Genomic DNA, 288,358 nt, shown 5'->3' on the forward strand with positions numbered 1-288,358 from the left:
CCAAAATATCCTCGAATGTCCCAAAAAAAAAGAGACTTAGCAAACATTTCTATTTATGTTTTCATAAAATAACCCACAGAATCTATATCTCTGCAGGAATAGGAAATTCATAATATAGGCCTACCTTTTTATATATGATAGTTTAGGGTACAAATTATGTTTATAAATTTACGTTGTATACATTTTGTCAGCAGCTTAAATTTTTTCTTTTTTTTTAAAGCAACCTTCATTTCAAAATAGGCTATAGACCGCATGATTTTCATCAAAATTGCTGCTATTACCCGTTATCAAAATGAGGGCCACCAAACATTAGCAAGCAAGAGTCCAAAATATGGCTTGAAAACAAAACAAAAACACTTTTTTCACTGTTAATGGTAGACATGCTATGCTCTGAGAATCTTACCAAGCATGATAAACAGCAGTTCATATGAATTAAGTAGAACTTACTAGTTTTTAAACATGGCTCCTCTGAAGATTCACATGATGTCACTTCCTCTTGATTGTGTCATTTAAAGTGACAGTTCACTATTATTTTAAATTGAATAAATGGTGTAAAAAAAAAAAAAAAACTCATCGACATAGGTAAATAATAATAATACATTTAAAAAAATTATACACATACATGTGTAATTGATCTAGTGTGTATGTGGAAACTAAAACATTTTATTTTTGTACAAAGTTTTGTTGTCAATGGTTGTTGTTTTGCTATATGGACATGCTAAAATGTTTAAACTTTTAAAAAACATATCACAATAACACAATCATTACATTAAATAAAATATTTCAATATTATTTATTTATAGAATTTGTGTTTATAATAGATTACTTCATCAAATGCTAGGGGAATCAAATGCTTTTTGGTAACAAGGTTTCATTTGTTATCATTGGTTAACTACATTATAGTTAACATTTATTAGGAATGAACAATACTTATACATGTTAGGTAATACATTAACTAAAGCTAACAAATGAGACCGAATTTTATATTATAGTATTATCTTTTTTGTATTCATCCATTTATATTGCAAATCACAATCAATCTCTCTCTATATATTTTAGTAAGTCTAAAACATTAACAATATTTTGCAGCTTTGCACTATTTAGGAAATGCAAATCTGTTATGTATATACATATGAAATCTGTTCCCAAAAGTGTCATGTTCAGACAATTGATTTCAAAACCTCCCTCATTTCTAAATAACAGACACATGTAAAATACATGATAAAAATGTAACATCGATTAAAATTATGTTGATTGCTACACCATTATAAACCTGGTGTGGGAAGCACAATAAGTACACAAGTAAAGGACGACATTTCTTTTCTTGAAGGGCTTCACATAAATGAACACGAACTTCCAAAGATCAGGTCTCCCTTCCCACCTGCAATAAACACCAGTGAGCAGTCAGACCCTCATATTTTGATGTTTTAATAGAACATTTAGACCAGGTTTCACAGACAGGGATTAGATTAGGCCAGAATTAGGCCTTAGTTCAAGTAGCTTTTATAAACGTGCCTTAGAAAAAAAAAAACATTACTGGTGTGCATCTTGACACAAAACAATGGCACTCACATATTTTAAGATATGTCAGAGCAAGTTGCTTTCAGTTAAAACAGTTCAAATATGCATTTTAGTCTGGGACTAGATTTAAGCCTTGTCTGTGAAACTGGGGGGTTAGGGTCATTCAAAACAATATCCCCTCCAAACATCACTTTTTGGCCATTACATACATGACACACATATATATATATTATATACGGTATATACAGTACACACACACACACATTATTGGCCAATTACTCCGAAAACCTTAGAAACCACGTTGCAATACCATGGCAACTGCACAGAACACCTCTGCATGGTCATATACATTGAAAAAAAGTAGAAACAGAAAAGTAATAACATATGCGGTCTATTGGCTTCTATATGTTTGGATATTTTTATTTCAGTTTCTGTTTGGTACCTCTATAAACGTCTGTTCTAGTATGTTGTCTTATGCCTTGTGAATTAATCTGCACTGTGTTTCCGCACAAGATTGCTCACAGCTTCCGTTTGTACTAAAAATCAATGGACATGCAGATGGACTCCAGTTGAAACGCTGCCCATTCCTGTAGCACTGATTGAAAAAATATATATATTCTCAGATTTTTTGAGTCTGACTTCTGCGTGGAATATTTTTTGGTCTGTGTGGCTGAAAGGTTGATACATTAAGATTGCAGCACTCAGTTTCTCAGATGAAAATGTGTCTGGAGCTCGCCTGTGCAAAGCTTACTGTGACCATGCTAAGGTGTTCTGGGTGTTTGCCATGGCATTGTTATGTGGTTGCTAAGGTGTTCAGAGTGGTTGCCAACTGGTCCAAGTCTCTCCATATCTCTAATATAGTGGTCTCTGGATACGGCTCATTCAATGTATGTTTAAAATATGTTTTTCTTGACTCATTTTAAAAGCACACCTCTCCTTCAACACAAATGAAAACCTACCATTTAAAACTTAAGCAAGCACCACTATTAAAATTAAAATCCGAATCCACAGGGCAGCATCCAAACCACTGAGAGCCTGTTTTTTGACTGGTTGCTCCAGCAGGAAAGAACTAGGCTCTTAGTTTAAGGTACATCTGATATAGTATAGATTACACAGTGTTTTTCAGCCAAATCAATATCAGGGAAAGGGATTGGATATAAAAACCAACACAAACAAAGCTCAGCTTGCTTAGACACGACAAAATGTTTGTTTTTCCCTGAAGTATATCAGTAAGAACATTTTGATTGCTAATGCTATGGATGCTGACTCCCTTAATTTAATGCCACACTGCTCCCAGCGTTCGTATTACAGGAATATGAGTGCGAACAGGAAGAGAAGCTCTTCACAAAAAAATTGTGTTGATGTGTAAGTAAATGGGTTTGACTCAGCGCAACCATTGGCAGAATCGCAGTTAAACCTTAGGTTTCAGAAACGGGATGGCAGACGACGGGAAATTTCCATCAAGTCATTTGATTTAGAAGTTAAAAGGCACACCCTCATGTCATTCCAAACCTGTATGACTTTGTTAAACAAAAAGGTGAATTTTTAAAGCATATGCTGATCACTATTTTTAGTGTAATGAAAATGAATGAGGACTGGTTAAACTCCAGTCAACAAAAAAGTATGATATAAATAGTCCAAATGATTAGTGTTCAAAGATTACAATTAGGGTTGGGCATCGTTTGAATCATAACAATTCCGATTCTGATTCTGCTTATCGATTCCGATTATTATCGATTCCTAAATTAGATTCCAAAAAGGTAAAAAAAATATTAAATAAATAAAAAACTTATTCAAAGTCTTATTGTAAAACATTTCATTGTAGCTGAATAGCAAAGTCAACAGGCTAAAGAATACTTACAAAAGGAACTTGTGTCTATGGTTTAAAGATACCATTGCAAAAACAACTAGCTAACTTTCAAGCATTATTAAAGACAAGTAATTACAAATTAGCAATTGCACAAATAAATACAGCTGAACAAAAAAAAGATTGAAATAAACATTGTTATTAGATTTTCAGGTATTCATGTACAGAAACTGTATTCAAATGTAAAATAACACTGCACTTTATAAATAAAATATGCATTACAAATATAGTTACAAAAGTTATTCAGTCAAGAACAGCTATTGAATTTTCTCTTTCTTTTGTTGTTTGATTACTGTTATAATAGAGACGTCAGCAGGAATATTAGGCTGCTGTCACTTTAAGAGTTGCACGGATCCAATATACTGCTACACTTAAGTCTTAAGACATAACCGACTGTTTACGAGGATATTTTGACATTTTTGTGTGTATTTGTCCGTTCAAGTGGTCAATTGATAAGAGGAATCGGAATGCGCACGTCTTATCGAATCCCTGTGGAATTTTGGAACCGATTCTAAAATGGAACCAGTTATCGATACCCAAACCTAATTGCAATGCGTAAGGAATGGACCATAATTTAAACAATTATTCACTGAAAATCTCAACAGCGCAATCCAATGAATAAGTTGATTCAATTCACAAAAAACCTGTTGTCGTGGTTAATGAATGGCCAAAATGCAATAAAAAGTTTTCTGTTTTTAGTTGAAAACGGTGTTATCGTAAGACTTCAGACAAGCAAGTCATGTGGTTCACTTGTATTTAGTTTTTTGAAGCTTGAAAGTTTATTGTACTTGCATTAAAAAGAGTGACCCATGTTCAGTTCATTAAAATAATTTCCTTTGTGTAAACATTCCAAAATGACACTAAATTATAAAAATAGTACAGATGTAAAGGTTTGTTTTCTGCATTTCAATTCATACTTTAGCTTTTTGTAAAAACAGACCATCATTTAAATGATTATTCACCAAAAAAACAAAATTTCATGAAAGAAGCAGCAACATCCAATTTGAGTGTGATCTTTTCAATGAATCAGTTGATTCACAAAACTGCTTTACAAAACTAGTTTACAGGGTAAGGTTATGAACAAACGTTCATTCAAATCTGGATTGTTCTCAAAACATGAGCATAAAAAAAATGTTCAAGGAACTTTTTTTGTCTGAAACGTTTGTCTAACATTTTTTAAATGTTAATATTTGTTTCAGGATGTTTAGAGTAACACTCCCATAATGTTTGAAGAATGATCAAATAGAATGTTTCCTTCACATCGAGGGGACAATTGACTGGACATTTTGAATGTTCAGAGTGCGTTCAAAATGAATGTTTTAACTTAATGGGAACGTTAGCAAAAGAACATATTAGAACCTATTTTAGTTAGCCGGGAAAGTCATATTGACCACTGGTATGGTGCTATTTGAGGCTTGAAAGCGAATTTGTAATTGCATTAAAAATGTCCTTGTGTTGCACCAAAGGAGTCATTTTTGGGTAAACTAATTAAAGTCACTTAAAGTCACCACTTACCTTCTGTCACCTTGCCCTCTTAGCAACGTCCAATGTTCTAGAGTGGAGTCTTTTCATGAAGTGGAATTGCTGTGAAAGATAGCATTGTTGTTTAAAAGATAGATGTTACCATACACAGCTATCTAACAAAACCTCTTTAGCAATCCCTTTAAGTCAATTTAATGCTCTGAGATTTAGGTGTGAGAGACTGGATTTAAATTTGCTGCCTGTCTTCTCATGGCTAGCTGAAGGGTAATACCTCATAAGACATTTCTTTTCATACTTTTCATTCGGAATCATTTGTTGTAGCATAACAGGAAGCCGGGAGAATACTCTCACAATTGATTGAACTGTCAAAAAACACGTTGTTTGATTGATCACATTTCAACCAATCATGTCATGCCAATTTTTGATGCGATCGGGTTGGCTGACGGATCCTAGGAGAGAAAATACAAGAATTCGAGGCAAGGTGATACTGTTTTTTTTTTAAACAAAAAATTTGCCCAAAAATAAAAAAATCGACGCAATCAGACTGTTCGGCATTGTTGTCAGTTGTCTGGTGAGAAAGGAGGGCCAAAGAGAGTTAAAAAAAATCTCACCTGTCAAATAAATCCTCTACAGCCCAGCAGCAGGTAAAGTTGACCTTAGACTTCCAAAAGATACACTCCTGTTAAAACTGGAGAGGTTTTTCGGCATCAAACAGCATGCATGAAACACTCAGATGACCTTCCAACACAGGAAGGATATATTTGAGGGTGCCCATTGTTTGAAGGACTGGAGGGAAATCAGGAGGTCAGGTCAAACGCACTGCACAGCCTTGACAGATGCAGCAATTATAATGAAGCTCAAATCAAAAATGTACTCCAAATAAAAGTCGACAGCTGAAGCCAGACAGAATGTGAGCGCATGGGCCGCTAAAATGTGGAGAGAAGAAGAATGTGTTAAGATCCTGTGAGAAAACCAAACAATAGAACATCGGAAATGAACATCCTTAAGTTTATTTTGTTCTTCTCAAGCAATGCAGCTACATCTTTCAACAAATAACAAACTATACAATCCTGCTCACGATTAATACAAGCAGTTGAGCTTCCCCTGACAAGCATGTCGACTCGAGGTTTCATGCTCCGCTTTAGCAGCGAGACCCTGTGTAAATGCACTTCGTCTCAGCAGTGAACTTGTATCGAGCTTGTCCACTCGCGCCTCCCTCACCGTAGTACATTTCCTATTTGGAGAACCATAATGTCTGGAGGGAAAGGTCAAACACAGACAGTATGAGTAATGTGAGAGAGAAACGGGGGGCGAGAGGACATCACTCCGTATCTGAAAATCTCTGTTGAGGGAAAGGTGCATTACGTGGCTGAGAGGAGCTTTGACACTCGATACTTTTCCTCACCAGAACAAAATATCAGAAACGTGTCATTTTAGATGAGTGTAAAGCGGATGTGTTGGCTAAACAAAACAAGACAAGTTTTCAACATGTATGGGGCAAGACAGAAGACATGCCATGTAAAATACGGCACATGGCGACGCCTGATGGCCTTTAACAGAGAGCGGTTTGATTTGAATAATCACTTAGAGAAAATGTCTCAGAGTCATGTCAATTACAATGAAATATTCTTCAGACGTTAATTTGGGAAGCGTTTGATAACCTGCTACTAGCTGGACGTCTGACAGCATATTTTAAACAATGACAAGAAAAAGCAAATGGGAACTTTAAAAAAAGCCATAGAGGCTTTTGATATAGACCACCTTCAGGTGTGATAACAGATGTCATTAATCAAAGATTCAACATACTGTAAGAACGTAGGCTCGAGTTATGCTAGAAATATGAAGCAGTTTCACCACATTCTAGCAGCTGGCTAATTTGGACACACTGCAGCAGGAAATCAGTTTGGCTGAAGATAGTTTAGATTTATATTTAGAGACCATGCATTCGACTTGCAAATCACTTCCTAGAAAATGTTTCAGTAATGTTTAAGGTTTAAATTTAAATGTAATCTTTCGAAGACATATTATTGGGACATATAGGCCTGGTTTTACAGACAGGGCTTAGATTAGACTTAGTTCAATTAGGACATTTAAGTAGCTTTTATAAGCGTGCCTTAGAAAAAGAAAAAAGAAAAACATTACTGGTGGTGTGCATCTTGAGACAAAACAATGGACCGGACATTTTTTTTAAGATATGTCAGTGATATAGCTTTAAGTTAAAACAGATCAAACATGTGTTTTAGTTTGGGACTAGGCTTATGCTTGCTACAGACTGCGATTTCGGAAATCATACAAGACTAATTTATGTTCGGAGAAGGAAGCGAAAGAGAAGAATATGGACGTGGTCATGGCTAAAGAGGCTAATTTGGCATGGCAATTTTGCTTGAGGCAAATAGTTTTAAGTTTTAGCGTCATGTCACGTTGATCAATAAGCCATTTCATGTTTCATTTTTTTGCCTAGTCATTAGACGTTGTTCGTAACATTGAACACGCTGTGAGATGACCAAGCTACATTTCTGACACAGTCAGAAACTTATCGCAGGCTCAAGGTCGTCGTTGAACCGCTCTCACTGTACGAAGTAGGAGATTGGTCATCTTTCATCTAGGACAGGCCAAAATCGTACAACGTGTACTGGGCATTAAGCCTTGTCTGTGAAACCTGGGGAATTGATAATTGTATGCAGTTTTTGTTAGTAATCCGGAATTGTAGGAATTAAATTTTTTTGACTATTTAAATATCAGCAACAGCATCAAATTGAATCTTTTTGCTTAATTTGGGCCTCTAAAAAAAGCAGTTTTTTTCCTTATCTAGTATGAGTTCCATATTCTCCTGTATCATAGGCTATACACCATAAAGCCTGATGTAGCCTATCAAATATGATACTCAACTAGAATTTTTGGGGGGGATTTTGTCTAAATCATTCAATCATTTCATGTCAAGCTTTACAGGGTTAATATCTAAAAGCTCTTAAAGTGGTGTTTTGCAATGACGTAGAATAAAAAAAGGAAGGTTTTACGAAAGCGACGCTGAATTGCACGTGACCAAAAAAATTCATATTTTTACAATTGACAGGCAAATTTCAGAGAAGAGGGTTATTTTGGAAATCACATTTGTTGTATGATTTCAACAGATCTCGCTTTTTCTCACACCTTCAAAACAACTTCCTATTTGATTACAAATGACAATGTATGTTTTCATTATTTTTTTTTATTTTTCATTTGAACCAAGAATGCCAATGTGTAAAACAGCAATCAGCAGATAACTCCCAAAGCATTACATAACATACATAAACTACTGATCACTACAGTCATTTTCAGAAATTAAAGACAGAAAAAAAAAAAAAAATTTAAACCCCAAACCAGTCCTAAATCCGCAAGAACTTATGACACGCAATTAAGTTGCAATAAACATACAAACTGAATCATAAACATCTGTCATGTGACCTCCGGTGACCCAACACACTGTTGTTTGTACATGCAGAAACAAGAAAATGCGCTACCGCTGGGATCAGCTTGGAAGTGACGTTGGTTACATTAAAAAAAGTCGTCACCCATCCATGCGTGATAGAAATGTGTATGCATGGCTAGAACGCAGCTCAAGAAGCAACACTTTACCACCCACTGCGATGACTAATGTGAAAAGCTTTTTCCCTGTTGACCAGTCAAATCACCGAGCAACTGCATTTGAGGTCATACGTATCACGCAACCAATCAGGCATCATCCTGCACTTTCACAATCAAGATTTTATTCATCGCAAGAGAAATGCAGTTAAAATGAACGCAGCAGCGCTGATATGTTTTTCTACCCACAGATATATTCAACAGATGAGCTGATGATGATGATGAACTCATTAGCTAGCGTGGCCTTATGAGAAATATCGATCACTGATTTTGAAGCTCTTTCAGGGTGCTTGATCCCATTTATCGTTGGAGGTGCTCAGTGGCTCATAGATTTCTGGCCCAGTCCATCCACACCCATTTAGCCCAAGAGTTCTCCATCTCTTAGCGAGCGCTCCTCCGAATAAGAGGCGTGTTGATTCATTTAATCAGTGTCTGAGTCATGGAGGGGTATGAGGATGGGAAGGAGGAGGAGAAGAGAGGCCTAAGGCCAGTCTTCTGAATTTAAATACAGGGCTGAAGATTGAACTCGCTCACTCTCAGCCTCTCGTTCACATTTAGCTTTGCCCTGCTGCTCCTTGAGATTTACTGAGGGCATTGAGATTTTTCTCTCTTTTTTTTTAGGCAACTCTAGTCACTGAGAAAAGCAACTAGTTCAACTTTTTTGCATTTCGAGTTTCACATCGTCACTTTTTTCACACAGGACCTTTTTTAGAGATAGAAAGCATTAATATTCACCAAAATTAGTCTATTTTACAGTTAATCAAAGCAAAACAAAAAGTTATCAAAAAGTTTATTAGGCACAGCAAAATACAATGACTTTGGTCTTGAGACTTACACTAAATCAAAGCCTATTTTTCTTTTATAGTTTCATACCAAAACACAAGTATTGCAAGTGTTACAGTGAGAGTTTGCATAGGCATGAAGAATGGAAAAGAAAAACAAAAATCAGACAGTAATGGGCAATATCAAAGCCCTTAGTGTGAAATATATAAAAGTCTTCTTGTAAAATACACTTAAATGTTTTAAAAAATACACAATAGTCATCTAGAAAAAGGGGAAACGTACACAAACTGTGAGGGAATGCCCGGAATTTAATGTATGCCCCTACCTGTCCTCGGGAAGAAATCTTGTGTAAAGATTGAGCAGATTAATGCATTCGTGTGTAAAAATATAACATTTGCTATATAGACCTTACCGCACTCAGCGCACTCAGCATAGCCACTGCTTATGGAAAAAAGGCAGATTGGTGACTACGGTACAGGAATGCGTTTAAATGTGTATTTGCTAAATCTGACTGATTTTAAGGCTCAATCTACATCTGAAACAATCAACTGAAATGCCTTAAGGGCTGCTTAAATACTATCCATTGCTTTGAACTCGCTCAGGGCCTGCACAGGGTTGACGTGCTTCTTTTGAGAGGACCGCTTCACTTTGTTGGTCTGACCATCGTCTTGCTTCTCGCGCTTGACCAGCGGCTTCTTTTCGGGAGCTTTCATCCTCCAGGAGATGGCGGGCATGTTGAGGTTTTGCATTCCTTGAGACTTCTGGTACTTGGTGGAGGCCACGTAGGAGGCCTTCACAGTAGACACCACAGAATTCATCAGATTCTTGGCTGCCTGAATCAGAGACATAGCACTGTCCACCTGCAAATAGGAAGGAAATAGAAAAGACCAATGAATTCCCATTCCCATGACACTTTCAGCCATTAATGATTGTTTATGGATATTTCACTTTTATAGAATTTGATGGAGATTTCAGCTTGCATGTCAGGCACTAATTTTTCAAATAAAAGGATTGAAATGATGATACTTAAAATGTAAAAATGTCAAACTATCTAGCTTGCGGGCAAGCTTTATTCTACACAAATCTATTGGAAATATATTTATAATGTAGCTTCACTATAGAATTCTCTTTACTTTTCATTTTAAAATTCCCTGATATGACTTACCCCAGACACCACAAGCTCTCCGCCCAGATTCTGCACCTCTGCTTTGACTTTACTGCAGATATTGAGCTGGTGACAGTAAAGGGCGATACGCTGCAGATAGGCCAACAGATCCTGCTTGCATGCTGAATCTGGACACTACAGGAAAAGAGAGAAAAAGCAGTTGCTTACGGTCAAGCATATAAATATTTCAATAATTCAAAAAGTCAATGGGCAACATATTTAAAAATGTTATAATGTTCTAAATGAAGCAGTGGGTGCAATTTTAAGAGTTATTGTAGTTGAAAACGTTTGGGCGTTTCAATTAATTTGCTGGAAATTTGTGGCACTTTGAAAAGCAGACTTTGTGTGGGCCTAATGATACGGATGCACCATTTAATAAACCTGACAAGAAAACACGGCGAAACTAACGCCGACTAGCATCTATACAGAAAGAGTTCTACTGATATCTAAAATAAAGCGCACACAACGCAGTGATTGTTTTGATGATCTTTGACTGTTGCCTGTGGATACCCTAACGCTCCACAGTCACCTGTCCAGCTGCATGTGCTAGTCAAATTCATTCAATTCCCCATTGTGGCAGGCGAACTGGCCCACCAAGGGCTCACAGCCAAGCTGTCCTTATTTTAGTAAGTTTTAGGGTAGTAGACTACTCTGTTGCAAAAATTCCGTTTAAACGTTTAAGAAATCAGTTATTGTAGACTATGATCCTGCTCATTTCTACATTTAAAATAAAAAGCATGCACTGCAGTGCTGCCAACCAACTGAATACATCACTAGCCCCATTAACCAGTCGTTGGTGCAGTAAAAAGCACAGTGCTTGATTTTTCCCCATAGTTTGGTCATCCAATATCAATACCTCACCATGCTTCACCAGTCTCCAAGGTAAAAATACTTTCTTCACGGTGATAATGTTCAAAGAGTCTGGCCCCACATCTCTGCATTGAAATGCTCTGAACGAGCAGGACTTGAGGGTGCCTGCCTGCACATAATTACACAAAGCCAGTTTCCCAACAGTGCCTTTATCTCAATAACTCTCCGCCAAATGGCGTAAAGCATTTGGGGAAAATGTCAAATTTCCATTATTTTAAACAACAGCTAGACTGTAGATGCATACTTATGTCGCTTAGGGCTGGAAAGACACTCACAGATGTCATGTGCATAATTCTGCAAAGCAAAATGCACCAATTATGATTATGTAAAATTCTGTTGAATGCAATTTAAGACCTCAGTTAATCCAGAAAGCATGAAGTACTCATGACAAAATGATGAATTTGAATTAAATCTAGATGGTCATTTAATATGATTCTTCCATGTATACATAACCAAGATGGAAACTCGAGTCCGCAACTTGGACTCGAGTCGCACAAGCCACACACACACACAAAAAAAAGACTTGCGAAGTTGCGACTTGACTTGGACTTGTGAACAACTGACTTGAGACTTGACCTGGACTTGAAGACAGACTCGTAAAAAACAAGTCATTTTGGTCTGGTATTTTCGATTACGTTCTCTTTACTACCCCACATGACAGCATGAAAACACATCAAGCCAGCTTTATTATATTGCACATAATGCATCTGAACGCACGTGTATTCATCACCCACTGGAAAAGTTATATAAATGAACAAACAGTGACAATATAGCCAAGTCTTACCTTGTGATAATCTTTGCTTTTTAAATTAAATGACACAATCAATTAATCCAAAGGGAAGCTGCAGTATTGCACAGTTGTTAAAAATGTAATTTCTGATGCTACAAAATCATAAAATGATTACAATGCCTAGCCTAACAACTCATGAATAAAAACAACAAAAAAACAAACTCATGATTAAAAAGACTGAGGAAGACTATACAGTGACAACACTGATTAATTGAAGGATGAACAGGCAACCATCTTACATTAAATTCAAATATAATTTTAAAAAAGAGAGCATTTGATAAGAGCATTTTGCCAAGTGAGCTCCCAACATCCATCTATTCTAATGTTTGAGGTCAGTTACTCAAGATAAAAAAAAAAGTGAAATATAAAGCCAAACTTGCAGAGATGTGCCTGTGGGAGATTTAACTGGAGATCCAGCAAAATACAGAGTCGGAGTCAGGCCATCTTCACTATACTTTCATAATCATCAGTCTGTCTATACACCCCACTGAGAGAGAAGGGCAGAGATACAGGCACAGACTGTTAGAGACAAGACAGAGCGACAGGGAGACAAAGGAAGATGGGAGACAAGTGGGCGAAACAAGAGTGGGATGCGAGGAGGAACAGGGGAGAGAAACAGGAAGAGTGAGAGTGATGAAGAGGGCAACATGCTGCTCATCTTTCAATGAGACGCCTTACAATTAGCAGCAATCTGATCACAGTATTTACCTAAAGTTTTGCTCGTTAAAGGTAAAGTGAGAGATTTAGGTGGTACTAGAAGCACTACATGGAATGCAAAAATAATTGTTTGCAAACTGGTTTCCATAACACTCCTACCAGTAAATGAATGGTTTAGTTGTAGGATAGACATTTATATGTATATACTACATAAAAATAACAAAAAATAAATAAAATAAACGTCAGGAATATTCATTCATTAGGTGCACCATTCCTTTAAGAGACACAAATGCTATAAAAAGGCACTTTCTTGGCCAAAGGAAAAAGCTTCACCTACAGTATTACAGTATTTGCTGACTCTGACTGCAGGATACTGTAAAAGCATTTTGTGCCCAGGGTTGTAGGAGAGGAGAGGATTACATTCACAGCAATACAAAGCAAGCATTTTCCTGCCTTTAAGGGCTTCTCACCCCTACATCTGGCATGTTGATCCAGCAACAAGTCTGGCTATGCTGTGAGCCCCAGCAGCGCTGCTGGAATATTCAGCGGTGCATCTCTGACTGCTATGGCGTTCGCAGTTTCCACTCCAGCTGGCTCAAAGCATTCTGGGATTTGTAGTAAAGATTATCCAGCTGGGCACATCATCACTCCCCAGCGGGAAGTCAGGATGTCTGGCCATGTCTGGGCAGAACTTCTCCCTCTCTCTCTAGCTCATCATAAAGAGCCAGAAAGCCAGAGTTCAAACACAGAAAGCCAGAGTGTCCGCCTCTTATCTGCTTTACTATTCCACCCATTATTCCAGCAGTCATTAATAAAGCCCCAAATTTATATCAATCACTGAGCTGCTTTTCTTCCCAGGAGCTAGAGAGCTTACTGCAGAGGAAGTCAGACAAACAGCAGAACGAGGCAGGGAGAGGGAGAGAGGGAGAGAGAGAGAGAGAGAGAGAGAGAGAGAGAGAGAGGGAGAGGGAGAGGGAGAGGGAGAGGGAGAGGGAGAGGGAGAGAGAGAGAGAGAGAGAGAGAGAGAGAGAGAGAGAGAGAGAGAGGGAGAGGGAGAGGGAGAGAGAGAGGGAGAGAGAGAGAGAGAGAGAGAGAGAGAGAGAGAGAGAGAGGGAGAGAGGATGGTGGTGGTGAATCAGAACAGAGCCCTGCTAAAATGAAACCTGCTAAGCATACCAATTAGAGGCTCGACTCCTGTTTGAAACAGCTCGAATTGGCCCTTTGAAAGCATCACTTGTGCATGCTCAGCTGCTGAATTCATCCAAGTTGAACAGGAAATGCAGCCTGCCTGCCTGACCTAGACGCATGTGAATACATGATGCACATGTCAAACAAAAGTCCTCCCTGCTTGCTTAAAATATTTTCTTCCTCCACCTGTGAAGGCCGCATGCAGATCACATGCAGTTTTGCCAATGCGGTCGATTACACAACCAATTTTCGGTGAAGAGATGTGCTAAAACAGCATTTTTTATTTGTTGTTTTTATAGTGTCCCGGTAAGTCCCTTATCAGGCTGGTCCAAGAGCTGATTCTGCATTCACCCATCACTTCATTAAAAATGAGCAACTTCTGAGAAGAGTGTTCTTCTTAGGAAACTCATATAACCCTAGAGTGCAGAGTGTAACCTTACAATCAACTTCAGCCCCCACTTCACCCCCTTAAAGCAATGTAAATGCATGCACTTAAGAGATATTACCTTGCTTGGTCGCAGACTTTGGACTTTTATAAAATAAAATACTTAAAGGGGACTCTGATTCTGGTTGAGACGGGACAACTGAAATACACGTTGTAATAGTTCCCAGAAGACTTTTGCTTTTCCTTTTTAGAGGTATCAGTAAAAGAAAAATCATTTCTGGCTCATATACACTGGCTAATAATGCAGGCTGTTGAAAAGTAATGGGCTGCCCTTAAAGTGTACTGCTTTTCTAATATGACGGTGAATCTTTATTTAACCTGCCAGCAAAGTGTTAAAAAGAAAACTCAGCACCTTAGTTAGACAAGGTGTCGCCATTGTTTCTTACTTTCACCATCAAAAAGAGGTGAACTAATGCTAATCAACTGACCTGGATAAACTCAAATGAGTACTACAGAATTGATGGTGCTGGGAAAGATGCTAAGTCAGGGGTGCCCAATCCTGCTCCTGCCGATCGACTGTTCTGCACAGTTCATCTCCAACCCTAAACAAACACACCTGCCTTTCATTTTCAAGTGATCCTGAAGACCTTAATTGGTTGCTTCAGGTGTGTTTGATTAGGGTTGGAGATGAACTGTGCAGGGGTGCGTTTCCCGAAAGCATCGTTGGCCAACTATGGTCGCAAGTTCATCGCAATGTCCATTGAACTCTATTGGCAACGAGGGAACTTGCGACCATAGTTGGCTAACGATGCTTTCGGGAAACGCACCCCTGGACAGTTGATCGGCAGGAGCAGGATTGGGCACCCCTGTGCTAAGTGATAAACAACACTACAGCTACCTTTAAAAAAAGATACTTCCCTCTGACAAAAAAAATTAAAAACAGACACTGAAAACCTTTTTCTTATAGGCTCTTCATACAAAAAAGGGATTAAAGTTTGTTTTTAATTGTCCATTTTAAAAAAAATCCTAAAAGGGACAGTTCACCCCAAAATATTGTCATAATTTACTCACCCTCATGTTGTTCCAAACCAGTATGACTATTTATTCTGTAGAACAAAAAAAATCCACAGATATTCTGGTGTTCAATGTTGTTTCGGATCCCACTGATTTTCATTATTTGGACAAAAATGGTTGAAGCATTGTACAAAATATATTTTGTATTGGAACAACATGAGGGGGAGCATGAGGTGAACCATTCCTTAAAGTTCAAGCTGTACTGCTATAGCAAGCAAGCTTCACTCTACATATTCATAAAAAATGAATTGTTGAAAGAGACAGAAAATGGTTGACTCTCTCTCTCTGCAAATATGTACATTATATTGTGTAAATGATGTGCTGTCCTCTGGCATGGAGGTAAAAAAGAAAAAAAAAGGAAAAAAAAGTCAACTAGACCCTGAAAAAAATAGTTCAAATCAACGAAAACAAGGGACAGCCACTATCGGGATTGATGAGCGGAAGAGAATAGAGGTGTTGGAAAAAATAACGGATTTCACGCCTCAATGTTAAAAATATCCAGCTATAAAAGTGAGTAGGAAGGTCAGGCCGCATCGCAGAAAATGTCATCTGGCCTGCTGAATTCCATTCTAAATGGACTGCGGTAGTAGAACAGCACGAGCAGGGTTCTGACCTTTCTCAACACATCAGGGAAGAGAAATGCCAGTTTCCCGTATTTACAGACATAGCAGCATTTTAATGTAGAGCAGGCGTGATTATAAATGGAGCATCTTGTGTAATACATTCTTTTGTGGGTTATGCCCACTAAAGCCTGAGGAGATACTGATACGCTGCTCGCTCCACTCCTCTCGAGAGGAGATGCAATGAGTTGTGTTTTTTCTCAACTAAACAGAGCAGATGACATATGGAGGTGATTAGAGCAGTGATGAAATCGTTCTGCCCACCCATAGGTCTTCAGCGAGAGAATTTCCATAGATATCATTACCTGGTGTTTATATCTGTCCCAAACCACAGAAAGAATTACCAATTGCCTTGCGCGCTGACAGACTTGCCACAAGCCTAAGCCAACATATGAAGTTTAAAGATTTTCTACAAAAGAACAATGCATGTCACTTAAGATTATTATTATTTTTTCTTTTAAGGTTCCTGGAAGAAGTGGGATAAAAAAAAAGGGAAAAAAAGCAAAGCAATCTTCAGAGGTAGGAGGAAACCAATACTTCTATGAGTCTCACTTGTGGACTTTCTGCATGAAGGCGCCCTCTGATTTAGAGTATGAATGAAACAAATTACATAAGCGTTTAGCACTCCATAATACTAACATCGCCCTACTTTGGATTTAAAAAAAAGCAATTGACTAGATAATGTATATTTCCCGTTTCAGGACTAGCAAAATAATTTCACCTTACTCTCTGTATAGTGACAGGTGGTTTTGCCCCCTTTTGTGCTCACTGTTGGTAGAGAATCATCGGACGACATGATTTTTCACGGCAGCAGTATCTGCACGCTGTCTCTTCCGCTTTATGACACATGGCAGCGTTAAGGCGCAATATTGTACGCCACCTATTGTACTTTGGGATGTGAACCAGGTGCTGCTACTGGATTATTTGTGAAGTCGCCAGAGAGAAATGCACATTTCATACGGATTACATAAGCAGAGAGCAGTCTGCTTTCTTTTGTTTTGTTTAAAAGTAGACATTTCAAGCTTTCTATATATTTCTCAGGTCTGTGAGGCAAGTAGCTTTGCGGTTCATTTATGAGACGAGCTCCAGTTCACGTGCCGGCGCCTCCGTGTCCTGGTTATATTGCCTGCTATATTTACTACTTATTAAAATCCAGGCAATTGGTTGATGAAACATTGATTAAAATTAAGATACAATTAATACAAAACGAAATTCACTATAAAGAAAGGTTTTCTACAAAAACAAACTTAATGAAGTGGTCAAAATCATGTCTGCCCACTCCATTTGTCTCCTGATATATTGCGCATCTTATGATCTTACTCATGCTTTTCACTTTTCATATAAATCAACAGATGAAATAAAAAAATTAATTCTTTTATTTAAACAAATATGAATGATTTAATGACTAGGCTACAACACGTAGGCCTATTAGCCTACAGCACAGAGAAATGTAATGTCAGAGCGGGATTTGAGCGAACGCCATCTTACCGGTGAGCATGTGGGGGAGAGTAGAGGTGTCAACAGTATTCACATTCATTACTCAGGTAGAAGTATAGATACTAGGGTTTAAAAATACTTCTGTAGAAGTTGAAGAATCAACTCAAGCTTTTTACTCAAGTAAAAGTACTGGTTTCAAAACTACTTAAAGTATAAAAGTAAAAGTAAAGCAAGGAAAAAATGCCATTAAGGACAAAAGCTTAGGTCGTGCCACAGGGGCCTATAGTGCACTACCCCACCTCATAGACGTTGGAACAGGGAGGGCGGGGGGGTCGGCCGCCCCCCCCCACCACCACCCCTTTTCCCCACCCCTCTAGGGGTCAGCCAGCTGTTTTTTTCGTTGTTTTTGGTTTCCATTTTATATATACAGTAGGGCTGTACTGTCCCAGTCGATTAGTCGATTAATTGGTCGATACGTTCTGGTTCGACCAAAATTCTGATTGGTCGATTTTTTGCTGCGTTTATTTCATCAGTTTTGCCGCGCTGAGGCGCGCTCATTTCATCAGGTGGAAAGCACTAACTGCTAATGGGGGTGTTTTCAGAGTACCCTTGTTTCACTGTAACAGTCTGTCTTCAGAACACCCCCCTTGTTTTCACCTTTTTTGGATTAGCCCAACCCAAGAGAGAGCGATAACTATAGAAGGTTTGATGCTGAATATTATTTATTTAATTGTGAGAGCGTTTAATAGTCAGTCCTCTTCTAACATGTCAACAACAAAGAAATCGACAGTGTGGCAGCATTTTGTTAAAATTGATAACAGGAAAAAGGTCGAATGCAAAGTTTGCAAGCAACAGTTTTCCACAGCTCGACGACAAACATGACATATCATCTAAAGTGGTAAGCTCACTTGTCTGCGTTAGCTTGCCCTGTCTGTTTTGAGTAGGCTATATGAACATATCAGAATTTGCATATTTCATTGTGATAACCTAATTTTTTTTTTTTTTTTTTTTTTTTGGAGCCTAATGCGCAATTGCGCTGTGCTGTTGGTTGTGTTAGTTTGGAGCCTAGGATGCTTTCTTTTTCAGTTATGCACTTTATTTCGTTTCTGCTCTTGATCTGGTTTGTTTAATAAATATTCTTTTTTTATTAAAGTGGACGTGCCTTTTGTGTTTATTAAGAGTAAAAGCTTTAAGTTAATAGTCTATTCGTGTCTCAGCTGCGAAGCTGAGCTCATGTTCAGCCTCGCTCGGTGCGAGGACATGCACGGTGAAATGATAGTGTCTGACAGTTATAACTTATTATTATAACATATGACAAAAATAATTGTCTAAATTATGTTGCATATTCCTCAACAGTTCTTGTGATGATATCACTAGTTGACAACATAGTACTATTTTCGGAAATCATAAGCTATGATATTGCGCAGGTGCACGTGATGCAACGCTGTCAGAGCCGACAGACTCGAGTGTCAGACTCATTTCAGTGCAAAATAATTAGGTCAAAAACGATTTAATATACTGCAAATAGCCTACTAGTTTTTTATGTTTATTTATAATTCATTTAGGCGGACCACAAGGCTACCAAGTACTGCGCACAGTGCGCATCTAATTAATTAAACTTTTTTTTTTTTTTTACCGTCATTTTTAGTCGATTTTAGTCGATTTTTAGTCGACAATTTCAGGACTTCAGTCGACCAAGATTTTCTTTGGTTGAGTACAGCCCTAATATACAGAATCTGAATTAAATGTGTTTGATTTAAGCCTACATTTCAACATTTTGTGTCATAAAATTTCTTGTTTTTAAGCCTTTCGCACGTACGGTCACACCGTTGTGATCAGTCTAGGCTGGTCCCTGGAGCGTTTCACACCGGTGTGATCAGAAGGGTCAGTGCATCACATGATCAACTGCTAAATTCAAATGTTGAATTTAGCCAGAGACAGGCGCGCTCAGAGTGTTTTCAATCACATACTGTTTATTTTAGGTTTCAGACATATAAATTCACATAGCCTAAGTAGGCTACTAAAAAAACAATACATTTAGAATTTGTAAAATACACACTGATGTCTATAGACATCAGTGTGTATTTTACAAATTCTAAATGTATTGTTTTCGGAGGTAATAATAATCCTTTCCATTATAATTCGTCAGATACACATTGTGTAAGTAACTTTAATGTTTACTCTATTCTTCTCCCAGTTCACCAGCCACTTACTTTTATGTATTTCGGGAGAAGTGGATGAATGTGAAATTTACACGTGTTGTAAATCCAACAGATCCGATTCTCTGAACTGCGTCTGCGGCACAAATTAACACGGCGGCGCCCATCGCGCATACAGCTCAACTAACGCGATCGTTATAAAGGTGTTTAAACAACAATACACTTCCACTTGCATATATTTGACAATCGGAATATCAGATATTTCATGCCATAGCTAACACATTTGTGAATATTCTGAATAAAAAAGGAAAAATGACATAAAAGCAGATCATCATTCATTCAGCGCTGTTGACTTTAGAGCGCTCCGTGGATAGACTGAAGGAGTGGTCCGTGGAGCTCGCTGAACTCCAGACACACATGGCCACGTTTTCTGCGCGTTTATGACCCTGCTCTGCGTAAATGCATTGCCTCTTTTGACGCGTTTTGACATAGATTTCATTGAAGGTAAATTGGAGCGGCCACACTGAGCTGTGCGTAACGCCCACAGACTTGAAGTGAACGAGACAGAGGCTGTCCGGTAGCCTACTGTCTGAAATGGTTAACTCTGTGGGGATGCATGTGCAAAACAGGTTTAACTAATCATAAAGTCAATCAGGATACATAACACAGGCTACTAGGCCTACACTAACACCCCCCCCCCCCCCCCCCCTCCCCTCCCCTCAAGAATCCCGCCCCCCCTCTCACAATATAGTTCCCACGTCCCTGCCCCACCTCCTCAAAAAATAAAAAATAAAATAAGGTTATAATGACTATAATGTTATATTAAAATGTTAATGTTGAAAAATTTGGGAAGCACTTCAGCTGCATATACGCCCATTGAAAATGAACGCATTTTAGTACAATGCAAATACATTAAAGAACCATGTATAGCCCCTTTCACACAGCGCTTTGAACCCGGCAAATTGCCGGCAAATTGCCAGAGCGCCTTCTGTGTGAACGCAAACTCGACCCGGGATTTATGCCGGGATCGATGCCGGGTCGGGACCTAGTAACATTGCCGTGTTCAGTCCCGGAACGCGCGCTGTGTGAACAAAAGCCGTAATAATGCCGTGTCGTATGTGATGACGCTGAAGCCGGGATCGTTCGCCAGCTGTGAAACGGTACGTAAAGCGCAATTTTATGATCGAATCAGAGAAACAAATGCACAGGCGTGGTTTCTCGAGAGAGAGATCGCAGCTCATAAGCAAACTTAAGACGCTGCTGAGATTACAAGTCACATCGATGTCACGTGTCTTTACGGCATTTTTACGGGTTGTGTGTGAACGCACTCTCTGATTCCGGAAAATCACTGGCAGTGTGAATGAACCAAAATCAAACGAACCCGGGTCAAATCCCGGGTCACTTTATCCGTGTATTTTCCGGAATCTCTGTGTGAAAGGGGCTTAAGTGTACTACTGAGCATTAATGCGTTTCATGGAGCGGAAGATATGATGACTAGTTGTCAATAAGTATTGTAATGGTGCACAGTGTTGCCAGATTGGGACGGTGATTTCCAGTCCAAAAGCTCACCAAAACCCACCCACTCCAAGAAAAAAACACCAAAAATGTTACTGCCAAAATAATGTGATATCATTTTATTACCATGTCATTCAAGGTTGATGAGCACCATTTTTATCTCCTTAAAACAAAATAACGATGACAAAATAAAATAAAACAATTTTCCAGGAAAACGGATCAAAACAGGGCAATAATTAAGGACAATTAGCAAATATGACTAAAATGTCAAGGTGGACACTATCAAAACGGCAATCAAGAAATGAACCGATGACTTTAACCCTCGGAAGTACACATTGCAGAACATAACGCAGAATTTAGCAGTCAAAACTGATTCATTGTTGATTCAAACCTTTTTCAGCAGCTGTCAGGGACAAGTAGACTGCATGCAGTCTGGACGGTGTAAAAGTTGCAGATGTCTGGTTAGGCTAGTGTGCACATGACCATGGACAGGAGTCGTCCCATATCCGATTTCAATTCAAGTCATTCAACTGTGCTCCCCTCTCAGAGTTATATTCACCATAGAGTCATCCACATGTGTACGTTTTTAGAGTTGCTTACTATCTCACTCTTTACTGTAGATACAACTTACTGTATAATATGTCACTTTGGTATTAGCGATCACTTGAACATACAGCTACCAACAACTTAGCGCGCTAAATCGCGTCTGCCTGCTGATCACTGATTGGCTAAAAGTACGTGCTCGTCGGTTACGTCAACAGCAACGCCAGCTGACTCTGCATGGGCGTGTGTGTTTAGTAATGTCAAGATGACTGATTTTATGGACTACATGCAGAGTTTAGTTTTTAACCAATTAGACTTTAAAATGTTGATGTTTGAAATCCGCCGAAAACCCAAACCAGCCCAAACCCTTTTTTACCCGCGCAATCAAATTCAAAACCACCCAATCTGGCAACACTGATAGTGCAAAAAGTCAAACTTTAGAGGCAGACGGTACACAATGGATCACGTACAAACCAATAGGGTGTCGGAATGGTATTTTTTTACTTCTCATCCAACCACAATCAAATTCACTATCCGGATGGCGCGATTTATCTGGAGAGTTTTTTTTTTGTTGTTGTTTGTTTTTTTATGACAAGCCGAAATGAAATAGGAGTAACGAGGCTATTTTTAAAATGTAAGGAGTAGAAAGTACAAATAAATGCGTGAAAATGTAAGGAGTAGAAGTAAAAAGTCGGCTGAAAAAGAATTACTCGAGTAAAGTATTGATACCCAAAATATCTACTTAAGGTAACGAAGTATTTGTACTTTGTTACTTGACACCTTTGTGGGAGAGGTACGATTTTCGAACAATTATCGAATATTATTTTGCTTGATATGCCAACCCTTAATATTTGCTGTTTTAAATGCCCGTTTGAGGTCATTGTGAAAGTGCCACTTTCAGAGCGGTCATGTCTGTAACGGAGAACCGTCACGTCCGTAACATTGGTTTTTCCTCATAAATGCGAACACGAAAAATAAAATAAAAGGAATATTTTATGTTCTGTGGAGAGCCAACCCTTCTTCATCTGGTGGGTAGTATTACTTTTGGTTTGCGCAATGTAATTCACAGAATTACTCAAAAATATTTCGCCACCTAAAATTTAAAGATTTTTTGCATCACGTCCGTAACACGTGTATTTCCCTCATATTAATCTAAAACGCATGTGTAGACTGATATTTTTCTAATGTCTGGACTTCTTTATTAAGGGAGTATGGATATATAAATAGACGTTTCAATATATTGGTATTTAATGCATTTTCTGAGAATTTATATTTCAAGTTTTGACTGCAAATGTCAAGTCAATAACGCTGGAATTGCCCAATAGTAATTTAAAGATGTGGTAGCATTGGAACTGGACGGGAAGGTTAACTCTCGGAGTTGGAAGGGGTGTGTCGTGATTCTGCCTTCTCACACTGCGACACAGGTTTGTTGATCTGAGTGTTGCAATTTCGGTTTCATATCGCATATCATTACAGCCCTAGCTGAAATAAAAATCTGGAGGAAGTGGTGGATACAACAGCAACAAAACAGATATCCTGCATAGATTTAAAAAAAACACAAACATTTACATAAATGATCTTTCTACAGGGGTGAAAGAGGGCCAGGGAATTCAGCCCACTCAGTCATCAGTATTCAACGTACAAACTAGAAACGGCAAAGTACCCAAGGCAATCGAAGGTTCATTTTAAAAGCACCTGTTAATATCAAAGTCATTTTTTACAGAGATAAAAGATTCATCTGTAGTTTCTTTAATAGAGAGAACTCTAATGCACTTGGAGAGAAGAACGTCCCTTCATGTGGCTAATGTGTTTTATATTGCGTTTAAATGGTCTGGCGGAGCATTTGTTTTTTAAACGGCTAAATATAAAGCCATCATGGACCATGACAATCAATCAAGTGGCATTTTAAACAGAGTGATGATCTTGCTCCTTTCCAAACAATTACCCAAAGGAAAAAAAATAAGAGACTAATATTTGCAAGTGCCAATTCTATCTCAGTCTAATAAAGTCCTGATCTAGGATCAGAGGGAAGAATTATAAACAATCATTATGACAGAGGGAAGAATGTTCTTAGATCAACAACTAAAATTTAAAGATGAAGTTTTCTGAAGAAATATCAGATATAAATCAATTGCCTTATATGTGCATCACTGGAGCTAATTGAATAGCCACAGCATGACATGGCAAAAGCTGCCAACACGTTTGCCAAAACAGACAATCACTTCCCTAACAGTTATCAATAGGACTGCCTGCTCCACTAGCATTTCTCATTTCACTAAATTACAAATGGTACATTGAAATTTTTTTTGCAGTGTGATATTTTTTACTTGGTTTTATTTGACGGATCGCAACTAGAAAACAATGGATGTGTTCCAAACATGGTGATCATGTCTAAAAATGAGCTCATTAGATATGTATTCTCTCCATACTTTCTAATAATCTGTACAAACAACTTTTTCAGAAATGAAAGGCAGATCTGCTTCAGGTTGTTCAGGTTGGCTGGATGACGCCTACACACTACACTTGTTAAATGTTGCCATGGAACTGGAGAGAGATCATAACAATGTCTAAGGAACTGTAGGGCTTTTTTGTTCTTGAGCCACACAACTATTTACTTGGTCTCATGTCTGGGTTATTGTCCTGCTAGAAAAATTTACTTTCTCCCAAGTCTTTTTCAGCAGACCGAAAGCGTTCTTATTCTCACATCAAAATATGATGGACAACTTTTCCTAGAACCAACAGTGCCCACTGAGACACTCGTATAGACTTTTGAACTCTTTAACTTTGTTTCTCTCTTTGTTTATTAGCAAGAAATAAACACTGCTAATCACCAGCTGAGCGGAGAATCTGAGAGATCGCTTCGTGATTTTTTGTTTTTATGTTTTTTTGCTCTTCTACTGTAGAGGGAAATTTACAGGCTTGTCACCGTTAAGCAGCCAGGGGCCAAAACTGGGACTAATCCAACCTGTGGTAGTGCCTATGGATCACCATAAATCTTCCCTGATTGAATGTAAATTGGAAAACTATGTATGCCAGTATACATCACTGGGATAAAGCACATGTGCTGCTGCCCGCAGGTCTGCCTCACTAAAAATATGCAAACCTGGTGTTGCACGATCATGTCTGTGTGTGGTGGTTTCATGCCTTCATGTGCATGCATGTAGGGCAGAATATTAATGGGCAGTGTGGTGCCTTACACATTTGCATTATAAATCTCAATTACACTGCATTATTTGCTCAGTACTGTGCTCAGACGAAATCCTCAGAAGTTGCCCCTGCAGAATCTGCTTGTAAATTCTTAATAAACTGCAGTGCAGACCTTTGTGTGGCAATGACCTAAATCCTGCATCCTCCTCATCTATGCACTACACTCATTTCTTTAAACTTTAATCGAGCTCCGTTACAGCCATTTAAGTGAATATTAAACCTGGCCGAACATTTTTGGCAGCACTCTGTAACAATCCAAAAACTGTCCTAATCCAACAGCTAGATGTTACAAAAGATGGATTCAGAAGGCCTGATTCTCAAACAAGATGCTTTTTTTTTTTAAAGGCCTCTCGCTTTGGTATCGCTGTCTTGTTTGTATCCTTGGATGTCCTCAGAATTGCATAGTAGTATGTGTTGTCACCAGTGTTGGAGAAAGTTACTTTTAAAAGTAATGCGTTACTTCCATTAAAAAGTAACTAATAGTGTTACTTAAGGGGCTTTCCATAGTTCCCAGAACTATTGGCGAAGTACCTGGATTTTGGCGCGTTCACACAGCAGGAACTAGGAACTATTTGAGGAACTAATTTAGCTTCAGAGTAGGGTCTAAAAAGGCACTATAGGAACTATCCGTGATGTTAGTGTACGCTGATTGGCCGAACGCACACGAAACCCAAGCACCCTGCCATTTTTTAAAAGGCTGTGTAAACACAGATTATAGCCTATAAATTTACTCCACAAACTAACTCTACGAACATGGAAAACAGTGATAGATGGGCCTCTTAACCTTTACGCTGAGGAGATAATCCAACGCAACTTTGAGGTGACCAAGCCAAACATGATTATGTATTTTTGCTCAGCTAGCATCACTGGACTTCAACCACACGGCATACGCTACTAACTTTTCATTACTGTCTACTTTCTATGTATAATAGTTCTATCTAATAACATTAGACAGGACTATTAGACAGATCGTAAACTAATGAACACGCAGAATGCAAACATTGTTTATTTGCTCAGGCTCTGGCGTTTCTCAGTGCCGTCAAAATAAAGGACAGCAGCACCATCAAAATAAAAGTCACAAGCGTGGCTTACGTCACTTCAGAGTTCCTACTGGCGGTGCGAATGCAACCAGAAAACGTTCCTAGGGGAACCATTATTTCTCGGGGAACCATCCTGGTGGTTAGTTCCTAGGACTAAGTTCCAAGAACTATCCGGTGCAAAAGCCCCTCTGCCAGGGCACATTTTGCTGGCTAGAAGAGTGTTATGCATAGGGCTGTCGCGGTGAAGGATTTTCCCTTGCGGTAATTTTGAGTGGCTCAATAGCGCGATATGCGGTTTTACCGCATTTATTAATTTATTTTGATTAATTTATATTTATTTGTTGCTATATAAATAAGTGTCACGATGTGGTCAGCATGCACAAAAACGAGTACATTTTCAGTAACCAATAAACCGAAACTAAACAGCGTCTCTGCGCATTGAAAGGCTGTCACTCAGCGCGCAGTTGTTACGGCAACGGACCGTCTTTGAGTGAGTCATTGTAACCATTCATTCGACAACATGTAAAAACGCTGATTGATTCATTAAAAGATAGTAATGAAACAAGGTTCATTATTTTTAACTTTGAGTTCCACTTTTCAAGGCTCAGCTGACCAGCAATGCGTCGCATGGGTAACGCGAAGCTTCTCTTAATAGAGACAAATGGCATTGATTCAATGCGTGACTCACTGAGTTTTGTTTCCCGCGACCGCGAGTTCCTCGCGCTGTGGATGCTGACCAGCGCTGTCGCTGATGCCATTCATGGTAAATACCCTTTATTTTAAACGTTAAAAGGATGACAGGACAAATATTAAACTTTCCTTGGACACGGCAACCTTTTCACGAATATGACTTGAACTCAAAGACAGAAGCAGGTAATCGCACGCACTCAGTCGATCGCTCTCGTCTGTTTAGGCTTAAGTGCAAATCCACGAAGCCCCTGTAAAAATCACCATGATAAAACCATGATCGTCTTATTATCATTATTAACTTATTTAACATTCAAACATTCAATAAACATGCACGAAGTTCAAAACAAGAAGGGTATAGCCTTATGAATAAATAAAACACGCGAATATCGTGGTTGCTGCGGTTACCTGAATTCCTCTGCGGTTGGCTTGTCAGTAGCACGGTAATGCGATATTGCGGTTATCGCGACAGCCCTAGTTATGCAATACAATTCATGCTTTCAACAATTTGTTTCATATTATTTTCCGGCTTTGCTGTGGTTTTTGTTGGCAATCTCAGATATAACAAAAGTACATGACATGACAAACTTGACAAGCAGTCAGGAGTGATGCTATAGCCCACCACTGTGTATTCTGTGGCAGGGCTTTGATATGACAAAGAGAGCGAGAAGGGCAGAGGGGGGGTGGGGGGTTGGGGTAGTGCCATGATTATTTGCTTTCCATCCCTCCGCAGGCTCCTCTGAATCTGATGATTCATCCTTGTGTATAAGGAACTGCTTTCCTTTGTTCATTTTTCAACAGTTAGCCTCTGGCAGCCTAGTCTGCACAAGGTGTGAGGAGCAGTCTAAATATAGTTTGGGATAAACATATATATATATATATATATATATATATATATGTGTGTGTGTGTGTGTATGTGTATGCATGCATGTAAATCTATACACATAGATAATAAATACATACATAATATACACACGCATACATACACACACGCATACATACATACATACATGCATACATAAAACAAGCTGCCACCTGGTAATTATGCTACTAATTAAAGACGAATCACACTTAATGGATTCAGGTCTCACATGGGGCTTCACATCCCTCTTTCCTTTCACTTTTTCTTCACCTACTGCCCTCAATTCCTTTATTCGTAGGCAGGACAAGAGGAGGGGGGACCATTTGGGAATGGGCTGGGCTGGCTCCAGCCGTCTGGAGTTGCTCACACCTGTTTAAAAGCAGGAGGGGTCGCACTCGGACAGACATTTCCTCCCACAATCAATGTACTTAGTTTATTAATGCACACAGTAATTCACACCATTCAAATTCCTAAATACACTCGCACAGCATACAAAATGAATGTTTGCCAAGTACCAAAATGAATAAAAAATCTATTGACTTTTGTGTAAGAGATGAAGACTAGCTTGTTTCACAAATATGCAAAGAAAATCTAAATTCAGATTTTTTTTAAGTAACAAAATTATTGTTATTATTATTGTATTTAATAATTAAATTATACGTTATAGTAAAATTAAATATAATATAACCATGTGTAATAAAATCTGTCATTATCGTTATTATTAGAAGCAGTAATACAATTTATTCAGCATATTAAAAGTAAAAACATAAGGAGAACAAAAAAAATGGCATGGTGAATGGCATCTCATCACGCCTGGCATTGGCATGTTTAGCGAAGTTTATTTTAAATGCGTCCTACACTCAAATCAATCCCATTACTCAACAAATTGGTGGGTTCAATATAATGGACAACATTTACAATACATAATGCATTTTATGTGTCAGTGTGTGCAGAAAAGCAAACACATCCACAGACACACAAGCACCTGCACAGTACCCATCTGTTTTCTGCAGGGCATATCATTGTATTCACGGCACAAAATAAGCAACAAACACATTGCGGGACGTGGCCGTCTATGAAAGCTTTAACAGTATCCGAACTGAACATTTAGTATTCCTCTCCAAATGGGTCAGCGCAGGTAGCATGACTACAGATTTGAAAAGTGGAGCTGCTTCACATTGGATCAAAGTGCAATCTAAATAAAATATCAAAAGTGCAGAGCTTTAGTTTGTATGAAGGCTCATTATTATGCGAGATTATGTTAAAGGAATCTTTTTGAAAGCACACTGCAGATGTTCATTGGAATGGCTAATAGCCATGCGGCAAATAGGATAATGGTGCATATCTTTACACTCCATCCTTAGGTGCTGCACTGCTCTGGCATGGTCGAAACGTGCTTGCCACAAATGCAAGAACTTAAGAAATTAGCATTTAGCATGATACAAAGCTTTACAAGTTTGCGGTGCTAACCCTTGAGCGTAACAGTGCAAAGTGTAAAAATGTCGTGTAGTTCTTAAAAACACACTACAAGTGCTATTGATCCGTAATCTGGTAGTCTGCATGCTGCACAATGATGTTAGCACAGCGTGACACACTCTTTTAATTAAATGACAAACTGAGAGGAGAGGCCTTCGAGGAGGGATGAGTGATAGGTGATGATTCTGCTATGCAAAACCCCCTTCCTGAGCTCACAATATCCCTTTCAACTGCTCTATTGAAAAGACAAGAAAAATCTTAAAGAACCCTTGTAGCACATGCGGCGGTTTGATGTTTACTGGAAATGTTCCCATATTATTTTCACGAAGCCTGAGAACCTGTCATTGTCACTCATTTTAAGGAATAAGAGGAGCTTTCCAGGAAAATAAGTGTTGGACTGTGGGGATTGAATTTACAGCCCCATAGTGCTGTCTTTATCATCACGGTCTGTGTCACAATTTTCAAAAGGTACTGGAAAAAAGCCAGGAATATGGGTTGGCTGGGAGATAAATTATGCACTGTTGCGTTTCACTGTAGTGCATCACAAGGATTAAGATCCTTAGGTAAAACACAAGAGCATGGATAATTCACCAAAAGACGATCAAGTTTTTTCCTGCAAAAGACTTATGAGAGTTAACTTACTTGATCTGCAATAGCGCGGCCCAGCTTGTCCATTCTTGATCCAGCTTCAGCAATTTTCTTCGCAGCACTAATCACATCAGAGGTGTTTTTAAGTGGTCCTTTCCCCCTGAGGAAAAAAGATAGCAGTTTCATTCACAGTTACCATTCTGTGTGCAGTCTCATGTGACAGTTCTAGCGAGTATGTGTGAGCATGGATGATACACGTCAAGACATCAACACGTTTGACATAAGAAGGGCTGGTCATATTGACAAGGTTGAAGAAAAACAACAACTCGTTTCACAGACTGAGCCTGGGTTCTCCCAAGGTTTTTTCTCCATTCTGCCACCTGATGGAGTTTTGGTTCCTTGCCACTGTCGCCTTTCTCCAGCTTTCTTGCCATTGGCTTGGCTTGCTTAGTTGGGGACATTCAATTTAACATTTAATTTAATATTCAACAATAATATTGATCTGTCTGCATTGACACTATTATACAAGAACTGAACTGAGCTGGACGATGACATCACAGTTCACTCCAGAGCGTCTATATATAAATGAACTAAATTAATTAAAAAAAATGTAATAAAAAATGAAACATCACTTAACTTAAGTGTGACTTGTGATGCTATTTTTTTTTTGTTGCATTATTTTCCTTTAAACTCTGTAAAGCTGCTTTGAAAAAAATCTATATTGTTAAAAGCGCTATATAAATAAATGTGAATTGACTGCCTCACACTCAGGAACACAGTGCAGCATGAACAAGGCTTTTTGGGAAAGACAAGATCAGTTCGCTTCCAATTGATTAATCTCATTAAGAAGGAACATCCCCCTCCAACATGCTGCCATTCACTAGTAGCCTGAAGACTTCGAGGGAGGGTAAGAATGAACGAGAAGCGAACAGACAGACAGATGAAGTGAGCTAGCAGCAGCTCCCACCCACTTCTGTGATGACTGGTCAGCTTCCTGGGGTCAATGCCACTTCAGTTCATTTAATAGTTCTGGCCTCATCCATCCCAGTGTCCCATCTCAGCCCATCCCCCGCAGCTCCCCGGCTACGATCCGGCCAGTCATTTGCCAGTTCTGTGTGCCCACAAGGGACAGCGGGGCACAGTTGGCAAGTGGCACAACCTGGATTCAAAGCTGCTCTCTTCAGGCTAAACTGAACAATCCAACCCACAACAGATGGAATTTTGTGTTTTTGCTCTTTCTCTGCACTCACCCCTCCCCATTGCAGTTCTCTCTCTCTTTCTATGCCATTCAGACAGGGTCCCTCCTGGCAGCACTGCATCCATCAAAACGGTTACCGGAATTCACCAGAGACAGTGTCTCAAAAAGAAAATGCACCCCACTAAGAGCGACCAACATTTCTAACATTTTGAAACACAAAGAACAGGTTATTTTGATGTCTCTTTGGTGGTGGCCCACCCATAAGCCGCCCTAGGTGAAAGTGTGGCCACTACAAGGTGACTGTCGAGCAAGGGTGACTTCATCTCACATGACAATCCCACACTCAGATATGCAAATCTGACTGAGTGCCCATGAATTAGCCACTGATACTGGTTCCAGATGGGGGTAGTGCGTGTGTGTGTATGTGTGGTTGCAGCTCAAGCACTGGACCACAGCATGCACAGACAGGTGGCTCCAAAAAATGTGACACGAATCCAGGCGACGCATGCTTTATTCATGAGCAGGAAGGGACATAAGCAGAATTGGTAGCAAGCAGCTTCTCTGCAGATATTGAGGCCGGATAAAGGCTCCCGAAATCAATTTCCTCTTTATAGCATTAACCTTCATGGGACTGTGTACCCATTCAAGGTCGGGGGGCAATAATTTGGGCGTGGACTGAATTAACTTGCCGAGACCTTCACTCAGCACATTTCTGCAGGTGACACATCAGCACAGATTGCCATTTTTCATGCAAATGCCACCAAATCTGACAGATGTACTACAGCCTTGTTGCTTTTTACTCGAGACAATGACAGATTTCTGGGGGCCTTCAACAAGAGGTATGAGTGTCTCCATATCACCTTGTACAGAAATGATACCATTCTCCTGCCTAAAACGGAAGACATCCAATAAACAGACAGTTTAGGGAGCAAAACAATAAATAAATAATAATGCAAATAGTTTTACATTTTAATGATTATAATAAATATAAAATGTTTGATCTGGGGAGGAATGGAGACATGTTTCTGAACAGGAGGAAGAGGCAAACAAAGCTGTTTTTTCCCAGGTTTTTGAAATACGGTTGAGTAACAGCCATCCTACAGTCATTAAAACATGTGCAATATTGGCAAATGGTGTCCTCAGCATGATCCATTTTTAAAAAAGGAGTCTTGGTTAGCATAGGCAGGGAGAAGCGATAGACCAAGACATTTTCTATCACTCTGTCACACACAGTGTCTCCTCTGGGAGAGCAGATGGCAGTCACTCTCAGGTGTGCGAGTGTGCTGTCACACCTAAAATGACCCTTTCCCTGATACTGTCAGCATAAAGGGGAGGAATTCAGGTGACCTTTTCTTGCGCTAGCATCTCCTGCCCTTTGTTTTTAAACCAAATTTAAGACCTGCTTCTTTTTCTTTCCATCATTCGTGATCACGTATGATGAAAAGAAAAAGAGGCAGGCAAATGAGGCAGGTAAAAAGCCCAAGAAAAAAAATCCACAGCTCATTTGCTTCCACCGAGAGGGAAAAAAGAATTCATGAGATGGAACAGAGTGCTTGTCTCAGTTAATATTAGACCTTACTAATTGATGGTCGATTTAGGTAAATGACAGGGGAAATTAGGTATAAAAATCTGATTTCGCCAGTCTCTCTTTCAATATTAGAAAAGTTTTACCTTTAAAAACGCTAGAGCACATTTCATTGCCAATGCAAACTGCCATACAAACCAATATAAAGCTGAAGCACTGAGCCGGGACGCAGTGAAACCGGAGCAGCAGTGCATGGCCAGAAAGGTCTATTGAGTAGAGTCTAAAAGAGATGTGTGTGTGTTTGTGTGGTTTTTGACAGGCAGTCGAGCAGGGTAGAAGGTGGTTTGCGCTCACCTGGTGAAGTCCGTCATCTCCATCATGATCATGCACATCTGCTTGGCCAAAACGATGATGTCATTTCCGCTGTCATCCCACTTGGACACCTCAGCGTCCAGCTTGCTCTTCTCCTCCTGGAAACTGGCCACCTGCTCAGCAATCTTCGCCTTCTGCTCCTGGGGTAGCTGAGCCATGATGGCCTGCCAATTCCACAGAGAAGTTTATATATAACAAACCATACATAAATTTGCTCACAATATGCTGATCTACAACTGTTAATGAGGAAAAGAGATGACAAAGGATATGCAATTAAAGAAAATTGATATTCAATCCCCCTTCCTGCTAGTTTCTTTGCCTCTCCCTTACACCTTCCTTTGTCCTTCCCTCCTCTCTTGATTTCTCTTTCTCTCTCTCTCTCTCTCATTTCTTGCATGACCGGCCCAGCCCGGCAGAGCAGGAGAGATTTTACAGCTTTGGCTGATGGCGTATGGGCTATGAAACATTCCTCTAATTCTGTAAAAGGTTCGCAACCTTTTAGAACTATGCTGAGCAATGCTGTCTATTGAATGGATGCCACTGCATTCAGCACAAGGATCAACTGAGCATGATAACCTGTTAAAATATATTTTTCGTTAAATAACAGTGTGCTAACCAGGTGTGCATATCCTATATAGCAACAAGTTTTTTTTTAAATGTATTCAGCAACAGCAAATGTTGATCAAAAGTGACAGTAAAGGAATTTAAAATGTTACAAAATATTTCAAATAAATGTTCTTTTGAACTACAAAAAAAGGTTACCACAAAAATTGTTAAATTTTTTTTTACACATTGATAAGAGATGTTTCTTGAGCATCTTAATGTTTATGAATGTGTCGGAAAAAATAGCAAGGAGACATTTATTATTAATAAACTAGTGTTTTCTGAGACAGTGCCAGGTGCAATGATTAAGTTGATGATGCTGACTCGCCTTCTCTGCAGTGAACACGCATATAGAGATGCACCTTTCATACATAAGCAGAGAGTATTTCTTTTGGTTTTGGAATTGTTTTTTTAAAAGTAGACATTTCAAGTAGAGATGCACCGATTGATCGGCTGCGGGCCATGACCGGCCGGTTAGTCTGACATATGCCGATTTTATGCCGGTCAAATGCACCCGGGCGCCGCATGATTAACATCGCGCAACATCAGCATCACACGTGTAAACGGAACGCAATAGGAAACCTTGTGAATTACGGTCATTTCACACCGCAAGCGTGAGTGGCGCATAAGCAGCGCGTATTTTTTTCGGCGTGCATGTTAATCAATGAGTGCATTCACATCGCGAGCAGGAGCGGCATGTGAGCAAACAGGAGCGTTGCGTGAGCAGCAGTGAAGCGCGGGTTTCGGCGCCGTGTTTTGCTGCTATTCACGCTCAATTAAAGTGAAAAAGCACACTTTTGATGGACAAAGTAAGTATTATTTCACACAAAAAGAGCCCAAAATGCACATAATTTGCATGTCTAGTGTGTTTTAATAAGAACTGGAGTAGGCTATATCAGAAAATAATATTTATAGAAAATGTACCCATTTAAACTTGTTTTTATTATTCAGTTTGGGTAAAAGTACTATATGGTGTTTTATAAAAAATAAAAAATGAATGGAGTTAACTAGTCAGAATATACAGTATAAGCTTTCTTTTAGCTTAATTTTAATCAACTTTTAATTTCCCACACCAGGAGTAATTTATATAGTTCCATTTTATAGTGATTATCTGTTCAAAAAAAAATCTATGTTCTATGCAAAATGTTCTATTAAAGAAAAGACAGAAAATAAATATTTGTGTGTGCTGTAAAGTGGTTAGAAAAAATTTAATCGGAATCGGTTAAAATCGGTATCGGCAGGTCAAACTCAATGAAAAATCGGAAATCGGAATCGGCCAAGAAAATTGTAATCGGTGCATCTCTAATTTCAAGCTTTCCATAGATATATTTATCTATCTGTCTGTTGAGGCAAGTAGCCTATAAGCTGAGTTTCGTTTTATTTTTGTGACGTGCTCCAGTTTACGGAGACCGAAACAGCAGAAAGCATCCTGTTTGTTTTGTTTATTTTACAAAGGCACAATGTTTTCTTCTTATTGTGAGTTTACACAAATAAAAGTAGACCCTTTACAGTTTCGAATGATCTCTTATCTGTATGAACAAAAATGACAGAGCATTTTAAGTTCTTTCCACTGTTGTCAGGAAAAAAGGCAAGTGATCATGCCTGCGTCTCAATGTCATGAAGCGCACTATACTTTAGCTTCCACGCTCCGCACAAACTTTTGGATATGAGTCTAATAATAGTGCACAATTAACGTTAGACGTTAGAGTGAGCAGCCATGTAAAGTTGCTTCCTAAATGTTTCAAATGATAAGCCAACATTTGAGGTCGGTGGATGATAGGCGTACTTTTGGATTTCCTGCCCGAAATACTGTAATTACCACAAGGACCAACTGTTAACGGTATATTAACCCGCTGTATACACCTCACAGAGTTTTTTTTCCCTATGACTAACCAAATAATACAATTTTGGTTGAGCCTCTTCTTTTAACTGACTATTAGGGGACAGGCCTATTACAAAACCGTTTAAAAATCGTACTGTTCCCAAACTTTAGAACGTTAGTGTATACAAAATGAAAAGGTTCATGTATATATACATTAATTAATGAATATACACATTTATGTATGCGTGTATAGATAATAAATATTTTTTGTAATTGGATACATGCTGCATCACACATGGTTAGGACAGGCTAAACTGATTATGAAAAAAATCAGACCACCTTAATTGAGATAAACCTTTCTTTTCTTGCAAGTTCTCAATAAGAATTATATTTTTCTGCCTCGTAAACTCAATTTTCTCCTTAATTTTGGAGTACCGGCACACACGTGGCACACATTGGTGTGCTGGGATTCCCACTGGAGCTGGGAACTAAATCAAAAGCCTCTGGGGGGGTGAAACAGGAGGCTGGACAGTGATTACAGATTTATATAATCACATTCTCACTCAAGCACAACCTCCACTGCCCTGTTTTCTACAACTCTCAAAACATACAACTTGCTTCCCCAGCAACAAGATTCAAGGAAAATTGTAATTCTTCTGCAACCCTTTTATCTTTAACAAGAGCTTTCTGTTCAGGTCTTGAGCTCTTAAAGTCTTCTGCCATCCCCTAGACAATTAGGGCTAAATATTTTTCTGTTACTTTTTAGTTTTCATCAACATGCTTACATTACTATATGGAACAGGAGGGTGAGAGGTCTGTAATTATATTCGCTCGAGCTTGGGGAACAAAGAATATGCGACCGGCACAACGGATGTAAATATGCTCATATTGCTCTTACATTTGTACTGTTACACATATAGTTATCAGGAACTCAAAAGAAGTGCTCACAGGAAAAGCTGGCACACTGACTAACAAGATCCCCAAACACAACTTGGTTCCCGTTATCTTTCTCACAACGCTGAATTCAAAAATGAAAACAGGATGCCCATCATCTGCAGTGACTACCATCACCACAGCTGTGGACTACAGAAAATATTCAAACTTATATATATACCTATATATATTCACTGTTTCTTCCAGCTATGTCAGGATGGATTTTCATAAGCATTACCAAGGCAACAGAAGAGGATGTGAAGGGAGAGGGGGGGAGAGGGAGAGAGGGAGAGAGAGAGAGAGAGAGAGAGAGAGAGAGAGAGAGAATGGAGGTTGAGAGGGGGCGAGGTTTGATGTCTGTTTCGCTGGTGGCAACATCGGGAGTGCTATTGACATGAAATCAGTACAGAATCTTAAAAACACTGATTCACAGTTCCTGTGCTATTGGAGCTAAACAGTGAAGCAAAAGTGGATTTAGCCGTGACACTGCAAATCTGAGATGCGAGTAGAACAGGGTTTTTCCTGGGTCAAAATTGGTCTTCGGTGGTGGCCGACAGACAGTCTCATCCTTTTTTTTAAAGCTGTGATTTTACCTCTGGATTTCATAGCTATGGAAGATAAAATCCTTCTTTGCTAGACCTAAAAATTATTTTGGTATATAATCATATCAATTTCAAAAATTAGCATTAAAAAGTATTAGCATTAAAATTAGCATTAAAAAAATAGCATTAAAAAAATAGCATTAAAAAGTAAAATTAGTTTTAACTAATAGTCTAATTAAATTGAATACAATTAGCAGCTAGCTAACAACAACTTGCTTTGCACTTTTTTCCGTGTTTCACCTGACTCCAGTCTAAACTAAAAGATTTTTTGGGTAATTGTTCTACACATTGTCATAAATAACCTGAAAATACTGTAGGTTATTAAGGTTAAGGGCCAATCTCATTTCTCTGTCTTACCCCTTCCCCTTCCCCTACCCCTTTGTCTGCGTCTTCCCCTTGCCCTTCGATACCGAGTGAAGGGGGGTAGGGGGAAGAACGTTTCTCTAAGAAATGAGACACCACTCGATTACCGTTTGCGTCATCTTCCCTTTCCGCTAGCTGGCTGCTACGTCAACAGAGGCGATACGCGTTGACATAAACAAACGAAGATGCCGTCATCTCGGGTTGTGATATCGATTGCCTGGTCTCTCTTTATCTTTGCACGCTTGTGTGCCATCAGTCAAAGACATTGTTTCATTGTATTTAACGGCGGCGCCGGCGACACCATAAGCAAAACATTAGCAAACGGCAAATAGCGCATAGCTTCTAGCTAGCGGTTAACTAGTGATTCAAAACAAAAACATTACAATTAAAACCGCTTGAACGTTTTATTAAAGGTATCATAAAACACGAGTGTCATTAAACTGCTGAAAATACATACATTTGTGCGACTCACTTCTGAGAAATTCCTACCCCTCTCTTTCAAGTGTGGTCCTCCGCAGACTTCGTTTCAAGGGCTATGTAGCCCTACGCCTTGGCCCTAGCCCTTAATCAAAATGAGAATTGGGACACCACTTCCCCTCACATGAACGCGCAAAACCGAGGGGAAGGGGTAAGAGTAAGGGGTAAGACAGAGAAATGAGACGCAGCCTAAATCTTGCTAACCACTCTTAAAAAAAATGGGGTAAGCACACTTGCTTTCTCATTTTAAGAGGTATTCTGAGTAAATGTGGTTTGATTTGTTTACATTAGTTAATGTATTAGGCTAACTAACATGAACCATGAGCAATACATTTGTTACTGTATTTATTAATCATTGTTAATCTTAGTTAATAAAAATACAGCTGTTCATTGTTTGTTCATGTTACTTCACAGTGCATTAGGCTAACTAACAGAAAACATTTAATCACTGGATAGGGTTTTTTGTTTATTGAAAGTGTTTTAATGTCAGCTGAATGTGCGGAACGCTTTTCAGAGAAGATAAGGCAACGTTTTTTTAGCACAATTCACACCCAGCGGTAATTCAGGAAACAAATCTATATGCTCCACGTGAAACTTTAGTCTTCCGATCGTGTCAATTCTCAATTGATTTTGATTAATATGCGCGAGGGAGAGCAAGACAGTTTGAAGACCGTGAGAGAGTGTGCGTGCGGCCGTGGCACTCTCTGCTCGTTCTTTCAGCAACATGCGCCCCGTCACAAGCGCAGCAATTATCTACATCACTCACCAATCAAATAAGGCTTTGGCGGGACAAAAATTCACTTTGGCGGCCACCAAAAAATGTTCAATGCAGGAAAAACCCTGTAGAAAGTTAAGCACATCGCAATGCTATCTACGACTCTGTAAATTGACTGTGATAAAGTTTTATTATAGAAACACTGAAAAATATGTCCCTGGTCAGATTCCGTCCAAGTATCTCCAAAGGGATCTAATCCTCAGGTAATTTTAGGATCAAGTTTGACACCTTCTTACATCCCTAAGTGGCTCCATAAACTGGAGAGCCATAAAACCAAAGCTCCATCTCTCACCCGAGCGCTCTGTCCAGCGATGAGCTGATCGTCTTCCGTCTGCACGCTGGTCCTGCTGCGAGAATCAAAGTCATCTGTCTCAAAGTCCGAGTCGTCCAGTTCCTCTGGGGTCTGCCGGGGGAGAAGAAAAGTGTAGGGATGGGGAGAGATATGGAGCGTTAGCAAGCTCTTTCAACAACTCGAGACCTTTATGATCTATGGCAAACGCTTATCAATAGTAGTCTTCCCTGGGAAAGTAGAAACTCTAAATACATTTGTAATAAGAATTGCTGCCCATCAGGGCCATGGTCTACTGGTTAACGCATATGATCTGATTCGCTTAGCCATGTGCTTCACATTATTTCCTGTCCTAATACCTCTTACAATGTCAATAAAATGGTAAAATACACACAAACAAATAAAATGTTACATACAGTTGTGATGCCACTTAATACTAGTAAGTTGTGGATGATTGCCTTTGCTAAGAGGTTGCTTTAGTGGTTTTTAGTACACTGATATGTGGCCTGATAGTATGTCCTTCAATGCATCAAAAATGTATGTGTTGAAGCTTAATACTTAAGGGATTTGAATAAACCCCAACCCCTAAGTTTGAACAATAGTAATAGTGACACTTTCCTTAGCAACCAGCCTATGCATAAAAATTTTTTTACAGTAAAATTGTAATGCTGGAAGTTTTAACAGTAAAACGGCTCTACTAGAGAAGAACGTCTCTAAAGAGAAACAGAATGATCTGGTGCACCAATGCAGCGGGTAAGCCACGTTTTCCCTGTACTGAACTAAACTAACTCTTTCTCTCTAATCCCTGCACTGAATGCCAAACATGCCTCTTATAACTCTACTGCTCTATTAGTATGCACTTGCGAGCAGAGGGACCTGTTTGCAGAGGGAAATGGTGGAGAATGGGGAGGGGTGGCAGAACCCTCACTGACAAGAAAATGCATTTCAGCTTGATAGGAAAAAGGACGAGATGTGAGAAGATACAGATGTATTATTTCGCCAGTGCTGCAAGCCGCCCTTATCCGACTGTCTGTACAATCCATTTGTGAGGAGATTCTGACTGGCTCACGATGCAGCTGCTCCAATAATAGACACCTCAAACATTCCAAAACTCTGCCTGTTGAAGATGACATCAAAACAACACACAGGCCACACAAAGTCAGTCAAGGTGTGGATGACAGTTTGGAAGTGCCCAGGTTCATTTAATAAAAACACTGTATCTGGAGAATCACACTGAAGCACAAAATGGATTTTAGGTTAACGATGCTAAAAAAAAATTATTACTTCTTGTCGCTAGCATGTTTGTGCACCATTCAAAATGGAATTGAAAATGCCTTTTAAATTTCTATTCAATTCATGAATTTAAATGCAAGGAAGTTGAATGGAAATGAATTCAAATTGATTTAACTAATTTAACTAGAAAAGCAGGACAAAATTGAATAACAGTTTGAGAAACCCTTGATTTAAACATTTTTATGTTTGTTAGAAGGTTTGTTGGCCTTGAGAACATAGAACGATAAAACGACACATACAGTGAAAGATAGAAAAAAGATGGACAAATACGTAGAGAAACTACCTTAAAAAAATTGGGGGTTTTGTTAAAAAGAAAAACGTTTACAGCAAGGATGCATTAAATGTAATCAAAAGTTATGGTCAAGGTTTATAATGTTACAAAAGATTTCTACTTCAAACTAATGCTGTCCTTTTGAACTGTATATTCAAAGAATTCTGGAAAAAGTATAACAATTTCCACATAAAAAAAATGTAAACAGCATAATCGTTTCTTGAGCACCAAATCAGTTTATTAGAAGGATTTCTAATGAATCATGTGACACTGAAGACTCGAGTAATGCTAAAAATCCAGCTTTGGATTTTAAATTATAATAATATTTCACAACATTACTATTTTACTCTATTTTGATCAACCTTTTGAATTTTAGTTTAGACTCTTCTATTGACATTTGTATTTAGTTTATATATTTTATGACATTTAAGAAGAACACTTCATTTCCAAGAATGCATTACCTGTGTTGAATTGCAATTCAGAAAATTCCTCTGTCAATTCCAATTCAACTTCATGCGTGTTGCCGGATATTAAATTAAAATCCCAATATGAACAAAGGGAGGCAATTCTGGGAATTTCTACATTTTGCTCAACCCTGGTCACTAGTGTAGATCTACAACGTACCGAGTGATAGGAGCCGCATACAGGTCAAATATATCTACCTTGCCATCCAAGAGAATGCATCACATCTATAAACTAGGGCAGTAGTGAGCAGGCATTTGAATAAACAGCCTGAGACGCCTGAAGCAGTGTAGGTAAGGTGCCATCGCAGGCTACAGTAACCACTCGGCAGCTATGAGGATCTGTGCTATGGAAGGGCTATTAGTACCAGTGACATCCCCTCAACAGTGGAGTCGAGGGCTGCCAGCCAGTCAAATCTTAGGTGACGGTCGGCCGGCGAGTACTGCAAGTGCAGTACTTACTGAGGTTAAAGACTCTGTCCATCTTAAGTAGCCCAAGTTGCACACTTGTCTCTTCCGATCAAAGAGTTCTCATGTGGCAGAGGTTGATGCCCACTGGGCACTAGTGTTGGCTGATTGGCTACGCTCAAGCTTTGTCTAAACATGTGAGCTTGACATGGCGCGCGTGTGGAGGGAAGCAACTTGAAAGTGAAACAAAGTAAGAATTTTTCTTCCTTGCTATCTCAATGTCTGCAGGGTGCATGAAAACAGTGCTCTCTAAAAAACCTCTGTGATCGCCAGGCCTTTGGGTGGGTTTCTTATCGGTTCGGACGACTTGTCTTAGAACAAGGGCCCTGAAGCGTTTAAAAAAAATACTATACAGTCAGAAAGGAACAAAATGAGATAGCAAAGGTCACACCTCTCTTTTCGAAAGCATTTCAGTGTCGGGGGCATGTTCAACACTCATGTTAAACCAACAACAAACAAGTAGATCCTGTCTGCCAGAGGGACTTTTGTTTTAACCATTGAATCAATCTAGATAACTAGAGAAGGATGTCTGTAATGGAAAATGAATTAGGCACAACAGCTCTCCAGGGATTTGAAAATAAAGGGGAAAATGCTAATAAAAAAAAAAAATCAATTACCTATTATAATGCAAATAATACAGCATAATGGATCCCTCATCTAATTGTATGTGTATTCTAATTCAAACCCACTGTTATTAATGAAAATTTCAGTACAAGTCAGAGAGTTTTGTCTGCATCAAACTAGTTAGTCAATGCGAATCGTTTTGCTACTTGACATTTGAAAAGAGAGCATTGGCTGATGTATTAAAATAAAGTGTGAACGTAAAATGGCTACAAAGAAATACGATCCAATCATCAACAGCAAATATACAAATGAGTGTATGTGCGGTCTATGCCTAACTTCTAGAGGCCTTTTAATCGTATGCTACTCCGGCTTCATTATCTGGGTCGTGACCGCTCTCTTCGCTTTAACTTCAGGCGTTAATACATTCTAACACAATTCCTCATGAGCCAATTATTTAAATTCAGTGTACATTATCTTCACGATTAATTGAAAACTCGTTAATCTGAAACTACGAAAGACGAAATTTGCCTCAATTAATGGCTTTAACCTAGTTGCTCCGCGCTCTGGCGAAGTGGAGTTGAGGGTCTGTGTGTTTCCCTGCACGGCGGGAGTGGACTGTTGTCTGCTCATTGTCAGACTGTTAGCTAACGCTTCACTGCAAGCTAGCAACCATATGTCCAATGTTACAGTTCAGCTCAGGGAAAGACCATTAACCCTCAGACAACTACAGCTCTGGAAAATAGTGCACATGGAGAGGGATATTAGTTAAATTAGGTTACCATTTGCCCAAAACAAATTCACCATTAGTTTCTAATAAGGCGGCACATATATGCGCACCAGGCTTTTCAGTTTCTCTCTCTCTCGCACACACACACACACAGTCTAAGTGCAGTATTATTCTGAGTTATATATATCCTCACAGAGCAAACCGCTAATTAACCCTGCCCTCCTCTTCTCTCTAATTCTGAACGCATTTTGATATACCTAATTGGAGTTTACCTCAATATTACAAGCTCTCACGAGGGGAAAAAAACTAAAGTGCTGAAAAGCACATGGAAAGTCAAACTTCAGAGTGCACTGGAAACCTGTGTGGGTAGTAGAGATGCGCGGATGAGCTCCAACGTCACCCGAATCCGCAGCCAAAAACAAATCATCCATCCGCACCAATAATTCTCACTGATTTAAGTATCCGCACCCGATGGTCAAATTACAATTACTCTTATGTGTTGTTACGCGTAATGACAAATGGATGATCACCACCTTCAATAGCGGACTTGGCGACAGTTGATGCACGCATCTCTAATGGTAACAATACACTGATGAATGAACGCTGCTTTTAAATGAACATTTCTTTAAAACAAAATTGGACATTTTTCATTTTCTTAATGGCATAAACAGGCTTTACTCCACTCCCTTGAATCTTAAACTGGAATGTCACCGTTTCTGTCGCTGCGAATTCCCTAACAGGCGAACACGCGCGCACACAAACACTTCACAGCCGTTGCATATCACATAGCCAGCACTTGATTCATCCTCGTCAACCACTTCGCTAAAACGCTCCCACACGGTACTTTTCTTTCCTTCCTTTGGTTTGGTTTTTAATTATTCTTTTTTTACTTCACTCTCAGACCCGTTTAAAAAAGCAGAGCCCACGCAGCATATATCTTAAAGAGAGTGCAAATTAGTGCTTGTCTGCCTGGCAGGAAAAAATTACATATAAGACATTTTCGTTCATAATGATTTATCATAACCACCCGCGACCCACCCGAAATTAATCAGAATGTTATTTATTACTTGACCCGCCCGATCCGCGGATTATCCGCAGGGCCTGCGGATATAACCGTGATCTGCGCATCACTAGTGGGCAATAAATAAGTTTAGCTAATAACATAAGGTAAATAATAAAATAAATAAAAACTTCTCATAAATGAATAGTTGAAAAATGCATCCAGAAATTCTCATTTACTCACAATCATATCATTCCAACATTGTACTCCTTCAATGAAAAGAGGTTAGGCAGAATGTCCAAGCTTATCTTTTCCATATAGTAAAAAATTTAAATTGCAAACATACTGTCAAGCTTCAAAAGAATAAGAATGAATAACTATTAAATTCAGTCATGTTGACCAATTTTATTGTGCATTTTGAGTTCAGTTATTTCATAATCTGTCCTTTTATGATATAGAAAAGAATGGCTTAGATTTTCTACCTACTATCTATTTTAGTGTTTGACTATAGAAAGAAAACAATAAGGAGTTCACAACAATAGGAGGATGATAATTGTTCTGGATAAAACTTAATCATTTAAATAGAAATGTTCTTTTTCCATTTAAAGGCTTCTGCTCACCCTGATCATAAGCACCGCCTTCCTAATGTCCCTCACGCCATCATATACCAGACGCGAAGCATCAATGAACTCGTTCTCATCCATTGGCTGGCCAGGGTTGGCGCTGAGAGCCTCCACGGCAGCCTCTACCTGCTCAGTGAAACGTGGCATCACTGTAAAAGTACACACACAGACAGAAAGGACAAACAGAAAGGTCAAAAACACTTCGTAGCATATTAAAAGAAAGAAAAAAACGGATTAATTTTGCAGGAAAAAAATCCCTTTCAACATAGCAAATATGAGAGAGCTGAAGTACAATTCAATCAAGACATTGTGCCTGTAGAAATATATAATTCAAACTAGATTTGAATTGAATCGACACTTTCCCCTCAATCGAACTTAGAACGCCTGAAACAGAGCTGAGCAAATTTAGAAAATCATGGTGATGTGTCGCTGGTTTTTAATGACTGCTCAGGGCAACTTTTAATCAGGCTTTACTTGACTGCAAGAACGGCAGATGAGTACACTTAATCCAGAGGCACCCTTAAACGAATCAATCACAAGACAGGTGGCAACAAGACCTCAAAGCCACACAAATGCTCTGCATTCAAAGGCAGGTCTCTATGAAAACAGTTTTATTTTTTGGAGTCCATTTTTATAGTTAACCCTCTGAGGTCGGCAAACGCGCCCCCGCGTTTTGCTGGATTTTCTTCAACATTGTAGCACAATAAACTTAAATTACTCCGTCATTTATGGTCATACAGAAAAAATAAATATAAAAAAATAATCTGTGATATTTCTAATGTGTCCACTTACAATCAAATCAAAACATTGTACTTTTGTAAAATAAAGAAAATAAACGGTGTGCGTTCTGCCTCTCCGTCGCGGTGAACTTTTTTTTCTTGAGCACGTCTATAAACTGAAACAAAACTCAGCGAATACTTGTCACACATTTATGAGCCATATACCTTTATACACATTTAAGTGTGTACTTTTAAATGATCGGATTCAAACTGAAAACAAATATTCTCTGTTTAAGTAATTTGTATAAAACCAACAGGATGTCCAGTATCTCAAACGCTTGCTAATTACTTTTAATTCGACCACGCCCACTCGCGCAAAAGTGATTCACATGCAAATCTCCACATGGAACGTGAACGCCCTCGTTACCTCAAACACAAAACACCAAAACACTTCACAAGTCTCTGCTTTTCGTCGAGTTTGGAAGACACGTCTGAGCTTACATTGGATTTAACTCAGAAGAAGAAGAACGCGATTTGAAGACAAGAAAGATGTAAGTTATTCTTTCTTACTTAGTTTATGGTATTGTTGCATAAACTTCACATTGCAGTTGAACTGTTGCTAGATATATGGTGAATATTATACTATTTAGACCCGTGTTTACTGTTAAATACTGTTTGTGGATATCTGCTCAAACATGTATAATATGGTAACCATAATGTTTAATATTTTGGAGCGCGATCACGTTTGAATGTATCATATTTTGGAGCGCGATCGCGTTTGAATGTATCATATTTTGGAGCGCGCTGTGGGTTTGAATGTATCATATTTTGGAGCGCGATCCCGTTTGAATGTATCATATTTTGGAGCGCGCTGTGGGTTTGAATGCATCATTTTGGAGCGCGCTGTGGGATTGAATGTATCATATTTTGGAGCGCGATCCCGTTTGAATGCATCATATTTTGGAGCGCGATCGCGTTTGAAAGGAAAAATGCACCAAACATTAGGCTTTATGTTTTTACTATTATCTCATTTCATATCATCATAACGAATGGAAACATTTGAAGTAACATAAGATAATCAATATATTTTTTCTCTAGCATTGTAACTGAAATCTTTTGGAAGATTTATAGGCTGCTATAGGTTATTGCTATTATTATTTTATGCAGTACTGCACATAGCTTGTGCCTACAAGGCAAAACAAACATGGTGTTCATTATATTATATATTGTTGGAAACATTTGTGTGTGTGTGTGTGTGTGTGTGTGTGTGTGTGTGTGTGTGTGTGTATTCTGTGAATTTTAAAAAGCAATTTTAACCAGAAAAATTAAAATGTATTCCCAAAATCGTGCAGGCCTAGTTTCTCTTGATACCAGTATGTTCACTTTTTTCTTTTCTTTCAGGGCCCAGATGCCACTGAGTCCTGCTGACTTCAACATTCACATGAGTCTCTGTACATGAACATGGTAAAGTGAAAATCAAACACCTTGGAAATGAAAGGTATGTACAATGTTTTTAGGAATGGCACAAAGGTCTCTGTCTTTGGATCATTGTTTTCAATGTGCTCTTTTGTCATTTGTTGCGTATTTTTGGATTATGTTGTGTTGTAAATAAATCCAAACAATCTAAAAGCCATTATTTTTTAAATCTCCTCATTCTTTGTGCAAGGTTGCTCTGAATGACAGGGCCTGATCGCTCCTAATAGGGCAGTTAGGGGAGTGTCTTTGTCTTTCTCAGGTGTTAAAGACTTACATATTAATGAGATGATCACCCCTCTTCGCATAAGGCTTTTTCACACAAAACACGTCTTAGAAATTTTAAATCAATATATTGTCTTATCTGAATGAGCGGTCAGGGTGATTTTCACATAGTTTTGGAGCAAATATTCTAGGCTACGTGATACAATTTTCAAAAGTCTTGTGAAGAAATAATCAGTATGGGTTTCATGGCCTTATTTCAGTGACAATTTTTTTTTGTATTTTCACAAACCACGCATAAATGTCATTATCTCAAAACTACAAACTTTTACATACATGCTGCTGATATATTATTGTAGCAGAGTTTGTGCTAAATACAGTGTAATAAGACTTTAGCCATGACAATGTCACAAGTAACAGAAATAAGCACAAATGTCAGAGCATGTCAGAACACCTCCAGGGCCAGAAACCAGCTCAGACCCCAGAGGGTTAAATAACTTTAGTAATCAAAGAATGTCCAATTAATTGAAATTAATACTTTTACAATTTAACAGCAATTTATTAAAAGTTTTATTAAAAGGGCTCTACGAAAATAAGTTTTATTTTTTAAAATTCCATTTTATTTTTCACCAAATTCTGTTTTCTTTCATTTTTCTGGATTCCATTTTAATGTTTTAGTTACATTTTAATAATCAAAAAGCATGTATAATTAAGTGAATTGATAAAAACTAAATGTATTGTTTAAAAAAAAAAAAAAAAAAGTTTTGATTTTATTCCGAAATTCTGTTTTTAATTATTCTGGCAATCAAAAGGTGGCATGAAAAATGTATTTATCTTTTAATCATATGAAATTCTACTTTTTTGTCAAACAAAGTGCTGCACAACATAGCTTTACTGTTAAAATAGGAAAATGTATTATTCCTTAAAAATACATAGTTTTAATAATTTATTATTATTATTAGTGCTCGTCGTATTATTATTATTATTATTATATTGAGACGTAGCTAAATTCTACTGTACAACAGTAATATATTTGTCACAATTTCTTTGTTGAACTGAACTTTTATTTTGACGGGTTGCCTTGAAGACCTTTGAGTTTGTGTGTTTATGATATGATAGTTTTTCTCAAATAAAATGGTAAAATGCTGATGAAGTGACTCTCAGAACGGCTCTGGAGATGAAGTTCACGCATTCATGTCCTTGTACAGTGAGACAGCAGAAGGTAAAAACCGGAGACCTTTTGAGGGGTGCTTCCTACGGTTTGTGGATGGCATTTACCCATTTACACCCAGAAGATATTTAATGACATTGAGTTTGACCAACACAAACTAATACCATTAAGCATGGAGACCGCAGTAAGAGCTTTAGTGAGTTATTGCTGAAGGAACCAAATGAATTATTTTTTATTTTTATTTTTTATTTTTTTTAAGTAAACCAAACAAACAGACAGGCCGTTTAAAAATTTAACTGGATTCGGGTGGTGATTGCAAAAAGCTTTCATGGCTAGAATATCGTTCCTGCTGCTATATTATCTCAACTGCATTTACTGCAAAATTTTGGCCTGAACAAGAGCTGGGGATAAATAGTCATACAAGGCCATCTGAGACCAAACCCTCATGAAATTTGATTGACCGACTCACCCGAATCAGTATGATCTATAGCGATTTGCTCAACCACTTCATGAAGCCGGCCCACCAGCTACACTACCTCTCAGCTATCAAGTAATGGTACCTCCCCTATAGGAGCTGAACACATCTACATTAATACTTATTCTCATTCACAATTTAAGACTGCACTGGGGAGTACAGTGACAGGATCATGAAGATGAGATTGAATGGAAAGAAGTTAGCTGGGAAAAAAAGAATATTTGGATTTGGAAATCTGCATGAGCAAAAGGTTTTCGTTAAGCCTATAGGCTTATGGACGTTAGGTCTTGCAGTAATTTAAGCAATCGTTAGTGACATAACATTGTTTATTTGCCAATATGGCCCAGCTATTTGTTTTAGTGCAAAGCTGAACAGAGTACACAAAATGTGACAGCATTTTCCAATAGAAAGTCCTCAAATGGACGGGAAAATCGTATTCTGTGTCACAGAGGAATGTACCATCTCTGTGATTTTAGTCTTAAAAAGGTTCCTGAAGGCATTCGAATGCTATTATGTAACTGCACATGAAAGCAACATAACGTTTTATCTACCAGAAAAAACGTATACGTTTTATCTTCCTAATAAAGCTAGGGTGCAGATACTGGTCACAGGCTTTGTCTCAAAACCTAGTGAGAACTGCCTATCTAGACAGCGTTTTTTGGCCATCACAGGTACGGCCATGTTATGCAACCTTGTGAGAAAGGTAGACAAAGTTACTTTTCTTTTAAAATCAGCACTCCCATACAAACACCCTACAAACCCACTCAAGGAAATTCTGGCCCAGATGGCAGCAGTGCTATTTTTGGATGCCTGTGCAGCATTTTCAGATATTAAACAAGAACAATGGATTTAAAATAGAAGTTAATCACATGTACACAAGTGCCATCACCAAAAATTATTTTAAATGGATAGTTCTGATTAATTTTAGATTGGATGTAGCATGTTTTCAGCAGCTGTTAGACGCTGATAAATGAACATTTATATTAGTGAACCAAATAATAACGCAATCGTAAACGGCCTACAATTAGGGATATTTTAGTTGCATTAATTTAGTTGAATGAAATGTTAATACATATTGCCTTTTCCACCGTTTTCTAAAAGAAAAACTCACTTGTGCCCAATAACACGTTACCCACTGTAAAAAACACTAAGTGCTAAACTAAAATCAATAATACAAAACAACAGATTTTTGTTTATTTTACATATAAAAATCTGTTGTAGCTACAGACATTTACCGCAAAACACAAATGATTTCAGATATATAATGTTCTGGTTTATACCTGTATCAGTGAGAAGCTTGGTGGCTTCCAAAACCTTCTCCGTGTAGACCCCGGGTTCATAGTTGTCCATCTCAGATGTGACCACATGGACCACACGGGCAGCTCTACCTCGAATGGCTCCAGCAGTGCGATCAAGCCCATCGACATCCTTCTCTTGCAGGGCGATGACACACTTGTTAACATCCTCCAGAATGTGATTTTCTAAAGCAATAAGAAAGAAAAATTCAAAAGAGAAGACAATGTTTAAAATAAATAAGGAGGCAGAGCTGGAGAATCTACAGAGAGCTAACCACAATGCAAAGCATGAAGACAGGAAATCCTCATCCTTCATGCTGTATTTACATTGTCCCTGACTTAAGAACATTAACGGGAACCATGGGCGGATGAAAAAAAGATTAAACACACTCAGACAGTTTAGTAATGGGTGTCTGGGAATTGAAAATCAACATGGTAAACTGTAATGTGTCCTTGAGAGGAGGTGAAGGCAGTCAGTCATCCTACATCTCAACAAGAACTCTTAAAGGGGTCATGAATTGAGAAATCAAATTTTCCTTGATTTTTTTTTACATGTTAAGAGGTCATTTCAAAACTCAAAACTTCCTTGTTAGTCCAAAAACAGCTTTTATTGAATCCAAGCTCAGAAAACGACTTGTTTGGAATTGTCAATTTGTGATGTAATAACGCAACGAAAGACCACCTCTTCAAAATCAAATCAACGCCCTACATCAATGCGTCTTTGGCCCTGCCCACTGGCACGTTAGTGAGATGAGAAGGAGAGAAGAGAGATACAGGATCACTGGACTAAAAATATTATTACCTTCCAAATGATCCTAATGCTAGGAAAGTGGTTATTTATTTCCAAATATGTGAATGTCTCAATAGAGCATTATTTGTTTGTTCGGTACATTTCCTCTGGTAAATTCAATGTGCTTTTCCATACTTTTTTTTTGTGGACCTGCTGTAATAAGTGAATTTCCCCGGTGTGGGATTAATAAAATCTACCTACCTAAATCGGTGCAGGCTTTGCAAACTGTAAAATCTTGCTTTTACTGCAAGATATGGACCCAACAGTAATACCACAACATGTAAGTAACCGTGTTAAATTCGAATGCCTAATCCGTGATCAGTGATTTCTGATTTGTAATGATTGAGGTACAGTCAGATGTTCTTTGTCTCAAAATCGTTTATTGCCGTTTATGCATTAGTAAATCAAGCCAGTGACTAAACGATCAACTTCAGATTGTTTCTCTAAGTAAATGAAATTAAATAACATACAGAAAGGGATCAAATAATGAATTGTCCCTCCATTGACAGTTTATGCAACTACCACTTTGTCACTTCATAAAGCTCAAAAAGAGATACTAATCCATATGAATCAAGTGATTTAGTCAAAAAAAAGAAAAAACTGGATCGCTTTATTTGATATAACAGACTAAATTTAGGCTTTTCATTCACACAAACAGTGTATTTTCTTGATGCACGAGAACAAACCTCACTAGTTCTTGCGAAAGCTCAAACATGCTGTGTAACACACGAGAACAGATACAAATCATATGGATTAGTTTTACGATCTCTTTATAAACGTGTTGAACCTTAAAAGCAGTAGTTGCGTGGACTGTCAATGCGTGGACAGAAATCTCTCAATTACATTAAAAGATTTTAATTTGTTTCTCGAAGATGGAAAAAAGTCTTATGGGGTTGAAATGACATGAGGGAGAGTAAATGATGAAAGAATTGTCATTTTTAGGTGAACTAACCATTTAACACAATGTATAAGAGTCAAGATCTAGCGCTACACTTTGTAACATGGGCTTACCAGACACGCAGAGGAAGTCGTCAATGGAAGTGATGTCATCCACTGCGTCAGTAAGCACTCGCACCTGTTTCTCCCACTGGTCCTTAAACAAATCCATGTTATCCTGGGCAACCTTGCTGTTAGGCTTGGCAGCCAGGGCCAAGGCTGCATTAATCACCTGCAATTACCATAAACATCCCATTAATCCGCTTTTAACCACAAACATGGCTGCACATATGCAGATTGATTATCTGAGCCCTCCTCAACCCTCGAGAAAACAGTACAATTGTTTAAGATTATGACCGAGATTAAGCCATGTTCATTTGGATTGAAAGATATGTAAGGTCAAAGCCTCAGGATGAAGGAAGAGTCTTTGGAGCTCGCATTAAAAAGATGTCGCAGCAGTTGAGTAAGGGGGAACTGGACGTGCTACAGGGGCCTTGGCGAAATGCTGCCGTACCTGAGGGCACAGTATTTCCAGCTGGGAAGCGGCCATCCGCACCAACTTCACTCCCTCCTCGTTGTTGGAGATGGAGCATGCAAGGTTAGCCACCTACAACAGAAAATAATGCAGCTTTTTATGACATGATAAATGAACAGCAAACAAAAAAGAAAAAGAAAAAAAGTTATCTTCCCTCAAACAAACAGTTTTAATTTAAAACACACCTGCTGTCAGCTGTTGATCTGATTATTTGATAAAATGGTAAAATAATACAGCAGGAAAAAAGCACCCCAGAGGATTAAGGCAAAACAAAAGCAAAGCCTGAAATTGAGGTCTGGTCGTCTCTCCACATGGGGAATATATTTCATATAATTCACAAGATGATGGCTGACAGCATCAGGGAGTGGTTCCTGGAGATGATTAAATCACCAGTCTGCCAGGATGCTGTTACCTCAGGAAAGTGAGAGACGCAAATATTCCTGACACTTTCAGAAACTCCACAAGCTGCTGAAATCCGGAGTGCTGAGATAAGCAAACCCACTGACTGTTGCCAGAGCTAATAGTGTAATAGAGTAAATTGTCATTTTGACCCACAAATCTCCCTCCTTACCAACATTCTCTGCAAACAGATGTTATTTGCGGGCAAATTTTTGAGGCAATAAATTAGATTTTTAGGGTTCTGCTGCCTAGCTCTGGCTGCGCAAGCACCAGTATAAGGTGAAATAAGCACAGCACGTTGTAGAGTAGCTTCATTACTTAAGGCGAGAGTCGTTTTAATTAAATGTTACCAAAGAGTTTCACTTATTTGTTTAGTGGGGCTGCTTGGGGTTACTCTACCTTATTGTAATGTGCGAGAATTGGCTGTGCCAGGAATAGGAAAGCCAGAACCCAAGTGAAGTGTAAATGTGAACAGAGCTCAGCGTAGTCACAGAAAACGCCCCACTGACTACAGGAGTACCACAGTCGCTCTCTCCCCCTCCCTTAAGCACCATACTGGGAATCTCTCGAGCAGCAGGGTGCCATTAGCAAACACACTAGTCAAGCATTAAAAAACATGCAGACATGCCAACAGTTTGAACAAATAGCACTTCATTATGTGCAATAGTGTTTAGTGGCTAAAATCTCATCCGACAAGATTCCACAGTACCTGGGGCAAGGGGGTCTCCAATGGCCAAGCGAGAATCTAAAGCACCTAATATGGTCACCATGATACACACTCAGCTTGACAATCATCTGATGGAAATATGTGACCAGTGCTGGCAAATGAGTCAGAATGAGCAAATTTAAAAAAAAATTGGGAATCAGACAAAAAAAATTAAGATGGAGTCAGCAGTCCATTTTGAGAAAAATCTAGTTAAAGTTCTGTGAAAGAATCTTCATGATTTTTTCTGCATGGATGTGTGGACAGATTAATAGTGATCAACAGCTACAGTAGCAAAGTTCATTTTAATAAAGTCATGACAGTTTCATAGTGTCCATGCCCAACCATTGTTCACGTTTTGCTACATTAATGTCTACTAACATCTTGTTTTGGTGGTGGCACATTATCACTGAAGTAAAGTAATAAGTTGAGCAAAATGTTCTATATCATTTGCTCCGACAAGATTCACAAACAAAGGTGATTTATGGGCACTCCGGGTGTTTTGACTTGTCCTGACATTTGTTTTTTTCTTTTACTTTAAAAATGTTCATGGCAAAAATCGGATTACACTGGCTGTATTCAGCCCAAACACTGCTACCATAATATCTGAGCAGCATGTACAGGGCTCCAGACTAACCTTTCCACTGGTTGCACTGGTGCTACCAACTTTCTCAGTTGGTCGCACCAGCATATGATTTGGTCGCACTTTTTTTTTTTTTTTATATACATGCCATGGAATTAATCAATGCATGATGATTAATAGTGGTCTTAATCTGCATACCTTAGTTTTGCACTGATGTAAAAAGACTGACAGTGACACAAGACCTCATGTTAGCAAAATGTTTTAATCTTTTAACTCTCAAAAAAAAACTATTAAAAAAACATGTATGTTCTTTAATGTTTGATTATAATTTTACTGTCTTCACATAGGGATGGGAATTGATATGATTTTATCAATAATAATGCCACTGACGATTCTTATGATCGATCCGATTCTTTAACGATTCTCTTATCGATTCTTGATAGCACTGTGTGGAAAAATGTAGTCATATGCTTTTAAAAAAAAACAAGTGGTTTTATTTTTTATTATTATTTTTTTTACTTTTTATGTAATTTATGTAATAAATAGAACCTTATTGTAAAGTGTTACTGATTAGTTATACACCGATGCAAACGTCTCCTGAGTTCACTGTTGGAAAAATCAGTTGTTTTAACCATTCATTAAAATGAATCGGTTCGAAGGAGTCATTAGTTCGCGAATTGGATGTGTCGTGTGATTATCCCAGCAGTTAGGACATGGACATCCAAGATTTGTGTCAACACAGAAAACATTTTATCACTGGATAGTTTTTTCGTTTAATTAAAGTGTTGTTTTATGTCAGCTGAATGTCCGGAACGCTTTTCAGAGAAGATAAGGCAAGTTATTTAGCACAATTCACACCCAGCGGTAATAAAAAAAAAAAATTTAAAAAGAATTCTCAGAATGCTCCACATGAAACTTTGGTCTTCCGACCTTTTACCACCGTGTCGATTTATTTTGATTAATATGTGCGAGGGAGAGAGAGCAAGACAGCGCTTAGTTTGGAGATGGTGAGGTCTTGTTTACACTTTCGCCTGGCTCCGGAGAGAGAGCCGAGTCTCTCTCTCTCTCTCTCTCTCTCTCTCTCTCTCTCTGCAGTTTATCTACATTACTCACCGATCAAATAAGACTTTGGCGGGACAAAATGTCACTTTGGCGGGCGCTAAAACAAGTTCAATGCAGGAAAATTCATGCGTGAATTTAACGACCATGCACTCGCACAAATGCGACCACATAAAATTAACTCGCACATTCTCAAAAAATGGTCGCATATGCGACCATTTTGCTGGAACCCTGATGTATGTCAAAGTTTGTAGTTGAGAAAATTACGTTTATGCGTGGTTTGTGAAAAATAAGGTAAGTCACTGAAACAAGGCCATAAAACCAATACAGAATATTTGTTCACAAGACTTTTGAGAACTATCTTGTAGACTATAATTTTTTCTTCAAAATGTGAAAATATATCATATAATATAACTTTTGACGTTTTTGGAAATCCCTCGCTGTAGCTGAATTAAAAGATGGAAACGCTTTGACTTATTCAATCTGAAGACAATAAACAGACGACTGCGACAATATATGGTTCATCTGTTTATCAATATATGGTTTATCTGTTCTTCAAGCCATCTTAGGTATTTTCATAAGAATAAAGTATATTTATAATGCAATGCTAATCAACATAGCATTAATTACAGTATAGAAAACTTCAAAATAATACACAGTCTGCCTCATTCTGTAACAAGCCTTAGACCAGTTTCCACTCTTTATTAAGCTCAAGCTAATGAGAGTGTTTTGACAAAGGCATTTTAATAGCATCTCTGATTTAAGAAAGTCTAACACTAACTAGCTTGACCTGCAACAATCAAAATGTCAATCAATAACTGCAGCTCTGCATCATTTTAAAGTCATTTTCATTCAAGGACTGATCCCTCTTTCCTGAAGTATTTCTTTCTAACAGCAACATCCTATCAGTGCAGCTGGCATTTCACCATTCTGTGGCACCGCGGTGTCAATGGAGAGGTGAGCTTGTACACATACAGCAGACCGGATGCACAGACCGGTGTTGCAAAAGCTCAAAATGAGGAACTGAAGAACAACTTCACTGATGAGTTCTGCAGGTTTCATTTGCAGCTAAACATCAAGCAAAATCATGACAACAGCCATTTATTTAGGTTCCCAAAAAAAAAAAAAAATCTGTCTTTATATATAGAATATATATTTCCATTTGCATGGCACACGTAATGAGTTCAGTGCCTCAATATATTTTGTCACCGCATGGAACGTATATTTATTGCACTAATATGCCTTTTAAGTTGTCGTTCAACTCAATATGTCTATCATAATCACACAATCAGTTTCGCTTCCATCTTGTTTTAGATCTTTAGACACTGCAATGATCAGATTGTGTGGTAATCCCTTCAAAATATTGGCTGCAAATGGGGTCAAATTTGAAATATGAAAAAGAGCTTCACGATTCTAGATAAATTGAGAATCACGTTTTTTTCTTTTTTTTTCCTTTCAAAGAGAGGCCTCACGATTCTTGCACGATTCTGAAAAGACATCTAAACAAAATAAAATGTCATTTACTTGAGGTTCTGACAAAATGTTAATTGCTGCAGTGCATTTAAAATGTTTAATTTTTTTTTTTTTTTTATGAAATGAATGAATGATTTAATGACTCATTACACTTCATTCATTACTGGATGAATCAGCATTACTGAACGAAACTCTTGAAAGAATGATACTATGTTAAAAAATAAATAATAATTAACCTAATTAAAAAACACCAAACCTAAAAGTCACCACCTAGTGGTGTAACGATGTTGAGCGATACAATCGCTATTTGAAGTGGCAAGTCACTTTCAAAAGGTGATTTGCACCATTTTGATCAATTGCGTAGACATCAAGTGTTTACATCTGAAGTATAATCTTTTATCCCAGTACTTCTGTGATAATCTGAATTCTTGTGAATTCGTTCACAAGAACGATGAATCGTTGAAATGATTGTTTGTGAAGCGGTTTCATACCTAGATAGCCTAACTGCTTTCTCTGGGTTAGTGGCAGTGCCAAAACCGATTTGAATGTTCCTTTGTGATTTTGTCAAAGGTTTACTAGACATGGCCGAAACGTTGTCATTTAGGAATGAGATTTTGTATACGCTTGAGTCGCGATATTTTAACGATTAATCGAACAGCTCCACTATGAACAGTGTCGAGTTAAAAGCAGTTTTAAAATACCGCTTTTCAATTTCGTGGCACTCGGTTTAGTTTTTCTAATTTTACTTATTTGGCGTAAACTGCCCTTATAACATTTAACAATATTCATTTTGCATTGAATTGCATTGGTAGTTTAGTCCCTGCAATATCTCCGTGTTCCTTGAGCAGCCAGGAACCTTTGAGAACAAGGCCTTGAGGCAATAAAACTAAGCTGGTTCTATTTTTATCCCTCTTCAGGAATGATGCATTTCACGGTATAAAAACTGAACCGCCACTGTGTTTCTGCGACCAAGAACTGACACTCAGAGCCAAGCTGCAAGCTGAGAAGTTCAAAGTCAATATAAGTGGCTTTCAGAATGGGGGAAAAAAAGGAAATTAACAAAAAGGTAAAGGTGGAGTACTCTTGTGATGTATGAAGGTTGCCAGGAGGGTCTCCACAACTAGCACTCACTACAACGTAAAGGCCTATACAAAAGAAACTATTTGAATGAATGGTGGTGTCTGAGAATGCTATTGAGAGCGAGAGAAAGAGAGACAGAGAGATGAGGCGATATGTAGCTGGCAGTTTTTACAGCCCCCGGAGAGTGTCGACTTCATGCCTTCTGCAGGAGTAAAAAGATTGTGAGGGGAGGGAAGTGTTGGCTGCAGTTCCATCCCTGTCGTATCCATGGATGCTTCATTGTACGGCAAATTAAACTGGAATCCCTACAGCAAGGTCCCACTTTATATTAAGTGGCTTTAAGTACTGTACTTACATTAAAAATAAGTACAATGTACTTACTGTGTTCAGGTTGTATTGTAAAACACTTGTGCTGCTATTGAGGTGTGATACGGGTAAGGTTAGGGACAGGTGTGGTGATATGGGTGGGTTTAAGGGCGGGTTAAGGTGTAAGGGAAGGGTCAACAGTGTATTTACAAATGTAATTACAGCTTTAATTGCATGCAGGTATTTTCAAAATGTAAGTACAATTTAAAAACATGCATGTACACAATAAGTCCATTGTGTCAAATGATTAATTTCAATGTAAGTACATAGTATTTAAAGCCACTTAATATAAAGTGGGACCAAAAAATAGCATTACACTATACATTTCCTAACTTGTTTGTGGAACATGGGTCACATTTGTAAAAGCAGGATATTCAGAGAATGAACATTCTGGAATTGTAGATTTTCAATCGCTAAAACAGCACAAATCTCGATTCAAAACCCACACAATCTTATTCCTAAAATGACAGAAATTCGTCTATGTCTATTAAACCTTTGACAATTTTGATCAAAGAAATAAGAGTTTTCAGTTACAGAAATTGAATAAATCATTTCACTGTATAAATTAAATATAATTAATCTTAAAGCTACAAAACTGGTTCTCATTTTTTCTTTTTGTTGTTTGATTAACATTGACACCGACAGCAGAAGGAATATTAGGCTGCTGTCACTTTAAGGCCGGATGCAGGGATCCAGTATAATGAAACGCATCCTTTTTCTTTCTCCATTGTTTACGTTCACGTAAGCCATAAGCGAATGTTCATGAGGATACTTGCCGAGACGGGCATTTTGACAATTTTGCATTCGTGTGTCCGTTCAAGCACACATAGATGCAGAAGAAAACAGAATTCTGTGTTCACGTGCTGTCTGTGCGGCTGTGTGCACAGAAAAGGGTGCACAAGTTCTGAACTGAGATTTTTGCGTCTTCTTGCGCTAGAATGGTTTATAATCGCTTGAAATGTTCAAACTGACACGTGCAAATTCTGAACTTTGGCTCTATGATGGTTACACTTTGCAATTAATCGTCGAATCACATGAATTTCGAACCGTTGTACTTGGTTTGTATGGATCAACTACAATCCCTATACTTGACATCAGAATGATTGGGCCAGTGGTGCTTCCAAAATAAAGTTGATAATTTTCATGTGTTTTTGATTCTTGTCAGTTTAAACTTTGAAGCCATTCAAGCGCAAGAAGCTGTGAAAGAACAGTGCAGTACTGGCTACCTGTGATATAACGTTTCTGTGCTCACACACACACCTGAAGTGCGCACACAAAAAGTTGCCTCTCAGACAGCATGCGAGTACCAAATTGAGTATCCGCGTAAACCGTCTTAAAGGGATACTCCACCGAAAAATGAAAATTCTGTCATCATATACTCACTCTCATGTTGTTTCAAACCTGTATGAATTTCTTTCTTCTGCTGAACAGAAAGGAAGATATTTAGAAGAATGTCAGTAACCAGACAGTTTTAGATACCATTGACTTCCATAGTATATTTTTTTCCTACTATGGAAGTCAATGGTATCTAAAACTGTCTGGTTACTGACATTCTTCTAAATATCTTCCTTTCTGTTCAGCAGAAGAAAGAAATTCATACAGTTTTGAAACAACATGAGGGTGAGTATATGATGACAGAATTTTCATTTTTCGGTGGAGTATCCCTTTAAGTGGACGTTAACAGTTAAGAAAATATTGGATGTGCATCAATATAAGGTGACATCATTAGGTGTTAAAGTGACAGCAGAATCATATACCTTCTGTTTTCAATAATGTTAATCAAGCAACAAAAGAAAGAGATAATCACTCTCTGCTCTTAACTAAACTTCTGTAGCTTTAATAGTATCTGTGTATATTTACTTCATACAGTAATACAGTTTTCATAGGCAAACATTTTGTATTGACTTGGTACCAATTTAAGTACCAGTAGGCTACTTTTGACTTACTATTTAGTAATATAGTGCTGACGATTTAAAGATACAATGGTCTCTTGCAACAGATTCTCACTGAGAGCTAAGCCCCCCAGAGGATGAAATCCTCGAACTGCCCCTGATGTATAGATATGAAACAGCTTCACAAACAGTCTTTAATGACAGTATTATTTTTTCTGTTATAATAATTCAAAATATCACACAAGTACTAGGATAAAAGTTTATAGTTTGGATATAAACAGTGTCAAAATAGATTAAATCACCTTTTTAAACAAGATTAAATTTAGATTTAAACTAAATAAATATTGTATCAATTAAGTTGTTACACCAGTGGGTGGCGACAAGTGACTTTAAAAAGAAATTGTGTCATTGACTCATTCATTCAAGTGATTTGTTCCAAAAATCCGATTAATCCAGTAATGAAACAAGGGAAGTCTTTATGAGTGAGTCATGTAATAATTCAAACCGATTAAAACGTTTTTTGTTTTTTTTTTGACTGCAGAATATAACATTGTCAAACTACATTTTGTAAATTACATTTTGTTTTGTGTGTGCGTGCATGCATGCGGGTGTGCTTTACAGGTTATCATTTGTATTAAAGTTAATAATGCATAGATTTTAATAATTGTATACATTTATTACAAATTAAACACATAGCTTTATAAAATGTTTAATCAAATCTGTGGGACACTCCTTGGACTCTCTTCAAGAACTGAAAAACTTTAAGTAAATTCCTTCATTTCCAGCCATTAATAAATTATAGCATAATTCATAACATAATAAAAGTTTGGGGTTATTATTTAACCATATTGAAGGTTAAGAGTGCAAAGTTAAGAGAGGTTAAAATAAATTCCCTTCCACAACCATCTCTGGCTGCGAGGCAAGCCTTCAATGCCGGTCAAAAATATATTAGACCGTCCTTAGTGATGAAAGCCAATCAGCAAACAGTGGAATTCCCATATATGGCACATCGTTTTCAACCCACTGTTCCTTTTGTAACAGAAGGCAGCTACATGAATGCAGTAAAAATCCCTAATGCACAAGAATACATTTCCTTGAATACATTTCCTTGCCAACAGATTGGATACTAACCAGGAGTGAGATGCTCCAGCTATTCCAGACAATGCAGTTCTTTTTTCCCCCATAACCTACATTTTTCAAAACCCCTATACCACACAAAGCAGAGAACACAAGGTCAAGCATCAGCTGACATTGCTGGAATATGGGTGTCATTTGCTTTATACTAAATAACCCATGAGAAGCTGTGTATTACAGTCGTCTCACCAGTAACGGATGTTTTAGATTCGATTTTTGGCAGCAAAACCAATAAAGACACCAATGTTCAACAGTTACATTTATAATAATTTGTTTTAATAACTTTGATTTTCAAATATCCAATAATTCACATTTTTAAGATTATTATTAATAAACAACAGCTTGCATTTAACATTTGCAAGGACAAAAGCAGACCTTGCCTCTGCATAAGTGAGGAAAGTACACAAACCACAATCATTTGTAAATGCCTCTCAAATGGAATTATCAAAATGAGCCCATGTTTTGTTCATGTAATCTGTGTTCGGATTAAGGTTGGGATCCATATGGTGCGACCACTGACTGGTGTCAAATCAAGGCAACAAAAAACAATGTGAGAGGGGAGGAAGGGAGAAAAGAGGCAGAGAAGAATACGAATGTGACTTTTGGAGACGTGTTGTGCTTTGACTATCTTTAGCCCCCGGTGAGACTGAGGCTTTTACTCATTACCCCTCCTTTTCCCTTCACTTTGATTTCCTTCACCAGTCCTTCCCCTGTATGAGCGTGTCACACGAGGGCCGGGCCTGCCCCCTGTGGGGAGAGGTCAGTCTGAAATGTTGGTGGATGACGTGTTACCAGAGGGACTAAGATGAACAGATTTAAAAAACTAATGAGGATAGCTAACATTTCTGTCAGCTTGTCGTTGGCCCTGCCAATGTGAGCATGAGATATAAAACCCCCAGTGATTCTGCATGAAAAACATCTATCCGGAAAATAAATGCCTCAAGAGACACAGCCTATTTATCGGTCATGAATACGGTCACCGCAAACAGACACAACAATGCAGATTTCTCAAAGTCCATCAATAAGACACCGGATATCCAGATGTTTCGCATTTCCCCCACCAAGGCAGCACTTAACCTTGGGCTCTGAGGAGTTTCACTCTTTGGCTGAACTTAAAATGTGATTCACAGTTGTGACTGCCCATACAAATGTAGTGATTCCTCGGTTGCGGCATTGTAAACCCAGCAGCCTTGCTGCATTTGTCCCATGGTATAAAAATATGTTTGTTGACTCCTGTCTTGACACTTCACACAAAAATATGAAGCATAAAAGATAAAAGGGCTGTGAGACAACTCGCTCGGATCAAGGAGCCATGGCAGAGACTTCTGTCGCATTCCCACATAAACAGTGATGGCGCTGGCTATCGATTAAAATTTATTCTGTTTTTACATCAGCTTGCATGTTGAAATCAGAATGGAAAGTTTCTCTCCTTCAAGAGTGTGCTAACTACTTATGGAAGTGACAGCTTAAATTTCTTCTGCTTCGAGGGTTGCATAAGCCACTTTTAATTAGCCATTTAGAAAGCTGTATATTATCAAAATCATCGAGTATAATTCGGGCATTTTAGGCTCATGTTGAAGGGCGCAACTTGTCAATGGGGTAAATGACAAACATCCTACAAATATCTAATGATCTAACATATAAGACTAAATATTAAAAAAACTTCTATTGCACAAAACTATCATAGTCCTCACAAGATCTACAGATTAGGCCTAATAATGGGAAAGTTGCTCACAGCAAGCGATTTGAAGTCTGACAGTAATTGTCTAGAAATCTGTTGAAGGCAGCAAATGTGTTACAAAAGCGATGCTTTGATGGGGATGATTTTAGAGATGCAACTTCTCTGCAGCACGTTCAAGCATGCTGTCAGCATACTAAAACCCTCTCCTTAAATCATCCCCTTTCAAGCACAGCATTCTAAAATATGAAAGCCAAAAAAAAAAGATTCTGATAAACCCAGTGGTCGACCAGCCTAATCGGTTAGGCTGTCTATTCAGACTCATCTCTAATTTTAATCTAGTCTGACAGAACACCTCACTCACACTTAGTTTCATGTAAGTTACAAATACTACAGTCTACAGTCAAATACTAAGTCAGATCCCCAAAGTTTTTACATCGTGTGCCAAAATTCAACTTTGGGTCAGGACTGGGATTTGCATTTCAACATAGACACCTCTTCTAATTAGGCCACGATAAATCCCCCAAAGGCTTATCTGAGGGATTTTTTTTTTATTAACTACAAAAATGTCAAAAAACATCTTAACCAAAGACAACAGACCTACAATCACGGTTCATGTGTGCTCTCTTCGAGATGCCATGTTGAACAAAAGAATAGCTAGTCTGGATGAGTACAAATAATGTTCCATCGTTTGTTTTGAAAATATTCCAGAATTTAAAATCCGCAATAGATGAGGGACAGTAATTGGCACTTTATAGAGCAGAAAACAGGTGCCTACCTCAATCAGTTTGTTGGCGTGCTCACGGAAAACTTGGGCATATTCCTTCACCTCCTTTTCATTACCATTCTTGGCAGCCTCGATCAATACCAGCAGTGGAACATTGGTCTCCAGAAAAGAGTCCGACACGTGGTCCATCACAGCCTTTCGCAGCTGAAATTATGAATACACAAACACACAAATCCTTAGCTAGAATATGACCATTCAGAGCACCTGGGTTTGGTTTATTCATTTTTAATATGCAATGTAAACAACATGCATCTAAAGAGGGACAGTCATGATACATTATTGAGAATGCAGATTCTGAGCACTGCTTCATGGTGAACAGACCTGTCTGCGTAGGTCACGGGTCTTCTTAGTCATCCTGTCGATGGCAACGTTGAGGGCATCACTCTTCTCTTTATGTCCAGCCTGTGATAAAAACAAACAAGAGAGAATATACTTAAAGAGCCTCATTTAAACTTGTTATAGTCAGGCTCGCTGAGGGGAAAAAAAAACAATAGGTGGGAGTTTGAGCTGAGAACTGAAAGGACAAGACAAACTTATAAGATATGATGGATAAGATGCATATTCCAGAGGGAGAAAAAAAGTATGAGTCATTTGAAGAGTAAAGAGTCATTTGAATGGTTATTACCCCCTGTGGCAAACATTTAATTCTTGAAAACTTTGTAGGGGTTTTGGTTCCTTTACCCCCCTTTGGCGATTGTTCCGTATGACTAACATGACTTGAGTTACTGTCAGGAGGAACCCGCCAACGTTCTTTCACAGATACATTTTTCATCTAAAAAAAATCTAGAGATTTGCCTGTCTCTTTCTTGAGCTGGGCTTAAGTAGTCCGTGAAATAATTCATGACACAAATAGCTCTCCTGCAGTGCAAGTACAAAAAAAAAAAGGATCGAGGGGAAGGCACACTTCAAGATTAGTTCAAATGCGACAGATGCTTTTGAACTGGTGTCCGATTATTCCAGCCCCAAACATCAACGATTAAAAATGTAAGCAAGGCACTTACATCTTCAAATAAAACCCATTATGTGATGGGACAGACAGCCTTTAACAATACACAAAGTTCAGCGAAAGGTAAGCAGGATTAGTTAACCTGATCAAGTAGAGTTCACAAGTTAGCCAACACAATGATAGGCAATTGATGTTGGAGATAAATCTGAGCAATTTCCACACTTTAGAAGGCGTTCTCTTCTCCAGCGCTCCCAGTCAAGTCAGCTAGTATGGGAGAGCGGATGCCCCAGTCACTCACATGCCCCAGACAAATTGCTCATGTGCAGTGGGTAGGTAAATCTCCAGCACAGGGAAAAGCCTGGGGGAAGGCCGTCACAGGGGCACAAGCAGCAAAAGCATAACAGTCAATGAAATATGGCAGTGTCACTGGCAGTTCAGCCCCCATTTACCCTCACCTCATTGGGTGGTACACGGTAGGAGGCAAGTGAACGCCATTGGACTTAATCCCCTCCTGATTTTGTGCAGTCAGATAAAAGCACTTTAGAACAACATAGACTGTAGCCTGTAATGGTGAGGGACTGTCAATTCAAAATCTCTAACCTGCAGGTGAGTTGTTAATGGAGTAGAACAAAAATTTCCTACATTAGTGTGGATAGTACTTTCACCCACAGCATAACTAAGAAAACTCAACGGATATTAGCTATATGATCGCATGTTTCCGCCCAAAGGGTGAAATGACTTTGATCACTCATTATTGATTTTTCTTTGAGCAGCACCACTTAATTGGGCAGTCATTTGATTCCTCACACTAGTTTACGTGGTGTTTTCACATATAGTTAATGATGGTCAGGTAGAGCCGTACTTGCAGCATTAACAAATCTCCCCACAGATTGGTGAAAAAGATTTACAAAAAACATCCTCCTCAGCAGATACATCCCTTAAGGGCAGATTACACACCAGCAGGGAAAGAATCTGTAAAAAAGTCATATGAACTATGGAGAAAACCGACAAACAGATAAATCATACGCAAAAAAAAAATTCTCCAGGTCATTTTAGAAAGTGACCACCCCAAAAAAAGAAACACAGATGTTCAAATTAAGCACAGTAGGTAAAATGGCACGAAAGCTATTTTAGCTCGACCTATTCTCACCGTGTGCACAGGAGAAACAAAAAATAACTGGGGATGTTCCAAACTACACAGTTGCAAAATTAACTAGTCAGTGGCTTATCTGAATGAAGAAAGCTTTGTATAAATGGGCTGGTTAAGTCACGTTCACTAGATATCTATGGCATATAGAATACATTAAGCAATTAGAAAAAAAAAGTTTAACTTTCTAGCTTGAAATGAGGTCCTGAATACAACACTCATACAGTTAGATTCTGAGAAAACAAACTTATGCAATGTGTAATGCAAAAACTCCAACTACAACAGACCAACAATTACACATAACAGGAATTATTTTTCACAGCAGGCGATTTGACATCCGGCAATAATTGTCTTGAAATGTATTGAAAGCGGAGAATGTGTTACAAAAGCAGTGCACTGATGGCTGTGTCGGCGTCATTTTAAAGGGTAAAGGAGACATGTTTAGAAAATGTCTGGGCAATGTCTTGAGTTTGTCTGTCAGCAAACAACAGTTGAGTTTATATAATGAAACACACATGCATACATACATACATACATACATACATACATACATGCACACACACATACAAATATATTGTTACACCCCTAATATACACAACACAGTACCGGTCAAAAGCTTGGAAACAAGGTTTTTTGTATTTTTGTTTTTGTTTTAGAAAGTAGTCTCAGTCTCAAGGCTGAATTTATTTGATCAAAAATATAGTAAAAACAATTCAACTGAAGTATTATTACCATTTAAATTAAATATTTTCTGTTGTAATACATTTTAAAATGTAATTCATTCCTGTGATGGCAAAGCTGAATTTTCATCACCCCAGTGTCACAGTGTTTAACAGTTGTGCTGCCTAATATTTTTGTGGAAACTGATTTTTTTTTTTTTTTCAGGATTCTTTGATGAATAGAAAGTTCAAAAGAACAGCATTTATTATAAATTGAACATTGTTGTAATATGTATTAATTTCATAAACGTATTTAATGTCTATCAATTTAATGTGCCTTTGCTAAATAAAAGTATATTTAATTCGATATTAGCTAATAAGAAATTATCTTAGAATGATTTCTAAAAAAATCATGTGACACTGAACTTGACATCACAGGAATAAATTACATTTAAAAATATATTACAACAGAGACCAGTTCATTTAAATTGAAATAATATTTCACAGTATTACTGTTTTTACTGTATTTTTGATCAAATAAATGCAGCCTTGGGTGAGATTAAGAGACTACTTTCAAAAACATAAAAAAAGGTAATGTTTCCAAATTTTTGACCGGTTGCGTGTGTGCGCGCACGCATATAAATATATATGTGTTAGGGCTGTCAACGTTAACGCATGCAATACATTTTTTCCAGTTTAACGATTTTAAAATATTTAACAATTAACGCAACATACATTTTCCTATCATCCTTTGGCTAGTGTTGCATTATATGATCACGCTCTTCTTCATGCAAATGCTGTTAAAACATTCAAGCGCGACAAGACAAAAGAGACCGCGCGCCAGAATAGAGTTCTCTTTAGCGCTTGAATGAACAACACCACACAATTATGACAAAATGTCCGTTTTGTCGAGTATATCCTCATAAGAGCAGTCTTAAATGAGTTAAAGTCTTGAATGAACGTAAAGAGTTGAGAGAAAATGAGGCGCGTGTGAGATCTGCGTCTCTGTCACCAGCTGCTGGTCTTAAAGTGACAGCAGCCATGAACTCTGTCTGTCAGTAAAGTTAATCAAAGAACAAAGGTAACAGAAAATTACTCACTGCTCTATATTTCTATAGACTATATTTATTTTATAATTTATGCAGTGCAGACTGTTTGATAACTTTATTCAATTTCTGTAGGCTATATGTCCTACCTGTTAGCACAGGTAAATATGACATTTACGATGGGTTTATGTGAGGATTGTTTAAGTAAATGTAAAAAAATTGATAGCTTTCAATTACACTATAATGTTGAATGGCTATAATTAATGTTTAAAATTTGGGGGGGAAATTAATTATTAATATGTATTAATATCAGTGACACTGGTCTTCATTCATAAAAAGATGCCATTAAACAAGTATTTATTATATAAAGTATCTAAATTCAAAAATTTAGGAGCACAGTCAAGAATTTAGGAGCTCCGTGTGATCAAGGACAGAAATGAACCTTCCCATTATGAGGCGATATTTGACTCTTTAAAATGACTTGCCGGGGCTTTTTTTTTTTACCTTTGTAAGGGCATTTTTTATAACCTTATTAATGTGTCATCTTTTGTCAAATTCATACATTTAGATTTATAAATGGAGTTAGAATAAGAAGCATAATCAGGAAGAACAAGTTGCCAATCAAATTAAATCAGAGGTGAAATAGAAGAACAAAAACATTTTAGGCATATTCACAGACTGTTTAATAAAGCTCAGAAGTGACATGAATGCATTCAATTCATGATAATTTTATTATATGAATGTTTTAAATAGAAAGTTTTGTATATATAAATATTAAATGGTTTAAATAACAAATTATACTAAAAATGAAACTAAAACCGCCAGTAGGGGGCGGCAAGTCATTGTCTTTGTCACGGAATCTTACATTCAATCGATTCGTTCAAACAGCGGATTCATTCAGGAACATAGCAAGCGACTGTCTTTATGAATGCGTCATTGAATCATTGACTCACTAGATTAGTTTGAAAACGCAGATTCATTCATAAACTAAACACTTGTGTTTGCTCTGAGATGCGTGATTTTGTTTGGAACTGTTTGTTGACAAAATAGAGAAAAATCTGACAATACTGTTGCTAAAATGCAAGTCATTTAATATTAACTAAATGTTCATTGAATTGTATAAAATCAATATTACATTTGCAAACTCCTTTTTAATCATTAAAAAGCTGTCACTCATCTTCATCGCCATCTCAGATCATCGCGAGCTCACAAACTTCCCTTATAGTCAATGAAGTTGTCTACACTGCACACTGAATCTTTTATTTATTATTCATGTTATAATGAGAGTAGTGTTGTCAAAGTACCGGTACTTCGGTACAGAAAATGTGACGATACCAGCATCTCTGTAGGACCGGGTATATTCGGTACCCACTAACAGGAGCTGCTTTAAGTCACTTACGTGTTTTTATCTAAGCGCGGGGCTCCAGACTAACTTTTTTTACTTGTACTGTCTGTAGCCGATATATACCATGATATATATAGTGTCTGTGTATATTAAACTGCGAAAAGACTATTTAAATATTAACCCTGCATGTTCTGCTTGTCTCTGAGTGAATGAATGGCGCAGACGCGCGATTTAATTGACCTCACACACGAGTGAAGCACGCTGTTTTCAGTCTCTGCTGCCTCACGACATGATGAAATTCATCTCCAGTGAAATTCATCTCCAGAGCCACTCTGAGAGTCACTTCATGAGCATTTTACCGTTTAATTTGAGAAAAAACTATCGTCATATACACACACAGAAACTCAAAAGGTCTTCACGGCAACCCGTCAAAATAAAAGTTCGGTTTAACGAAGAAATTGACAGAAATAATTAGGCTACTGTACAGTAGATTTAGCTACGTCTCCATGGGATTTTTTTATAAACAATATTTACGTTGAAACAGCATGTAGCCTTTAATGCTTATGTATTATTTACTTATGATTACCATCATAAATAAAGTAATTGAACTGAATTTAATCTTTTTTTCAAATAGACTTTAATACATTTCAAATTCGACTACTGGAATTTCGGTATCGTGACATCCCTAAATGAGAGGATTCGTGAGCCTGCATATCTCAGAATTGAACAAACTCCAGTGTTTCGAGCGGTGGGTGGATTTTAACCTAAACACCTCTGATTGGCCATTGTGTCTCAAGAAATCAACAGATATGCCTGTGATTGGCTGCATTACTCAAACACGTTTTCACATCACGCTCTCCAGAGTGCAAACACAAATATGCACTGGCGCTTTTCAAAATCTGTTTGGCCAATATGCTGTTATTAGTTTCAACTGAGGGTGCACCCCATAGAACCAGGCCTGATCGGAGCCTGGTGCTCCTAAATACTTTTTTTGTACGCAATGCACATTATCCATTTCCACTCTCATCCACATTTAGCCAGTAAGCTTGATAGGCCGTCATCAAACAAGGCTCTGTTTCATAAGGAGGAACAGTCTGATTTCCATTACATTAAGTTGAGCAAACCCACATGAAGAAAAATCAGCCAAATGACAGAGGAGCTGAGAAAAATGCAGACAACAGCTAAGTTGTGCATGCCTTATGTTTAGTAAAATCTCCAGTGGGGTTATGCAGTATGAATGCTCTATTAAGTCCAGCATTCAGATTCTGTCCCCACCACTGCAGATCGACAGGAGTATAAAAGGTCTCTGTGACGTCGGTTTGCTAGTGACGCGTTTTGTGTAGAAAACCTGAACGAACGAATGTGAGAGAGAAGGGAAGGGCCAATCTGATTGCAAGTCATCATATATCAAATTAAATATCAGCTTCCTGAGCCAACTTAATTATATTGTAAATGCATTCATTCATCAACACCTAATTGAAGTAAAAACCAAAAACAAACTAAATCATTTGAAATCTCGTTTTAATTTACAGCTACAAAGGGGTGAAACGCCCAACAAAAACAAAGCACTAACACACACATATACATGTATATAAACGCATACAAAATATACAACCTGAGCAGACAGGAAAGAGACGAAGAGATTTAATGTAATTGTTAATTTCGGCTGTGAACTGCCGCAACACGTTGCAGTTATCATATTCTGACTGTGACGAACCAGAGGAAAAAAAGTAAGGGAGGGGGAGAATCAAACGCCAAAGCACTGTGCAAGTGTGCAAGGCGGAAAGTGAGCGAGCCAGGGAGCGAACCAAAGCGCGCATGAGAGAGGGAGAGGGAGAGAGAGAAACTGCACTGATGATCGACGCCAGCCTGCCACCACTCTGTAGCAGTGAGTGGCTGCAACAAAAGCACAGAATAACATCTCCGCTCCTCTCCTCTGCTTTTCCCCTCACTGCATTTCCCTTCCTCTGTGCAGAGAACTCCACAGCAGCAGAGCCACACGGAGCCGCCGTCGCAAGTGCAGCCTTTGCCTGCCATCAACAAGTTAGGGATAAAGGACATTGAGTACTGAAAGAGGAATGCGTGATCTTCAATTAACCAATTGAGCTGACATCATTGCGGTGGAAAAGGAAAGAGGCAGCTAAGGGACAGAGGGATCTGCTCAGCGGTGCTGCTTTGGATGCAAATCATCAACTTTAAATGTAAGGATTCTTGGAAGGCAAATAATGCTCATCTTTTCTTAATCTGGGAATTGAATAGCAGGACTGAAAAAAAGGAGAGACCCAAAAGAGAAAACCGCATCCCAGGACATGGAATTCCTGAATTTGGTTCAACTGGGGGGGCTCAGCACTTCTTTATTTCTGAAGAGCTTGATTCCTCTTGCATTTACCCAAAAGGTTTTTTTCCCTTTGGATTTCTCTTCCATCTGGCTGCTCCAAAAGTCTGCGGAAAAAGACAGTTGAATGCAGCCTCCGATGTACACAAAAGAATGGGTAAGTTAGCCCTTTTATTCACAGAGTCTGGACCTGAATAGGCAATGTAGTGAATAGGAGGGGGGACAGTGGCTGTCAGGGTCTCTAGAAACATCTATATACTTAAAATTCTGCTTTCCTTTTCTTTCCCATACGCTTGTAATATTTAATAAGTGGTCCTTTCCAGCAGAGGGAAAAAAGCCGACTTGCAAGCCACTTAAATTACTGCAAAAAAAATGTTAAATTAAAATAATAATTAAAATGGAAAATTATGGGGGGGGGGGGGGGGGGGGTGGTGGAGATAAAAAAAAAAGAAAAAAAGAAAAAAAAAGAAAAAGGAAAAGACAAAAACTAAAGGACTCGCAAATACATTGTAATATTGCAATACTGCAATCCAAACACATGGATGGATCATTTCTGCATCAAAATGACTTAAGCATAACTATTAGTGCAATTCATTGAACATTCATTTTAAATGTTAATTTTAAATTCTTGGATCAACAAGCAGATTGCTTTGGCTATTGACAAATACAGAGAGAGCGTGCAAGAAAAATGTTTCTGTGTACTGCAGAGATTAGATTTCCCTCCCCCCAGTTTATTTTCTTATCTTTAAACCCACCCAGGTTTCCATTCAAGGTGGCCATTGGTGGGACAAGCACCAGCGGCACTTTGTGTGATCAGCATGCTACTGTGCCTCCCTCCTGTGTCATGCACAACCTGCCCCCAGAAATGCCGATGTGAAGACCTGCAGTTTTACTGCGACACACAGGGGCTCCTGGCGCCCCCAGACGGTGTGGATAAAGGGGCCCTTGGACTTTCGCTTAGACACAACAGCATCAGCGAGCTCAGCTCAGATCAGTTCTTTGGCTTCACCCAGCTTACTTGGCTTCATCTGGACCACAACCAAATAACCACAGTGCATGAAGATGCCTTCCAGGGGCTGTACAAGCTCAAGGACCTTAACCTGAGCTCAAACCGCATCACCAAGCTGCCAAACACAACCTTCATCCACCTCATCAACCTGCAGATCTTGGATCTCTCCTTCAACCAGATGATTGCTCTGGAGCCTGAGCTCTTTCACGGGCTCCGGAAACTTCAGATCCTTCACCTGCGTTCAAACTCCCTGCGCACGACGCCCGTGCGGGCCTTCTGGGACTGCCGGAGCCTGGAATACCTTGGCCTGAGCAACAACCGGCTCCGTAGCCTGGCCCGGAACGGCTTTGCCGGGTTAATTAAGCTCCGGGAGCTCCATTTGGAACACAATCACTTGACCAAGATTAACTTGGCACACTTCCCTCGTCTGGTCGCCCTCCAGTTCCTTTATCTACAATGGAACAAGATCAACAATTTAACATGCACCATGGAATGGAAATGGACAACTCTGGAGAAACTGGATCTCACTGGGAACGAGATACGAGTACTCACCCCCGACGTGTTCGAGACTTTGCCCAGCCTCAAGATCTTGCTGCTGGATAACAACAAACTGACCAGCCTCGATACCCAAACCATGGATATGTGGAAGTCCCTAACTGTGATCGGGTTGTCGAGCAACCTTTGGGAATGTACCAAACGGATCTGCAATTTGGCCACTTGGCTGAGCACCTTTAAGGGTCGATGGGAACATTCTATCCTCTGCCACAGTCCCGAGTACTCACAGGGTGAGGAAATACTGGATGCCGTTTACGGATTCCAACTTTGCCAAAATTTCTCGGCCCCGGTCATACTGACCAGTACCAGTACGGATGCCATGCTCCCAGAGATCACAAGCTCCCTGTTTGGAAATATGCAGACCCCTACGCAAGACTTCTACGCAGAGGATTTTGGGAGCTTTACGATTGTCACTACTACTACCACCACCACCCAACCCCCACGCACTGCCCTTGCTACTACCATGACGGTGGAGGGGGCAGATGTTACAGAGGACTACTCTGCTTTGGACAACACGGTGCTGACCCAGAGGGTCATCATTGGCACCATGGCTCTGTTGTTTTCATTCTTTCTCATTATTTTTGTAGTGTACATATCGCGAAAATGCTGTCCTCCCACTCTGAGGCGGATCCGCCATTGCTCGGCCATTCAGAACCGGCGACAGATGAGGACCCAGCAGAGGCAGCCAATGGCGGACCTGGCTACACAGGTGCCCTATAACGAGTACGATCCCAGTCACGAGGAGGGTGCACTTGTGATCATCAATGGCTATGGGCAGTGCAAATGTCAGCAACTGCCTTACAAAGAGTGTGAAGTATAAACTATTTATTCTTGCAGTTTATGGGTTTAACCATTCGTCCATTTCAAAAGATACAGGGTTTGCTTTTGGACATTTTTTGTTCCCTTTTCAGTTTGTATGAAGAAAGTTTCTTTGAAATTGTTAGCTTTGGAAATCTATGAAAGCTTGAGATGCCTGGGATGAATTTGAAAAGAAGAAATATAGAGAAATCCACAAGTTTATTTTTGTAATACAAATGCAAAGGTTCATATCTAGCTGGGGCAATCAATCTCAACAGAGGAAGGTTGGATGCGTCACTACATCACCAGTTTGTGTACTATGTATTTTGCAGCACAGAGGAGATGAGAAATCTATAGCCAAACCGCCTGGAACCCTGTGCTCCAGAAAACAGTTTATAAAATGACATATCTTCTAATAAATGGTGAAATTTTATTACATGGGAAAATAGTTACATATGCTGAGCAGTGCAAATTTAAAAGGATAAAAAAAAAAAAGATTTTGTGCACATTAGCAACACTATAGATATCACTCACATATTCACTTTTGGGGAGAGGAAACAAAACATACACAAATCAGATGGATACAAAGCATAATTTTTAACACCTTTTCTAAATTGAGAACAAATACTGTTATAAATTGAGCCACATAATGAAATTTAAATTTGAACAGGGAATTCAACCCACTCACGTTACTTGGCTTTCTCATGTGGCAGAAATGATCCTTTCACTTTCGAGTCTTAAATTCAAACTAATGAGAACACTTAACAGCCTTCTTGTTTCTGTATTTGGTTAAATTCAATAAACTCTGTCCAGTTCCTTGAAATCTTAAAGCCTTGCACTTTGTGCGAAAAGGTTAATGTCCAATATGGCTCTAACATAATGTCCAAACAAGCTCCCTCTATTACAACTTCAGCAGGGATTTACTAAATGTTAAACAGAGGTGATTGCTCAATTTTCATTGTGCATATATTCTTACATAAGATTGCTTAAAACACTGACATCCTCACTGTGACAGAACAATGCTGCTTAGATCACTGCATCATTAATTAATGGTAGAGACCATCAAAGAAAGCTAGATGAAGCAAACACCAGCGAGAATAACTTCCTAGTGAGAAGGGTAGGGAAAAGAAGGAATGCAGAGGACACGGACAATTGTCTCCTAAAAATAAATGTGCATGCTTTGTGTCGCACTGTTCAAATGCAGCAAAGACCATAATCATACCTAACAGCTTCAACATTGAGTCAATTAAGCCCTGGGAAAACAAATCTAATGTTCTGTCACCCAAATCCTCTGCCCTGAATGTTTCAGCCTCCTCGGCCAGTACAAAATCAGTGCATGAGATCTGCTGCCTTCATGGAAATAAGAGAGTTATTACTTCATAGCCTAGCTCCTTTTAGTCCATGAATACAAAAAGCCTTTTTTTTTTTTGTCTGCGCAAGAAATACCAGAGGTTCATACCAAGGACACAAAATAAACCGAAACAGAGAGAAAAGCTGAAGTAAAGCGTAGCGCAGCTCTCAGGAGAGCATGCAGAAGACAGCAGGAGGCTGGGTCAGGAAACATTTGTATGCAGCACTGAGAGGACAGACATTAGCATCAAACTAAAGAAGCTGCTGCTGCAGTAACTTAGCCCTTTGTGTTGAAATCAAGAGTTGGGGGCAGGGATGCACAGGGGGGTAAAGGAAGCACAAACACCAGTTAGCATCTAATTGAAGTCAATGAGCATCTTAGAAGCCACCGAGTGAGGCTGAATCAGGGTACATAAACCATTAGAAAGAAAAAAAAAGAACTGCATGACAAAACAGTGAATGACAACACCCTGGGCAAGATCTGGAAAGCACTGAACGCCACACTAGTCAAGCCGCAATTATTGCCTCAAAACAGAAAAAAAAAATATTAGTCATCAAGCTATTTAGCTTAAGAGAAAACTGCTTTAGGTCATATCCTGGCAGAAGGTTTTGGTGTAAAGCTCAAAATCTGAAAATTGGCATCTATATCAAAGCTTTTCTGGTCACCTACCTAATGGTAGTAGAAAAAAATGAAATTAAGTATGCCGAATAGATTGGTTAAAGTTGTCCTCTAGAGGGTGCTGTAAAATACCATGAATGAGAAATGACTGAAACTTATTTTCTCTAACTCCAACCCTGTAAAAGACAACTTTATGTTGGTAAAAACAAATAGAAAGGGAATGCAGGTCTGTGTAGCTGATCTTTTCTGTGCATCCAGAGGTGTAGCTGGGTTCCTGCATTCCAAAATGTTTTTTTCAAATGCTGTTTGACTAAGCAATTAAAATCAGCTAACATTTACTAAGCCAAGAACATCCACCAATGGTGTTGCTTTGTTTTGGATTTAGCCAAGCTTTGCTTTGTGCGTTCCTCAAAAATCCTTGCATGTTTAAAGAAAACAGATTACCTGCCATGCACATTAGCACCATAAAAAAAAAAGAAAAAGACACAAGCCCTCATATCCTGATCTGATAGTTTAGGCGTTTGTGACGGGGAAGAACGACCTTCTAATGAAATGCTGACTAACTGTTTAAACTATCAGCTTATAAGCAATCACAAAAACCACTGAACATGAATCAATTTGCACTCCTGTACACTTTTTTTTGAGGGAGGGGGGGGATCTTTCCATACGCTGAAGTCCTGCTGCTCACTCTGGCCAAAACAGTCCCTTCAAATCACAACCCAGAAACTTCTTTGTGCAAAAATGAATGCTTTTCACCCTCCTCTTCCCAAAACCCCGCTTTTTCCTTTTGTATTGTAATATGTACTATTTCATATCTGTATAGTGGGTAAAGATGTGGCCAACTGAAAAGATCTTTTTTTCCTTAAGACGTATATTTTTAAATAAAAATGTTACAATTTATACATGTTTTGGTCTAATATGCTCATTAGGTACATAAGGTCATACTTGCCTGTATATACTGTTGGTTCCTTTAAAATATCTTCTACACAAAGGACTGTAGAAACGCTATCATGTATCAAACGTGCTGAATACAGAGATGGCTGAAAGCCTTTTAAGATCGGTGCACTCAGGGTATTCGGTCTAAGCTTCAGGCAAGGTGCCCTTCTGAAGTAAATGGCTTCTGATATCATTAACATTATCATAACCCTGCACTCACCTGCCCTTCTATACTGAGATAACAACCTGCCTGAATGACTGGTATCAAAAGCAACACCACAACGGAGATTCCACTCTAGCCCAGGGAAGAATAATGTTTTAATCAGCTTAAAAATGCTATTATAAACATGAGATGATTGACATTGGTTGAAAACGATTATCTAGCCCACTAATTCTTGATTTAAATAATGATCTAAATAGTGGTAGGTAGGGGGACGTTGGCAGAAAAGCAGTTTTGCAGGAGAATTATGGGACCATTACTTATCTCATGTGAAGTGCCAAATATTTCTGTCTGGACAGGTTTTTTCTTCTCTATTCCTCTGAGATTCTTCAGTAAGCAGAGAACGTAAAATGGTGCTGATGCATGACACTACCGGTGGGAAATTACTGAGGTCTCAGACGCTCTAGAAATACTGTTCCAAATATAAAATGAAAAGAAAATGAAAGTTAGTCACTCTGAACCCACATTACTGATTTTCATCCAAAACAGTAATATGAGAAAAAAATTCTGTAAAATCAGAGCTTTGGCCAAGAAGAGGAAGAATCGTGGCCATAACAGAAAATGCAACAGACAAAAAAAAAAAGACAAATAAAATTACGTTTTTTTTTTTTTTGCAATATATAAAATAAATACAAATTTATTTGTAGGTATATTATAAAGCCATGAGTGAAACCAGTGATTTCCTCAATAAAACTGCAGCTGCAGCCTCTGTGGAGGTTTCAAAAGAGTGAGGGTGGCAGCAAGCATATGCCACAGTAGCTACACGCCTGTGTTATATACTGTGCAATGCACAAGTACTGCAGGGCAAGCTGGAAGAAAACCAATTTACAGTGCAGAATATAGGGGACCAAAAACATAAATAATACCCCGACTGCTACTGTATGCCTAACCTTGGGAGTCTAATATATCAGGCACTGTGAATATCAGCTTTTAAAATATAGCCATTTTAAATGCTTTTTCTATAAATAATACATTCAGCTACCCAGCCACTTCAACAACAATGATATTGCGTGCGTCATCCATGATTTCTGCCTGACAGTTTATAGATTTTAAATCATTTGTAAATCGAGATTGAATAACCCAGACGATAGAATTGTTTTTAATGTTGATTTTACTGCAGGAGTGAGGTAAATGAGAGAAGCAATTGGTCGACTCCCTCCGGGCAGCTGTTGACCACTGGTTCACAGATGTGCCTAAGCATTTTTTTCCCAGATAAAAAAGAAAAGTTGTTGGGGAGTGGGGGGGGGTGGCAGAATGGCGGAAGCTGAATATGATTTATAGAGGACAGCCGTTTCTGAAGCCTTCTTACACAGGCTTCAGATGCAGCGGCTTTCTAAGGCTTTTCACTCACTGCGAAAAGCCATTAACTCCAAAGGTCATTTTTAATTTGGTTGCAGCCCTGCATGGCAGAGGTCTGTCCCCGTCTGAGGAAATGAAAACAGAAGTGAATTAACTCTGGATTTAAGTACACTAAGATGAACATAAGAAAGTGAGAGAATATTGTGCGTCTCAACTTTGTGCTCGAACTTTACGGCGTGTACCCAATTACGAAGGCTCGTTTAAACCCTGCGTGAAGTCACTGAACGCACACAAATGAAAATGCAACTCTGAGACCAGATGAAAACAGGCTAATACTTTTAGAGGATTTCTTATTGTATCACGACAGTCGCTCCAACCGTTAATTCGCTCCCTCTGTTTTAAGTCTACAAAAAAGGGTCTTATTTTCTCTCTACATCATTTCCTTAGAGCTCTGAGCTCTCAGGGACCACAGAGGATGAATGGACACCTCTCTTCAAAACAAGTCTCTCAAAATGAACTATATTAAAGCAAAGGGCCGAAGCTCCATTAGCCACCAAGGGTAGTCATCCCTCATCCATTCCCTGATCAAAGTAGTCAACAAAAAGGAAATGATAGAGAGAGGCGCAATGCGGCTCAATGAACCAGCTAGCGAAAAATAAAAGCATTTTTTTTTGTTATATTCAGCTGAAGCACTTTTGCCCCTGGATAAGATGATACCAAATGTTGTAGTGCTAATTACTAGCTGTGCATGAAAAAAGTCAAATGCACAACCTCTATTCTGCAAAGGTAAAAAGATAAATACTTAAGCAGACTTTTTTCTTATTTACCTAGTCCTAGAGAGCGATGTTACAATGGGGACCATGGCTGCATCCGAAACCAAATACTTCGATACTATATAGTGGGTGAAAAAAGTAATATGTTCACAGTATTCATAAAAGAGTAGTTAAAATGTACCCGGACGACCCACTACTTCTAGCGAGATTCTGAAGTGTGCATATTTGATGGACACTTAATTATCATATGAGGCCACGGGAGAAGATTTGTGAATAGCAGTGAAGCGACGCAACTGACGCTGATAGGCCACATGATGACAACATGGTGAATGTAGAAGGCGTTTTCAAGCCTTGCCACACAAAGTCAAGAGTAAGTCAAGAGAACTTGCGCATGCTGTTCTCTTTCAAGTCTCCTTACGCTTGAATGGACAAATTCACAAATTTATCTCAAAATGTCTGCCTTGCCAATTATAAACGTAAATAAACGTAGTCAGTTATGGTAAATAGTAGAGAAAGATGACACATGTATATCAGCATATTGGATCTGTGCATTAGTCTTAAAGTGACAGCAGCCTAAAATTCTTGCTGCTTTCAGTGTATTTTTGAGTTTGATTAACAAAAAATAAATCACTCGCTGCTCTTCACTGAATAACTTTTGTAACTTCAATAAGGAACAGTCTTTATTTAATGTATAAAGTGAAGTGCAGTGTATATGCATATATGCAGTGTTATTTTTACATTTGATTACTTTATTCAATTTCTATAACTGAAAACTACTGTTTGCCCTACCTGAAGCTGTGGTTTTGAAATTGGAATTGAGAACTGTTAAATCTCACTGGTATCTAAAATGTTGGTGTCAATCTTATTACGATACAAGGATACATGGGTCAAAAACAACAACTATTTCATCAATTTATTAGTTTTTATTGTAGTGGGGCCAGTGAAAATGTAATCATTGAATTAACCAATCAAAATCTCAAATCAAATCGTTATCTTGTGAATCGGAATCGGGACATTTGTATCGACACCTAGCCCTACACTGGACATCTATACATAACGTAACGGTGTTGCGTGATATATTAGTTGATACCTTGGTTAAAAAAGCAACTAAAAGGGGGGAAAAAATACTAAAGGAAAGCTAAGAGATCTAGGAATGTGTACACAGTTAACTTAGGACTTTTAAAAATGTACAGCCGTAGTTTATAATATGATGCAATGCATGGCAACAGATGCAGAAAAGACCAGTTCGATCCACATTTTAATGTACCTGCTGTAAAAGTACCAGAAAGAAAAGAAAGAATCAACCATTACATATGCTTTCTACATTGTTAATAATGATGACCATCACTAGATGTGGACACGCAGGATTTAAATGACAAAACGCTCCATTTATCTCTCACATGGTTGCCAAGGAAACAGTGTTCTGCCAAACTGAATTCATGTTCATTACCATCTAGGGTGTGACGAACAAAGACATTCATTATCCTTGTTCTGACCAGAAGTAACTTTATGCAGCCCTATTCATGAGAATGTCTGACATCTAAGCATCAGAGGGAAACAATACCAGATATCAAGGTGCATGCAGAGCTAATGCAATGAGTCAGAGCTAATTCACAGCAGCAGGTTAAGAAAAGGCCCCCAATAACACTGACATAACTGTTCTTTGACTTGTCAATAGAGGTGACCTTCATACTACAGAGCTTGGTAACAAAAGCAGTCACACAACTGAATAGAAAAGCATTTTCTTCCCTAAAACACCACACAATCAGAAATAGAGTCAAGCTGAAAACAGCACTGTGATGCGGCACAGAGAAGGCTTGCCACAGTCACCCACACAGTCTTCATAATCAAATGTGATGCAAGCGTGCTATAATTAAGCCTCTCTGGATTTCATCACGTTTGCCTATTATGTCTTAGTGCCACAGGTGAAACATCTGCATCGCACTTATCACTGACTCACTGAATACAGTCAAGATACAATGTGCTCGATTTAAGGAAATCCAAGTAATGCCTCGAACCTCCTGGAGAGGTGCTCTTGAAAAGCAATCAGATATATCGAAGGGCAAATTACATCAAGATCTTGGAGGAAATACCAACCAGATACTGTGACTATAGCCCATTTCTCCCAGTACCACTCCATGTCTATTCGATCAAAACAAGGATTTTCAACCAGGCCAGAAGCAATAAGACTGACATTTGCAGGCAGGAGAGAAACTACTGGGAAACGCAACAACCCACAGGGTTCAAGGACTCAAGAGCTATGCTATGTTTGAAGCATTTATTATGAGCTTCCAATTAATCTCAAAAACGCTTACCAGGTTGGACGGATCAATCTGGATTCTCGTCAGCAAATTCCTCCACAACATTTACTGCTTTCCACATTTTAAAGTTTCTCCTCCCTGGAATCCAAACACACATCTTGGACTGGAGACCAGACAAAATTAATTAAACTCAGTCAGATACCCATAACAAGCAAATATACAAGGGAAGTGGAGGGAAGTGCCAAAACCCTGTCTTGAGTCCGGCCAAACTAGTTTCTTAGTCATCATATATAGTTTACTGTATAAGATTTTAAGAAACAATTCTAACCCCCAGTTTCACAGACAAGGCTTCAGTCTAGTCCCAGACTAAAATGCATGTTTGAGCGGTTTTAACTGAAAGCAACTTGCACTGGCATATCTTAAAATATGTCAGTGCCATTGTTTTGTGTTAAGATGCACACTAGTAACAACCCTCTAGGCACACCTTGGCAATAGTATCGCCATTGGCTAGTAAATTTTTTTTTGTTTACTCGCCAGACTGATAGAGATATATATATAGTATAAAATACAACAAAGAATATAGTTTACATGTAGCGCGTCAATTCTGCGTGGTTTGCAAGACTCACTCTCTCTTTGCATGTGCGAGAAACACTGTGCTCTCAGCAAAGTGGTGGCACGTTGTGCGCCTTTACTCTAGAGTTCATGGTACGTCAAATACAGGTACGTTGCACATCTATTGAGTTGAATTGAAATAGTACAGATCGCTTGGCAGAGAGCGAAACTCTCAAGCGCTCCGTCAGTGTTCAGCGAGTGAAAATACATCTATACTAAACTTAGATTTTACTCACCAGTGTGTGTATAAGAATGTATTAGCCAATGGCTAATGATAGACATATAGTCGCCCCAGCTGAAGATTTAGTTGCAAATGCAAGTTATTTACTCGCACTAAAGACGGTTGAGTAATGTTTTTTTCAAAGGCATGTTTATAAAAGCTACTTAAATGTCCTTATTGAACCAAGGCCTAATCCAGACTTAATCTAATCCCTGTCTGTGAAGCCAGGTCTAAGTGTAACATCATAACCACATCAAAATCTTTAAGTGATAAACCAAAAATCACATGTATAAAAAGGTCCATTTGGATAGCTAATCAGGGTTAATTCTGTCAACAAAATTGCAGATGTAATAAAAAAAAAGCAAAAAAACATGGCGATAAATTTAAGTAAAATCTAGAATGACAATCAAATAATCAAGTCAAAATGGCGAGTTTAAATTAATACATAAGATGCTTGGATTAATTTTGCACGCTTGTAATTTAAAATGTTATTTCATTGACTAAAACTACATGCCATTTTAGAGTAAAAGTGACCTAAATTTATGGATGTGAAATGAAAGACTAAATTTAAGATATTTTTGAAAGCATAAATCAGCCTTGTTAATTTCTCCTTAGATTCAATTGAACAAACTGATAGCACTACAGTTTATTTAGAAACATGACTTTCCAAAAGTGACGCCACTAGAAACAGCTCAGTACATTATGCATACGAGGGTGACCTTTTCATTTCATACGCCTACCTGTCGCAGGCAAAGAACAACATCTAGAGTGCGACTGCTGAAACCTCAAAGGTCTTACACCTGCAGCGGGCACCAGAGGAGGTGCATTGTAGTCATTCCTCAGGATACTAGAAACAGAAAGTAGTCTGCAAAACTGGACAACATCTAGTTACCAAGCCTCGGCTCAAGATTGAGGGGCAGAGAATGGGGCATGTCAAGCTTTGCAACGTTCATCTGTCTTCACAGAGCAATCAGTTTTGGCATCCCGTCGCTGTTGGCAAATCGTACAGAGCAGTTAATAAACATGGCATGCTATCTGTCTTCATACTGTCAACTTAAGGCTGACGCCTGCCATGAGGCCGATTCTAAGGTGGGTTATTGAACCTCGAGGGTTTGAATACCAATGCTCTTGTTCACAGTGGGGATCTTTTCTTGTCATTCACACAGTCTGCTCAGATGATCAATAAAAGTTAAAAAGCGGAGTCACCAGGAAAAAGTGACAAGATCTTTTGGTTTATTAAGAATGTTAAACACACATTTATGCAACAGTCCATGCGCCCCAATTACCTGGGGAATGATCCTTGGCTACTTAGAATACAAGCCCATATGTCAAACTACCAGAGCATATCTGTGACACTGTGGCACCCTTGCACGAGTTTTTAGTGTATGCAGGACGACAATGAGAGAAGACATGTGCATGACTTAATGTTTCAATCATTATTAAATCTTACAGAGAGAAAGTTCTGCTGTGCAAGGTGAAATCTAATTTATTAAAATGTTCACCCTTCTACCCTTTCAATTTTTAATTCATTAATATTCATGCTATGACTGCTCCTTAGAGGCCATTCTGGCCACACACAAAAAAACGACATGCAAAAGCCTAACATCTCTCCATAGATTAAAGGAATTACCCAGCAAGACAGAGGTATCTCTAATAGTTAATCACTAAAAAAACATTTTCTATGACCATTTTATACAACTAAAGAAAGATTTGTTGACAAAATAGAATTTATCACGCACTAACCAGACAACATTATTCAGCTGCACAGATACAGCTTTGTGCTAATTTCAAAGCTAAAAAAAAAAAAAAAAAAAACACGCTTCAATGATACTGTAAACCTCAGCTAATAATACCTACCTTGGGCTGAACCCAGTATAAAATGGTCACCCTTGAAAGCGAGCCACACATCACGACACGTCTGCGACGTGTTCAAGACGCACATAGACCAGCACAGGCTATTAACTTTTAATATGCCATTTGCAAAACAATCCTACAATGTCAACGGCTTTAAATGTCTCATTAAAAAAGCCGCATACAAGATTTTTTATCCGAATGGAAAGAACAACAAGAGCTTGAGCATGTATCTATATAACCCATGAGCTAAATGGACATAACTGCTCTCTAAGAAACAATGCAATTTTACAGAAGACTGTAAAAGAGCCAGTGTGACAAGAATCAAACCAGTGGGACCATTAAAGAACCATTTCTCCTTGGATCTTGACAATATATCAGGGGGAAATGTGTTTTTCTATATTACCTATGAGGCCGATGATGCCCTTGACAATCACAATGGCAAAGTCCTAAGCCTCTTCTGAAGGTAACTCAAATTAGAGTCAGAAATGCTACATCACCAAAGTGAATGTGGGCAAATGCCATTATCCATGACAGTGATATTTAATAACTACTACTCTACCATCGGAAAAATATAAAATATTTCCATTTTGTGGTGGATGTGAAGGAAAGGATCTAGGACACTATAACATTGTTTTCCAGCAAAATAAAATAAAATAAAAAACAGTTATCTAGTTCTAACAAATGCTCACTAGATCAAAACTAAACCGAAAGAGCCACGCTTGTCTTTGAAGCTTGAGCAAGCCATTGATTCCGCTTTTCGAATCATTCAAAGGCTTGCTTTCTGCGTGCATTTCATAAACAGCTTAGCTTACACTGCAATATCTGGTAAAATGAACAATACAAAAACAAATATTTGATATATCTTTTCTCTTAGCTGCTTCAATGTTCAAACTTTTTTTTTTTTACTCACAAATCATTATGGACATTTATTAAAAAAAAAGATACAAAACATATTAGGTGGGAAAGTACTTCAGAAGAAGTCATTAAAAATGAAAAAGTGAACTATTTGCACTAAAGATAAATCACCCTGGTGCATGGGGCTTGGTGGGTTTTGAAAGCATGTAGCACCATTTGTGTTTGGGTCAAACTAATTGAAATATTTGTTTTGGGTGGTTCAGAGGCAATTCATCTTGGCCTAACCTCATTTATCTGCTAGAAAACAATTCATTTGGCTCCTCTGGATATTTATTAAATGCAATTACAAGACAATTCAGGAAGTGTGTAACGCAAATTCCCAGGACCACCTCTCCTAGATTAAGTCTAAACGTAGGTCTAAAAACGTGGCTTTAAACCGTGAACCGCAAATGCAGTCCCTAGAGGAACAGAAAACCATTTCAAATAGCAACTACGTCTTTGTGCTTGAGGAGCACTCAATGATTCATCCCATTTCCCCAGAAAGAGACAATGCATTAAACATGTTCAGCTTGCATTTAAAGTAATACATACATATGCATATATGCATATATGCATATATATATATATATATATATATATATATATATATATATATATAATTCTCTTTCCCAAAGCATTGCTGGGCTTGCATCATGGACTATCATTTAAAAGTCCAGCACACAATGCACTTGGAGTAAAAGAAAAAACATACTTCAATCTTCAGAGAAAATATGCAGCTCAAGGTCACAGTCGTGTTAACACGCAATCACTATTAAGCAGGAGAGTCATTTAAACTTTATACGAAATAAAACAAACATCCTTCATGAATTTCAATATCTTGGTTTCTTCAACCCATTGTTTGAATTACACCCTCTCTACCCTGCAAGCAGCCAACAACAATAGAGCTAGAAAAGATGCACATCACCATGACAAGAAAGGCGACTCAGACAGTGACATGCTTAATGAGCAAAAGGCAAATTATGGCCAGCGTGAATGTACAACAGAATTTGCCAGACAAAAAAAAATCAGTTCATATACTTAAGGAAAACTGGATTAAAAACATTCGAGGGGGACACAGAGAGAAAGATATTAGGGTGGAGTCGATTACCCACAACACGCAGACACCCATTATCAGTTTAGGCTGTGAGTAGCGTGAGAACTTTTGTTAAGTCCCGTTAAATTGCCAAATTCACAGCATGGAGAAGAAATGGCCAGAAAGCTTTGATGCATCATCCAAACAAATGCATTCACCTTAAACAGAGACCTGTAACAACGGAGTTGACTTAACCTCCAAATGAATATAAAGCTAATTTCACCCTCCTGATTCACAATAAACAGTGTTTCCCAAACATTAGGTTTGTAGCAGCCCGAAAATATATTTAAACTTCTCATAATAACAAAGAACACAAAGCCTCATGGCATTAAATACCTTTTATCAAAAGACTGGCTGTTTGCGCTACGCAAAGAGAAGTCTGCACTTTGCTCACGTGATCAGCTCCGTGGGTTCGATTCTCAATACCGGTACACAGTGAATGAATGCAGTGAACTCCATCTGTGCATGTGCTAAGTTTAGATTGGATTTGGGAACTTAGCAGGCACCAGTTACACATTTTCACACTTGCATAGTTGAGGATTTGAGGAGGTGCACACACTTTTTGTTCAATTTGCTCACTGAATATGGGGTGAAGGTCTTAATTTTGAACTCCCAAAATGCACTAGATTGATGAATTTAAAGCTGCAGTCTGTAACTTTTTGGGGTTAAAAAAAATATCCAAAATAAATGTGAGCAAGTGCATAACCAGCCAGTGTTCAAAACTATCTGCTGTTTTTAATTCCAGTGGTACTGGTGGATTTCCGCGGGAAATTCAAACATGTCTTGGAATCATTACATCACATCTGTACACATAAAGAAGGTGTCTCGGCTAGTAGGCTAAGTTGCATGTGAGGATGTTTTCTCACAGCACTTGATATAATTAAACATCAATTTGATGGCGGATCCAGAAAGGTTCAAACGACAATCACCAGTGACAACTGGAGATACACCCGGTGTAAAATGCAAAAGACTTCGGAGTGGCTACGAGCGAGCGAGCGAGCGAGAGAGCGAGAGAGAGAGAGAGAGAGAGAGAGAGAGAGAGAGAGAGAGAGAGAGAGAGAGAGAGAGAGAGAGAGAGAGAGAGAGAGAGAGAGAGAGAGAGAGAGAGAGAGAGAGAGAGAGAGAGAGAGAGAAAACTGTTCATTTAACTGTGAAGGTCATTTTTTGGGACTATATGCAGCCATGTCTATATTCAAATTAAAATCCTAAACTATTGTCTAAAATAAATCACTATAACCAGTCATTTTTAAATGTTAAGTACATTTTGGAATCACAATCTCATCATGTACAGTATAAAGAATGAATATTCATTTTGAGACCTTACGTTTGTTCCTAAATTTGTTTATAAGTCTGTTCTTTTGCACAGTCTAGATATTTTCTAGTGAGCACAAAAAATGTGTGTAATACACACTTTCAGTTAAGACAGATTAGTCCACTAATTGTTTAGGCAACCCACCAACTAAACATTTTTGAAAAACAAATCTCAACTTCCCTAGTAACCAACTAAATAGGTGTTCTACTTAATAGCTCTTACCATATTGTGTATTTTAGGACAACTGCAATGTTGTATTGATCAATCAGCACCTAGGACAGGAACTATCTGCTCTATAATTCACAGTACAAAGCCACTGCCGATTTACACGTTTCTGCCAGGCATGGGTCTGGTCTCCCTACAGTAGTACAGAGTTCTACAACTAAAGGATGTATCCTTCAATTGAACAGAAGTCGGAGTAAATTAGGGACATCATGATTCAACTGAGTGAGCATAATCATTTATTGTGTACAAGACCAAGATGGGGACATTTTCCCAATCACTGACAGTAGCTGAAAATAACCATCATTCCAAGCTATCACTCCTAGTTTCAGAAGTCTGTAGAACTCACTCAAGTGTTCTCTGTGCCAAAGTGGAAAAAAAAAGACACTGAGAAAGAGGATAGCGAGTAAAGCGCCCCTTTATTGTATGTTATGATACAAGCTCTGCCAGGCTTTAAGACTTGAGTAGGAACAAAATGTCAGTGGACATTTCATTATGAGAGGAGGGGAAATAAAAAGAGGTTGTCAAGAGTTCACAGTATGGACTGCAGCTCATCAAAACTGCATTAGAAAGATTTTTTTTTCAATAGAGCAGAAAATACCTGAGCACTAATCCAGCAAAAATGTTTGCTATCTGACATTTGCTTCACCACTGCAAAAAGCGAACATTTTATAATAAGGTTTGATTTGTTATCGTTAGTTAAAGGGGTCATATGATTTTTAAAGTTCATTCTTTTTTTTATTAGGTGTAATATAATGAGTTATGCCTGTGTGTGTGTGTGTGTGTGTGTGTGTGTGTGTGTGTGTGTGTGTGTGTGTGTGTGTGTGTGTGTGTGTGTGTGTGTGTGTGTGTGTGTGTGTGTGTGTGTGTGTGTGTGTGTGTGTGAGAGAAGGAAGTAAGAAGAAGAAGTATATATGTGTATTAAATTCCTTCCATACATATATGGTATGGGTGGCCCTTTAATGTGTATTACGCTGTTGTGTATGTACAGCGCGCTGACGTGCATTCCGCCAATGCTGTTTCAGTTTACTCAGTTTCGTTTCTGCCACCAGCTTCTACGAGTGGTAAATGTGCAAGTTAATTTATCCTTATATTTAGCTGTTATATTGTGATATATTAACACTTTCATGTCGCAGCTGTATATCCGATTGTTATGTTCATATCATGATTAATGTGTTTGGAGGCGAGTGATGCCAGTGTAATTCGCGTGCAAATGTTTAGCGCTATTTGCCACGCTGTGGACAATATAAACATGTATAGATGTATACTGAAGTGAATCTTTGTTTACTGTATTCAGATATATTTATTTGTTTATTTCAGACTAAACCACATTTTACCACCTCAGTTATGGCTAATGGCTGTATAATGCTGGACATGTATATTGACACATCCCGAAGAGATAAACAGTTAAACGATCTTCTGTCTCCTGTCACACTTCTTGCCGGAGTTCCGTAGTGGACTAGCCTTTCACCTAACACACAACGTATGTGTGTGTGTGTGTGTGTGTGTGTGTGTGTGTGTTTTCACATTGTAACAGACATTTGAGGAAGTTATATCTGGACTTCGATCTAGGTGTTTTAGGCAGGTCTGGCTCAGTGTTCTCTGCTAGATAGAATATATCCCTCTGTAGGAAACTATGAGCTTTGTAACTTTGCAGATCATATACATGGACAAACAGATACATTACACACTAAAGCAAAATAAAAATAAAAAGCATCACATGACCCCTTTAACTTCATTAGTTAACATGAACTAATAATGAACAATACTTGTGCAGCATTTACTAATCTTTAATTTAAACATTTACTAATACATTAAGTTCAAAAGTGGCATTTAATATTAATAAGGGTGTCACGATTCTCCAAATCCTCGATTCGATTACATTTTCGATTCTAAAGTCACGGTTCGATTCGATTCTCGATTTAAAAAAAAAAAAGCACAAGCTATGCCATTTTTAGACTTTTATGCAATATAATAATATCTGACCTTTGTTCGCAATGTACCACACACTATATTGTCAAATTTAAAACGTTTATTAACAACATAATGTAACAATAACTTATATCTTCAGTCAATTGGAAACTTAAACAATATAACCTATTACCTATTATAGTCCCGGGGCTCCCTGGACTCCTCAGAGTAGTCACAGGCGAATAGCACGGCGTTTTAAATTGGGTTCCCACAGCGTTTGCAACGCAGTACGAGAGAACGTTCTCGTAAGGGAACATACTTGGTTACTTGCGTAACCTCGGTTCCCTTAGAGATAAAGGAATGAGTACTGCGTTGCCTTGCCGTGCTATTTCGCTCATATCAGGTACTTCGCTTCAGTCGATTTAAACCTTAAGTCCTTTGGCGAGTTTTCTCTGAATTTATACACTTCAGCCGCGTCCAAATTGGCGCGCTCGAGGTTGGCAGGGCGCCAAGCGCTCCTACTTGCCATAGGTTCGTGAAGTTGCCGCAGCACAGCCAATCAGCTCACTCAGACGAGCTATGATGCTCTCGCTGTGCAGCTGCAATGCGTTTTAAAATAAAGGCTTCAATATTCTCGAGAAAAGGAGTTTTACCTATTACAGGCAAGCCGAGCTGACGTGACATATGGGGTGTGGCAGCATCAACGATTCCAATTTTTGATTCGATAATCGAGATTGAGCATTAATTTCGATCACTTTCGATTTGACACCCTTAAATATTAATGCACTGTGAAATAACATGAACAAACAATGAACAATTTTATTTGTATAAACATTTACAAAAGAATAATAATGCTAAAAAAAAAAAATCATCTTTAGTTCATGTTAGCTAGTCTGTCAGTTAGGTCTGTAATCTCCCAGTCGATTAGTCGATTATTTGGTCGATACGTTCTGGTTCGACCAAAATTCTGATTGATCGATTTTTTGCCGCGTTCATTTAATTAGTTTTGTCGCGTTCATTTAATTAGTTTTGCCGCGTTCATTTCATCAGGTGGAAAGCACTAATTGCTAATGGGGGTGTTTTCAGAGCACCGCTGTTTCACAGGTAACAGTCTGTCTTCAGAACACCCCCCTTGTTTTCACGTCTTTTGGATTAGCCCAACCCACTGGAGAAGAGAGACAGATTGAAGAAAGTAGGCTACTAGAAGGTTTGCTGAATATTATTACTTGATCTGGTTTGTTTAATTATATATTTTTTTTATTAAAGTGGAAGTGCCTTTTGTGTTTAAGAGTAAAAGCTTTAAGTTAATAGTCTATTCGTGTCTCAGCCGCGAAGCTGAGCTCCTATGTTCAGCCTCGCACAGAGCGGCTGCACAGAGCGGCTGAAATTATAGTGTCTGTCAGTTATTATAATACATATGAAAAAAACAATTGTCTAAATTATGTTACATATTCCTCAAAAGTTCTTGTCATGATATCACTAGTTGACAACATAGTACTATTTTCGGAAATCATAGGCTATGATTTTGCGCAGGTGCACGTGATGCAACGCTGTCAGAGCCGACAGACTCGAGTGTCAGACTCATTTCAGTGCAAAATAATTACGTCAAAAACGATTTAATACTGCAAATAGCCTACTAGTTTATGTTTATTTATAATTCATTTAGGCGGACAACAAGGCGCACAGTGCGCAGCTAATTGATTTAAAGTTGTTGTTTTCCTAACGTCATTTTTAGTCGAAAATTTCAGGACTTTAGTCGACCAATAATTTCTTTGGTTGATTACAGCCCTACTGTCAGTTAACACCTTAAGTTAACAAACCTTATTAGAAAGTGTTAAGGGCAGTTAACACCAAGGACAGTAACTATATTAAAACTTTATAGTTCTAGTTATTGTTAATCATTCTAATTCTATGAAAATAGGGAAGTCCAAAACAAAACTATAACGATAGACAATCTGTATCATTGGAATCACTCTCAGAACAGTTTTTCCTGCTATTAAATGATAAACACTGTAAGCCAATCAGATTCCCCTGACTTTAAAGAGCTTGTGGATTTAAAGTGGCAGAAGACATAAACCGTTTATAATAAACTGAATTTTATTGTCTATTGGTGCTGAAACTAATTTAGTTATCATTATAGTTATTAAAACAGCACTGAATATACTGTGCCACAGCACACAAACACTTAACTATCTTTTGAATAGACAAAGGAGAATGTTTATTTCTAAGCATGATGAAACAGTGGTTAAATATGCAAAAAGGCAAATGACAAGACAAGACCAAGGCAGAGGTCATTTAGCCAAAATGGGTGAAATGGCTCTACAATAACCTACAACAGGTCTGAGCTGTCATTTAAATGCTCTACAACACATCTAAGACTTCAAGGGGCCTTAATAGAAACTGTCAGTCACAGAGTGATGCCACAGCTCTGCAGCAGCTGACAGCAGTGGTCTATGACCCACGAGGATAAGAACGATGAATGAAAATAATGGAATCATCAGTGTTTTGTGCTCTCTGTCACCCAGCATGTAATGGGCAATGAGACAGACTGCAAAGAGTGGGGCATAAATCCTCTAAGTACCACGCCTTCGTCGCTCAAGCTTGCATTTTATTGACTTGTATTTAAATTTTATAAGAGGTCAGACCATCTCCAGACCTGCCCAGGTGCTAAAATCGCACACAGATACAACATGATTTACTGTACTAAGTGTAAGTATTTTGGGGGAGGGAAAAAACACACACACACCACATTCTTTAAAACTATGAATAATAAGGCGTGCGGTTTAAAAGTCTTTGGCTACAGTGATCCGCATTCAGATTACAAAGTCTCTCTCTTTTCCGTCATATTTATAACAGTTAGAGGTGTGCTTTTAACATTTAGAGCCAAACACCATGATCACACACACAAAAAAATTTCATAAGCGACAAACACTGAAAGCCATTTGACTAGAGATTGTTTTGCATGGCTGGATAATAAGGTTTTAAAAGCAATACCCAATGTGACAGGCTTTTGATACCATAACAATACCAAAGATTTGTTTTTTCATTAATCATAGTACGATAATATTCCAGTGAAATTTTAGTTAACTTTTCCCAATTTGTGGTCAGCATCAGGGAATAACTGCTACTAGTGATGAAAAATTTTGTCATTTAATCTGATTTTAGCGTGAAATGTATAAAAACTTTGAAGTAGTGTTGGGCGATATGCTCCATTTTCAGATCGTCAGCCTGTGAGATCGGCGATACATGATGTTATCGTGAGGGGGGTGGGGCTTATTTGATTATTAACTTGCTTATTTACTCATTATTTTGCTTGTTTTATTAGTTTTATATATGAGAATCTTTTTATTTTGCTAGCAAAGGTGGAGTGTTTATTAATAGGCTAAATCAGGTTATTTTCCGCTATAGTGAGGTAAAAAAAGAAAAAATTTACAGACACACATTATCCTCTCACGCTGTTACAGATGCAGCATTTTGACTGTACTTCTGCACGAGATGAAGACACGTTTTAATATTTTTTGGGGTCAAGAAAGAGTCGGAGTTTGCGATATATGTCCTCCTACCAGTGCTCTTTCTGTCTGGATGCACTTCGATAAGCCCAAAGAACGCGGGTTAATGCGTTTTAAATGCCGGGAGAAATCAGAGTAAGGGGCAAAAATCTAGCTGAGACTTAAACTTATGACTTGACTCCAATAAAGGAAAATGGGTTAATGCGTTTACATGACCACATGCATTGTCAGTTTATTCAGCATAATCGGGTTAAGAACGTGCATGTAGACGCGCTCATTCCCTGACAGCGAAAGCAGAAACGGACTGAGCTTTCGGCATCTGTCGCTACATTAGCGCCGCATTCTCTCAGAGACGACAATGGATATAACGGTATTGCAACTATCTTAATTTACTGGCTTAATATTTCTCTTGTGGACCTACTGTATATTAATGACAGTGAAAAAACTTGAAGAATATTTCTTGTTAAACAAGTGTTTGAAACTGCTTTTGATTTTCACAGATGGCAGAGTTGTGCTGTGTTCGTGAACTAAAGACTGTTATTAGGCCTAAATTTTAGTGATATCCCAGCGATATCTCTGACTATCATCGATACACTATACTATCGTCTATCAGCACAACCCTACTTTGAAGAAAAAGAAAGTTTTCATGGTCCACCACTGTCATGCAGACAAGTACCACTGCCTATCCCTAGTGGCTAGTGCTTTAAAGGGTTTGTTCACCTAAAACAAAACCAACCCCCCCCCCCAAAAAAAGTACTCTTTACATACATGTATGGCTTTTGTATTGGACCCCGCTGACTTTCATTGCATGGAGGAAAAAGGCATTTTTCAAAATACTTTCTTCTGCGGAACAAGGAAGATAAGTCATTCAGGTTTGGAACAACATGAGGTTGAGTAAATGACGACCGCATTTTGGGTGAACTATCCCTTTAAGCGAGAGAGTAAAATTGAGTGCAGTAAGCTTCCTCTAAAATAGACAAACTGTCTCAATCTTTATGCAATTAAAATTGCTTGGGCAAAAAAAGTACCTCATCCATCTCTCTGAAAAGACTGGGATGTGATTTTAACAGCTAAATGATCAAGGACCAGGTATGGAGGAAACCATCTGACAGCCCATGTGTGACAGATTTGCGTTTTTATGGAGAGCTGTAAATTTAGCAAAAGCCTCAGGGACAGTAATGTGCTCCCCTGATGCACTGCATGTGGTGTGATTCGCTTTAATTACGCATTCAGATTAGGGTTACAATGAAATGCACAAAATCAATACAGCATTTTTGCAACCAGAGGTAGAAAAACCAAGATGTATTAAAGGAGAACTTGGTAACTTTTTTCACTTAATAAAACTGTCTAGAAATCATTTGGATGGTTAAACAACCTGTTCTGGTGATATTGGTGACTTTCCCCGCTCCCCCCAGCGTTCCCAGGCGGAAAACCAACCTTGCAACTTGCAACACTACCGTCCCGGCAAGTTAGAAATTGGAAGTCTCGTGATAACGAGAACTAGAACGAGAACGAGCGTGAAACACGAATTGCTTTACGGCAATTCGACATAAACACACACGCATGTATGATGTATTACCAGATGACCCACCTCGGTAGACATAGCTCCACACGATACAGTTGGCTTGCTCCGATCAAAACAAACGCACATGAGCAGCGGTAGCGAGGGGGAGGAGGCCGCCGCAAGTGAGTTTTTTACGACTGTGTTGTGAAATATACGCCCCCCCCCACAGCTGTAGGGGGAGCTCGTGGGGAAAACATGCGACAACAAAAGGGAAAATCAGCGAAGAAGTGACTAGAGTTCGCAAGAGTTACAGAGTTCTCCTTTAAAAGTGCTCTGGCTTTTTAAACATGTTTTAAAGAAGCTGCAGGATCTCTAGTCTTGACTCAAATTTAATTAACTTTTGTACATATTTGGGGAGAACCAGAAGCCAACAGGTTAACAAGGACTCATTAAGGCTCGGCTTTAACAAGCAGGTGCCCCTACGCTGAATGTTGTAGAGCAGAAAAGGTTAAATGGTAATGATCTGCGCTTACTGTTCAAATGTTATCACTATTTATGAAAAAGCTAAAATTATTCTGGGGTGGTAAGAAAACAATTATTTCAAAAGCACACTGTTAGGTGAAAGAACAAGAGGGACGATAGAAACAAGGTTCAGTTCAAGATAAGAGGCTTCTAAAAAAAAAAAACAGAGTGTCAATCTTGCTGAATGCCCATGGCAAAGAGGAAAACGTGAGGAAGAGAACAGACGGAGAGAGAGGTGTGGGTGTGTGTGGGTCTCCTATTCCATCTCCCCCTCCATAAGGCCTTGAAGAGTTCGCATCTGTCTTTTCACAGATTCTTCAGATGTTTGCCTTCAAGTTTAAGAATTTAAATGTCAAAAGCTCGACACGTCAAACCTTATTACTGCTAGCTCGCCTTGTGTACAATCATCTCTACAACAAGAGTCTAGGGGGGTCTGAAATGTATTAATAAAATGCAGCAGAAAGGCTCAGAACAGACACAGTATGTGAAGTAGTCGCGAGAGGGTGGAATAATTAAATACGTGCTTGAACCATAGCACTCAAAACCATGAGCTCGTGCTCTGTAAAGTGAAGAGGCTTGTTTGTTTAGCTGTGCACGGCATTGTTAATCATCTGGATAATCAGTCTGGGTTGGACTTTTAAGTTGAAACCTGATTGACTGACATAGTTTGGGTTTACAGCACAGATCGAGGCACTCCGTTTAAGGTTCTGCATAACAATTACACATCTTTTCCCTTACTAACAACAGCCTGATCAATCTCTGTGCTAATCGGCAATTAATTACAATCTATTTTTGAACGGTCTGAAAAACACTTAAGCCAAAAACGGGATGCTGCAGTCCATTATAATTCAGTCTGCCTCTTTAGTTTTCTGCCTACATACACCATTTCAGCTCAAAGATTATGAAACCTGTGAAATTCAGGTCACATAACAGTGATTAAAACATTAGTATTCATCATAAGATCACATCAATTATGAATAGAGGTTTGATTATTTTGAGGCACTGCTCTAAAATTTCATTTTAAATATGTGACTGAGGCAAGAATCATACTGAGGATATTAAACAAACATAAGGTGACAAAAAAAAAACAATTTATGCCAATTTAAGCAACTTTAAAGCATTTGCATTCAAGCGCTAAAGTCAGAAACCTCAATGCATTAAACGCTTAGCTTGGTCAACTCAATGCCTAGAAACTGAGCTGCTGTAAACTGCCATTTTATTAAATTTTTATAAACATTCATAACCAGTGCTGATGCCTGAGGCTATAACTACAGAACTTGGGTTTCAGATTAACCTTTCAAGACCTCGTTTAATTTAAAGAATATTAAAGTCTGCTTTATGCAGCTGATTTGTGGGAGGCTATTGAAATGCACATGTGCAACCAAACCTCATCTAAAAAGTGAAATTTGATGTGTGAAATGAAATGTGCTTCCTGCCTTAAAGGGTTAAGGCCATTGCACACTGAGTACGAAATTCGCATCCGAAATTTTCGCACGTCAATCACGCTTGCACACTGTCTACGAAACTTTCGTCCGTAATAAAAAAAATCGGATCGGGTTCGATTTTCTGCGTTTTTCGCATCCACAGCCAGTATTTTGAGAGGTTTTTTGACAATTCAAAGCCACCGTACAAGCGAACGACAAATTCCAGAATGGCGTCTGACAAGCAGACAAGTGTCTGTCACACGCCGGCCGTGTGTGTGTGTGTGTGTGTGCGTGTGCGTCCGTCCGTCCCTTAGACATACTGCCAGTCTCTGCTCAGGATCGATTGGTTCACGGAAATTGGTGGTCTTCTTTTTAATATGTGGCTCCAGTATCGCTAGCAAAGCATCAAACTGTTCCACTGACATTCTGAGGTAAATTTTGAATCGCTCGGGATAATTTCGCAACTCCTTGATAAGGAGGTGAAACTCTCCTTCCTCTCGGCGCAATCTCAGGATTGGATGGACTCAATATTTCCTCTTTCTTTTTCTCTTTTTAAGAAGAAAGATGGCAACAAAATCATCCTCACTGCTTGACGAATCCATTTAGTATTTTTTGCGTTTTTTTCCGCAAAGGTTTAATAAATACGCATCGGACTCAGTGTGCAAGGTTTCTGTGCGTGCCGAATTTTAAGGCTGACGAACACGAAAAAACGCATCCGAAAATTTCGGACTCAGTGTGCAATGGCCTTTACTTCAACCAAAAATTAAACAATTCTATAATCATTTACTCACCCTCATTACAAACCTCATTTTGAGGTTCTTGCGGAAGCTCAAACCTCCTGCGTAACACACGAGAATGAACCTCAATGGTTCTCGCACGTCAAACGAATATGCTTGAGCTTCCGCTTACCAAAACTGATGTGCGAGTTGATGAATGTTTATATGTGAATAAAAGTCTAAATTAAATCTGTTCATCATATAAAGCGATCATGTCTCTTCAGAAAATTTGGACTAAACCGTTCAATTCATATGGATTAGTTTTACGATCTCTTTATGAACTTTTTGAATTTCAGATTTCATCAAATAGATCTTCATTTGTGTTCCCTTTAATCAGGATAACAATTACAACATTTTGATCTTCAAATCTATTGTGTGAATACAAAATGTTGCTTCAATAAATAAAATTTTAAGCTGAAGTTTTATTTTGCGTTACATTTGAAAAATGTAATGCGGGTGGGGAAAAACATTGCTAAGCTAGCTAGCTGAAAAGATAGAGGTTGAAAGAGCAAAACACTTTCAATTGCATAGTCTCAGCTGCGAATGAAACCCCATATGCTGTCTGGCCAATATGTCCTTCTATCAAAATAAGTAACTTCAAACAAGGCCGTTCCTTTATTGCAGAAAAATCATATGGCTAAAAATTGAATTTAGGACACCAATCTAATCTCTGTATTATTGCAGGCCTTCTGAGTTCATTTAACGACACAGTCAGAGCACAAATTGGATGTGAGACTAGTTATTCATTCTAACAGAGGGGGGAGGAGCTGCACCTGTCTTAAATCGAAATTCCAGCCTATTGCACCCAATACATTCCTCCATTTAGAAGAGTTAGAGAGATTGAGGGAGAAATATCTTTGCTACCTTATAAAGGAAATCCTGAAAGACTATAACAAAAAGATGCAAAGATGTAAACTTTTCCTGCATTAAAAGTCCAGAGATGCAAAATGTTAGCAATATGGCAAAGGACTTCACAGAAAGCTCCTCGAGATTTAAAAGATTGCATCAACATTTAAATCCATCCACAAATATTGCTATAAAAGAAAATAGTTAATGTCTTAAAATAATACCACTACTACTACTAGGGGTGTAACGGTACACAAAACTGACGGTTCGGTACATACCACAGTTTTCGGCACACCATGAAAGTATCGCGATGCATACCGTACTGTTAAACCCCTGACGACTACGACTATCAAAAGTGACAGACTTTTACATTGGTTATGGTTACAAAAGATTTCTATTTCAAATGTTGTTCTTTTGAATTTGTCTGCCTAAAAAGGCAACATCACAGACACACTCTGGATTATACATTTTGTGTTTAGTATTGCATGGTTATCTTTGCAACATGCCAAAACTAAAGTAATTTGCTGCCTATGTAAACAATAGCGCACTGTGTTTTAAGAGAGCTTGTGAAGGGTATTTCCAGGTAAAATGTCAGACAAAGTATCCAGAGGCTCAAGAAGGCTTTGCTCCAGAGGTAGCCGAGAAGGATGGACATATAATCTCCCTCATCGGTTTCACCTGTCTGAACGAGTGAGCAGCCAAAGCCTTGTCATGTCAGCTGCGCTTCAGGGCTGAGGAGCAGTGTTTTGTGTGTTGGGGAAGACATGCTGCAAAGGCCTAGTCAAGTAGAAAACCTGTTTTGAAACATCCTGGACACAGCTTCGATGAATCTGTGGCTAAAATAAACCGGCAGCACCTAGGATCAGCAAAAAAGCGATCACAAAGGAAAGTCTCCTGGACTGTGCTTGTGTATTCAAATGACAGCTCCATATCATTTATCTATGTGGGGACATATGGGATGGCTCGATGTCATTTATCTGTGCAGGGACATAAATTATATACATAAGATGAGGTTGCTTTAACAGGTCCTGTCCAATTATATTAGCATTTCTCATGTAGTCATGGTAACACAGCTAATATGGGATGACATGGCAAGCTTATTACACAGATAGCTGCATATTAGTGATTACTATCACTGCTGGAATCAATCTGGTATGATTTTTCCATTCCAGGCATGAGCACTCTTCATAAGGATCACTTGAAATGGCACTGGAAATCGAATGTGTAATTTGACTTTTATTGAATGCTTGTGCCTTATCCATGCCAAACCCTTTGCTAGATGTTATCAGACAGCCATTTTCAGGCTCTCACGCCGCAGAGTTAAAAATGGACGATAATGACAGAGGCGCTCGCTAACAATCCTGGTCTGGAGTAACACAGAACCAGCAATGAGCCATCTGGAGAGCGTCAGCTCAGGTTGCCGAGAACATTGCCGTGTTTCCAGACAGAGCCGAGGACCTGCTGCTTGCTGACGTTTTGTAAGACTGACATAAATAGTCACTGACACCTGTGAGACATCGCCTCCCCAAACATCATCTTCAGCGGTTTGTGGCACAACACCACTTCGGCTGCCCACACACCGCTATTAACGTGTGACATAAAAATTATGTTCCCGAGTGCTTGGGGCGTAGAGCTTATTTTAACTTTGAAAAGGGCCATCAAGCATGAAAAACTCTTTGCAATACAGATTACGAGCTTTCCTAGATATTTAGAAAGCGATCGATTTGTAGTCATTTTCAACGAAATGCATCAACCACAAAATGTAATTGGCTGGTTGAAAAAAAAAAAGCTACTCCATTTGAAAATTAAGATGGTGAAAGAGGTTGGTTACAAAAAATATCTGCCATAGAGAGAATGTAGTGGGGGGGGGCAGACAAACATTGATGGTACAAGGCAAGACATTCAATGAGTGTAAGAAATCAGAGGAATAAATCAGCCTGAGGTGGATTCTGAGAAATGAGGTAGGCGTAAAGTGGGGAATTGAAGTTACATTTACAAACATGATTGCATTTGTTTGTTTTTCAATTATAGAACACTCCACACCAGCTTGGCCTAAAAGTGGCCAATTTTCTCTCTGTGTGGGGCAAATACAGCCAATTGTGTCAAAGAACTTACAAGTTCTTAATTTACCAACTGGACCACAAGCATATTATATCACCAACCGAGCTGCATGCCGCAGGGGTGTAAAGCGGTTGCTCTCAACCAATATTTCTTTAAACTACTCAGGACTTTCAGCAGGAAAAAAAATGAATCTGTTACTGCAAGATAATAAATGAAGCAAAAAGAAAACAAATTAAATGAAGATTCGAGAAAACAAATAAAACCAATACTGGTGAGCAAACAAAGGGAATTATTTGAAAACAACAGCAGTCAAACAATTCAATGCACAGATCAGTAGCACAGCAGGGGGCTTGTGTACTGAACCCCTCTCTTCAAAAGCCAGACGGCACAGGACAAATTGTGTTGAGACTGAAGGTCTTTATACAACACCGCCAGGCGAACGTGATGTGTGCACTGTCCCTGAAATAAAACTACCCTCTCCTTCCCTGCAGGAGACCGTCTGTCTCTGGTAGCAGGTGGGTACTTGCCATCATCATTTAGGAATGTGGGACTGCAGAAGGGGAAAAGCAGCAAACGAGAAGGGAAAATAGTATTTGACGTGCACCTACATTGCCCATGTACTCGGAGAGCAGATCCTGCAGCGCCTGCCGCACAGAGTTGCATTCAGCCACGATTCGCTCGCGCCGGTCGTCACGCGTGCAGGAGGAATCGGCCATGAGGGCGGCGCCACTTATGATGCTCTCCAGACGCTCCTCGAGAGAAGGCCGGAATCTCTCCTCACTGAAATTCAGTGGGTCCACGATGATCTGCTTCTGCAGGGGGAGAGAAACACAGAAAATAGAGCATTAATACTCAAAAAAGTGCTCAATCTTCCTGTCTTGCTCGCTCTACTTTTAAAGATCACATGCTCTAAAATACTGCCATTCAACATTTCTTTGCAAAATGAGAAGGGGGAAAAAGTGAGATTTATGTTTTCACATACCAAATGTCCAACTTCACAAGAGTTAAACGGGTGCCATTATTGGCTGTGCGGCCTGAACAGGATTTTGGAATCCATCTCCCTGGACGCTGAGGCACAAGCTGTGATATTCATTAACTGGACTGAATCAATAATTCACAAGATCTGAGATGATGGTCTGGGGCTCCTGATGCAATTTCAGGCCAACGGGTTTTGCTCAATCAGAGGCTGCATTAGCTTGCCTGTGCACTTCAGCTGCCTTTTAAATCAACTCTATGTAACAGACGGCATCTTAAAAACCATTTGTACCATCCACTGGGGCCGAAGAGGGAAAAAAAAGTTAAACAAGTGGGGACAAAAATCAAGCTTAACTGCACATTATGTAAGATCACAGACTTGGACCGTGTAAATCTCGAGTCGGGTTTTCAACAGAGAACTGCTTTGGTAAACACTATAGTTAGTAAAAGAGCATCTTTAAGGCTAAACAGCAGAGTAATCGCAATTTAGCCTAGGGCAACAAAATGCAGTTGTGCATATAAATCATTGCAATTTTTCCTTTTTGAGCCAGGATGACATTTTAGATGTCCCTACATACCCTCTGCTGGGTACATTCACTTGGGGACATCACACTCCCCCTCTCAAAGAATAAACTTGTCAACGTCTGGTGCAATTAAAGTGATGACAAGAGTCACTAATGTGCCAGAAAAGCTATAGCTACCTAGGAAGAAAGAAAATGGACAACAGCAGCAGGCGGAATCAGTCTTCAAAAAAACGTGACAATCCCCTTCATCTGATGTCATATACACAGTAAAATATTCAACAATTTAGTTGTAAGAATATGATTTTATTAGCCTCATCTCATTTGACCTCCTTTGCTTGCGTGTCAGGTTGGCATGGCAACAAGCCACTCTGACTCACTGCAAAGTTGCTCCAGCTTCAAATTAAGCAGCAAGAAGTGAAGTGGAAAAAATGTGCATGTGTGCTGTAGTTTCTGCACAGTCACCAGGAAATTAAAGACACACATGATCTGAGGTATCGAGCATTCCCCATCTCATATGTGCGCACACATTCACGCCCACTTTTTTTCTTGCCATTTAAACAGATGGCATCTGGTTGGGAAGAGGACCGCCTCTCCTTTGTGAGGATGTCTAGTCTCCTGAAACAGCTACTACTAAGAATAGAGCAGCTACATCTCCAGCTTGAACAGTTTTAATATACAAAGGTGTCTGCACCATTAACAATCAATGACCAAGTCTCATTGGCGCATCGCAAAAAAATACCATATGTAGTGTTGCAACGGATCACAAACCTCACGGTTCAAATATTATTACAGTTTGAGTCATGGATCAGAATTTTTTTTAATCCGCAAAGTAGCACTGTGCAGTGAGAGAAATGTAACTTTGCTTTCCATTTATAAAGAACATTAAAGTATTAGTTTCAGTACTACAATACCACAGAAAAAATGACTAGCCTAACTAATAGTTTAATAAAGTAAAGGCTGAATCCTGCACACCAATTAATCCATTTTAAGTTTGTGCAGAAATTGTACCTTTCCCCATACAGACGTTTTAAAATGAAGCTTATAGATACCCCAAATTGTGAAAAATGTGATTTGAATACGGTTGGCACTTACTTGCATATCTTCTGGGACTGCCCAGATGTCTCTAACCTTTGGTCTCAAGTGGCAGCTTTTCTTGAAGATATATTAGAGTTCCCAATTCCTAAACGGCTTACTTTATTTTTATTTAATGATGACTCATCACTCATCACATTATTGGTACTAAATTGGCTTCTAAGAAAATTATATTTGCAGGTTTAACTGCTGCAAAAAAGACCATAATTCATTCTTGGTTTTCTTCTGGATCCCCATCAATAAAAGAATGGTATAATTACTTCAGAGATATTGTTCTTATAGAAAGATCACTGGCTGTCATTCATAAAGCACGAAGTTCAACTTTGGATGTTTGGAACAAAGTTATTGTCGCTCTTTTGGAACCACCTGTTTTTCCTCAGGTTTAATGCATAATTTAAATGGGTCTTAACAATGCCACAAATTGCATTGCATTTTATTTATTTTATTAGTATTATTAATATTATTATATTAATTATTAATATATTAATACTAATTTATCTATTAGTATTATTATTTATTTTTCAAGGCTTTGGCAACTGTAAATAGTTTTAATTTTGATGTTTATATACTTGATGTATAATAACATAAAATGTATATATCCTGTGGTAGTGAAATAAAAAGATAATCACAAAAAAATAAAGTAAAGGCTGTTTCGCAATATACGTTGTAAAAGGAGTCATGACATGAGATATCAAGTTTGCCTTGATCTTTTAACAGACTTTTAAAAAGAGGTTTTTATACTATTAAAACATCCTGCTTAAAACATCCTCATTTTAAACAAAGAATTTATTTATTCAAGCTCTAAAAAAGGCTCGTTTGGATAGTTGGATGCAATTACCTGCCTGCAGAGCAAGACATTGACGAATAGATTTACATCATCGCACCATAGTCACTTGGCTGGCACTGGCTTACACTTAATGCGAGTGTTGCATCAAAAGTAAAAAAAAATTTTTACAAAATTTGTAATTGCTGATACCATCTACACTAAATACAGTACAGATGTGCATTCAGTTTCTGACATACCCCACGCACTTGAGTCTGTCGACGAGAGGACAAAAGGGAAGAGTAAAGGAATGTTCACTTTGAGTCATGTTATTTTTTTGGGGGGGCATCATGATCACGTTTAAGGATACATGTTTGTTCGGAGAATGAGACTACAGATTGTTTTGTAAAGGAGGCACAGTTCGCAATGAAACTTTTGTTTACAGATGATCCAGTCAGCTGTATTGGATCTAACAGCAGATACATCGCAAACTGCAAGAAAAGGACAGTTATACTCCTGATAATATTCCTGCGGCCGTCTGTGCCATTAATGTTAATCAAACAACAAAAAACAGAAAATCATTCCGTGCTCTAGACTGAGCAACTTTTGTAGCTTTAACAAGGAGTAATCTATTTACAGAGGAGACTGTGCAGTTTTATTTTAGGTTTGATTATTCAATTTCTGTACCCGAATACAGTTAGACTTACCAAAAAAGAGAGAATTTGAGAATTGTGAGATTTCACATGTATCTAAAATTTTGGTGGCTTATTTATCAGAATACAAATGTTACATGAGTCAAAACAGCTACAAAACTTATTAGAAATGCACTGGTCGACCAGCCATAAATCGGAACTGTTTTTCAGTTTTTCGTTCTATTTTGACCAATCTCTATTCCGAACTAACTGCATTACAATCATTTTCCAAGATGTAAAGTGTGGAAATATTACAAAGTCTGTAAATGGGACGATAACACAGGCCAGAGACGGAACACGCTGAAGACGGAACAGGCACAGCAAGCTCACTGTTTGTGATGCTTGAAATATAGGAAGAAAAATATAACTATGGATGCACATTTCAATGCAATTTTATTTTCTTCTTACCTCCATGTAAGTAGAGCGCTGAAACTACAACAGAACTAGTTTGGGAACCACTGCCCCAATCATCTGTTTTGATTCATTAGTGAGAGTACATCCAACAATTATAAAAACAGTCCGGAAACAAATGTAATTACTGATTCAAGGCAATGACTACACAGGGTAAGCTGATGTTAAATCATTAAAAACTGCTAAAACATGACTATGAGGTTTTATCATCACTGGAAATCATTAAAAGAAAAGGTGGAATGGTAATTATTCAAGTGTGCGCTGATCGATCTGGCGAGATGAGCTCTATACAGAATCCCTAGAAAAGCAGCATTCAAAGTCAAAAGTAAAAACTAGGCCAATCACATAGTACAGCACAATCAATATAATGGAGGTCTGAGGGTACCGATAATTCTAGCAGCCACAGGTACGGATAGAGCTGCAGGCTGTGAGAAATCTCAACGTGCTTTGTGCTGAGTATTGATTGGCTAAGAATAAGAAAAATCAGGACATTTGCTTCACTTACAATTAACCATGTTACATTGTTAGACTTAGGTCAGGACAAATGCATCATTTTGAAATCTCTTAATTCATTTAAAATAGCTCAGATTTATTACCTCTCGCAGATACTCAATCTGATGAACCGTACGCAATGATAAAAATAAAAATAAATCTATGAACTTCATTTTGTTGCCAGCTTTAAATTGTCCTGCAGTCTGGATTCACATGATTAAATTATCACTTCCTAATGCTTTTGAGCTCAAATGGTAAAGGACAAGAGAACAGCAAATGACAACTAGACACGTACATTTTCTGAAGAAAATGTGAGTGGTGCTTGCCGTGCACAACCACTGCCTCGATTCAAAATATGCTAGCATTATGCTAACACAATTAACATGTTCCGAGCATGATGCCAACACATTTGATCTGAATTATTAAATTGACATCTCTCGCGTTTGCTCACGTGCCTGAGATTACCCAACTAATGTTAACATAGTTAAACATATTAGCATCTTGTTAAAAACATGTTAGCAACCACTAATAATGTTAGCATCATGGTAACAAGTTAATCGTGTTAGCATGTGATTAGCAACATGTTAAGTAGGCCTACATCGCACCTGCACACAGATCTATATTTTGAGGTAATCATTCTAACACAGCTTATTTTAGGAGCTTTAAATTATGATTAAAGTGTGCGATTTAAACGAAGACAATGAAAGCGCATCACGCACACACAAAAGTTACTGACTGACAGTTTACTGACTGAAGCTTGTTCTGCACCATCATTTGTGCTTCGCTTTGAGGAAAAAAAACTTGAGAAAAAAAGCAAACTCCATTCATATTGGTCACGTCATGTGTTTCGAGTAGCTCGGTTTCATTTGCGGCAGTTTGCATGTCAGCTTGCTGAAGAAGCGTTGCGTCCTAAAGCTCAACACAGTAGTCTTTATTAAAAATAGCAAGACTAAATGATATTACCAGTGCTGATGACGCTCTCTCTCCCATTGCGGTCCTTGAACTTAAAATCAGCAGATGATAAATAAAATAAAGCCCATTTATGCTGCTTTCGTTGAGTTGAACTTGCATGAATTTGACCAAATTAAAACTAAATTTATGGAAAATTGCTTCCATCATTTTGTTGGAAAACACTTACCAGAATAATTTCTCTTAAGCTTGTGTATATTTTTAGTTAAAGCTGTCAAGTGAAAGCAATCTCTCGTGGTTTCCTTTGTGTTTTATAATGACCGCTAGGAGGTGCTTGAGGTGCATTTTCCTTGATTAGTTTTTCCTGAAAAGATATAAACATTTTTGAAAACAAAAGTAAAAGTGACAACCGTTCGTTGCATTTTACCGTGAAATCAGAGTTCTGTCTCTTTATTAAAATCAACATGATTGATGATTTGTCTCTTATCAACCCGCAATTTTTGGAATGTTATTTTTTATTACTTGACCCGCGGATTATCAGCAGCGTCCGCGGATATAACCGTGATCCGCGCATCACTATCACCGGATGTACGAACTAGGGCTGGGAATCTTTAGGCACTTCATGAGCCGATCCGATTCCAAAACGATTCTTGATATACTTAGATGTAGGGCTGGGCGATAAAACGATAACGATAATTATCGCGATATAATTTCTCGATAAAACGATATCAAGAGTTCGATAAATGTTCGATAATGTATCACCCTGTAGCCCAAGACTGGTTGCCCACTGAAGCTAAGCAGGGCTGAGCCTGGTTAGTACCTGGATGGGAGACCTCCTGAGAAAACCAGGTTGCTGCTGGAAGAGGTGTTAGTGAGGCCAGCAGGGGGCGCTCACCCTGTGGTCTGTGTGGGTCCTAATGCCCCAGTATATTGACGGGGACACTATACTGCCAAAAGAGCACCGTCCTTCGGATGAGACGTTAAACCGAGGTCCTGACTCTCTGTGGTCATTAAAAATCCCAGGATGTCCTTCGAAAAAGAGTAGGGGTGTAACCCCGGCATCCTGGCCAAATTTGCCCCTTGGCCTCTGTCTATCATGGCCTCCTAATCATCCTCATATACTGATTGGCTTCATCACTGTCTCCTCTCCACCAGTAAGCTGGTGTGTGGTGGGCGTTCTGGCGCAATATGGCTGCCGTCGCATCATCCAAGTGGATGCTGCACATTGGTGGTGGTTGAGGAGATTCCCCCCTTCTATGTAAAGCGCTTTGAGGTCTCAGAAAAAGCGCTATATAAATGTAACGAATTAATTAATATGCGCCAAAAGCGGAACGAAACTCATTTGAAACGCGCGCCACACGGACCATTTATCCGCTCGGCTCAAAGTCCAATGATAGTGAGGTGCTACAGGCTATGCCTGGTTTTATCTGTTGTTATCATGATCTAAATGCATGATACTGGATGACCAATGGTTAATTTTAATAAAACTCAAACAGTCAGAATATTACATTTTACCAAATAAAAATTAGCACATGCAGAAACTAAGAAATCATTTTTTCTATTAAGATATTTATTTTGTTAAGGAAGAATGACAAATGTTTGAATGTTCTACCTCAGATTTGTGAAATGTTCACCTGTTTGGCAAGTGTTTGTAATGATATGTTCTGACAATAAAGAGTAGTTTAAAACCACAATTAACGCTCTGGTTTCTACAACTTTCACTTAAGAGCGAAAATTTGCCTTTAAACTTGAAAGAAATAAAGATTTGACATTTATCGTGATAATTATCGATATCGACTGATATAAAAAAATTATTGTGATAATTTTTTTTGCCCATATCGCCCAGCCCTACTTAGATGTAATATTTGTTCTTGAAAATCAAAAAAAAAAAAAAAATTACATCATTACAAATAAAAAAATTCAAACAATTGTATGTTAAGAATTTTAAATATATAAACTAATACAGATTCAAAACATAAAAGCAAATAGTGAATAATAAAGATAAAAAATATAAAAATAAAAAAATAAAATAAAAATTACAAGCAATGAACAGAGCACTTTCAGTATTTATTAGTATCTGAACATTTTCCATTCAAGACCTGCGAGTAGGGTTGGGTACCGAAACCCGGTTCCAATAGGGAACCGATTCTGACATAAACGGTAGTATCGAGACCGAATAAGAATGCAACTTTCGGTGCCTGACTTTTTTCTCCGCCCCCTATAAAACATCTCGCGGCACGAATGATCCAATAACAAAACATATCCAGTTAACCAGCATTCATTTAGTTCGTTTGTTAAATAAGAGACGATCTAGCGCTGAACTGTGTTTTTTAAATCAAGTGATCAAAGTGCTCGTTGCCGCTGCGATCAGTGGCGCGGATACAGTGTTTTCTCTTGTGGCTCGCGCACACCGCACTTTCTTCACTCGGACGCGCGCTTCAATACGTTGCAGAGATCGATCTATTTATGAGGCGCCGTCTATATGAGTATGTGCGCGGAGAGTTTGTGTGTGTGCTCGCGTCTCAGATGAGTATGTGCGCGGAGAGTTTGTGTGTGTGCTCGCGTCTCAGATGAGTATGTGCGCGGAGAGTTTGTGTGTGTGTGTGTGCGCTCACATCTCAGATGAGTATGTGCGCGGAGAGTTCCGCGCGTCTCGTGTGTGTGTAGAGTTTGCGCGCGCGCGTGTGTGTGCGTGAGCGACTTTAGATGTGACGTTGTGCATTTCATATAGTTGGAGCATTCAGCAGTATACATGTATGTGTGTGACTACTTAGTATATGTGTGTGACTACAAATCTTGCATATCAAGTATGAAGTATATCAAGTATATTGATATGAGGCTATACTATATAGGTGTGTTAAATATTTCTGCTCAGTGTCAGATATTTCTCTGTTTTGTAAAAGTCTATAATATGTAATTATATATATTACATACAATTTTTATCTTAAGTGTTTTCGGCTACATCAGCTACATTTCTTTTTCAGAAAACACACACAGGTTTTTTTTTTTTTGATAAAGTGTGTGCGGTTTCGTTTTCTTCAGTACCGGTTTCAGAACCGTTTAAGCACCGGAACCGTTTGAAAAATACAGAGTAGGTACTGGTATCGGATAAAACCCAACCAATACCCAACCCTACCTGCGAGTGATTTTTCTCTTTCTCGGCTTTACCGTTTATTATTACTGGCCTTATTACTGATGACATCATAGACCGCGGAAGAAGCTGAATTCACACTAATGCACAGATCTCTTTTGAAATGTAAGATGTAGTTTGTCCTGTCCGTTTACTCCCTTAAGACATAACTGACTAGTTTACATTTTGCGTCATAAAACCATTTTGAGATGCAAGTACATTTAAAAACGTACAGAGTCACACAGCCGCATGTACGAGCGCCCTTCACAAAGTGTACGAGCATTTGAAATTGAAAGCAGCCTTCTGAAGTCAGTTTCATATTTTTTATATATAAGCCCACTGCATTCCAAATGACATAAATGCCTTCCTAGGGCATTTGTAAGGAAAATCCCAGCATGCGAGACCGCACACAGCAAGCGTAACATCAAGCAAAGTGCGCGGTTTCTCACAGCGCCATCCTGTGCAATGAAGCCCACGAATGTGCTTGTAATTAGTTTTAATCTTTCTGAAATTTGTCTTTATCAATTTTATGGACTGTTAGAGTGGTGTGTGTGTGTGTGTGTGTGTGTGTGTGTGTGTGTGTGTGTGTGTGTGTGTGTGTGTGTGTGTGTGTGTGTGTGTGTGTGTGTGTGTGTGTGTGTGTGTGTGTGTGTGTGTGTGTGTGTGTGTGTGTGTGTGTGTAATTGGAAGCAAGCAGAATATGGGTGTTTATAAAACACTAGCCTGACGTCGTCATACTCAGATTCTAGTCAGAATATGAGTCTCCATTGGGCTGTGATTATGGGGCGTGTTTCAACCGAACCAGGAAAGAAAATGCCTCTGCACTCAATTGGATAGACCTACAACCAATCAGAGCAACGGAGAAACCACAATGACCACAGGGTTTTCATTGTGCCCCATCTTCTTAGCGACCATCGGGGCCAGCTGATAAATTAAACTTTTGCCGAATCCCGCAGGAAGGGCGGCAAAAAACATCTTTCCGATCAACAAATGCCTTGATCGCGGTTCTCTGTTCCACTTTTAAATTGAATGTGCTGTCGATATCTTCTATAACAGACACGATGGCGGCATCTTTGTTATAAACAAATTCAACCCAAGCGCTCTTTGGTGACGTGGATGATTACGTTACTGTTGATCATCTGTCCATCATCGTACAATTTGATTGGTCCGAACAGCTATGGTTCGAGCATAGTTTCTCCACAACGGATCAAGTCCAGACCGAAATTCCCGACCTTAAATGTTGTGGGTGGGGCTAAATTCAGCTGGCATCCAGACTACGTCATCACACATCTCTGGTTAAAAACTAAGCTCAGAATCAATCCAGAATTGTTGGAGAGAGAATCAAAATGCATCGATGCACCAATTTTTTCTCCCACCCCTAGTGCGAACATCGTACGCCCGATCACATAAAAAGTCATAACACAGCTCTCCCCAATAATCTGCACAATTTGACACCTCATTCATGGGTCTACGACAAAGGTGCGGGAAGAGTTACATGCAGACATTTGTATGGATGAAGAAGCAGCAGCAGCATGTGAGAATAGTGTGCTTCACCTTACAGGCAAGCACAAAGGCCTAATGCTGTGGAACTAACCCTGGGGGTAAAACAAAGATGAAAGATACCGTTGAGAAGTCCATAGACAAAAGTGACAATGCATTCAGAGATCCAGTCAAAAAAAAAAAAAAAAAAAAAAAGGGATGTCAGTTCATTGTTGATAATAATTGCAGTGTGTAATAAGGAAAACGGGAACGAATGATGGGTGGAGGAGCAAAAGAGCAAGAACACAGAGAGACTGACTCATGCTACTACACCTACAGATGACTAATGAATTCTGCATTAATCTATCAACATCCAGATGTATTCGCAGTCAAGGGGGAAGATGAAAAAAAATGGGTGATTTCATCCTAAGAGACTGAGGAAACCACACATTTTCCACACATCCATGTATAAAAAGCCTTGTAGGTGACGGAGCACGTGAGCCCCAGAGACAGCAGATTTAGAAGATCAATGCTTTCTAAAGTCAAAGCACACAAATAATCCATAACTCCAAAAATAAAAGACCCCAGAATTGAGGATGAGAACGCACTTTTGCAACAAGAAAGGAAGAAAAAAAAAATGAAAGAAATCAAATGGTGAGAGACACGAGCGACACGGTTTGATCTGATGTGTTGGTTCTCTCTTTAGCAGGGCGACGCCACTCCTGACTCCTTTGTATGAGAAATCTTTCAACAGCTAATCGAGGCAAAGGGAATTTGATGAGCAAACTCTCTTGCCACAAGAGACAGAGAGAAATACCTGCAGTGACTGATTTTTGCAAATTTAACAGGAGATGCATCACCTTAACATTATATTTTGAGCTGTGTTGCCCAGGCAAAGCTATATGATAAATCATAAAAGAATTGTGGATATGACTAATAGACATGCTCTAATTAAGAATGTTAAAAATTAAATTGAGTGCTGTGCTAAGCTCAAAGCCTTCTCTCATCATTATTTCATGACGGAAAGCATCCATTTCAAAGCAGCAAATATATATATTTTTTAAGTATATTCTGCACATCAAGAGCAACACAGTTTGTAAACACTCCTCTAGCGACTTCAAGCTTCATTAGAGGCACCTGCTTCAGTCAACGTAAAAACTACAGATATAATCAAATTGCACTGAGATCAGCAGAGTTGTAAGATGTTTATTTTGGTTGTCCATCAGCAGGGAAAAAAAACACCCACTAGTAGCCAAATGCAGGTATATTCAGGTATAAATTCAAATCGATAAAGGCACCTAATTGGTTTTAGCCAGCAAATAGTATTAATAATCAAATAGAAAAATTATATTTACTTCTATATATTTATCTTTTTTTTTTTTTACATTTCTTTTTCAAAGCATTAAAACAGAGGAGGAGAAAAGGAAACCTAGCACAACGTAATATTGGCTCGCTGCTTATTTGTCCTGAAAACATTTTGACTATCTGACATTTCCGTTATCTTGCATTGTAACAAGCCTCCGCTATCTTTCCTGCTAGGGGTTTCCAGATGACAAGAGAATAAATCCCCCAAACGGAGCTTTTCTCTTAAAAGGACACAATTTCTGTCCAGTGTTTTACTTAATCTTCCCAACCTGGTAACCATGCGCACACTGTTGCGCACACTTTTTTGCAGCACTTTTGTGCTGCAAAAAAGCACTGATGATCTGACAGCACAGACAAACTTGAAGTTTAGCGATGTCCATTGTGAAATTCTGCTCGAATGCAAGTGTCATACAGCCAGTTTGTGTTTCTTCATGAGGCCGTGTCTGCGATTTGCTGCTACTAAATTTGCGAGTGAACCTTCTCTGTGACAAGCTGTATTAAATCCAAACATGAATCTCGTCCACATTTATTGCGATCAAGGTTGGTGAATAAATGCACCTCTGTGCTACAATAGAAAGTAAAAATGTAACATTTGGAATTAAGAATAGTATTTTTGTTTTTGTATTGATTTTCCGTTTGATAAAGACATCTTAGTTGGTTAAAGTCATGCGCCACCTACAGGCCTATTAGGTGAAGTGAAATATGAAATGGTCTTCATTACCTCATGCCTATTGATATTATATAATAAAAGTAAATTATAATACTATGTAATATATGCGCGCGTGTGTCTTATTTTTTTGAAAAACTGGATATTAATCGTTATTGATTATCATGATTATTTTGCTCAAAAATTTGTTTAAACATTGCCGTGCATCCCTAATTGAACTGGTAAAATTCTGCATTTAGCAATCAATGTGGAGAGTGGAGGGAAAAAAGTAAATTTCTCACCCTGTCCATCAGGAACAAACTATCCATTACTTAAGAGTACAGGTTGCATTTGCGAGACAAACAAATTCAAAAGGAATGTAGACACCCAGTGCTCAAACACTCCTATTTTTTTCCCCCCTTTTACAATATCTCTATGGCAACATTTCAGTTCATGCATATCATTTGAATTTATTATTTCACCAACTGATTGTTTAAAATGTTGAGCGCAACAGACCAAAAACAGTTAGACTAATGGTTCGCATCCTATTCTGGAAGGAGACTAACCGTTCAAAGCACAAATAAATGAAGGATAGCTAATGATCACTTGCTACCCTTAACCTCAAATTATATTTAGAGACTCTGATCTGAATTATTTAATACAAGTCACATAAGGAAATAAGTGCATTGCTTTGACACTTAAATCAGCATGATATTTCCCATAAGCTTTTGGTGCTGACCTGACTCAACACTGCAACAAAAGTTCAAACTTGTGAAAGACTCTCCGAGGTCAGTAGCTCAGCTTTGTTTGGACATACAAATATAATCTGATTGAATCGTGGATTACGGTCTCCTCGACACAGTTCAATCACACACCGGATTTGTCAACAACTTGCTGCTCTCACGCTTTTGTTGATAAAACTGTGTGGAGCAGTTGCAGAGGGTGATGCAACTGCTGTTCGATCCTACTCACAAATATGCTCCTCTTCATCACTCACTACAAAATAACTGTGATTTTTACACGAGAGTAAAAGTTTACCAACATTTTAAAAATCAAGCATTTTAAATCAATGCATTTTAAGCCAAAGCCTTTCTGTAGCCAATATGTCAAATTCAATGGCAAACATTGGTGGATGAATTACTGATTCAGCAATTAAAGGATATTTAAAAAAAGTTTAAGCCATGCCTAAAGTCCGCAAAGGACTCAAAGTTCCATAACACTTCAATGCAACCTTTCCCTTGAATTCTAAATATTTTACAATCTATAACCCATAATAAGCTCTATCGAGCAATCTTCTGGAACCCTCACAAAAAAAGTGCACAACTTTCACTGTTATTCTACCCTTTTGTCCTTGAGAAAAGTACTTCACTGTCCCAATGCAATGGGCAAAATTTTTTTTACTAAATGACAACGCTCACAGAGCACAATCCCTTCAATTAGAGGGAGGCTAATTCTCAGTTTAGCCTCAGTTGTGATGCTGAATGACAATTCTCCACTGATACCACTTATTAGCTGGCTATTTCTGCCTGGATCAGAGAAACTGGCCCAAATATGTGAAATCCAATGGGCCATGGACTTACATCAAAGTTGTTGAGGGCGTAGGCTAGCTCTCCTCCACCTGCAGGCTGGGAGAAGCCAGAGTCCTCGCTGCTGGTAGCCTGGGCTGCATTAGATATGCCGGAGACAGCGTGCTGCAGCTGCTTGTAGATGAGGTCCCGGTTGGCCTTGTACGCGGCCACGTCTGGATGCTGCAGGCAGGCACGTGAAGCTGTGTACAGCATGGGAACGTTCCTCTGAAGGACGCCGCGAGCTGCTGCCATTTGGTCTTTGTGATGGACGTCCTTGAGTTCCTGTCATACAAAGAGGGGGAAGGAGGAGAATTTAGGGGTGATGTTACAGCCCTGTCATATTAAGGACATTAAAGCACTCTGAAAGAGCAAAGCACCCCCCAAGGGCCAACACATGCTCATAATCAGATCATGAACGTACAGTTTTGCAAATCAGAAGCATTGAAACGTGCCATATGACCACTTCCGTTAAATGGAGACATTGGGTGTTTTGGTCATTTTGTCTACATTTTGAATTGTCGGCTTACGTAAAAATGAGTTAAATGGACTTTTTATTTTTAGCATTTCATGCCTTAAGTGCCACATTTTTAAGACATTGTGTCAAGTTGTCAAAAATAAATGTCCTGCTCCATTCACACTCTGTCTAGCTGTTTGAAAAGGGAATGCGTCCTGCGTGAACGCCCTCTAATCTCTAAAGTGTTGCTGTTGTTGCCCCATACTTAAAGTGTACAGTGTTGACACAAATTGCTGTCTGTCAGTACACAAGTTACAGCCCCCCCAAAAAAAACACTTTATGGCAGGTTTGTATAGAGTCTGGGAAGTCACCGGAATAAAAAAAAAAACAAGACCAACAAATCCATGGCCACAGATCTGCAATTCGTCCCCTCATTTTTATAACCTTACTCACAGATTCTTAAATGGTTCCCTCGGTTTAACAAATCTCACCCACTGATTAATCCGTACCCACGAAATTCCAACGCCTGTGCTCAGGTTTGCAAACCGTGCTTTCGGTTTTTCAATCCGTATGCACAAATTCATAAAACGTTTGAGTAGGCTATAGTTGACAGGATTATGATCAAAGAGGGTCCATTTTGGTTTTTCATGATCGATCATTGCTGTCAAACATGAAATATCCCTAGTAGGGTTGGTATACCGGTACTGGAATATATTTTATTATTTTAAACGTTATGAGATCATTATTTTGCTCATTTCGGTAATTGATTTGCTGCTGTGCTACCCAAACTGACATGAAACCGACAAATGTGACAACATTATCAACATCTCAATCAACATGCCCAAAACTAACAGGCTGTACGTTGTAGGTATTGAATGTTCGAATAGGCAAGGATTGAAAAGACGTGGGCAAGTCAGCTTTCCATCAGCTGTCCAAAAACGCAAGTGAAAGTGTTGTATCGCAGCGCGCATGATTCACAAAATGTTAAACTTAGAAGGGCTCAGTGTAGCATGAGAGGGGAAATCACACTGAATAAATAAAATGAACAGCTAAACTATATTCAAACGGAGAAATAACAGGGTTTCTGCAGGTTTCAGTAAGTCAAATTTAAGACCTTAAGACATTTTAAGACCATAAAGATTGAAATTTAAGACCTACACGACGCATTATCCAAGTTAGATAGATAGTTACCTCGGGATCATTAGAGTATCTATCTATCTATCTAGGATTATCTGATGTGTGTGTGTGAGAGAGGTAGATATTTTTTTTTATAGAAAATTGTACTTTTGCATATTATACTGTAAAAACACAATTATTGTTGATTTTAGTTGATCATAGTTGATCATAACTAGAGAGGAAATGATGAGATGATTAAAGTGACCAAAATTATCACGGTTATCACAGAATTCTGCAAAGTACTAATACTACAGAATGAAGTCAATTCAACAAGTTTTATACATGTCGAAAAACAGCAAATAAAAAATGTATTAGCATCAATATGCACTTTTTGTTTACGTAAACATTAAAATACCATTAAAAATGACGGCCAGATTTTAAAAGAGTGTCTTGCAACATGTTATCTACTAACATGTACAAGTTCAAATAAAGTTTTGACAAAGGTTTTAAACAAAGATAAACCTCATATTTCAGCCTTTAAATATTTTTTTATAAAAAGAATGAGTCAAAAAATATAAATTACTGACATTTACACATTGGCTTATATTTATTAGTAGTGTTTGGGTGCACCCCCATCCTTCATGTTGACTGAGCGTTCAATGTTGTTATGGAAAGGGGTGATTGGTTGGTTCCTGTCACATGACCTGCGGCATTCTGAAAAGTTTTTCACATCTCGTTGCGCCTGGCAAAAAAATTAGCGCGTCGCTTCAATTATGAGTGCGCTTGCCGCGCGCCTACATTTGAACAAACTTGAGCGCGCAAAAGACGCGATATGTGAACGGCCTCTGGCGAGCTAGCTCATATCAAGCCACGAGCTATTGGTAGCACGCGAGCGACGTGTTGGAGACCCCTGCTCTAGAGCTCCGCTTTGTAGGCTACAACTCCATACTTTTTTGCTACTTTGTAATAACTTTCTGCGTTTCTGGAAATGAACACTGAGGGTAAACACTTTTTTAGACCTGACTAAATAAAATTTAAGACCTAGGATGAAAATCTGGCCGTTTTTAAGACTTTTTAAGGCCTTAAATTTAAAGTTCAGAATTTTAGACTTTTTAAGACCCCATGGAAACCCTGAAATAATTAGCATTGTCAAGATACTATAATCTCTCTCAAATAGAGAAACACTGTTCATTCTATTAATAAGTGAGCTCACCTGGAAAATTCATCCTGAAATCCATCACTGTCGACTACCGCTTAACCTGATAAGCCCAAAAAAATCCCAAAGACCCAATTCTCATTTCATTTAAATGCATTTTGTCACTCTAACTGCTCCAATCCACTCGTGCTTCCCCCTCCCAGACCGGTACTATGATGATTGTTTGTGGTTATACGCCTAAAATCGTCAACCAGAGCTACATAGCTCCTTGTTCCACATGTGGGCGGAGGAAGTGATGATATTTAAAGTCAGTATATCCTAGGGGTGTAAGCAAGGCCGCATTAATGCACAGGCTTACCTGGGCTGAAGCCCAGGGGCCTCCCAAGTTCAGGGGCCTCCCATGTTCAGGTTCATGATGAGCTGAAAAGGTCATATTGTTTGGTAACTTGTCAGGTTTTCTGTCAATCAATCTAATCGCAAGTTACATGTCTGCTGATTAAGTGACCCACGTGGCCCCATAAACCCCGTTCACACAGCCAGCGATTTTGTCGCTGTATGTCGCTAGTCTCTATACTGTGAAGTCGCTTGTGGGCGTTGGTAGTGCTGTCGCTCTAATGTTATTGGTAGACTGCTCGTCTGGCCACATCTATACAAAACACCATCACAAGTGATACAACTATATTTTAATTTGACTAGGAATTAGGAATTAAACAGTATGCTGTTGGGAGAGTGTTTTTATATTACCACACAGCAGTGTTCAGTGGATTAAATAAATTTCGAGATTAACGATCGATCAATCTACAAATTAAACTCACTCATACTGTCATAAATTACTAAAACGTCATCCAAATTTGACAAATAATAAATTTTCTTGTCCCTAATAGTCAACAATGCAGGGGAAACTGTAAAATGAACTGCAGTAGTGCTAAACTTGCATCATAAAACTACAACACTCGAACTATAAATGTATGAATTAAACTCACTGAGACTGTCGGCAGTTTCTTTTCCATGCATCATTTTATTATATCCATGTTTGTGGTTAGTTACAGTCAAATAATATAAAACAGTGAAATCGCCCTCGAACTCTTCTGTCTTGCCTGCACTGCACTCCAGACGGTGACGGGAGCTGAGCTCCACTGAAAGGCTTCTTTCCTATTGGTTGTCGCTCGCGAAAATCGCTTCTCATTTGCATAAAGTGGAAATTTCTCAACTGTGATGTAGATTACCAAGATATTATACTTTTTTTAAATGTGACTCTATAAATCGAGGGGATGGGGGGCCTACAAAACCTCTCAGCCCCTCTCAGCAAACCCAGCTCACAAGATGATAGAATTAAACCAGCTCCTGCCGCGTTGTTCAGAGCTAAAAGTGTGGACCACTGCTTCCACTCTAAAGAAACCACTAAGGAGATCGACAAGAGTCATGCTGTTTGCAAAATAAGCCACACTAAAATATAATACTCTGGAAACGCATTGAATCTAAGCTCACTTAGAATATGTAAATATGTACTGTACACTTTCCTCTCAATAACAACAAAAAGGACTGCAGTGAGAAAACAATTAATGACGACAATGTCAAATATGTTCGCACGAGCTCTGCAATTCAGCACTCCAGTCACATCACGTTTATTTCTTTCACGTGTCACGTGCACACTTTCTGTAATATAAAAACTGCGAACCTTTAAAGCAGGATCCAAGAAAATACTTTTTTATACAGTGCTATGCATAAGTTTAGACACCCATGCTAAAGTTGACTAAAAAGAGGAATAAAAAAATAATCTTTTGGAAATTGAACTTAATGCCTTAATTAAAAAAAATTGGAAAAATCCAACCTTTAAGGACACCAATTTTCTTTGTGAATGAATAATGTATCGTAAATAAATAAATGTTCTTCCTTAAAATACAGGGTGCATAAGTCTGGACACCCCTATGTTAAAAAAAATTATTTTTAAAGGCCAGTTACTTCATGGATCCAGGATAATATGCATCCTGATAAAGTTCCCTTGGCCTTTGGAATTAAAATAGCCCCACATCATCACATAGCCTTCACCATACCTAGAGATTGGCATAGAGTACTTTCCATAAGATCATCTCTCAATGCAAATCAAACCAGCTATTAGGCTAACTGAAATAAAACCATGCCAATCTCTAGGTATGGTGAAGGCTATGTGATGATGTGGGGCTATTTTAATTCCAAAGGCCAAGGGAACTTTATCAGGATGCATATTATCCTGGATCCATGAAGTAACTGGCCTTTAAAAATAAAAATCTGCCTGCCTCTATGGGAATTTAACATAGGGGTGTCCAGACATATGCACCCGGTATTTTAAGGAAGAACATTTATTTATTTACGATACATTATTCATTCACAAAGAAAATTGGTGTCCTTAAAGGTTGGATTTTTCCAAAAAAATTTAATTAAGGCATTAAGTTCAATTTCCAAAAGATGATTTTTTATTCCTCTTTTTAGTCAACTTTAGCATGGGTGTCTAAACTTATGCATAGCACTGTATTATATTATATTATATTGGGGGGCGCAGTCCCTTCAAAAACAAAAGTAATCCACTGTGTCTCCAGCAGCTCGTATGTCGGGAGTAAATGACGACTGCTATGTTCATTCTTACATCCAACAACAATACACCTCAATCGCTTAGAAGTTCTTGTCTACACCCGCTCTGGTGTCAAAACAATGGCGGACTATGTACAGCTCAGTAGTGTTGTCAAAAGACCCGGTACTTCGGTACTAATTTTTTTTAAACGTCACGGTACCAGGTTTTCTCAAACCCGGTACTTGATGCGCGTGCATGCCCGAAGCGCGTGCAGTTGCGTCCTCTTCATAAAAGCGCTGATGGCGATCGGCGGTGCTGCTGCTGATGTGGTGCTGATGTTTTTGCGCGTGCAGATACGTTATTTCAAATGGCGCGCGGCAAGCGCGCTCATAATAGAAGCGGCGCGCTCGCTTTTCCATGTGCGTTCACGGATGTATAGCAACGACAGACGCCACGGGAGTACAAACGCTTGTGCGAACTGCGCTCTCTATGACGACGAGGAAGTGTGACATAGGCCTATTAATTGATTTCTAGCCCTTGCATTAGCTTTACTACTAGATATATTTATGGAGATGTGAAATAAAAAGCCGATATCAGTCCGTCAGAAAAGCAGTTCTAGTCTTATTCTTGGCTGGATAACTCTTAGCAGGTTTAAAAAGCCCTTTTAAAGTTAAATATGAATACAGTTTTGGATTAAATAAAAGTATAGTCAAGTCAAATAAAACATTTTATCTCCTGTATAGTTTGGTAATGCTACAATAAGATACCATTCATTAACATCACTTAATGTGTTATCTAACATAACACATTGAGTGAACAATATATTTTTACAACATTATGTTTGTGAATTTTATTTAATACAAAACACTTGATTGGTCATGTTTGTTCACTTCATTCATTGTGCATTAAATAATGTTAACAGAAATAATGTTAACTTTTGATTTTAAAAATGTATTTTTAAATTAACCCCTAAAGGAGAATAATTGCGACAGTATATAACTATTGTTTTTTTTTGTTAGGTCATTTTATCTAATGTTATCTAACAAATGGAATCTTATGTAAAGTGTTTTTAATACTACAGTTTCCATCTTTGTGATATAGCCTACACTTTAATATAATTATGTAAATTTAATCTAAATTAAGCTTTGGTACCGAAATTGGTACCGAGAACCGTGGATTTTCACTGGTATCGGTACCAAATACTGAAATTTTGGTACCGTGACAACACTACAGCTCAGTCAGGGCGGATCTATGCTAAAATGGCAGTGTCCGTCGACAGTTGTGGGAGGGGCCTGAATCTGCGAACAGCTTGTTCTGACACAGCGCTTATGATTTATGGGGATCAAAAAAAAAAAAAAAAGCAATGGGTGGATTTGTCATGTAAAAGTGAATTTTGCACAATATGTCCCCTTTAAAACAATCTACAGCATTACTGTAACATCTGTGGTATTACTTATTTTAAAAAAATAATAAAAAAAACTGACATTCAACAGAGAGTTTAATTATTAGGTATAAAAAGCTTGAATGATGACAAAACGGTAATCGGTATCGGCTGCAATTAAATGGGTTTTTTGCTCATGTTTTATGCATATGGTGGTGTGTACTTTTGACAGTTTTTTTATTTTTATTAGATCTTCCACAAAAAAAATAAAAATAATTTAATACCCGTATCGTTATATGTATCGTACTGCCAGATTTTTGGTGATACACAGCCATAGTACATCCCTGAATGAAATTAGATCTCTTAACATTGGGTGCGAGGAGTGGCTGCATTTTACCTGCTGCCTCTTGGCCGCCATCACATTCAGTCTGTCCACCTCTGGTTTCAGAGCTTTGTACTGAATACCCAGGTCCTGCTCAGTGCCGGCATTACGCACCTTCACCAGGCTCTCCTCCACCTGTGGAGTCAAGTACAATACGCCATTAAAGAAAAGAAGCCTTAATGTCTCTCATTATATTTATTTTAGACCATATATTACGTGTGACATCTGAAATTCATATATGTTTATCCTGCTGGCTTTGTATTCGTTACTCATCATAAAACTATTTTAAGGTCCTTTAGGTGACATGAATATTTATTAAAAAAAGAACAGAAAGGACTGGCAGGCATCAATATGAAATTACTGCACTGAAAAATGATTAGTGACATAACCAGTGAGCCAGAAAATGCCCCCTACATTCAATTTGTGATCACTGCACCTCATTCAACCACAAAAGTAAAAGCGAAAGAAAAATGCCAAATAATAATGTCCAACTCTATCATGATTTCTCCTTTCATTGTTTATTCTAATTAATTCAACAAAATGCATTAGACAAATCATTAGTACATTAGTCAAAATAAGACAAAAGAAATGATTTCATGGTCACGCAAGCATACTCAAAGCTTCATTTGATCATTCAAGCTGAACTTACAGAACAATTCAATGAAGAAAAAAAAAAAAAGGCAAGAAAAACAGCGCCTACTCTTTTACAAGGCGGCTTCTGCTTCTACTTGCACATACGTCCATCGTAAACTTAACGCGAGAAACACTGGCATAAAAATCTAATTGTAACACTAAACATTTTTTTTATATATATCCACCTTTATCATACATTTCCAATGAAATCTCAGAGGGATGTTTTTCACAGCCGTGCCAGCATGGTCAAATTAATTAATTCACAAACGTGAGAAGACCTCTCTACAGTGCATAAAGGACTACACAGTGCGATTCAATAACATGTTGCTTGCAGAAACAGAAAGTGAATGTAATCTAGTTTGTACCAACAACATATAGACTAAATGCAAACAAATCTAATTTAAAATCTAGGCGTACGAGACAAAGTGATGGCTACAGTAAGGCTTGGAACATGCAGCGTTTTCTTTTTTATATGAAGTGTTTTTATTCACACACAGTAACAGTGTTTGCTGTGCAAGTAATTACTGCTGGAGGAAGTTCAATAAGAGTTAGGCAATAAAGCCTGAGGGCAATAAAAGTACTGACACCAGCACAGATGATGAAGGAGGTGAATAGGACAAAACTCGGGTGTCTTTGTTTATTCTTTATTCAGCCTTCTGGACCAAAGCCAGTTCCCTATGGTACTCCCTTCGGCTTTAGCTTTTTCCTCAGAATCAGAGACTGACGAGGGCTAGAGATAATGAAGTGGGCTATAAAAAGAAATACAGCAAGTTCCATTTGTGACTGGATTCCGCGATTTCGTTTAATATTTTCCGCATCGGAACTTCGAAGTTTATTTGAAACAGAAATTGATCACATCATTATAAATGTCTTTACTGTCACTTTTGAGCGATTTAATACATCCTTGCAGAATAAAAATATTAAATTCTTTATAAAAAAGCATACTGAAACTAAACTTTTAAACAGTAGTGTATGTGAGATTGAGAAAACAATGATATTTTGTTTCACTTTTAGGTCAAACAACTCGAGGAGTAAAAATGTGTGCATGTGTCTCACCAGTTTGAGCTGAAGCAGAAGCTGGTACACGTCAGCCATGTCCGCCAGTACAAGCAGATGAGTGACAGCAGAAAGAAGGGCACGTGCAGCACGGACCATATTGCCTCTCTTAACTGAAGAACAGGGATCCTCTGCAAACTCTCCTGAGGCCATCTTCATGGAGTCTCCTACAGAAAAAGATTTATACACAAAGTCTCATAATTAGTTTTAATTTGTTCTTTCGTAGCTCATGATGCAAGAGCAGCAAGGTCAAGGAAATGTTCATTTCCCAATGTGGAAGACGACATAACTCAACATCTGATGACACAATTACTTCCAAAGCCGCCCTTTGAAATGCTTCGAAATGCAATGAATTATTGTCCGTTATTTGATTAAATTCTGCCTCTATTAATTGACAATGATAATGCAGTCCAAGGTCGTTTGCGAGACCACACGAACACACTACAGCACGATATACAGATGTTGCTACAGAGGCTCTTTAGTGGCAACCTGGCCACACAAACCCAGTAAACACAGGGCTCGAATTTTGGCGTGGTATTGCGCATAATTTTAATAATTCCTGCAGGTCTCCCACTTATAATACAGGAAATTCCCCCACAAACGTTGATTCACTTTAGTTTGTAGATTGTATGAGTAAATTAATCAACAGATTATAAAATCAAATCAATCATTTTAAAGTTTTCTGTGAGACAATTTCACAAACAGCATGAGAGATTCAGTGGTGCTGCGTCTTCTCTCTCTCTCAAAATGGCTTGCACAAGGCAAGCATCAAGCGCTGCAGGCGACGATACTAGACCCTCGCGTTTAGGAGTCGGGACTTCACGGAATTGTGACTTGCACAATCGGGCCAGCAGTGCATCGTAACCAAAGTTTATAATTTTCACGTCTTGTGAAGTCTTACCAGTCTTATCAGTTTAAACATTCAAGTGATTTTAAACTATCCTGTACTCCTGAGTATTCTCTTATCCCATCAGCGCTCTCTGAGAGATGTTTTTCTCTGCACACATACATGCATTAAAGCCGCCTCACAAACAACAATTTTTCGTGATTATTTCACTTTAACGGGGGAAAAAAACAAAATTGTGTCAAATTTGGTCTTGCCAGAATACTCGCAAACACAGTCGGTTATGTCTTAAGCATAAAACGCTGACAGTGTGACAGACAGAATAATGAAACAGTAATGAATCCGTACACTAGCTCTAAAAGTGACAGCAGTCATATGCGTCTGTCATTAATGTTGTCGTCAAAACAACAAAAGATAGTTTTAATTGTAAGGAATCAGAATGAATAGCCTATGGATTTAATTTAGTCAGGACTAAAAGACTATCAGTGTTATTTTACATTTGATTACTTTTTTCAGTTTCTGTAGTATTTCTGAACACTGTTACACCTACCCAAAAACATTTTGTTTACTTTATTTTGTATTCATTTTTGCTACTTTTTCTGCCCCCCCAATTCCCAACAATTAAACCAACAATTCAAGTGATAGGTCTGATTCAGCCACCCCACAGTCTGTCATAGCCAACCACTACACACAAGAACAACTAACAAGGTGAAATATAGAGCTAATCACCAGAGCAGCGGGTGTTCATGTTCGAGGATAAATGCCAGTGGTTAGGGGGTGACGGGTTAATTGCATTAGGATGTCATTTTGTGAAATGCTAGATCGAGAGGAAATTCAGAAGCAGTGAAACACTGTGGTGAAAGCAAAAGCGCGATACATGTCTGCTCATAGCAGAGCTGTCTGACACATGCTAGCACACCAAACGAGTTCTTTCAGTGAAGGTCGAGTCCCCGGGATAACACGGATGTCTTATCTGATGTGCCTGCGAAAGGGTCATCACTTGCTTCACATCCCAGTCGGCTCATGTTGAAACCTTTTCAATGCGTTAAAGCAGAGCATTTTAACAGCAGCTTAAAATATCGAAATGAATGAGCGGTGTCATACAACCACAAGTCTCTGGTTGTTTTTTTCGAATGTGTCGACAAATGAAACTGAACACAATCATGCAGATCTCCGCATCCCACTCAAGTCAAGCATAAAAATAAAAAAGCTTGCAATGAAAGCAGCCAAGAGTGCAAGTAATGGCCAAGTTCATAACTAGCCTGAACTGAAATTGACTCAATGAAAAGAGAGAAAAATCTATTTGATGAGGCACTGAGTAAGAGCTATGTGCTCAGGAGGGGGTCTCATTCTTTCCTTTGTTGATGTTTGGAAAAATGTGCAGTGTTCCCTGGTAACAGGAAGCAAGTCTCACAGAATGATGGCAATCTAAAAAACAAGATTTTCTGGGTTATTGCGCAAGCAGTGGTTTCCACAGACGCTGAATAGCAGCTCAAAGACCCTTTCTATTTTTACCCATCACTTAAAAAAAAGATTCGTCTGACAATAGACCACAAAAAAAAAACAGGAAAACTAAGGACTCCGAGACTGTCATTCCTTCCAGAGGGCGCAATCAATAAGACCATTTTCACGGGCCTGATAGTGATCAGTGCACCCATAACAAACTCACATCTATCACTTATAAGGTAGCGCTCACAAGAGGACCACAGTGGCTTTTGATGAAATGTTGAAAGTGGACATCTAAAGAAGGCACAATGAGCATCCAGATACCTTGCAGGGAAGGCAGACAGCATTCTCATTCCCACCATCCTTCATTGCCCCGTTGAAAAGGTGAGAAGCAATCAAAATAGGTTTCTAAATAAGACACATTCCACCCAGAAGACATGCTAATGTTGCACATATACATGCAGCAGACAACTCTGGAGCTGTTAGGGAGAAAATCGTTCAAGGATTCAGTGGTTTCTAACGTGCATTACGCAACGATTACATTTGCCCGGCTTGCAGAACAGCTGGGTACCAGGATCTCTTTTCAATCTAGGGAAGCTTTAACTCCACTCAATGGTGGCATTATCAGTCGAACCATGCATGGTCGAGCAAAACTGCATAGCTGACAGTCTACGGCACCAGCGTGCAACAGTGTCTGGATTCCACAGCCAATGACAGCATACCAAAACCGAAGTGACATTCCCCGGCATCACAGCAGTGTGCTGGCCGGCGCTTGACAGATTTTACAGCCTAAACCAAGCCAATAAACACTGAGTGCCGAGTCTGAAACTGACAAAGATGTTATTCCAACAAGTAATAAGTGGGTTGAGCCTGCAGTCTGCATCTCAGAAGTACGACATGCCACACTAATTCCAGAAGAAGGGGGCATTCCAAGTCGAAAAGCTCATGTCAGCCATTCACTTCGATGAGAATGTATGGTGATGACTTTATGGTTACAGGTTATTTGTCACATGCCAACAGAAGGCAACAGACTTTACATGAAGTCTCACTCCACATCTGACACCACCCTTGACAACTGGCAGACTCTGTGTAAATATGCAAGTTTTGTGCTTCTTTACACATCTTTGGCAACCGAGCATAAATAAAAATATCTTGATGGATCAGCGCAGCAAGTCAAGGCAAGCTGTTCACTAATGAAAGTGACAATCCCTTCTTAGCACAGGTAGCATAGCCATATACCTAGAATTAGTTAGCATAGGTGTCAAAAAATGTCAGGAAAATGTACTTTGCACCGTAAAATGAAGGCCTCCAAACTCATGCTGATATGATGAGGCTATCGCATCTTATTAAAATGAGCCAAACGAAAATGTGCACTAACTAGAGTGTAGCGGGGTCCGCATATCAATATCAGCAGGATTTTTAATCAAAAATGCATGGCAAACAAGACATGAATAAATGAGTCGTTGTGCAATTTGACAGGGTTAAACCCTTCTATTAACCTGCCTTCTCTATCCTCTTTCTGCAAGAAGACACGGCAGAGATGTTCTGTAATGAGAACAAACAACATGAGATTGAATGAGGGGATATAGAGAACAACAGTCTTGGAGGAAGTACACACTCCATTGCATGATAGCAGCAACTCTGATAGTACAAGCCAAGCCCTCTTAATTCAAAAATCCATCCAGTCATGCAGATAAGCACAGACAGATAGTAAAAACAGGAAATGAAACCACTCATTAAAGCCATTATTTAAATTAGGATATTTCAAATGTTTATTGTAATAGTTTCAATGGCGGCAGCCACTTTTTAACTCTTTTAACAGTGTTATCATCAAGACTGTGTTAACTCAGATTTCACAAATCGATTCGATACTTATTCACAAGCTAGTAATGCGATACAATTTTTTATCCGAATACCGTATACAAGATATCACTAACAGGTTAAATAAAATTACAATTAACATGTAATATACTGCAAATATTTTGCAACATTTTATTTTTTTTAATATAGCTAACAATCAAGCTATGGACATTAAATGGCTTTCCTGAGATAAATGTAATGTGTGACATGTTATTTACAAGCTGTTGTATTGAGATCTTTACGTGGTTAAAACCAATGGAATGATTACATGAGACATGATACATAATCAGTAAGTTGTACTGTTTGTTTCAATAAACCTTCAAAAGTTATTCATATTTATTTTGTGCTAGAACTAGTAGAAAAGGGGAGAAGATGATCAGTTCACATGCGCATAGTGCTGTGAATTTATTATGAAATTGACAGAATTTAGACAGCAAAGTAACAGCATAAAGCTTATTGCGATAATTGGATGGTGGTGCGCTACAAATAATGTTAAGTTGTTCACACATCACCAGAAAACAGCATAGAATAAAAGACTGATATTGGAATTTAAGAATTTATAACAGTTCATCAAACTGATTAATCTATATTGTCAACCCAGCCCTAGTTAGCAGCCTTCTCTTTTTTGCTTACCTTGCTTACGGACATCCTCCACCGCTGCAGTCAGCTCGTCCTTTAAGAACTGGCTCTCTTTAGCAATCTTCTCGCCTTTCTCCAGGAAGTTCAGGGTTGCTGTCTCTACAGAGGCTGCCAGAACATGAGCCTTCTTGGAGCGCCCCTTCTTCTTGTTGGATGGGCCTTTGTTGCTGGAGTTCACAAGTGTGGTGACCTGCAAACAATGCAAAAAAAAAACAAGGAAAACTGTGAATTTGGTGATTAATACAGCAACTGAGTGTGAAACCTGAAAAAGCAGCCTGACCTGTGTAACCAAGGGCTCAAGCAGTCTTTCCACCGCCAGTGTGCGGATCTCCAGGCTCTTGGGATCCCATTTGAAGTTGATGTTTGCTGTGTTAATGCTCGTCATGTTTCTGAGGAGAGAAAAAGCAATCAATGGATTAAAAAGGGTAGTGAGACAAATAAGCAGCCTGGGGCTATGTCTTTTATCAAATCAAATGTCACATGACAGATTCATGCGTACGCAAATACTAATGATGTAAATATTCCACACAGTTAACCAAAACTCATACTCATGCCGTCTGAGTAGCTCTGTTGCCCACTCTTATTTTCTATTCAAACAGTGAACACAGTTGTATTGATCAGCAATCTTGCACTGAAGGACAGGGATAATCAGCCTACCCTGAGGGCTCTGCGGTTGTTGCAGGGGTCTGTCTGCACTAGACAGCCACACTAAATGGACATTGTTTGCTATATAGGTCAGGGAATGCAGACAAAATGGGCGAGGTCAGTGTTGCATGACCAACACATTGCGAATAAAACCTTTGAATTCAAATGTGTCCTACAAAAAGTTAGGACACTCGACTTTGGCCTAAGAAAACGGAATAATACACAAGTAACTGAATAATACACAAGTACTTTTATAATAAGTATAAAAGTACTAAAGTACTTTAAAGTACTTTTAAAAACTACACAAAATAAATAAGAATTAAAGCTGCAAGCAGCATTTATCGGGGTTCAAGCATTTAAGGCCTTTAAGCACATAAGCATTTAAGACATTAAGTTTTATTTAGCAAACTTTTAACCACTGAAATAATAGATGGAAAAATCCATTTACAGCCAATAAAGGCAATTTACCATAGGAAATATGTGGTTTTCAAACCTTTTTGCCAGTTATAGCGCCACCTATGGTCCAATCTCCATGAAACTCTGCATGCTTCTTCACCATGTTATGACACATATGCCCACCAATTTTCGTGAAGTTCTGAGTTTTCATTTATGATTTATAGGCATTTTTGTGTATTTTGCCACGCCCCTTTTATAAATTACCCTATTACAGCCACCCAAATGCAAAAGTTCAACTTTTTTTCGATAATTATTGATCTAGAGAGTCCAGAGAATTGTCCTAGACTGGTCTGGTTCCGATCGGGCGAAAAACCAGGGACTAGTTCGCAAAAGTAGGTTTTTAACATATTCATGAATATTTAATGAACGGTTTGATTGACAGCAATAGTTCTTGAGGCAAAGTTGTTCAGCATGAGCAGATCTATCAGATGAAATGCTTTTTGTGATGATAAATGTAACACCACGTGATTACAGAGCCATAAAACTCGTTAGCGCCAACTGGTGGCCGATTTCTTTCAAAATTCTTACAGACCTCTAGGGGCTTGAGCCGAACATGCCCACCGAGTTTCGCTCCGATCGGACTTCGTTAACGGTGCTCAAACCTCATTGGCCAATGGCGGCCATGTTTTTTGAGATACGCCAATATCCTTTTAGACATACATGGCCCCTTGGGCCAAGACACGGCATACCAAATTTCAAGTCATTCGGAAAAACGGTCAGGTGTCTATACGTTTTTTTTGTTTTATAGCGCCACCATGAGGCCAATCGACGCAATTTTTTTACTGTGACCTCAAATTGACCTCCTACATATGTGTACCAAGTTTGGTGAAGATATCTCATTTCGTTCACGAGTTATAACAATTTTAGTAAAACTGACTCCGCCTCCTTCGAACATTTTGGCGCCCCATAGCGACCATGAATCGAAATTTCAAATTTTTTTCGATAATTATTGATAGTCAGACTCCAGAGAACATTTCTGCACTAGTTTGGTTCCGATCGGACAAAAAACCACAGACTAGTTCGCAAAAGTAGGTTTTTGACAAAATTCAAAATGGCGGAAAAATTTGCCTACCGGAAATGAAATCGGAGATATACGTTTTGTCCGACTTGAGCCAAGGATTACAGTGATATAAGACACTTGAGTCTACGACAAACCGTCTAGGAGTTATTAGCGATTTTATACTTTTGCTTACTATAGCGCCACCTATTGGCCAATCGGGGTCATAATTTGATAACCTCTCCTCGATTTTTGTACTACCATCTGGCAAAGTTTCAAGGTTCCAGCTCTTACGGTTTGGGCTGCACGATGCGTTTTACGGCGGAAGAATAATAATAAAAATCCTTACAATTACAATAGGGTTTCAGCACTTCGTGCTTGAACCCCTAATAATTTTCACATATTCAGGGCAGGCTCAATTTGGTGGAAAATATTGCTACTTAGGCCTAGTCCACACGGACACGGGTATTTTTATAACCAGAGTTTTTCCTCCTGCGTTTCAAAAAAATCCCGTCCACACATGCTTGAAATCTCCGCCTACATGACAACGCAAAAACACGCTATCACGCGCTGTCAAGAGCATGCCACACCAGCAGGTGGCGATATAACCCTAATCATAAAGCCACGTTGGCCAATCAGAAGCAAAAACCCCGGTTTTACTGTCTACAGTCTCTACACGACAACACTGCAACCAGCGTTTCTGAAAATCCTCACCCTGGCAGGGGTTTTCAAAAATGTTCGGTTTCAGTGACCTGATACTGCGTTTCCGTGTGGACGAACAGCCGAACCGCGTAAAAAAAGTCACGGTTATAAAAATACCCATGTCCGTGTGGACAAGGCCTTAGATAGAACTGGCTTGTTACCATCAACAACAGAAAAACCACTTGGGAGGAACACAAGCTTGTGTACTTTAAAACATCAAATAGCATTCTTTACATTCCAATAGAGTGCATTAGTCAGGTTCCGGCTGTAAATATACAATATAGCCTAGGCCTTCATTTTCTAAATAGGGGAATTTATTTTTATACATTTTATAAACTGTTAAAGACAGACCGTTAAATAAATAAATAAACATATATTCAATATCACATTTGAAATTCCATCAAGAACAACAAGTGTCTTGGTTTAGATGGTAACTGATTCTTTTTATATAATATATATATACACACACACATTTAACATATTAACCATTGGAATTTAGGATGTTTAAAAACAAAATTGTATGTCTTTGCTATTCCACATGAAATAGCCTAATTGTTCTTAATTAGTCATATATATCTAATCATATATAATATATAAAAATGTCCATGCCAGCACTGCTTGTCTGTGAAAGCTGGCCACTTTAACAGGAATTTTTGTCAACAGAAAAATTGCACTTCCATAAAGAGTGTAGATACCCACAAGAGTATTAAATGATAATTAGGAAATGCATTCCAAAGACTTTCTCTATTCTTCATTAACTCCATCAACCATTTAGTTTTGAAAGTGTCATTAAGTGGACTATAATCTAAGACCTCAAGTCTTAGGGTTACAACTTACCTCCTTTTTTTATATAATCTGTCTTTTTTTTTTCTCCAAATAATGTTAAAGTATCTTGTCTAAATTCTTAATCACCTTAGGAGGCACGTCAAATGATAAAGATGTGTACAGATTTTTCCTCTTTGACAATAATACCATTCTAAATATTGATATATCGCCTCATTAACCACAAACTATATTTCTTTGTTTTTTCAATAATTGGTTTAAAATTGAACTGACTCCTCCATTTTTACAAATTACTACACAGAGATATGTTAATTGGTGTTTAACTTAAATATTTTCTATTTCTGTTGAAGAACAATCTTTGAGAGTTTTTCGCACAAAACTCATCCGGGTAACCGAAACCGGTGCTACCTTCATGTATTGCGTCACACCGCGGACTCGCCCACTCTTATTTCACAATATTTTTGTACATTTTAAGTAACTTTTTCCTTTGCGACAACGTTGAGAATGTACATGTAAAATACTAAAATAAATTCAAATCTGTCCAAGTAATTATTCATTTGGCGAGTAACTTAGCCGTGAAATAAACGGGATAATGTACTTTCACTTCCCTTCCATAATAACCAGCTGACTGACTGTAGCAGCTACATTATTAACGTTACATATCAGGCAGGCTTAGAGAGAAATATTATCAGGTTGTACTTTAATCATAAGTATTGTATATTTGGTAGACAACACATTATTTCAGTAGACAACAACATACTGTCTGAATCCTGTATCATTAAACTGCGAAGGGCAGAACTCACAGGAAGGGCCTGATCCCTAGTTTGTGGTTTAGGCGGAGCCCTAAACTCCTCGTATGGATTTTATATTTCTCAAACGCCTTGGCTTAACCTATCATCATCGGCGATTTAAAATAGTCAACCATCCACAAAACGCATACGATAACATTTCAATGGCCTGTTGATCAAAAACACCTTCAAGAATAAAACTCCCGACACATTTGTCCTGATACGAGACGTGCAGCTAACGGCTAACAACTAACGTTAGCATTCCCACCAAAGTTTCCAGGATAGCTTCTGTTTAATACTTTAAGAAGTTATAAACTTTTTTTGTCCTTTCGTTACGATTCTAAATTCGTCAAAGGATAATTAACAAGACGTTTACAAGAAAAAAAAACTGGTGTTAATTCAGTGAAATATGAAACGACAGAGAAATATCCCAAACATTCCATGAAGTTGGGAAACGAGCTAACAGTGTAGTCACACACTCAAATTCCGCATTTTGTCTCTTATATTCACAATAGAGACACATACTGAACCAGTTATGAGGCAAATTTACTTTTCTGTGAGTTATTAATGCAAATAATGCCATTTAAACTACCTAGACAAAGGCAAACTCTACTCACCAGACTGTTTGAAATTCCTGTCAGATTCAAAATGGAGGGATGAGACTTTTAAAATACTGTGGTAAAGTTTTTCTGCGTGTTTAATCCCTCCCAGCGGCTAAACAAAAGCCAAACGATATAATCCACTAAAACTTGACTAAAAGCGCCCGTTCGAGTAATAAATGGAAGAGTTCGTGAAGTGTTTAGGAGGAGTTTCGGTTTTTCCCGTGAGGTCAATGAGGAGGAGGATGATGGCGGATTCCCAGCAGTCAGTGTTATCAGGTGTGTTTGGGAGTGGCTCGAGAACTCGAGAAAAGTTCGTCTGAACGCGCAGTGGGGGGCATTAAAACACACTGGTATAAGATTAAAAGGTGTGAAGAGAGATTTGAATCTGTGAAGGGACTTTTTACATGGTTGTTGACTGAATTCAAAGGCGAAATGTGCATATTCTTTCTCTACTCATTATCAAGTTTCAGTTCAGCCCAGTTATGTGCTTTATTTATTGCCGTGGCAACAACAGTAGGCTAAATTTGTTTTACATTTGCATCATAACTTCTTAAATTAAGCATCAAGAGACAATAGGACTGCATAAAATACTCTATACAAAGAAAAGACAAATACATAATTAAGATTTATTTTAAAATAAAAAACAAGGATGAGCTTTAAATAACATAATGATAAAAGGAGGCAGACACAAGACTATCTATCTGTCTATCATTTGAAAAAGGAAGGACACCCTTTTGAATGATATGGTTTATGTATCAGGACATAATAAAAAATCATCTGGTCGTTTGTTGGTCTAAAAAAAATAAGCAAATACAACCTCAGATGAAAAACAACACATGACATATTACACCGTGTCATTATTTAACAAAAATAAAGCCAAAATGGAGAAGCCATGGGTGACAAACATATACACCCTGACCCTATGATTCAGTTGCTTGCAGAGCCCCTTTTAGCAGCAATAACTTGAAGTAATTGTTTTCTGTATGACTTTATCAGTCGCTCACATCGCTCTGGAGAAATTCTAGCTCGCTCTTTTTTACAACGTTTGTTTATGCACAGCTCTCTGAAGGTCAACCGGGTTGAGGTCTGGACTTTGACATGGGCCACTGCGACACCTTGATTCTTTTATTTTTCAGCAATTCTGTTGTAGATTTGCTGGTGTGCTTGTGATCATTGTCCCGTTGCATGACCCAATTTCGGCCATGCTTTAGCTGTTGGACAGATGGCCTCACATTTGACTCTAGAATACTGTGGTATACAGAGGAGTTCATGGTCGACTCAACGACTGCAAGGTGCCCAGGTCCTGTGACTGCAAAACAAGCCAAAATCATCACCCCTCCATCACCGTGCTTGAATGTTGGTATGAGGTGTTTGTGCTGATATGCCGTGTTTGGTTTTCGCCAAACGTGGCGCTGTTCATTATGGCCAAACATCTCCACTTTGGTCTCATCTGTCCAAAGGACATTGTTCCAAAAGTCTTATGGTTTGTTCAGATGCCACTTTGCAAACCAAAGCCATGCTGCCATGTTCATATTAGAGAGAAGAAGCTTTCTCCACAACATGCATTCCAAACATGCCATACTTCTCCAGTCTTTTTTCTAATTGTACTGTCATGAACTTGAACATTTAATATGTTAACTGAGGCCTGTAGTGTCTGAGATGTAGTTCTTGGGTTTTTTGCAGTTTCTCGGAGCATTGCACTGTCTGACCTTGGGGTAAATCTGCTGGGACGTCCGCTTCTGGGAAGATTGGCAACTGTCTTGAACTGTCTTTCCACTTGTGGATAATCTTCCTCACTGTAGAATGATTGACTTCAAATTGTTTGGACGTATAACCCTTCCCAGATTGATGGCAGCAACAATTGCTTCTCTAAGATCATTGTTGTTTTCTTTCCTCCCTGCTATTGTGTGAACACATACCTGAATACTCCAGACCAGCAAACTCTATCTATCTATCTATCTATCTATCTATCTATCTATCTATCTATCTATCTATCTATCTATCTATCTATCTATCTATCTATCCATCCAAGTTTAAAATATCTTCTTTAGCAACTTCGTGTTTAAATGACTTATTATTAATAATGATTTAATCTCAAGGTCAAATTAATCCTTTCTTATAAATCTATAAATGAAAAAGAGGGAGTAAGAAATGCAGTGAATATATGAGCAGCTGGTATGAGATTTTTTCCCCTCAGAACATAGTGCAGAGTGCAGCACAAGTGCGTCTGACTCATATAGGAAGTTATTGAGATGTGAGTCCCAGGCGAGTTCTAGCATGAATAGTAATAATCTTACATTTTCAGCAGTTTATATGAGGGCATAGTGCTCTCTCTACAATAAAGCCAAGTGGATGATAGTCATTTAATTTATTTTGTATATTCTAAGAATTCATAATGGAACTGCATTGAGTTTTATATTTTAGCTGGAATCGTAATAAAGTTATATTTTATGCAAGACTGTCGTATTCATCCTTGGAGCAGAGCGAATCTCATATTCAGTTTGAATGGTGGTCTCAAGTTATCCTCTCCATCAGTCAACAGAGGGAGAGAGAGGCCACTCTAGTGAAAGAGTAATACAACCATCATGAAAATCCCACCTTAACCTCTAGTGGAAATGATTACATCTATGCATGATATAGTTATGCTGACTATGTGTCATACAAGGCTGTGTTCGTGTGCTTGATAGTCCTTTTGGGGAGGGTGAACCGATGTGTGAGAGTATGACATAGACTATATGCACTGCTAAGCAATTTTGGTAAAGGAGGGGGCTGCTATGTGGATGACAAGTACTTTGTCTTCACAAGCCTGAATACCAATGTGAAATATAATGAGCAAATCTGCCAGACCCAAGTGTTTTTTCTTGGAGCTTAATGAAGTGGAGGAGCAATAAACAGGTTATTGGATGGGGCCAGATGTATTTAAAATGAACATGCGCATCTTACCCATAATGGTCGTACAAAAAAGATGACGGTGCATGAAAGCGGATGTTTTATTCTCTTCAATATGTTGTTTTTGCAGCTAGTCTGTCTGTGTTTTACTGTGTCATATGGCATTTTCTAATTTTCTCTTTATGGGAACATAAAACAGCATTGGGGTAATTGACAGCTGTGTTAATTTAGCCCTTAGAAATTCATATTTTCCGCAGGTTACGCATCTCACGGTTGTTGCCCGTCCGGTTCCCTAGAATGAAAATAAATAAATAACTCTCTGACAAATCAGGAGAAGCCAAGTGGTCATAATACCAATTAGATACACTCAGGAAATTGGTTTAGTGGTAGAGCACAGACAATAATCTAAACTCAGTGCTAAGGAAAAGAGAGTGCATTAACAACGATGACTTTTTGTTCTTCAGGCACTGGAAGAAGAAAAAGCCCACTAAATTAGTTGGTTGGACTACTAGACATTAATTAAGAACTTCCACAACCTCTGTGTTCAGTGTGGAGCCTTAAACCGCTTGCACTGATTTCAACTTATACCGGTCATTAAGGGGTGAGATCGAGGGCTGTGTAGAAAAGTAGCCTAAAACAGTAATGTCCCTCTGAATTTAACAAAAGTGCCCATTTTTAGCCATGAGCTTCCATTGAATAATTTATCCCTTTTCTTTGTATGTATAATGCTGCATAAAGCTCCGGTTTCAGTTTTAAAAGGTTGTGGCATAGTTCACCCTGAAATGAAATGTTGTTTGAAACCTGTATGACTTTCTTTCTTCTGTGGAGCATGAAAGAAGACATTTTGAACTGTCTTTGTTCATACAATAAATGTGACAGTAAATTATGACATAATTTAGATTTTTGGGTTTAAGCTATGCTTCTCAGGTGGTCAGTCGCATGCAGGTCTGTTCTTATATCTCAGACAGCAGGGGAAAAGCAATGCTAATTCCTAATGATGCAAATGTTATCATGCCTTGTTAGGATAGCAAAATAGCTTTAATAGGTAGGAAATAGTGCTTCTCTTATTTTGTTGTTGTTGATAACGGGCTGTGCATCCATTCAAACAGTATTTTGGCACAAAATCATTGGTTCACTTGGTTAAAGCTAGCCAAATTAGACAGATGCCAAAATGGACAGGTTGCTTGAGATCCCCACATCCTCAAAAACCATGCGCAAAACTATTAAGCTATAAAAAAAAAAAATATTACATTAAAAACGGGTTCACCTGCAGCTAGGATAAACATGGTTTGTGCCAACAACAATGTGTTTTGTGCAACGAATTATTTGCTGCCGAGAGCATGAAACCATCAAAATTCATGAGACCTTTAGAAACCAAAATCGTCTGCTTCCTTTTCAGCATGTCATGTTAATCATTTTGCATATTCCTGGACTTATGCGGTTCATAATGATATTGATACTTTTCAGTGTTTCATTTTATATACATTTTCTTACTGTTGTATGATAAAACAAATCGCTGAAACAAAACCAGCTGAGAACCACTGTCATTCGGTTCATGAACACATCCAAACTGCAGATGGAGTGATAATTATTGCATGTGTTAAATAATAAATCTTATTATGCAAAATAATAAGTAATCCTATGTGCAAAGAGGCTGCATATATGTGTTATAGATATCCACGGGTGTATTTTTGAAGGCAAAGCTTGTGATAAATTATTCCTTGTTATATGGAAGAATTGGACACGTCTGTCACTCTGAATAAATAATAAATTATCTCTATTGCAATCAACTGTTTAAAGTATCATGTCACTTATGGGGGCTAAGAATTTTTCCCGGGAAGGGGTTTGTGTGAGAATGTCTGTAATGACGACTTCACCACACCCTACTGAGTCATCCCTGCAGTCTCACATAGACCACTATGATGTCATCAGTGAGAGCCATTATCAGCATGGCACAGTCATTTCCATGGTCACAGCATTCCTCTGCTGTGATTAGTAACGTTTGGGGCCATGTTCGGAGTACATCACTCACAGCCAGCCCTGAAGCCATGGATCAGTACTGCCTTTCACACTAACAAGAGACTTAGAAAATCTGGGCTTCGTCCCATAAATACAAACAAATACAAATGAAACTTGGGAGTACTAGCACACAGAGTACTATGGAATAAATGATTATAATAAAGTGATCCTGTCCGCACTGAGATTTGATGTTTCTCATAATGAGGCCAATTGTGGACTGATAAACACGGCCCTGGAGAGAGTCTATTCTGCTAACGCAATGCTTGGGTGTTTTTTCGGGGGTTCAATCAAACCTTTGGGAATGATGTTGACATGGCTTTGCATTATTTAACAACTAACTGACATTTCTGAATCAAGCTCTGATGTCTGAAGTCTTTGATAGGGGTCTGGTGAGCGCCACCTTGTGGCTCATGCCTACATATAGTGGCCCGTTTTATCAGCAAAAATAAATGTCATTCCTAACTAAGCAAAGGCAACAAGAGGAACTATGTGCATTAAACCTGGAGCGAGAAATGTTTAGCGTGGAAATGTCAACTTTTCAGCTCTTTCCGAGTATCTCAATTCATCCATTCACGAGAACAGAACTAAAGGCTCTTTAAATACCGTTGTACCGTGTTGTTATGAGCAATTTAAGCTGTGACATTTAATAGAAGCTGGCCGGTCTGTTCTAGGGTTCGTGAGATAAATGTAATATTTGACATCATTTCTCATGCATGGATAAGATTCTCACTCAACGACTTATCAACTGAGGCCTGTTCATCACTGACGTGCCTCCGGCACTCTCCGCTATTAGGTTCATCTGTCGCGCAGCCCTATTTTGTAAAGCTTGTCACTTGGGAGCTGTTCCATTTTACTATAAGATCCACATGGGAGCTAGATTGAGAAGTAGGTGAGCGGGAGAGTTTAAAACACTGTGATGAAACTTGAAATAAACCATCATTGCATTTATTTTATTTTTGCGGCGCCTCATGCAGGTCCCTATGGGGTAATAGCAGTTTTCCCTACTTAGCTTATTATAGGATTTCGAATTGACTCCTGCTCAGTGCCGCAGATATTTAATTGTATTTTGCTTTGACTGGTGTGCAGTTATAGACGGTATAATGATCTTACCGGATGTTTACCATCCCTCTTGACTTAGAAGGAAGGAGTTAATGAGCTATTTATGGAGGGGTCACATATTTTCCATGTTGCCTTGTGAAGGTCTGGTTGGTAAATTGTCAGCGTTCCTGATAAGAAAGTGTCTTTGATTGGTAACAGACAGCATTTTCTCTGTCACACGCGTTTGTAGAAATAGGGGGATGAGGCAAATAGAGCATGGAGCAATTAATACCAGACCTAGTCGTCACTGATTTTCCGATAATAGGAACTAGAGTCTCTCATCGACTTGTGTGTAGGAACTGGACTGATTTTAATGTCAGAGTGTCTCTGACTGTCATAAATTTCTGCACATTTCCGCATTTCATGCTAGGCTGCCACAGAAACTGACATTCAAAGTATTTTGAAGTCAAGTGGCTTAGAGAAAAAAAGAGATTGTTGGAGTTGGAGAGAGAGAGACACTCATTTCCTGTTGAGCTGGGTCAATGCAAGGTTTTCTGATGGGTTCCTGGTGAGTCACTGCGGATTAATACAGCGGCTGTGAATATATTGAAGTTTGAGTTCATTTAGGGTCTCACTAGCCCAGTGTGATCAAGATCTATCTAACTTACTTCACAGGGCTTCTGCTTCCTTCAACCTATTATTGACATGAACTGCAGAGAATTATTGAACAGGATCAAAGAACACTGTAATTACGATTGCATTATGTCATGCGTATTTTTCATGACAATGAGTATCAATACAAAAGCCAGCTTGTTAAAAGCCTGATGATGACTTATTGGGCTCATAATAGGGCCATTATGAGCCTGTAAGTCACTTCAAGACAAAAGACACCCTCTCAACCTGTAAAATATAGGATTAAAGAGGGTTTCACAAATCTAAGGGATTTGAATTGAAATATAGCTTGCTGGTTTTAATGGTTTAGCTCACTTTTGCATTTTTTTGGTGTCCTAGGGGAGATGATGTGTGTGTGTGTGTGTGTGTGTGTGTGTGTGTGTGTGTGTGTGTGTGTGTGTGTGTGTGTGTGTGTGTGTGTGTGTGTGTGTGTGTGTGTGTGTGTGTGTGTGTGTGTGTGTGTGTGTGTGTGTGTGTGTGTGTGTGTGTGTGTGTGTGTGTGTGTGTGTGTGTGTACAAAATGTATGTATATATATATATATATATATATATATATATATACAAGGAGGAGGTGCTGTTTAGCATGCAAGGGGGTCCTGGCCTGGGTCAAAATCCTCACATAATATTATTCTTTATTAGTCATTAACCAACCAAAATTATGCAACATGAAGTGGGTAAATGATGTTATTAATTAAACATTTAAAAAATATTGAATTTAAAGCAAATTATCTGCAGAAGTTGCAACTCATTTGAACTAACCAAAGCAGTAAAATGTGATTTCTGCCACATTTTAATATTAATGTTCAAAAGTTTGGGGTATTTCGAATTTTTTTTGAAATACGTCTCTTATGAACTTACAGGCTGCAATTATGTGATGAAAAATACAGTAAAAACTGTAATATTGTGAAATGAAAAAATATAATTTAATATAACTGTTTTCAATTTTAATATATTTTAAAATGTAATTATTCCTATGATGGCAAAGCTGAATTTTCAGCAGCATTAGTCCAGTCTTAAGTGTTGAAAACAGATGAGCTGTGTAATATTTGTGTGGAAACCCATTTTGTTCAGGATTCTAGAAATGGAAATCTGAATAATTGAATTACCTTCACTGTCACCCTTTAGCAATTTAATGCTGAATAAAAGTATTAATTTCTTTCTGTATATATGGGAAGTTTCATGTATTCCTTTTGAGTGATTCCAGTACACTGAAATACAATAATGCAATATTACAATGATAAAAAAAGATTTGTTTATTCATACATTTTGATTTGCCTTACTATATCACAGTCGGTCCTATCAGAAAGCCTCAGAACTTTCCATGTTTTTTATAGAATGTGAAGCAAGAACCAACAGTGTTTCCACGGTTCAGTCATCCATGTTCATTGCACAGATACGGTGCGAATCATAGGTCAGTAGGAACAGCACAATGTCACACCTCTCCCACAGTGAAAAGATGCGGTGTTGAATTTCTGCCTCATTACTTTGACACATGCTTTCTGATGAGGAAGCTTCATAATGGAGAAGTTCACCGCAACTCTACTTGCCAGTGGTTTGTTTTTGGCTCCTGTAAATATCAAGAGTTGTTGTAACTGTCTATATGTCAATATATCACACCGGTGCAGAGCAGTGTGAAGTTCAGTGAGTCACAAGAGATAAAAGAGATAAAAATGTGTAGCAGAGCATTGACAAATGTCAGAAACTAAGAGGTAGATTTTCACACTATGAGAAAAGGTGATTTTTTTTAAAAATAGACTTTGGTGGCTAAGAATATCAGTGCAGAAAAGCGGCAGTCAAATGCAAAGCATCATTCACAGGCAGGGTTTGAAATGAACACCTGCCAACCTGCCAAATGCGGGTAAAAATCACATGTGGCGGGTAACGCTGTCAAATCACTAGCCAATTTAGCGCGTTATTATATTTACTCACTTTGCTGGGGAAGTTAATGTAAGCCAAATCTGCACAAATTTAGCGCAAACACTCGTGAGTCATCATAGTTGCCTAGAAGTTCTAAATGGCCGGTAACTTGAAAATTTAGTAGCCAAATTGGCCGGTGAGTGAAAAAGTCCCTTTGTCCTTTCAAAATGTAAATTTTTTGATAGCAATATGCACAAATCTAACGATTTATTTTATTTTCTGAAGCAAATGTGAGGGGTGTTTGCCAATTCAAACATCAGTAAAAAGCTGTCACTGGGTGGTAAGACGTTGTGAGTGTGTTGCCATGGTATTCTTGATGGTTGTTCAGTGGTCACAATATAATATCTATTGCCCTCTGCATGTAGTACATAAAATACATGTACATAAAATATGTTTTTCTTTAGTGCCCACAATGGTTAGACATATTTGGCCCACAAGCTGCTTTATACCATATAATACAAACATAAAGAGAAAAGTCAAAGACACTCCTGAAACTTACTGACTATTCAGCAATTCAAAGAAACAGTAAATCAGTTTTATGATGCAAAGTTGGTGATTTTCAAGAGTTGTTAATGTAACTTTATATTATACTCACCATAACAGTCTGCAGTTAGACTTCTGGGAAATATCTGGCTGCGGTGGTCTTATGCATGCAATGACAGCTCAGTGGATTGAGGTACAATGGTGAAATACAACCTGACTGGATGGCAATAAACGTCCAGTCATTGCCCCTGCACTGCACTGTAAACAATCCATGACTCTTTGACACTCGGATATATCTTCAATCGTGGCAAAATGACTACCTTAATGCACTGTCAAGTGCGGTTTATCCTGTTTTATTTTAGCCTGTCAATGCACCCAAATAAGAGGAAACAAATGGTTAATATTGTAACTTCCCTGGCATTTATTGCCAGTAAAAATGCAAACTGACTAAAAAAAATAATGGATCCTGCTGCCGAAAAGTGCTTCCATTTTCAGACATGCCACGAGATGGGAGAAACTCTCGAATTTTGACAGCCTAATAAACTGCTAAGACTTCCATATAGAAAAAAAGAAACAGCTCTGCTGCACTGTGCCAGTGTCAACTGCACTGATCATGGACCCCATGCATTGTTAATTAGTTTTCTGTAATTATCACACACATGTAAATTGATTGTCTAAATGTCTGTAGAAATACTGCTGATTGTTTGGCATTTTAAGAAGGCCAAAATCAAAATCAACACAATGCTGCATTTTCACCATGCATTCCCTAATTGACAGAAAAACAATTTTCCAAGAAATGATGGCATGCGCTGTTGTTCAAACACCACAGTGGTTATTAAATACAATTCTAATGGGTAAAAAACAACAACATTTTAACCTTCTCACAGAACACATTGCCATTTCATTCTTACCTGTTGCTCTCTCCAATACTGAAATATTTGAAAACACTTGATCTGAACTGTCTGATTCACCCGGCTCTTCCCGTTTTGATACAGGTATCAATTTGTGCAATTATGGAGCGCAACTCAAATGGCATGCTTTCATAAAATTATACATGATCACAAGGACATTTATTCTTATTTGCATATACGCAATTATGGAAAATGATTATGGATTGTTGATTCAACTGTCTTCTCTTGTTTAGCGGGCTGAAACATCAAGAAACACAGCCGGGGGCTTTTCAGTGGCTATTAGGACAGGTACACCATCTGGGCTCCATGCAACTCTTGCTACATATCAAAAATATATTTTTTTCCTGTCACATTACATTTTCTTCTTCAAGAAATGCTTTTCTCATATTGTAGAAAACAGAAAAGCAGATCCAGATAAAACAGTGTTCATTATTGATGTAATGTTCATTACAATGTCCATTTTTTTATGTTCCCTCTACAGAGTGAAGAAAAAAGAGAGACACGGGGCAATGAGCAGTAAGGGCATATCATAATAGCTGCTGAGAGCCTTTAACTTATAAATCTGAGAGAGCCGGCCTGCTATAGTATGAATGCCAGGTCCTTTCCCATGGCCCATTCCTCACTGTGATTGCTTTTGCCTTTTTTTTCCATTGTAAATATTTCATACACTGTTCGAGGTAACATGCACATGAGGGAAGCACTAATATAAAATATTGATGCAAACAGATGTTTAGGTTTGCATCCTTCAAAAAGTGTGCAGGCGTTCAAACTGAACGGCGTGGAATAAATCGATTCGAAGGCCTTCTGTGATGCTGTTAAACATGTGACACATGTAGAGCAAATGTACACTACGTTTTGAACGTCTCTGGTTTTTCATCTTCAACAGATATCGTGCGGCAAACTGAAAAGTGTTTTCATTGCATATGACACTGACTCAAGAAATGTCTCAATATGAAAAGGGGTCATGCTCTGATTTTGTCACAAGGCCACATGGAAGCCAGTTACACAGCTTTTGCGCTCTTGGCATTTGTCCTACTGTCTACTGTGACTGGGCTCTGTAATTGGTTGCAGCTCTGCAAAGAAATATGGGTAAATGTCTTGCACAAGTCACATCATAAAGCATAAGGGTCTGGCAGTATTTAGCCAGCCATCCTCCAGCCAGAGATATCAGGGCCCTAAATGTCTCCGGGAATAAAAAACATAAAAATCAAAAAACGAGAGTAGAGCGCATCAGCAATCCAGATCTATATGCCGATCAAACTCAGAGTAACATGCACAGTGACACAGCATAAAGGGGCTGACTGTCAGTTTCTCCTTTGCTTATATGTCGCTATGCTGCAGCTCTGCATTTGAATGACTGACAGCTAAAAAATGGGTCACACATTCCAAGGTTATTGTGTTTTTATCACTTACAAGTGGTCTGTATATTCATTCACTGGAAATGGGTCAGAAAATTGTCTCAAGGGTCATTGTGTTTATGGCAGAAACAGAAATAAAGAATAAAATAATCTGTATGGTCTAGTGGGTTTTTTTCTTCACATTTCACGTCACTTTTCTTCATATTGCACTATTTATGTACTGTTGAAGATAAACTGAGGTTTGCATCAGCTAGAACTGAGAATGACATAAATGAAGCAAGTGAAATGGGAAATGTGACCACTGGGGCATTAAAGTTGTCCATGCGGTCAGTGAACAACATGTCAAACAAATTTACAATCATTTCTGGTAGCACTGATTTATATATATATATATATATATCCCTTCCAGTTCGCACCACCCACTCTATAAAGCGGGACGTGAACCCGGGCCCCTCCAGATGGGCCTCTTGAGATTAGGGGAATGAGGTTTACATGCACAACTCTCACTAGCCTATACATCTGTTACACTCACCTCCCCGAAGCCCACTCCCATCCGGGTCACGGCACCACTGTAGCCCGTTCAGTTTGCACCGCCCGCTCTAAGTGGGACGCCAACCCGAGCCAGTTCACATGGGAGTCGGGCACTCTAACTAGGAGGCTAAACACTGCAGTCTCTACGACAGTCGCTAGACTACTTCTATATATATATATTATACCATTCAAAACTTTGTGTCAGTAAGATTGTTGAAAGGTTCAGAAATTTTCGTTCACAATTAACAAAATTTAAATAATGAGCTTATACATCATCAATCCTTCTTCCAAAACATGTTTGTCTGACCCTGCTTCACGATGGTAAGCTTTATATTTGTATTTTATAAGTGTTTATATTTTAGACCTTTCAGGATGGTTTTCACGGGATGTGTACATCATATCCATAAATAGAAAAAAGTTGCTCCGGCTACTTTGACGCATGTATGCTGTGGCTGTGGGAGTGGCATAGGTTTGTTGTCGCAATGAGTGCACGCTAAATGGAGCACACTAAATCTCGAACATCCGGGGAATCACAGGAGAGTCTGCTGGCAAAAAGAGAGAGCGATAGAGCGAGTAATAAAAAGGAAATTAACATTGAAAACTGAGGGATTTGAAATGTTGTGAAAGCGGCCCGGAGATAGCGTTTTAGGTTAATTGTCATACATGTATGTAGGATACATGTATGTCAGTATGTAGCTCTCTGAGTTCACTGTAAAACATTGTCTATTGTGAAGAGTTATATTCATCCGCACATTCACACAGAGCTGAAACACAACCAAAACAATGTTCTTCCACAAAAAGCTGAATTTTCAGCAGCCATTACTCAAATCTTATTACATAATCCTTCAAAAACTTCAATTTAATGCATCCTTGCTGAATAAAAGTTTTAATTTCTTTAAAAAAAATCATACTGACACCAAACCTATATATACCACAGAAAAAATATATATGATCAAATGTATAACTGTTATTATAATTGCACTTTTGTATTACCAAAGCATTGCAGCAAATTGAATAGATGAACTAAAAGTGGCAAAAATGTATATTTCATCCTGCTAAAGTGTGTAAATATGTTACTTTCTCCTCCCAGCTTAATATTCTAGAAAAATATACAGTATATAAGTATGCAATTTCTAGGTATGTTTATTTCCTAAAAAAAACAATGTCTCTGTCTGACACAGCAACACTGGCTCAACCATGGCATGTGTTAGGAGGTGGGCCTATATAGCCAACTAATACAGCAATCAGAGGGCGTGCTTGAGAAACCTTTTTGATTCTTTTTTAACCCCTGTTTGGTAATGCTTGTTGGACAAAAATTGCACACAAATAAAGTAAAATAATAGTGCAAAAGATCTCTCTCTCTCTCTCTCTCTCTCTCTCTCTCTCTCTCTCTCTCTCTCTCTCTCTCTCTCTCTCTCTCTCTCTCTCTCTCTCTCTCTCTCTCTCTCTCTCTCTCTCTCTCTCTCTCTCTCTCTCTCTCTCTCTCTCTCTCTCTCTCATCATCATCATTTTAAGGGCTGGCTCTTTGTTACAAGAGCTCCTTTATTGTATAATATTTACCTATACTGCAAATGGAACAGTGAACAAAGATACACATCTACTCTCATAAAAAGGCAAAAAAGGGAACAGGTCTTCCCGTCTATTGCATCACAAGGTTATTTCACCGTAATCTGTTATCATGTTGTTTTGACCGTTATTATTGGTTTCCCTTTTCACCTCTGATTCATCACAGCCACACATTAAAAAACTGTCTTCTAACACATATAAACACACACACACATAGTGCTCAAGGTCTCTCCATAACAGAACACGTAGGTCACGAAATGAATGATTTCCTCCCCTCTTGCCGTGAGACCTCTCCCTCCCTCCTACACACCTCACGCAGGCACAGACGAGGTCCCACACATATACACCGGTTCACTAATGTCCTCCAGAGAGATGCCAGCCACCCCATCTCAGTGATTTCAGACGCCATCATCATCTCCATTACCGCCCGGGAACGCATCAGCATGCCGGTGCTACTGGACATGAGCTCCAGCAGATGGAGGCAGCAGTTCTGCTCTATGTGGCATGACAGTCTGTAGAGATGTTTGCCCAAGCTTTGCCATGCTGTTATAACTCTTCATTATTAATCAGATCTTGCACAATATCTTTCTCTTCATTCTCCTACCCCTCATGGTCGGCGGCGCATAATTCACACAGCCACTTATGCTTCTCTGACTGTGCCCAGGAGCGCAATGAGCTACCTGCAGATTAAAGACTTATATGGGGATGTACTCTCAGGCCCCATCAGCATTCTAGCGTAACATCTCTTTCAGTTACTCTTTCTCTTTGAAATCATCATATAATATTCCCCAATGAGCTGCACGCCACACACAGATGCACATATGTGCCTTCGTGGAGCACAGCATGTGCATTTCAATGCTTAAAAGACCCTTTAGCTCTGTTCCAAAAGTTATGGAGCTGCTAGGCATCATAGGCGCTCTCCCATCGACAAGGCTGTTTTAAGATGTTAGCTGATCTTAATTATGCAGCCTAATAACATATTTTCTCTTGGCCAAATTCTAAGGCATCACAGCATGAATCCTTCGCTGAGGAGGTAACCTAAAAAATATATTGTAACAAGCTATGTAAAAAAAATGATTTCGAGATTAAGAAGCATTTATAAATATCCATATAATTCATTCAGTTTAAACAAATTTAACTAAAGTAATATATATATATATATATATTTGGACAATGGAAACTCAAACACATGTTTTTAGGCCACAATAATTTATTAGTGTAGGGTCTTCTTTTGCTAATACAGCATCAATTCATCTTGAGACTGACAGATAAGTCCTTCACGCAGTGGCCAGAGGGTTTTTTAGCCATTCCTCTTGTGGAACAGTGGATGGGTCACTATGTGATGCTGGTGAAGGAAAACGTTGCTCCTCCAAAATACCCCAAAGTGGCTCACAAATATTTAGATCTGGTGACTGTGCAGGCCATGGGAGATGTTCAACTTCACTTTCATGTTCATCAAAACATTCTGTCACAAGTCTTGCTGTGCATTGGTGCAATATCACGCTGATACACGGCACCCCCTTCAGGGTACAACGTTTGAAGATGGTCCTCCAGAATGGTACGGTAGAACTTGGTGTTAAGCCTCTTTGGGGTTTCTCCACATCTCCACACACTCATCAGAGAACAATACGTGTTTCACGTTGTCCACAGCCCAGGATGTGCACTGTTTGCACCAATGAAGCCGACATTTGACACTGGCATGAGTGACCAAAGCTTTGGCTATAGCAGCATAACCATGAATATTGCTCCAGACAAACAGTTTTGGTGGAAACAGGAAAGTCGATGTGTGCATTTAATTCTGCAGTGAGTTGGGCATCTGTGGTTTTATGTTTTTTTGGATACAATCCGGGTTACCTGGACAGCCCTTTCAGACAGCTTCCTCTTGCGTCAACAGTTACACCTGTTGAATGTGGTTTGTCCTTCGTGGTGGGTATGCCATATTATACTATAGCTCTTGATACACCACAGGGACTTGCTGTCCTGGTCACAGATGAGCCAGCGAGACACCAACAATTTGTCCTCTTTTCAACTCTGATATGTCTCCCATTATGTTGTGTGGATTGCAATATTTTATGTACAACTGTGCTATTGCTCTGCTAATTCAACCTTCACTCTCTGCTCTAACTGATGGAATGTAAAATCAGTGAAGATTGGCCACCAGGCCGCGCATATTTAGGTGTGAAACCTCCAACACTATACTAGCCAGTGTTTCAGATTCATTGTCCAACCCCTGTATATATACGCTCATTAAAGCATTGTCCCTCGGGTAGTTCTTCTTGCGTCCGGGAGCTCCAGGGGGCCACAAGGGGGTGCTCTTGGTACACAAAAATGCAAATGAAAAAAAAAAATGTATGCACTAATAAGAATAATAAAGTTGAAATGGGAAAACAATTACATGATTACTGTTTATTCTGCTTTTAAGACAGTTTATTTTATTCTATGATAGCCATAGATTTATGTTTGTCTTCAGATTTTTACCTCTAAATAAATATAAATACTTTCCAGGTAATATTTTACACATTTATCATAATTTATTATGCATTTATTTTATACATGTAAACATATGCCTTTATATTTTAGGAAGGGAGTATCTTGCCAGGGGAACATCCTATTTTTTGGTCTATAGCATCAAAACATTTGAAAACGCTTGCTTCGTTCATACATTAGCCTTGCCCTTGATGCCATCCATATGAGAACGCATTCCTAAATGCAAATGAAATAGACAATCGTCTACGGCTAGTGATTAGTCACATGACATTTGTGTACGACTGGCTCAAAAACTGTGGTTCTCAGGAGCAAATATGGCAGATTTCAAATCACATACTTTTAATAGGAAATACAAGATCAAACTGGGCACATCCAGCAATTTCATGGGGTCCGTAACAGCCGACATATCACTCGATATTTTTTCTTTACATCTGCAACATTCTTTTTTTAATTCACTTTTGTCCTAATTGCATTCCCTGCGTTTCACTTTCATTGTGATCCAATAAGTCAAAATCCACAGATTTCAATTTCAGCTTAAGAGAGTGTGCGTAGTTACACTCCATTTCCCTATTCTCATCACACTCTTCTCACAGTGAGACACCAGGCTTGTAAATTAAATCAACTCTGAGTGGGCCGATGCTATTTTTACCACTATCATGAGACCGCCAGTCAATCTAGTGGTTGAGGATGCTTCTAAATGAGATATAGGCAAACCATATTCTAGGAAAAGATAGAAACAGTAAACACAACACTTGCACTATTTTGCAAATCTCTCACTCTTTCTTGTGTATGAGAGACATTTTTCCTACTCTATGATTTCCACGTTGACTGTGAAAGAGTCTGAGGGCTGACCGCAAAGCGCCGGTCACTGATAACGAGATAATCTGTCCCCCGCACGGCATGAGACTGGATGTGATGCATGAGGAGACTCAGTAGGGAGGTGGGAGACCATTATCAGATTCATTATACTGACTTACATTCGTCGAGAACTTTTTGTCTTCTCTGGCATTTACTGAATGAGGGTTGCTGGCAGAGGTCAGCTCAAGTGGAAATGGTTAGCAGACAGTGGACATTTTTATATTTCAAGCATGCTGCTAAACTTAACATATTTTGTGGTGGTCACTGAATGTGTTAACTAGTGTTGTTCTACGGTCATTTTAAAATCTCCATGAAACGGAAGTTGCGATAGTCTTTTCTGCACTATTGTGACGTATATGTGAAGCAGCTTCTCGAACAAGAAAAGATGTAGGACTTAATTTTGTCCAGAATTGACTGGATCATTTGATTGATTTAATTTGCTATTGCTGTGATCTCATGTGAGTGACAGGTTGTCCCACCCTTGCACTAGTAAAAGAGATGTCGCTGCATGAGGGAGGGGAAGATATTTTGATTAACCCCTTAAGTGTCACCGTGGGACAGGTGGGACGGTTGCCCATATATATTTAGAACAATAATATCTTAGTAAAAACCTAAAGTAATATTGACAAACTATATATAATTTGAAAGCTTACGATCTCTAGTTTTCATATTTGGTGGCTGTTTTTTAAAATAAATTAAAGAGGAGCAGTAATTTATCAATTTGCAACAAGAATATTTCATATTCATTAGGCGTGTTTAGGCCTTTATTTTGAAATAGAAATAAACATGAAAAATCATGAAAGATTGGTAGAAACCTCAGTTTGTTTCCATGCCAAGAGTTCAAAAGATAACACCAATTACATTTTTGAGAAAAAAAGGTCTGAAAATGTTTTGAATATAAAGAAAAATATTATGGATTCTTGATTTGTGATGCGGCAGCGAGCTATAATGCACATATGTGCTCTTTTTATGTTTATTAGAGGTTGAAATCAAATCAAATACTGCCAAAACACCCATACTATTTCTGAATAGGATGTATACTTCATAAATTGTATGAAATTATGGAAATACATGGTTCAGATCACTCAAAACATATATGAAAATGGAGGCGCCCTTATATGGGGTGGTAGTGGGGTGGTAGTGGCGCAGTGGATAAGACACATGCCTTTGGTGTGAGAGACCCGGGTTCGAATCCACTGTGAGACACCAATGTGTCCCTGAGCAAGACACTTAACCCCTAGTTGCTCCAGAGGCGTGCGACCTCTGACATATATAGCAATTGTAAGTCGCTTTGGATAAAAAGCGTCAGCTAAATGAATAAATGTAAATGTAAATATGGTCAGTAAGGAAGTTGGCTGTCCATCTAGTGAAAAAGTTTGGTACTGCGCCCAAATAAAATCTTACTGAAAGCTAATTTTTTGAGATATTGTAGGATTACAAATTTAAGAATATGTTTTAGATCTGCTGATCCTACTTCCTTACATAACATCACATAAAAAACTAAGATGAACTATACTGTATTGGGCATTCAAGGTGAACATGAGGACATACATTTACTGATTATATTTAAAGGGATAGTTCACTTTGAAATTAATTTTTGGTATGTTTTAGCTTACCTCAAGGGCATCCAAGATGTAGGTGTCTTTTTTTCCGCAGTATTTTCAATTTTGATATTTTTAGGTCAAACCGTTCTTGTCTGTCAGTCATATAATGCAGGTCTATGGTCATTATCTCAAAACACAAGCACAGAGTCCAAATTAAAACAATTCCCCGTCGTCCAAATTAAACAATTCCCCATCGTAAGTACACACTGATGGCCTAAGACACGAAACGAGCGGTTTGTGTGAGAAAACGAACAGTATTTATATCGTTTTTACCACTTATACACAGCCATGTCCGAGTGATCTGATCTGACGTGTACGCAGACTGATGCATAGATATATACACACTAGATGTCGCCTTGTCTACGGCAGTTCATTGGAACGAATGTCTTTAAGGCGACATCTAGTGTATATATCTATGCACCAGTCTGCGTACACGTCAGATCAGATCACTCGGACATGGCTGTGTATAAGTGGTAAAAACGATATAAATACTGTTCGTTTTCTCACACAAACCGCTCGTTTCGTGTCTTAGGCCATCAGTGTGTACTTACGATGGGGAATTGTTTAATTTGGACGACGGGGAATTGTTTTAATTTGGACTCTGTGCTTGTGTTTTGAGATAATGACCATAGACCTGCATTATATGACTGACAGACAAGAACGGTTTGACCTAAAAATATCAAAATTGAAACTACTGCGGAAAAAAAGACACCTACATCTTGGATGCCCTTGAGGTAAGCTAAAACATACCAAAAATTAATTTCAAAGTGAACTATCCCTTTAACAGCTTCCTTTGAAGGGGTTTTGTTAGTCTTTAATCTTCCTACTAATACCCCTTTTCCACCAAGGCAGAGCTGGTGCTGGTTCGGAGCCAGAGCCTAGTTTCAAATCGGTTCTTTGTTTTTCCACCGCCAAAGCACCAGCTCCGAACCAGTAAAACTGGTTCTTAAGTAGCACCAAATCATTGCAGGGTCTAGAACGGAGCCAAGAAAGAACCGCTTGCGTCAGAGGCTGGGGGCGGGGTTACCGTGTCCAACAAGACTGAAGAGAAACTTGTGACCGCCATTTTTAAATAGCAGCTAGTTGAGCTAATAGCAGCTCGATTATAATATCCATCTATGTAAGTTACGGCGAGCTGCAAGGACGCGTTGGATTCGCCGTGTTTGGATGCCGATTTATTTTCGCAAACCCATGAGCATCCATAGTAACGCAACGTCTATTATTGTTGATGCCTTGTTCGAGATGCATCGGAGCAGCGTGGACCGATCAGAGCTGCGGGAGTGTTTGGAGATCATACGACTCCTTGTGCTTTTTGATCGCTTTCGCAGTGCTTTGATTTCATGTGCTGATCGTTCTGCGAGAAGCCGATGCATCTCGAACAAGTCTGGTGTGTTTGTGTTTGGCGCTGCCGCACTAGCGTTGCTGGGCAACATGATACGTATGCAGTGACGTAAGATATAGCTCTGTTGTGGCTCTCTGGCCGGTGGAAACGCAAACCGGTTCTTAGTAAGCTCGTCAGTCGAACCAACTCCGAACTGGCAATAGCTCTAGCTCTGAACCAGCACCCGGTTCTTGTTGGTGGAAAAGGGGTATAAGAGATGAACTATGTGTGAATGTTTCATAGTCTTAGTTCTCATGACCATTTGTTGTTTATACCATTTGGGGGGTACCATTATCTCAGTTGGGGGTAATTGCCTCTATTGTCTTTAGATGATTAGACTCAGTAGTCATCCCTAAAGGCTGTGTGTAAGTTCAGCACCTTTAAGGACAGCCCACTGAATTGCCTATAAGATACCATGTAAAGTTCCCTTAGTCAGATAATGTTGGAAGTACTGCAGCCACGTACAGCGGAGTTCTCAATAAAGAATAACTTCTGTTGAACGCGATCCCAACTGTCTCCTGGTCTTGCGTCGAAGAAAGAAAACTTTCCAACAATATCAACCTAAAATTTGGAACACAAATTGTTTAGAATTTTGGCTTTAATTTTCTAGCAGTTTTAGAGTAAAATATATTTTGTAATATATATATTTTATATAAAATATAAATAATTATATTTTTACATTGTACATATTCATAAACTCAAACTTATATAACTTTGTTTGTTTCACTTTCATAATTTATTTATTATTCACTTCTACAATAATCTGGCAAATGTCCTCTTAAAACAAGACCAACGATATGTCTATATTCCAAAGCATTCTTGAATTACAACCATTTAAGTTTGTATAGTGATTTTTTTTTTGTCTATGCGAAAAGTTAAAGGGTTAAAGAAAAAAATATATAAAGATAAATCACTTAATACAGCAGTATTCCGTGAAAAAAAGAATTGCCTTGATTTCATGGTTACTTTAACTGATTTGGAAAAATGCTACATTAAAAACATTTAAATTGGTTAACTTTATAATATATACAGCAAACTTTTTTGTAAGGAAAAAGTATGAATTAACTTATCATTTACAATGAAAATATATTTTGCAGCTGTCCTTTTCCATTCAATGAAAGTGAAAGGTAGGCTAAAAGGGAGCTACAAAATGAAGGAAGAAAAAAAGCACCATAAAAGTCCATAGTTGATGCCAACGTGTGTGTCTCCTCCTAACCAATCACTGTGCGACAAAATTTGAATATGAAACTGCATTAATGAGATGTGAGAACCGAAAGTAGGTTTTCTCTGAATTTTAAAATAGCCTATCCTACAATTATACATCTTCTGTAAAATACTGTAATAGGCACAATAACATCAACATAATATGCCAAAATCACCTTATGAAACACACGGAATGTTACCGATGGATTTGTTAAGTGGGCCTAATGTTCTCGCAAACAACAGCTGCCAGTTTCAAGTCCTTGAAAATATGTATTAACCAGTAAATGCGCTGATTCGAGATAAGACGCATTAAATTAAGTCATAAATTATTCTCATCAATTAATTCACTTATTTATTCATTAATCACGAAAATCCCATTCAAATACTTATACTTGATATCTGCAGAGCTCAGCAGGCAGCAGATGCTGAATTTCCTTTATATTGTTTATATATATTATATTGCTTTGCTCCATGATACAGGCCAGAACCTCTTTTCACGTGCAGTCTTTCACTCAAACCACAGCAAAATATCAGCTCCAGTTTGAGCAGAGAAAACGAGCCTCCCGCCCGCTATTCTCTGATAGGTTGTGTAAATATACAGAGGGACCGACGACGCATGCAGAGCAAATAGGGAAATAGAAATGTCACATTACATTTGGTGAAACAGGCTCATGGTGATTTGCATGACAGGAACATGAGGTAAAAGTAGAGTGTCAATGGGTCAATTGCATGTCTTTCACACAAACGGATTCCATGAGAACCAAAATCAAATCTCAAGTTTAATTAAAATAATTATTTAATTTGCTTTCTTATTTAATGGAATCTGTCGAACGCTTGTTAGAATGCTTGCAGTACCAGCAAAGATCCTCTAGGTGGCACAGTGTTGACATTACAGAGACGGTTGAGGGGAAGTAGGCCTATCTGTTTTCAGGCTAAAACTACAAAAATGTTTTTTCTTCACTCTACTAACCTTCAAATTCAGTTGGGAACCACTTAATGCTAAACAATAGCATAAAAGACAGTCACTGCTGCCTTAGTATTCTCTGTGACCACTAACACTCTCCCAGGAACCAATTAAACAGACTTAGCACACTTATCTTCATACATTTTAGATTATGTCTCTGCTAATAAAGTTTCAAAAACTTGTTCCACACATTACCAAGAGACAAAACCAAATGCCTGGAGGAATAGCCGGCAGCCTAACTTCTACAGCTATGTAAATTAGTCTTGTTCACTTCATACTTTGCCAAGACTCTGTCGAACTATGTCTACAAAGACAATGCATGGTCAACTGTGAAAAACTTGTGCATGCCAAACTAACAGATTCAACAGATAAGTTCCATTTCCTGTGAACACTTTGATGGCACAATGAACTTCTGTTGGAATTGGCTTGACAAAGAAAGCTGTATACAGTGTTTGACGTTCATTTGTAAATAGACTAATGGAATAAAGCTCAATTAAAAGTTAAAAATAAAAGATACATCAACCATGCATGACAAATGCTCACAGGAAAAAACAGCACCAACTCTTATTAAACTAAGCTCAATTCTCTAATGTGCTTCCCTCAAGTGCAGTAAGTGTAAAACTCACCATATGTCGGTGATAATTAATGCGTACAAAACTCAGTGTACAGCAACTTAAATTAAGCGTTACATTTTGCAAAATACAAACTTTATATTTGCTGTAGAAAAGCTCTTGAGACTTGCATGCAGATTTCAAGCTAATTCTGTGTGCCCAAACCACCAAGGAAGAAATTCATCATCAGTTTTTATCTTGTCCCCAAACTCCACACACATCTTGTATCTGCAATTTTCTGGTTAACTGAATTCCTGACCACAGCGAGAAATTAACAATGACACAGTCTAGCATGACTTTGCCCACGCATTACATGCCTCGTCCCCCTGCACAAAGGCACCAGCTGAGCCAGGGTCACTCAAATCACGGGATTTAACACCTGTGCTGTGTGCAAGGCCAGCCTGCTTTAAAAGCAGATATTAAGTTAATGCAAGCTCCACATCAGATTCCATCCATGTGAGATTTGATTGTCTCTGTGCGTCCGATATGATACAGAATCATTTCTCATCTCATTTCGCATTGATGATTCTTGCTCAACAGTTAGGCTATTCTCTTGCAGGGTGGAGAGGCACTTCAGGGTTGTGCGTGCATGTGTGTGTGTGTGTGTGTGGTGTGTGTGTGTGTGTGTGTGTGTGTGTGTGTGTTAACAGTTACTTCTGTATTTGCACTGCATGTCTGTCTGCCTAAGTGTGTCAGTTTTTTATTATATTAAACCTGTTTAATGTGTTAGCATGTGTTGGCTACTATTGGCATTAGAACACATGGCTGTAAGAGGGTGTAAATATATCATTACTACTTCCTACTTCCATAATCAAAAGTACAATGCACAATTGAGAGTTAGCTTACATGAGTGTCAGTTCGGTTGCAAGGAATTTTAAACCAGTTTGAGCCTTAAAGGACATGAAAATTACTTTAGAACAGAAGGAAAATTATATCAATGGTGTAGTTACGATATCTACCGGCAGGGGCAACAGGATTATAATAACTAGCCAAATCTTGAACCTATAAACTGATGATGACCAATTAAAACAATAAAAATAAAGGAAAATATTTTTTTAAATGATATAAAAACATGAATATGTAGGCTACTGCATAAGAGGAACGACCTGTGTAAATGAATATAACTAATTAATATAACTAATATTGTTACAATTGAATATAATTCTAACATTATATTTTAATCGAATTCTAAAATGTTATGAGCAACATACTGACTATGTTTGATAACAGCTTTGTTGTTTTGGCATCAACTTGTGTTTTCAAATAACGCATGAGACCCTTTGACCTGTAGTTTTTCTCATTTGCGTAAAATAGGAAACTAAAATAGCCACGTGTCCAGTGAACTGCTCATTCCCTAATCACTGTATGCTATTAATTTTCATTGCCTTTGGACATTTTTTATTAACATGAATGAGCAATAACATGACCCTTTAATTTACTGATATGTAGCTTAAAGGCTTGCTGCATGCATCAAGAACTATGAAAGAAAAATTATGCAAAGAACACAACGAGGTTAAAAACCTCGTACGCAGCCATAAATCTGAGCTTTCACTATAGCTCTCGTTGAAGAGGAATGTCACGAAGCGCATGTAGCCTACATTATTTCAGCGATAATCATCATGATGATGGCGACAAATATTTTTAGAGCCATCTAAATGTTTGATTTGAAGTATATAAGAACGTAACTGTTTCTCAAGGAGTATATAAACGGATGAAAAGCCAGCCAAGAGTCAGATATGAACGAAGATAACCGTGTTTCTGGATGTTGGAGGGAGCCAGTGATAAGAAGGTTACGACCCGTGGTCAGATTACTTAGAAGGGCCCTTGAGCATTGCACAGTTATGATTCATACGCATACATTTGCATACAATTATTGTTATTTACAAAGAAAAATCCTTAAGCATCCAAACAAACCACAAGGTCTAAATATCCTAAAAATAAATAAAAGTTGTAAGTTGTTTTACAATAAATTACAATGCCCGCTTTCAAAGCCATAGTATGGCGCTGGGTATACAAACTGTAGTCGGTTACTGATTTCAAATTACATGACAACAATTTTAGTTTTTAACGTAATCCATTACATTACACATTTAAGGTAATGTAATCTGACTACTTTTTTGATTACTTTTAGATTACATTTGACATCTCATTGATTTAAATAGGATAATGTTGTACCATAGTGATATAAAAATACATAGAGAAAGAAAATATATTCCATTATGAACAACTTGAAGTGCATTAAATATTCCATTACGTCATGGTTTCTCAGACTGGGGTTTGTGATGGAACTGCAGGGGGTTTGTGAGTGTAATGAAAAGCTATTAATTAAATCATAAAAATGTAAAACTAAAAGAAATTATTTAAAAATAAAAAATTGCATATAAATATCAAATGTGTATTTGTAAATTGTAATGTGTTTGAAAGACAAAAGCCTTCTAGTAATGCACTTAGATGACTCACAGAGTGATAATTCAAATAATAATAATGAGTTGATTAATGCAATGTTGCAATGTTGAGAAAAGACTTCTTAAAAGTGAAATGATTTCTGTAAATGCAGTGATGAAATGCCGTGTGGGTCTCAGTTTTCACTGAGGCTCATGATGACTAGTGGCTGATCTGTTTTTAGAAAGTAAAATTTAAAAGACAAAAAAGAAGTAGTATAGGGACAATCAATGAATTATGAATGATTTACTACCATTGTGAGAATAACATGTAATCCATAAAAAAGTAACTGTAGTCTAATTACGAGTATTTTAAAACGAAATTAATCTAATTACAAGTATACTTACAGATTATGTATATGTATGGCCGTAGCAACTCAATTTACACCACAGAAACACTGTTAGAGTGAAAAAACTGTTTTTCTGGTTTCACCTAATTCCATTAGGTGCATGCGTGACTTGAATGTTTTCTATTTCATGCCCATTTCTCTGTGGTACAACAAAAAAACAAATAAATCAACAGTGGTGTTTGCAGTACAGTGACTGTTCTGTGGCATTCACTCTCATGCTCATCTCTGCTATGAGTAGACGCCTTGTTTTGGATGAAAATCGGAAATAAACTGTGCTGCATGCTTTAAGTGGGCAGATCATAGTCGCTGCGAGCACTTCACACAAACAAATAAATCATTACGAGCGATCAAGGTAGTGAATAAACCAGTGCTGCATTTCGCTTATGTTTGAGTTAGTTTCTGAAGCTTCAGATGTTTTTGACTCAGTATAAGAAGAGGTGACTGATTGTGTTTTGGACGGTATACTGTCCCCTCCCCACCACGCTTATTAACTGATTTATTGACCAATACATCCAGAAAGAACCTGGCAAACTGCATCCGGGTGGCGGTAACTTAATGGTTAAAAAGTTGGCCTTGCAATAGACAGATTCCAGGATCAGGCTCTTCAATCCATATACTATCATCATTGTGCCCTTAAGCGAGGCACTCAACCCTATAATCAATTTCACCAGTCAGGTTCCAGAAGTGAAAATATGGAAATTGATTTTTAGTGATAACATATAACCCTCTCAAGACAGACCAACTGTGCGCTCCGAGGTTGTTAATCGATGGTTTGTGCTACTGTAGAAGCCCAAGTCACTGTTAATTTAAATACACTACTCACAGTCCCAAGAGAGAGAGAGAGAGAGAGAGAGATCCAGCACTCATGAAGCATTGTGGATGATGTTGCTCCTTATGCTCTCAAACTAGGCAAGGCAAGTTTATGAAGTGCTTTTCATACACAGTGATAATTCAAACTGCTTTATATAAAATTATTTTAAAATAGTAATCATAAAATGGTTCAAATAAATAAAAAAGCAATAAAACTTAAATCTGTCTGAATATTTTGCTCAACTCAAAAATATTCTATTTCAATATATAATTCAGTGAATGTATCAATAGCTTTCTTTTGTGCAGTTGCTTTTCATGTGATTTTGCTTTTGAAGTGCTTTGTGGGTTGAATAGTTTTTGAAGAATAGGAAAACTTTTAGAACCAAGTATATGTGCACTTTAATTTGGATAAAAAGCATCGCCTGAATGACAAATGAATGACTGTGTGTGTGTGTGTGTGTGTGTGTGTGTGTGTGTGTGCACGGCGAACAGTTTCAAAGATTTTGCTCCGTTACAAGAGATGCATTTGTCTCATAAACTTTAATGTGAATCCACAAATCCTGTCAGATCGTATTATTCAATTTTCCATCAGTACTACCACGATTAGATTGATTAAACTTGGCTACAGCTTTTGAAACAACAAACCATGCGACTGAATCAATAAAATTAAATCATTTTGTCCCAGACTCACTTTATATTATCTGAATCTCCTTTGACATGTTGATTAGTGGTTGTACATGCACCTTCCTCTCTCCTGATTATGAAAACCAGCTCAAAGATGATATCTGTGTGACAGAATATTCATGTGAGTTTGTGTATCTTGTGAGAGTCAATGGAACTTTTTCATACTTCCATGTTTGCAAAGTAGAAGTCAGTAGCTAGAAACTTCTGCTTTATCCTGTATCAATGGCAGTGACCAGAGCGAGATTATTGTTGAATTTTAATGTGAAATTCATCACCAACATTCCAGGGAAGATGAAACAAAGATAAATGGTTTCATGTTTCATGACTAGATGAAAGCGTGTTTTATGACTCATGGGGAAACCATTCGTTCAAGGTCTCACTACTTCTTTAGGAAATGCAAAAATGGCGCCTACTACTAATGAACACAGGAACAGACACCAGTATAAAGAACAGAATTATGAATAACGATTGTACAATCCTTACAGAAAATACGATTATTCAAGTGTGCTATTAGTATACTTCTTTTAAACTAAAAATAAGAAAGTATAGTTTCAGTCTACTTTTGTTTTTACTTCTCAGAAATATTTAAAATCGCACTTGACTTATACTGATAGAAAATTCTAAGTAGCCTATATTAGGCCTGTCTTTTGATCGAGATACTTAAAAGTATAATTAAGTATTCTAAGTAGCCTATACTTGGCTTGTATTGTGTTTACTCTTTTGATTTAGAAGCCTATTACATACTTTTTTTGACTAGTTTAACATACTATCTAATAAACATATAAACATTGTTTGAAAATATTGATTTATAAAGAAAACAGATTTGTTCCTAATTCTGAGTATCTGTATTTTTGTGTAGGCTAGTCCAGTGGTAGTGTACAACGGAATTTACTTAAAATCTACTATACTCTTTCCCCAACATTGACAGAACTTTCCGGCTATCCATGTTTTGACTGTTATACGGTAGGGGGCGCTATTACGCCTCTTCTGAAAGAGTAGCTTCAGAATCTCCGGATCAAAAAACACAGATGAAGAAGAAGCAGAAACAGGTGACGCAAATGTAAAACCAGGGGGGCAGTCATTCGGAAAAAATGTAAGCTTCCCCGGGCGCCGCCATTGATTAGCAGACCATCACCTGCTGTTAGCATTCCATTGACTCCCATTCATTTTGGCGTCACTTTGACAGCGAATAACTTTACATCTGAGGCGTTTAAAGACTCTGTTTGTCCATTATTTATTTCTAAAGACACACAAAAATTTATAAAAGGCTCCATTACCTTGTATCTTACGTTATGGCCCCGTAGAAGCAGTTTTTGTAAAAATAGGCTAACGATTGCGTCATAACCACGAGACTCTCTGTCGCATAATAGAGAAATTACTATATGGACAGGAGGAGAAGCTCTCGGGCAATCGGGGGGACGTGGAGGCAAAATGACAAAAAAATTAATCAGAATACTTAGCAAAAGTTGCTCCTGCTCCTAGCTCATGGACACCTCCTACTCACGCTCTCCGTCTCTGCAAGTTTCGGAAGGGAATGATTCAGATTTCTCTTGGCACAGCTACTAGAAGACAGACGGGTTGCTCACGTCACATCTACGTCGTCAAGCTCAGTTTGAGTCTGCGCAGTACGCTCGACCATCAGGAAGTGAGAGCTTCTAATTTACTTCACTTTTCTCCGTTGAATCCAATGGGGTCGCTGTGTCCATTTCTTTTACTGTCTATGTGTAAAACAATGTTTTGATAATCGTTCTAAAATCCGGACTTAGCTTTGACAAAAATGCGATTTTCTCAGCTTTTTGTTTAAAATGTTGCATTTTTTTTGTTAAATGGAAAGAGTTAAAGTAGCCTAATATTAAAGCTATATATTTAAAGTATATATATAAAAAAATACCCAAATAGTAACATAGTAGTACACTTAAAGTTCAAAAATAATATAGGCCTATAAATAGTAAACTATAGCCTATGATGTTATGTTCACTTAAAGAAAACTTACAAATATACTTGCAGTATAAAACTACTAAACTAGTAGTTTACTGAGAGTATACTTCATATAGCTACTTTCATAAACTAAAAAAATGTGCTACTAGTATTTGACTAGTAAACTAGTGTAGCCACCCTATTAAGTTCACTTGTATAGTTGCAGTACAACTTAGCTGTAAACTAGTTGTTTACTCAAAACTTATTAGTGTTACACTTAAAGTATACTTAAAAGTAGCCTATACTTGTATAGCCTACACTAAAAAGTGGGTCAATTTAGTCCCAAAAAACTGTATGCTACACTTCCAAGTATACTTCTAGTAGCCTACATTAATATTAGTATACTTACTACATTAAGTATAGCCTACTTAAAAATATAGGCTACTTGAATTTTACTTAACTGTACTTAAAATGAACTTGAAGAATAATCATTTTTGATAAGGGAGAGTAAACCTTGATAATGTTTGCATTGCTGTTGTGTTCTTACGATTTCTTATAATCTCTACGTAAGATCGATTTTAAATTATTGCAGTAACACTATATTTACAGTGTAATTTGTCTCTTCTTTCTCACGGATCAATGTTTATACCGCCTCAGATGCTCATTAAAATGGAAGATGAAGCACGTCAGGCGAAGGAAACATTTTAAAACTGACGACCCCAAACTAAAACAAGAATGCGGAAAAAGTTTGTTTACCCAACTCTCTGTGTGTGGGTTGTAAAACGAGTTTGTGTTCAGAGAAACAGTGACTGACTGCTGCACTTCAGCGCCCTCTGCTGGCAATTCATCTTTTCATTCATAATGGCTTTGTCTCGAACCCTATAGCTGCCTTACTTGTGTAACTAATTTGGGCATGATATGCGTCAAGAAAACATGAGTGTTTGGGGATCGAGATGTGTAGTCTTGAAACACAGATTGCTATCTTGCCAAACATCTTGCAGACCAGTACTACAAGACATCATATGATCTTTGTAGGCATGTGACCACAAAGTAAAACAGCCATACTCTCTATTTCATCTCATTCCCCCCACCCCCCTTTCCTTTGGGTCATTTATCTTAGTGTCATGTCCATGTTTTCTCTGTTATCTTTTTGTATTTTTCTTTGAGACCATTTAGAGAAATATTTGCCTGAAAGCGTGCATTCCTCAGTGCTTTCAGGGAGATATTTGGATAGTCTGTATCAACCAGGAATCTTGCAGCTTGTGTTCCATTTTGTTTAATAATTATCAAGGACTGACTATGCCTTGCAATTAAACATATGTCACAAAATGGAATGCAAATTGCACACTGTTTTAACTGCAAAACCAATACGAAGGAACACAAGGAGTTTTCAGTTCTGTGGGAACACAGAAGTAAACCAATCTACTTATGCTGATTACTATGAATGAGGACATGCATTATTAACATGAATAAATCCACATGTATCAACATTTGCAAATTACCTTTCATAATCAGCAGACTTTTTCAGTCAAATCAAATTGGTATTTGAGCTGGAGATTTTGATGAGTTTTCCATAATTACGCTGCTCCACGAACAAAGCCATCACCTTTTCCTTTAAGCTCATTGATTTTAATTATTTATTACAGGGTGCAATAATTCCAAGGTCAGTGCTGTTTTTCATCTGACCTTGTCACAATGAAAGTTAATTCAGACCATAACAGGGGTCTATAAACTTTTGTTAGGCAGAAGACTCATTGGCAGACAGTCATACATGTAGGCATGTGTTAAGACATTTAAAAGCCATTCAAATCATTAAATCCGAGTCTTATACTGGTTTATTTGATTTTATTTAATCTGGCAATGAAACACGTACCTGAATTTTAGCTTCCTAACTTTTTTTTTTATGTATAGTTTCATTATTCCACAATATTTACAGTACTGTGCAAAAGTCTTAGGCATGTTAATTGGTATTAACATGCCTAAGACTTTTGCACAGTGTATTTTGAGATCAATACACTGTCACTAAAGTGTCAAAATGATCCAGAGTAAATGGTGGAGAACAAACATATATGCAGTACCCAATACAATATAAGTAGGCTATATGATGTATGTGAGTTGTATTCTGCTCTTTACCAGGCTGAGACCATGAATAAAGATGTCAGACTGACTGAAGATCATTTGGTCACCCATCCAAATCACAAGACATGCAATCAACCTCAGGCTAAAGCCACCGTAACCATTAAATGCTCTTCAGCCAGTTGAATTTTATGGAGACATAAACATGTTCGTACACACACATTGTTCCCTCAGATTCCACACATTGTAACAAAGACTGTGGTTTTTAATTACCTCCTCATGAAAAATGAAGTGTGAAAACTGTGACATTTGAACAGTTTTTGAGGTTGATACGGTGGATTCATGACAGCAGTGAATGAACGTGTGTAAGAGAGAGTGAATGAATGTGTGAGACCGCTGTGATGTGTGAGAAGAGAGAACATGAGCACCTTTATTTTCTCTGGTGGAGTAAAAGAGACTCAAGGTGCTGTAAACTTTACAATAACACACTATGTGCTCTCATAATAAAATACATACATTTCTGTTAATTGGGGTAAGAAAGACAAAACATAATATTTATTAATAGATACTATTATTCAGCAAGGAACTTAAATTGATGAAATGTGACAGTAAAGACATTTATAATGTTACAAAAGATTTCTACAAAACTGATCTAAACATTGATAATAATAAGAGTCATTATTAATAATTGAGCACCAATAATAGTTCATAATAACTGAGCACCAAATCAGCATCATTTAATGATATCTGAAGGATCATGTGACACCGAAAACTGGGGTAATGATACTGAACATTCAGAAATAAATTACATTTTAAAATATATTAAATTGGAAATCAGTTTAATTGTAATCTTTTTTATTGGTAATCAGTTTTTTTATTGTAATAAATCACATTATTCCTGTTTTAACTGTATTTTCTTTTTCAAATAAATGCAGCCTCGATGAGCATAGCAGACTTCTTTAAAATATAGATATTTAAATTAAATATTCCAAAAATATATGTAATAATAATAATAATAATTAATATTATTATTTATACAACTAATGCACATTAAACAAAATTACAATACCCAATCAGACCATCTTTAAACTGGACTGCTGCATTGCTCTTTTGCATGCACAATTACACATCTCATTTGTAAGATGGTTTGGATAAAAATCAATAAATGTATGCAATAAAGCCAATTTTGTGGTATTAACTTTTCTCATCAATATCCTTTCTGCTCTGGAAGGGACCATCAGTGCTGTCTAGAATCTGGTAGGATGAGCACCTTAAGTTACTCTTCTTCTTTTTTATCAGTATTCAGTACAGAAGTTTCTAATCTTCAAAAGACATGCTCTGTTCTCTCCTGAAAAGTGTTTCCTCAAATCTAGACAAGATGATGGAGTGCCTCTTTTTACAGGAATGAACTGGTGCTGATTCTTGATTAAGGATGTGTGTTAGGGAGATAAGGCTTTAGTTTTAAAGTGTGCACAAATTAATATGGTAGACTTTACCTGTTACAAGAACATAATCAATAAAAGGGCTGGGCAGCAAAATCATTGTAACCGTTAATCTTAACTTTGAAACACAATGAAAATGCCCAGCTTATCTAATATAATAACATACATTAGTATCTTAAACGGTGCTTGCAGCGCCTAGTCATGAAATGACCAAATGAATATTAAGTCACTTTGAATAAAAGCATCTGCCAATATTACTTAAATATAAAAGATTAAACTACAGGACTAATACTTGCATGCAACAGGTTCCCAAAGTTCATGATAACAAATAAATTGATTGTGACCACTGGAGTTTGGAGCGTCTTGCTGTGAAGGACTGAGCATTAATGAATCATCAAAAAAAAAAAAAAAAAAAAAAACGTATCTTAGATATTGAGTGTGATGGCTGAGCTTGGAGAGAGGGAGCTATGAAAGGGTGGAGACACGCGCATCTCTTCAAACAGTTTCTGGAGGAGACAGACTCACAGAATACGCACTGAAGCTCCTGCTTTTGGACATATGAAATAAAACACCATCTCAAGAGACCGAGGCATCGGCTAACTGAATGAAAAACAAAGCAGATGAAAACGGGACGATAACTGACACCCGAGGGAGAACTTTTACAACTTTAAACGTTTTGAATATGAAGGAGAGCGCTGCGTAAAAGCTTGCGTAATCGTGCACAGACCAGACTGAGACGATAACTTTTATAGTTTTTTAGTCCTTTTTAAGCTAAAAGTTTTGAAGATGAACACCTCGGATATTTTTTGCGATCCCAAATTTGCAAATTCGTCAAACTTTTCGTGTGTGAACCGAACCGACCCGTCGCACAGCATCATAGACATCGCGTCTTTCATGCACATATTCCCCACTATCTACGGCATCCTGTGTTCAGTTGGAGTTCTGGCCAACAGTTTGGTCATCTATGCTGTGGTATCATGCAAGAAGAAGATGGTCTCTGATATTTACGTGCTGAATCTGGCCATCGCAGACCTGCTGTTCTTGTTGGTGATGCCGTTTAACATCCACCAGCTGGTCAGGGACAGACAGTGGGTCTTTGGGCACTTCATGTGTAAAGCTGTGGTGGTGGTGGACGTCAGTAACCAGTTTACCACAGTGGGGATAGTGACTGTGCTCTGCATTGACAGGTGAGAGTTACATGCAGAATGATGATATGCAGTATATATGCTGCTATTGGTCACGCTTTATTTACATCTCTTGCATATAGGCCTTGAACCATAAAGTGGGGGAAAATCACAAATGAGAACTGACTTCTATCTCTTCAGTTTATCTTAAACACCATCACTTCTCAAATTTCTACACTTTTTTTTATTTATTTTTTTATCAATGTCACATGTCTCTTATCTATAGTTTCTGAAGAGATAACAATTTGCTAGGATTTGCCAATAGTCTGGAGACTAATTCGCCATGGTTCCCTCGAGATTTGTGTTTTTGTAATGGGGTTTTTGAATTTGTGAGTAAAATAAGGTCTGTGGTAAAAAATAACGTGTTGACGACGTGTTGTTCTACAATATAAATTTCACACTCTTGTCGAAAACTCGAATATTAAACGTGTCTAATAAGTAGCCTAAGTAACGTTATTGAACAAAACGTCCAAGTATCATCAACTTATGTTTACCACAGAGGCACAGACCTTATTTTAATCATAAATTGAAAAACTCCATACAAAAATTTCTAGGGAATCACTGGCGAATTATTCTTCCGGGTTTTGACGTCATCCCTGAATCATATGAACTCAAATATTTCTCATTAGATGCTCATTATTGTAATCGAGTCGTTTAAATAGAAATGTTTTTTTTTTTCATGTTTTTTTTTTTCATTTATTCTAAGCATAACATAACCCCCATATATATATTTACAATAAAAACAAAACTGAAAACGTAATGTTTTGCATTATATGATAAATAGGCCTAATAAGCTTCATTTTTGCTAAATGTAATTTAATAATTTCTTTCTGTGACCTCTGACTTGGACGTGTTCTTGACAGGGTTCTTTCAGTGAAGATAATATTAAATGTGCTTATAGGCTACTATGAATCAGCTTAGGGGTCAAAATGATAGAATTCTTTATTCAAATTAAAGAACACAGAGCATTTTCACCAAATTATATGAAATTACAGCCCGGCTGTTCATCACTTAATCAACTTAATATATGCAAAGGAATAGAAAGAAATCAATGCAACTCTCAAGGGTGCGATCTATGCTACATGACCTTGAATACTGAAGCACACTGCATCCATCATTTTTGTATCTTAAGTCTGGAAGACTGTACTTCAGCAACTAACAGTGTGTGACTTTGAAAAACCCTCTTACTTAGCCTGTATTTATGGCACACAAAAGCACTTTAGCACACAATATCTCACTACATACAAAAGGTCCTCATAAAATACGGAGTCCAGAGGAGAGTTTTTGCTTAGTTGTGAGTGTCAAAGACATATGAGCCCCCCAGAAAGCCTCTGAATGATTATGATAAAGCTCCACTATAACAATATTTCATATAGTGTCATTGCTGTATTCCCAAAGGGTTTTACTGGGTCACATGCTTGGAGGTACTTAGATAAAGTATCTTAGCTGCACATTTTCATCATGTTTTGCAAAGCAATATAATCCCGAATTCTGTTTAGAGAGCAACATTAAAGTCCCGGTGTACAATTCATTATACATGGAGCCAGACACTTTCTCTTTCTTTAAAGGGAAAAAACTAGAGTAAGAGAGCCGTTATACTTGATGAAAAATGAAGCTGATGTGTTTGGACTGTACACAAGTAAAATACACATCTCTTGATGTTATGCTCTTAAGCTTTTATCTGCTTTTAGTCTAGAAAAATGCAAACAGAGCAAATGCATTTCTTAGAAATCTGTCACTTGCTGTGCTGTTTTACTGTAGCATGTGACCTGTTTGCTTTCCGAGAGTCAAGACAAGTCAGCTACATATTTCTAGAAAGCTGTTTTACAGTAAAAAAAAAGAAAAGAAAATGTTGTTTACCCCCAGTGAGCAAAGACAGCTGTGGCAAGGAAATAAGCTATGAGAAAGAAACCAGAATCTGGGAGAGCACTATGTACTGCATATTTGCATAAATGTACACTCCCATTCAACATTTTAGGATCAGTATGATTTTTTTAAAAAGAAATTCAAACTTTTATTCAAGCAAGAATGTATTAAGTTGATCAAAAGTGACAGTAAAGACATACTGTTACAAAAGATGTCTGTTTCACATAAATGCTTTTGGACTTTCTATTCATCAAAGAATCCTAAAAAAGTATCACGTTTACACAAAAATGTTAAGCAGCGCAACTGTTATCAACACTGATAATAAGAAAAATTTGCTTGAGCAACAAATCAACATATTAGAATGATTTTTGAAAGATCATGTGACAGTAATTGGCTGCTGAAAATTCAGCTTTGCAGAAAGTCACTTTTTAAAAATATATTAAATTGCAAAACAATTATTTTAAACTGTAATAAAATCTCACAATATTACAGTTTTGATGTATTTTTGATTTAATACTATATGCAGCCTTGGTGAGCATATGGGACTTTTTTCAAAAACTGTTAAAAAAAAATCTTACCAACCACAAAGTTTTGAATGGTAGTTTACAAATGCCATATATTAAGCTACATAATATGTTTAATATAATTTACGTTTATTTAAAATATTATTTAATAATGTGTTATTAAAATGTAGGCAATATGCACTGGAATCCACCAGGAAAATGGATGGATGGAGATAGTTGTTTTAAAATATTTTATAAGTTCTTTAAATGATATTGTTTCAACGTATCTCTGTTGTATGATGATATAATAGCCTTTACTTGAGCATTTTGTAAAGTTTACTTTCGAGAATTGTTTTTTAATTTACTGATGGAATCACATAGGCTACTTAAGAATTGAGATCTCTTAATTAAATATCTTAATTGTTTCTCCTAGAAAGTGAGATAAAATGGAGAATAAATTACTCCAGCTTTTCCTTGGAAAAAAACCTGAGTATCAGAAGACATCTTACGCAAACTGTGCTAAGATTTGTCCAGATATAATCATCCACAAAAAATAAAATAAAATAAAAATTCTGAAATTTCAGAATGATTTACAGGATATAGTCTTTCTTTCTTTTTTTCTTCACCAAAGCAATTTTAGGATGTGGCATGACTAAAATTACTGAGAAAAAGTCTCATGAGCTATAAAAGAGCAACCTCTGAGTTGGGATGACATTACTTTGAAAATTTTGATTTTTCCCCCCCAGGTACATTGCAATTGTACATCCTACATATGAAAAGCGAACCATACAGTGGACCATCATCATCAACATTATGGTGTGGGTGGGCAGCTTCCTTCTGAGCATCCCAGTCATGATATACGCTAAAGTCCTCTCCAAAAAGAACATGGACATGTGTATAATGAACCTGGATGGGCCACAAGACATGTACTGGTACACTCTCTACCAGTCCATGCTGGGTTTCATTGTCCCCCTGATTATAATAAGTACATTTTACACTCTCACGTTGTACCACGTGTTCCGCTCCATCCGGCGGGTCAAACGCAAGCAGTCGGTGTGGGCCAAACGGGCCACTAAGACAGTTCTGATGGTGATCGCCCTATTCCTGGTCTGCTGGTCACCCTACCACGTCATCCAGGTGATCAACCTCAGCATCCACCAGCCCACCAGCGCCTTTGTGTACGCGTACAACATCAGCATCTGCTTAAGTTACTCTCACAGCTGCATCAACCCCCTCATGCTGCTGATATTCGCCCAGAACTATCGCGATCGCCTGTGCCATCGCAAAGAGCTACGGTCCCAGATCAGCTCATCCAAGACCACCGTCAAAACCGACGGAGGGTCCAGCGTCAGCCCGGACACCAGCCACCGTTGCACTGTCATCTAACGCCCGACCTGCTACTGCAAGGAGGCCTGCAATGCAACACTTGCTGTACAGGTGTCGATTGCGCTGTAGACTGTTTCTCAAAGGGGAAAACTGTGAAATGAAACGCCACAGTGAACTTTCAGGAGGCATGAAGGAGTGAATTAGCACTCAAATATGTTTGTGGTTTGTCACACATTGGAAAAGTGACTATAATGTCTTGTTTTCTTTTACTGTTAATTTATCTATTATTTGTTGTATAATGTTAATTTTTCAGTTGTGACATTTTGTGCTGTGAAACACAAGGAAAAAGGTTTGAGAATTGTCATATTTTCATGGAGGACTGAGGTCTTCAAGCTTCCAAAAGAGAAAGAATATCATAAAAGGATCAAGAATTGAAATCATGCAGTATTTCTTATTGTTTTATGCTTTAAAACTTATATAGCATTCCGTACAATTCTGCAAAAACTTTTGTGTTCCATAAGAAATTATCACAGAATTTTCAATTTTGGGCAAACTATCCCTTTAAAGACAATTCAATGTTTTTTGTTATGTATTGGTGCCTTTTGTTTGCGTTGTTGGGGAATGATAGACCAAATGGGAGAACCATCAGACTTGTCATTTATGCAGATGTAAAATAAAATGTCTTTGTAGTATGAAATAAAATCAGTGTTTTTGTGGGTACGTATCAGGTTGAAGAAGTCCTTTAGTGAGTAAAATAAGCAAATCTGCTGATCTAAGACACAGGCCTAATAGATCGAATAGATATGGCATTCTGCTTTAAATTTCACTTTCACATGTGTAGTATATTAAAGTATTTTAGAAAATATAATTACACATTTAAATATCCAGATCTCCAGATGTTACTAGGTCGCATCCTTTGACCTTCATATGGAGTCTTGCTGTCATGCATGTTTAGCTGTTTCATCTTCACTTAGAACAGTGTACAAGATAAAATAACCCTGACTGTATCCTTCTGAGCATTTTATTACATCAATTCACAAAGATATCCAGTGTGAAATTCTCCGTGTGGTTCTGTTTTTCCTTTTTTTTCTAAGAAGCCCCTGCGGCCCGTGTGAGAACAGTCATGTTCACTGTTAACGTGTGACACTTAAACTATGTGTGACCAGTCACATTTCAGTCCTGCCACCCTCAATCAACACATTATGATGTCTGGCAAATAAACAAAGAACTTCATATTATTTCTTTAATATATATTATGGCGTACATTGACAAATGCCTTTTTAGTAGGGAAGAATTTCTAGGTCATTTGCTATTCAGGGAGAAAAACTATATTTTATTTCATGATCACTGTTTTAACATTTACCTCCTGTTTCTTGTATGTACTTTCTGTCCTGAAGGCTTTTGTTTGTGCCTGAAGGCGGTGTGCTATAATTGTACAAAATAAACTAAAAAACTAAACAAAAAGCCCTTTGACCATTTGAATGTAAAATCAGGTTGTGTGCATTTTTAAATAAATTGCTTGGTTCTAAACACTACTGAATATGAACCACTTAAAAGTTCACCCAAAAATCATTAACTCACCCTCAAGTTTCTTTCTTCTGCTGAACACAAAATAAGATGTTTTGAAAAATTAAACAGTTGATGGGTTTTTTATGTGTTTTTAAAAGCCTTTTTTTTCTCCTCCATCTTTAGGCTATTATTTTTTCTCCATACTATGGAAGTCAATGGGGCCGATCAACTGTTAGATCATATTCTTCAAAATATCTTATTTTGGGTTCAACAGAAGAAAGATGAATACAGGTTTGGAACAACTTGAGGGCGAGTAAATGATGACAGAATTTAAATTTTGGGGTGAACTACGTTTTTCTTTCTTTGTTGGAACACAAAATGTATTTCTGACTCAGAGATTTCATAATTTTAAATAGCTTTTATTCAATCTGTTCCCCAATCAATGTTTCAGAAGAATTTAGAAGATACATATGGATGACTTACTTTGATAATTTTATGGTGCCTTTTTTCTTTTTTGCCATTTTGCCAGTGTCCCCGCATTAAAAATGTAATGTACTTTCAATGCATAGACAATTTATGTAATCTTATTCTATCCATTTATTTATTCATTCTGTTATGTAATTATACTTTTGACTAAAGACGAAGACAAAAGAGTAATAGACTGTAGAACCATCTTTCAGTCCATATATCTGAAGACAACTCACAACATCTATTGCCTGTTCAACTGTTGCACATGGTTTATTCATAATGATGTGGGCAGCCCATTTCATGAACCTCATTATGTCCTATAATTGCTCTGTATAATCCCATAACAGCTATTTTACAGTATACCAGGTGCAGCCTAAGTTGTAAACATTCCTCCTAAATGATGCTTCCCTATTCCTGTATAATCCCCTCATAAAGACGGCCGGATGAACTGAAAAGTGTTTCGTGAACGTGAGCATGAAGTCGAACGTCTCCCCAGTCAAACATATTTAAACATCCTCAACCTTTATGGCAAATTCAGGAGCTCAGAATGCAAAGCAGATTTCCTCCTCCTTCATACAACTTTAAATAACTAGAGGCTTCTTCTTAATGAATAGCTAGTCTCATTTGTAAAAGCTTTGGACAAAAGCATTTGCTAAATAGATCATTGTAAATGTGGCCCATTATCCGTCTGCAAACATTTCAGAACTTGAATGACCTTCCAAGAACTGAAGCAGTTCTAAAGACAACACATGAGCCCTACTTCTTGGTATTAACATTAATGTTAATTACAAAATTTAACATAAAGCAACATCATTAAATAACACATTAAACAACATACCATAAAACATATAAAACAACATAGGCCCTACATAACATTTACCATCGCATAAAATAATATTAAACAAAATATTTAACAATATAATGTAAAAAATTTGATTACAAACAGCATAATATATATCTAGGTGTTGTTTATAATATTATGTCTGTCAGCAGTTATTGTTATAGCAGACTGTAACCAGCCTGAAATATGTCATTGTACTGATGCACTGATCTCGAGTATATTTATTAAATGTATTACCATCAAATATACAGTATAGATGAACTTTTCTTAGTTTGCTAATGTTTTTTGTCAATGTCATGATCAGGAAGTGAAACTTCCACATAAACTTCATGGTTCAGCTTGACTGAGTCTGCATCTGTTAGGCCATGGCTCTGAACATTGTGCCTTTTTAACTGGGCATTTCTTCCCAAAACGCTTATAAAAAAAATATAATGATTTCTAATGCAATTACACCACAATGAAATATGAAGAGATATGCATAATGACAACTTTCAGAAATCTTAACTGTGGAGGAGCACAAGTGTATGATCATAGCACTGGAAATCACAACATGGCTAAGCTATGCCTGCCCCATCCATTTAATACAGCCTGTGGTCCTTTTATGGTCTAATTCAATTAGGGACAGACACAAAGATTTTGATAAGATTATGACGATATTGAGATGCTTTAATGTCTTTATAAATGTAAGTGGTGCTTCAATCATGTTTTGCTTCAGCCTTCCCTAGAGTCACAGCAATAAATCACTTGACCGATAAATCTCGAGAGGTCTGCATCATCCTACATGTAATGTAAATATCACACTAATTTATGGCTATTTTGGGATAAAATCAGAGAACCGTGTCCTATTTCTCCTTCTATGACTAAGGCGAATCTGCTCAGACACACGATGCTGAGTTAATTAGTTTCATACACAGCCAAACAGTTTCCACATAGCAAAACAGCAAACAAATGTAATAAAGGCCTTTTTATCAAAGGGCCAAAAACTTATTAAGAGGATCATTGGTGTATAAGTACACATAATGGCCAGCATTGAACAGTTTAAAATATCTTACCCTGAAAGATAAAAAAAAAACCAATACCACACAAAGTGTCCACATTGTACCACATTGCGCAATCTGACCACACAAACGCTACAGGGTATCATCACCAAATAAGAAAGATATTTTTCATGCCTTCTTCCATGACTATTCTTTAGAGATCTCTGTTTGAGAAAACCGTTTCATGATGACAGAGATTTCTTGGAAATTTAGTGTAATAAAAGGTGAGACCGAAAGAAACGAAAAACAAAGAATTCCCATGAAGCCGCAAGCCTCTTTTTTCTTCACCTCAGCAGCAACTGAAAAAAAGCATGAAAGGTACCAAATAAAAGAAACATTTTGTTTTCCAACAGTTTCAGAAGAAGAAAAAAACATCTCTCCAATAACTTCAAGGTCATATTCAATGCGACATTATCATGCTCAGTAGTCCTGGAGGGAGAGGGGTGTATTGACTTCTCTCTGGCATATTCATCATTCATCAGTAAATCTTTATTTAACCACCTCCTTAACCAAAACGCACTCCCACAGGGCTGGGATTGATTTCTGTGGTGTTACATAATGCGCTCTGAAAGAAATAGCGCTGGATGCTTCCGGTCCCATAGGGTGATGGATGTCATCAAATGTTTATAATAATTAATATGCCACACGCACAAAAGAGAGTTCAAGCACTCTACTGTATCATTTATAGATTAAAAGCCTATCTCTAAAATATTAGCAATGCACAAAAGTCGATAAAAAACCAGGTGCAAAGAATTGGCCTAATAATAATGATCATGATAAGCATCCTGAATCAAACATCAGACAGCACATTTATAAACCTCATTAAACACAGGAACTGAGGAGTTCAAGGCATTTCCAAAGCCAGACACAAATGTTTTGTGATGCCTTTTAAATTCAACACGCTTTGAAATGAGCAAAACACCCTCATTAGGAAACGTAACTTTGGCAACTTTTATTCTGCACCGCCAAATCGACACTTTGATGCCAATTTTGATGTCAGCAGCTTTTAGAGGACTGTCACTCTCCCGAGGCTAAACTTTTATGGTTAAAATGAACATTCTGTCATCATTTGCTTAACCTCATGAAGTTCAAAACCTGTATGATTTTGAATACAAAACCAAAGCTGCTCTTTTTCAATGAACCGACTTTTACTGACAGGCTCCAAAAATGACAAAAACTATAGATTTTGACTATTTCTTTTGCGAAAGACATACAGTATAAATGAAGAAAGACAAAATAAAAAAAGAGTGATCCAATATTTTGTAGAGGGGGGTGGGTGAAAATTACAATTTTCACCTGAGATTTAGTGCCGAATTACAGAGGGGGCAAAAATTACTTTATAAAGATGCCATCATTAAAATATTACATGTATGTTAACAAGCTACATTTATAGTTTCAACATTATTTATTTTTCAGAGATTCCCTTTTAAATGCCTATTAGCTCTATGCAATTTTACCCACATTTAGTTTTTGACCATTGAAAATGGGTAACACTCAACTTTGGACATGGTGCAGCATTGAGATCCCCATATCTATGGGACTGAACCATATTAGGGCCTTAAAAATTAACATTCCAAAAGAAAAGTTTGCTAAGAACCAGAATGTAAAATCATATTGAGATATCTTTAATACTTTTTGAGTCATGCAAACTTGGGGGAAATAATATTTATGGCGCTCAGAAATGTTCTTTTATGTAATTGTTTTCATTGTCATATGGGAAACAAGATACATTTCTAGTTTCAACATTATTTGTTCTTCAGACATTCCTCTTTAAAAGAAAAAAGAAAAAAGAATCAGGTGTATGAAAAGTGACCCAACATTTGGTTTCTGACCACTGAAAAACTATACAATTTAACTATTTATTTTTCCATATTGAAATCTCCATATCTCTGGGATTGAACCAAAGAGGGCCTTTAACGTGAAGATACCAAAAGAAAAGTTTGTTAAGAACCAGAATCTAAAATGATATTAAGATATCTTTATTACGTCTTGAGTTACAGGTATGCAAACTTTGAAACTTGAAAACTGCTTTTGTCACTGTCACTGTTGGCATATAATTCAACAAAGATGGCTAAAGTCAACAGATTTTACTAATAGACCAACCAATCTCTGTTTAAATAATAAAATAATGATGATGCCATCTTTCTAAAATCATTTTCTCCCTCCTGTAATTTGTTTCCAAATTAAAAAAATGGCATTTTAACCCCGCTCTACAAAATTGCCTATAGACATATTCATCCATGACATGTAATGCTTTTGCTTTCATCACTATTTATGTTTGTCTATTTCTTTGGAGAAAAAAAGAAAAGAAAAAAAAGAATTTGAGCCACGGAAGTTTCAAAATTTGGTTGATTTGACACAGAATGACTCTATATATTTAAAGTCTTCTGAAGCCATATGATTGTGTGAGGAACAGACTGTTTGCTATCTTTTGGCTTATGGATCATGTTTAATGTGCCTTTTTCAGTTTTTTTGCTTTAAATCATAATGACTGCACATTTTACAGTACATGTACATTTGTTGTACACTGGTTGACATCTGACTGAATTTGAGGATCAAAAATCTCTATAATAAGTAGGCTATATTTATAATATGAACGCAAAAAAAAAAACAACGACAAAGAAAAAAACATCAAGTTAGAAGCCACTATTTTGTATCCTTCACCACCAATTTATTGGTGGTAACCTATGGTGGTAACAGTTGCTACAGCAACACTCTCTTTATGAAACTGCCTGGTAATGAGACTGAGATTTCAGGAAAACAAAGAATGCAAGTACCAAGTAAAATGTGTACAGGTGTTTCTGTGGAGCTTGTTAAATACTTTATGTGTTTGGTAGAAAATGTGTTAAATGGAGAGAAAGAAAGAAAGAGAGAGAATGACTAATCTCAGAGATGACCAGGTCTCACATGAAATCAATCCCTGGCCCTCCACAACTCTCAACAGGAAGCCACCATAATGTGATATAACACTTCAAAGAAACTTATACTGCCTCAAAATTAAATTCTAGGTCAATGGAACACTTTCAAGCTAAGAGCACTGAGGTTTAAGAGAAAGATTAGATAAGATTTAGTTTTTTCCCCCCCTTTCTAACAAGATAGATTCATGCTGAGAACCAGAATCCCACCGAGTTGAGCTATGTCAAACATGAATGATCATGACCTTTCGAACTATGTCTAAGAAAAGTTTCTTCCTTCAGTATTAAGTTGCTTGAAAATGTTTTCTTAAAGGGATAGTTCACCCAAAAATGAAGAGGCTGTCATTATTTATTTACTCACTCTCATGTTGTTCCAAACCCATATACATACTGTAGAATTCTGTAGAATACCCTGACCAATCTTCTCATTATAATTAAAATGAAAAAAGACTAGTTCACCATTAGTATAGGCATGTTTAGTTTATAAATCTGGTGGTCCAGATCACAAACCCAGTCTGAATGATTCATTCACAAACTTGACTGATTCAGTTGAAATGGTAAGTATAATTCAAAGGGATTATCAGTGAAAATGAACTAAAATGTTGTTCTGTTTATCACACACAATTACTGCAATGAAATTGAATTATTGTAAGACTTGGACTTTAAGTTGCATGACACTATAATGGTGCTTTTGCATCCTATTTAAACTTTGAAAGCCTCAGTTCCCATTCACTTTCAAGTCATTTGAAACAACTTGAATTTCTTTTTAGTTAACTGCTCCTTTAAAACAGTCAGATAACTGTTAAAATAAATAAGTAAATTATGTTTTATGAGATAGTATCTCATCACAGCAAACCAAAGGCTTAATATATGGCACTGACTGAACTGAAGGCTATGTCAATATAGGCTATATTGATTTTCAACATCAGAGAACTGTGCCTAAAGCTAAAATATGATTGATTGTGTGTAGAATTATGTTGACAACATAACATTTTCACACAACACTTTGATTTAATGAACATCCAGACGCCACACACGCTGCTAAGAGTAACGTTTTGATGAATAGCCTAAATATGTGCTGCACGTTTTCCTATCAATAACAAACACAAAACAAAAATGACAGCGGTGAGAAAATGGTAGTTAAGAAAGCATCTGATCGTAGCGATATGGACATGTCTGCACAAGCTCTGCAATTAGGCCTCATGTTGACAGATAAGGATACTAAAATTACACTGTTATGATAGTTTTATTATAAAGTAGCCTATATATGAGACTATAGATTATATCCGATTGTGTGAGACTATAGTTTGAATTAATCCCTTTTCTTTGCATGACATATTGCTCTTTCAGCATTATTCTGAAGGCTGTCTGTCGGGAGTGCGTGTAAACATCACATCCTTTTGATTGTCCCGGCAAAAACATCCCGAGTCCTTCACGTAAAATCAGTCTACAGGCTTTCATAGACAACCTAGGAAGTCGGGGAAGGTCTCGTTTTTTAAGTTTCATTACAAGCCGTTCACACATTGGCAATAAAAAAGCATACATAAAAAAAATTCTTATACATACCTTTAACTAAAATCATGTAAAAAATAAATAAATATACAAATAAATAAATAAAAATACAAAACAAACAACACAAAACTATGTTTTCAGCCTAGTTCAGATAATAAGCGTGCACATTCTTACGTAAATCAACAGGCTCTATGAAAAAGGCCATATTGAGCGTTATGATTTCTCCAATTCATTTTTATACAACTGGATAAATGGATAAAATGACAGAAGCTTCATGATAAAACAACTGGCAGTCTGTGCAGTGTGAAAAGTAAAATCAAGGCAGTTATCATCAATGCTATTCACAACGTATTACTGAGAAGTGGTCTTGGACAAATTTAGCTGTCAAATGCTAGTAGCAGCAATTCTTTTAGGTGAGCTGTTGAACGGCAGAGAGAAGATTCATTAAAACCATCTGCTCAAGCTCTTAGAAAGAAGCCTTGTTGCAGCTTGCACCCAAACAAAGCACTTAGGACACAAGACCTTCTTTTACACAATAATGGACGCTGATTTCACCTTGCATGACACAACAACCCAATATTGACTCTCTGCTTAAGTGAGGCTGCTGAGCACGATTATGTTAACCTTTCATAAAACTTTCTTTGAGTCCAGTTTATCGTCCCTATTGAAAAAAACAGCATATATTGTCTGTTGTACTGGTCCTGCAGCATATAGTAGTTTGTCCACAACAAGCTATTAACCACAAACAACTAGTTTGCTCTATCTGCTTGAACCACAAGACAAGTCCATGTTATGTGACCAGCTATTCCAGCATTTAAAGAAAGTTCAATTCATGTTAATCTGCATCAACAGCTTGTATAAAAAAAATAAATTATAAAAAAATAAAATAAAAAAAACTTCCAAATCATAGCCACAAGACATGAAACATTCAAATATGTTAAAGAAATAATTGCCAGCCATGTCTACGCAATGTTACATTGAATCTCTGGCAGCAGTAAAAGTTTAGGGTTTCCATAAAAATATTAAGCAGCACAACTGTTTTCAACATTGCACTCTAAACAAAAATGGTGCTAAATAGCACTAAAAGTGGTTCATTGGCTTGTAATCATAGGGGAACCACTTTAAGTGCCATATAGCACCTACCTTTGTCAAATGGTGCTATGTAGAACCATAAGAGGTGCCATATAGCACCTTAACCACCCCAAAGAACAGCTAAAGAACCAAACTGGGCTTAACAGGTTCTTTAAATGGTAGTGGTGCTATATAGCACCTTAACCACCGCAAAGAACCCCTGAAGAACCATTTTTTTTTAGTGTGTGGTAACAATAATAAATGTATCACGTGACACTGAATACTGGAGTATTGATGTTGAAAATTCAGCTTTGTCATCACAGGAATAAATAAAACTTTAAAATATATTAAATACAAAACAGTTTAATAATATTTCACAATATTACAGTTTTTACTGTATTTTTATTATCAAATTAATGCAACAATGGTGATGAGACTTCTTTCAAAAGCATTTGAAAAATCTTCCCATCCCAAAACATTTTTTTACGGTGGTGTGCCTACAGTACGAAGTCAACAAAAGTGCAAACAAAATTATGTGTAGTATAAGACAAAAGATAGATGAAAAGGAACAAATCAAAAACAGCTTTGCCGTGAAGCGGCAACAGTGTAAACTTAAAGGGATAGTTCACTTTGAAATTAAATTTTGGTATAATTTAGCTTACCTCCTTAAAATAAACCTTAAAATTTAATTTCAAAGTGAACTATTTTAATGCATCCAAGTCAATAGGTGTCAGTATAAAGACACAAAAAAGTCCATTAGGACAAAGAAGTCAATGGCTTCGTCCTAAACTACATACTCTCTTATAGGTAGCCTACTTATTTTTAAATAAGTAATTACTTCACGACCACTAAAAAGTATGTTCTTTATAGTATGAATATAATCGGGACGTACTACATCCACCATGTTGTTTCATGTAACCTACAAGTGTCAGTTGCTTGCGTCACTTCACTGCCATCCACAAATCATCTCCAGTGGCCTCATGGGATAGTAAAGTGTCCATCGAATGCGCACTTCAAAATCTCGCCGGAAGAAGTAGGTCATCCTGGTACTTCTTTTGTACACATTTTGTCACTTACTGTTTTATGCCTACTATATAGCATGGAAGTATGTGATTTCAGATGCAGCCATTGAAATAAAATAACAAAACTTAAGAAAATACTTGCCTTGTAGAATGCCTTGACCCATAGACCTCCACTGTAAGTTCATTACTGTAAACACAATTTTGTCCATTTATATAAATTGTGAAAATTATTACTCTAATTTATTACTATTAGTCTAAAATATTTTCTCTTGTGTCAAAAGCATGATACAGACACTGTCAAAAGAACTTAAAAGTCCTAAACCAAGGCTATTCTTTTTAATCGGATATACAAGCAAAGTTATGTTAATAAACATCATAGCAATGTTGGTCCACCATAAACCAGAATACACCACCCTGGAATCTGTGCTAGTGTAAATTGTCAGATCCTCTTTAATTAGTTAATATGCACATTCCTTGATAAATCCTTAATTATCTGAGTTGCAGCATAGTTTAGATGCTTTCTCAAAGCTTAAGCATATTAGTAAGACTTTGTTTATATAGCCACATAAATATGTCTGCCCCGACAGTTTGCTGACTTGCTAATCGTTGCACTCATGCAGCAAACTGTTGAGCGTGAATGTTTACCGAGACTCAAACTGTCACAGAGAGTACAAGAAGATAATACCCACATTTATCCGTGTTGTCTATCAAGAGTAAACAGAGAGAAGGGCAGATTGAATATGGGGCTGAATCTTGAATTAACACACTCCAACTTGAATCTATCATGTGTTCAAAGAGCTATCTCTGTTCCTGAAGCTAATCGAACCTCGCTTACCATCTTCTGGCGTGTTTTTGATAAGGAAGCCATGCAGACTCCTCTGCCGGTGGAGCTCTGCTGTGATATGTGTAGTCAAGGAAAGACTATTTTCCAGCTTGGAGTGCTAATCTGCATTATTGCAGGGTCAGCTGTAGATCAGAGAAGAGTGAAAAGTTCATTTGCATGCTTACGTGAGCATTTTCGTCACAAGATACCTTTTTATCTTCATTAAGCTATTACATTCCCTAAACTGTTTCAGTGACAAGTAGCGTGTAAAACAGCCTTAAGTGTTTTAGTCAATATTCCCCTCCACCCAAGTATGCTATTCCATTATTCTCCCTCAACCATAGATCATGGATCATGGATCAACTCCATCACCATAAAAAGCACTTTGCCTTGTTCAAAACCAACAAAGCAAGGTTTTTACATGGGCTTTCAGTGGTTTGACATAAGGTTCTGTCACATAAGAATGGCACTGGACCCCATTTAAAAACGTAAAGAGCAGAAGCGCATTAGTCAACAAGCAGCTGCAGAGAATTAAGGCAATATATATTTTATGTGGGAAACCAAGCTTGTGTCCTCTGAGACAGAGAAAAAATATTATCCAGTACAATGACAATGACCTTCAGGGTGACATGACAATAAAATAACGCAATAAATAACATAAATTTGACATAAAACACTGCAATACTTAAATCTATTAAGGGCAAAAGTGTGTAATGCAGCATAACAAAACAGTTCCAGTGTGTTCTTCAGTGCAAATGACAAAATGCCTCAAACTTTTTTTCTTGCAATAAACCGCATTGTGTATGTACATTTGAATTGCATACATTGCATTATCTAAGAAAAGTTTTAACTGTATATTGTAAGGTGATGTTGATTATCACACAAAAAAAAAGGACTTTAGGATAAAAAAAATTATAATAATAGCTTACTAACCTTTTCTGTGTAGTGATTCAGTTTTACAATTATCACCATTACAAAATAACAACTGTAAAACATGATTTAAACTCCTTTATAGCTCAAATAATATGCAAGTTTTAACATAATAATTAAGGTAAATTATAAAATTAGTTAAGAATGGCAATCTGCTTGTTACTGTAAGTTGTGACATAAGGAATACGGTTTCCGGGTCCAAGCCGATCTACTCGTTTTAACCGGCTCAAAAGCCATTTATGAGCACTATATATTCATATTACATATATAAGTGAAGCTTTTAAAGACTCACTTGTGTACACGACAATGGACACCAACATTTTAACCATTAAAAATGATGAATCGCTGTCTGGTCATCTGAGATTTCGATATGGTGATGAAATTATGATCCTGACTTATACGGTAGTGTTATAGCACATTGTGAATGTATATTAGCAGCGTTTGTTGTTTGCTTTTGGCATCTAAAGCGATGACACAAGACCTCAGACTTAACAAGTGGATAGCAATGACAAGGTCATGGGTTTCATTCCCATGATGATATGCATAAATAAACAACATGACATTTCATTCAGTATATGATATATCAAAATCCCACACTATTATTATCTGATACTGCCAGTGTTTTGAAAGGGCGGGCACAGAGCAAAGCTCAACAGAGTCTGGTAAAGAAGAAAACCCATAATAGGTGAGATCACATTGCTGCTGCCTCACAGGCGTGCTGTAAAATTTTAGTGGGAGTTAATGCTCAGGGCATCCATATAAAACAGATATTACATTAAATGCGCAGGCTGTGAACAATGAGTCAATGTGCGTAACGTTGCATGTGAAAATATTTCAGAGGTAATAAAAGCGTATGATAAAAGAGGGGTAATTAGAGCTGTGAGAGCAACACTTAACCGAAAGGGAACATTTGATGTAAGCTTATGAGAGCTCTGAATCACACCCCCGATTACAAAACCTGATATTACGCATGCAGTTTGTGTAATCGTGCTCAATTCACATCTTGCATTGCATAATTTCTTAGCTAATGCAAAACAAAACATAAAAAAAGGGACAGAAGCACGAATTGGATGGCTGTTTCTACTAATTAAAGCTCCTAAATTTGTTGTCGGATGACAGTGCCAACATGTCGTATACATCAATAGGCTCTTGTGTACATTCAGATTGAGCATCATTCTGTGAAGGATCATCACCCCTATTGAAGTAAGAATAGGCCTATGTTAAGAACAGCAAACCCCTCAATGACATTAACTAATCTTCCCATTAATCGCACTCTGATTCGATTGGTTAAAGTTTCCTGGCAGCCACTGGATATCCAATCGAATTACACAATCATCCAATCAATCCATTAGGAGCAATAAATTCCACAAACTTTCTGCTGGACGGATGCTTCTCACACAGCCACTCGCCATGGGACAAGATGATGGGCGGCTGGACGATTTTTTAAGAAGCCAGAATAGCGTGGAAAGTGTGGGAGATACGAATCATTTTGCAGGACTACCGAGGAAGGGAAAGCGAGAAAATATTTGGAAAATTCCCAATCCTCCACACGCAGGAGGCATTGTCCCCGTCAGGCTTTATCTGAGTCACGCAGCGATGAAAAAGCCTCATGACATCACCTCCCTCTCAAAATCCCCTCAAGTTTCACCCCTAACAGAGTAAACAGTGTCATTAAGTTGCACGCTTGTGTGCTGAACATGGCCAACCCTGTTAAATTCATTAGCTTTCAGAGAAAAGCCACCAACCGCGTTAAACATAATACGCTACTTTTTAAGGCGCATTCATTTCCCATTCCGGGGAGCAGTGAAAACCCATGCGCATCTCCCCTTTTGGGCGATTACGAAGCTGAAAGAGTCTCCTTTAGATGGCATCCACATGAAACGAAAAGGAGCTAAGAGGCGTCATGTGATGGTCGCCTTGTTCTAGACAAATGACGCAGGTTTGACGGCATCACTGGCTGAATGGGAGCCTTTGAAACTGCCAGAGCAACATGGCTGATGCAGCCCTCAAATAAACAAGTCAGTTCTGTGGTTGAGATTAACACTCATCATGACTCACTTCACAGTCTTATGAGCTGCTGTGATGGGCCAGACGTGTGATGATTTGGACTGTATTTATACAGCAGTCTTTAGTGGCTTGCCGATCGGACAGATGCAATAACAGTTGCACTCTAGTAAAAGCATTTTGAAGCAAGATGAAACATGTCTCCGTTATCTCAGTCTAACTGAGAGATCTTTCCTTTCAAATGAAAATAACGCTGCTCTGTTGAATTACACACACACACACACACACGTGTCCAAATATTTTGTCTGCAGCTACTCTCTTTTAATTATATTTAGAGAACAGTCATGAGTTTTGAAGATGAATCAGGGTTGAGTTCACTTAAAAAAAAAAAAAAAAAATGTTTTTCAATAAGACTTGTTTTTAGAGATAATGTCTCGAAGGGTTAGGGTTTTACACACACACACACACACACACACACACACACACACACACACACACACACACACACACACACACACACACACACACACACACACACACACACACGTGTATATATAAATATTTTTTCTTGTTTTAAGAGAAAAAACTTATTTAAAAGTAGATTTGCTTTTTAGTCCACTACTAAATCTATTATGATTAAAACATGTAAAATCAATTTGTCTGTTAGTCTTCTGAAACCAAGTATTCATATAACCTGCAAAGTTGCTTCTCCAGTAATTCATCTTGTTTTTCTGGTGTTTTAAAAAGACTAAATTTAAATTGAATAAATGCCAAGACATTTTTTTTTGCACACGGTGAACCCTAATGTTGTCATTTATAAATGAAAACAATTCGGATTAAACATCGTTTGAAATGTCAAGTTTTGACTTCTGTACCTGCAGTACATTCCTTACATTTTTTGTAATAATAATAATAATAATAATAATAATAAATATTATATTAATAACTTAATCTTATCAAGTGCAAAACTGTGGTTGTGGGCAATATCAAAAATTCCTTGAGCATGAATTTAGTAAATAGAAAAAATATTTTATGGTAAACCTGAGTACACTTGCTGCTAGTTCACTACCATGGTTAAGTTCTCTCTTTGAGATTACCTTACTGGATACATTTGAATGACATGGGTTTGGAGAAGCTCCATTAACGTAAGATTTTACAGTGTTGAAAGTCTATGCTGCCTTACAATAGCTCGCTGTCACAAGTCATCATAAGAGTAAAAGCCTGTTTTGATGATACAGAACAAATAAAAGCATCTTGAACCAATTTTATCCAATACAGATGCCATTGTTGATAAAATCATGCTTTTAGAAAAGCTATAAGTTAAACTTGCAATCGATAAAATTGGGCCTCTTCAAGAATAAAAGTCAATTGAGAACGATTCACTGTCAAACTGTGCAGCATGCTGAAACGTCCCTGGGCCCGTTTCAGAAGGTAATCTATCATCAAGCTAGTCTTTCTTTAAGGTACGACCACAGCAATAGAGAGACATCCTAAAGTCCTATTGAAATGTCACATTCCTGCTTTGAGACTTTGAGTAATCCAGTCATGGATCAGCCATATGTTGAAAGGGCACAGGGCACATAGGGCAAAACAGATCAGAAGTTTTCTAAGGGAAAAAACCAACAAGGAATCTCCTTGCCACCAGGCAACACTGTGATGCGCCTCCAATCTGCTGATCCTATCGGAAACATAATCTCTGGAAAATATCAAATGCAGGGTCTTGGACGTTATCAGGCACACATCAACAGAAATAATCCCCTCCAGACATATATGCTCAATATTTTATCATTATTTGATTTGACTTCAATTGGTGGAACATGCTATAGAGAAGCAGTACTGAATCTAATTGTGTCTGTTTATCTGAGGAGGTCAATTTTAAGGAGGTGGTCTTGATAATGTCACTGCATTCAGCATGACGGCACCTTCACTACACTTCAGAAGAGGGTTAGCAAGTACTTACTGAAGCAGTCACAACTAAAACATTCTATTCAAAAAACTATTGGATAGAAGTACCAAAGAAACAAACAAAGCGCGCACAGATATGTTTAGTGAAAACTGCAGATGGTGGACACTATATTTTGTGCTGCATGTGCAGAGAGACCATGTCAAAAAGCACATTAAAGCATCTTTTAAAAGGCGCTCGAGCAGTGTTTCTGGTTTACTTGTGTCAGCATCACATACTACTGAACAAAAGAAAGATGAGATTATCAAGATGATGCTTTTTTTTGTAAATTTACAGGACTTGCTGTTGTTACAAAGTGTGAAGGTTTGTCACCATCTGGTGGTCAGAGTGAAAATGACATCAGTGAATCTACCTTTGTGTTTAGCAGCAGTTGCTTTCCGTCACTCACTATCAGATGGCCAGAAGCAAATTGCAATGTCCACAATTCATATTCACACATTAAGAGCGGGCGCGGGTGACTTGATTGTGTCGAGGCTTCCGGTCTCATCCGCTTCCGGTTAGCTGTACAAAAACTGTCGCGATACCGCAAACTGTTATTTGTTATCATATTTTAACTAGATAACAAGCTAGTTAGTTAATTTTATTGTCGGTGTTTTGTTCTATTTTAATATCCGAATGTTAGTTTGAAGAAGAAAAATACTAATAGATATCACCCCATCAATTAATATATCGTTTTATTTTAATATCTGAATGTGCAATCTATCAATCAATAGAAATTGGTAATAGGCCCTACTAATCTTTTGTAGCTTACCAAATTCAAAATGTTTATAACAGTTTTTAACTTAAAATGGCAAATTATTTTGCTATTATAATAAATCTCAAAAAGTGTCACTAGTGTCAACCCAATATAAAAATGACAAATAACCCTAAAATAAACACTATAACATTAAAATCACTTTTAGGGTAAACACATATTATTTGTCATGATCAGCATGTATCATTTCATTAAAAATGTAAAATATTTTACAGTGGTTCTTCTAACTTTAATTAGGTGTAACATCCCTGTAAAATGAACAGGTCTGCCAACGGTAAATTGATCTTGTGAGAAAGAGAGAAGAAAAACAAATAATCATGCGTTTTTAGGTATAATCCATCGATGAGATTCACATTTGTGACCCTGGACCACAAAATCAGTCTTATGTGTATTTTTTTTTTTATTGAGATTTATACATCATCTGAAAGCTGAATACATAATCTTTCCATTGATATTATGTTTGTTAGGATATGACAATATTTGGCCTAGATACAACTATTTAAAAATCTGGAAACTGAGGGTGCAGAAAAATCGAAATATTGAGAAAATCGCCTTTAAAGTTGTCCATTTCTATTGGCGATTGTGCTGCATCCACTCACAAAAATAAATTTTTTATATGTTTAAGGTGGGAAATTTACAAAATATCTTCATGGATCATGATCTTTACTTAATATCCTCATGATTTTTGGCATAAAAGAAAAATCGATAATTTTGACTGATACAATGTTTTGTTGGCTATTGCCACAAATATACCCGTGCGACTTAAGACTGGTTTTGTGATCCAGGGTCACATTTGTACAATGATCCATCAGTGAAGTAGCACTGAACACCGATTTCCAATCAAATGTTTGACAGAACTTGCAGATGAAAGAAATTGAGTTCAGAATGTCATAAATCCATTTTATTATGAAAAAGAAAAAGCATATCTTGTATCATACAGTGTAACAGACCATCTCCCACAGGAAAAGTCCATTGGATGCCCCCAATAAATGGACCTTTGGACAAGAATTACAAAAAAACAACATAAAATAAAACACAACTACTGCAAAGCAGTGCCATGGCTAGGCTGTTTCCAAATACGATCATAATTTTCTATAGTTTTCTTTTTTTAATAGAAAGTGAAAATCCACAGACTGTTATTATAGGTTAGTATAATCATTCAGACTTGTAAATGGAGAGCACAGGAAATGCTTTAAGTCTCCAAGTGAAATATTCATGATTCAGTTAAAGAGGGTATTTTGAGTTATTCTAATATGATATTGTTGGATAATTTTAAAGTCAATAAACTAGTTAAAATCCTTAATTTCACTATTTATTTGCAGGAACCCGAGTACTGAAATAGTGCTGCCCATAATAGCTCTGGATAAGTTTAAACAACAAGAAATCAACATTAGTATTTTTTGCATTCCATGACTTCCATGACCTAAAAGAAAAGCTAAGACTGCAAAAGACAACCTCAACCATTATTTGCAACTCTTCGAAAATGTTTACAACGGCTGCATTAGAGTTATAACTCCCCAAATAACCATGATTGAAGTCATTTCTCCATGATGAGGTAGAATCCAAACATTTCTGTGAAGACATGCGTATGGGAATGTAAACAAAAAATAAAGGCTTTCGCAATTCATATTTCAAAGCGCATTAAAAGTGACAAGTGTGATGTCAAGCATTATGTCGGGAAAAGATTTAAATAGTTCAAAAACCATATTGATATGCATTAACAATCCACTCTAGAAACTCCAGCTCCTCTGAGAAAACTGTGCTTTAAGATTTGCAAACATTTCGAACTACCACAGCTGGTACAGAGAAAGGCCAGCAAAAAGGCTCAATGGTTTTAATACCAATCATCAAAACAGTTTCTGATGAACCAGCACAGAAAAAAAACGCACAAATGCATAATGCCAATGCATGCACAAGGACTGTCTAATTCACAACACAGATTTGCGATGTTTTTCAGTTGTGTGCCTACAGTCAGACAAACATTAATTTTATTCACATATTTTTGTGCATTGCACTTTGAAGGATAAGTTATATATGACATAACATTAGTAAAAGATGATGTTTACATTCATGATATGCAAGAGACTCCCTCAAAAGGGAATGTTAAGAGTTCTCTGTTTAGAAAAAAAGCCAAATAATTAAAGAAAGACACAAAAAGGCCATAATTGCATGACAGAGAAAATGAGAGGGAGAGAGATTATAAACGCTGTACTTGTGTCAATCTCAAATAAAAACATGTCCAGGTTGCATTTCACCCAAGAATACATACATTCATGTTTTCATGACAGCTCCACATTTTCCTCCTAGATTCTCATTACCATATTGCCTCTGGAGTTTTTACTTTTGAGATTATTTTAATTGATAATTAGGTTAAATTAGCTTCTTGTCACTGAATACATTATTAACATCAACAAAGGCAGTACAACAAAAATGATCATTATACGTATAAATACTCTATTATTTAAATAATGTACATTTTTTGTAGTGATCTTTTTATCATTGTAATGATATGATACAGAAATGCAACCTAGACTATGTTCTTGAGAGGCTTTCATGAGGGTCATAGGTCCACAAAAAGGGGGCTAAACATCATTTAGCATATAATCTGTCTTGTATCTGCATAAAAAAAATTGCCTCTAATATACACGGGCAGGAGTCGGCAACCCCCTCCCAAATCTCCCAAAAAGACCACAGAAGAGAAATCTCACATTTTACTATTCACTCTGACAACAGAGGTTATATAGAGTCTTGAAACACAGTAGATCTTTTTTAAACAGATGATTCAGTCCAGTCTGCCGACACTGCTAAAAACCATCCGAGCACGTTCTACACACACAGCACGTCATTTATCTTACTTTGCACATTATTAGCTTTAAGGTCATGACTCAATGCAGACACCTTCTGAACACGCACTGGTACGGTAGTCGTAATGGAATGGACACACATCCACACACACGTGTGCATGCGTTTAAAGAGGTCTGCATTGCCATGCATTTTTTTTTTATAGACGATTGCATGCATGTGGCGCAAAGCAAGAGAATCTGAATAGTAAATAAAGCCATTCTAAAGGTCCACGTGCTGCGTAACTGCCAGAGGCTTCGGCTAACATCTCTATAGGGCTCAATAAGGCATGTGATCATACGCAAGGCTAATTCAATCCGTCCACTTCATGTGCACTCACGTCAGATTCATTTCGCAAAGCACTCTGCGTGATCTGAAGTTTCCCAGAGGGAATGTATACCTCATGATTTCTATAAAAAGTTCAGTTGGTTAGTATAGCGATGTATATCTTCTTTGAGTTAAAGCAGCAGCATATTTATAAACATACATTATTAGTGTCACTATATAGCATATCACTATCTAGCAGAGCAGCGAAAACAAAAAGATTCACAAGCAAAAAGTCTGGGACAGCGGTCAAGTCGATTCATTCTCACAGAAGACGACCAAAAAAATAGAGAAAATGAGAATAAAATATAACTATACAGACAAAAAACAGACCATTTCTCCACCTCCTCAAACAAGTGGTGGAACTATAAATGCAATGGAAAAATAAATGCATACGTGTAATTATCAAGTACGTTGTACTGATCGGCCGCCCTGTGCAACAGAGAGCCAATCAAAGGCAAGAGTCCAACTGTCCATTGGCTCGAAAGACTGACAGACAGAATGTCGTGTAAAAAGCTGAATCCACACAAGTGTATAGAGAAATGCACCGCTGTAAGGCTTTGTTTAGTTCATGGCTCCTCTGTTTAAAGTCTCAGTGGTTAAATTGTGGGTTTCTCCAAAGCAAGTCATCCACAGGTTAATGAAAACACCCTCTGCTTGACATTAATGCACCAACGCGAAGGAGAGTCTGGTGAATGTTTTTAATAAGGGCAAACGAAAATAGTGTTCGATCAAGAGACAGCTGCAAGATCGCAGATAGCTTGATCTCGGTGTGACATCTCACGTTAAGCTCCATCTGGATACCCTCCATAAGAGCTTGCTTTCAGATAAGGGACCACAAAAAAAGAAAAAAAACATAGATGGAAAGTCCATTTCGAAAAGTCAGCCAACATACAACGTCCGTAGGGTTAAAAGGGCAGAATTTCCCAGCTCAATGGTGTGTAAACAGTGCTGATTTGCAATTAGCTCTGCCATAATCACAGAGGTCACTGTCAGCTGTCGCCCCCTGAAAAGGGTCACCAGTTGGCTTTGACCGCTCTGATGTCACTCACCAAGTTCTGAGCCAGACATATCCCAAAAATCTGAAACATATTTAAAAAGAACAATTATTAAACACATTCAAAGGGCTCTTGTTTTCATTTTTAATTACCTGAACTTATGGTCTGGTCTTACGAAGCGAAACGATTAGTCTGTGCAAGAACATTATTTAAAGCATTATTACCCATAATCCACACCCTCTGCAAACAGTCTTGAGCATGCTCACGATAGTCTGGATCACAAGCTACCCATCGCATAATAAATGACGTAAGCAGACCGATCGTCTTCGCTTCATAAGACCTCAATGTATCTTCAGGAGCCACAGGTTTTAACTTTGTTTTGCCTGTATGTGTCTTTATCACTCTTAAAGTAAAGGTGGCCATTGACTTGCATTATATGGATCACAAAGGACCACGGTTTCAGCTAAACATCTATTTAGTGTTCTACTGAAGGAAGAAAGACACCTACATCTTGATGGCCTGAGGTGAGTAAATTAACAGCATATACTTACATTTTTGGGAGAACTGTCCCTTTAATTGCAAGCCTTTGCAATATCCTTCACTTTATGAAATAATATTATACCATAATATTTGAATTTGTTTGTAAATTTTTAGGCATACACTACAGTTTGCTGTCAGTAAGATTTTTTTAAAAGAAATTGATACATCATCAAGGTGAAAATTAAATTGACAATAAAGACATTTATAATGTTACAAAAGATTTCTATTTCAAATAAATGCCTTTTTTTTAACTTGCTATTCATCAAAGAATCATGAATAATTTTTATCATGGTTTCATCAAAGAATCCTGGATATTTTTATCATTGTTTCCACAAATGTTTTCAACATTGAGAATAATAAGAAATGTTTCTTGAGCAGCAAATCATCATATTAGAATGATTTCTGAAGGATCATGTGACTGAAGACCGGAGTAATGATGCTGAAAATTCAGCTTTGCATCACAGGAATAAATTACATTTTAAAATATATTCAAATAAAAAACACTTATTTGAAATTGTAATAATATTCCACAATATTATGTTTTTTTATACTTTTTTTTATCAAATAAATGCAGCCTTTGTGAGCAGAAGAGACTTATTTCAAAAACATTTAAAAAAATCTTACCGACCCCAAACTTTTAAACTGTAGTGTACATTGTAGTATCTGAAAATACCACAATGCAAAAATAACATTTTATATTTTTTCTTCTGATTTTGGGGGTGAAATATGACCCGGACATTTTAAGATTCACTTTGGTATCAATTAATGTTGGAACTAGATTTAAAAGTGTATTTTACAGTTAAACCAGAAGGTGGCAGCATTACATTCATTCTTGAGTGAACATTTTTCCACGCATTCAAGCAAATCTGTTCAGTTATTACTACATCTTTAATGGATATTTGCATGCTTTAAAGCATTTCCATTATCATTGTCCTTACCTGTAATAATGCAATCCCCACAAAAATCCCAGCAACAATGATCAGATTGTCCTGCAGCCACTTTTCAAACTGCCCCACGCAGCCCTTGGTGTAAATGTACTTCTGCTGATCCAACTCCTATTAAAAAGATTATTCAAAACAGCACATCACTTGATGGAAAATGTCAGATCTAAATAAGAAACTAAATCCTCATTTAAGTGCACGGCGTGTCATATTGGTGTTCGCTCCTCCGAGTTGACCTTTAATCTTTACACAAGTCCAGGGTAAACAATTAGGCCTTCACCTGGGCGGACCTGCACATTAATCTATTTGAGAACAAATATCCTCTCTGGAAGACTGGAGGAACTCACTCCCACGCTAAGTAGACAAAATGTCACACAGCTCACCACATATAACCTGACACAGGGAAGATCCAGTTTGTATTACACTGACATACAAGAATGTCTTAACTACTGTCTATCGGTTTCTGGGAAGGAAGGGAGATGAAAAGGTGTGATTTGGGGCTGTCAGTGACATTTGAAGGTGAAGAAAGAGAAAGCCACACAATCCAGCTTTTGTGAACCATACAAACTTGCTCTCCATAGAATCTTTTGTCCCCCCAGGAAAGAAGACACAAAAGACTTTAGAAACGTAACGCCAAACCAGTAGGAAGTCATGGGATTCAGAGAAAGCCGATGAAAGGTGGAAAATGGTATTTTTTAAAGTATGATTCTTTGAGCAGACATTGGTTTGTTGTCTTTCTAATACCTACAGCTCAAAATAAAAAGTCAGTAAAAAACCATCATAACAGCAAATAAAACCTATTAAAAGGTGGATTGTAAGAGAAAGAGTATCCATGGATACAGGAGAGACGGTGGTAAACCGTGGGTGCAGTGTCACTCCACCCATGCTGGCATAAGCCGCTGACTTCCCAATTACAGAGCTCCACAATTTCCTTTGGCTAAAAGTAGAAACTAATTATCACTTTTAAAGGCTTAAACTGTTATTAAGGAGGAGAAGATGAATTCAAATGCTCTCAGAATCGCTCATGCACTAAACCCTTCTGTGCTCTTTTCAAAGGGTGGTCTGACACTACACGATTTGTACACGATTTCATCATTAAATATATGGTAAACCTTTACAATAAGGTCTCATTTGTTAACATTAGTTAATATATTAACTAACATGAACTAACAGGATGCAGTATATTTTTTACAACATTTAAAAATCTGCCAGTGCTAGTGCATTTACTAATGATAATGAATACAATTTTTCATTTTAAAAATGTACTGTTAAATGTTGAAATTAACATTAAGACGAATAAAAGCCGTAGAGTTATTGTTCATTGTTAGTTCATGTTACCTATTGCAGTTAACTAATGTTAACAAATTAAATCCTATAGTAAAGTATTAATATAACTAATATACTAATAAAGTATAACTAGTAATAACACACTCACTCCTTGATGCCGCACATCATAGCCACACTGTGTATTCAGGACATCCTCCTAGAGAAAGACCAAGAAAACATGCTCAATTTATTTACTTTTTTTTTTTTTCACAATAGAATAAAAGTACAGAATAAAATTTTTCAGATAAAATATATTGTTTAAGAAAACATGAAAAAAATTGTTAGGATTGAATAAAAAAAACGTAAGCACCCAAACGAATAGAATATAAAAAAGAGATGAGAAGGGTTTTTCACATTCAACCTTTTAACAGCTAAACAACACTATTATCAGCTAACGACATATAAAAATAGTAACAGGGTTCATTTTTTAACATTAACTACATCAGTTAACATGGACTAACAATGAAAATACCACTAAAGCTTTTATTGATCTTAGTTAATGTTAATTTCAACATTTACTTATGCATCATAAAATCAAAAGTTTTAATGTTATTGAATGGACCCGAGATGAACCTAAAACTAACAATAAAGAGCTGTATTTTTGTTAACTAACGTTAACAAAGATGAATAAATACTGTAACAAATATATTGCTCATTGTTATTTAATGTTAATGCATTAAGTAAGGGTTAATGCCCGACGAGGTGTCCATTGTCAGGTATTAATTGACGACGGCGAGGCGTGAACCGTCCGACGCGCAGCATTAATACCTGACAATGGACACCTCGAAGGGCATTAACCCTCTTATACCATGGTCACTTGCCAAATAACACATTTTTAAAACATTAGTTTATATTTTAATTAGTTTTACAATCGAAATCTAAAGTTTTTACAAACAATAACTTGGTTTCCCTGGTTACGCCTGACGGTTTATTTACTAGGTGTCCTCTATCACTTTTCAATGGACCCTGCAGCCAATCAGAATCGAGTATTCACCCAGACCATGGTATAACCAATGTTAACTAATAGGACCTTAGTGTAAATTGTAAAAAAAAGAAAAAAAAAAAAAAGGGAAAAAACAACTAGTTGACTTATAATCTAGCTATTCTTAGCTAGACTGAAAATAAAAAATAAGATGCAAAACCTCACATGTGCTCTTCCCCTAAGCTACATACCTTAGGCCTGGTTAATACCTTGTTTTAAGATGCATTTTGGTCGATCGGATCACAAGTGGGCGTCACTAAATTCAGGAGTGATTGGGGTCAAAAAAGTTTGGAGCTTGTGCACTTTCGACCACTTCCAGAGGTAGTTGAAAACGCATTCGACCGGATTGCTTTCGTAGTGTAGACACTCGTGTGTTTGAATGTGTTCAAACAGCCACAAAAGACGACTACTCTCCGCCTACTGACTTAATGCGTAAACATTATGGGAAGCGCGCTCGCCAGACGGGATTTAAGCTTTGTCGGCTGGAGACAAAAAACATACCAAACACAATGTTCTCTCGCCATTTCTGATTTCTAACATGCACTCACGGCGTTTGACGTGGTCTGGCGTCTATCAGTGCTCTCCGTACATTTTCATATGAACTCCAGTCGCATTCATATGTAAATTACACAAGCTTATTTCGCCCATTAGATCAAAAGATCTGAAAAAGCCCATGGATTTACCATAGACCCTACCCTCGAAGAAATCAGGACAGAAGTGGTTGAATGTGGACAAAAGAGACGGATTAAAACAGTAGGCGTCTCCCTTGTGATCCGATCGACCAAAACGCATCTTAATACCAGGTGTAAACAGGGCCTTAGCTACATTCTGTTATCCCCATAAAACAAACCAGCACATAATAGTAACCCTCCGTTGTTCTATGAATGAATTAGGATGTTCAGTTCAAAGCATGCAGTACAGAAGAAAATGTTTAAGATTTTGATAACAGTTAACTTGCTGAAACAGGAGCAGGGAAGAGCAAGTGGTAAACAGATGAAACGATAGTTTCTGGCACTCACAGCAGGGTCTTTGACGCAACAGGAGAAGGGAACGCCACAGCTTTCCCGGCTGGGGTTAAAGTCAGTGCAGTTGAAATAGATGTTCAGGTTCCAGTCATTCGGTCCATGAGCACCACAACACGACCACTGATGTGATACATAACATCACCATTATCATCACACAGCTGTAATTTACAGTTAAACTTTTCATATAAAAAATGCATGATGACTCAAATTTTCTAGCTCACACCACTTACGTACCATCTGTCTCATTCAAAACATATACCACAGCACAGCAGAAAAGGAGAGGGGAAGAGAAGTGCTGACTCACATATTCTTGAGCAAAGTCGATGAGGTTCTGGAGGTCAATGTCATCCCGATATGCTTTAACATTGTTGTTGATGAAGAAGTTCAGCTGGTCTTTGATCCAGTCTTTGAACACGAAGGCTAAAATGCCAGCTGTGAGCTCCAGGAAAAAGATGAGGCCCAAAAACACTGAAAACTAGAAGAGAAAACACACAGATAGTGGAGCCAGAACTTCATTATCCTAAAAATCACAGTAAATAATTTCCAGAGATTTTTTTTGTAAGGTAAATTCTTCAATAAAATCATTGCCATTTAAATTTCCTCCAGAAGGCATTTCAATTACTTCTGGGCGTATTCTTGTGTTATAGCCAATTCATTTCATTTAAACGTCCATATCTGGAAACAAATAAGCCTTGAAATCAGAGACCGGGAAAAATGGGAGGCAGGGCTCGCAGGCCGGATATAAGGGTGGAACTCACAAATTTGAGCAGAAACGTGTTTTCCCGGAGCGCACCGATGCATCCGGCAAATCCGAGGATGAACATCACCCCTCCTACTACGATAAACAGCCAGACAGGGTCGAAGCCGCCCAGATCTGTGATGGAGGAAATGTTTGACAGCACTCCCTGTGGGACAGACACATCAGACAGAGTTGTTGTAAATTCACATCCTGACCTTAAAATCCTTCAGCTCTCCATGGTGATTCATGCCTTACACGTTTGGATTTCCACATCAGGGTGGAATTTCAGTTCAATCCCAGAACCAACAGCAGGTTTTAGACCATGCTGACAGTGAATATAAACAAGGTTCCTTTTTTATGTGTTCTTGCTTTGTTTGTCATGATGGCGGAAGAATAGGCGGCTCTGAAATTCACTTGAACACTTATTTAAAATCACAATTTCAAATTCAACACCCTCAGTCCGATTCTTAATGCTTTGTTTCTGTAATTAACATTTAGCAAATGTAAAAATGAACCCGTTATTAATTATTTACATGGTGTTACCAAGATGTTCCATAATTGGCTGACATTAATACAAAGTGCCATATGTCCTACACGTGTCTTTTAGCAGAGCAATCAACGACTGAAATGGAGCAATTTCCAGGTTATTAATCAGCCAATTGACTTCTAAATTCATTAAGTCACCTCAAATTAGTGGAAGAAATTACATTCACCTTTCATGCATGAACACATAACAGTGAGGGTGACCTTTTCCAAGAGAGATGACAAAAAAAAAAAAGAGAGAGAATAGTTACAATAAATACAAAGCCTTATTGAGCTATGCGGCATGGTTAAAGGCCTGCAACAAAAATATAACAAAGTCATTAAACTGTCATGGAAATAAATAAAAGATGCCACGCATATGCTCTCAAATGTCATGGTTTAAGGAGGCTTAAATGGAGGTTTCAGACATCAAAAGGAGGAAAAAGCAAAATGGGGGATTCACAGAACTGCTTTACATTTGGCAAAAAGAACCTTTCATAAAATAAAGCATGAAGTCCAAGAGGAAAAGATGTTAAACATTAATTCTGATGCTTTAACAGGTAGACCGAATGAGACAACGGGGTATTTATTGGTAGTTTGTACTTTTAAAGTGCGCTGTCTTCTTCTGTTTATGTCTATGATTATGTTGCTCTGGCAACCACATGGATAATAATATTAGGAATTTGAGGCATGTCACCGATCGTTGTGTTATTCTGTATTTGTGTTTCCAACTTGCCTTTTCTGCCCAAGCCCAAAGTCCAATACCCAGGAATGCAGCTCCCAGCAACTGCAACACACAACAGAATTGATCACATTTACACCACTTAAACAATTCATTCTCGCTCCATAATGGCATGAGGTTACTGCTATGTGCAGACAGCACTGTGCTCTCTTTATCTGAGGGCAAACCATCTGAAAAAGAAAAAGAAAAAATTGGCAGAGTTTCTATCAAAGATCCGGAAGGTAGCGATTTCCCTGCATGCACTGCCATCTTTGGCATAAGTTTCCTTGAGAAGGAGCCAAGACTTGTTTTTACCTGAAGGAGAGAAATCACTTGGATGACACTGCTTACAGGAACCTGTTTTATTACACTGAGGTTTATGGTTCACTAATTCTATAGTTCTGGCATGTCTACCCAACCATTTCTGACGAAAATCACACTTTAAAGGTATAGTTCACTAAAAAGTCTTTCTTTAATTTCTTACCGAGATTCTTCAGAAAAAGAGCTGTTATAATATTCTCAGTGGATAACCAACCAAGTTTCACAAAGCAATAGTTTTAGTGTTCAACCGATATTGATTTTTTTTTTTTATGGCCGATGAGGAAATCTTAGGGAGCAGGGTGGCTGATATATCTGATATATTTAATTTAAAGATAGTAAAAAAAACACATGCTTAACAATTGCTAAAATTAAATGTATATAAATTTTTTCATAATATTTACATTATTGAAAATTAATATAAAAAAAGAATCAAAATTAGAGTCCTACACGGTCAAAATAAGAGTCATACTTCTGACACATCTGCCAAACAGAAAAATGTATCAGCCAATGCCAATAATTAAAAATCCGAAATATCGGCCAACATATCAGCCTTGCCAATGTATCGGTTGAACTCTATCGTATAGACCTTACCTTAGTCAAGGTAGCGCCGTATTTAATATATTATTATTTAATTAACAGGAATGGAAACGAGGTTGTGAGGGATAGAATTACAATGAACTCAATGGATTGTACTGTTGTTGAACAACATATACCGATTGTTCAGCTGATGAAATGTCTTTCCAAAAAAAACTTTCAGTAGACAAAAACTACGTTTCCACACTTGTAGTTCGGTTCTCTTGGTCTGGACCAAAAAAGAAAATGATGCATTTAGTTCTGGTTCACTTAGCATTCACACTGTCATTCTTTACACCGAACCTAAAGATACTGCTTTTATGACGTATATTTTGCGAGTGCGACGGAAAATCCAAAACAATGCTGTGTGCTGGGCTAAATGCGCTCGCTGTATGTGCGTATGATGGCATATGATGGAGCTGATAACTCTTGAAGAGCTTAGAAAATGTGAACAGCAGCAAGAATCCCTCCGTCACACACACAAACGAAGATCTGCTGCAACGAGATGCGGTTGTGATGTGACGGGCAACATCGTGACTATGACGAGAAAAAACAGGTATGCTTGAGAAGTGTGTCAATTTTTTGGGTCGTATCTTGTCCTGTTTCTGATTTGTTTAGATATCTTTGGTCCGTGTTGCGTTGCAGTCTCAGTCTACTTGTTTGGTGTGCACCAGGGTTCGGATGGCAGCGTTCACACTAATTCAAATGAACCGCACTAATAGAGCAAATCGCGCCAGAGTTTGTTTTAATCTAACCAAATCTGCCAAATGTGAACACAGCCTATATAAAACCCTTTAAAAGTGGTGAGAATTACATAGAACCTTTTTTTACAATGCATGCCAGTCTATCCCTCACAGCCTCGTTGCTTTAAATTCATCATGGCGTCTGTGATGGATTTTTTTTTTAATTAATCATTACTAACATTTCTTTTTCTTGCAGGATTAATTTGTATATGATTTTGAAAATGAAATGCCCCCAACACTTTGGCCAAAGTCAGTGTGTGTCTGAATCAAGTCTGAATATAATAAAAGGAGAAATTAAACTAGACAGTTGTCTAAATATATTTAAACTCATGACTTTGAGTAACAAAGAGTAACCATCTTGCATAAGCATGAAATCAGGATTTGCTTTTAGCAAGTAACAGAGGGTTTGCTGAATTATACATGTGAAGAACCATTTTGTAAAAAAAAAAAAAAAAAATGATATGAAGATTAGAATCATGTCACCTTTACCATGCTCCTATTCTATAAAAACTGTTGTACTCGTTTTTGCTGGTGGGAATCTTTCTAAAAAGGTCTGAGGTCCTCCAGCTGCGATTTAAGTATATTCTAAGGCATTGTCTGGAGTCTGTCTGATTATTGCTGCGTAAGGCAAGGCAAGGCAAGGCAAGTTTATTTATATAGCACATTTCATACACAATGGCAATTCAAAGTGCTTTACATAGAAGAAATTAAAATAATAAAAAGAAATAAGAATAATTAAAACAGTTTAGAAAAATACAGTACTTTTAAAATAAAAAAAAAGAATATTATTATAGATCTTTCCTTCAAAGGATTCCCTTAAGACTTAAATCTTTCAACCTTCTTTTAACCTTCAATCTTCTTACAACTTCCATCTATCAACTTTCCTTTAACTTTCTTTTCTCCCTCATTTACTCACACGTTCTTTTCACTTTCTTTAGCACTGCGTTCACATTCTTTCTCAGACGAAAACTTTAATATCGTCATTTAACTACTTTCAAACCCACATTAATACACGTCACTTTCACATTATCACTTTCTTTTACACCTTCTGAGTGGGCATTTACAGTTAGCATTACAGTTGCGTAGCATGCTAGACACAAGAGATATTACTTCTATTCCCAAGTGAAGTGAGACGTCGACAGACTCGAAGCCAGTTGTCGACTGTAGACACAGTGCTAGAGTATAAATATTATTAAGTGTCGACTGTAGATGCTTGGATGTCGACTGGACACCCAGGTAAATGTAAGTCAGGTGCGTAGGGGAAAATCTGACTAACCTGACTAAGGTCTCAGAAAACTTGTGAGAGTCACAAATGTCATTAGGTTTGCTTTTATTACACAGAGATGGTACAGGAAATTACCAGAGAGAGAGAGAATGGGATGAGACTTTGAACGTGAGCACCACAGCTCAACATGTCTTAAGCACATGCACCAACTAGTCATGACACCAACTACAGTACAATTTTACTTGGGCTAAACCATGCAAAGAAAAAAAAAAGTTCTGTAAGTTTGATTTAATGACTGACCTTCTTGGTCTAATGTGTTATCAAAACTACAGATTCCCCGTCAAACTCCCACTGGGCTCTCTCAGCTGTGTGTTTGACTGCAGGTTAGAGCAATCCCAGCTTGAGGGGAAACGTGAGAGCGGGAAGGAGAGTAAGAGGTCGGGTATCGGCAGCCGCAAATCCCATAATCCCATTTCCCTGTGGTTTCGGCTAATCCAATGGATGGATGGGACAGAGCTAAGGGCCAGTCATCCACTGCACACACTTTCTCTGTCAATCCATACCACTGATTCCCAATCATCGCTATCATCTCCCCAGTCCTGATGGTCTTGATCCAGGGGAGGCCAGGCCGGTGTTGTGTCACGCCCACATGGATATCGGGATTTAGACACAATCAAACATTGTAGACTCACTTAAACAGCTAATTTAGTAACTCTGGACAACCAGAGAAGAGCTGCTATCTCACACAGTAGGATGATTAGACATACAGTATCTCTGTATTATCACAAACGGCAGCCAAATAAACTCTTGGCTTAAACTCTCAGCTGTGACAGGGAGCAGAACCACTTTTTCCACCAGCTGTTACAGCCATAAGAAAAGCTTTTGCTTTCCTACTCCATCTTCTGACATCTTTATCTTTATTTGATTAAAGAACTGCTGCATCACCATGGAAACTTATGCTTATGGAAAATCTGACTCAGTACATAGTAGTATTTCTGGCTTTATTACTACTGCTTGCTAAGGCAAGCATCGATATTAACTTTGCTCACAGTACTCAGGGTTAGAGATTTGAACAAACAGCAAACTTTCTCATTAATAGTTATTTTTGCTGCCAAGTGTGAACACACCAAAAGTGTACAATAACTTTTCTAAACTATCTGACTTGTGATTTTCACCTGGAGGGTGATAAGACCCACCCTCACGTCCAAAACCCGTATGACTTTCTTGCTTCTGTGGAACACAAAAGAAGATATTTTGAAGAATGTTGCAACTGTTTTTGTCCATACAATGAAAGTCAATGGGGTCCAAAACAAATTCATTGTGTGGCCAAAGAACACAGTCATACGGGTTTGGAACAAGCAACTGACAGCAGAATTTTCATTTTTAGTTCATTATCCCTTTAAGCAAGCACATAGCAACCACACATAGCAGCACATTCAAATCAGAAAACCTTAGCAACTGCATTGCAACACCCCGGCACAAGAACAAACACCACCATTTTCTGCAGAATACATAAAAGTCTAGTGTTGTCCTCATAACGTTTGTATTAGGTTTACGGGAGCCTGTTAATGCTTCTAACTGGTTAGAAAATATCTTTCTCTGTCCTGTAAAATGGAAATATTGACAAGATCATTTCCAACAGGACTCCAACAGATGTGTTTACGAGTGGACTTCTAGGCCTTATCAAGGGGACGAATCTCACCCGTATACTTTAATTATTTCAAAACAACAAAAACTATAAACTATAAAACAATGTTTTATTTTTTAGCACATAAAACAGTTTCTAATTACCACATAATTGCTAAGTGTCAGCACTGCCTCAAAAACGGCATGTTAGATTTAGTTTTTATATTTGATGGAACAGTGGAACAATGACTCTGGCTTGATTCATTTGTGTTTTAGTGAGAATGAGTCAATGTGTGCGAGTGAGAGTGGGGCCTGCTGGGAAATGGCATGGAAATAAACTCCCTCGCAGAGCAACAGAGGAAGAGGGGGAACGGACATGTGGTTCCCATCTGCCATATGAACCTGGAGGATATGAAAAGGAAAAACATACAAAACACGGGGCTACACATGATCTCAGCACGAGCTCAAGCAAGGACACAAACACACGCAATAAACACTACAGGTTTCTCTCAGAAATCAGAAACGTGCGTTGCATTGTTTGTACACAATACACGAGCCAGACACATGAAGCATGCAAACAAATACATCAGTCAAATGTTTTTGTCGCATCAGGGGCGGTGTGTGTGACAATAGTCGCACGGCCCCCGTCAGCCCCATAGCGTGAGGATGAATGGGGTTCACTAAAACACACAGTGCCGCGGCTCGCACTCGGGCCCCTCAGACGCTGTGGGAACAGCACGTCCCTTCTCACACACACCATTCACTCACCCCCAAGCATCTTCATTTGAATACAAGACAAGGGGGCTGTGAGGCTCCCAAATGGAAAGGAGTAAAAATTGGAGAGGAGGAATCAAAGACTGCTGGGGTGAAGCGGGGGGTGGCAGGGGGGGTTAATGTTGGGAATGTTAAGATGTCCCTGCAAAGCCTCCCGGGTAGATATGAGACTGCGATTACAGAGCGAGGCGTCTGTAATTACAGGCCATCAACTAGGTCCAGTCTGAGGCAGGCGAAGTGAGTGCTCTGTTGGGATCAGGTAGGTTTCTGACCAATCAGACTGTCTCCACTTTAAACCAATCAGACAGGCATTAGACGGTACGGGTGCACAGGGGTCAAACAGTCTGCAAAGACAAAAGGAGTCGAGAGACAATGGAAGGCTTTCAGACATGACGAGGGGACAATAAATGCAAGGAAATAAAAAAAATCTGACTTAATTATTGATGCTTTTGCTCATAATTAGAGTTAGGGATTTGAACGTACCCATAACAAAAGCACTCATCCTGCACGGTTCAAGCTACAGACATGAATGATATCTCCAATTATGAGAATTGTTGAAAAGAGGTTTTCAATGACTTTTCTAAGTGGTAAGATGTACAATTTTCTCCTCAAGCATTTTTAACTGATCATTACCTTTACGTCAGCAGTCACGTAGGAGTCGCACAGTTGGTTAAGGTATACACCTTCAAGTGGGTTTGTCAACCACCATTAAAAGGAAAAGAAGAAGCTCAAATGTGTGCGAGTGATGCGTGATAACCAATTGCTGAGTCACAATTTGCATACTATCCGTTCTAAATAGTATTCGAAATTAGAATTAGTGTGTCCCAAATTGTAGTATGTTGAAATGAGTATTCAAAGATACCCGGATCATCGACTTTTTCCAGTTAGAATCCGAAGTGCAGATCCATGCACACGCTAATGACTAAAATTACCCACAACCCACTGCGCATTGGTCGAGGATTCGATTAGAATTACAAACAGTGTTAAAAAAAACTACAAACATGGTGGATGTTGTGCGAGTCCAAAGGTTATATATATATATATATATATATATATATATATAAAAAATATCATTTTTAAATTGATCTATTGACAAGACATCATTTCCAACAGAACGCCAGAGATGTGTTACGAGTTGACTTCTAGGCCTTTTCAAGGGGATGAATCTCACCTGTATACTTTAGTCTATTTCAAAACAACAAAAACTATAAAACAATGTTTTATTTTACCACATAAAACATTGGCATTTTTATTTCACAAGTTTAAGTTGTCTAATATTTAGGCTATATTTTTTTTATTTCAGCTTTATTTCAACTAATGAAAATATTTTGTAAAGGTTTAGTTTGACAATATCAACACTGCAAACCTGAAAAGAAAGTTTCATGTGTTTTTGTCCATACAATGAAAGTCAAAACAACACCAGACCCCATTGATGCTTGCTCACTGCATGGACAAAAACAAAACAACAAAAACACTTCTCAAAATATCTATTCTAAAAATACCTTCTTTTGTGCCCCACAGAAGTAAGTAAATAATGACAGAACTTAAATTTTTAGATGAACTTTAAGAATCAGATTTGACTTACAGTGAACTGCACCTGAAAAGATTAAGTCATGTGTTTAATTTAACTACAATGTTTAAGAGAGGGTTGATTTCAGCTTCCAGGAGTATAGACTGACATTCTGGACACAATTTGGTGAAAACACTGGCGTCTAAGTTTCAACAAAACACAACAGGCTCTCTATAACGTGGGAACAATGGCAGTAGGAGGGCTAGCTGTTACAGAGGGCGGCGGAACATTATGCAAGGTTAACATTTCAGACGGGACAGCATTAAAGCATGAGGGGGCACCAATTACCATCCCGTCCTCCAGAGGGGTCTTCACAGCCCCATTCAATACTAACCAATGAAGAGAAACCACGCTGGAATTTATGACGGCAAGAAGCTTAACAGAATCATGCTCCAGGCGATGTGTTCACCCCAGAAGTGACTCATGGAAGCTTCCCGCTCTAAGTGATTCCTTTTATCTCACAATTTATCACTCTCTTACATGAAAACCATAGTGGAGTGATTGGTCCTCAATGATGAGGTAATGGAGAAATGTCCATATTTAAGAATTAAGAGTCACTTGAGAGAGAGATTTTACCCTCCAACAATACAATTTTGTCATCATTTGCTCATCATTTGTTCACTCTCAAGTTGTTCTAATCCAAACTCAACTGGATATTTTCCATACCATTAGTGAACATGACTGTCAAGCTTCAAGGAGGATCAACAATAGGACAATAATAGTCCTCCATACAGCTCATTTCCTGTATTTCAAGTTTCCATAAAAGTTTAGTTCACCCAAAAATGAAAATTCTGTTATTAATTACTCACTGTCATGTCGTTCCAAACCCGCAAGACATTCGTTCATCTTCGGAACACAAATGAAGATATTTTTGATGAAATCTGAGAGCTTTCTGTCCCTCCATTGAAAGTCCATGCAACTACCACTTTCAAGCCACAGAAAGGTAGTAAAGACATAAAGTAATCCATGTGACTCCAGTGGTTTAACCTCAATTTTATTAATCAACGGCAGAGTGCTTCTATTGTGCAAAAAAATATATAATTTACCACTTTTTTTGACTAAATATTAATCTCCAATGTGCGTTCACAAGAGCACCACGATGTATCACGTGTTGTGTAACGCGAGATCAGATGTTGTTGTGACAGAAAGCTCTCAGATTTAATTAAAAAGATCTTAATTTGTGTTCCCAAGAATTTTTTATTGTTTGGGTTAACTAACCCTATAAGTCATGTTGGATAGTTATAGAGTGCACAGGCTGTATGGACTACTTTTATGGTGCTTTTACATTGTTTTTGTTTTGTAGCTTGACAGCCCTTGGTCACTATGAACTGTCATTATGTGGGAAAACTAAAGGAATATTCTTTTTTTTATGGGAGGGAAATAACAGCAAACAACATGAAAATGAGTAAATAATGATAGATTTTAGGTGGGTTATTCCTTTAATAAAGAAAGATATTCTTAACACTTGGATCAATATCAATGAAATAAGTTTTGTTGAAGCATGTAAACCACATAAAATAAAACTACACACCTAAAAGATATGCTTTTACTGATTGCAATTAATATCAGATAAAGAATAAGAACAGATAACGTTAGCAGATGCAAACAGAAAAACTGACATTTTGTGATTTAGCATTAAAATCAATAACACCATAACCGAATTGCTCTGGAACTGATACAATCACTTTTCCTCTAAATCACTACAAGAACATGGAAAATCCATTTGTGGAAAAGAGAAAGCCTGAAAAGGCCCAAAAAAAAAATGTATCATTTCCTACACAGACACGGGGAAACTGAATGGTGTGAGGTAATCTCTGTTAAACCCTTGAATTGACCCAAGCTCGCCCGACTAATGAGACCTGGATAATCCTATTTATCCTCCACTCCCCCCAATTCTCAATGGGATGTATTCTCCAGACCTGGAAAGGTACTGAAAAAGCAAGATCCAACAAAACCAGCCTAATCCATTCCCATGGGAAACAGGTGATTTCTCTACCTGGATGGGAATTTGAGAATCTATCCAACATTATACGTGTAACTTTACCTCAGAAAGATAATTTACTATACAAATAATAATAAAAAAATATGAACACTGGTACGTAATATTTCATACAAACTCATACGTTCATGTTACGTTGTGAAATGAATAAGGTAACGTTAGGTGAATTATCTAATGTTATCCCGCTGAACTTGTTTTGAAATAACGATTTGTTAAGATGTTAAGAGAAACACAGTAATATGGAGGCAATTAATGATTTTGAGAGACACAATAATAAGCAAATGAACTGCAGATCCACAAAACTTACCCAAAATATGATGTTGAATCCGAATAAGAAGTATTTAACACAGCAGCTGACCTCTGCTCCTTTAAAATGATGCTGTTTTCTGCTCATTTTGTCCAGGGCAGCTAACGCTGTTGTGTTGATTCAAAGATCAGCTAAATACAAACGCAACGGCAAAAAATTCGATTCGAAACCGATTCAAGCATCTACATTTCCGCCGAAGCTGCGAACCACAACACTGCACCATCAAAAGACGCTTTTCCACAGAGCTGAATTCTTCAGTTTTTAACATATAAACAAGGGATGCAGGGGTAAATGGGTGGGGAAATTAATGCTCCAGGTCCCCCCTGATAAACCCCGCTCGCTTTGGATTGGTGTCATGAGATGTGTTTGATATTTTAACCTTGTTGTGAACGTCCCGAGGAAACAATCTAAAGCAATCTAACAATCCAGTAAGAAAGAATAGAGAAGCGTGACACTGCAATCAGAGGACAAGAGCTCACTGTCAAGTGAACGAACTGTCATAGTAAAAGTCCTGTCAGCGACAGAATCCATGACATTGATGATTTATTTAACCAACAAGTCATTGTGAAATATACAATGTCTTTCACCTTGGTCAAATTTTTACAGCAGTTCTTTAAGTAATTTCGGGTTCGAAATCTGTTGTGTTTGACTTGAGTAAGTATTCTTTTCCAGTGAATTTGTGAGCATGTTGTTGTTTTTGTTTATATCCTTAATTTAATAAATCTAGTGACAATGTTTAGAACTACTGTTTAGTAGCCTATAGCCTATTACATGTCCTGCCCCTAACCTTGTAATTCCCACCCTGCATTAGTAAACTGTATTTTGCATATTCCATATCTTCTATGTAAATTCATTAAAATTCATGTTCATGTTCAAATTCAAATTCATTTTTTATGTTTTTTTACCTTTTCCCTTTCTTTTTGATTTTTATTTCATTTCCTATATTTCTGTAATTAATTTCCTCTATTGTCCATTCCACTTAATAGTCTATATACTTTGGCAGTGTTGTAAATGCTAACAATCATGTGTTATAATTGAATAAAACAAAAATAATGTCTGGTAATATATATACGTGGTGTGTGTGTGTGTGTGTGTGTGTGTGTGTGTGTGTGTGTGTGTGTGTGTGTGTGTGTGTGTGTGTGTGTGTGTGTGTGTGTGTGTGTGTGTGTGTGTGTGTGTCAACTCGAAACTTTTACTGGGATTCTGCTTTGTCTGACAAAATTGTCAAAATTTTATTTTAATTACAATAGTTGATTTAGCGTTTTACATAAATTACACTTTAAAAAAAATATATTAATACAAATTATATCAAAAGTCATTTATACATTCTGTCGAATATTAGCCAGGGGGGCTTCTTACCCCAGACTGGGGGCCAACCATAGACTGTATAAAACAAGGGGCCAACTTACCCCAGTAGTGAATAATTGTACATATTTATTTACTATAACACCACATGTTAAACTTATACCATCTAAATATGTTACAATTTAAAAGTAAATGCATATTGTTCTTAAAGGGGGTTCATATAGTAGCCTACATTTACAGACAGCGGACGGGTTATTTTATTTTGTCACTTCCGGTTGTTGTTGTTGTTATTTATCGTCGCTTATTGCTGCCATTGGAGCAGTTCTTATGCAGCATCAATGCAGCATTGAGGGTCTCTCTGGAGAATGTAAAGCATGTTACCCTGATAATATGAGTAAATGATCTAAACAGAATATAAACAGCCTCTGAGAGCCGATATTCTCATGAACAGTTCATTTTATTTCACATTTCTATTCACTATCATGAAGAGACTTTACAAAAGAACAAACTGTTCCTTGACGTCACTGAGGACCATGTTGCCCTTACTGAGGAAATAGTGCAAAATGTTTTATTATTTAATCTTTTTTTAAGCCTAAAAAATGTTTAGTTTTTTTAAGTTTTCTTAGGAAAATCTTAAGGTTGAATACTAAAATACACAGTGTATAATGTCAGCACATAATATGTGGTCTTTATCAATTGTATTTTGGAGGATTTAGTTTAATATTGAATTGTTTGTATTAGCCGCTAATTAATGTTATATTATATTTTCTTTTGAACTTATGTCCTGATTCCTGAGTTTACCCTCTGCAGTGGTGGAGACAATTGGAACGACACCCGTTTACCATTTTAGTCCTGTAGGTGGCAGTATTGACCAGGCATGTGTGGTCTTTTCTGACTAGATCTCTTCAAGAAACATTAGGCCAAACTGTTTTTTATTTATTTTTATTTTTTATCCTATTATATCAATGCAATTCACAAACTAGATTAGGCCTATATGATTTCTAAGAGCTTGTCTATACTGCCCAACAAGTTTTGTCTGTGTGTTTTGACTTTTGTATTACATTTTTGGGCAAAATAATAATAATGATGATGACATACATTCATTTATGTAAAATATTTCATGTCCCATACATGCCACATCTATCAGGACCAGAGTTCAGAATATATATATATATACCTATAATCACACTATAATAAAGTATCATGTGTATGTTCCCTCTAAAATATTGAGGAAATCACAAGATTGACACAACATTTGAAATTATGGTTGGTGTTTTCAGTGTCAAAAGATATCAAGAAATGAAGACATTTATCCAAGATGACATTATTTTGTGTTTATTCACTTAATTTAAAAAGAACTGAACAGAGAGAGATAATATTGAGGCTGTTTATTCAGACATTATATCAAACTTAAAGGAAATGTATATGTAAATTGAATAATGCGTAACTTCTATCCAAAGGAATGATAGCGCAAGTACACAGGGGCTGTAACGAATCCTTGAAAGTGATAAGATTATTCTCACCAAAGGTGCCAAATCACTTTACAGCTGATGTCCCTGTCAATCAAAATTCTCCATATGGAAATACTCAAAAAATCTGCTGATGCACCAAGGCAGAGAATCATTTTCTCATGTGCAGTGATCCAATATTTGAGTGCAGGCTAACATGAGTACACTTGGCATGCATGACCCTTGAGACTTAATCCTTTCACGAGTGCTAGTATTCAGCTCAGACAGATTTCAATATGTAATTTCAAAACTATGAAAGACAAACGTTTGGTATTGAGTAGTGTGAATTACCTTTTAATACACATACAGAGTGTAATGTTAAAAATACCAGTCAAGTGTAATGCATGCTGTAGACAGTCTGACAGAGGTGTTTATATATATATGATAAACCTTACAAGTGACCCATGAAATATATTTCTGTAAAATGTGTAAAAAAGCAACTATCTCTCCTTACTGTACCAACAGAGTACTCAGTCACCCAAAAACCAGAATTACTTCAGTCCCTTAAATGTGATATACTGAAATGATATGATAACATTAACTTGTATTGTATATACTGCCAGTTAACCTATGCAAGAATTCTCTCTTCACCTGTTTTGCCCTCTTGGGAAACTGAAATATAACTACTAAAGCAAGGTGCATTAATGAACACTGAAATTCAGTTCAATCATGTTATTCCTACATTTCACGTGAAACCACACTGTACAGACCTCCTAATGCTTTATATGTTCACCTCTCCTCTGTCTGTACATCAGACCACCTATTTTGTTTCTGTCATGTATGTCACTGTCAGCACTAATAATATGAAAACCGCATTGGATTTCAAATCACTAGCATCTTCCATTTATAGTATACGTAATGTAGTACATTTCCTACCTTCTCTCTTATACAGTAAAAACCTTGCTGTGTCGTTCTGCCTTTACATCTAAACTGACACAATCAGCAATAAGCAGTCAGTTCCTTCCAAGTTTGACTTGAGTCGGAGCTACGAATAGTGTCACATTCCAATACTCTCACACATTGTCAAAACATACTGTACAAAAAGCAAAAAGGGTCAATCCCTTTTATATTTATGTCGATTTAAAAAAAAATAAAAAGAGGTTAATAACTAATACTGCTTTGAAAAGTCTCGCACATTACTTTTTATCTTTGGTAATAAGCATCAAAGTTCTTTGGTACACCTTTCTGAGTCCGTGCAATGCCTTCTTCATTAGATTACAGACCGCTGCATAGATGGGACCAAGAGGTGACTTTACAGAGGAACAGTTCACTCTAAAATGAAAGTCTTTTATTCACCCTCGTGTTGTTTGCAAAATCACATGACCTTGATAAAATCTTTCTTTCTTCCACAGAACAAACAAGAACATGAAAGTGAATGTGCACAGATGCTGTCAGGGTCCAGCAATGACAACCATAAAAGCAGGAAATTTGATCTATTATGATTTCATCTGAAATAGAGGGGAACCTTTTCAGCTTCAAGTTTAAATTCTGAAAGTAAATCAGATGGCTTTAGAAGATTTGGAATATTGCAATTTAATAGAACATTCTGTTGACCACCTCATTTTGTGTTTCCATGAAATAAAGTCATTTTGGTTTAAGTAAACATGTGGGGTGAGTAAATTATGACAGAATTTTTATTTTGGGTGATTTATACTACCGTTCAAAAGTTTGGGGTTGGTACGATTTTTCCTGTTTTTGAAATGAGCTTTTATGCTCACAAATTTATTTGATTAAAATTACAGTACATTTTTTTTAATATTGTGAAATATTATGACAATTAAAAATAACTGTTTTCTATTTTAATGTATTATAAAATCTAATTTATTCATCGGATGGCAATGCTGAATATTCAGCTACATTTGTTTCTTAAGAAACGTCTCTTATTTTGATCAATGAAAACAGTTGTCCTGCCGAATATTTTTGTGGAAATCACAATACATTTTTTCAGGATTCTCTGATGAATAGAAAGTTCAAAAGAACAGCATTTTTTTTTTTTTTTTACTATGTAAAAGTATTTTGGTCATTTTAATGCATCCTTGCTGAATAAGTTCTTTTTTTGTGTGTGTGTGACTTTATACATTTGAAGGATAGTGTATTTCTTATCTTGGATAGATTCCATCACACAGTCAACATGTGTACTGTATGCGATGTTTAGCCATGTACTTCAAATCCACAATGCTGTATTTTTACATTCAATATATAAGGGACACTTTGGTCAACCACGAAATCAGGCTGAAGTATAAATCATCCTTAAGTGCTTCCTACAGATCTTCAGGCAGGCCTCCCCTCTTCACCTGCAGACCGCCGGTCCAGCCACGGGGGCAGGTGTTGTAGCTGCGCACTCCTGGAGAGCGCAGACCTGAATCCTCAGACTCGACCGAGGCGTCGGAGTCGGTCAGCGAGCGGGTGTTGTACAAACGCACCGGAGAGTGGATCATGCGGGTGGGCGACGGACTGGTAAGTGTGGGCGACTGAGCTCCCAGCATCCGTGGCTGAAAGGGACTGGCGGGCTTGTGTTCATAAGGCAAGATCCCGCCATTCACCGGGGAGATGGGCAGACTGCGCCCGCTCAGCGACCTGGGAGACGGACTGTTTTTCCGCTTGGCGGCATTGATGATGTTTTTGGCCAAAATGCGATGGTTGGTTTTGGTGTCCTGGATGGCGGCCGGGGACTGGCACCTGGTTTCCCAGGGTGGAGACACAGGAGAGGTGGCGGTCGGCTTGAAGATGGTACCTGGAGTGGTTGCAATGGGTTTGTGGATGGGTCTTGGGGAAGGGCATGTCGCGACGGGCCTGTGGATGGGTCGGGGGGAGGGGGAGATTGGTGTGGGCTTGTAGATGGGGCTGGATGATGTAGAGGTCACTAGAGGGCTGCTGGGGGACCAGACCGCAGTGGAAAGCACCTCGGGGCTGGTGAAGCGTCGAGTGAGGTTGGGCGTCCTGGAGGTTGGGGTGGTGGAGCCGGGGCTTGTAACTGTTGCCGGGGTCTCCTCCTTAATCTGACAGAAGATTAGAAAAGGTTAGTTTTAGAGGTGAGACATCACTTTGATTTAGTCTGAATTGTTAAATACACTCACAAAAACACTGAACATTGATAATAAAAGGGCTCAAGAGTAAGGATTTTTCTGCTTTCCATTGTTCATATTTCTACTTGCTTTGCAAACAATCTTCACTGGAATCAAATCAAATTGTAATTTATCAATTAATAATTATCATAGTGATCCTTTTATATTTACATTTATAATATAAAAAGTCATATTTAAAAAACTAAAAAATAAGAAACATTTATTTTATAATATAAAAAAAAAAAATACTAGCCAGATATATAATAGCTAGACATTATTATACAGGAAAGTCCGATCAAATTCATACACACTTTTAGTGGGCAGATAATCCTGGACAGCATGTTAGATAATTTTATTTAGCTGACAAGGTTAAAAAGTTGACAAGCATAATTCGCAACCAAATGTCACAGAAAACAAGGCATAAATTGTGGAAGGAATAAAAATGTGTGTAGGCTACATGATCAAATATATATATATATATATATATGGCACTGATCTAATAAGACATGTGACAGCTCAGTCAACTAGCCTAAAACTCACACTGGACCAGCATGCAATCCTTATAGTTGAGCCCTCCATAACATGTTATGATTAACATTTGTTTTAAATGCAGATAGTGAGGAATGTTAGTGCACAGAAACAAAGATATCATCATGCTCGAGGTATTACAACAGCAGAACAATTCTGGGTCCAACAATAGCACTATACTACCTCTTCAAAAACACAAATTCATGCCAGGACCGTGCCCACGTTTGAATAAGATTAACCTGTAGACACGGCATTGAAACATATCTAAAACACCTCCTGCTGCACTGCATGCAACTTTAGATGTGATGTTATCGATATCAGGCCTTCTCATGCACCCTATGATTACATCGAGCTGTTTATTCTTGTCCAATGTCTGAGTAGTTTCCCAGCACACCATGATATCATGCCATCTCCAGATCGCTTGCATACACGCTGCCAAGACCACTAACCTTTACTGAGATATGCATTTGCACTGGTGTGGCTGCTGGGTATGTTTTCACCTCCAGCAAATGTGTTTTTCCAAGCATGAGGGAGGCCAGAGGTCAAGCCGTTAGCCTAAAGCTCACGCCCACAGGGGCCTGTTTCGGCTCAGATGTGCATTTTTAGGGGCAGGACAGGAATGTGCAGGGCACATACATATTCAGTCAGCATTAAAAAAAAGTTTCTAATTTCATTTTGGGTCAGAGCACCATGCGGCGGTGGCTCTGAGACACATATCTTTGTTTTGTTGTTGCAAGTGTATAGATAAAATAACTCTCTGTGTGGGAAAACTGGCCTGGGATTCTCATCACTGAAAAGAGGGATACTACTAAAAAACTGAAACAACTGATCATAGGGGATGCTGAAAATAGAACAAGAAATCCACACAGGAAATTCAGCAGATTAGTCAAGAGAAGAAGATAATATAGTATGAAAACCAGAGACAGATCAGAAAAGGAGTGTTTCATTGTTTTAATGAAACAGAGTAGACAAAATCATTTGAAAGAGATTAAGCCAGAAGGAAAACAATCCATTTGAAAACAACCAGAATAAAAAGATATTCCACATACTGGGTGTAGCGATAAAGTAAGCTGACTTCATTAAACTCAATTATGGCTTTGTTGAATCAGAGGTCTACAGTGTAACACTGTATGCACACTACATTAAGTACATACTGTCACACAGCATGCAAGCTGTAAACTACACCTATAAATGAAAGAGAAACATACAGAACTAATTAAGAAAGAGAACAGCACAGGTGCCGTGCTATGAAGTACTGAGGCCCTCATATCTTCCTAGTCATATTAAATTGTATATTGTAGATCATAAAAGGCAAGACGCCATCTGCTAAAGTGCTTTATAAAACTGTGCCAACTCCAACCTGAAAACTTGGAGGCAAGCGTTGGAAAAAGACACACTGGTTTTGTGCCCAAAATATATCTGGTATGAGCACAAAACTGAATAAACTCTAGTTCTGAAACACACAGCTGCACTAAATTACAATGTCTTTGATTAAAAGAAAACAAGTAAGTTTCAATTGATGGCCCTCTGCTGGCCAGTTCATGAATTACAATTTAAATAAGTTTTAAGAGTTAAGTGTGAGACCTGACAGTTATTGCCTCTGCATGCAAAACTCAAAAATTAAACAAGAAACAAACCGATCTGAGCATGAAACCAAAAGTGCTAGATTTATTGTATCCAGTAGAGCTATTTTTGTACCTTACTGCTCTCTTGTTACTTCTAAATGGACAGTCAATATGTGTCATTTTTCTTCCCTTCCAATATTCTTTGGCCTGAAGAGTACATAAAGCAAAGAAGAGCAAAAATGGAAAAGTTTAAAAGAATGAAGAGGGTTTCCACACCTGTGGGGTGATACCAGCTTTTTTGGCGGAGAACGTAGGACGTGGAGCTTGGACGCCAGAGCGAGGTGAAGCCACACGTCCTGGAGCTAAAGGAGACACTGGGGAACTGACGCTGCCTGCTGTGATAGGACTGAGAGGCGTCATGGGAGGCGAAAAGCAATGGGCTGACCGATAGGCAGCAGACGGGCTGTAAGGTGATGGCAATGGGCTTGTTGGGAGGGATGATTGTCTGGAGAAGGAGTGGGCTGTCATGACAGGTTTAGGAGCTGGGGCGGCTCTGGGAAGAGTGCTGTAGGGATCTTTCGTTGGGTTGAAGATGAAGAGGGATGAGTTGAGCTGGTACGGCTGATGTCTTGACAGCTCCATCTCGATTTTAGTGCAACCGTTCTCCAAGGGTATCTCTGGTGGTGGAGCCGGAGCGGGTCCTGGCGTTTTGGCAGGGATAGTCTTTTTCTGTGTGGCCTGCTGAGCTTGAAGTGTCTTTGAAATCTGCACACTTACATTGGAGGTGTTCACTATGGCCTTTACTCGACCGGGCATGTTGGATGGATACACCCACGAAGGAGGCAAGGACATGGTAGGAGAGGGAGATCTCAGCTCCTTGCTGTCATGGACGTACCTTTCCATTCTCGACTGGCGTTTGGCAAACAGTTCAGCTCCTTTTCCTGAAGCATTGGTCAGGGCTTGCTCAGGCTTGTGCTCCGTCCTGTCACGCGTCCTGGAGCTTTTCAAACTCGAGGCCCACTGTGGCACCAAAGCTTCCTCGTGAATGTCCTCATCCTTGGCCAGGAAGTTTGAGGCTTCGGCCCCAAGAGCTAGCAGCTCCTCCTCCTGCGCTGCATCTGGCTGGGGTTTCGGTTTCTTCTTTTCATCTGCACCCTGCACCAAGGACAGTAGTTCAGGATTCGGAGCCACTTTTGGCTTCTCCTGAAATGTGAACATTGACTTACGGGTTGCTCTGCGAGACCGGCCCTCATCGAGGATACCCGTTTTGATCGGCGCTGAGGATCTCTTCTCGCTCAAGAGTTCAGGGACAAATGTAGGCCTGGGGGCAGATGGGCGGATGTAGTAGGAAGAAGGTTGGGGTGAGGGAGCATAGGCTGTGTCAGGTGGAGGAGGGCTGGAGTAGCTAGGGAGAGGAGGAGTTGGATATGAAGGTGGAGGTGGTGGTGGTGGAGAGAAAACAGGTCTTGCGTGCATTCGGTAGGTTGAAGGTTGTGGTTCAAAATGTGTTGCGGAGTCATGGGATGGGGTTGGAGGGAGTTCCATGGCTGGACTTGTAGCTTCAGAGGATCCAACTGTTGTCGGGGAGAAAAATGGCCGAGCTGTTCTGTTTATGATCGTGGGCTGTTTAGTCATCGTCTTGGCTGCTTTTCCATTGCACTGCATACTGTATCCATTCGCGATTTCTTTATTGTGCGCTCCATTGGATTCAGCTTCATCCTGACCAGTTCTGTCCATAACAACAAGGGTATTGTCACTTCGAGTAACCTCATCCTTGACATCCTCTTTGAGGTCTTCTGAGAGCTCTTCATCCTTCTCATTGACAGGTAGAAAGTGTCTTTCTAGGCCACTTTCCTCTGCTAAATCCTCCCGCGTAACCTTGCTAGCATCTTCCATGTCACAACCAGTACTGCGGATTCTGCCAGCCGACCACGTCAGACCTGTCTTGAGGTTCCTGTGATTCAACTCTGTGTGCTGGTCCTCAGTCGAGTGCTGTTTGTCCCATGTCTGTGGACTTTCAGAAGATAAATCAATTACATTCTCAGATGCCTCCGCTCCCCCTCCTCCGACACTCACGAGTGTGAAAGCGTTCACTCTCTGTCTGCGACGGTTGAAAAGTTGTACGCCTTTAGAGTTGGAATTGGCCTGGAGCTGAGCAGCAATGATCTGACTCTTGGTACGTGCCTCTTTCAGCTCCTTCTCTGACAAACTGGCACTTCTGCTGAGGTCTGTAATGGTAGAATAAAACAATAATCAACTCAAGAGAAAAATGTAATTAGCAGTTGTAATTGTAATTGTAATACATCACAGCTATGGCAACTGCAAAGCTTTTCAGTTCACAAAGACAAGCAAAGTGTTGCTCAACTCAGCATATAAATGTAAATTTTAGCACATACCACCAAGTCTAATGAGGGAAGTGCTATTTTAAAATGCACTTAATTGTTTCAGCCTAACAAACAAAGGGAGATGCATATAATATGACAGGCCTGTTTTATTAGAGAGAGTAATGGGAAAGGATTTGGCAAATATTAACCTAATTTATATTTTATTTTATGATCTCACCATTGCTGTCACAATCATTTGGGTGTTTCGATTATAGTAGCAATGTGCTCAAAAGGGAGTATAATTATCTTAAAAGTCAAGAGTATTATATATCTTTCAAGTAATTCTAGTTTCCATGAGTCACCCTACTAAAAAGATGAATCATATTAGTTTGTAGTCATTTTTGCAGACAGACTCATAAAAGAATGGCTGACATATAAAGTTCAAGGATTTTCGTTCAAAATGATTATTTTCACAGTTTGCTGTGATTCACGATCCCTGCAGGCAAACTTTTGTAGACCACATAACGTTTTCACACATTTATAGTTCTAAGAATCTCCTGTAAATAAATCGTGATGCTGATATTTGCAGTTCTACCCATAGTTTGGCAAAGATGGATGTTAAAACAGTCATCTATTTGTTGAAAATGGCAAAGGTTTATTGACTGGGCTAAAAAGCCTCATTCCGAGCTGGAGAAAGTATTTCCTTCACCATGGGCTAGTCCCTCCTTTAGCATTCCGCAACTGCCGAGAAAATTCCCTCTTGAGACTGCAGCATGCCTTGTGAAATCTCTCTAAGGCACAGTAGTCATCGGTTTATATGCTGACATCCTGACAGGTTCATGCCTTTCCGTCATCACTTACAAGACAAAGTCTACATTTAAATGCTTGAACTTTGACCTGCAGTGATATACTGTGGCATCAAAGTTTCAGTAAATAAAACAAGCGTGCTTGAAGATCCTGCCTACAAAATAATGAGTGCCTCAGGAAAGGAACAGAACTTTTTAAACACAAACCCTCAACATCTTATACCAGAACATCACATCCTGAGAAACAGACTGTTAACAATTACATCACTGGCAGAACGGCTTCACTCACTTAATGTAAGCGTGGTTAACCTGTGCAACATAAACACAATCTGTTTCCCTAATAGACCTTTGAATAATTAACCACTCAAGGTTTCCCTGAGGTTGTTTTCAGCTTTTATCCTCAACCCCAGACTTTGCAGCAAAACTTGCAAACAATTTTGAGGGGTTTTTTTTCTCCGTCCAAGCAGGTAGGTCTTTGTCTTGCCAGAGTCATAATCTTGAGTTAAAAAAAATGTAATAAAAAAAAAGGTATTAAAAAAGCACCAGTTCTAAATCTTTCCCATTTGTTTTATGTGCAAGTTTGCCAGACTCAAAGGAGCTTTCATAGCACATGAAATAAAATTATAATAGAGCATGAATAATGTGCATCTGCCTTTCATTCCACCAGCAAAAACTCCTCTTATTTAGTCAGTAAGCAAGCAACTTTATTTATAAAGCACATTTTCAAACACCAGACGTTGCCCCAAAGTGCTTTACAAAAATGGTAACATTAAAATCATACAACAAAACAAACATCACTTATTCAAAAGCTAAAGAAAATAAATACGTTTTTAAATAAGACTTAAAAGTGGCAATTGATGGAGCTGACCTCACGTGGAATGGGAGACTATTCCAGAGTTTGGGACCTACCACAGAAAAAGCACGATCTCCTTTTGATTTTAAATGACAACGAGGGACCTTTCCAACCTAGTCAGGCTATGCAACACAACCTCTACTGTGATTAAAAACTTTCCGTTCTTCCTCTTTACAGATATTCATATTTATGTTATTTAAAATAATTTCCCATTTAAAAACCTTGAGCAAAATCCAATAATCAGCAATAAACACTCATGCAACTTTTCTCTTTTCTTTTCATTCGCATGTTTCCCCAGTCAGCCCATGTATCTTTCAAGAATTATTTCTTTAAACATAACCTAAATAAGAAAATTATCTGATGCACAGTTTACACTTGTTCCTTTTTCTTTTAAAATAATAAAAATTTTCCTGTCACATTATCAGAGCCAGACCATTTATTCCGTTACGAGTTACTGTGACTCATTGACTGCCTTCTACTTTTTAAATAACAATAAAATGTGGTAATGTTCGCAGAATAATAACAATTAAAAAAAATTGTTGGTGTACGTATCCAGGTTAGGTCATTTTAAACCTTTTTTTTAATTATTATTTAAAAATGAAACCAGTTAATTTAGATTAACCACATTTTAGATTACAAAATAAATGTACAACCAAACTGTTAAAATACACAATACCTTACATATCCACTGAGCAACTTGTCACTTTAACTTCAAAACATGTCCTTCTCTTCATTTTAACACTTGTGTTAACTTTGTCTGTCTAGGCTATGCCTAAAGATAACCCAAAGGAACCAATCTGATTTTTCTTTTAAAACAGCATGGATTCATTACAAAATGTTGCTCTCCTGACACCACTTTAATGCAGAAGTAGCATTAGTAGTCATAATTTGAATGATCTATGTAATCAAACCTCAGAACACATTTATCATGACTTCAGCACATGCCTTTCACCAATCCTATGCCTTTTTAACGCAAATAAAGCTTTTAAACTTCAACAAATATGTCGAGTCTAACTAAACTTCTCTTACCTTAATTAACTCTGAATACAGTCTCTTTTGTTGCTGCTCCGCGAGCTTTTCTAATTTAACTTCATGTGTTTCCTCCACTCCCCCTTTAGCAGCGCGAGGCGAGCCTGGATCAGATTTCGTGTCGTTGCGAGTGATGATCTCTCGCGAGCTCCAAATGCGCATCGAGGCGGGCAGGCTGGGGCATTGGACGAGGTTTGCGCTTCCCTTTCGCTTTTTTAAGGATGGCTATGCTGTGTGACGTTCCTGGCAGACTTTTCTTCCTCTGCTTTTTGGTTTTGTACTCTCCAAATTTAACAGTGAAGAACCAGAACAGACAGCATACCGAATTGACCTGGAGAGCGCGGATATTGTCACGCGGGGTAGTTGTCACAAGAGCTAGTTGGAAACTATGAGGTTTTTAGCCAAAAGTTCAATTCGAAAAATATTTTGTCTTGCAGTGGTTTTTTAGGTTGTTTTTAAACACGTATGGTTAAACTCTCTTGAATGAGACCGCATAATGTGAATTTTATTTTTAAATCGTTAAAAACGTGACAACTTGCCCCAACCTGACTTTGATGAAAAATACTGTTGTCCTGACAACACAGTTCAAACTTTCAGTTGACTCCTGCTCGTTTTTAAGAAATTTCACTTACCCAAAAGTGTGTGTGTGTGTGTGTGTGTGTGTGTGTGTGTGTGTGTGTGTGTGTGTGTGTGTGTGTGTGTGTGTGTGTGTGTGTGTGTGTTGCTAATTAGCCTACATTAATAACCACATGCAGCATGTACGTTTTCATTCAATGCTAAACCTTTCCCATTTAAAGGCATAGTTCACATAAAAATGAAAATTCTGTCATCATTTACTCACCCTTATGTTGTTCCAAACCCTCATGACCATAAAACCCATTTCTTTCTTCTATGGAAAACCAAAGCAGAAGCAGAATGACAGCCTCAGTCACCATTCACTTTTATTGAATGAAGAAAATATGCAATGAAAGTGAATGGTGACTGAGGCTGTCAGTCCCTGACTTTTTGTTGAACTAGGCTGAACTAACCCTTGTGGTCACCGCTGTTTTCATTACCAGAGACCATGGATGCCGGAACGATTTTAAAGCGTTCTTACAAAGAGCACGAGCACTGAATTTTACAAGTTATGACTGCTACGGCCTTGGATGCACCTAAATAATCATATAGAATCTGTAAGTTTGCCCATGCACATTTCAGCAGTGTCATGTATAGAATCAATGTGTCAGCTCTATCAGAGGATTGGGTTTCAGGGGGGAGAGCCGTTCGGCGAACACGCTCGCTTGGGTGGATGGACACCTGAGCTTCAAGGGTGGAGTTCAGTTTAGACCGCAGAGGTTTGCTTGCTTAGCTGAACCATCCTACCTGACTCATATCGCTCATGCTTAACTTATCATTAACATGAAGGAAAAGACAGGAACTCCCTCTAGCCTAAAAAGTAGTGGTAGGAATGGACGGAAAGAAGGAATGTTCCCATTTCCTTGGCACTGAGCTGCCGGTGATATGTGGGCTCTTAGTTCAGACAGATGAGGGAAACTCCCTTACAGCTTGAGGATTTTGGGACCTGGCCGGCCTGGGGTTGTATATCAAAGGTCAGATTCCCCTGTCGGATGTAATTGTCCGGTTGGAGGATGGGATTAAATAACACTTTTCCTCTGGGAAAAGTGAGCGAGTGTGGAGTGATGAGATTGGAGCTGTTTAAGAACTTAAAAAACATGAATGTGCAATTACACCTCAAATGTCCAGAAAACCTATAGGAGACTCTTCATGTAGGGCTAGGGCTGGGCGATATAGATAAAAAAATCATATCTCAGTTTTTTTTTTTTTTTTTTTTTTTGGCTGAATGGCAATATATGGTATTTATCTTTGTATTTTCTCCTTTTCCTGGATAAAAATCCAATATGGCACATTTAATGTCTAACAGCAAATATTTTAGCAAAATTTATATTTTAGTCAGAATTATTGTGGAATTATTATTGAAGTATTACGCATGCGCACGGCAATCATTCACTGAAGTCTGTAAAAATTAAGAAGAGACTTGCTTGCATAAGGCTTGTCCACTCCTGACAGTAAATATTCGCATAACTTTCTAACATTTAGAGAATATACCTGTGAGATATACATCTCAAATGCATTAAACAGCACAAGTATCTGTCAGAGCATCTGACGTGGCAAGCCGTTTACGTTAACTATCTTACAAGTTATTTTGAAGCCCTTAATATTAAGCATGTGTCATGTTTAGGACAATCTGGATTATGCACTTTCCGCAGCAGCTCACTCTGTGTCCTCTGCTTTTTTTCAGATGCTCTTGTAATATCAAACTACTGTATATTGATAGAAACGGTATAGAGTGGTGCAGGGATGACGTCAGAACAGACAAACTAATTTGCCACTGGTTCCTTCAAGATTTTCCTATGGGTTTTTCAGTTTACGAGTTAAATAAAGCCTGTACTAAAGTATCGTCAAGTTATGTTTACCACAGGCTTTATTTTACTCATAAATAGAAAAACCCCATTATAAAACCCCATAGGAAAATCCCGAGGGAACCAGTGGCAAATGACTATTCTGGGTTCTGACGTCATCCCTGCAACACTCTATTACCTATCCATAGTTTCTAAAAATATACTGATATATCGTACAGACTTGATACAGACTCCACCCAGCCCTATTTAGGGCTATGTTCACAGAATAGCATCTACAGATCCATTTTGATCCAGAGAAATGCTGCTAAATTATTGCAAAAACTACCGTTGTGGTCATAAATGTACATGTCCCATGCAGAAGTTGCAAAATGTCAATAATTATGTGATGGAAAAGACAACACATAGTTTAAGTGTCCAAATGAGTCACATGAGATATGAACATCTTTAATGGAAGAACTGGGTGTGGGGGAAATTAATTTGGATATAGAAGTATTTTTTTCTGTACTATATCTGGCTTCAGATAGACAGTCTGGTAAATACTTAGCCTGCTAAACATCTTTTTACTTTATTACTTTGTTTCCTTTTGTATTTTAGGATCCCACCCAATGTTATTGTTCTTTATATATTGCAGCTTTTTTCTGTTGTGTTTTGCTGAATAATTTTTTCCCCTGTGAATATAGAAGTAAAACAAAGAGCTTGATAATACAAATTAAGTTGAGCAAAATTTAAATGAACATTTTGCATATTCTGCAAGGGGTACATTATGTAAACTTAATTATGACCACAATCGTAGCTCTAAATCATAACAAAAAAATGAGTCAAGAACAGGGAAATTCATCATATAAATTCAAATGCATTCATCATATAAAGTGGGGTCAAAAAGTCCAAGACCCCAATTGAAAATGCTTCTGTTTTGCATTTTTCTAATTTAATACAAAGAATCACTGCATGAACTCCACAAGTTTGTGTAAAAGCTGATGATCATGTTCTCCAACAATATTGTGCTTTAATGGAAGAACGTTTTTCAAACTCACACAATTGCTTATTTGATTAATGACCTAGAAATAGTGTAGAATTAAAAATATTTTTTATTATTTTAAATTGTAGTAATCACTAAAACTTTATGGGGGAAAATAGAAACCTTGTGTGCTCTCAGACTTTTGAACCACACTGTATCATTTTTCAATTTCATGCTATCAGCATCTGGAGATGCATGAATGACAAGCATAACATTCTGCATCTCATCAAATCATGATGCTGTGTGGAGACATCAATCCCATACAAGGAGAGAGAGACAGAGAGAGAGAGAGAGAGAGAGAGAGAGAAAAGGAAAGAAAAAGAGAGAGAAAACGCTGACATTTACTTCCTAGGAACAATATGAAACCAATATAAAGTGACAGAATTAGCTCTTCCATCTCAGCCTCTCCACATCCTCCCCTCTCGCCATTTTACACGCTCCAAAACTGTGACAACATCAGAGAAACCTCTTGAATTCTGCAAAAACGGTTTTGGACTATCTGAAATGGCCCAGAATTCTCGTCAGCAGAGCTGTAAAACCCCTCTGTCGCACATTCACTGGTGTGAACTGCCGCCTACTTGCTTGGTCATCTGCAAACCTTATTATGCATTCTTTCCAGATTATACTACCCACAGCTTGAGCATTATGGTCAGTGGGTATGAACAGAAGAGCTATTACTGCACGGCTCATCTGTGGCTGTGAGGAAACAAATGTGTCATTGAGGGTTCCGTAAGAGCTGATGTCTAAACAGTTAGGGGATAGCAGCATGTTGTGTTTGTCTGATGGTGTTCGTCTCTCTGAATGTAAAACCATTCGACTTTTCAACTTTGTCTTGACTCATTTATTTAAATTTGATTATGTGACTCTATGGAATACTTGAAGGCACTTTATTGCCTTTTATTTTTATTTTTTAAATCATATAATAGTGATTCCCAAACTTTTTTGGTCAACTGAATCTTTTTGACCTAAAATATTTACTTGGAAGTCCCCTTGGATTCTAAGTTAATATTTAAATAATTTAACAACACATTCACTTCTGATGTTGGTTGTAGTCATATGATATTCAGGTAAACAAATAAAGTAGTGTTTTATATTAATTGCTTTCATTTAATATATTTAATTGGTTTAGGTTTTACTTTTATGATTTAATTCTTAGCTTTTCATCAACTCACAAATCCAAGTTTGGCAAACCCTGATCTAATATAATAATTTAAACTGCCATATAATATTTAACAGCCATGTCAGGTTCTTGATCACCCTGCCGGGGTCTATTTTTTTTTTTTTTTTACATTATTCCTTAAATATTTAACACTAAAGTGATACAAGTGAACTGTAACATATCCTGTTCTTTAGATTCAAAGTTGTAAACAAGATGAAAATATTTACTTGTTTTCCGCTCCATCTGGCAAGACGTCAAGCCTGGCTTTGCTTTGACCCCGCAGTGGTCATCTTTCTCCAAGATGTTAGTACTGTGCCTCTCCAGGGATGTCTTTGCTCCAGTCTTGTCGAGGGTAGAGGATGTTGTAGTGGTAGACCCACCCCAGCTGTCCCCTCTTCTTGCAGGCTCATGCTTGCACTCCATCCCAGCGGTGCAGCTCCGTCCTCGTGTAAGAGACGCTGTTCTTTCGCTTAGCACCCTCTTAACCGGCACACTTGCCTGGGTGTGACAAAAGCTTTATTTTTCTCAGCTGGGGTGTAAGTTTGCCTTGTATGAGGTGGTTTTGGGATCCCCTGGCTGTTTTATGCTTCCCGAATTGTGACGAACCAAGGATCAAAAGCAGGATCAAAGTCAAATTAAAGCTCTACATTTTTACCGTTTTCTTCACGGTAATCCTTCGGAGTAGACCCGCTACCGCACAGAGATGAGCTGAGGAATGCACTTTTGCTTTCAATCCACGCAATATTATTCAGACTCTAACAAGACCTCCCTGGAGGTACTTCTCAGTGCACCCTGGACCAGTTCCCATGGAAAAGTGCCAAGAAAATTTCACAACTTGGATTTGCTCTTTTGCAAATGCGGGAAAGGCTGGAAGACTATCCACTGTTCTATTTGCGTCTGTTTTCGATCTCTTATCCAGATATTTGTCTTTCGTTTTGAGTCAGTCACCAAAACATGTCCCTTGAGTTTATCGCAATCCCTCCGAGACAGACTGTTTCTTTAAAGGCACGCGTAGCCCCTGCTTTTAAAACGTTTCAACAATGTCAAGATGAAGGGTAGCGCTTGGAGCTTTCCTGTCGATTCATTAGCACATGAAAAAACACATTCAGCTGAAAGGTCGTCCAAACATTCTGACTGCAGCTATTGTAATCACTTAACTTTCAAACAAGGCTTTAGTGTGCTCAATCCATATATTTGTATTCTAAACAGATGGTTTCTGTAGTTTTCATTCTTTATCCTTGCATTACTGATCAAATCTCTCTGGGTAGCTCAAGCCAAGCGATATGATCTCTAACCCACCATCAGAGCTGACATATAGTTTATTTGCTTAAGAGAGACTCCTCGAGCAAGTATATGGCATATCCAGACAGGACTTAATGTCTTAACCTCTAGTTGTGTCATAGAAATGAAAGGCCACTGGATGAACCTCCGCTGCTGCCAGGATCCAAGGAGTCAGTGATCTGCGACTTCCTGAAACATATAAGATGCAAACTATGAGTCGACGTTTACTATGATACATTCATAAAAATAAAGAATATCCTACAAATTACATCCAGATATCCTACAACATGAAACATCTAATAAAGCATTTTCAATCAGAAACATCATAATGGAAAATTCCAAATGAATGGAGGGGTATTTCCTCTGGCCCTGTGCACTTGATATCATTTGTGAAAATGACACCCCACCCATTGTCAAATCAGTGGGAGGAATGAACTGCATTTCCTACATGTTGAAACAATGCATATCTAATTTTCTTCCCGACTAATATCAAGGAGACAGGAAAATGAAAGGAACAGGTGTTGCCCAGTTAGGAGATTGACTTTATAAAACGGCCTGTTAAGGAAGGAAGGTCAATATTTTTTGAAGCTAAAACATGAAATCTGTGCCACAAAGTTAAGGAGAACGATCCACAGATTTCCAATTGGAATATTTATTCAATTATAAAGTTTATAAAGCTAATGTGGCTACAAACTTTTAAAAAAATAAAAATATTGTAGGATTCTAAGCTGTTTAACACTATTTAAATGTGTTTTAGTTCAAGTCAAAACATACTTGAAAATATATTTTGTGTTTCACAGAAGAAAGAACGTCATACAGAATTGGAATGACATGAGGGTGAATAAATGATCACATAATACAAATAAAAAAACTATTCTTTTAACTATCCGATTATGAAGATTGAAGTGTGGAGTCACTATATTTTATCATTTGGTTTCATAAAGCCATATGCAATGTCAGCTGTCGGTTTAAGCCCTGTTATAGGAACGGCTTTGACTCAAATGTGAGTCTATGCATGCTCTCGGACATGCATGCTGAAACAGGACAGTGTGTTAATTGGCAATTGTACAAATAACACAGTCTAGTCTCAATAGCACTGAATCACCCTGTCAGCGGAGTGTTGTCTCTCTCACATCCTGTAGGCCACAACAAGGCTGAGGGTCATGTGAGGTAATAAGACCCCATTAGTCTTCATCACCCCCTTTCAAACACTGTTTTAACTAATAACACCTATGACAAATGAGCAGTCTTGGAGTGATTAGCTTGACCCCTGTGCGTTTATGTTTGGGAGTTTATGTCACGCCCACTCCAACAGGCGACTTAAAGTGGCTACAAAGAAGACACCCGCTGTTCAAGCCCTCCCTGCCATCCTCCTCAAATAAAGACAATCAACTCAACACAAACACTCTCGCCCACAAAAGCCTCTCACAAGCTCTCTGCCTTACTCTGCTTTGGACGGAACATAAAGAGCAGTTGCTTTGTTTTGTAATGCATTACACTGAGTAATGTGACCTCTGACGACACTTGATAGGTAGATACTAATGTTATACATTATAGAAACTAATGCTGTACAGACTGCATATAGGTACAAATACAGATACAGACAGGCTAATTCATTTTGCCACACTGGCAGATAAAATGACTTACAGATCTGATTTCATACTAGCCATTTAACTATTTTCTTTTAATAAAAAAAACTCTGTAGGCTATATTAAAAATATAAAATATATATACACACACTGTTCAAAATGTTGGAGTTAGTAAAATGTTCTTTTTTTATTACTTTTATAATACTTTAATTTACAGTAGCAAGGATCCAAAAAAGTGACCGTTACAAAATATTTTTTTTTTTTTCAATAAATTCAATAAATTTTGGAGAAAAAAAATAGTCATAGTTTCCACAGGAATATTAAGCAGCACAACTCTTTTCAACATTGATTATAATAAGAAATGTTTCCTGAGCAGCAATTTTACTTTTGATAATTTGCTTATTGTTCTTACTGCAATTTTGATCAAATAAATGCTTCCTTGGTGAGAATAAAAGATTTCTTTCAAAAACATAAAAAATGTCTCGTCACTTACATCAGGGAAGCTCTCAGACTATCATTTTTAACATTACATTTAATCCAATTATGGTTGCTTATCCACTTAACAGCTAATTAGCAATCAACTATTTGTTTTACTCACCAAATCACATTTAGGCTAAAAGCTGATTGAAAGAAAGTTGAAAGCTGAAGGTAAATCTGAAGGATTTGCAGGGAAAAAAGTCAGTTTAATGATAAATCTTTAATCTCTCTTAGTGTCAAAGTATGCTTATCCTATCTGATTTCACTTCCTAGGTATTTACATTACACCATTGACTTACCAGCCTACCTGTACAGCTCCCTCACATAAAGTATCTATAACCATTTGTCATCATTTGATTCATGACTCATTCCAGTCCAATGAGGGCATTCTTGTTCTCATACACTATTCTAATGAACCATATTGAGCTCGACCCAACACATTCCATGCGTTATCAGTCCTGAGGCACCGAATACAGGTACTGGGAGATAGTATTTGTGTGTGTTTTGGGCTGTATCCGTTACAGTGCATAATATGAGCAGTAATAGTGTACGAAACGGTGTCTGACACAGCGTTTTGGTAGACCTCCGGGGCCCGACAGGTCTCTCTAATCTCCCAGATCCATTACATCCCTCCAGGGCCGGATCCTTCAACCGTACGCCACACTACAATGCAGAGACCTGCACATCATCTCGGCTTCTTTCATACAAAGGCCTATTGAAGCACCTGTAAGTGGCTTGAAAAATAATTTGGGGGTTGTACTCTACATTTGGCATTCTTTGAGAGTAATTCTCAGCAGATAGCCAGCATGCCTTGGCTTGCACAGGTTGATGACAGACAGCAAAAACACCATTAGTTATAAACTTCAATGAGGCTCAGAGACATGGTGCCTGCTTCATAAGGGTACTAAGTATATAGCAGGCACACATCTATAAATTATACAGAAAAACAACTTGTCATTGAAATCATAAGATGTGCAGGTTCTCATTGGGATGTGCGTTCAATAGCAAAGTCTGCAGAGAATCACTAAGAAAGAAGACAAAAAATAAAACCAGGTACTCTGCAGATACTGCATCAGTGTTTCAATTCAATTTGAATGACTCATATACTTCATTAAAGATCTATAAACGCATAAAAAAAAAAAAATCTAGCACTAAACTCTAGCAGATCCAAATAGCAGATAAAACTTTAGTACCATTTAAAAGCTGCGACTTAATAAGTCTAGCAAATTAAGACAGCAAATAAAAGTTCAGATCAGATAAAGGTCAGTGACAGATGCTCAGCACGAAGTCTCTGCTAAACAGAACCCCTGCCTAATGTATAAGTCATTACTGTCGCTAAGAAACTCCAGCACCGGATATTCGTTCTACTGTTACAGCACGCTGCTCAAATTTATCATCACAAGAACCACACACAGGCAAGGCAAAAGACAGCCAAACGGGGAACACATGAAGCCCATCGCCGGTGAAACTATCCCTCCACCAGGAGGAGAAAGAAGTTAACTTCCTCAATTAATTCAACCCAAATATTTAGAAAGATCGACTTCAGAAACACTCCTCCCGGTTGCAGCTGGCTACCTCATGCAGTAAGTTCTTGAAGGATGTAGTCTGCGATTCAACAGGTGATAAAGCTCTTCACTGATAACACAACACCAGGAGAAACTCAATGAAAAGCTCTGGAGCTGATGCTAGACTCACCTGTACTCCCAAGTGCTTCGGTGTGTATGTGATGGCTAGTTGTACAGCCCTTTTTCAGGTCCTCCTTGTGTTCACCTCCCCCCCTTTCTCACATGCAGTTACGCTCTCGTTCTTGCTCTCTCTCTCTCACAGACAGAAAGAAGGGAAAAGGGGGTGTGGACGAGCAGGAGTTGGAACACAGAGAGCTCTTTGTCTGCCTTTTTCATATGGTTTCCTTCAAGCATGCATACTGAACACATTATACCATTATATATTTTCATATTTAAAGTAGGGGTGTTTGCTCTTTGCTCTTTGTCCCGCTCAGATTTTTACACTGATTGGGGGAATAGAACGTACGAAGCATATCCATGCACTAAAATTTTTACACGAGTGCTTGTTTCTGATTGCTATGAGTTATAAAAAGTAACCAGTGTCGAGTGTTTTCTCAAGAGGAGAATAAAGTGAAACACAAAAGGACCATGAAGATTGGTTTCACAGACACGGAGAGCCCTTGCGATGATTCTTGAGCTGCATGTTGAAGCAAAGTAAGACACTTAAAGTCTCAAAGGGATGGAATCTAAAGCCCACTGATCTTCCACCAATGATGTCTGTCTGAGAAAAGACATGCGAGATGGAAAACAATGTATCTAGCAGGACATACTATGGTTCGATTACAGGAAGATTTCAGAACATGTTTAAGGGTTATTTTAGCGAAAATGATCTTTCTGATATCTCAGTGTTGTGTGCAACTGAGTAAACTAAGCTCTGATCTATATCATCTCTTAGTGTTTTCTCACAGTTGAAAAACACTCACAATGGTTCTTGTCTGAAACACTGAGCTCTTTTGTAGATCCATCAAATATTTGCTTCTGTTTTGAAATGTCATACCTGGGTGATATGTGAGGCCTCCAGCCATATTCAGACCACCATCTCGGTCGTACACAGAATAAGGGTGTTTGTCAGCAAAAACTGGGTTGTGACTTGTACCTATGATAAGAAGTATAAAAAAACAAGTTCATAGTAATAATAATGATTAATTTGATTAATAAATCAGCATATAATGTAATTAATTCAATTGATATTTAGTTTATTGAGAGCTCTATTATTTTAATTCACATTTCAGAATTAACTTTACATTTAGCTCTGAGGCTAAAATGTGCAATTAACAAAAATGATATGATTTGTCAACCTTTAGAGTGAGTCCAAATAAATCGAGTTCAAGCAGTTTATAAGGGGGAAACTAATATATGTTAGTGTAATTTAACTTAATTTAGCTTCTTCAATTCTTGCACATCCTAGGAAGAATGTCAGTTTGCATACTGTCCATCCTAAATCATAGTGCAATAAAAATAGCATGTCAACGATTTTCAAATCATGCATCAGTGCTTGCAAAGACAGAGAGGTGCACACCAGCATGATTGTCAACCCTCCAGTGTAAAGCTGGCGGTTTCTTTCTTTCCTTTCTTCGACTTCTCCATTCTATTCGTCCCGCCTTTGCAAACATTTTTTTCCCAACGCCCTTTTTACAGCTGGTCAGCCTGTCATTGCGTTTCTTCTCTCACCAGTCTAGCGTGACTTTCTCAAAGGGCAGCTGTGTCTGTGTGTGTCTAGAAGTGTGTGTGCATGCCCTACTGTAGCATATGTGTCCATGTGTGGCTTAACAAACCAGTGGAGGAAATGTTAGAGAACACATTCCATCAAATCTGGTCTTTTCTTCTAAAGAGTGTGTGGAATTTCCTAAGTGTTCTGGTTTACATTCTCCTTGTTTGAGTCTGTCTGTTACCGAGAGAGGGCCAGAGAAGTCGTCTGATTGGAGTCATACGTTTAGCCTGCAAGTGAACCTCTCTGTCCCCCTTTTCCTGGAGACCACCAAAACCCTGTTGAGAGATGAAACTGAATCCATCAGAGTCAAGAAAAAAAGAAAAAAAAGTTTGATTATGCTCCACCGGCAATTGCAAAAGCCCAACGGGTGTCCAGGACTTCAAGGAGGTCAATGACAACAATGTTATCCAGATATCCTAGCCTCACGTAGCCAGACGTGACTAAACAGCAAAAGGTCTCGTCCACATTCCAGCTTACAGCCTCAAATGTTCATGACATTTAAGAGTTGATTGATCTGAAACTCTACAAAAATAGACTAAATAAATAGCAGTGATCCAAGTATAGTCGGTTTCACAGACAAAGTGGTGTTTGTGGTGCCTCAAACATTATTCAACATAAATATTGAATATACTGTATATATCAATGATTTGATTAAACTAACCTGGCAAACATTGGGGTAAATGATGATCTTCAAAGGTAAAAAAAAAAAGGATGTTGCATGAAGTCAGCCAATCAGGTTACAGTTTACAGCTTATCAGTGTGTAGTCTCGCGTAGCCAGACCTTCAGACTGACTGCAGAAGGTCTGGACTCTGTCGCAGCTTTTCTTGGCCAAGGATCCCCCAAGAGGACGTTTGACTGACATGTTACGCAACCAATCGCAGTGCGTTTTTTTTTTCGCGTCATGTTTAGATGCATGAAAATATAATGTCGAAGTCCCTACTGTCACATATACACAAAATTTAGACTTTGTTTTCAGTTTGCTGGGTTTCCCTTACTTTGTTGTCATGGTTATAAATTGATTAGTCATTTAGTTCAGCTGTGTTCACCCATTATCAGTAGTATTTAAGTTCTCTCTGTTTCTGTTCAGGTTGTCTTGCCTCATCAATGCTTTGTGGATGTTAGAGCTTTGTTCCTGTTACCTAAGAGTATTATAGAAGTATATTGATCATTCATCTTCGTCTTCGTGTTTGCTACAAACCGTGACAACTACAATAACAGACCAGCGTGCATCTAATAAATTCTTCTTCCACGAGGGGTTTTTGACGTCACGGCATTTGTTTCCTGGCCGACCGTTACAGAACGCAACACACACGTCACCCGGACATCCTGTAGAATTCAACCAATCAGATCACGACTTCGAAACTCCTGGAGTGTTACCAGTGTGCCATATGTATCAGACGTTCAGCCAACAGTCCGTCTGAGGCTGAGATCAGTGTGTAATAATAATCAGACGGCCATCAAAAGGACTGTGGGTGGTTCAATATTGTGTCATCTGAGGCTGAGACTATCCAACCCCTGAAACGTATTAATTTGGTTCTAGTAACCAGGGCCTTTTACAGCCTCTCTCCTTTCACAAGAACTTTTCCCACTATATCTTCATCAGAATGACTTGAGTTGATTTATCCCAGAAGGCGATCAGCACCACAGACACTGCAGGGCCCGCTGAGCTGTGGCCTAGAGCAAAACGCGTATCATATGGCATGCCTGAACGCGGTGAAGGGTGTGGGTGTGTGATTGAGCAATGACATGAGAAATCACAAAGTCAAAGTCCCTGAGAGCAAGCGACTGGGCGTCTTCATGTGGCCAGAGCTCCTCTACTCCCTTCCAAAACCTCAATCAGGCTCCATTCCTCTACACCCCACTCCCCATCCTAGCTTGAAAAGCACTACAACGACTTTGTTTTATGGAGCATTTCTTGGCCTCTGGAGGTGTTTTAAAAGGGCTCCTAAAACAAACGCTTTCACTGCTTAATGTGTATTTATGTCATTTGTCAAGAGGGAAGAACAAATCAAGTCCAATCCCTCTTTAGTCTACAGGGCTCCTGCCTTGAAGAGAATCCATCCAGACCGCAAAAAAAGGTGAGAGTGGTTGGTGCTGGTTCTGCCTGCAAAGCAAGAGAAACTCCTAAAAGATATGAATCAGCATTACAAGTCTGGATTAATCATAAGACACACTTGGAAACAATCACTGCTATTTGGTTTTACCTAGTGCTGTTTTGAAATCTTGCTTAATATGACACATACTGGCTCCGCTGTGTAATCCATCACCAAACAAGATATGATTGTACACGGGCCAACGCAAACAAATGGCAGATATGGCCGTGAAATCCTTTGTGCAATAAATGGAACTAGGAATCTGACCTTTTATGGTTGCATCAATATTTTTCCACACATCTTGCCAATCTAAGGTGTGTTTGCCAGTCTCCAGGCGAATGCACCTGAAAAGAGACGGTATTAATGCTCTAGAAAGATTTTCCACCGCACTTTAGAGTCAGCACCTGGAAACTCTGAAACATCTCATATCGAACACTTCCTCCCACCGATCGATAAATCTCCATGATACAAGGGTCTACCTTCTTTGTAAATGAATTTTTCAAACACAAAAAGCTAGAATTTATTCTTATTCTCCAAACTAAGGCCACATGCAGATTAAAAGTGGTCATGACATGATATATTACATTTTCCTTGATTGTTTGACAGGTATTTTTATTACCATCTTAAAACGTCTTCTCAAAAGCATTTATAGCTGCGTTTCCACCGAAATTTACCTGGAACAATTTGTCCTAGGAACTTTTCCCCCCAGACCTGTTGCTGTGTCTGCACTTCCATCGCGGTCAAAAGTACCGTGAAGTTTAGGCAAATTTGTCCGGTAACATGGGACTGCGAGAGACGTTCCAGTTCGTCCTCCGCAAATAATCTTAATAAAGCCTGAACCTTGTCGTCGGTCCATCTGCCGTATTTTTTAGACTCCATTTTTAAAAATGGTGGTGGAAATAAAAAGCTGCGGGGAGTCAACCAATCAAAATACTGCATGAACTCAACCAATGTTCCCAAGTCCCACCCCCAAAAGTACTACCTCATGAGCAGGGAATTTCTGACTGAGGGGGACATTTTTACCCGGAACTTCATTTAGACCCTGGTCCCTGCGGTCAAAATACAAAGAGTACCACCCCAAAGTCCCTGCGATGGAAACGACATTAGAAAGACAACTCTAGAAAAGGACATTAACAAATAGTTTTACATCATCGCACTGTAGGCACCACCCACTCGCTTAATAGCTGACACTTGTCTACAACAAACATGAGCATCACATTGCATCAAAAGCAAATAGAGTCCATTATAATTACTATCTGTACTAAATACAGTATACAGATGCGTGTTCAATTTCTGACAAACCCTCACAGTTTCTTGTTACAGTATCCCTTTTAAAAGGGATAGTTCACTCTTATGTCGTTACAAATCTATAAGACTTTAATTCATTTTGGAAACACAAATTAAGATTTTTAATGAAACCTGAGAGATTTCTGTCCCTCCATTATAAGTGAATTTAATCAAAACTTTGATGCTTCCAAAAGTTCATTTAGAGGTCGTAAAAGAAATATAAATGAATCGAGCTGTTTAATCCAAGTCTTCTGAAGAGACACAACATCTTTATACATATTTAGCAAGCAATTTTGAGCTTCCGTTTACCACATTTGATGAGCTTTATGTATGAGCATTGATCAACATTTAAATGTGAATAAAAGCCTAAGTTAAATCTGTTCATCATCAATTACAGTAAATTGAACGTGTCTCTTTACAAGACGTGGATTAATCCACTTGATTCAAATGGATATCGTTTACAATCGACTTTCTGAAGTGGCAGAGAACAACATAAGGGTAATTGATGGCAGAGTTCACATTTTTGGGAGAACTGTCCTCTTAAGACCATTCTCCTTTCTGTCTTAAACTACAATTCCAAAAATTAAAAACGTGAAAAACTCAAGAAAACGTGCATGCAGTGCACAGAGCTACGATAATGTACACAGCATTACAGGGCACTGAGGAATGGCTGCCAGCACTGTTATGCATCTTAATGATGCTAATATGAGAAAGAATGACAGGAAAAGGGTGGGAGCTTTTCCTCGGAATGCCACAGATACCTCGGAATTCCTGGCGAAACACTCACATTTACGTAACACTGATGACCAGTAAGTAACTAATGGCTACATACTGCTCATACACCCTGTAATAAAATACTTAGGATGCATTTAAAAAAAAAATTATGCGAGTGTATATACACCTGTTTTAATTATTGTACACATTTAGTTGAGGAGAATGGAGAATGTTTAGCCACAGGGTAAGCAAAAATCTCTGGATGAACTGGAACAAAAAGAAAAATGATGGGTTGTTTTTAAACATGCCCTGGGAAAGAACTAAAGCACAGATGAGAACCAGAGTGGGACAGACATTTCCCTCTCGGTCTGTTTTGATCCCCTGTTCCCTAGATTGTAATCAAAATCATTCCAAGATGCAAATAAACAAAATACCTCAGAAACAAGCTGAACTTGTGCTCAAAGACCTGGGGTGAATTCACTAAACAGTTGCATACCATATTTCATTTGAAAACCCTGAACCTTTTCACCAATCGCCTGCAATAGAGGGTCAGCATTTTTATGTGTTTATGCTGTTATCTGGTTTACATAATTCCTTTATTGAATCAGATGCTAAAACAAGCAGAAATAAACAATGCTATCGAGCATAATTCATTCTTAGCTAAATGCCTATTTTTTGTTGCATAGGAATGGGAAATCGTACAAAATTTTTACAGTTTTGGTTCTGATTTCTCTGAACTGTTCTGGTTCTTTTAGCACTGGAAAGGAATGAGTATTTTATTTTTATTTTATTTTTTTGTCAAATGATGAGATCATTTTATTTATTTATTTTTTACAAAAGGTGTTTACACAGATCTTTAGGATGGAACATAAATGCAATCTAATATACTCATAAAAAATATAGTATGATATTTCATTCAACAATGAAATATCTCATTGGTTGATAATTCGGAACCAACTCATAAGATTCATTTGTTCAGGTGTCAGACTTCACTGATCACACTGTACGTTTTTGTACAATTAGACATTAGGCCGATGAGACTGAAATATCAGAATTTGGCTTTTCTGCCTCTTTCACTCTCAGTCTTTGTCTCTCCCTCACTGTCTCTCTCTCACCCTTACCCTAACTGTGGATCTGTAATTCAGCATTCCAGGGACTCAGTGGCCCCCAATGTGATTGTGCTGCACTGTGTGTTTCGTTATATAAGCTAGTGCTGCTGTAATGAGCAGGGGCTCATGTCCTTTGTACGGAGGCCTCTCTCTTTTTCACTTGGTCACTAAAGACCGGCAGCAATTAGGGGCAGAGCAGATACGCTGGGCTGTGTCAACATTTACTAGAAATCCATTGCCTTTATCCATCATACGTCAATAAACTAATCTATACCTCTGCGCTAATGCTCCGTTCGGTCTCCCTGGTTTTTAATTAAGACGTTTTGATGGTTTTCAAGTGTCCAGACAACTCTCAGGGCTTTTCAGACTGTCCAAATATGGTGCTCGAGTCTGATAGCCTGTTAGGAAAAATATGAATCCCATGATTCATTGCGCTATTTGTACAGCTACCTCTCTTCCCTCCTTTTGCAACAGGCCTGGGAGCAATTACGCTCCATGACTCCAGCCATATGTGCTCGGGCTTCTCAAATTCTTACTCTCTGATTTAACAACCCCCCTTCATATCTTTTCCATTCAATGACTTGAGGTATTTTTATTTGAACAATACTTGAATGCTTTTGTCTTTCTTTAAAATATGTTCCGTCACCAGCTTGTCAGGCTTTCAGCAATCATTTCATGTCATTTCTTTTGTTGTAAATTCAAAGGGGAAATGAATATTGAATAATTACATAATGATCTAACCTTATGTGTGAATTGAGCTACCGATGAAAGCTTCCTCCCTGGCTCAGCCGAACCGTTTTTAATACACTCAAAGAGGCACTTTTTCGCCCTTGCCGGTTCCCTCCTATGGTAAAATCTGACCATGATGCTGTTTGGAGAACAGTTTTGTGGTTTCTCTCATAAAAGTTGATCCTGGGATTCAAGGAAAGCCTTGAATAAGGAACGTTTTACACTGTGCACTATATGCGTTATTTAACCACAGGGTTCTCCATTTGCCCCTGCTGTGGAAAATGGGACATTTCGAGGAAGGCAAAGTGCCTCAGGCCATGAGCACAAAACCAAGCCTTTCAACATGCAGAAAGGGCTCATTCAAGTTCACCGTCTCCAAAGTTGAGCGCTGGAGTTCCAGGGCATGAGCCCGGACAACCCTCCACCCCCTCAATGAGCTGTCCTGCAGCTGTAGGCAGATGCCTTGATCATGGTCCTTGGGATGACCCCGCTTTCTTGGGATGATCCATGCAAGAGAGTGAATAAACAGGCCTCCATTGCCTCTTGCACCCAGTCAAACAGGACGAGATGAAAGGAGAATGTCAAGTCGTTGATGTCATGCCTCGGAGTTGTATATTTTTGCACACATAGCTTTTTCTTGACCCTGTTCAACGCTACAGATGTGGATGTGCATAAATACATGTGCATACATTTTCCTGAATCCATCTAATGCCTTGTTGAAACATAAGCGACAGTTATTTTAGGACTACTGTTACACCTGGGTTTTGAAGAATCATACTTTAACTGCATGAAAAAGAATGACTAATAAATATGTACTTGCTTCAACAATGATGCAAAAGCACCATAAAAGAACATGCATTGTCTTCTGATGCCATAAAAAAAGTTTTGTGAAAGAAAATATAGTCTTTATTCACTAAAAAAACTTTGGTAAGAGAAGCAGTGATTCTTGTAAGAATCAGTTAAGTTGAGTTGGATCTTTCCACCAAATCGTTTAATAACTGATCTGAAGGAAATAAAGAAAGTCATACAGGTGTGGAACAACAACAGGGTGCATAAATGAATTAATTACATTTTTTCACCATTAAGTAAAGGATTTGTTGACCTAAAAAATGAAAACGGTGTCATTATTTACTCATCCTCACGTGACGTTGTTCCAAACCTGCCTGATCTTTCTTTCCTGTAAAACAAAAGGATGATTTTGAAATGTAGGCTACTGTAATTGCAAAGAATGAATAATAAATGTGCACTTTCAAACTTCAAAAAATGATGTAAAAGCACCATAACAGATACAAATGGTACATACAACTCTCACACTACAATCAGAGTCGTCTGAGGCCATAAAAAAGCTTTTATGAGAGAAAATTTAGTTGTTATTCATTGAAAATCTTTACATCCACCCAAGCACTTGTTTAGCACATTCTTCTAAAGTAGTGACTCTTGAACGAATCATTCTGTTGAGCTGGATCTTCCCAATTAATCATTTGATCCAGTTCAGAGAAGGGTGAGTAATGACAGAATTTCATTTTAATGTGAACTTCAGTATAACTTTAACAACATCAGCATGGCATCCAGAAGGGTCTCTAGGGCTTTCCAGCAGTAAAGTTCACTAACACACTCGCAGCTTAACAATGACCTCCCTTTCCAAGTAAACAGACATCCCAAAACAAATATAGAAAACAGACTAAACAGGGTTTTTGAGGAGGGTTCATGTTAGTTTATTCTCTCTCACGCTCTTGTGCTTTGCAGAGGCATTTGACTCTTTTAAAATCCTTTCTAGGAAGCTGGATTTTGATGCTTATTCCATGCAGAACTCCCTGTGGTTTTACTGGCCCTCTCGGCTACTTGACAGGGTTAAAAGTCAACTATCGGTGTGTGTCCTGCTAGTCCAGCCTTGAAAGAAAGGTTTATCATTTAATGGAAAGTCTGTTGTGTGTTGTTAACAGTCTCACGTACAGTCATCCAGGTGTTTAATGGGGTGGAGGTTGACAGAGCACTATTAGAACATAACTGTGTCTTTGAGATATGATGCATGGACCAACTGGAGCTGGGAAAAGAATTTCCTTTGTTTCAAAGGAAACGAGAGGCGAGAGAAAGGGACATCTGGCCAATTTGACATTACCTTTTTAGTTAGACAGCCTTTTCTAAAATCGATGTGATTCATTGGGGTGTGTGATCTCACTGAAACTACATTTCTTTTATATGTGTCAGTTCTGAGTTGGGTTATTGTTGTGTATCGTATGAAGTCATGGGGATTGATTTCAAAGCCTTGTTATTCTTTGTTTTACAGTGCAATTCCCATAGTACAGCCTTGCATTATGGTGCACAAACTATTCTTTGTTTTATTGAAAAATGTCATATAACTTACGCAACATTTTCCTCAACCAATGCAACAAAACATTTCCCAGCATTTTTATACAGTAAATACACCCAGAATCACTGAAAGACAAACTATAAAATAACAAACCACAGTAGACGTGTTAAAATTGTTCATAAAAAATAAAATAAAATAAAAATAAAAATCCTCGCGTTTGAAGAGCATATTATAAGAAGACAGTAATGTTTTCTGCAGAGGACATGATTTCCAGTTCATTTTACTGTTCTACAGTACATAAAGCCAAAACCTTTTTTGGTAAAGCAAATCTTCAAGGTCAAGTTTTATTGTTCTGGATGAATAATTCAATCAAGAAGGGACACAAAACTGTCAACATGTCTTTGGAGAGATTTCTGCCTCCATCTTCTTATTCAAGTCCAACAAGAAAGAAAAACCTCTACTGGGATAAATATTTTCTCTCATGACAGGCCTTGCATTCAGGTGCGTTTTGTGCGAGTAGGGTGTGTGTGTGTGTGCGTGTGTGTGTGTGCGTGTGCGTGTGTGTGTGTGTGTGTGTGTGTGTGTGTGTGTGTGTGTGTGTGCATGTTAACTAGGCCTTCATCTATCCAGAATTTGTGAACACAAAAGAAAGACCGCAGACATGCCCTCACCCGGGATGGCTGGACCAGACTTGCCCTTTGAGGTTGATATATCATCACTTCCCATAAGGCTGTGCAAAAACTTCACCCCACCCCCATAGTCATTCTAATGCTGTGTTCCAAATAACTTGGAATTCTCCCCCCTCCTTCTTTAAAACAACCACTGGAATGGTGCTCAAAGTCAGACATCCGGCATCATTTGATGTCATTTCCAAGATGGCAGCCCACTTTAAAAGAACATGTCCATAGAGAAAAAACAGTTAAATATATTTTTTTTATTTTTTATTAGTGCTGTCAATCTAATTTAAAAGTCTTTGTTTACATAACATATGTGTTTGTATATATATATTATTATATTTATACATATTATATATGTCTGTGTGTGTGTGTGTGTGTGTGTGTGTGTGTGTGTGTGTGTGTGTGTGTGTGTGTGTGTGTGTGTGTGTGTGTGTGTGTGTGTGTGTGCACATTTATAAAAAATAAAAAATATATATATATATATATGGGGTTGTGTGTATATACACAGACACGCACACACACTCAAACACGTATATATATATATATATATATATTATATTATACTGGGGTCAGACACAGGCTTAGTGAGCATAAGGTACTTCTTTCAATAACATGAAGAAGAAAAAATCAAACTGACCCCAATATAACATATGTGTTTGTATATATATCATTATATTTATATATTATATAAATATAATGATATATATACAAACACATATGTTATATAAACAAAAACTTTTTTGTTAGATCCAATTAATCGCGATTAATTGATTTGACAGCACTGTATTTTATACATTTGGGGTCAGATTATAATTTTTTTTTATTAATGCCTTTATTTAAAAAAATGATGCATTATAATTGATCAAAAGTGACAGTTAAGACATTTATAAGAGAGTTACAAAAAAAAAATCCATTTCAAATGAATGCTGAATTTTTTAATTTTCTACATCAAAGAATCCTGGAAAAAAATTAAGCAGCGCTGTTTATTTTTTTCAACACTGATAATAATAAGAAATCTTTCTTGAGCACCAAATCAGCATATTTGAATGATTTCTGATGGATCATGAGACACTGAAGATTCAGCATTGCCATCACAGGAATACATTTTAATGATACTATATTAATACTGCTTTTAATGATCAACTAAACACAGGCTTAGTGAGCATAAGGTACTTCTTTCAATAACATGAAGAAGAAAAAATCAAACTGACCCCAAACTTTTGATTGGAATTAATAGATTTTTTAAAAAGCACAGTCTAATTATAAAATGTATAAGATTGTGCAATACCACTTTTTTTCTTTTTGTAGACCATTTTTGTAGAAATCAAGCATTTTGTTTGTTCTTGGTTTTCATGTTTGTGCTATAACTGGCATAACAAAATTAAGTCAAGGCGTCGTCTTGTTTTCTTTACATTTGACCATTATGTATGATTCACTGGAACCTCATTCAGTTCCAAAAAGTCTTGCTATCAGTATTTTAAAAGAAAAGGTTTTTTAGTATTACAGTCTTACATCAAAAATATGCTGTATTTATGTAAAATATAATATTGCACTACATGAATCACACAGTAATCCAGGAGTGGCTTGAGTGATGGTGGGTTATCAACAGGCTCTGAAAGGGATTTGGCTTCAGCTAAGATAAACGGGGCAGTCTGATCTCTGTGAGGAATGTGGTATGACTAAATTACCAATAACCATATGAATCCAAACAAGCTATTCTTGGACAAAAACTCTTGAGTACCTAACTTCAGAGAAAATACAAATGATCCAACAAAAATTCACATTTTACTATTGTTATGCATTTAAAAAAAAAAATTAAAAAAAAAAAAAATACTGCTTAACTTTCTTAAATGTATCATATTTCAAAAAATGTGACATTTTCAGATGACTGGAATGTTTTCTTGGCACTGATGAAACAAAGATATTCCAGAGAATGATATTCAGTGAAACCAAATCTTAAAGTCCCTGCTATTTGCATCCAAAGCTAAATGAAGCCAAATTCTTTCTTTCTTTCTATCTCATCTTTCTATTCATCACTTCATTTTCCATACAACAGAATATCCCCCCATGTACATGTCCAAGCACCTTGTAAATGGTAGACAAATTACTCCCACTTCCAAAGAGGGTTGTTTTTTTTATTATTATTTCTTATTGAGGTTTGAGTCTAAGCAGGTTGTCTTGGTGAGTGTTTTGACTGCCAGTAACAGGAAAGTCTTGAGATTTAAAAGAGATAAAAAGAGACCACAATACTCTTATGAGAAACATTCCTTGCAATTTATCTTCAACATAACATCATCCCTTTCATTACCTGACAAAGAGTTGCATGTCTTCTGCTAAAATATAATCAGCCAAAAAGAAAAACAGGTATTCTCTGTCTTTTGTCTTATATATCATTTAGTATCGAAGAATAAAACATCATTAGCATGCGCTATTGTTAAACAAATAGAGCAAGATGAATCGCACTTTTCCAATTGTGGTTTTTATGTGTGCTGAAAAAAGAGGAAGAAGCGAAAGAGGAGAATATAGAAGCGGTCATGGCTAGGGAAAAGAGGCCAACTTGGCATGCCAATTTTGTAAATGGACCTTGAGGTAAGTAGTTTCAAGTTTTATCGCCATGTCGCGTTGATAAATATGCTATTTCATGTTGCATTTTTATTGGCTAGTCATTAGACGTAGGTCAAAACAGCAAACACACTGTGAGATGATCATGCTAAATTTCTGACACTGTCAAAAAATGATCGCTGTCGTTGGTCGCAAGACCGTGACAATGGCCGTCTTTGAATCTCTTTCACTGCCACTACCAGAGAAATCTCCACAATTGGTCATCTTTCATCTGGGACAGCCCAAAATTGTACAATGTTTACCGGGCATAAGAATTGTTTTGATCAGGTAAGAGCTAGGACCTGCATTAATATTGGAAAGATAGACGTTAGAGAGCGGGAAAGCTTGAAAATGGACGCAGAGGTTGCGGATACGCGAGTAACATTGGTTTTGCTATGTTTCATAGAACCAAGATATGCTGTCATTGTTGAATCAATGCTGAATCATCCATACTTACGCGAGCTGTCTGATGCACCGGTGGTTGCCTGTGTTGCACAGCGTGTTTGTTATTTTGGGGGGCGGAGCAATGAAGGGAGGGGTGTGTTTCTTTTGGGAAGAGGTGTGTTTGTTTGGGTGTCAATTTCAAATATCAACAGTGTTTCTAAAAAATCGCTTACTGCACCTTTAACCAGCTAGTGTGTTTTTCGTACATCAGAATAAAGTGGATCATTGGTTTTGATGCACAGTAAGTCTATGGCATGCAGTGATATTCATGTAGTGGCTGGTCATGCAGATGATATCTATGTAGTACAGTACGTGTCTGAGGGGTTGATGGATACTGTAGGCCTACTTACCATTATGCCTCCCCTGTAATAAACAATTCCATGTTGCAGCAGCCAAAGCGATGCCCACCATGGAAGTCCAACATACGGTAGAACCCACTCTCAGGCTTTTTCCCAGCATGCCTAAAATAACAACCAGAGAAATTAATGAGACTTGTGGTAGTAAAAGCAGCATGAGAAGTCTTTGTCATAGCCAAGTTATTTGGGTCTAATGTGATGTTCTGCAGCAGTTTGTATAATTTCCAGGTCTCCTTGTAAGTTTTTTCTCTTCTGAGAACAGACAGAGATCACAGACTGAATAAAAGTAGTTTGATTGAAGATCTGTTTAAAAACAGTCTTATGTAGCTATTGTTTGAACCATCTTGCTTCAGCTTTGTTACATTTCCTGTCATCTTCCTTTGATTAGAACCACAGCTGAATCCCATTACACATGGAAATCTTTATTTTTCCCATTGGCCTACTGTCATATTGTATCCCTATTCAGACAAAGAAGTGTCTGTTTCATTGCAAAGACCAAAGAATAAAATGATGTTCTTGTTAACACTTGCCCCATGTTTATGACATTTAGCCTATGTTATAGACAAGAGCCTGAGCAGATACCAAACTTGAATTTAATGTGAACAGTCAGGGAAACGTAGAGCTACAAAGCACATTCTAATCCGGGGCTACACAAGGTCTGTTGGTTTTTGATTTGAAGTTTGTCGTAAGAGAAGCTACACTACAAGACTGTACAAAGACTTCGGGTTTTTGGCCTAGGACCAGAGGAATCTTTTAGGATTCTCAAAATTGATCTCAGGTCAGATGTTCAAATCGTGGTCAAAATAAAAGTTACCTTAAAAAGTTTTTTTTGTTTTATTGTGGTTTTTCCCGAAAAACAAACTAATTGTGTTACTAAGTTAATTTAAATGGAAACTAAAACGTCACGTTACTTTTGTGTTACTTTTTCTCACCTGGGCTGGGCTTGCTTATTTGTTTTTTAATAATAATTTTAAAAAATGGTTCTATATTTGGCAAATGTGAAACAAAAGTGACATGAATAAGCTTCGGACTGAAGGAGTAAAATGATCATGCTTAAATACAGGTGCATTGCAATAAAACTGTTATTGTTGCTCGGGCCTTCCTCCTTCCATATAAATTCTGCCATATAACACAGTCTGTTGCACAGATCAGAAGTTGCATCTGCACGCCTGGGACTTAAGTAAGTGTTTTACAAGCCTCTGTACTGAGAACGATACGCTAATTACAGGGAGCAAAATCCTATTCACAGGGGATGATGTCATCTTTGTTATGTCATCTCCGCTTAAAAGCTACTGCAGATGCTCTGACATACAAATCCTTGCTGTCTCCATTCACTCTTTTCACAGAGAGTACCTGCTGGCATGGGAACAAACTCTATGGCAAACAGGAGAAGGTAATAGGTGGAAACTGGGAGGAGGAAGGCCAGTTTTTGGCAAACCAATAGGAAGTGCCATGATTCTCTTTGACCTTGGGAGGAAATGACACAGTGGAAATTGCAGCGGGTTGTTGAAGCCAACAGAAACCCAAGCTCTGCGCTGTGGACTCCCGCTGCGTGGGTCTGACACGGCACTCAATTCCATGGATATGATGTGTTCCGGAAAGAAAGGGTTGGTTGAACGCCTGTCTCAGAATATGGTGAGAATACGAGAAGTTATTTCCTCCAGAGATTGGCTACAGGTGCTGCATTGTGAAATTAAACCCTTTCTAACAGCAATCTCAGTGTCTTTGACAAATATATTACTGTGTAATACCAAAATAGTATTAGTTTAATGATGATGGCTGTTAGAAAGGCACAAAAGAAGACAGATTGATCAAAGTATAAAGGGACGTATGGATTGTATTACCACCCAAACCCAGTTTTCAACAAGCTCAATGTCCGCATATATCAGCGCTTACCCGAAAACAGAGACGTCTCCTATATTTTCGCCCCATCAAGCAGGCCGCAACAGCTCATGCGTGTTGTAATTTCAGCCTTTCGCCAAGCCTTAATTGTCTGGTTAGGCACTAGGCAGTAAACATAAATTAGTTGCTTGCATCTTTTCAATAGAGAGCTCTCCTCTGCAGACAGAAACATTTGCGTTGCTTAGTGAGAAAACAACTTGTAATCGGCCTTTGTGATTAAAATGTGGCAGCGTCTGTGGTGGGAGAAAGCCATTTTTGACCAAAAAAATAAATAAAAATGGTTGGGTCACAGACATCTACACATTGAATGAGGCATGTACATTATATATACAGTTTGTGTTGGCTATAACTTTCATTTCTGCATGTGGAACAAGAATGCACTAAAAGCCCACAAACAGAAGCTTACAGCTCAGCTGATGGACGATACCACGTCTTTTCCAAACACTATCAGCTGTCCCACTATCAGTGTGTTGCAGCCATTAAAATTAAAAATATATATATATTTAGAAAATACGCAAGTTGACCAGTGAAAAATATTTTCTGTTTCAGTTGAATAAAGGTTAAAGAGAATTAACAAATTACAGATTCTTCATTTTATTGCATTTTACAATTAGGAGTTATCTTTATAGTTATCATTCTTGGTGTGAACGTGCCTTAAGTCTCTTGATTTGTTAGGCTATGCGAAGCGATGATTTATAAGTATTTAGTCGTTCCTTGTCTTCTGTTTAAAAGTAGCTTATAAACATTTCAATGTACGCCCACCCACAGAAGAAGGTGTGACACTTAGCTTGTCAAATACCATATTTAATCATTCTTAAGTGAGGAATTGACGATAATAACTTTAAGGACTTTTTTTCAGCACAATGCTTGTTTTTACAAGTCCCCTCTTCCTGGATGTCTGTCTATGTTCTTGGATTAGCTGAGCGTTTGCCGGGTCCAAATAAAACACAGATGACGTCAGTCGCTGGAGTCCTGCCCTTCGAACGCCAGCCCAATCTAATGCATGATCTCTGAGCGAGATCCTGTCCAGACAATGCCCCACTTCCCTTTACACCAATGCAAACAGGTCTGGCCATGGAGCGCTCGCAGTAAAAACAGGCTGACAAAGAGCTGGGGCTGAATGGGGGTAGAGGAGCCAAAGTCTGGGATTAGTTAGCAGAGGGTTGACGGGGTCCCTGCAGCACGAACGTGAACTTCAAAGGCCTGACCTCTCAGAGCAGAGGCACACAGAGTGATGGGAGTGATGGGAGCTGTAATCTGAGCTTTTTTTGTCCCAATGGACTGCATCAGTCATCCTGTGTTCATTTACAGAGCGGCATTTTGTACTAATGCTGCTACATTCGATGGACGGGCTATAAAACAGTTAGGCCTATAGGTATTATTTAAGTAAATAGGTCATATTTTTGATAAAATTTTAATTGCAAACGTCAAGATGTTAAACTCAATATTAGATATAGAAAATAAACATGTATTCTATTTAATGAGGTTTGCCATTTTTCAACACTAATGCCCGGTTTCACAGACAAGGTTTAAGTCTAGTCCCAGACTAAAATGCATGTTTGAGCTGTTTTAACTGAAAGCAACTTGCACGATCTTAAAATATGTCAGTGCCATTGTTTTGTCTCAAGATGCACACCAGCAATGTTTTTTCTAAAGCACATTTAAAAAAATTGCTTTAATTCCTGTTTTTTTTGTGTGTGTGTAAACATTAACATTAAATGGCATTTACAATAAAATATAAAATAAAATAAAAATATGTTAGGCTAACAAATGCTGGTTTATAGTTACTGATAAACTATTTCCCATGAATCTTTGTTTAATCGTTTTTATAACCCCATATAAAAAATATGGTCAAGAAGGTCACAACCTTTGAGGTGGAACTGGCCAAAATCAACAAGGGAAACAATTTATCAGATTAATATAATAGTTTTCACTTAAAATAAACATGCGATTTGCGCCTCTAATACTTTAACAGGATATCAAAATTGATTTATTAAAAACAACAGAGGAAACTAGCTTTTAGATACAACTTTCAGCTCTATCCGGAGATATTTCCATTCTCTCCATGAGTAGCCTTGGCTGTTTTCTTTTTTTCTTCTTCTTCTTTAAAACCTTGGGAAATCCTAAGAGCAGAACACAAGGTTTCACGCTGTGGATTTTACACTTGGCTGTAAACAGACAACAGGTATTGAGTGGAGCTGCACAATCTTGTTGGATGGCATTGTGTAGCGCTCCTAGTGTCCTGATGGCCCAGTGGAGCTCTTTGGATTGGGTTTTCCTCAGTGACAGCAGTTAATCCACTTTGGCTGGTGTTGGCAGCGCCGGGCAGGGGCCCCACAATGGCTTGCTCTGTTCCCCATCAGAGGTCCCGTGGAGAGCTGCAGATGTGCCCGAGCAGGAGGGACCACTACGGCCGACTTACTGGACGTTGGTTACAAATCTTCCCTTTCAGCGTCTTCATCAGCTCCGCAACCCCTCTGAGATCTGCCTCTCCGAAACATCAGCTTCTGTAGGAGCAGCTGCCGGCAGCTCGCAGACAGTTAAACCCATGGGTCATTAAGGAAGTCAGCACAGATTAAGGAATTAAACTGTGACTCTGATTAGGAACAGATATCACCACAGAGATGCCTGACGTCTGTTAGCAGTCTGGGGAACTGTCTATATCATCCTTAATAGGCTCTCTTGTTGATTTGTTTTATTCTCCCCATTACCCCCAAATGTCTTAAAACAATGGACTCTGGCTTATTACAGAAGATCGCATTCCAGAAAACCCCAAAGTCCTGTTTCGATGAAGTGTTCTAAAAGTTTGAGACAAACTGCTTAATATCATTATCTTCAAAGAAGCCACAGGAAAAGAATTCAGATTCATTGAGATTTGCTAAATGCATGGCACCCTTTGGGGGAAATGAACTGTGAGGCTTCAAAGAGGACGGATATCAAGAGCTGTTTACTTTGATGCAAAACTGAAATGCGGTGTGTGTCACACAGCCTGACACAACCAGCCACATTCATCATGATGAACGTCAGCAGATGTCAGCACATTACCATGGGAATTAGCTTTTGTTGTTTTTGCAAACAGATGACAATCACACCCTTGCCCTATTTATTTATATTTTTGGATCTTATTTACTTACTTATAGAACATTCCTTGTGCCAGTTGAATAAACTTAGCCACTGTGTTAAGACTGTCTTAAGACTTGCAGTTAAACAAAGGGTAATCTGTCTAACTTTTCCAATTCAAATTAGACCGATCTACCTTTTTATGTAACTGACTTTAAAAAATGGTGATCAGTCTTGAAGAAAATATTTCGATGACTTACCCTACCTTTAAGACTAGTCTAAGCAGTTTATACAAACAGTCACTGGTCTTATTGTGAGATTAATTTGTACACATTAATTCAAAAGTAAAATAAAATAAAATAAAAATAAATAAAATACTGTGAATGTTTAATTTGTGCACATTCATTTAAAATTAAATAAATTAAATTTACCAATTAATTAATTAATAAAATATTGTAAAAAATATTTAGTACACAATGCACATTACTATAGATAGATAGATAGGTAGATTTAAATAAATAATAAACAAAAAAATAACATTATAAATGATTAACTTATGCACATCAATAAATAAATAAATAAATAATTTAAAAAAACTTTATCTTCTGAAATTAATTTGTTTTAGGCTGATGTCATCGAACCCCTCCCTTCCAAGCTTTCATGATCCAATCAATTACAGATGGTTAAAAATTAAGTCACATCCCATGTTTTGCTCTTGTTGAACAGAAATGTATTACATTACAGAAGTAAACACAACCAGGCTCTCTTTTTTCTACTGCTGTGCTGAATTTCAAAATGTATGCGTACATATTTAAAGTGTACAGTATGTCTGTTACTCTGTTTTATAAAAGCCAAAGCCATGTGCAATGCGAGTCAGGGCACTTTCTCTCTCAGTATGCTGAACTCAGGCATGCTGTTTCAATAGGTCTGAAAGCCACAGTAAGCGAAAGGAAATCCCCCCTCGGTGACTCAGAGCTGCCAGTATGAGCGTGTGTGTGTGTGTGTGTGTGTGTATCCAGGCCTCATTTCACCAGAACACTGACCTTTTACACACACACACACACACACACACACACACACACACACACACACACACACACACACACACACACACACACTAAAAGACACTTATAAATCAAATACTGCAGAAGTTCCCAAAAATAAATAGCCCAACTTGCTCTTTTTGGATGGATGCACATGTTTATGGTTAGAAGAGCAACATTATATAAATAGAGCCAAAAAAGGCCACTGAAATGTCCATATTTCGTGACAGGATGTCACATAAGTGATTCATTTTGAGTGGCATTCAGTAATATCTTTAGTTTTAACTTCTTTAATGTAAAAATTATTTTTATATAGGAAAGACTCTTAATATGAGTTTCCAAAGAACACATTAAAATTCATGCAATTCAGGACTTATAGCTTCCTCCTGAATCATGTTAATAGTTAGGTAAGTTGTTTTGCAGTCTTGCTTCTGTGGCATTGTGAGTGGCAGCTCTACCATAAAACCATTGATGTGCCAGATACCAGACACGCAGCCAATCGAGTGTAAGTCAAAAAATATTCAGTGGAAGAAAGCAATATCATTATTGTTTTTGAAAATCAAAGTGCTGGACAATATTCTGTGTAGAGCAATCCAAGAGCTGCTTTGCTAACGTTTTTGCCAGAGTTTCTAACCATAGTAAAGCCTAATTAGAAGCTACACATATGTTAAATACCAGTTTTGGTTAAAGTTTCTTCTAGAAAGAATGAACTCGGGGAAAGCAATACTCAAAAAGGAGAGGGAGAGAGAAAAAGAGCACGAAAACAAAATCAAAGAAAAAAAGTGACTAATTAAGATCAGATTTCTAGTTTCTCTTTGGCAGTGTGACTGATTATAATGAGAAGTAATTTACCCAACTGTTCATATTACTGGTGCTTGCTTTTACTCTTGCTCATGCTTGAGGATTTCAACAAACTCAAATCCACAAGGCCTTTCATCTGCAGTGTGTATTAATTTCACCATCCATTTTACTGGATACAGAATTTACACTGTAAACTCTGCAGAAAATATACTAAAAATGCACTGTAAACATATTCCTTGATACAATCTTTTGCAACATACACTACTGTTCAAAAGTTTGAGGTTTGTAAGTGTAAAAAAGTTTCTTATGCTCACCAAGGCTATTCTTTTTTATAAAAATACAATAAAACAGTAATATTATTACAATTTAAAATACCTATTTTCTACTTTAATATATTTTAAAATGTAATTTATTCCTTTGACGCAAAGCTGAATTTTCTGCAGTAATTTCTCCAGTCTTCAGTGTCGATTCTTCACAATTCTATTTTAATATGCTGATTTGGTGCTCAAGAAACATTTCTTATTATTATCACAGCTAAAAACAGTTCTGCTGCTTAATGTTTTTGTGGTAACCATGACACTTTTTTTTCAGGATTTATTGATGAATAGAAAGAACAACATTTGGAAATCTTTTGTAACAAACAAAAAAGTATTTACTGTCACTTTTGACCAATTTAATGCATCCTTGCTGAATAAAAGTATTAATTAATTTCCTTTCAAAAATCTTGCTGACCCCAAACTTTTGAACAGTACTGTAAATGTATATGAAGCAACATAAAGCAACAACAAATGGTTAGTTTTAAACCAAACTGCCACTGAACAGCCCATGACAAATAGTGTTAATATATCTCACACTATAGAGTATAGAATCTCAAAAATATTCAAATTGATTTTTAAACAGATTTATGGTTGCATAACCAGATCCTAAACATACTGAGCAAATTTATGTTGGACAGTGTTTGCAAACATAAGAAAATGAATCAGCATTATGGAGCGTGTGTTGCACAGAATGAGGATATTTCTCTAGACAGGCAGAAATAAACAAGGCACCGGCTGCCATGCGGTGCCGTCAGGGTCGTCTCATTAAACCACAGTAACAGCAACCCTGCAGTCATATGGGCCTCTCACATTGCATTACTGATTCAAGTTCCAGAGTTGTTGCTGTCCCTGAACTCTTGTATGAGCACTGCCACATCTAAAAAAAACACCTTCCTTAGGTGACAGGTTGTAATGCTTTCAGTTGAAACAGCTTGTGGTTGGAGATGGCTGGGGTAAACCTGAGTGTTGATTTAAGGTGTCAGAATAGCATATGGTCAATGGCTCTCCCCAGAGGGGTGTTATTCACAGGTGGATGGGGGAACGATTGCCCAGGGTTTCAGTTTTCTGACCCACATACGAATGCGTGCTGACAAACACACTCCGTAGGACTCGTCTGGAAGCAAACCAAGCTTGTTATGCTGCCGAACTCATGAGCTTAGCAACTTCAGTTTTATTTTTACCTCTCTTTAATTAATGGGTGGAAAGAAAAGGGCAATGGAAGGAAATAGAAATTAAGGAGTGATTGAATGAATTAGTGAACAAGAGAACGAAGAGAAGAAAATCAAGATGTACACTACCATGCAAGACCAAGGCTGCATTTATTTGATTTAAAATACAGTAAAAACAGTACTATTGTGAAACATTATTACAATTTAAAGGGGTCATGCCATTGATTTTTTTAAATATGTTCCTTGAGGTTCACTTATAATGTTAATAAAGTTTTAAAGTCTGAGCACCAATGGTGTGAGGACCCTATTGGAATTGCTCCGTTTATTTAAAATGTAATTTATTCCTGCGACAGCAAAGCTGAATTTTAAGCAGCCATTACTTCAGCCTTCAGTAAAATCACTCTAATTTGCTGCTTTGATGCTCAAGAAACTTTTTTTGATTATTATTTTTATCAATTTTGAAAACAGTTGCGCCGTTTAATATTTTTGTGGACACCGTGATACTTTTTTCCGGATTCTTTGATGAATAGAAAAAACAGCAGTGTACATTCCAACATCTAGTGAGCTGCCTCTGTATGCAGTTAATTAACAAATATTTAATTATGCTGCCTCCTTAAACACCTAATTTTTACCAAATAGAATAAATCCGAGATGGCAGGCTAGAGAAATGTCAAAAAGTAGCCCAAAAAAGAAATCTAAAAGTATTATAAATGGACTATTTTACCTAAAATCTGTGTATTTTTGCACAGATTTGGCATTAGCATATCAGTACTGAGAGCATCTACCATGCGCTTTATTTACAGAACACTATGTGTGGAGTTGTTGCCTGTGTAGAATGTTACAGATCAAATCACTTGTGAGGTTCCATTCCATTTAGGAGGCTGCCTTAGAACTCAGTTGCCTATGTAGGCTGTACACAGCTCACTAGGTTCTGGAACAGAGCCTTATTCTGAGTGCATAAGGAGAAGGAATGCTTTGTTTTACTGCTTCAAAAGGTCATGTTATGATAACCCTCTGTATGAAAATATTTATGCACTCAGTGGACCACGGAAGAAAAAAAACCTTTAATAACGGATCATGGCTGTCATTCACTGGTATGTGTTCCTGTTAACATTACATTGCAAGCTCTGCTGAACATAAGCAGGTAGGATTTTTAATTATTGGAACAACCAGTCAGTGCAATGAAGACTAAAGTCTTAAAGGGTTAGTTCACCCAAAAATGAAAATTCTGTCAGTAATTACTCACCCTCATGTTGTTCCAACCCCGTAAGACTTTCGTTCATCTTCGGAACACAAATTAAGATATTTTTGATGAAATCTGAGTGCTGGATCACTCCTCCACAGGCTTATGGACACTATAACTTGCTGGCCCAGAAAATGCATTAAAGACATTGTTAGTCCAAGTGACTCCAGTGGCTCAATCTTAAGTTTATAAAGCGACGAGAGTACTTTTTGTGCGCAAAAACAAATAAAAATAACGACTTTATTCCACTTTTCATTTCCTTCTCTCTGGGCCTCGAGTCTTTTCACGTAGTGTAATAGCGTAGCGCGTCTGTGTTGCACGTCACACGTAGGCTCACTATTGGGCGACGCTAGTCATGTGTGTGATACGTGGTGACGTGGAGCCTCCATAAGCCTGTGGAGGAGTGATCTTAATTTGTGTTCCGAAGATGAACGAAGGTCTTACGGGGTTGGAACAACATGAGGGTGAGTAATTACTGACAGAATTTTCATTTTTGGGTGAACTAACCCTTTAAGAACAATATACTATAGTTGTAAGCTGTATGTGTTTGATTCACTAAAAAGAATCAGCACATAAGAGTTATTTCTTTGGGAATCGATTAGACTTTTTGTACTGCAGGGTTCTGATTCACTAAAAAAAGAATCAGCTCGTAAGAGTCATTTGTTAAGGAATCAGTTTGACTATACACTGATTGCACTGTATGGTTTTCAATCACAAAAATAATCTGCTCATAAAAGTAATTTCTTCAGGAATGGGTATTAAGCCATATTGGTCGTGCTATCCGATTGTTAAGTCTGACGTCACGCGTGACGTTTTGGGTCCAAGCGCTCCTCTCGTCCAGAAATAACAACGGTGGAACCTGTACATTTATTTACGATCACGTCCTTCTTAGTGAGGCACCATTGGCGGTCAAAAAGGGTTTAAATTCCTTTAACACCAACAGAGTGGTTAGTGTAGCTCATCACTCAGGTGGCATAATTAAGGGTAGAGTCCAGGCATCAATGAAAAAGAAGATTTACGAGGTTGAAGTGAGTTAGCTCGGGACACGGGACACAGCACTGCGGCATTGTAAAAACACTCAATAATAACCAAAACACTAGCGAAAGCGGTAGGTAGGTAGAGAGGACCTGGACTTTGGACCCGGAAAGAGTATTATCGGAGAGTGGTTACGTCACGACTTAACAACCGAATATGGTTTTGATTCACTAAAATAAAATCAGCTCATAAGATGTAGGCTACTTGTTAAGGAATCGGTTGGACTACATCGTTAACTCTTTATGGTTTTGATTCACAAAAAAAAGAACATTCTCAGAGTTATTTGTTCAGGAAAATATTGTAATACACTGATCACAGTGTTGGTTGGACAATGTTAGTCATGGTATAAGGTTTTGATTCACTAAAAAGAATTGTCTCATAAGAGTCATTTGTTTAGAAATCAATTGAACTGCTATTCTTTAAACAACTGAAAACGTGTTATTTGTGTAGGAATCACACTAATCTGGATGTGCTGGATGTTTAGCGCTACACTGTAATGTCATGTTTAGCATATTCTGTGTTTCCAACCCAATAGAACATCTAGAAAATGCAAAGCAACTTTATTCAAGATAAAACATTTGCAGTGGGGGAAAAAATAAATCCCCTCTCAACACAAGGAGGCACTTTAATGGGAAACTGGCCTGACTGCTTCAAAAATAAGAACTGATCCCAGACTCTGAGTTCCCCCTAATCTACAAACCCCAGTCATCTGACCTACTTCTAAGGGTATTTCAAACCCACATCCTCCACTTACCCAATACATGTCATCATTGACAAACTCAGTCCAGTTCGTAGCCCAGACAACTCAAAGCAGAGACCGGACGGAAGCAAATCTTAAAATGACAGGAGAGGCGAGTCGTCTGAGATAGAGCGGGCCAGATAATGTTTCACCGACAGGAAATCAAATCTGTGAGCCACTTTGACAGGAAATTAAACAGAACAACATGGTTTAAGACAAAAGCTCAACCAAGCACATGCATTCCTTAATGCCAGACACAAATTATCTGAAACTCAATAGGACGTTCATACAATCACTCTCAAACACTCTCCAGGGGCCTGCCTCATCTGAGATCAACTCCCATGCGTTCAAATATCTGGAGCACATGAACATATGCTGTGAGAAGCGTCTATATCTATGACCCAGCCTGCTTCAATAATCTCCATCTCTGGTGATACCCTCCTCATTTTTGCTTTGGTATAGTCTCACAATAAGCTAACATATTGAAACTATGAGGCACACATTCAATCTGTTTTTCATCCAAATGTCTCATTCTATTAGCGAACAGGTTATCAAATCAAGCCCAGACACGTGGTTCTCGGCTCCAACCTGTTATTTCCAGTGCTATTAATAAGTTGCTGAAGAAAAGAAAGCCACATCTGGATCATCTCACAACTGGCCTTTGCTCGCGAGAGGCGTGTCTCTTTTGACCAACCTCAATCGAAGATCCAGATTGCACATGAAACAAAACTGCAAGACTGTATATATGGCAAACACATCAGACCTGGTGGACTAACCAAACCAATCACATATCGATGACATTATGGTGATTAACCACATTTTTCATATCGAAATCATATGCAATGATTTAAGAACATCAAACAAAACAGACTTTTATGGCTCATATCATATGACTGATTGATAGGCTTGATATATATGCATTTTATGTAAGTAGTCTGCTATGCTAGTATATTTATGTTCGTTGGCATGGCACTCCAAAGATATAATCAAAGATTAGTTTTATGATCAAAGTTCAGTAGTTTTTATTGTGAGGGCAAAACATATAATGCAATGCAATACGATGATGATCGAGAGATAAATGATCATCAAAAGCCTAATGCATCATATTTCATACTCATGATTTTTCAAAGAAAAAAAAGAAAATCTTGAAATATTAAAAGTAGATTGTGTACAACAGGTTTTTCATCAAAGCTTTGATCACGCCTAGGAAATTTGTATATTAAAGATGATACACTAGGCTTTACATGGTTAATCTAAATGTTTATTGCTCACTATGCTAAATTATTAAGTCTGATGGATGAAGTTGTTTGTTTCATCTTGCCTTTTTTATGCTCTTCAATCCATTTGAGCTCAAAAGGCGAGTCCAACCTCGTTCCAATTCCATGTCACACCGTGTCCTGCATTCAATCATACCCACCTGTCTAAAATCCCACAATAAACCGCAGTCCTCATCAACAATAATAGAGGGTCCTGGTTTGGTTTTGGCACTAGCCAGCCTGTAGGGAGCAATGGAGGATGTGCATCTCGGCCGCATCCCTCCACACCCTCTGGTTCCTTTCAACACCCAGTGAGCCATGGCAACAAAGAAACATGAACCTACAGCACCTGGCCTGCACAAATTACTACATCTCTTTAAATGGAGGACTGAGTGCAAATTGAAACTAAAAAAGTTCTAAAAAAGTAGACTCATCTTTACACCACTGGAAAAAATACAAGGGACTTTACAGCATGTTTTTGTGGGGTTTCTATAGAGGATTGTAGGATAGTTCGTTTTTGCTTCACTTGCACACGTATAATGCACACATTAAAAGACAAATGCTAAAAGGGGTCTAGGGCGACGGGTTGCATATATGTCAGTTTCAGCCAGAGCGGAGCGGGGCTGCTTTCTCAAGAGTGTTACTTTTCACCAAACTCTCCAAAATCAACATTCCACCACAAGCCGAAAGAAAGAGAGAGAGCTGTTGGAACTATGTGAAAGCATGGATTTCACAGACCTGGCCTTGTCTCAAGGCTCAAAGACTGAAGCCATTTGTCTATCTGTGTAGACATGGTCAACTACCTGTAATCAGTCAGATGATGGGCCGGTGAATAGAGGTGAAACAGTGATTAATTGGGTCTTTTAAACATCCAACTTATAGGCACAAACAGAGTGAAAAGCCAGGAACTGTGTCATAGCTGTAACCTAGAAGTTAGTACTTGCAGCATTTTCTACCCTGCTATTTATTGCTATTGTCATATCTCTAACTGCCCCTATAAATAATGTATATAATAATATATTAATAAAATGATTATTTAGCAAGATTTTTACTGTTTTTGAAAGTGTCTCTATTTGATCATTTCATTTGTTTGATAAAAATACAGCAAAAACAGTAATATTATTTTTTAAATTAAATAACTGTTTTCAATTTTATCATCTTTTAAAATCTATATTATAAAAGCTATATTTTCAGCATCATTACTCTTCGGTGTCACATGATCCTTCCGAAATCATAGTAATATGCTGATTTGCTGCTCATGAAACATTTTATATAATTATCAGTGTTGAAAACTGCTTTTTGAAAACTGCTTTATTTTTGTGGAAACCTCAATACATTTTTATCAGAATTCTTTCATGAATAAAAAGAACAGCATTTATTTGAAATAAAAATCTTTTGTAACAGTAATATTACAAAATATTTTTTGTTGAACGGTAATATATATACAAATAATATACCAAATAAAACCCCAAAATTGGAACATTAAAATAAATGTAAATATATAAGTAAATTGTGTCTACTTTATCACATACTGACACTTAAATTCAAATTTATCTTGTTGTATGCAGGTTAACACTAAAAAATATTTGACATTATGACTAAAACAGTATAGGGAGATATAATCCACCCCATATGAAAGCTTTGAAATAAGGCAGTAAAAATGCATCTGCTTTTAAAGAGTCTCAGGAGTGCAGCACATACAATACCAATACTATCAGCGTCTAGGCATCTCAAAATTCTCAGTTTCTGATATATGTATTAAACCGGGGTGTTCGTGGACCCCTGCTATCTCTCAGCTGGCCTCTGAGCCGTACAGCTATGAAGTCAGTTCAGAATTTAAGACTGCTTTTGTAGGTGATGTCATGGTGGAAATGTCCAGACATCTGTCAGCCCCACAATTTAATGTGGAATCTTCCTGTGCTTGTACTAAAGATAAAACAACACGAGGACATCACAGACTTGGACAACTGCAAGGTGGGAGCTACCATTATTTTCCATTCGAAAATACATAAGGTTAAATACACAAGCATTTAAATGTGGGGAAATTTCTGGGTTTTACATCTTTATGTAATCATACCACTAGCTGAGGAAATTGCTTGAGCGAATCCTAATTCTCATCATGACTTCAAAGTGTTTTCATATCCTGCACGTCTCTCGAAGGTCTTCAGGTGAAGATCATCAAATCATTTCATGCTTCATTTCTTCTGTGTGGAAAATAGAAAGCGAAAGAATTCTGTTTTGCCTAAAATGTGCACTCGAAATCACCCAAAGCAGTGTCACAGGTCAGCACTTAAGGACACCAGCGGAAAGATGCTGCCGGAACTGAGTCTTTACACAAATATGTGTCAGTTCCATTAGAAGAGGCCTTCCAACACCCCATAATGGCAGCGAAAGACCTCAACCGTGCAGTATAACAAGACATATAGGTTTGACGGTAAAAAGAATTCCCTAAATGGGAAACAACCGGAGGTGGCTAATCCTACACAGAGGAACCATTAGTGAGCTTTACCAGGGCCTCTCCTGTTGTAATGGACCAGCTTGCAATATAAACATTCTCCAGATTATCATTTACATGGCCATAGACACACAGAGCAGGAGAGGATCTCTGACACATCATTTATCAAAGTTCTCTATGAGTTGGTCGATTACAAATGAATACAACCAGAATACAAAAAGTATTCAGGCTTTTGGTTTTTGACAACATCCTGAGTCTAGGAGATTTTTACTGTGGCGGTAGTTTTCCCTTCTACTCTGGACTTTTATTACTTATGAGGTTTGGCTGTGCTTTAGATCAGCAGCGCTTGACACTTTACATATAATTAGGCTGTAGCACATTTGCAGAAATAGGGAACACAAGAGGCATTTTGGCCTCTAACGACTCTCAAAAGGTCTTTTCAAGAAGGTTAAATAAAGTAACAAATCACCAGGCTTTACAATCATGATGTGCGCTGCACCTCATATTACAGATTTTGCAAACAAAACATGATGATGATTTGATGATTCATTGTGAACAAAACATGATGATGATTTGACAGGTCATTATGTTCTGTTTGCTCATACTTACATGCATGGGTAGTTGACCTGTGGTGCTATTCACAACTTTCCTGCGAGTCTTATGGAATATTTTCCATAAGACACTAGATGAAATATTTTTACTTTTTTATAATTTTTTTAAAATAAATTGTCACACAATAGGACAATTTAAAGTAAAATTATGAAAAGATGGTTAAAATTTTGAAAAATGTAAAAAGAAATTGTGATCTGCACTAAATAATCAATAAAATAAAGAGGAAGAATATTGATAACAATGATAATAATAAATTCATAACATGTCCATATAATTTTTTAATCATACAGTGATTAGTCACAGCACCAACAAAAAATAAATAAATAGCCTAAATAAATTAATGATGTTGATAGTTGATTAAAAAAGTTTATGGACGTGTGTCAACTACTCACATATAGATCTGTAAAAAAAAAAATTACACAACTGATGGAAACATGAAGCTGGAAAACTTATGAAGTCAAAGACCAGGGAAAACAGTAATCAAATGGTCTATCATGCATCAACCCAGTATTTATTTGCTGTATGTTTGACATAGAGGTGACCAAACATAAACTCTATATAAAACTTTTCTTTTCTCTAACTTCTTTTGAAAGACCAGGAGATGCTTTTAATCTATCTTCCTCTAAAGACACTGAACAATCAGCATATAAAAGGTTTTGGCCTTGCTGGCGTAGGCAGACATGCCTATGAAGAAAAATGAATGCATCTTACATGGAAGCTACAGCTTCCTTTTCTTAATAGAGCCATAGTTTAAGATGATTATCTGTGAAGCATGGAGACAAAACACATCTGGTTACAGTTCCGAAAAATGAACATGAAAAAGTTTAGATTTCCATATCCACATCATCTACTGCGACTCCAAGTACATGCCAATATCAACAGTGCAGAGAAACACAGAGGTCTGCCAATTACCATTAAAGCTCACTTTATTTTTATATCCAGACTCCCCAGCACAATTGCTAGACTGTTAGAAGCATTACACTAGGACCTTACTTTGTCACCATTGTAAAATATCATAATCAGATGTGCTGTAATGTGTAACTGTGTGCATTACAGTTCAGGCAGCCCTGTTTAGTAAGGGCACAAGAACTATGACATCATGCTGAACACACTGTGGGATATTGTGTAATGTGTAAAATACAGGCCGGTAAATGTTTTCCCAGACAGTACAGGCTCACAGTTTTAAATCGTTCCATTAACTAGGTAAATAATATATCTTGGCTTTGCTTTAAGTGCACATTAAGGCCTGTGAAAGTATTTTACTAGCATGGACCTCTAAACACTGTAAGTAGTCATTTTATAGCCTATAGTTGTTGTTTTTTTGTTTCTTTTTTTGATGTTGATTAATAATAACAACAACAAATCATAACACAGATCATATTATCTGACAGGCATATCTGTTGACTGCGAAATTTAAAAAATTGAGAGCAAACATTTTACCGGATAGACTGCCATCTAGTGGACAGCCTCACTTATTGAATGAATATTACAAGAAAAATTGAACCATTTTAATGTATTATGTACTTACCATCATGCAATTCCAAACCCGTACGACTTTCTTTCTTCAGTGGAACAAAATGTGAATGTTTGAAGAATATCCTGGTCACTCTTGTTAATATAATGATGACAGTGAATATGGGCTGGGACTGTCAAGCTTTAAAAAAAGACTCAAAAACACCATAAATATGATAAAAGTAACCAATTAGAGTCGTAAGCTTATTCCAAGTCTTCTGTAGTCATACGATTGCTTTGTATGAGAAACAGACCGATACTTCTGTTAACCGTTCCTCTTCCAGTGAGCTGTTAACTGTTGCTTAGACCGCGTTTTTGGGTGTTTCTCGTTTCAGTAATTGCGCATCCCAATTTTCTTTATTAAGTTATTCTTTCTTTAAGTTATTCAAGGAAACATAGATGCAAAGAAATATTGTTGTTCATTGAAACGCCAATTCAAAAGGACATCAGATGGTTTAAGGAGCTCGTGAAATGTAGTTCATTAAAGCGTGTTCTTAAAGGGATAGTTCACCCAAAAATGAAAGTTCTGTCATTTACTCTCCCTCAAATTGTTCCAAACCTGTATGAATTTCTTGCTTCTGCTAAACATAAAAGAAGATCTTTTGAAGAATGACGGGTTGAATCAAACAGTTGATGGGCCCCATTGACTTCCAGTATTTTTTCCCTTGTGTTCAGCAGAAGAAAGAAATACAGGTTTGGAACAACTTGAGGCTGAGTAAATGATGAAAGAATTTTCATTTTTGGTCGAAGTATCTCTTTAATAAAGCAAGATGCACTGTGGAGAAATTCACTACTTAATTAGATCGCAAGGGTAAAGAGTTCGACGTAGGAGAGTCTGACTTGAAGTCACGTTCTTTGTTCCATAGAAAAATAAGAAAGCAAAATGTAGAAGAGTAAATAATGATTTAATATGTATTAAAAATAAAATAAAACTACTTTTCATGTAGTTTTAAAAAGCTTATTCCTTTATTTTTAAAGTGTTCAGATAAGTATAATTTAGATAATTTAATTAATTGAATAAAATATTTTTTAAAGTAGCATTCTTTGTTCCATAGAAAAATAAGCAATGTAGATGAGTAAATAAATAATGATTTAATAATACTCATTTTATTACCTTGAAAAGAAAGGATGTTCCTGTAAATAAAGTTTTAAATCGTAAAGTTTTTAAAAATATTTTTTATTCCTCTTTTTTTTTAAAGTATTTATAAGTTTACTCTACTCAGCATATCTTAATAATAGCCCTGTTTAACCATTAATGCTAATGAAAATAAAGAATTGTAATATTGTTAATAATATTATATTGCCATTAATAATAATAATAATAATGATGATAATAATAAAGCACGCCCAGATCCATCACTTTTGACATATTTTATTTGATAAGACTGCTCAACCACATTTTAAGGCTGTTATATTAGAAACTAAATCAGGACTTCCAGCAACTATATGAGACAGATAAATAAAGCTGAATGCACTGATGTTCATCCTCTGAATTACCACAACATTTAGCATGTTTCACAAACAATGTCTTTGTCTCACTTTCTAACAGAGCCACACAACTGCAAGTAACATTTTGCTTGTTTTAGAGCAAATGCAAAATATTAAATTAACACAATAACTAGATGAAGCATTAATCTAAATGTCTTTATTAACACTGATAATAACTGGAGTTGAAGCTGAGAAATAACAGTAGGCGATGTCACTGTAATCACATGCATTTAAATACATCAGCAGGGGGCGCTAGAAAGAGAGAAAGAGATCACTGCTCAAAGCATCTGGCTCATGTGTAGGAGTAGTGTGTGTACTGTTAAGCAACTGTGTTCCTGTAAGTGATGCGTGATAACATTTACACTCACTTCACCAAGATGATGAACATCTTCATGAGTAAGAGAGAGATTGTGTAAGGTTGTGAGTGAGTTTAGTGCCACATGATGTTTTACTTGCGTCCGAGTGTGTTGTGTTTTCAAGTTGCCAGGGGGCCCAAGCTAAGCTCCACATGGTGTGTGAGCCAGATGGCCTCACTGGTGGCTTCTCCCTCCTCAGCGGGTCTGATCGGAGCAGCGAGGTTCCGGAAGTCATGTCGGAGTTTGAAAGCAACAGTGACATCCCCCTCCTCTATCTGCGGAGTCACTTTGATGAAGAAGCCGATCTTGTTTGACTTTCTAAAGGCCACCACACTGAAAAAAAAGAGCAGACTGTTATTAATGAAGGGTAAAAACAGGAATGATATCAGATGATAACCAATGATATCAGATGATTTGAAGTAGACGTAACGGCTTAAATGCAAGGTTCTACTGCCTACAACTTTAAGCTGAAAACTTAAATGTTAATGTTTAATGCAAGTTCTTCAACATTAACACCATTCACCATTCATTCGTTTACCACAGATACTCATTTTGGCGTGTACCTGCTGCTTTTAAGTATAGAGCACTTGCACAGGAATCAATTCTGTAGTGCATAAACAGAAGTTCATTCACCTAGAAAAGTGTTCCCACTTCAAAAAAAGAACGGTCAGATAACTTTAGAGCTCAGATTATGAACTAAGTTTTGCTGAATAATTCATGTGAAGCCCATATTTGTGTCAGACCTCTTACATTTAAGCATTTCAATCCTGACCCAGTTTACCTTCCATTGTAAGTGCATTAAGTTTGTTTAAAAAAAAAAAAAAAAAAATTCTGTGGTAATCAACCACAGCTACAAACACTGTTAATTGATCTTTAATAGACATTTGCCAGGGTAAAGACATATTTATTTTTTGACAGGAATGAAAACAAGGATGTGAGTGATAGAAGTACAGTATGTTCAATGGATTTTACTGTTTAACATACTGAGAAAAACACTTTCAGTAGACAAGTTGTGAAAATTACGTGATCTAGGACCTTTACACAGTGTGTGCCATTGTAAAGACTGTAAGTCTATCCCTCATAACCTCATTTTCATCCATGTTAAATTCAATATTGCATCTAACTGCATATAACCAAAGATATATAGGCTCACATGGAATCTGTGCAACTTTTCTACACTGGTCTGGAAGGCAATTTAAATACAGCTAAATGTGTTAAACAGATCTGAGAGTACTATTCAATTCTTAACGGTACCTGAAAGTATTATCAAAAGAGCCAACATTTTTCATAAAAAAGGAACAGGGTAAATTGGATGTAATAAAAGCAGATTCCATGCAGACCTACTTATCAATCAATAAATAACCTATTCGCAGTCTGTCCTTCTGACAGCAATCTCATCTTCTCGATAATTTATGAGCTCAATTGTTTATCTGCTCTCAGTATCATCAGCAATGGTGGTTCTTACTCTGGGTCATCCTGAAAACCTTGAGGTTCTGCCAGTTCATCATACTCAGCGGCGGCATCTTTCCCTGCCAGGACCAGCTCCTTTGAGGGCACCAGCACCTATTAAACAATCATATTTTATAAATCAAACCGTAGGGGGACACAAGACAAGGCAATGATGAGGCGCTGCCAGTGAATTCAAGCACTGGGGCGCAGTGATGGAGAGGCTATAATAACTGCATCATTTCCTCAGTGGTGGCCCACTCAAGGTAAACAACTTCTGTCTGGAGACTGAACTGAGTGTTTGTTTTTAGAGTTATGTTTCAGCTCAAGCCAGATAAGGACAGTTATCTAATTCAATAACCAACCACCAGCCATCATTATTGGACAAATACACTGCTGATGATTCATTTATACGGTATCACTATAATTCATCTGTACTGTTAGAGAGAAGATCAGCTGTGGTGTTTTACCTTAGCATTGCTGTTAATATCATCTGGGTCTTCCTCCTCACAGGTGTACAGAGACACATGGGTAATGTTCTCTACTGGGTTGGTCAGGGTCAGCAGAACCTGACTCTCCTGTATTAAAACAAAATACAACAATTACTTACAAAAGTAAAAAGGTCTAGAACCTTTTCAAAGAAGTGTAACCAGACAAATGGTGTTTATTAATTTATTTTATTTTATATATAGGATATATTCATTCAAGTGTTCCAGCATGAACAAAGCTTGCCTTCATATGACGCAGGTTTGGAATGGACATGATTCTCACTTCAGGAATGTAGCTCCTATATAGGAGAACAACAACCGTTAATTGATTCATTTTAGGGTCATTCCGTGTCAACTAATCCAGAGGTCCCCGGCTCAAATTTTCCATCCTTTATTTCTGATGAAAGAAATACATATATGATGAAGAAAGCCGAAGTATTAAATGTCATGAATGTATATATTTGTTGCAATCTTTGTTGCACTATATGCCAACAGTGACAGCTCAAAAATGGGGAAAAGCACATGTGTTTTTTGCCCCAAGTTTGCATGCCTGTAACTCAAGAAATAGTAAAGATATTGTAATATCCTTTTAGATTCTGGTCCTCAATAAACCTTTTTTTTTTGTATCTTTATTTCAAAGGCCCTCAATGGTTCAATCCCAGAGATATGGGCATGTTAATGTGGCTCCATGAGAAAATTGGTCAATTGTACACATTTTTAGTGATTGAAAACCAAATGTGGGTCACTTTGTATACAGCTGATACTTTTTTCTTTTAAAGAGAAATATCTTAAGAACAAATTATTCTAGTTTCAACAATCTCAGTGTAAAAATATAATAATGATGCTGCCATCTTTTTGAAATTGTAATTTGGCTCCAAATCTCAGGTGGAAATTGTCATTTTGACCCCCCCCTACAAAATAGTGGATTACTCAGTATACATTCATGACATTTAACATTTCGGCTTTCATCACTATTTATGTTTGTCTTTTTACTTCAGAAATTTTAGCAGCAACTAAAATTTTAGCCGGGAAAATTTCAGAAATGTTGTTGATTTGACGAGGAAAGACCCTTTAGTAAATAAAAATGTAAAGAACAGTAAACAGAAAAAAACAACAAACAGAAAAGAACAACAAACAGAAAAGAACAACAAACAGAACAACAAACAGAAAAGAACAACAAACAGAACAACAAACAGAACAACAAACAGAACAACAAACAGAACAACAAACAGAACAACAAACAGAACAACAAACAGAAAAGAACAACAAACAGAAAAGAACAACAAACAGAACAACAAACAGAAAAGAACAACAAACTAAAATGATTTAGAGCACAAACACAGGACTTACACTGCCACAAGCTGGATTTTGAACTTTATTGAGGTTGGATTAAACTCTGGTTTGCTCAGATTGTGCTCACATTTCTGAAATGAAATAGCGAAAAACAGTAGTTAACAGCACTTTAAACTGTTCAATAGATCTGCAACTTAGCTCACAGCAATCAAATACACATTTGATAACGAATTAACTTTTGATATATGCAAACTATTGTTCAAAAGGTTTTTATGAAATAAATTAATACTTTTTTTTTAATCAAAGATGCATTAAATTGATCAAAAGTGACGATAAAGATTTTTACAATATTACAAAAATGTTTTATTCCAAATAAATTTTAACTTGCTATTTATCAAAAAATCCAAAGAAAAGCTTATGTATACAAAAGAAAACAGGCTTAAAGATTTTAGCGCAGTGATTCAACAGTAGCTTCCTGAACAGCTTTGTTTTGCAGTGAAAGAGAAGCTGGATGCGTTTACGTACCCTGCAACGCAGAGAGCGCTTCATTAGCAGGTGTTTGTGTCTGGGGTGCAGCTGTGAAGCTCCTGCAGGTTGAAAATCTGGCTGTAGCAGCCTCTGGCGAAGACTCGTTACTGTATCGAAACACAAGCCATGTTTAAAATATGCCAATAAGTCAATAAAGATCTTGTCACAAACAAAAATTTATTTGGTGAGGTTAGGTATCTTGCCTTAGAATGACTAATGTGATTAAATTATATAAATACAAATTTTTACACATTTGATCTTAAGTACAAGTAACCCTGAACACGCGAACTCCAAAAATGCCCCATGGCACCTGTGAGTATGGATCTACATGGCTGTACCTGCCATCACTGCACTAAGAAACGGGGTTGGATTAAGAAAGTAATTGAGTAGTATTACTGGGTGAAGCAGGGATGAGACCAACCTTCAGGAAGGTTGACAGGGCGGGTGTAATAGTCTTCAGGCAGGGGCTCCACTTCATCCAAAGCCTGTGCTGGCTCTATAGAGATCTCCTTCTGATCCTCTCCTTCTTTTAATCTGAAAACAATATAGCATCATATAGACAATGTCTACAATCATTTAAAGTGTCCCTATTATGCTATTTTTAAAGGTTCTTCCTAATTTTCTTTTGGAGGTCTTATACAATAGGTTTACATGCATCCAAGGAGAAAAAACACTTATCCTAATATACATTGCATATCACCTAATTTCTTCAAGAGATTCAGTCTTTCTAAACCCCACCTTTCCACGAGACTACTTTGCTCTGATTGGCCAGACAGCCCAGTCTATTGTGTTTGGTCTACCGCTTACAGTGCGCGTCGGAAACAAGCTGGCCATTACCATTTCTGAATTTCAGCTCCGGAGGAGATGGTTTTTCCATATCAATTCCAGCACGAGTTCTCATCCTTTTTAAGTGCATGCAAAGTGAATTCACAGCGCTGAAAATAGCTTCTCTTGGACATGTTGACAACAAGAGCCAAACTCTTCCAGGCCTGAGCTACAACTATAGTGTTTGAGGGCGGGTCAAAGCCAATAAAGACCATAGGCTGACATTATGCACATTTGTGACTTTGTTACATAGGCTAGGTGTTTAACAGTAAGTGAGTTGGAATAACTGACGACTCATTTCGGCAGTTCTGAATCGATTCTTTCTTTTAGGAGACAATACATTTTTTTGTTGTGCACTTTGATCTTTAAAACTTTGCAGATCTTTTACATTCACAAACATCTATATTACAAACTACATGAAAGGTTATATTCGAAAAAGCATAATTGGGCCACTTGTGCCAAAATGTGATGCATCCATTATCTCAGCACTCCACATAATACCCCTGCCATAAACTCCACCAAGCAGTGGATTATTTTTTTTTTTAAACGTGATACTTACGAAAGGCCGTACAGGGCACTGATTGGGGCTCCAGATCTCTGTCTCTGTAGTCTGGTTCCCAGTCCATACTTCTCCTTTTAGACATAAACATAGATCACATCAGTTCATGCTAATCAGAGTTTTTCTTGGCTAAAAAGTTCTAGGTAAAGCTAATAATTAATAGATGAATGTTGGCATCATAGTGATTGCTGTGATGGTAAATGTGGTAATAGTAAACAGTTTAAGCACAAATGTTATCCAAAAGCTTGCTTTCCAAGAAACTGGTTGATTGATTCTGAATGAAATAAGACTGCCTCTTTAATTTACAGAAATACTATTCTTTTTCTAATCATTATAATCAAATAGGTCTGCAGCTAAACTTCAAACATCATTAATATCTCCAAACATAAATACATGCATAACCAGAACTCTTCAATTGTCCCATTAAAGATAAAGATATCGCTTGCCAAATACAAAGGATTCGATTATTCAGAGAATTCCATGTAGCAATAGTGAAGCTCATGTGATCAGCAGAGTCATTTAGTAACAGATTAGACATGCTAAACTGATGGAGGGATTGGGGGAAAAGAAAGGCCTTCTTAGTGTTTCTGTAAGAATTGTGGGGGGAAAAAAATACCACTCACCACCACGTGAATAGTGTGTTGCTGGAGAGGGGTATAAACCAAAAATATCACCGTGCACAAGCAAAGAAAAGAAGAGAGACAGAATCAAGTGAAACAAATCCATTCAAGCAAACATTAAAGTGGCAGTTTGGAGCACAAGGAAACAAGGATTGCATTAGTAAACAAGACATGCAGCTCAAAGTACCCAGTCATGTATTACAGGGTTAGAAATTAACTATCTGAAGCAATTATTTCTTGAACTACCATTTAAAAGCATAAGGTTTGTAAGATTTTTTTAAAGAAGTCTCTTATAATTTCCAAGGCTGCATTTATTTGCTCAGAAAATATAGTAATATTGTGAAATATTATACAAATATAAAATAACTGTGTTCTAGTTTAATATAATTTCAAAATGTAATTTATTCCTATTATGGCAAAGCCGAATGTGCTGATTTGGTGCTCAAGTAAAAAAAATTCTTATTACCAATGTTAAAAATGGTTTTGCTGCTATATTTTGTATTTTTTTGTGGAAGCCGTGAAACATTTTGTTTTAGGATTCCTTGAAAAATAGAAAGCTCAAAAGAACAGCATGTACTTACACTTCTGATCAATTAAAAGTATGCTTGGTGAATAATAGTATCTATCCAAAAAAATAATAATCTTACCCTTAGCTTTTAAATGGTAATGTATATATGCAGAAAACATTAGGAAAATGATTATGTAGTCACATTTCAGACTCTGCTAGGTTTAGTTGACTTAATCAGCATTGATACATATTTAAAGGAAATGTTTTATAATTGAAAATGTATAATTCATTTTACAATGAAATAATGCACACAAAACAAAATAGCAGTACGGTTACTGTATATATTTTTTTCTGTTTTTCCAATTAGCCTTAGCCAAAGTTTAGCATCTAGACAAGACAGACCAGACCACACCCGTTTAATGCTTGCTAAGTGGAAAGTAAATGTTAGGTTAGGAGGGTGTTTCTAGACACAGTGGTGTGAATGTGTACCGAGAACGCCTGAGGCATGAAAGGGCGTCTTCGTGCCAGCTTCTTCCTGTCTCTCTCCAGCTTCTCTCTCTGGGCCAGCTGCTGGTAATACTCAATCAGCTTGTTGATCTATACAGAAATCATAACTGATTTGTCAACTACATTGTAATATGGTAATATTTAAATATTTTATATTTTATAATACATATAAAAAGGTAATATTTATGTAATAAGAGGAGAGCTGGTTCTGCACAAACCCTTTGGGTATGCTGGTTTTCAGGTTCCTGCCATCCTCCACTGGCTAAAAAAAATAAAAATAAAAAGTTGTAATACAATGTGGTGCATACAGATTTAAATATTCTAACCAGGCACAAAGCAACAAGTGAAAAGTCCTCTCTCTTCTATGCTAATCTCAACATTTTCTCCCACATTTTTTGGTCCTTTGGTTCTATCTCTGTTATGTTCCAGCCCAGAGTGAGATATGATTGTCCCAAAATCCCAATTATTAAAAAAAGCATATTCTGTGATTAGTTACAATTAAGACCCTTAGCAAAGTATTTCACATGGAGTGTGGGCAGTAAAATTACTTGATTCAGGAAAACTGTTGCATCACTTCTTGTCAGAACATTACCAGATGTTTATGCAGGTCTATAGTATGCTTAAAAATAACCAACATAAAGGCAACATTATAATGATCTTAAAGCACTTCAACTAGTGCAAAACAACCATCTTGGATTAAATGGAATACATTATAGTTTAAATCATGTGGCTTTACAGATAAACCAATAGAGATCAGATGTGCTCCTACAGTAGTCACATTCAAATCCAGACTCAAAACACTTCTGTTTAGCTATGCATTTACTGAAGGAGCACTGTGCCGCTGTTCGTCCGACATTTTGTTTTGCTTTCAAAAGTAAGCTCAATGATCAAACTATAGGCAAGGTGACAGAGAGGGTTTTAATTATGGTCAGCAGGGCATTTAGCCCGAAACTGTAAATGCCCACTCAGAAGGTGTAAAAGAAAGTGATAATGTGAAAGTGACGTGTATTAATGTGGGTTTGAAAGTAGTTAAATGACAATATTAATGTTTTCGTATGAGACAGAATGTGAACGCAGTGCTAAAGAAAGTGAAAAGAACGTGTGAGTAAATGAGGGAGAAAAGAAAGTTAAAGGAAAGTTGATAGATGGAAGTCGTAAGAAGATTGAAGGTTAAAAGAAGGTTGAAAGATTTAAGTCTTAAGGGAATCCTTTTGAAGGAAAGATCTATAATAATATTCTTGTTTTATTTTTTTATAAGTACTGTATTTTATTTTATTTTTCTAAACTGTTTTAATTATTCTTATTTATTTTTATTATTTTTATTTCTTCTATGTAAAGCACTTTGAATTGCCATTGTGTATGAAATGTGCTATATAAATAAACTTGCCTTGCCTTTACAGACACTGGTACACATGTCCTCAGTTAGGAAATGCCAGGACTCACCCACAGATTTGTCAGCCATGCCTACATCTCTTGAGGTCCAGCGACAAAATCCACAGGCCAGGTAGTAGGCCTTCTTCATTGTGGTTTTGGTGGGGTCATCAGGCAGTGGTGCTGGGATGTTAGTGGCCCGTGTAGAGAGGGTGTGCATACAGCATGGACAGTCAAAGCAATTGGCACACCTGAAACCGATGTATCATACAGAATTCAACATCTTTAAAAGGAAAGACGATTCATGTGACAATTTAATATCATTATAGTCCATTTATTAAATATACATAATTCTCAAAATCTCAATTAGGGGGAAGAGTGGCATTAAAAATGGCAAGAATGTTACTAGGCAATGATAAAAGTTAAATTACAGATGATGTTAGATGATTAAAATCATTGCTGTTATTCACTCACAGGCCTGTCAGATATTTAGAACAGATGTGGTTTACCTATTCTTCTTGAGCTTCGCCTCAGCTGACGGCATGTTCTCCAGACAGCTGGGACAGAAATGGGAATCGACCTATAGAACAGGCATTACACCAAAACACAATTTTCAAGACAAGCAATTGCATTTGTTTGTTTTTTATATTGGAACGTACAGAAAGGCTAAATGGAACTTATCTGGTGCCAGTGGAAAAAGTCACACATTACTTTAGCGAAAGTATAATAATAATAATAATAATAATAAACTATGTCATCTGTCTTTACGGGGTGTGGTAGTGTTTATACCCTCAAAATAACACGAATGGGTGCTGCAAACACTGATTGTGGAACCTTATTGATCTTATAATCTGCATATGCACATAATGTAAATAAAGGCAAACTGCAGATTTTTAATTTCATTCAGAATTCTCCTACTAGCTTTTAGCTTGTCAAATATCATAAAAAGTGGGATGTACAGAAGTTAACTGACAGGTTCTATAGCCAATTAGATAACACAATTGAAGTATAATTTATGACGGATGGAAAACCTAGCCAATCACAGGCCCAAAATTCGTTCCACTTGGACCGATAGGCGGTACAACACTGTCATCAATAGCCCGTTAGCTCGCTCTTAGCACGGCTAACATTTGTTGTTGTTCACTAGATGTCACACCCCGCGTTACTTACTTCATGTGACACGCATTCCAAGGATCGCAGCTCACTGCAGTATCGACAAAAATATAGCTGAGAGATCGGAACTCGAATCTTTTTCTCGCCTCGGACGAGATAAACCACTTTCTCTGGCTGCAGCAGCGTCGCCATTTCTGACTGAGTCCCTGCTGCCTACGTAACGATTACGTCATCATACGTGATCTTTTCTTTTCCGGTTTTGTGTCAATAGTGCCTCTGCTGTTCATACGGTTGTATGCACAATTGCCTGTATTTTTCATGGTATTTTTCTCCATTGCCACCACTCAGTCATACTGTTTTGTTAGGATGTCTTAGCTGTTATGCATACGCCGTTTTTTTTCCTTCCACAACAAATGTCAGCTTAGAAGAAATAGCCTAGCTGCTGCATGGTCCAGTTTGATAAAGGTCAAGTTTGTGTTAGTTAACGCAAAAGATCCATTAATCCATCGAGTGAGTAATTTGTTCTGCAAACAGTGTATAATAGTTTAATCAAACAGAGAGGCAGCCAGTCAGACACCTGTTTCTGTTGACAGGATATAATGGGTAACACAGCATCTGTACTGTAATCCTTGGATTCTTCTTGTTTATCATTATAAAGTGCTTCGTATCTAGTTTTTAAGAATAATATTATGTACTTAATACACTTGATTTTGCACTGCCCTTGTGTATCCTTTGCATCATTGCTTCAGTTATAGCTTAGGAAAAATAATGAAATTGTATTTAAATGTATAAAAACAAAGTTTAAAATGCAGACATAAAATAAAAGCCTTTCTCTGTCAGCTTCCATAATTTAGACACATAGCCTATAGCTGAAAGCTATACTTCACTATACTTGAGCTTAACCTTTGATACTTTCAGAAGATTAACATGAGATGATCTGAGGGCACCTGATGCTGTATATAAAGCAACAGTAACATGAAGCTGCAATGCTATGAGCTATAGGAGGCTATAAGAAAATACATTTTAACAGACACAGGGAGCCAAAGTAAACTCGACAAAACTGGGACTTCATTGTCAGTGGTCTTTCTTTATACTGTTTCATTTTAATACATGATGGGCCATACATGTGAAGAGGGAGATACAGTAATCAAGGCTTGAGTCAAGGTGAGTAATAACGTTTTCTTTCTTTTTTTTTTACAGTTTTTTTTTATTTCTAATTCAACAATATGTCATGTACAAACAACATGGCAACAAAAATATATAATTACTATTTATAAAAAAAAATCATATTGCATTTGAAAAGGCCTCACTTTGGCATTCTGGAAGGGAGAACGATGTCTTTCTTATGTTGAATGTAGTGTTATTTTAATATAATTGAGTTTTTATTAATATTTTGAAAGTTATTTTTATAATTTCTGTTTTCATTTTAGTATGTATAGTTTTTATAAAATTGTATTTCAGTTTTAGTTTTAGCTGTTTTAGTACATCAAGTTAAACTAAATGAAAATGAGAAATGTTGCCCTGACAACAATCTGAAATGAAACAAATTTTACTTTTTATGTATTTTATTTTATTCCAACTACCGTTTATTTTCTTTCAAGCAACATGGTTTTATGGTTTAAGTTTTAATTTAAGTTTCAGGTTAAGTTTGGCATTACATTTTTTATTCAAAACCACGATCAAACTTAACGTTTTTTAATTCTGATTTCAGTTTCTTCACTTTACAATGTCATTAAATGCATACAAAGCTTAATAAAATGAAATTAAAAGCTTGCATGTCCATTTAATAAATACAAACAACTAAGTTATAGTCTCTCTGAAAAATGAATAGTTATTTAGGCAATGCAGAGCTGAAGTCGAAGAACCTTTTGTGATATCAGTGTTGCCGATGAGCTGTTGAAAGACTGTTGCCAAAAATAACTGTCACCATTTCACCACTATCAAGCAAATAGCTTTAGCCTCAACTCTTAATCAAATGTCAAATTACATTACAATAAAATCTTAGGCAGGTTAGATCTGCGATTAACAGTGCTCATGCATGTATTCACTGTGTAAATATGTGGGATGTGGCTGGTGATATGATTGGCTTGTCTGCGTCACTCTCCTCCAGTGCTTTTCATCTCCAGCACAGCCACGCTTCATTCAGACGACACACAGACACCCTGCAGAGGCCATGGGGAACCAGAAGAATATCTGGATCTCTGCTCTGGTCCTGGTGGCTTTTTTACAGAAAGTCAGTGGACTATCCAATACCCAGGTAAGATAGACAGACACATGCTTAATATACAGTTTTTAGTTTTGGTAACATAGGATTGCTCAAAGTGATGAAATAGCAACAGAGAGCATTAGTTAAAGGAACATATTTTCATTAAATTAAAGTAGAAGGCATTAATTATTAAAGCAATAAACTATAAGTCAACAACCTCCAAGTATTTGCATATTACACTGACTTAAGTTTATAAAGTAAATATAGGGGGGGGGGGTTATTAAACATTAAAGTTTTTGTATAATATCTTTATTAAAACGTGTTTTCAACACAATGCTGTAAGAATGTTTAGGTTTTAGCCCATAATTCAGTGTGATTTAGTGCGCACTGTTTTCATCAGGAGCAGGTGAACGGGTTGCCACAGTAACTGAGAGAGAAAATAAATAAATAAATAATGAAACAGGGAAGGGAAAATTCAAGAATCATGTTCAGTTCTTATCAATCCCAAACAGCAAAAGCCAAGTCATGGTTAATATTTACTTTGCCAGGGCATTGCAACCCCACAACTACAGCTTCAGTGTGATGTAATCCTACAACATTTCTATTCTGAAAATATAACTATTAGATTAGATAAAATTAGCCTGTTCAATGATTAAGGGATTGTCTGGGATTTCACAATTTTTAATGATAATACAAAGGTCACTGCAATATTTAAATAATGATTTTATTTCATGTTCAATATTGTTCAAAAGTGTGAAGATTTGTACACGTTTTGAAAGTCACTATTTGATGAAAAATATTTGTGAAATATTATTATAATCGAAAATACTTTTGATAAAATATTATTCCTGCATATTATGCATTATAAACATATTTACGTTTTTATAAAAGTTATTCCTGTGATGGCAAAGATGAATTTTTAGCTTCATTACTCCAGTCTTAAGTGTCACATGATCCTTCAGAAATCATTCTAATGTTGATTTGCTGCTCAAGAAACATTTCTTATTATTATCAATGTTGAAAACAGTTGTGCTGCTTAATATTTTTGTGGAAACTGAAATTGCTTTCAGGATTCTTTAATGAATAGAAAGTTCAACAGAAAAGCATTTATTTCAAAAAGATTCTTTTTATAACATTACAAATGTCTTTACTGACACTTTTAATCAATTTAATACATCTTTGATGAATGAAAGTATAAGTTTATTTTAGAAAAATAGAGGTGTATTTTTCATGAATGATTTTAAGAACTCAACAATGAAAATTGTGGTTAAATGTTAATTAAAAAAACAGTGTTAATTTATGTTTGTCTGTCTCAGGTCTGTAACCCAGGTAGGGTAAGTGACACTATACACAACTATGGTGCAAAAACCATAAATGGGACCCAGTACATCCCATTCTCCCATTATGCTGGGAAGCATGTCCTCATTGTCAATGTGGCAACCTACTGAGGACTCACCTTCCAGTATGTAGGCAAGTATGCAAATTATTTCACTTATGTATAAATATTTATTTGACACATCTCATGACAGGAAAGCTTGAAGAGCAAATATTACACCTGTTATTAATAACTGTATATTGACTGTGAGTTTCATGCTAATCAGAATTGAATGCACTTCACGAGGAGTTCCGAGATGTTGGATTCACTATCCTCGGGTTCCCTTGCAACCAATTTGGGATACAAGAGCCTGGAGACAATAATGAAATTCTTCCTGCATTAAAGTGAGTTCACTGTAAAAAAGTAAAAAGTCCACCTATTTCAACGTAGAATCTTAAGATCAGTTGCTCACTTACATTTTTTAAGTATAATCAAATTGGAATTAACTGAAATTATATTAAATTGATTTTAAAAATGTAGTTGAATTTACTTATAGGCCTGGTTTCACAGACAGGGTTTAGATAAAGCCAATATTAGGCCTTTGTTCAATTAGGACATTTAAGTAGCTTTTATAAATGTGCCTATAAAACATTACTGATGTGGATCTTGAGACTCACGTATTTTAAGATATGTCAGTGCAAGTTGCTTTCAGTTAAAAAAGCTCCAACATGCATTAGTCTGGGACTAGACCTAAACCTTGTCTGTGAAACTGGAGGATAAAAAAGTTAGTCATGTTGTCAAAACAGAGACATTTAAATATGGTGATGAAACTAGCATTACCGGTACTAAAACTTAAATTAAAATAAAAGCTTAATAAAAATATTAATAAATACTACAATACAATAGTATATAAATACTACTAAAATAACATTGGATAAAAAACACACATATTGACATGGTGCAGTTTAAAAAAAAACTGATCTTGCAAGATATCCAAAAGATAAATTACTCTTCAATTTTAAATCAGAAGACATGGTCTTCTAAGAAAGAAGACTGAGGGTTTCTCAAGATTATTTTAACCTTGAAGTTACTGGTCATCTCTCATGAGTCACAACAATCTGAGCATCAGACAGTGTGCAATTAGCTTCCTTCTCGTCCATCATCCCCTTTAAATTACTGCACGTATCATATATCTTAAACCTAAAGGCTCTTTTCTGGAATGATATCTGAAGCCATTTTTCTGGTCTTGGCTCTCTGAAGTCCCTATCTGTTTTCCTTATAGACAGACTCTTGATGAAACACATTTCTCCTTGTCTTCATAGGTATGTTCGTCCAGGCAATGGATTTGTTCCAAACTTCCCGTTATTTGAGAAGGTGGAGGTGAATGGAGACAATGAACAGGCCCTTTTCACATTTTTAAAGGTTGGTCATTGCTTAATAAAGCATATTTTGAAATCTATCTGAAATTACTTACTTATTTTTAAAGAACAAAATCTCAGGCACAACAAAATGATTGATATGTGCACGTAAATGATATTTGAGCTGTCTGCATGCCATTGCATTTATTTAATATCTATATCTATATGTTTTTATGAATTATTATTATTTATTTTTTTTACAAATATTATTTATAAAGGTTCTATTTAAAACTTTAAAGGGTTCTGTCAGGCACTTCATATTTAGAACATTTTAGGGGTTCCCATCATGGGATCATTTTATGGATTTAATCCATACATTTTTATTTGAAATTACACAATCAATTAAACAGCTCATAAACACATTTTCACTAGAAAAAATATCAAATAAACCATTAAACATGAAATTATTATGCAATCATTTGAGACATGTCTCCTTAGAAACTTTTTTACGGTGCCCCTAAAGGGACATGGTGATGGAAAGTTCGCGTTTGAGATGCTTTTGAGTTCGCTCACAAAAGTTTTGCGTTCTCCCGAGAAGTTCGCTCACGAAAGCAAAGTTTCTTGGGAGAATGCAAAAGTTTTGAGGGAACGCAAAGGTATTGCAAGCAAACACAGTTTCTAGGAGAAACTTCTTTTTTTTTTACTCCCATCTCATTTTTTTTTTGTTCCTTCACCATGTCCCTTTAGTGGCTCCGTACTTTTTGGCATAAATGGTTCTTTAAAATTGAGTCTAGAATACCTGAGTTTATACAAACCCATTTAAAATTCCTTTTTTTTTTTTTTTCAGAGTGTATAACATTTAATTTTTATGTTATTTTGTTAAACAATCCAAAGGCTCAAATTACTTTTGGGGACAGGATGGGACAGAAATACTTATTGTGGCAGAAAGGCGGCCAGATTTCACATAGAACTTTCTCTTTCAGAATGCTTGCCCTCCTGTGGGAGACAGTTTCGGTAATGCCAACAGATTGTTTTGGGATCCTCTCAAGGTCAACGACATAAAGTGGAACTTTGAGAAGTTTCTGGTGGGGCCAGACGGCAGACCCGTAATGAGGTGGTTTCCCCGAGTGAACGTATCTGAAGTTAGGGCAGACATCTTGAAATACTTCCGTCAGCTTGTACAAAAGGCTGATTAAATTTGAAATCGTGGATTCAACCGTACATTCGTATCTCTATCTCTCTTTCCAGCATAAACTGTTAAACTAGTTAACAGCGAGATAACATGTGGCAGTTTAAAAATATAAACGTTTGTGAATTGGATTATTGTTACAAGAATTTGAACAGTATAAAATGGAAGTAAAAGGATTCTTCCAGAAGCTGTCAAGGGATCAGTTTGGAGACTGGCACGTTGATGACGGGAAGGCTTGAAAACAGACACACTGTGGTGCCTGACCTGAGGCTGAGGGCCAGCGGGCAGCTCTTTAGTGCATTCAGGCTGCTCTGCTGTTCCTTTTCTAACATGTCTCGTCTCCTAAACGATCCTTTGAACTTGCCGCCGCCTCTGTGGCATTGCTCCGCTTATACTCCGTAAATAAAGACTGTAATGCAAGAAACAATGTTTTCCTCTGGTTAATGCACGTCAGGGATATGAGAATTCAACTGGCTTGTAAACTTGTAGTTTAACTATCACACAATAACATTTGGAGGTTTAGACAGTTAGAATATATTTATTATACTAATCAATTACAAAAGTTTCACATGAGATCTGCTTTCACCCACTGGAGAAAAAAAGTCATTCCAAAGAGCACAAAACCGCCAACCAGTAAATCATGGAAATGAGCAAATGAAGCACACATCTCAGAGTGCAATCTAGCTCAAAGACATTTCAACTTGAAAACACTAATCTTAACTCGTTCTGTTCATTAAATTCAACCACATATTCATAAAATAAATGCCTGTCTATTTTTTTCTTTTTCTTTTACATGTCAAATATAACACGTTTTTGAAGCAAATGAATTGCTCGCCTTTGGGAATATTATGAGCATACAAATCTTTTTGCGTTTGGTTCAAAGCATTGGTCTCTGCAGTTGGAGACATTGCACACATCCAGAAAAAACAGCCTTCGTGATGGCGGATGACCGTAAAAAGGATAAAGGATATTATTCTTACCCAGATCATTTTTGTTCCAAACATGTTACAATGCTTTTGAGTGCAACATTGGACCCATTATAAATCAGACATCCAGTGATTGATCAAGAACGAGACCAATGAAAAGTGGGCTGGACTAATGTGATGCATTAACTTATTTATTCTGGCCCACTTTCTGTGATTGTGCATATGCACAAACACACAAACTCAAATCCTACAATCTTCCAGTAGCTACAATATGTAAAGGGAGACACAAAACAATACACTAAAGACAACATTACTTAAGACATTAAACCACACTCAGCTGTCAAAACAATAGATATAAATAACTTATCACTTCCATTTGCACATCGGGAATAATGTTTTTGAACACTGAATCATGAACAATATTAAGCAAACTACTGTTACTTCTGGCGACCATTTACTAGGACCAGATGAAGGCCCTCCTTGATCAATTATCATTTCAATTACAATCATAAGTATCTGAAAGATCAACAAGCCATGTGAAGAACATAATCTAATAGATGGAAAGGTTTAACAGGTGTTGTACAGTATATGGCTTCCTTAAACAATGGGACAGATGACCAGTCAGAGAGTAACGCCACCCTGTGGTGACATACGCAGACAGTGTGTGACCATCCCGACCACGGCCAATGAAGGAATCATGAATCAGTTCAGTCACATTCAACTGTTAGCCATTTTCTAGACAATTCACCTATAGAGTTACATTTTTGTAGATGCATCAATACCAAAACACATTCTTATATGTCAGGGAATCACTAAATATACTTTTTTCAGGTGGTTATTATTCAATTATGCAGTGGAGATTTAACTCTATAGGTAGATTGCTATAAAAATATCGTTCAATCATATTATCCATTAAATAACTGACTTCAATTCCTGCATAGAATTATATAAAGCAGATAATTTAAACTTCAACAATCATAAAAAGGTAAAATAATAAATGTATAGATTCTTAATTTGCCAGAACAGTGTTTCACAAACAGGATTATAAAACTTAAGTATATAAACAAAATTTTCATCAGTGGTAGATATATATATATACACAGTAGGAAAAAAAAACAAAAAAAAAACAATAGTTCACACCATGCCAACTGAAAATAAACTGCATCATGCTACTAGCCAGGAGCCATTCCAGGAGAGAGAATATGCGTTTAGTGCTTTCCGGGATCTATGTTCTGACGCTCCCTTTTCCCAAATCCAGTTGCTCCCATTTCTGCAAGTAAAAAAAAAAAAAAAAAGTTAAGAATCCTCATTTATAAAACATTATTTTATTTTTTACAGAAAATAACAAGATGGGTCATAATCAGTGTCAGAAATGTAAATAAATGTAATGTATATTAATGAACATAGCTTTTGAGCAGTAGCTTGCATTAAAAGAAGAATAATTTAACTGAAATAAATGAATAATATAGGCTACTATTATGTCTGACACCTAAACAACAACAAATTTATTTCTGAACCTGGTCATGATATTGTTAAAAGACCACATGAAATGCATTTTCAGGACATTTGAACACATTTCTGAGTAAAAAAATTATAATATTCAGCAGGAAATAATGTAGTACATGACTTGAGTACATCTGAATTTGATAAAAGTGCCAAAAAGTTGGGCTATGATACAACTAATATAAAAAAAATTGGTACTGCATATATAAAATATTGCATAGCTATATCAATTTAGAAGGAAAGATGTTTCAGAGTTGGAGAATGACATACGTGGTAAACAAACATTTTCATCTATAATTTACACTGATAAATGATGCACAATGGAAAGCAGATTACGTCATTTTAAATGTCATGTCTGTAGATGATAGAAATATCGGATAAACCTAAACTGAAACTAAACTTCATAGGCCTTGTACAATCATTATGAAATTTAAAGCTATTGCCATTCCATGTTTCTTCTGTCATGGTTCTCACTGTCGTCATCATTTGAACTGCCTCCAGTGGAAGCTCACTGATTCAGACAGAATGCTTGAAATATCACTGGGTCAGACTGATATTGTGTGGCAAAACAAAATGGACCCTGGTGACGCAGAAAGAATGTAAGAGGGCAGAAAGGACACGCAGGATGAATAATTTATACCTGCAGTTTCTGGAGGGGGTCTCGCTGTGTCTGCTTGTCCTCTGGAACCACGCGGTTGTGGGAAAGATGACTGCCAGGGAAAACCCTGAACACACACACACACGAAAGAAGAAATCATTACCATTACAAAGACACGCAGAGATCTCTTTCCACTTCTGCACACTGAAGACACACTGTACCTCTCGTAAAACCCTGTATGTACAGATCATTATAGCCACATGTCTTTTTCATACCACATGTGGTTAACTACTTGAAAGTGCTGGAATGACACTATTGTGTCTGTTCCAGGATATGAAGGAAGAAAAAAATCTGCAAAAAGCAGGTATTGCAGAAAATTTTATTTTTCACCACTAATCGAATTAACCTCCATTGAAAAAGCCACACAAAAAAACAAGTGATGATATTAGTGTATGGACAATAGGTATGTGAAGTGAACTTGTACTTCAGTATTAAGTTAGTTTAAACAAATACCAAAATGCACTTCTTGATCAAAAATAAATGTTGCAGTGATGCTTAATTTGTTCTTTGATACTGATTGTTTACTTAAAGCAATGCTTAATTAATTAAGATATATGTCAAGGTTGTTTTAATTTTATTTAAGTAAGACTGTGGTATCAATAGAGTGCAACAGTGCCCGCCCACTTTTTCAGTGGCGTTGGTTCCGGAAGTATTTTTTCCATTCATTTCTCCAATAAGGATTTCAAAAAAGTATTTGATATAAGCCATGAACCAAACCAACCAGCTACGAGGTAGATCATAACATTTAATGAATCAAATTTCGATTTGCTATATGCATTGATTTGATTCTAGTTTACCGTTTTGTATTACTTTTCCTATTTGACTGCGTTAGAGTTTAATAGGTCTTGAAGAAAAAAATCCAACTGAAAACAATTGTGAACCTTGAAATTTATTTAGTTTTTTTTCCATTTTAGTCAACCCAATATTATTATAAAGCTGACTGCAATCATTACACACATGACTGGCAGTCTTCTGTAATAAAGCAAGGCAGGCAATTTCATTTTATTTTTGATAATAAAAATAGGAATCAAAGAATCGATTTTTCCCCCATCCCAAATATGCATGCATACATACATATACATATATATTCTGACTCGATTACATAATTTGTGGAGCTTCATGGGAGTGGGCGGAGCTAAAGAGGATCTTTTGGTGCGTTTTGCTTGTTTCGACTCTCTGATTGGTGGAATTTTCTGTACAGCATCATGGGTAATGTTTTCACCATGAATTCCACTGTTAAAAATGTTTATTTTAAAACTGAAATAATGCAGGCTAACAGATTAATTAAAAGCAAATACTATCTATTAACAACCTGATAGACAGTAAAGGCTGTCTTTAAAGTTTTATAAATTATTGTTAAAAATCTATTTTCCCTATGGAGAAAATGAATGGAGTTTTTACTTCCGGAATCCAACTGTTGCATTCTATTTTACTGCTATTGCTATTGTATACTTACGGGGTTGACAGGCTGGAAATCCCTGCCAGGTGCAGTACTAATGTTGGGCATCCTGGGCGGGAAGTGTATGGGCCACCCCTCTAGACCTTGATGGCCCACCTGTACAAACGGGCCACAGTACGGAGGGCTTATCGGGCCATTGGCAGAGCCAGAAGTGGGATCGGACGTCCTCCTTTCTTGTTGCCCCTCCAAAACATGGAAAAACAAAATCTAAATGAGTTCCAGTTGTAATGCCACATCTGTAATCTGTATTAACAGCATTACTAGAGTTTCTACCACAAGGTGGTGCTAATTTGGTACATTTGAGTTACCTGCTTATGTTGCATCTGTAGTCTCTCCAGTTTACACCTCTCGGCACGCTCTCTCTGACACTCATTCTGTGCTTGATGAAGCTGTGAACCAGAGACACTGAATTCAGGACTCTCATAAGATTCTTTCATGTCTCATTATTAACTAATTGGACATTTTTCTGAAGTCATTTCATTGGTTAGAGCTGACATTCCATGCAGGGTCTGTGTAGCTTCTGACCTGATTTGTCAGATTGGTCATTTGACCCTGCAGCCTTTCCACCTGCCGCCTCAGATCTTCTTTCTCTTCGTTCATCCTCTCTCTATCACTCCTCTCCTTCCGGAAGTCCTCTTCAAAGATTTTCACCTGAGGAAAAACGCATGTGATGAGAATGGAGATCTACAAGATCTCTGCAGCCATTGGTACATTTCAGCAGACTGTACGGCTGTCTGTTATCAAACCTCAAGCAAACTGTATGACTCACCATGGAACCTTGACATTCAAAGCGTGTTTGATAAATGAGGTAACAAAGACTCGAAATCAATTCACGTAAAGTTTCAATGAGTGAAACATCAACTCCTAGAAAACCTCTGACAAAATCTGACGCAATGAGAAAACTTAAAGGGATATTTCACCGCTGGAAAGATGAATGTGTATTTAAATTGGGTCATTTATGTAGTAGAAATGTAAAATTATTTTTGTGCCTTCTAGACTGAGAAAAGCCAGAAAATTTATTTTTGGCTCATGTGGATGCACTCCAAGAATGCACTCGCCTCACTGCCCTACGAGGCCACTCCCAAGCCACGCCTACCGGATACAGAGGGCAGTATCGGAAGAAATTATACTACTAGACTACTAGTTGACTCGAAACTGAAAAGACGCCGTTTTATCGCGAGATCCCCCTATGGGCGGGTTGAAAACATGCGGAACTAGCTCCTACTACTGGCTGTAGTCTCTCGCCTCTGGCCAAAAAAGCCTCCGATGACACAAAATGACGATTTTTGCGTCAGCTGAGGTTTTTTTCCAGACACACAATACAGAAATCTCTCGTCTCAGGGGGACATGAGGGAGGGAAGCACGGTCATTCAAAAATACTACCGGGTTTCTACTGATACAAAGCTTAATGCTAATCGGTGAAGTATCCCTTCAAGTGTCCCCAAGGAGCTCATTCACTATTTGAGCTCATCTGACCACAGCAAGGCACCATGTCATATCAGACACACAAAATATATGAATTTTAATGCATTTGATTTGATGATAAATGTAGTCTGGTCCCAAATTGAAAACTGCATTCCCGGTGCATGAAGTCTCCACTTGTTCAATTAACGTCAGACAACAAGTATCCAAATGAAGTCTCCATGTGTTTGTACCTGCTCCTTCAAAACAGCTATCTGTGTGTGCAGCTCCTGCTGTCTCAGGTTGGCCACACCTTCTCCCAGGTTCATGCCTGGTTGGGTGGAAGCGGGAGAGTGGAGGTTCAAAGCTTCCTCTAATGCCTGTAAAAAAACATCACAATCAGAACTGATGTTTGCTTTTAAAACAATATTAAGCAAATATATTAAGCAGCACAGCTGTTTTCAACATTGATAATAATAAGAAATGTATCTTGAGCATCAAATCAGCATATTAGAATCATTCCTGAAGGATCATGTGTCACTGAAGACTGGAGTAATGATGCTGAAAATTCCGCTTTGCACCCTTGCTGAATAAAAGTATTAATTTCTGAATTATATTCAAACAGTAAACAATTATTTAAAATTGTAATAATATTTCTCAATATTACTGTTTTCACTGTATTTTTTTATTAAATAAATGCAGCCTGGATGAGCATAAGAGACTTATTTTTAAAAACATTAAAAAAATCTTACAGATTCCAAACTTTTGGACGGCACTGCAGTCATTGTTATATTAAAATTACTCTATGGTGATAGATGCCCCTTTTTTATATTTTGAGCCCGTCCCTGAGAAACTCTCTGTACGTCCCTGTGTACATTGGATTGATTTTAATAACTTTAATATGTACTTGAAGTGAGCACCAAGCACTCAGAAAATACAATTATCTGATCGGGACACAGTATCAGTATACTGATACTCAATTTTCAATGACTCTGATTAGATCGGGGTCACAAAAAACTTGATCGGGATATCTCTTATCAAATAAATATACAAAAAAAACAATATTTTAAACCTTTTTTTAAGGGGGTTGGATTAGTGTCTGCCTAAATTAAGAACAATAAGTCAAATGTTAAATCCTCATTTAGATAGCTAGGAAGCGTAGTGCATGTGTGTTTTGTGACTGACCCTGTTGAGCCGTTGGATCTCTTTCTCCTGGTATTCTCTTTGTTTAGTAAGTGGCAACAACTGGTCCTGCAAGTAACGCACCTTTTGTTTCAACTCACATGTCTCTGAGGTGAGACACTCCTTCTCACCCTATTACAACATAGAGAAATACACTGGTTAGCCACCAGAGCAAAACAGTCACTTGGTTATACATCTATACTTTATACAGTTGTGTGTAGTGTATTGACTGACAGTGAAAAGAGGGATTGTCTTTAAAGCATCTTACTATAAATGTCACATTTACAGTAGGTCTGCAGCCAGTGACTAATTTAATACCTAAATCAATAAATGTCTTTGATTACTCAAAAAAAGTTATCTTAATCGTATTTAACAGCACAAGCAATCTGTCAAAGCACCTGACACGACAGTCAGCCCACATGAAACTATGACCTTTAAAGCGCCTAATATAAAAACCTGCATTCTCCGCAATTTTTAAAAAATTCTGACTACTGTCTGAGACACAATGGTATTGGACACAAAATATGACCTGCGGTTCTGCCTCAAGGCCTCACCTATGGAAAATCTGTGGTCTGCTGTGGGGGCGAGTCATGCTGACAAAACCTATGTAATGCTGTCCATAACTCATAAATAAACTAAAAACCATGAGACCATTGAGATGCACAGATAAGTAGGCCGTGGATGTGAAAATGAAACCAGTCATCACATGACATGGTCTATGAGACTCAATAAAACTATAAGGCAGTTTATATGTCGCTTGCTTGACTGTCCCCTGTGGGACTGAAGGGAAACTATCACTGTGTTCTAAGAATGTCATATGCCCGGTTAGAGGGAAGGACTGGTGCTTCCCAACAGAAAACTGAAAGCACTGAATGACTACTTGAAGCCTCAAGAGTCTCATCGAGCTCCACAGGGGTAGAAATACCAGCAAAATGTTCCGAAAAGAAAAAAAAGTATTATAAAATAAATAAATGAGGCAATTTTGGGATTGACAACCGCATTTACTTGCAGGTTTGAGTCTCAAAATGTCCCGTTCAAACAGAAATTTACAGTAGCATCTCGAATACTTTCTGTATGAACATGCAACAGGAGTCAAGCCTGTATTTTCTTATCAGTAACATTAGCAAAAGTGATACAGAAGAAATATAAAAGATGACAACATCCATAAAACTGAAAAAACACAACATTTGACATGACAAGAGTTCAATTGAGCACGAGCAGGGAGTTCAACCGTCAAATCTTCATTAACCGACAGAAGCTTTTATATCTGGGTGGAGATCGGAAGAACTCAAAACTGATGGGAGCAGCTCCAGTGGAGAACAGTGACTGGATCTAAAACCTTCATATGACGCAACGCTTTTATCTCCGTTGCTGTAAATGACTGAAATCACACATGAAAACCCGCACCACATGGAAGACAGACACGTGTTTGTGCATCGCAGAGCAGCTCTCTAACACTGTATGACGTGACAGACAACTAGTTGTCCAGTCCTGTCACACAGCACGGATTTTCCGAGAATGTGTTTTTTTTTAGATCTAAAATTTTACGGGTGAGGGTTCGATTACAGAATGCAGTTGTCTCTCCAGTAAATAACAGTACTGTATGTGAACGTTACCATATTAAGAACTCAAATACAGGACTGACAACCATATTCTTTTGCTATGTGAACGTGACCATAAAGAAGTGTTTATTAAATGGTCTTTTTTTTTTCTTGCTAACAGCATGAAGTAAAAAACAAAAAAAACACCCACTTATACAGGAAGAGACTGTCTGACAAACATGTAAAGCTGTTTTGTATTTCAAGCCCTTAAGTAGCGGGTTTATCTGAAATGAACGAAACTACAATAATAGACTGGCATAAAAATGTTATATTCAAATTAGCCAGGAAACAGCAAATAAATAGAGAAAACTTTTGGACTTTCAAATCAGTATTTCTCTGCACCTAAAAGTAATATGTTCTGATTGTCTGGGGGTGTGCCGTCTGCGGTTGAGAGTAAGGCGTACCTGCACGTTGTCAATCTTAGACTTTGCGAGGAGGAGTTTTTTATCATAATCTCTTTGTCTCTGTTCACGTTCTGCTTCGAGCTCAAGCACTGCCTTCTGGGAGTCGGCAAGCCGCTGCCGTAGGTCTGTGATCTAGGAAGGAGAGAAAAGTCATAAAGTGATGAAGACTCATCAGTTTTTTTGGCATTGGATACATCTGTTCACATGTCATACTAACACAAAACCAAGATCCATCAGTTACAGAGCTGCATTAAACTGGCCAAAAATGTTTGTGTATCTTTATTAAAAGTTTAATAAGGGATTGTAATCTATTTTATAATGAAAAACAAAGCAACAAGAACAAAACAAAAAAAACAAAAGGAACAAAAGGTTGTTTTTGTTCCACTGCTCTAAATTTTAACACAATCCCCCCATGACGACAGAGGATGTGTGTAGAGAAACAGCCTCGGTTTGTTTTTTATTCTTTTTTTTCTCTTCTATCAGGCCGAGCAGATGCGGAGATGCAACAGGCGTCACTATCTCTGAGCTGTGAGATCACGCGGCTTTGCAACCTTGGCCAGCCCCTATGGCGAGCCACAACAGGAAGACAGTGGGTACGGCCGAGGTGAGGGAAATTCTGCCAAAGGTGTGACAGGAGGGGCCTGTGGTCTGGTGTGCAACACTGTGACACACACACAGAGCAGCTTTCCATTCCTTTGCCCCAGCAGCATTTCCACCACCACCCAAATGCAGTAACATGGCTTGTCAGCACCCTTCACTTTCAACAGGAATTTCATGTGATGATTCATATGGTACAATCTCCCACCTCCATTCATATGTGCTACACCGGCTTGTTGGATTCATTAAGCAAATGTTGTTTCTAAGTAGAGTGATTCATGTTTCTTTATGTTTTTATGTCATGCTTACCAGCAATAAGGTGACCCACAAAGGTTACAGGGCCAATTGGAACATATTTATAGAGAGCGCTTCTAGTGTATATGTTGTCATTTACCTTCTGCTCAAACTGTGCTTTCATAGAATTCCACTGAATGTCCCACTGTTTGTTCACCTCCAGTACCTAAGAAAGGTCAAATGCAAGAGTTTACACGTCAGAATTAAACGAACGGGAAACTATGACAGTAGTAATGTCAGCATGAAAAAGCAGGGGACCTCCAGTATGTTCTTACATCTTTCCTCTGTTTCTCCAGAAGCTTGATCTTCTTCTCGTACACCTCCGGATCGCAAGTCTTAGATGGTGTTTTTTCCAGAGCTTTACTAGACTGTAAATTTGTTGGGAAAGAAATGTAACCAATTTTGCAATACAAAATTGCAATTATGCATTTGCAGCCAAATACGGGTACTTAGGTACCAAGTCAACACTAAAATGAACATAAAAAAAAATAAAATAATTAACAAGGGCTTTGAACTTGATTAAAAACCGATAAAAGAAAAGCCTCTATCTATTTATTATTTTGGTTTATATTAATCTACTTGCAAAAGAAAATCAGAAACTGCTCTTAAATGTTCTTATTTTTATAATTACTGGAAAAACTTAAACTTAAGTTTAATGAACTGAAAAATTCTTAATTGAATTGTTATATTTAAAGGTTTTATTTATTTTAATATTTAATGAAGGGAAAGTGGAATTTAAATATTTTTAATCATTTAACCTGATAATATTTCCTATTATCAATGTAAAGCTGCTTTGGAACAATCTGCATTGTTAAAAGCGCTATATAAATGAAGATGACTTGACTTTAACCAATATACAGTATAATCCCTTGCTCTGTGTGTGACCAAAAAATGTTTTATTACCAAATCTGCATCCATCCTATATCTTTTCAGCATAACTGAAACTCAGTATGAATTGTCTTCCCATATAAATGTCATGAAATATCCCCACCAGACTTTAAACTGAAAACTGATAACATAACGTAATCGATCACAGCAATTAGCTGACAACCGACCGAAGTACACCAGAATTTTCCCGTCATACTACAGGAGAGTAGTCTTGAGGTTGAGTCAGAACATAACACAATGACCATATGTTTTGTTCTTCAATATTTAGTCATAGTGAAAAAAAAAGCCCACAAATGAGGAACTTAACCAGAAAGACCATTGAGGAAGAGCAATATTCAGAGCTGAGGTGGTATTCCCAAAACTAAACTGACTCAATAAGAAGCCTTTCAATTTAGAATCCGGAGAACAATGTGCATGTTGGGTATTTTTTCTAAGAACTCCGACTGAAAAAGGCAAAAAAAAACGCAACTAGGCCACAACATCACTGGTCTGAAAGGGAAATTAAAAACAAACAAAAAACCCGGCACAAATTTAGAACAGCACCAGGAATTCTATGGTGATGTCACCTGAGATATAAAGGTTCATGGAGAAAAAAAAAAGTGCACACCTGCTGAGTCATGGTCATTTCCACCTTGGTTTTGGCTGCATCCTCCTTCACTGGCTCCTTTTTTGGGCTTGGTTGCTCAATAGGTGCTGCCTGGCTTCCTCCGCTGACCTGCTCCTTCAGTTTTAGGTTCTCCTGCCTGTCCAGAGAACAGAGAACCAAAATCAAAACTAATGAATGAGGGGAAAAAATGATTCTCTATTTGATACACTCAGAGTTTAAGAGCAAGCATTAGATGGAAAGACCCCTCAGTTCCAGCACAGCAGGAAATACTGGCCCGCTGTGATATTCTCACGACTTACTCACACCAATCCTTCTCACAGATTCACAATGGGCTTTTTTTTTTGTTCCATGATTAAATGAGTGAACGAGTTTCTGAAAATAAACTTAAATGTGAACTAAATTACCTGAGCTGTTCCAAATCACGGTTACGGTACTGAAGATCCTCCTCCATTTTTTTCCTAAGCTCGTTGTTTTCCTGTCTTAGCTGTTCGCAGAGCGTCTAGAGATAAAAGCGAATTAAATACTCAGAAAATCAACCTTTAATTAATTCACATAACAGCCAAAACAGAGGCCCAGAAGGTGTCATGAGCCCTGCCGTCTCACCTGTAGGAGAGATGTTCTCTGTTCGTTCTTCTGGACCTTGGATGATAAGTGGTGGAACTCCACCGCCATGCGGCCCAGATGAGCCAGCAGCTGG

General features: G+C 37.8%; 8 protein-coding genes and 5 long non-coding RNA genes across 25 annotated transcripts in view; 8 read left to right on the forward strand and 5 right to left on the reverse strand.

Moving 5' to 3' along the window:
* Positions 1-9,264: 9,264 nt before the first annotated feature.
* Positions 9,265-131,534, reverse strand: ctnna1 (catenin (cadherin-associated protein), alpha 1). The gene is made up of 18 exons (XM_082177556.1): positions 131,281-131,534; positions 126,573-126,681; positions 126,287-126,482; positions 121,504-121,670; positions 119,830-119,949; positions 112,790-113,059; positions 99,340-99,543; positions 62,995-63,075; positions 62,665-62,817; positions 51,499-51,591; positions 51,060-51,216; positions 49,244-49,444; positions 43,901-44,052; positions 38,500-38,610; positions 32,615-32,796; positions 29,592-29,697; positions 10,440-10,574; positions 9,265-10,134 (listed from the first exon to the last, which is right to left on the reverse strand). Exons 2-18 carry the CDS (start codon positions 126,675-126,677, stop codon positions 9,844-9,846), a joined length of 2,724 nt encoding a protein of 907 aa, XP_082033682.1. The 5' UTR covers positions 126,678-126,681; positions 131,281-131,534; the 3' UTR covers positions 9,265-9,843.
* On the forward strand, positions 38,617-43,470 carry LOC309504485. Its single transcript, XR_014208088.1, has 2 exons — positions 38,617-40,108; positions 40,155-43,470. It is a non-coding gene; the product is annotated as an uncharacterized lncRNA (long non-coding RNA).
* Positions 44,060-47,739, forward strand: LOC309504486. The gene is made up of 2 exons (XR_014208089.1): positions 44,060-44,539; positions 46,805-47,739. It is a non-coding gene; the product is annotated as an uncharacterized lncRNA (long non-coding RNA).
* Positions 68,477-84,100, forward strand: lrrtm2 (leucine rich repeat transmembrane neuronal 2). Of its 2 annotated transcripts, XM_082177576.1 has the most exons (2): positions 68,477-70,308; positions 70,911-84,100. In XM_082177576.1, exons 1-2 carry the CDS (start codon positions 69,996-69,998, stop codon positions 72,533-72,535), a joined length of 1,938 nt encoding a protein of 645 aa, XP_082033702.1. In that variant the 5' UTR covers positions 68,477-69,995; the 3' UTR covers positions 72,536-84,100. The 2 variants fall into 2 exon arrangements, with proteins under 2 accessions (XP_082033702.1, XP_082033703.1); XM_082177577.1 differs by lacking the exon at positions 68,477-70,308 and having other exon boundaries at positions 70,609-84,100.
* LOC309504478 lies at positions 117,212-119,684 on the forward strand. Its single transcript, XR_014208081.1, has 2 exons — positions 117,212-118,218; positions 119,294-119,684. It is a non-coding gene; the product is annotated as an uncharacterized lncRNA (long non-coding RNA).
* Positions 131,535-137,654: 6,120 nt separating the features above from the next.
* Positions 137,655-142,604, forward strand: LOC309504864. Its single transcript, XR_014208211.1, has 3 exons — positions 137,655-137,779; positions 141,428-141,482; positions 141,676-142,604. It is a non-coding gene; the product is annotated as an uncharacterized lncRNA (long non-coding RNA).
* Positions 142,605-163,928: 21,324 nt separating this feature from the next.
* On the forward strand, positions 163,929-169,076 carry mchr2b (melanin concentrating hormone receptor 2b). The gene is made up of 2 exons (XM_082177822.1): positions 163,929-164,664; positions 167,777-169,076. Exons 1-2 carry the CDS (start codon positions 164,264-164,266, stop codon positions 168,414-168,416), a joined length of 1,041 nt encoding a protein of 346 aa, XP_082033948.1. The 5' UTR covers positions 163,929-164,263; the 3' UTR covers positions 168,417-169,076.
* Positions 169,077-186,091: 17,015 nt separating this feature from the next.
* On the reverse strand, positions 186,092-205,752 carry tspan17 (tetraspanin 17). 3 transcript variants are annotated; one of them, XR_014208079.1, is made up of 9 exons: positions 205,303-205,750; positions 196,180-196,230; positions 194,941-195,087; positions 194,487-194,657; positions 194,177-194,302; positions 192,285-192,332; positions 190,847-190,963; positions 186,994-189,452; positions 186,092-186,962 (listed from the first exon to the last, which is right to left on the reverse strand). XR_014208079.1 is itself a non-coding variant. In XM_082177536.1 (8 exons), exons 1-8 carry the CDS (start codon positions 205,387-205,389, stop codon positions 189,387-189,389), a joined length of 813 nt encoding a protein of 270 aa, XP_082033662.1. In that variant the 5' UTR covers positions 205,390-205,752; the 3' UTR covers positions 186,092-189,386. The 3 variants fall into 3 exon arrangements, 2 of the variants coding, with proteins under 2 accessions (XP_082033662.1, XP_082033661.1); XM_082177536.1 differs by having other exon boundaries at positions 186,092-189,452; positions 194,941-195,083; positions 196,176-196,230; positions 205,303-205,752; XM_082177535.1 differs by having other exon boundaries at positions 186,092-189,452.
* A 2,228-nt stretch (positions 205,753-207,980) lies between these two features.
* synpo (synaptopodin) lies at positions 207,981-228,062 on the reverse strand. Of its 2 annotated transcripts, none has more exons than XM_082177544.1 (4): positions 227,925-228,062; positions 223,110-224,352; positions 213,550-215,501; positions 207,981-211,114 (listed from the first exon to the last, which is right to left on the reverse strand). In XM_082177544.1, the coding sequence occupies exons 2-4, from the start codon at positions 223,303-223,305 to the stop codon at positions 210,377-210,379; spliced, it is 2,886 nt and encodes a 961-aa protein (XP_082033670.1). In that variant the 5' UTR covers positions 223,306-224,352; positions 227,925-228,062; the 3' UTR covers positions 207,981-210,376. The 2 variants fall into 2 exon arrangements, with proteins under 2 accessions (XP_082033670.1, XP_082033671.1); XM_082177545.1 differs by lacking the exon at positions 227,925-228,062 and adding an exon at positions 227,805-227,826.
* Positions 228,063-260,327: 32,265 nt separating this feature from the next.
* Positions 260,328-270,301, reverse strand: dctn4 (dynactin 4). 2 transcript variants are annotated; one of them, XM_082177583.1, is made up of 14 exons: positions 270,131-270,301; positions 269,470-269,540; positions 269,033-269,211; positions 267,808-267,851; positions 267,572-267,679; positions 266,578-266,598; positions 265,955-266,028; positions 264,992-265,104; positions 264,568-264,677; positions 264,100-264,173; positions 262,994-263,048; positions 262,732-262,839; positions 262,281-262,378; positions 260,328-261,148 (listed from the first exon to the last, which is right to left on the reverse strand). In XM_082177583.1, exons 1-14 carry the CDS (start codon positions 270,263-270,265, stop codon positions 260,935-260,937), a joined length of 1,404 nt encoding a protein of 467 aa, XP_082033709.1. In that variant the 5' UTR covers positions 270,266-270,301; the 3' UTR covers positions 260,328-260,934. The 2 variants fall into 2 exon arrangements, with proteins under 2 accessions (XP_082033709.1, XP_082033710.1); XM_082177584.1 differs by lacking the exon at positions 266,578-266,598.
* LOC309504479 lies at positions 261,156-261,808 on the forward strand. Its single transcript, XR_014208082.1, has 2 exons — positions 261,156-261,456; positions 261,487-261,808. It is a non-coding gene; the product is annotated as an uncharacterized lncRNA (long non-coding RNA).
* Positions 270,302-272,179: 1,878 nt separating the features above from the next.
* On the forward strand, positions 272,180-276,568 carry gpx3 (glutathione peroxidase 3). The gene is made up of 5 exons (XM_082177616.1): positions 272,180-272,330; positions 273,596-273,749; positions 273,881-273,998; positions 274,917-275,016; positions 275,936-276,568. The coding sequence occupies exons 1-5, from the start codon at positions 272,247-272,249 to the stop codon at positions 276,146-276,148; spliced, it is 669 nt and encodes a 222-aa protein (XP_082033742.1). The 5' UTR covers positions 272,180-272,246; the 3' UTR covers positions 276,149-276,568.
* Positions 276,569-277,237: 669 nt separating this feature from the next.
* The window catches only part of tnip1 (TNFAIP3 interacting protein 1), a 17,672-nt gene continuing 6,551 nt past the window's right edge, over positions 277,238-288,358 (reverse strand). For 7 of the 8 annotated variants that reach the window (XM_082177571.1, XM_082177570.1, XM_082177575.1 and 4 more), the window contains 13 exons: positions 288,265-288,358; positions 288,066-288,160; positions 287,662-287,797; positions 286,442-286,534; positions 286,267-286,332; positions 285,276-285,407; positions 283,274-283,402; positions 282,343-282,468; positions 281,213-281,338; positions 280,995-281,076; positions 280,685-280,872; positions 279,211-279,295; positions 277,238-278,337 (listed from right to left, as the gene is read on the reverse strand). The exon at positions 288,265-288,358 is cut by the window's right edge. In XM_082177571.1, coding sequence (XP_082033697.1) covers positions 278,276-278,337; positions 279,211-279,295; positions 280,685-280,872; positions 280,995-281,076; positions 281,213-281,338; positions 282,343-282,468; positions 283,274-283,402; positions 285,276-285,407; positions 286,267-286,332; positions 286,442-286,534; positions 287,662-287,797; positions 288,066-288,160; positions 288,265-288,358 — 1,414 coding nt within the window. In that variant the 3' untranslated portion in view covers positions 277,238-278,275. The remainder of the gene's footprint in view (positions 278,338-279,210; positions 279,296-280,684; positions 280,873-280,994; positions 281,077-281,212; positions 281,339-282,342; positions 282,469-283,273; positions 283,403-285,275; positions 285,408-286,266; positions 286,333-286,441; positions 286,535-287,661; positions 287,798-288,065; positions 288,161-288,264) is intronic. The other variant, XM_082177574.1, reaches the window with a different exon arrangement.

The sequence above is a fragment of the Leuciscus leuciscus genome (genome assembly GCF_965113295.1).
Source record: "Leuciscus leuciscus genome assembly, chromosome: 8".
NCBI classification, from domain to species: Eukaryota; Metazoa; Chordata; class Actinopteri; order Cypriniformes; family Leuciscidae; genus Leuciscus; species Leuciscus leuciscus.

Excerpts from the sequence above, each read along its gene's own strand:
- ctnna1 (XM_082177556.1), bottom strand. The coding sequence starts at position 126,677 with ATGACGAGCATTAACACAGCAAACATCAACTTCAAATGGGATCCCAAG. Across the intron at positions 62,818-62,994 it reads CCCGTGACCTACGCAGACAG|CTGCGAAAGGCTGTGATGGA; the intron begins GTCTGTTCACCA and ends TCATAATTTCAG. Across the intron at positions 10,575-29,591 it reads GCCGCGCTATTGCAGATCAA|TGTCCAGATTCAGCATGCAA; the intron begins GTAAGTTAACTC and ends CTTTTCCTGTAG.
- lrrtm2 (XM_082177576.1), top strand. The coding sequence starts at position 69,996 with ATGCAAATCATCAACTTTAAATGTAAGGATTCTTGGAAGGCAAATAAT. Across the intron at positions 70,309-70,910 it reads CGATGTACACAAAAGAATGG|GTTTCCATTCAAGGTGGCCA; the intron begins GTAAGTTAGCCC and ends AAACCCACCCAG.
- mchr2b (XM_082177822.1), top strand. The coding sequence starts at position 164,264 with ATGAACACCTCGGATATTTTTTGCGATCCCAAATTTGCAAATTCGTCA. Across the intron at positions 164,665-167,776 it reads ACTGTGCTCTGCATTGACAG|GTACATTGCAATTGTACATC; the intron begins GTGAGAGTTACA and ends TTTCCCCCCCAG.
- tspan17 (XM_082177536.1), bottom strand. The coding sequence starts at position 205,389 with ATGAGCAGAAAACAGCATCATTTTAAAGGAGCAGAGGTCAGCTGCTGT. Across the intron at positions 196,231-205,302 it reads GATTCAACATCATATTTTGG|TTGCTGGGAGCTGCATTCCT; the intron begins GTAAGTTTTGTG and ends TGTGTGTTGCAG. Across the intron at positions 190,964-192,284 it reads ATGATGTGCGGCATCAAGGA|GAGTTGGATCAGCAGAAGTA; the intron begins GTGAGTGTGTTA and ends TCTTTTTAATAG.
- dctn4 (XM_082177583.1), bottom strand. The coding sequence starts at position 270,265 with ATGGCGACGCTGCTGCAGCCAGAGAAAGTGGTTTATCTCGTCCGAGGC. Across the intron at positions 264,678-264,991 it reads CCCTGTCAACCTTCCTGAAG|TAACGAGTCTTCGCCAGAGG; the intron begins GTTGGTCTCATC and ends GTTTCGATACAG. Across the intron at positions 264,174-264,567 it reads AGCGCTCTCTGCGTTGCAGG|AAATGTGAGCACAATCTGAG; the intron begins GTACGTAAACGC and ends ATTTCATTTCAG.
- synpo (XM_082177544.1), bottom strand. The coding sequence starts at position 223,305 with ATGGAGTGCAAGCATGAGCCTGCAAGAAGAGGGGACAGCTGGGGTGGG. Across the intron at positions 215,502-223,109 it reads CCAGATGGAGCGGAAAACAA|ACCTCAGCAGAAGTGCCAGT; the intron begins GTAAATATTTTC and ends CTACCATTACAG. Across the intron at positions 211,115-213,549 it reads AAGCTGGTATCACCCCACAG|ATTAAGGAGGAGACCCCGGC; the intron begins GTGTGGAAACCC and ends ATCTTCTGTCAG.